This window comes from Gymnodraco acuticeps, unplaced genomic scaffold, assembly GCF_902827175.1.
Source record: "Gymnodraco acuticeps unplaced genomic scaffold, fGymAcu1.1, whole genome shotgun sequence".
NCBI classification, from domain to species: domain Eukaryota; kingdom Metazoa; phylum Chordata; class Actinopteri; order Perciformes; family Bathydraconidae; genus Gymnodraco; species Gymnodraco acuticeps.
The window spans coordinates 473,492-761,849 of record NW_022992090.1 but is presented as its reverse complement, the minus strand read 5'-3'; the positions used below and the strand labels follow the sequence as shown (position 1 = coordinate 761,849).

The 288,358-nt window shown below is 42.3% G+C and overlaps 5 protein-coding genes and 1 long non-coding RNA gene across 11 annotated transcripts in view; 2 read left to right on the top strand and 4 right to left on the bottom strand.

The window, feature by feature from the left end:
- Window positions 1-62,480: 62,480 nt before the first annotated feature.
- On the bottom strand, window positions 62,481-147,244 carry grb10b (growth factor receptor-bound protein 10b). 4 transcript variants are annotated; one of them, XM_034202657.1, is made up of 17 exons: window positions 146,994-147,242; window positions 131,376-131,504; window positions 124,048-124,144; window positions 117,450-117,747; window positions 115,242-115,386; window positions 88,304-88,460; window positions 83,793-83,908; window positions 82,778-82,852; window positions 73,902-74,039; window positions 73,544-73,654; window positions 71,033-71,131; window positions 70,843-70,920; window positions 70,488-70,604; window positions 67,786-67,849; window positions 67,586-67,673; window positions 67,334-67,427; window positions 62,481-66,832 (listed from the first exon to the last, which is right to left on the bottom strand). In XM_034202657.1, the coding sequence occupies exons 2-17, from the start codon at window positions 131,424-131,426 to the stop codon at window positions 66,686-66,688; spliced, it is 1,875 nt and encodes a 624-aa protein (XP_034058548.1). In that variant the 5' UTR covers window positions 131,427-131,504; window positions 146,994-147,242; the 3' UTR covers window positions 62,481-66,685. The 4 variants fall into 4 exon arrangements, with proteins under 4 accessions (XP_034058548.1, XP_034058547.1, XP_034058550.1 ...); XM_034202656.1 differs by having other exon boundaries at window positions 67,786-67,852; window positions 146,994-147,240; XM_034202658.1 differs by lacking the exons at window positions 62,481-66,832; window positions 67,334-67,427; window positions 67,586-67,673 and having other exon boundaries at window positions 67,795-67,912; window positions 146,994-147,244.
- Window positions 147,245-149,985: 2,741 nt separating this feature from the next.
- cobl (cordon-bleu WH2 repeat protein) lies at window positions 149,986-207,006 on the bottom strand. The gene is given in 20 exon segments (XM_034202704.1): window positions 149,986-151,797; window positions 152,663-152,935; window positions 154,065-154,181; window positions 154,366-154,599; window positions 154,702-156,055; window positions 156,057-156,300; window positions 156,402-156,587; window positions 156,902-157,014; window positions 158,818-159,133; window positions 162,873-163,025; window positions 166,288-166,909; window positions 177,420-177,602; window positions 184,845-184,916; window positions 185,205-185,293; window positions 186,102-186,146; window positions 187,739-187,967; window positions 190,181-190,391; window positions 192,792-192,986; window positions 206,525-206,651; window positions 206,900-207,006. Coding segments are annotated over 19 exon segments (4,749 nt in total). The 5' UTR covers window positions 206,554-206,651; window positions 206,900-207,006; the 3' UTR covers window positions 149,986-151,713.
- A 23,344-nt stretch (window positions 207,007-230,350) lies between these two features.
- si:cabz01093077.1 (C-C chemokine receptor type 2) lies at window positions 230,351-237,713 on the top strand. Of its 3 annotated transcripts, XM_034202673.1 has the most exons (6): window positions 230,351-230,724; window positions 231,452-231,517; window positions 232,514-232,653; window positions 232,758-232,927; window positions 233,375-235,210; window positions 236,162-237,713. In XM_034202673.1, exons 3-5 carry the CDS (start codon window positions 232,518-232,520, stop codon window positions 234,089-234,091), a joined length of 1,023 nt encoding a protein of 340 aa, XP_034058564.1. In that variant the 5' UTR covers window positions 230,351-230,724; window positions 231,452-231,517; window positions 232,514-232,517; the 3' UTR covers window positions 234,092-235,210; window positions 236,162-237,713. The 3 variants fall into 3 exon arrangements, with proteins under 3 accessions (XP_034058564.1, XP_034058562.1, XP_034058563.1); XM_034202671.1 differs by lacking the exons at window positions 230,351-230,724; window positions 231,452-231,517 and having other exon boundaries at window positions 231,526-232,653; XM_034202672.1 differs by lacking the exons at window positions 230,351-230,724; window positions 231,452-231,517; window positions 236,162-237,713 and having other exon boundaries at window positions 231,526-232,653; window positions 233,375-235,669.
- Window positions 235,952-240,270, top strand: cabz01093075.1 (C-C chemokine receptor type 5). The gene is made up of 2 exons (XM_034202674.1): window positions 235,952-236,245; window positions 237,877-240,270. The coding sequence occupies exons 1-2, from the start codon at window positions 236,172-236,174 to the stop codon at window positions 238,907-238,909; spliced, it is 1,107 nt and encodes a 368-aa protein (XP_034058565.1). The 5' UTR covers window positions 235,952-236,171; the 3' UTR covers window positions 238,910-240,270.
- A 1,386-nt stretch (window positions 240,271-241,656) lies between these two features.
- Window positions 241,657-246,205, bottom strand: LOC117537476. The gene is made up of 3 exons (XR_004567723.1): window positions 246,196-246,205; window positions 243,691-243,693; window positions 241,657-242,280 (listed from the first exon to the last, which is right to left on the bottom strand). It is a non-coding gene; the product is annotated as an uncharacterized LOC117537476 (long non-coding RNA).
- Window positions 246,206-287,896: 41,691 nt separating this feature from the next.
- triob (trio Rho guanine nucleotide exchange factor b) overlaps window positions 287,897-288,358 on the bottom strand; it is a 126,811-nt gene continuing 126,349 nt past the window's right edge. The window contains 1 exon segment of the mRNA XM_034202653.1: window positions 287,897-288,358. This exon segment is cut by the window's right edge and continues 2,050 nt beyond it. The gene's annotated coding sequence lies outside the window, so the exon portion shown is untranslated.

Below are 288,358 nucleotides of genomic sequence, written 5' to 3'. Positions count from 1 at the left end.
AGAAGAAGAATTTTAAATTCTATCCTGTGTTCTATAGGGAGCCAGTGTAAGGCAGCCAGAACAGGAGTAATGTGGTCCCTTTTCCTAACTCTGGTTAGTACACGAGCTGCAGCATTTTGAATCAGCTGAAGCGACTTGACTGACTTCTTGGTACACCCTGATAATAAAGAGTTACAATAATCCAGCCTTGAAGTAACAAATGCATGGACTAGTTTCTCTGCATCGTTTTGAGGCAAGATATGCCTGATTTTTGCAATGTTACGTAGATGGAAGTAGGCGGTCCTTGAAATTGATTTTATGTGGGCGTTAAAGGATAAATCCTGATCAAATATAACACCAAGATTCCTTACAGTCTCACTGGAGGCCAAATTAATGCCATCCATGGTTAATATATCCTTAGATAATTTGTTTCGTAGATTCTTCGGGCGAAGTACAATAACTTCAGTTTTGGTCGTGTTTAACATCAAAAAGTTTAAGGTCATCCACGTTTTTAAGTCCTTAAGGCAGTCTTGAATTTTATTTAGATGATTAATTTCATCAGGCTTGATTGATAAATATAGTTGAGTATCATCCGCATAACAATGAAAATGTACACAATGATTCCTTATAATATTGCCTAACGGAAGCATATATAATGTGAACAAAATAGGTCCGAGCACTGAGCCCTGTGGCACTCCATGGCTAACTTTGGTTTGCGTGGAAGATTCATCATTGACACGTACAAACTGAGAGCGTTCAGATAGATAGGACCTAAACCAGTCTAAAGCAGTTCCCTGTATGCCAACTAAGTGCTCTAGTCTTTGCAATAGGATATCATGGTCGATAGTATCAAATGCAGCACCGAGATCGAGCAAAACAAGAATAGAGACACGTCCCTTGTCAGAGGCTATTAGAATGTCATTTGTGACTTTAACCAGAGCTGTCTCTGTGCTATGATGTGTTCTAAAGCCAGACTGAAAATCTTCAAATAAATCATTGTTTTTTAAGTAATCACACAGCTGTTTTGCGACCGCTTTCTCAAGAATTTTTGAGAGGAACGGAAGATTGGAAATAGGTCTATAATTGGCTAAAACCTCTGGATCGAGGTTGTGCTTTTTAAGAAGCGGTTTTATCACTGCTACTTTGAATGATTGTGGAACATAGCCTGATAATAAAGACATATTCATAATATTTAATAAATAAGTGCTAATTAATGGAAAAACTTCCTTCAACAGCTTAGTTGGAATTGGGTCTAACATACACGTTGATGGTTTAGAAGAGAGAATCATTGAATTTAATTGTTCAGGGTTTATGGCTGAAAAGCATTCTAGTTTACTATCTAGTGTAATATTAGAACTTACGTTTCCGGGAGCTGTTGATAACACTATACTGGTCAAAGGCAAGAGGTCATTAATTTTGTTTCTAAGAGTAACAATTTTATCATTAAAAAAGCACATAAAATCATTACTACTGAGTGCTATGGGAATAGAAGGCTCAATTGAGCTGTGGCTTTCTGTCAGCCTGGCTACAGTGCTGAAAAGAAATCTTGCATTATTCTTATTCTCATCTATTAATGAAGAGTAGTAGGCTGCTCTCGCTTTACGCATTGCTTTCTTATATTCATTGAGAGTAATATGCCAAATTAAACGAGATTCTTCAAGTTTAGTGGAACGCCATATCCTTTCAAGTTGTCTCGACTTTTGCTTTATTTTGCGGGTTTCGGCATTATGCCATGGAGCTAATCTATGTTGTTTTATTTTCTTCTTTTTCAAAGGAGCAACAGAGTCTAATTTTATTCGCAGCGCATCTGTAGCACTATCAACAACATGATCAATTTGGGGTGGTGTACATTTTGTATAAGTTTCCTCCCTTACATGCAGACATGCTATCGAGTTAAGTATTGGTGGAATCTCTTCCTTAAATTTGGCTATAGCACTAACAGATAGGTTTCTGCTGCAGGAGCTTTTGACTAATGCTTTGTAGTCTCGTAACAGTACTTCAAAAGTTACTAAGAAATGGTCGGATAAAGCAGGATTATGCGGTTCGACTAATAGTTGCTCAATTTCAATACCATAAGTCAGAACAAGGTCGAGAGTGTGATTATAGCAGTGGGTTGGTTTATTTACACTCTGACAAAAACCAACAGAATCTAATATAGAGTTAAATGCAACAGTAAGGCTATTTTTATCATCGTCAATATGAATATTGAGTGACAGGAGGAGTGTGTTCGAAGCGTCCCTGCACCCCATACTGAAAACCATAAGCAGATGGCAAAGAAGAGCTGCGCGCCCTGGCACCCCCTGGAAGACCCTCCCTCTCTCACCTAATAGCCTCACCACGAAGGTCCAGCAAGGTGGTATTGTGGTGGCGACGGACAACTTGTTTGAGCTCCCTGCGAAGAGAACTGTCAAGAACGTGCTCAATGAACTGATCACGTAGTAGGATATCTGCGTTGGGCATCCCATCAGGTGCATGTTCCGTGACCTGAGTCATTAAAGCCATAAGGACTAAGGAATACTCCTGCAGGGTCTCACCTTCGAGTTGGTGACGAGAAAAGAAAGCCTGTTGTAAGGTGACGTAAGACTGAGCGCAACCATATAGCTCCTTTAAGATAGCGAGCACCCGAGCTGGGTCTCCTCGCTCTGCACTAGTGCGAAACTTGATCTCTTCTTTGGCTTCGCCCTCAAGATGATCAAAGAGGAATAGGGCTTGGTCGGCCGCAGAAAGATGGCGGGCACGCGCACATGCCTGCACCTTCTCTGACCACTCAGCTATGCTTATGCCCGTCTTTCCGTTAAACAGGAGACATTTACGGTCCCTTGGAATAACAACTAGCCGCTCAGTGACAACAGCAGCAACCCCCGCAAGCGGGGCCTGACTAACCGTAGCAGAAGAGGAAGAAGCACCACCAGAGTCCGTCAGGGAAACAGTACGCTCCTGACGAAGTCGCTCGTTGTCTGCCCTAAGCTCATACAGTAGGTCCCGGAGCTGCTGCATCTCCTCCTCCATAACGACTGGGGAAAGCTACACCAAAGCTAAGAAAATGGTATGGAGGGGTTAATTTTGGGGTTACACACACACGCACTGCTGTTTTGGCTCTATAATCACAGTGAAAATACAAAAAGATACAATACAACAAGATACACTCACTGCTGAAACTACACACAATTTAGCTAAAAAACTAAAACATGTCTCTGCCCTTTTTATGTGACTATCCTGCCGACAACGCCAAATGTGAAGGTGTGGTGTAGGTAAGAGTTTGTGTTGCCAACAACGCCACCTAAGGGAGTTTCACCCCTAGGAACTTACTATTGATTATAAAAGATTTACCACACAAGGAACACAGGTTTGTTTTACATAACGGGCCAGAGACAGTTTCAGTTACAGTTAACACAATTACTTTATTTTATAACAATCAATTAACTATTCTAAAAACACCAGATCCACATAATGCAATCAGCTAAAAGTTCATACTGGGGCATAGGAGGTACAAGACAGGGCTGGGGCTTACCAGGCGGCAATAAATAAATAGGGGGGAAGGGTCCAACTCAAAACCACCCGTGACACCGCAAACCAAACAATAGGACTTGTGAAGACCACCACCACCAGGGACTGGAGTTGCCGCCTCAGGCCCACAGCACATGTCTGACAAGAGGAAGACGGTTAAAACCTCCACACAGTATTACACTCAAATAAACAACTAAATAAATACTCAAACAAACAAAACCAAATGAATGAAGGTATCCAAATAAAGTCGGTGCACCATGGTTAATATAAAATAAGAAAAACACTAGTATATAAACTAAATTAACAAAAGAAAATAACAAAACCACAATAACAGTTTCTCAAAGTAAACAGTGAGTTGTATCAGGGAGACTTGGTTGGCGAGTTCTCTGAGAGCCCGAACCGCGGACTTTATGACAAGTTCCGCCCGCTGTGAGGTCTATGCAAGTGGTGCAGTGACGCGTCCTAAAACCCGGAAGTAAACTGCGCTCGGATTCCCTCGACAGAAAGCAGTGGGATTTCTCCATAGGGTTTTGGAAAATAGCTCGAAATAAGGTCTGTGGAAAACGAACCTGTTAGATAAATGCACGTTGTGTTCAGCCGGATAATATCCACATGTCTATCCTACTTTTACTATTTTTGAATCATAAATCTAATCGATTTATGATCGATAGATTTATGATTAGCATAAATTCGTTCATGATGGCTCACTTCAGTGATAGTGATGACATCGTTGCGAAATTATTAACCGAGTCATTTTCAAGATTGAGTTACAATGATAAACTAGAGTGGCAAAGGATCAGCTGAATGACCCGCCATCAAGTGCTTCATCCAAAAGGACAGGAGGATGGACTTTGTGTTTCAGTGATTTGATCATCAAAGGTAGGCCTAATAAGTCATTTTCAATGCGGGCCGCGGTGCCGACTTAATTCATTTGTAATCGCTACTTGGCTGTGGGTGCCCTGTCATGATAGGTGTTTATATAAATGGTGTTGTTTTGTGTGGTAGAGGGTCGCTGTCATTGATGCGTTTTGCACCTCGGACCACTGTTTTGATATTCCGCTGAAGTCTACGTTGAGACGTAATATCTCTTCTTTTTTTTCGAGGGAAGGGGGGGTCAGAGGGCCTCGGTATAAAAGTCACGGATCGCCACTGCTGTTGAGTGAACAGACGCCTCTCGCATTTTGCTCTTCATTCTGTGGTTAATCTTGTGTGTTTATCTCCGTGTGATATTGTGTATTAGTAGAGTGTAGAGTAGGTTAGTTAGTGTTTAGAGTATCGTTAGGATTTGTGACTGTTGCCTTTAGTTAGCTGTGTGTTTTGTGTAGACTCCCTTTGTTAGTTGTACCACTCTTGAAGTGAGGTTTTGTTTCGTTCTTTAGATAGGGTACTAGTATTTTTTTTCCCCACATATGCCATTAGAGTCCTCCTTTTGTTCGGTTATTTGTCAACCGGTGCCCTTTTGGCCCTTTTGTTTGTTTCAGGCTGCCTGCCTGCCATTTTGTTACACCTTGCTTTATAATAAAGCCACTTATAATTAATACCAATACCACTCTGGTCGTGTCGCTTCCCTTTGGTTCCCCTAGCCCAATAGGGAACGTAACAAGCCCTAACCAATGAACACAGTTAGTAGTCGCAGCTACTTACATAAACAATATATGGTACACAGTAATACATGGAGTCATACACACTATACATGTCTGTATGTTATATCTCAACACTGCTCATGCTGCTTTGCTTTTGGCTAACTGTTTTTGTTCTGCTTTATGATTGTAATGCATTGCATGACTGTGCCAACATGTGTCTCATCCTCCCTGCTCTTGTTTGTAGGCTGCACCTGCTTTTTAGGAGACCAGGCCTCACAATGATATTCTTTCTGCCAGTGTATCAGCGGTAAGAGTCCATCACAAACTGCAGGGTCTGTCACCCAGCAGGAGCTAGGCTAACATGCTAACAGGCACAGAGCCTGAGAACACCACATACTCCAAAAGACAGATGATGTAGCTGCTGCAGCCTCACCTGACCCAGCAGCTCTTTGGCTAAAGCTATTGAATGTTGTGTCGGTAGGACCTGGTTTTATGTGGTCAAGATGCGAAAAAAGCACTGAAATCTGCCTATTTTTAATTTTCACAAATAGAATTAAGGTTTCACAAATCTAAAACCATGTTATAAAGAATCTTTAGACTCTCTGGGATAATCCAGTCCAAATAAATCGGCTATGCAGCGATTTAAGAGGTTCAAACATGGAGGATTGTTCGCTCAGCGCTGTAAATTAAATGTCCCTTAACTTTCCCCTTAACTGTCGAATCGGATGCTCTTAATCGGAAGCCAACTTCAGCGTCGTCCTGAAGTCTATAAATGTTGTTTGGTGAGCAGTTCCTGGAGGTAAGTGGGGTCAGTGTGGCTGTTATAGGATGTGCTCTGATTTGCGTGTTTTAGTGAGAATCCGGGCGGCACTGTTCTGAACATAAAGCAGTCTTTGGGTGAATTTTGTTGGAAGGTCTGCGAGCAGAGAATTGCACTGGTCCATGCGGGAGGTGATGACAGCATCGACCAGTTTTTCTGCATCCGGTTTGCTGAGGGAATGTCTTGTTGTTTATATAGAAATGTGTTTAGTTGCACCAAGAACTTTAACTAAATAAACAGAAGGCAGAGGCTAAGAAAGGTAATTGGTTATAATTGGCTACAAAGAAGGATGGAAGTTACACAACATTTAGGCTGAGTGCATATATTGCGTAGCATATTCAAAGTTAAGATGGCGACACGAGCAAATGCTGCGAATGCTGATCTCCTAGAAATTAAGGGCGCTTTATCCAGTATTACCAAGGATATAAGTGACTTAAATAAGACCCGAAAGGATGACAGCATAACAATTAACAAACTGCTGGAAACGATCGGAAGCATGGAGAGGATAATGAAGGAAAAAGACGAGAAGATTGTCACGCTGGAGAGAAGGATCGAGGAGCTTGAACAACACACCCGAAAAGAGGATGTTATCGTGACCGGATTAAAAATCATAAAACCATATTCCCAGGTAGTGAAAGGAGATTCTGCGCCTTCTACAGACAGAGACGGACATGATTCGGTCGAAACACAGGTGCTCGAGGCACTTAACGATCGTGGCGTGTACCTGAAGTCTGAGGAGATTGAGATCTGCCACACACTTGGGAAGCCGACGGAATTCCAAAGGGTGATCATAAAACTTGTGAACAGAAAGACAAAAGTTCGTATGATGATTAACGCCAAGAAACTGAAAGGGACCGGAATCTACATTAACGAGCACCTTACGAAAAGGAACGCGGATATCGCAAGAACTGCGAGAGACCTGAGGAAGAGGAACAAAATCGAAGCTACCTGGACCAGGGACTGTAAAATATTCATCAAAACAAACAAAGGAAAAGTATCGATTGTGAAGGATAGTGAGGACTTATCTATATTTGAATGAACTCTGAGGATAAGAATATTACTCCCGCTATTGGTAAAGTATTGACAAATAATGCAATTACATCTATGCGCTATTTTCCCTCACTTCATTCATTAAGCGTGAGTCAAAAGTTACATCGACCACTCGATAATAATCCGTTATATTCAGTTTTGTATTTTGTCCTGTGTGTTAAAATAAATCCTCTGTATTGTATGATCAGTCATGAACTTACCTCCGTGTATGCACCATTGACTCAAATCACCCAGTCCCAGTGACCACAGTGACCGGAGTGAACTCGGCCCGTACACACAGCAGCTTTTGGCGATTTGTCCACCGCTTCCAGCGCGTCTCCGCCCATTGACTTTGAATGGGGATGACGTCACTTTCCCTCGCTTGTCGCCGAACTGCATTGTGGGGGGGCGAGGCGAAGATTTCCAGGATGTTCAGGATTCCAAAGTTGAACAATGTTCAACTTTTGAGGCTGAGCTGGAAGCGACAGCCAATCAGATCCGTTTATGCAAATCTGACAGTTCAAGCGCTAGCCAATCAAACCGCGTGCAAGCTGGGAGAACCAGACCCGCAGTTCAGTTCTATATTCCACAAAAATGGAGGAGAACTTAGTTTTTGCGGTAGCAAATCACCCGGTTCTTTATGACCAGTCCCTATTTACTTACCGGGATACAAACCGGAGGAACCAGGCATGGAGGGAGGTGGCAGAGACAGTGGGTGAAACTGGTAGGTTTTCGCTTGTTTGGGGATTTTATATCCAGTTACTTCGTTGCTAGTTTACTTCGTTGCTAGCAAGCATAGACAGTATCATTAGCCAGCATGGAATGTAGCATAAAATAGCACCATAAACATTAATCTCATAAATGTTCAAAATGTTAAAAAAATAAATGTTCATCATAGCCCTTCCTATTTGACAATAGTGTAGAAGAACCGGGTTTTTTTGCTTTGTATGTCGGGGGCGGGATATTCATGTGATATTCATGTGATTGGTTGTTGGTCGCGAAATCCCCAAGCTGTCAGACACGCCCAGCTCCAGGATTTTCAAGATTTGGTCAAAGCTGCTGTGTGGACGGCCCAGGATTTAAATCTCTTTGATGAAAATCTAATAAGACATAACTGTTTCGACTCCCACATTGACCCAGACTCTAATTTCTTCAGGAATCTTACCAACAACTGCTGCTACTATAGTGAAACACTTTTTAACTTAGAACTTAAAGCTATTAATGGCTTTTCATTAAAGATCAAATGCAAAGCTTTTTGTATAATTGCCAGTACAATCGAAATCATATAGCTACAACACTATCTAAGATATTGCAGTATTAAAATCGGAGATAATATGAGTCTGGCAATGCGCAATATTAATTTTGTTCAACCCCCAACACCAAGTCCGACGATTTATTTTCTCCGCCGCTCCTCCGCAAGATGGCGGCGCGTGACGTCAGATGTGCCAAACATATTTCCACCTGGCTTATCAATCACAGCGGCTTCCGCCGATAGTACAACTAGTTTCGTCTATCATGTCTGATTCTGAGTAGACTATAGACTAAAAGCTTTAGGAATCCAAACTATAACATATAATAAGTACCCTGTATCAAGATTGATGCAAAACAAGTTAAATTTGACCTTTTTAGAGAGGTTTAGAAAAATAAAGTCCAGGCGCTCTGAGTGAGCCTCTGAATTAGCCCCGAGCGAAAAATGCTCGCAGCGGCTCACAGCGGCTTCCGCCGATAGTACAACTTAGTTTCGTCTATCATGTCTGATTCTGAGTCGGAGGCCACCCAATATCTGGAGTATGTTGTCGACATTCAACCATATCTATACAAGCCTCTGATGTCGAAGAGGAAATACAAGGAAACGTCACCTGATATCACCGATGAAAGTGCTGATGGCGATGATTCAAGTTCGCCATCTGAGGAAGAGGCCGAGGGTGCTGAGAATTGGTGTAGATGTGGAAACTGCCAGACCATGCATACAAGCTGAGAAAACAAGTGCTGCCACAACTATGGGAAAGTGAAGGAAGAGATGGGAGAAGAAGTCTGCATCACCGACTGTAGGACGTTCGACATTTTCCGTTATGAGTGGAGGAGCGATGAATGAGCTGCAGATAAACTACAATGCTAACAGTGAATTAGCCCCGAGCGAAAAATGCTAACCTATCACTCCTAGCGCCCTTATTACTTATCCTAGCTCCACATCCAACACATTGTTTATGATCGTAAAGACACAGAATCTAACGGTGCCCACCTCTATAAGCAATAAAACTGCAATTCCGTTATCTGCGTTATCTGCTGTGCTCCGTGCGCTTTGAAATCTAATCAAAAGTTGTTTACCTCAATTATTTGGCGTTTCTGCATCGCCCGGCTCTTTCGTTCTTTCAGTGGTTTCTTGTGCTGAAATGTGGAGGGGACGGCTCCGGGTTTCAGCCTCCGACGTGCTATTAATGCTTCTCCACCAACAGACTTCATGATAGCAGGATCAACGTTGTATGCATCACACGCGAAGTGGTCAGAACACAACTTGCTCCATTTTGTCGGTTGCCATCCAACACGATTCACTAAAAAAAAAATCCATTTTTTGCGGATGATTTGGTCTTTGGGAAATGCATGTAAAACTCTCCCAGATCCCGCACCGTTCGTACAACAAAAAGCTCAACAATAACCCATGTTAATTCAGTTTTCTTTTCGAAAAACATGTGACCGAGACTGCCGAGTCGGGATATTTGGTCCAGAGACTGTTTGGCCACTATTACGTCACGCGCGCGGAGGCTGCTGGGAATTACATGTCAGAAATTCAGACGGCTTTGGGTCGAGTTTTGGATCAATAAAAAGCTTTTTTTTGGGTGTATTATCTCGATTTAAATAAAATAAAAAATACAGGCAGTCTTAAAAACAACATTTCTATAAAAATGTAGCATATTTGGAAGCTTTGCATTTGATCTTTAATACACTTTAATGCCCGTAGCCGTAATGCAAATAGTGACAAAATCAAACTATATCTTCAACTCATAAATAGATCTTTTGACATCATTGCAATCTCAGAGACCTGGCAAACTGACTCAAACACTGTTGACAATTTTTTACCCGATTATGTGGCTTTTCATATGAATCGCAAACTCCAAAGAGGTGGAGGGGTTTCACTGTTTGTTAAAAACACACTTTCTGCGAGATTGGTAGAAAGTCTTTCCCTCTGCTGCAACAACCTCCTTGAATCTGTCACCGTAGACATTGAGCTAAAACAGAAAAAACATATACTCGTCTCATGCGTGTATAGAAAGCCTGGAAGTAATCTTGAGGAATTTAATGAACAAGTAGAAAAAATGCTCAGACCTCATAGAATTAAAAACCTTTATGTGTGTGGAGATTTCAACGTTAATTTATTAAAATACAACTCGCTCCAACAGGCGAGACACTTCATGGATATGTTTTCTTCTCTCGGGCTTCTCCCTCTAATAACCAAACCAACCAGGTTAACTAGCACTACTGAAACGTTAATTGATAACATTTTCACTAACGTCCTTGAAACGGAACATCATAGTGGGGCCCTCATCACTGATGTCAGTGATCACCTGCCAATATTCACAATTTGCGGAAAAGAACCTGTAAATAACAAAGAACAAAATACATACATAACTAAGCGGACATTAAATGACAGTTCTCTAAATAAATTAAATATTAACTTAAAAAATGAAAAATGGCAAGAAGTATTTGAGATTAAAGATGTAAACAAATCCTATAATGAGTTTGTAAGGATTTTCATGTAAAACATGAACGGATGTTGTCCATATATTAAAATTAAGACTGGCAACAGGAATAATAATGACTCAAAACCCTGGTTCACTCGTGGACTGAAAAACGCTTGCTGTAAGAAAAATGCACTCTATGGGACATTTTTGAAAAGTAAAAGCATTAAAGATGAAAGCTGTTATAAATTGTATAAAAACAAATTGACTACAATCCTTAGAAACTGTGAAAAACGATACTTCTCTGAAAAATTAGAAAATGCCATAGGAGATATGAAAACCACTTGGAAGGTAATAAATAGCATAATTAAGAAGAAAATAATTCAAGAAATTCCAAACCGAAGGAAAAACCCCAACGGATGTTGCAAATAGCTTTAATGAGTTCTTTACTGAAATTGGCCCCAATCTGGCGAGTAAAATCAGCCCAACTTCATCTAAAGTGGATGATTTTCTGAAAAACTGCAACCAACAGAGTATGTTCCTGAACCCAATTACAGAAAATGAACTGCTTGATATTGTTAATACTCAACACAGTAAACAGTCCAAAGATTATTTAGGACTTAGTATGAATATTGTTAAACAAGTTGCACCAAACATTGTAGCCCACCTAGTAAATATATGCAATAAATCGTTCCAACAAGGTGTTTTTCCCAATGAAATGAAAATCGCGAAGGTGATTCCGGTTTTCAAATCTGGTGATAAATCTAGTTTTAATAATTATAGACCCATTTCTTTACTACCACAATTCTCAAAAATCCTGGAAAAACTCTTTAACAACCGTCTGGAGTCATTCCTCAGCAAATTTAATATACTATGCCCCAGCCAATATGGATTTCAGAAAATTACCAACAACATTGAGAAAAAAATGATTACAGCTGGTATATTCATTGACCTTAAAAAGGCTTTTGATACTGTGAACCATACCATACTGCTACGCAAATTAGAACATTATGGCATAAGGGGTCAAGCCAAAGAATGGGTCAAGAGTTATCTGATAAATAGGCTACAATATGTGGACATAGACGAGGCGAAATCAAACAATCTTCCTATAACATGTGGAGTCCCTCAAGGATCAATTTTAGGTCCAATACTGTTCCTGATTTATATTAATGACATTATCAACACCTCAGACATGTTAAAATTCATTTTGTTTGCCGATAATACCACCATTCTCTGCTCCCATCATAATCTTGGTGATCTTGTTAAAATTGTTAATGCAGAATTAGAAATACTATGTAACTGGTTTGCAGTTAATACATTATCCCTTAATGTGGCCAAAACAAATTACATGTTATTCAATACAAAGTCTGAGAGTAGAAATGACTGTATTATACGGATTTGCAATACTGAGATAAGTTGGTGCATGTACATTTTTAGGACTCATTGTTGATGAAAAACTCAACTGGAAGCACCATATAAATTATGTACAAACTAAACTGTCAAAAATAATAGGTATTTTGTATCGTACTAAGAACATTATCGAGGAAAAAATACACAGAACTCTTTATAAGAGTCTATTTCTCCCTTACCTTTATTACTGCTCCGAAATATGGGGAAACACGTACGCAACAAATCTACAAAAAATAATAACATCTAAAAAAAAAGTATTACGAATAGTCTGTGGTGTTGGTAAATATGAACACACAACTCCCATATTTAAAAAAACTCAATCTATTCAAATGTGTTGATATAGTTAAGCTTAAAACAGTACTGATTATGCACAACATTTACCATAACAAAATGCCTACTAACATTCAAAAGCAGTTCCAAACCACAGTCAGGAAATACCCAACCAGGCATCCTAACTGGTTGTGTAGCAAGCCCTGTAGAACAACCATCAAATCACACAGCTTATCCATAATCGGAGTTAGAACGTGGAATGGACTTCACCCTGACCTTTCAAGTATTACTAGTCATCAACAATTCAAAACTAAAGTAAAAACAATTATATTTGCAGATTACTCCAGCTAACAAGTATTTGATATTCCCAGTATTACTTATTATGCATTTACTTTTTTTCTTGCCCTAACTTTTATTTTATTTTTTATTTTTTTTCCAGTTTTCATTAGTTTTCTTTATTTTTGTGTGCTCCTTAATTTCTATACGTTTTTGACAAAATAAGTGCCATTATTATATTGATGCTAATGATGATGCACGGGAGGGCTACTCCCCATAAGCTATGCTTCAGCCCACCTGCTTCTACTAATTTTGTTCATTTGTGTGTATGAATTATACGTTTTTGTTTTTGTATGATTTTAGTAGAATAAATAAAAACAAAAACAAAGCTATTGTTCATTTACTGATGACTTTGCATATTTTTTCAACATTCAGCCTTCAGACATCTGTTTATTTCCACTTTTACAATTCATACTATGCCACTGGCCACGATTAACTCAGCTATTATCCATAATACTTTACAGGAATGGACACTGCTATACTTACGAGAATCCAGCATTAGCTCTCTTCCTGTAGCCAATAACTTTTTCTGGTGACTGTTAGGTTAGTTAATTTGTTGGTAGGATCAGCTTCCTGCCAACACAGATGCCTTCATTAAAAAACCCTGATCACTCATTGCTGTTTACTTTTTTTCTTTCTTTATATTAAAAATGTTAACCACACACTCCTATCATAATGGTTTCCAAACAACAGTGTTAAGTTCAGAGTGAATTAAGGTCAGTTTACTCTCTGATTTACTGATATGCATGAGTGAGCGTTTACTGACTGTAACGTTTGTCAAGGGAACAACTGATCATTGTCGGAATAATAAGTTGTATGTCAGGGGTGTCTCCTCTAAAACAAATGTTATACTAGGCAGTTGGCCATGAAGAACCAACACATGAAAGCTTTAGCGCAAGTTCAATAAGGAAGACCTAACTCGAGTCACTCACACGTCACTCTATGGCTCCCTTCCCCCCTCATTAAATATGAGGGCGTCACCCCTCAGCAGCCAATCGCTGCACATGCTAAATGCCTTAAATGCCTGCTCTTCCTCCCTGTCAGTTGTCATTGCAGATGATCACACGCAATGGTAGTTGCAATACAATACTGCTTCTCGTGAGAAAAAAACCGTAAGAAACAACTAGCTCAAGATGTCCAACTCGGACAATTCGGAACACGAACCTTCTCTGGAAGTCTCCGATCCCGGTTCGGCTCCCCACAGCGGCTTATCAACAGAGGAATACTTCCTCATCGCCCGGCTCCTGCAGCAGGGCTTTCCTACAGCTCCAGGCCTCACTCTCTCTCAGCTGCGATAGCTCTCGGACCAGGTCTCCAGAGTAGCTCCCCAGTCCGGGGCAGCAGCTCCAGCCAGCTTCCCAGAGAGCAGGACGAGGCCGCAGCCGCGGAGGTAAAAAAGGGCAGGAAGTCGAGCCCTCCAGGATCCCGTCCCCCTCCAAAAAAAAATCCACCCCTTCTCAGGCTCGCCAGTCCGGGAGCGTCACACACCCCCATGGAGAGTAGCGCGGCCGGCTCCCTGCAATCCCTGGCTAGCTCCATGTTAGCTATCGATGCTCGCCTCCAGGCTCTGGAAGACTCCGCCACAGGAGCTTCAACTTCCGTTGCACTGAGGTACTAGTTTTAACGAAAACGTTTGCACTCGACCCTTACACAGGGTTGGGTTGTAACGGAATACATGTAACGGTGTTACGTAATCAGAAGAAAAAGAAAGAAAGAAAAAAAAAAAAAAAAAAATCAGTATATTCAGCTGGTGTTACATTTGAAAAACGAGTGCAGTTACTTTCGTAAACCTGAAGTGAATACTTATTGGAATTATTGGTGGAAAGTTTCCTCACAATGTAATATTCATTACCGGCAGAACCGTGTGCACAGCGCTGCAGCGTATCTGCGAGCGAGAGATGCAGCGCGTCCGTGAGGCCCCGCCCCGCACGCAGATGAGAGAGAGAGAGAGAGTTCTCTTTCAAAACATATTGGAAGGTAGAAACGGAGATGTTTAGATAAAACGTGGAAGATAACGTTTATGTAGCATTTATTTATTGTCGAAATGATGACATTCATAACGGGATCAAATCTAACTGAATGGCCTGCTGCTGCCGAATGCATGGGACAAGTAACTGGGAAAAGTTTTAAAAGTGATTACATCGTTTCAGATAATAAATAATAATGATAATGTATTCTATTTAGGGGCGCCTTTCAAAGCACCCAAGGACACCTTACAATGCATAAACTTTTCCAAGGAAAGGTTTTAAGACAGTACAAAGAATGCAGTCTGGGTGAGTTTTTCTTTTTATGTGCGGTGCAGATGAGAGAGCTGTCCAGAATGACACTAACATGTTGTGTTCGTGCTCTTCATAAGCCATTAAAACAGTAAAATATGTGTCTCCCGTTCACCAAACATACCCATCTGTTATGGAAAAGAAAGTATTCTAAAGAGAAAGAAAAAAGAAGAGGAAAAGATAGAAAGAAGAGGAAAAGGAGAAAAGAAAAGATAAAAAGAAGAGGAGGGAGGAAGAAAAAGAAGAGGAAAGGAAGTATTCTAAAAGTAATCTGCCACCGGTACCGGCGGGATCGTGGTTAGTTTCCGATGCGCAGAAGAAAAATCTGGCCCACCCTATATTTTTACAGGCCCACCCTAAAGTAAATTTCTGCCTACGCTACTGGTCCGCACAGCAGCAACAACCAATCACATGAATCTCTTGCCCCCGATACACAAAGCAATAGCAATGTTAAAACTAAGTAAACTGGAAAAAAAAAAAAAAAAAAATCCCCAACAGGCGAAAACCTACCAGTTTCACCCACTGTCTCTGCCTCCTCCCTCCATGCCTCGCTCCTCTGGTTTGTATCCCGGTAGATGAACAGAGACTGATCATACAGCACCGGGTGATTCACTACCGCTATAATGAATTTTCCCTCACATTTTTGGAATATGAGGAATTACCTGCGTAGTCTCTCCCAACATACACGCGGTCTGATTGGCTAGCGCTTGTACCGGCAGATTTGCATAAACGGGATTTCATTGGCTGACGCTTCTGCCGAGGCGCCAAAAGTTGAACATTGCTCAACTTTTTGAAGCGAGCAACGCCAGCAAACGCTCCACGTCGCTTCCCAAAATACAGTTCTACTAAAAGTGACGTCACCCCATTCAAAGTGAATGGGCAGAAGCGTTTGGAAGCTGTAACGCACGCCACCGTGTGGACGGGCCGTCACAGTGGCTCTGCGCCAGAAACATCAACAAATAAATAAATAACTAAAAAAAAAACAACAAAAAAAAACATCTGGAATATCACCCCTCCACCCTCATTAACATCCCTCAGCTAGCAGCTGCACTATCTACAGATTCCGTGTTTGTTGACTATCTCCCGTCAGGGCTCTCCCAAGGCTTCAGGGTAGGGGTCCTCCCATCTCCCACAGTGACTTTCGTAGCAAGAAACTTACAGTCAGCCGCTAAAGAACCCAACATAGTTTCCCAGCTCATCGACAAAGAACTTCTCAAAGGATATATAATCGGTCCTTTTAGCTCCTCCCCCTTCTCAGTGTTCCGTTCAAATCCCATCGGAATAGCCACACGTAAATAAAAGGCTGATTTTCGATCTGTCCGCTCCCTGCTCTGGCCCATTCTGCAGCGTCAATAGCATCATCCCTCCAGATCAGTTCTCCCTTCACCATGCCTCAGTGGATAATGCAATAAAGATGATCAAGTTCACAGGGCACGGAGCTCGGCTCTCCAAAGCGGACATTACAGATGCCTTCAAATCATCCCCATTCATCCGTCTCAGTGGAACTTGTTCGGTATTAAGTGGGAGTCCAAACTCTATCTTCGCGTTCGCCTGACCTTCGGGTGCAGAAGCAGCCCCTGCATCTTCAATTCCTTCTCGGAAGCGCTCTATTGGATCCTGCTGAACATCGTCAGAATCCCCTCCGTCCTTCACCTACCGGACGACTTCCTCCCCATAAACCCGCCACAGGACAGCTCAGGGATCTCACTGGCCAAGCTTAAACACTGCTTCAGGAGTGAGGTGTCCCTCTCTCCAAAGAGAAAACGTTAGGTCCCGTCACACGCTTAGAGTTCTTAGGCATCATCCTCGACTCCATAGACATGAAGGCGTCTCTCCCCTCCGACAAATCGCAGCGCATCCAGGACATCACCAAGTCATACTGCGAGTAACAAGTTATCACAAAACAACAGTCGCTCTCCCTTCTCGTACACCTCAACTTCATGCACGTCATCCCCCAGGGGCGCTCGTTCATCTCCCGCCTCCTGGACGCAGCATCAGCGGTCGACAACCTCCATGACTGCGTTTTCTTAGACGAAGGCTGCCGCTCAGACCTTCGGTTCTGGTCCCTCCTGCTCGCCCACTGGAACGGAATTACTTTCTTTTACGATGGCCTCGTGCGTTCCTCTGACTCAATGAGGTCTTCACGGATGCCGCCCATCCATGGGTTTTCGGGGGTTTCTTCCAGGGAGAGTGGTTCGCAGGGTCATGGCCCCGTCAATTTCTACCTCAAGCAAGTTCTCACTAAATCCAGCCTATCACCCATATCATACCCGGGGCATTCCTTCAGGATAGGTGCAGCAACCTCTGCTGCTAATCAAGGTCTCTCTACCTCATCCCTACAACAACTAGGACGGTGGTCCTCCTCCGCCTTCACAACCTTCATTCGTCCGGACATCAGCGCCGTACGGGCTTCCCAAAGATCTCTCAGACCCTAACTATGGTAGTTATACATATAACTGGTGGTGGCTCAAACACATTCACAAGTATACATGTCTCACTAAGGTTCCCGATATTCAAAACTGCATTCCTGTCCTAATTCCGCGGGCCCCGCCCACAGGGAATAATGTCTCGTCTCACGCTGCAACTACATGTAACGGGCTTCATCTCCGGCACACAGGTATTTCATTCCCAGGCCTTGCTCAAACGTATCAGTGTAAAATGTATTTCCTGCAGTCCGCGTGGACTCGGGCCACCGTACACTCCGGTGACAGTTACAAAACAAAGGAAATAAAGAAAGAGTAAAGAAAAAGATATATATATATATATATATATATAGCCTGCGAAGTCAGGCGTGGCGGAAGGGCACCGTACACTTCGGTGTCAGTTACAAAACAAAGGAAAAATAAATAAAGAAATATATATATATATATATATATAGCCTGCGAAGTCAGGCGTGGCGGAAGGCCACCGTACACTTCGGTGTCGTAGCGGAAGGCTACCGTACACTTCGGTGTCGTGGACGTTGGGCCACCGTTACAAAACGAAACCGCTCGCTCCTCGGCGTAGTCAAGCCCTGCTGGCCAGGCATGCGACCCGCAGGTCGTTTTCAGGTAAGACCGGCACTGATTTCGGCAGTCAGAGTCTCAGCATGACCAGTAAGCTCCGGCAGTGATTCCGGCACAATGTCGCTCATATACGTGTTAATCTATTATCTCTCCTTCCCAGATCACCAGTCACCCCACAAGGTAAGCAACTCAGTTCATCTCAGTATTCATACTTCACTGGTTTTGGGGATTTCATCGGAGCGGTGCTTTCCCTCCTGAATGATTATCCTGCAAACCGGGGCCTAATCGCCAAACACCATTACATTCTCCTGTTGTATTATCATGGCAATCATTTCATTCATATGACGTGTAAACAATAAATATGTAATTCTTACATCACGTCTCTCCGGTTTGAAATGAAAGCTTTAGCGCAAGTTCAATAAGGAAGACCTAACTCGAGTCACTCACACGTCACTCTATGGCTCCCTTCCCCCCTCATTAAATATGAGGGCGTCACCCCTCAGCAGCCAATCGCTGCACATGCTAAATGCCTTAAATGCCTGCTCTTCCTCCCTGTCAGTTGTCATTGCAGATGATCACACGCAACCCGCCTCCACCCCCCTCACCTCCTGTCTCCTTCAGGACAAAGCTAAACCTTCCTCCTTCAGACCGGTCTCACCTACTCATCACCACCACCAGTGTCTAGACCCCGGGGATTTCATCGGAGCGGTGCTTTCCCTCCTGAATGATTATCCTGCAAACCGGGGCCTAATCGCCAAACACCATTACATTCTCCTGTTGTATTATCATGGCAATCATTTCATTCATATGACGTGTAAACAATAAATATGTAATTCTTACATCACGTCTCTCCGGTTTGAAATACGTTTGTCAATATTTAAAGACATCCGTTATGTTTGAGTGAATTGTCCTAAACTTAAAACACCATGAGATGATAAAGTTGTGCCCCAATAAAAAAGGAAAGCTTATGCAAATATATAGACATCACCAATCAGCATTAAATACCGTATAAATACAGAATTAACTTCAGTGTGTCTGAAACTTAAATCATCATATCAAACCAAATAGTAATCATGACACATACGTTTTCATTGATGACAATACATTACAGAATCATAAAGAAAATCAAGAACCACACAGAATTAAATAAAACACAGTGTACAGTAAAGGACATCTGATCAGATTTTCTTGCCAAAATGTTATACACAGGAAGATGCAGTATGTTAAAGACAAAAGGATTTGGTGTGTGTGTTTTCCTATTTCAGCACTTATCAATCTGTACCATTGCCATGGCATGCAGGCAGTTATCTGTTCAGGTTGTAACAATAGCAAAGGACCTCAATACCATCTTACAAACAAAAACTCATAGAAGTCATTATAACATAGTATATTTAGTCAATTTAGAGCTAAAACAGAAACCATGTCAAGTGGTTAGTATGTTTTGAAGAAAATGATTATGTATTATGCAATCCAGTACTACATACTAGAGCCAATGCAGTATTTAAAGTATTTGTATTACATTATGTTATTTTCTCCATCCAATATGTTTTCACAGTGTGTGTAAAATGTTCCTTCACACACACTCAGACCTTCAGAGATATTTATCCTTCTCTTTGCCGACAACAGAACTATAAGCCTCGAAACCGTACTACTTTTGCATGACTGATAATCCAAAGGGTGTGACAGACCAGAGCAGGGGGGGAGGGTGTCACAGGGTCCGTTCTCACTGGGATCAATGCAAGGCTCTTATGGCGCGTTTCCACTGCAGCGGGTAGCTCGCTTTAAGCGTGCCGAGCCGTGCGGGGCCCGTTTTTGGTTGCATTTCCACTTGGCCTAGTTTTGGCCCGGGGCTACTTTTTCACCTTTTTTCTGGCCCGACTAAATCGTGGTTCTAGGGCCAGGAACAACCAGGCTGAGTCGGGCTGAGTATGCTAAACTAGAGAGAGAATCGCTGGCAAGGGGGCTACAACTACAACAAGATGAACATATTTGACCGTGATTTAATTGTAATACACGTTTCAAAATGATGCCGAAGTAACAACATACTGATACTGGTTAGTAAAAACCATGAATTAATGCTTTGACAAGTCTGCAGACAGACGGCAGCCGAAAAACCCTTTTAAAATGCGTGTTTTCTAAATGGAGTTTGGCTAAGCTAACGTTATATATGCTCCGACCGTCCACACTCACAACAACGGCCTATACAGACATAAATAAACCAGCGACTGTATTCGCCATGACACAGGCAGTCTGTGGTTTGTACTTGTTTAACTTTTGTCTAGTTTCTGAACAGATATGAAGAGCTGTGAGCTCTGAGTGCTAAGAGCTAACGGCTGTGTTGTTTTTCTGGGGCTCTCATTGAAGATGACGTCACGGCTCCGCCTACACTGCGTTACTATAGTAACTACCCCAGTTCCTAAACTGTAATGGAAGCACAGCATTAAAGTCAGCCGGGCCTAATAAGGCCTAACCAAACCGAGCGAGGCCGAGCGAGGCCTGCAGTGGAAACGCGCCATTACTGTGGCAGCCAACATTCACCGGATTTCCTCAGAATGAACAGATGGTGCCTGTTGTACGGTGGCTGAGAAGTGTAATCGACAATTAAAAGTGTGAAACACTTTAACAAAGCTTGAGACAAATTTACATTTTATAAAACAAAAATTTACATTTTATAAAAACAAAATTACATTAGCGAAACACTTTTACAAAAACTGAGACAAATTTACAGGTGTCGAAACACTTTAACATTTCCCGAAACACTTTAACAAACTAGAGAATCAAATCGGAAAGGGAATGCCCATCATACCAGTGACGTGCAAGTGATTGAAACAAACTTAAGTTTGTTTTGGTGGATAGACCGCCGGTACCTATGGACGGCACAAGTGTGTTTATGGTCGTTAAACATGTTTTGTCCGTTCTGTGGAAACCACTGTCCTGGGCCAAGTGACATGGTTTTGCTCATCACGATATACTTTCTCGTGCGCACGAGATACGTTCTCGTGGACACACGAAAGTTACAGATTCAACAAGTAAGAAGTGGAGCTGTGCCTTTTACACACAGCCTTCGCTGTGTGACTGCAAGCTGTTCTATATCGTATAAGGCTTCACCCTCTAAGGCTATCGCTATTGGGTTAATCCCACTGCACGTGTGCAGCACTGACAGACTTATTCCACGCCCACCTATGACGTGGGCCCCACCTCCGGGCTCACTTCCGTATAAATAGGAAGTAGACCCTACAATCCACTCCACTCCATTCTTCAGCACTCCGTTGCAGAAGCATTGACAGGCAAAACAAGTTCTTTTAAGAGCTACTTACTAAAAGAGCAAGCATTCCTGGTTCCCCTGGGCCCATCCTCCCTCTCCTCCGGACGGGGGAAACAGGGTGGGGGCCCAGTGTCAACCCGACATATGAGTTACGACCGGAGCTCACGGTGTGAGTTTTGCCGGGGATTAGAGCAAGCAAACGCGGCTCTCACTCCCCAGGTGTCGTGCACTCATTGTGTCCGTCTCCCTCTGGCCCACAGGCAGTGGAGAGCGGACGCTCTCGCCGCTGCGGCCGAGGATGATTGGCTAGTCCAGGAGTTTTACTCTGTGGACCAAGCCCTTTATTTATTGGATCCGAGTGGCGGGCAGCAGTCAGGCGACTCCTTCCCCTCCATTCACGGATCACCATGTGGTTCCCCCGCCCTGTCTCCCTCTCCTGCCGGCGGGGGAGACGGGGCGGGGGCCCGGGGTCAGCCCGGTAGCCGAGCCTAGGTTCGGCTGCCGGGCTGACGACGGGTCAACGGGTCCCTCTATCCGCCATCACGGCTCTGCCGTCGATAGGCGGTATTCTCCAGGAACTCCCGGAGATCATCGGAAAGGCAGCCGCCTAATGAGATCTCCCCGTTCCCCCGGTTCAGGAGAGCTCTCCTCCGGATGACATAAAAAAAGCTGCATAAGCGGCTGCCTCACAGCCTGTCGGTTGTTAGGCAGCAAAGCTTACGGCTCAAACCAGCTGTCTTTAAAACCTGTCGGTTAATTAGACAGTCCGGGTTTGTTTCCTATGTCACAAATGTGCCTCCTACACACACCTCCGCTCATTCTTCAAGCAGGTTTGAGCGTGAACCTCAATGTCCGTTTTACAAGTTTTCTCCTAAACGACGACATGAGGAGAGCCGCTGTGTAATACAGCGTGTGGAGGTGCATAAGCCAGCTGTTTGTTACCTGTACGGTTAACAGACAGCGGGGCTCGCCGTTTGAGCCGGCTGTAACCTGTTGGTTAGCGTGGCAGCGGGGCTCGCGGCACAAGCCAGCTGTAATTAACCAGTAGGTTATTAAACAGCAGGGCTTGACGGTTAAACCTGATCCTCCTAACCTGTCGGTTATAGGCAGCACGGTTTTTCTCTGTCCCAGATGTGCCTATACTACACACGGTCGTAATGAGCCTAGGGCTGTTATTACGCACTGTGTGAATAACACTGCACACACCTCCACTCATTCCCTCAGCGGGTTTTGAGCGTGAACGCGCCTCAATGTCCAGTTTACGAGCCTTCTCCGAAACAGAGACAGGATGAGAGCCGGTGTGAGATGCAGCGTGTGGAGGGCCCCTCGCAGCCTTTTCGGTCCGGGCCCCTCTTGGGCTGCGTCACGGGCAACGGCGGCGAGGGCTTTGACGTGGCTCGTCACCATGACAACCACAGCACATCCAAAACATGCGTGCGCTCTCAGAGTATTACTCAGAGTGGCGACGCATGTATTCGATGGACAGATTGATAAAATAATAAGCAGCAAGGCCCACCGGGTAAGCCGGGAGCCCCTAACCTGTCGGTTATAGGCAGCATGGCTCACTGCATAACCGGCTGTCTTTAAAACCTGTGGGTTTTAGGCAGCTCGGATTTTTTTCCTCTGTCCCAAACCTACCTCCTACACACGGTCGTAATGAGCCACGAGTGCCATTATTACAGTGTGGACAGCACTGCACACACCTCCGCTCATCCCTTAGGGGTGTTGAGCGTGAACGCACCTTAAATGTCCGGTTTACGAGCCTTCTCCTAAACGTGACATAAGGAGAGCCTGTGTGAAATGCAACCTCTGGAGGGCTCTGGCATGGCTCGTCACCATGACAACCACAGCACATCCAGAGCAGGTTCGCGCCTTGAATGACGGCGCGTGGGTTAGATGGACAGAGGGAAGTTAATATGCAGCAAGGCTCCCCGGTTAAGCCAGCTGCCAATAGCCTATTGGTTACTTGGCAGCATGGCTCGCTGCCTAAGCCGGCTGGGTTTTTTAACTTATCGGTTGATAAAACAGCTGGGCTTGCTATTTCAAATCCGTCTACCGTAAACTTTTTGGGGTTTAGGCAGCATGGATTTTTCCTCTGTCTCAGACACCTCCTACCCACGGTCGTAATGAACCCACGGAGGGCCATTATTACGCCTCGTGTGGACAGCACTGCACACACCTCCACTCATCCCTTAGTGGTGTTGAGCGTGAACGCGCAGTTTACGAGTATTCTCCTAAACAACGACATATTGAGAGCCTGTGTGAAATGCAGCGTGTGGAGGGCTCTGGCATGGTTTGTCACCAACCACAGCACAGCCAGAGAATGTACGCCCGGCGCTATCAGAGTACTGTATGGTACTCAGGGTGGCGGCGAGTGTGTCTGATGGACAGATGGATGAGCAGGCGGATGGGCAGAGGGTAGTCTCTGCAATTCGCCTCTACCCCCCGCAGTTCTTCGGGATACAGGAAGTCCTGTCATCCCAGGAACAGTGTCCTCGTGCTCCGTGCAGAGCGGCAGGAAACTCTGGTTAAAGAAAGCCTTTTCCCGGGGTTCCTCAAAGGGAAGAAAATCAGGGGTTGTTACTCCCGCTATTTTCTGGTCCCGAAGGAGACAGTGCGGGGGGGAATGAGACCCATCCTCGATCTGTCAGTGTCCAACAAGGGAATGGCCTTTTCCCATGCTGACGATCAAACAGGTGCTGGAGTGTGTTCACCAGGGAGGTGCACATCCATAGTCCTGAAGGATGCTTACCTCCACGTAACCATCATCCCGAAACACAGCAAATTCCTGCGTTTCTCATTCCTGGCTCCACACACTTTTTTCAAAGTGGGTGGAGACGGTTGGAGCAGCTACTGAGAATGGGGATGAGGGTTATTTTGCCTGGACGACTGGCTGTGGCTGGCTCGCTCCAGGGAGGAAGCGGTTTTTCAGACGATACAGTTCGTATCTCATCTGTCAAAGCCTGGGTTTCATTATCAACTGGAAGAAGAGCTGAGAGCTCCCTCCCAGACATTTAACTGGGAGTGGAATTGAACTCAGCCCACATGAGAGCGCGACTCTCACAGCAGAGAATGGAGAAAGTGACAGCTCTCCTCCGGTGCAGCTGTTAACCTGTCGGTTAGCAGGCAGCTCGGTTTTTCCTCTGTCCCAGATGTGCCTACTACACACGGTCGTAATGAGCCCAGGGCTGTTATTACGCACTGTGTGAATAGCACTGCACACACCTCCGCTCATTCCTCAGCAGGTTTGAGCGTGAACGCGCCTCAATGTCCAGTTTACGAGCCTTCTCCTAAACAGAGACAGGATGAGAGCCAGTGTGAGATGCAGTGTGTGGAGGCCCCCTCGCAGCCTTTTCGGATCGGGCCCCTCTTGGGTTGATTCACGGGCAACGGCGGCGAGGGCTCTGATGTGGCTCGTCACCATGACAACCACAGCACATCCAGAGCAGGTCGCGCTCTCAGAGTATTACTCAGAGGGGCGACGCGCGTGTTCGATGGACAGATGGATAAGCAGCAAGGCTCACCGGTTAAGCCGGCTGCCCCTGACCTGTCGGTTATAGGCAGCATGGCTCGCTGCATAAACCGGCTGTCTTTAAAAACCTATTGGTTTTTAAGCAGCTCGGACAGCTCTCCTCCGGCGCGTCACACCCCGCGGGGCGGTGACAGCCCTCTCCGTGATGCAGCTGTTAGGTATGATATCAGCTGGTCACATGGTGATCCCCCTGGGTCTCCTTCACAGTGAGGAGACTCCAGAGGTGGTTTATTTGCCTGCGTATCGACCCCGTGCGTCAGAGGAGATGCATGGTGTACATTCCTCCTTCCGTGGGTTTGGATTGAACCCACTGGAAAAATCTCCACGTCAGTGGGGGTGCCCCTGAGTAGAGTGACGTCTCACACCACAGTGTTCACAGACGCATCTCTAGCAGGCTGAGGAACGTGCATGTCGCAGGCAGTGGGGGGACAGTGGCCGGGTCACATGTCTCTCCATAGAAACGTGCTAGAATTACTATATGGAAAGTAATCCAGCACTTCGCCCTGTTGCTGTACAATCAACATGTGTTGATTCGAACAGACAACAAAGCAGCGATGGCCTACATAAATCACCAGGGAGGTGTTCGATCAGCGCAGCTGCTGAACACACATCCTACACAGCCAAATGGACAATGTTCCGTTTGGGGTGTAGGGAAAATCCTGGACCCCGTCGGGCCCTCTGCCTCGTGCTGTCGTTCCTCCAGCGGTTGCTGGACAGGAATTGGCTTATAGCACGGTCGAAACATATGCTGCTGCCATTTCATCTTGCCACATAGATTGGTGTCAGCACGGTGTGTAGTCACCCTCTGACAAAACGTTTTCTACGGGGAGCACAGAGACTCAGACCTGTGTCACTCGCTTTGGCGCCTCAATGGGTTTCGGCTTTAGTGTTACGCGCACTGAGTAAAGCTCCATTTGAACCTTAGATCAGGTTCCCCTGAGGTTTTTGTCAGCCAAAGTAGCTCTGCTCTTGGCTCTGACATCAGCTAAAAGGGTGAGTGATTGGTTTGCTCTCTCGGTGGCTCTGTCATGTCTCCGGATCCAAGGAGATGGCAGCTCAGCTGTTTTGCGCCCTAACCCGGTTTTTTTATGCCAAAGGTTATCACAAGCTCGTTTTAGATCGAGAGTGATAACTTTGGATGGCTTCTTTCCTCCTCCTCACCTCCTTTACGGCGTTGCACGGAGGAATGACAGTGAAAGACAATTGCACTGCTGCATCTTGGTCTTCCCCCTGTTATTTTATTCGTTTGTATTTGAGGGATTTCTCCCATTCCTCTCTGACACATTCAGTACTGAATAGCCTGCCAGAATGAGTAATGTCGGGGTTTTTCAATTGCATGCCCTCTCTCCTGCCTGTCGGCACTTAGAGAGCTGCCTTTTTCCCCCCTCTCTTGATCGTTTTTAACAAGTGAGACTCGATCTCTACTTTTTATAAACGACAGGTAGGCCGAGTAAGCCTACCTTCGTTCCCTGATGGAGAATATTCATATTTTAATGCTATATTCCCTGGGAATGTGATGCTCCATTTACGCATGGCGAAATGGACATGGGTTATTAACTGAGTAGGTGTGTTTTGTGCGTAGACTACATCCTGCTTCGCCCTTAACCCAATAGCGATAACCTTAGAGGGCGAAGCCTTATACGATATAGAACTGGGGTTACGTAATGTAACCCAGCTTCTATGAGTATAGGCGCAGCCCTCTAAGGTTCGGGCCCCACTGGTTCCGCGAATAGCTGAAGAAAAGCTGTTGGCGTGGATTGTAGGGCCTACTTCCTATTTATACGGAAGTGAGCCCGGAGGTGGGGCCCACGTCATAGGTGGGCTTGGAATAAGTCTGTCAGTGCTGCACACGTGCAGTGGGATTAACCCAATAGCGATAGCCATAGAGGGCTGCGCCTATACTCATAGAAGCTGGGTTACATTACGTAACCCCAGCTTCGTTTTAACCACACACACACACACACACACACACACACACACACACACACACACACACACACACACACACACACACACACACACACACACACACATACATCGAACTGCCCGATTATTCCCCCTATTACTCATTTTATGAAGGAGATGTCCGGTCCACAAGGTGCATGACGTGTGTGTGTGTGTGTGTGCTCTGTCCAACATCAATTTCATGTAGAAATGTTTGCAAAAAAATCATTTTATCCCTCATCAAATACACCAGAAAACATAAATTATTGTACTCAGGACGGGAGTTTGACAGAGTATTACTCAAAAAGTACCCAGTAAAAGTACCTCATTGTATTTGTGGTAGTAGTCTAACAAGTACTGAGTCCGACAGTACCAATGTTTTTCTTATGGCTAAAATTCATTTTATCTCATCAAATATAGTAGAAGTGGCATGATTTTGTTGGGCATACGATATCATGACTTTTTAGTTATATTTCTATACCTTTTTTCACATTTTGTGACGTTCTATACTATGACTTCATGATATTTGAGACCAAATATGTTTTGCCATTTTTCATATTTTTCAACATGCTATATATCTTACTACACTCTAAAAACAAATGCCTTGGCTGTCACAGTCTGCTTTCTCACTCACCTATTTTCTGCATTAACATTCCTTAGTCACCTGGAGTGGAGTGCACCAGCTGGTAAGCTGGGCATAACTCTACGTCCGACGTAGAACCGAAGGTTAAGACCAAACTAAAGTTATGACTAGTGCACCACTTAGACTTAAGCCCTGTATGCGTTGCGCCCGGGTGTAACTTTTACGCCTAGTATGGAGCAGGCGTAAATCGGAAAGACAGACTAGTATCCATAGTAACGTAAAACAGGCAAGAAGGATATTAACGATGGCAGGGCGTCTTGTTTACATGTTTAACAATGAAAGGACATTAAGAAGAGTCTGAATTTCTCCTTCCCCAGCTCAATTTTTTGTGTTCCACTCTCAATTTGACGGTCTCCACCTCCACACGAACGATGTCTTTCTCCGTCAGTTCCCGCTGTAGCTCTGACAAATCCCTCTTTCTCTTTCGGGGTGTGGCCATTTGGGATTCCCCTTGAGTCATCGCTGACGCTGTGGGTGTGGGAATTCCCTCTTCTCTGCGGTCCTCTGAGTCTGTAAAATGGTAAAATGGCGTTGCTTGGCAACAATTACTGTTTTGCGTGTATTCACGTGGACGCGCATCTTAAGACCAGGCGCAGCTACGCCCGAGACTAGTCAGGCTTAGTGCACTCGGTGTAAATTCGAATCACTACGTCGGACGTAGCTAAGCCCGACGTTAGAGTTAAGCCCTACTTGTTTACGCCCAGCTGGTGCACTCCACTCCTGGAGTGGAGTGCACCAGCTGGGCGTAAGCTGGGCGTAACTCTACGTCCGACGTAGAACCGAAGGTTAAGACCAAACTAAAGTTATGACTAGTGCACCACTTAGACTTAAGTCCTGTATGCGTTGCGCCCGGGTGTAACTTTTACGCCTAGTATGGAGCAGGCGTACATCGGAAAGACAGACTAGTATCCATAGTAACGTAAAACAGGCAAGAAGGATATTAACGATGGCAGGGCGTCTTGTTTATATGTTTAACAATGAAAGGGCATTAAGAAGAGTCTCAATTTCTCCTTCTCCAGCTCAATTTTTTCGTGTTCCGCTCTCAATTTTGCGGTCTCCACCTCCACACGAACGATTTCTTTCTCCGTCAGTTCCCGCTGTAGCTCTGACAAATCCCTCTTTCTCTTTTGGGGTGTGGCCATTTGGGATTCCCCTTGAGTCATCAATGACGCTGTGGGTGTGGGAATTCCCTCTTCTCTGCGGTCCTCTGAGTCTGTAAAATGGCGTTGTTGGCAACAATTACTGTTTCGCGTGTATTCACGTGGACGCGCATCTTAAGATCAGGCGCAGCTACGCCCGAGACTAGTCAGGCTTGGTGCACTCAGTGTAAATTCGAATCACTACGTCGTACGTAGCTAAGCCCGACGTTAGAGTTAGGCCCTACTTTTTTACGCCCAGCTGGTGCACTCCACTCCTGGTAGTCACAATCTGTCTCTCTTTCTCACTCTGTTACACCCATCAGCTCCATTAGTATTTAGGCCCACTTCACTTTCACCTCAGTGCCAGATCGTACTTTGCAGCATGCCAGTCTTTCCCGCATTACCCTTCAGATTGCTCTCCCGGTTTCGACCCTGCCGGTCCCTGACCAGCCTGCCTCACCTGCTCCCTGACCCGTTCTGTACCTGCGACTCCCGTCCTGCTTTCTCCTGGAACCCTCGCCTGTCACCGACCAGCCCTTTGCCTACTATCTTCCATTTTGTCTCCTACCAGCCTATTGCCTTCAATAAAGCTGGTTACCGACTATCCCTGGTTTCCCGTGTTCTGCATTTTGGTCCTCAGCTCGTTTGTGACAGAACGATCTGGCCAGAAATGGACCAAGCAAACACCGGGTCTCCTAGAGACCGCTTTGAGAGGGTTGAGGATGCCATCCAAAGACAGGAGGTCACGATAGCTACCTTAGCTACCGAGACCCACCAGGCAACCTCAACCCAGGGACAAACGCTGGCTTAACTTACCTCCCAGATGCAACAGATGGCCACCACCTTACAACAGCTAGCCGCTACCATGGCTGCTACCGTCCTTCCGCCCGCAGCTCCGATGCTCGCTCCAGCCCCTGGCCCGACGGGATACGCTCCGGAGCCGAGAGACAGCAAGCGCATTTCGTGGCATCTGCAGGCAGTGGCAAGTACTTCCGGCATATGCCACAGATACCACAACTTGCCGAGGCATCTGCCGCTGCTCAACGGGAGTTGCCACAAGATGCCAGAGTAAGAGAAGGTTTACTATAGCTGCCACTCGCTGTTTAGGCATGACTTTATCAAACACAGGACTGATGATCTGTACACAGGGTTGGGTTGTAACGGAATACATATAACGGCGTTACGTAATCAGAATACAAAAATCAAGTAGCCTAACTGTATTCAGCTCGCGTTATATTTGAAAATCAACTAATCTGATTACAGTTACTTTCGTAAACCTGAAGTGAATACATTTTGGAATGTTGAGAGGGTGTCCCACATTGTCCCACACAACCATACTCCTTGTCCCACATTTGGTTTGTTGGGATCTGGTCACCCTATACGCTGGTGAGCCGGAGGGATGCAGTCATTTTCTCACAAACCGTTCCATATTGTTTTCACTGCAGCCACACACCTTCGCCTCCGAGGCGGCTCGTGTAGCTTTCACCGTTAATCATCTGACGGGGAGAGCCCGTTATGGGGAACTGCAGAGTGAGAGCAGCAGACTCCAGCCTGCGCCTCTTTTGCTGCATTTTCCGCGGAGATGCGGAAGGCAGAGGCGCGGGAATGTATTTTGAGTGGGGGTGCTGAGGTGCTGGACTCCAGTGAACACTATTACGGGCACTATAGAGCATGCACAAAAGCACTCCCCACACGCAAACACACAGTACACACCTGTTACAATGAAGGCTCGATAATCAGCTCACGGCATATAGGCAGGGGTAAAGTGCTATTTTTTACGAGTGGGGAGCGGACCTCACCTCCTCTAGGGGGGTCCGGGGGGATGCTCCCCCGGGAAGATTTTTGTTAAATATTGAAGTTAAAAGCATCAATCTGGTGCACTTTGAGAGCAACATTAAGAGATCTATGGATACATCTCTCAACAACACCCATATGAAACAGAACTGTAAACAGATTTACTTTTTCTTTGTGGATATTTTACAAAGCACTCCCCTTTCAAACTGTATTCTTGTTTTACTGCCATATAGTATTTCATAACTGTTTTTCCTTTATTCTCTTATTTTTTTTATAACTATAGTGATCATATGAAGGTGTGCCGCGGAAATAAACTTTTGAATAATTTGTGACCAAACCGTTTGAGACCCACTGAGATAACTTAGACTAAAGTGAACTATCTAAACACTCAGAGAGTCCTTTAGCACACCTGAGCCTCTCAGTCTGAGAGGAGAGCTCTCCTCCAGCTTGTTGTGGAACAAAAAGCTCCTTGTGTCCGTTAGTGCAGCTAGCTAACCAGATGCTAACAACACGGTCCCTGCTGCTGGCACCGGTCTCCTCTCTCTCTCTCTCTCTCTCTCTCTCTCTCTCTCTCTCTCTCTCTCTCTCTCTCTCTCTCTCTCTCTCTCTCTCTCTCTCTCTCTCTCTCTCTCTCTCTCTCTCTCTCTCTCTCTCTCTCTCTCTCTCTCTCTCTCTCTCTTCTCTCTCTCTCCCATGGCCTCGAAGATGTCATACCTTGGAGTCCATAAGCAACAAAGAAGGAAGTGTCCCAGTGCACCCACAACAACAGACCATCTGTGACCTAGTGTTGACCGGTCACAGAATGGGAACAATAACATTATGGCTCAGGCAGCATATGTCCTTAAAGGAGATACTCAGACGTCAGGGTTGGTCATGTACGTCATATCTAGGAGTCTAGGACAATTATTTCCCTAACAGTCTTCTCTTTTTTTATCATTTATGATAACCTACAAATATTAGTCTAATAATAATTTGGTCAATACTTAACTCAATAGTGGTCTCTAGATTTGAGTGTGGTCTCACCTTACATTAATTACATCACAAAGTAGAATAAGATTGAAACATTCAATCACAATGATTGATACAGCCAATCATAATAGGAAAAACCATCTCTCATCAGTGTTTGATCATCTTTTGTCAAAAGCACAATAATGAACACACATAAAACACAGATGCATAAATAGCTAAATATTTGTTTTAAACTAATATCTTTTATCATTTACCATTAGTCAATTTCACTTATCAAACTATAAAATCAAAACCAGTTTGCCGCTTTAAAGATTTACTTCAAGGCAATCACTAGTCAAAAAGCATTTTAAAACTTAGGATCCTAAGAGATCCAGCTAAGGTATACAATTCACAGTTGTGATTTTATCAATCTGTAATCTGCAAAAGTGCAGTGTCCTCAATTTTAGGATTACTTTTACATTTGCTTAAATACGCTTTGGTCAAGAGTAAGGCACTTAGTCAAATCAATACATTCATTTTAGTCAAGTACATTGTTCAAAATCTGAAAAGGAAAAGTTAGGCAAATATTCAAAGACTTTTGTAAAAACCTGGAAAGGAAGGATTAAACATTCTTAAAACTTGAATTATTACATTTGTAAATGCTACCACTGATCTGTACCAAATTAAGTCTATCAATTATTCCTATTAGCCATACTTACCTGAGCATCTACTTATGGTACTTGGAAAGGATTCTTCTGTGTTTATCTAATGTTGAATGTATAATATCAATTTCTTTAAATTATACTTCTCTAATTTGAGGATCAAATATGCTACATAATTGTTATATGAAATATCATAAATATTAGTTTTGGGCCAAAACTGAAATTAATCCAGTACTTGAAACATCATTGTAGGTCTTTCTGTGCTTGGATAATACATTAAAGAGTAGTGTTGGTAAGCCTGATTGCTGGACGATTAAGGATATTAACATTATCTGTGATAATAGTAGAAATAACTTATGATTTAATACTTTATAATCTGAAAATATTAATTAATTAATTTTGTTAAGTGCAAAAGTGTAATCTGATCCGGCAAAAATATATTTATCACCACTATTCAACACATGTCTGGTCATTGGAAATATAAAAACAGTCATTAATTGTACATCTGTAAACATCCAAGATATAAAATCAATTCAAAGTTCATCTTTGTACGAGAGCTGGAAGAACATGTCCTTCAGTCTTTCTGACTCGTTCTCCTCCTCTCTTTATGACAACAAGTGTCTGGTGTGTAAAGGCATCCTGATACTGTAGATTAGCACTGAGGTGCTGATTGGCTCAAAACTCTTCTTCATCAGAGCGCCATATTTAAACCCCCCAATTGCTCTGCTTTTGTGTGGCTCATTCAGTGAGCACTGTAGTTGATCCCCCAGTGAAATGGAGGCTCATCTGCCTGCATTCCTTCTGCTATCTGCTTGAGAGCAGTGCCCCTGCGTATTCCAAGTGGCGCATCCAGGTCTCCCCCCGTGATGGGAGAGGTTAGGAAGACATCTGCTCCTCCAAGAAACAAGGAACCTTGTATGAAGCCTCTGAAGTCCTCGCTCGTCCCGCAGGGTTGTCTGCCTGAGCCCACCAAGCAGAATGGTGAAGAGGCATCCCATCTCCTCAGATAGTTGAAGATTAGAATCCTCTCATCTCGAACGACCTCGTGCCTCCTTGCCCGTGGCTGGGGGTGCCCTCTGCAGCCGGAGAGTGTGACCCTCTCTCTCTGACCCTTGGCCTTCAGAGCTGTCCTAGTTATTGGGTTAACACTTGATCGGGATGTTTTCCTGAGTGCAGACAACTCAAAGTAATGGATTAGCACATTATCATTTAAATACAAAAATAGGATAGGGCCCTCAGAATTATTTGGGAGCCTTCCTGACCCATGCACATGCATAAATGTAAGGTTTGTGTTAGTCATTTAACATGCAAGAATCATATACTCATCAGTCCAAAGTAGAGAAATGTTATTGTAATTTAAAGGTGAGCTAGTCCCTGTGGATATCACCCCTTCTCAATGATTCTAAATGTTATATGAATTCACCATTTACCGTTTGATAACATATTAGTTTATCAGAAATATTTTCCTCCCAAAAAACAGGTTTGAGAAATAAATGTTCCCAATATAAAATCAATTACTCAATATAATTGACTCTTCCCACCCTTTTCTTACATATGTCTCATATGAAATAATAACTTAGGAGTCTATTTAAGCATGGTGTAATCTATTACTCGAGAAGACTCAGTATCACCTGTGTGCAGCTTACAAAAACTATTGTGAGAAACATAGATTATGCAGGAAATGTATACTTTTGTTGAAGAACAAAGCATATCTGATTTGGGAGTAAAAGCTTCATCCCCTTAACATCTGAGTTACCACTGAAGGCATAGCATAAATGATATTGGGTGTCTGAGGGTGTCACTACTGAGAAATGTCAAACAAATTCAAAACCTTACATTTGAAAACAGGTTTGCATTCCTCCACTTAAGGTGACGTTATCATTGGAAACAATAAAAGCTAATTGTTTTGATGTAGAATCTATCAATTTAATCGTTAGAGCAGAACAGAATGGTCGTATTGTAGCCTGAGTACCGTGCAGCCTTTAGTTTTACCAGGTGGAAACATTGTCCATATAATGTGAATACATGTAGAACTAAGAGGCCCCTGACATTAGGCCTATTTTAAAAAATAGTAGGGGCTTTTAACAGCTTGCCAACCTACAGGCATCCTCTGCATAGTATGAATAGCCTTAAAAAAACAACCCACTCTGCGGTAACGAGAGTCATGTGTCTGACCCAAATGCCCCAAGTGAAGCCGTTAGTCTCATCTGACTGACCCAAGGGTTGGTGCTGGTGTGGCGGGGAGGCTTCCAGGTGTTCAAAGCAGATGTCAAGCTTTCAGTTCATGGTTCGGTGGGAGGGAGCAGACCCACGTGAGACAGTATCAATGGCTGTAATGTTCAGTTTTGAGGAGCGTCATTCTCTCTGGGAACAGGGAATGGTGTCCATTCTCAGACCAGACCATTAATGTCATTTCATGTAGAGCAGCCATAGCATCTCTGTGACTGCACTCAGCCGGGCTGTAGCGGGTTATAACTGGGTGACTCTTAGTGAAGCCGTCCAAGGCCATAGACAAAATGGAACCACGTACTAAGAAAAGGGACACAAGGTCATCAATGTCTCTCTTTACCATTGGCCTAATTGCACAACAAATGAGTGGGGAAAAGAAATGTGGAACACTAATCCATCATGTGAAATGTTGAGTTAATCTAAATAATTACTTATGGGTTGAAATCAAATTAACATTAACATTAGAACTAAAGTCAGTCAAAATTGGACTTGCACGGATCAGAATCTAAGCAATACACCATTTTCCCAGCTCTGTAATGAAAAGGATAACAAGATTAGGTACATTACAGGAGTGTTAAAACACCCAAACATGCACACTTATCTTATTCTAGTAGAGATTAGAGGACAAGGTCTAATGTTGTGAACAAAATTATCAAGTCAAAGTTATTTTGTTTATTCTATGTTATGTACCACATTTAATTTAATAATTAATCTTGAATTACTAATAACTTTAAAGAAGGCAACAATTTACAATTTGGATAAAGTGAATACTCATCCAAAGTGTGTGTGTGTGGATGTGTGTGTGTGTGTGGATGTGTGTGTGTGTGTGGTGTGTGTGTGTGTGTGTGTATGTGTGTGTGTGTGTGTGTGTGTGTGTGTGTGTGTGTGTGTGTGTGTGTGTTGTGTGTGTGTGTGTGTGTGTGTGTGTGTGTGTGTGTGTGTGTGTGTGTGTGTGTGTGTGTGGTTGTATGTGTGTGCTTGTCTGCCCAAGGTTTAAAACATTTGGGACAGCACAGCAGTGAGAATGTTATGAGAACCAATATGTTGTTTACACTAAACTCGAAGGAAGCTAGACTGGAACATTTTAAATAAATCAAAACACTTGCACATTAATTAAATACATTTGACTTTTAGCTCGAGCTGGGTTCAATACTTTTCTTTATGGTATTTAAAATTGGGCTCGAGTAGAACCCCTGGATTTGGCTTGCAACACAAAGTGATTCTGATCTCTGATTCAAAGTGTGGGCCTGTGAAAGAGAGGCCCTTGGAAAACAACATCTATTTTTTTTTAACTGTAATTACTTATTTTAAAGAGATTGCAACATTATACTTTTTAAATAATTGCTCAATTAATCTAACACATTTTATTATGCACACAATAAAAAACTTCAACAAATATATTGATCCTGGCTTAACCAGCGACCTTTACTCTATTGTTCATAAGCCCGGTTTCAGAAAACTTGTCAGTAGTTTAACAACTATTTTAATTTTAGTAATGTCTATGGAGACCAATTGGTTGATATGACAAATAATTTGAAGCAGTTTATTAAAGAATGTTAAACTATTTTTAAAACTGTAATTGAACTTCAACTTATATTAATTATCTGACTCCAGTGGCCAGTTGGAACAGATAATCAACAAAGTTTCCATTTTGCAGCAACAGCACAAAAGGTTTCAACAAATATTAATGAAACAAATAATACAACATTGACCTACAAAAACAGATTTTGCAACCCTGATCTCCTCAGGCAGGTCTCTGAGGGTCTCGGGGCGCAGGACAGGGCATAGGTCACAAGGTCACAAACATATCTTAACATACCAGCAATACTATTTAAGAATGGATTCTTAAAGCAATAATCGTCTTTTCATCTTACACCTACAGCCCACACCCTGAACAGTGTGCTTCTTGCTTACATTTTCCTCTGCACACTGAGAGGCAGGACATAAAAACACTCTTTTGCTATTTATTTTCATTTTGCAGCACATTTATACTACCAGAATTTTGCTTTACATCTTTATATATATTTTTTTTCTCAAGTCATTTACTTTTGGTGAGATAACTAAAGTTTAGTTCATTTTACCCTGTCTATGGACTGATTCATTATTAGTTGTTACAAAACATACACAAGACGGCGGGACAAACCAATATAGACCCCCCACAAACAATCAGAAAAACATGAACTCGTAATAAACACCAGCGCGACAGCAAAGCTCATCCAGCTCAATTTAGTCCGAATTAAGAGGTCTCAGAAGGGGTGGGGAATTATCTCCAGTGGGGCGTCTTGTCTCACGCACCCACCCTTGTATACAAGTCATAGATCGGTGCCTGAAAGCCGTCCAAGAGCGATAACTAGCTTATCCTCTTGCGACAACCACTACTCTTTTCTAGTGGCGCTGTGCCCCCCCGATCGGAGCCCACAGACTTTTCCCTCTTCCCTTTCTCTCCAAACGACAGCCCAGTTGACTGTAGTCCGACACGACCAGCCTATACACTTGCTATCGGGTTCACTTCAATGATGAAACACAGTTTGCTCTATGCTTGCTTGCCACTACCCAGCTGTGATCAATTAGCCTATAATTGTATGTATGCACCCCTGACCGCCACCTGCTCCTCAATGTGTAGGGAACTGTGGCGCATCGGGTGTTGCACGCATCTCGCGCTGGCCCGTCTTACCATGTGAAAGCGGTCCAAAACAGCGAGTGCTTTTAGACCGTCCCGTTTGTAATAGAGACGGCGGTGTTGTGAGTTAAAGCCTATAGACAAAAAGCTGTGACTTTCTCCCTATAAGCTGCACTGCTCCAGCCCCACAAACACGGGGAGGTTTTACACACACACACACCCGCGGCCGCAGCTGGAGCCGTGTTTTACAGAGAGGCGATAGCAGTATTATATCTCTGGCTGCTTATTTTCAACTGCTGTGTTTGGCCGCTAAAACCCTCAGAATTCGGCGATTTGTCCAATACAATTTTTTTACATTGCTTTCAATTCACATAGAAGCTCCACTTCACTGATGCCTTTCTTTAAGGTCTCTCTAAACATGAGCTGTGTATGCTATATGGCACTTCCGTCCCGAGCAGCACACACAGAGGAAATCAGCCAGGACTGAGTCCCCAGACACTGATCCCCTGGGTTTATTATCCCCAAATGTTCATTAACCAAAAACGAAACGCAGCCGCCCAGTTTCACAGGTAATTTTTTAGGATACCGTCAATCACAGATTCTGGTAAGGCAATGTCCAAATGTAGATTTGAAATGTACACTTACCAGCCCTGAAGATTTGTTGGTATCCTGCCGACAACGCCAATTTGTAAGGAAAATGTCTGTCTTATGGACAGAGTTAACATGGGACTTGTCCTTCAAAATGTACTGAGGTCCGCACAATGGAAATGTGATGTCAACTACCAATGCAAATTCCCTGCCACCGGCTAGACTAATTTTACCAACTATGCCTACACACATGCAACACTTGGGGGTTCTCTATGCATGTGTCTATGCATGTGTCTGAGGGTAAAATAATCATCATTCTGTATATAAATATGTTTGTCAATATCATGGACATCTCCTGCTAAATTGAGGTCCACAAAGCTGACACAAGATACCCGCAGATAATCACTCATCTCGGACTAAAATCCTCAATGCATTTTAATGGCATGCCCCCATATTTTTTTGTTATTCAGTGTTACCAGGGGCACGAACTTCTGACCGGTGTTCCCTCTTGGTTTAGTCCGTGGGGGAGTGCTTAAGTGTGGGTACACAGGTTCGCCTGGTGCAAAAGGTTATGGAGGTGGGGGTCTTGCTGGTGCTCAAGTGCCCATATACATCACCCCATATTCACATAACTTTTACCCGCCTTAAGAGACACTATTTTGGGATACAATTTATCCATTTTCACCCCTTCACCTGGTTCTTCCTACAGTTAACTTAGCCTTTTTCGGACTCTGGATGAATGGAATGTGATGTCAACTTCCAATGCAAAGTCCCTGCCACGGACAAGACATCACCCCATATTCACATAACTTTTACCCGCCTTAAGAGACACTATTTTGGGATACAATTTATCCATTTTCACCCTTTTCTGTGCTGGAAGGAGCTCTCTGGGTCACATCCTGCTGCTGCTGCTGCTGCTCTCTCTCCCTCCCTGTATTCACAGTACTTTTACCCAGCTTTCACACACTCATTCCGGGGTAAGAAAGCCATGTGCATCACCCTGGATCTCTGCCTGTGAGTGTGGGACCCTGCTTACAGCAGTGAACCTGGTGCCACATTTGGTCGCATCCATTTCATGTACATTTAATGGGTAGTCAAATGTGGATGAAATGGACACAATTCCCGGAGGTTCCAGGCCGAATTTGGGAGCTCATCGGCGGCCTGCCATGCGCCCCCACCCGTGGAAAGCAAAAGAAAGTAAAGAAAACGGTCAATTATATCTTAAAATAATCAAAAATGAAGTTCCTGTCCATTTCATGTACATTTCCTCGTGTCCATTTCATGTACATTTCCTCGTGTCCATTTCATGTACATTTCCACGTGTCCATTTCATGTACATTTAATGGGTAGTCAAATGTGGATGAAATGGACACAATTCCCGGAGGTTCCAGGCCGAATTTGGGAGCTCATATGCGGCCTGCCATGCACCCCCACCCGTGGAAAGCAAAAAAAAGTAAATAAAACGGTAAATTATAGGGGCTGCAAAAAGCTCAAGTCTTCGGCGCTTCCGGCGGAAGCCCCGGAGATATTTGCACTACCCCGTTGCATTTTACAACGGAGAGAGGAATCAAGACCTCCCTTCCTCCGTCCAAAAAATTCATTCATCTTTTCCAAGCTACCATCTGCACGAAATCGGAAACCCGGTTTTTGAGAGCACTTAGAAAAAAACGGCCTATTTCACATGATGGGGAAATCATGGAGGAATGCATCCGCTGCATGAGCACTTTGGATCGGATACAATTGTTGCCTGGAGGACCCCCAATCATGGTTCTTACAACACTTTAAGTTTTTGAACTGGTCTCTGGATCATGGAGGAATGCATCCGCTGCATGAACACTTTGGATCGGATACAATTGTTGCCTGGAGGACCCCCAATCATGGTTCTTACAAAACTTTAAGTTTTTGAACTGGTCTCTGGAGGAATTCAAGGGGAGTTGTCACGGAATAATGAGACACTATTTTTGGATACATTTTATCCATTTTCAACCCTTTCTCTGGTTCTTCCAACAGTTAACTTAGACTTTTTCTGACTCTGGAGGAATGTAGGGGGAGTTGTCAGGGGACTCTATCCGCCTTAAGAGACACTATTTTCGGATACATTTTATCCATTTTCACCCCTTTCCTCTGGTTCTCCCAAAATATAACAGAGTATTTCCTGACTCTGGAGGAATGTAAGGATAGTTCAAACCGGAGAGACGTGATGTAAGAATTACATATTTATTGTTTACACGTCATATGAATGAAATGATTGCCATGATAATACAACAGGAGAATGTAATGGTGTTTGGCGATTAGGCCCCGGTTTGCAGGATAATCATTCAGGAGGGAAAGAACCGCTCCGATGAAATCCCCAAAACCAGTGAAGTATGAAATACTGAGATGAACTGAGTTGCTTACCTTGTGGGGTGACTGGTGATCTGGGAATGAAAGATAATAGATTAACATATGTAAGCGGCATTGGGCCGGAATCACTGCCGGAGCTTACGGGTCATGCTGAGACTCTGACTGCCGAAATCAGTGCCGGTCTTATCTGAAAACGACCTGTGGGTCGCCTGCCTGGCTAGCAGGGCTTGACTACGCCGCCCGAAGGTCGAACGGTTTTGTTTTGTAACTGACACCGAAGTGTACGGTGGCCCAACGTCCACAACACCGAAGTGTACGGTAGCCCGAAGCTACGACACCGAAGTGTACGGTGGCCTTCCGCCACGCCTGACTTCGCAGGATATATATATGTTTTTCTTTTTCTTCTTTACTCTTTTTCTCTTTCTTTATTTTTCTTTTTCTTTGTTTTGTAACTGACACCGAAGTGTACGGTGGCCTTCAGCCACGCCTGACTTCGCAGGATATATTTTTATCTTTTCCTTCTTTACTCTTTTCCCCTTTCTTTATTTCCTTTGTTTTGTAACTGACACCGAAGTGTACGGTGGCCTTCAGCCACGCCTGACTTCGCAGGATATATCTTTATCTTTTCCTTCTTTACTCTTTTCCTCTTTCTTTATTTCCTTTGTTTTGTAACTGACACCGAAGTGTACGGTGGCCTTCAGCCACACCTGACTTCGCAGGATATATCTTTATCTTTTCCTTCTTTACTCTTTCTTTATTTCCTTTGTTTTGTAACTGACACCGAAGTGTACGGTGGCCCGAAGCCACGACACCGAAGTGTACGGTGGCCCGAGTCCATGCCTGACTTCGCAGGATATATCTTTTTCTTTTCCTTCTTTACTTTTTCCTCTTTCTTTATTTCCTTTGTTTTGTAATTGATACCGAAGTGTACGGTGGCCCGGAGCCACGACACCGAAGTGTACGGTGGCCCGAGTCCACGCCTGACTTCGCAGGATATATCTTTTACTTCTTTACTTTTTCCTCTTTGTTTATTTTCTTTGTTTTGTAACTGACACCGAAGTGTGCGGTGGCCCGAGTCCGTACCTGACTTTGCAGGATATACATTTTACACTGACACATTTGGGCAAGGGCCTGGGATTTGGATACCTGTGTCCAGGAGATGAAGCCCGTTACGTGTAGGTGCGCGTGAGACGAGACGTTATTCCCTGTGGGCGGGGCCCGCGGACTAGGACGGGAATGCAGTTTGAATATCAGGTACCTTAGTGAGACATGTATACTTATGAATGTGTTTATGAGCCACCACCAGTTATATGCATAGATACCATTGTTAGGGTCTGAGAGATCTTTGGGAAGCCCGTACGGCGCTGATGTCCGGACGAATGAAGGTTGTGAAGGCGGAGGAGGACCACCGTCCTAGTTGTTGTAGGGATGAGGTAGGGAGACCTTGATTAGCAGCAGAGGTGGCTGCACCTATCCTGAAGGAATGTCCCGGGTATGATATGGGTGATAGGCTGGATTTAGTGAGAACTTGCTTGAGGTAGAAATTGACGGGGCCATGACCCTGCGAACCACTCTCCCTGGAAGAAACCCCCAAAACCCATGGATGGGCGGCATCCGTGAAGAACCTCATTGAGTCAGAGGAACGCACGAGGCCATCGTAAAAGAAAGTAACTCCGTTCCAGTGGGCGAGCAGGAGGGACCAGAACCAAAGGTCTGAGCGGCAGCCTTCGTCTAAGAAAACGCAGTCATGGAGGTTGTCGACCGCTGATGCTGCGTCCAGGAGGCGGGTGATGAACGAGCGCCCCTGGGGGATGACGTGCATGGCGAAGTCGAGGTGTCCGAGAAGGGAGAGCAACTGTTGTTTTGTGATAACTTGTTGCTCGCAGTATGACTTGGTGATGTCCCGGATGCGCTGCAATTTGTCGGAGGGGAGAGACGCCTTCATGTCTTTGGAGTCGAGGATGATGCCTAAGAACTCTAAGCATGTGTCGGGACCTAATGTTTTCTCTTTGGAGAGAGGGACACCTCACTCCTGAAGCAGTGTTTAAGCTTGGCCAGTGAGATCCCTGAGCTGTCCTGTGGCGGGTCTATGGGGAGGAAGTCGTCCGGTAGGTGAAGGACGGAGGGGATTCTGACGATGTTCAGCAGGATCCAATAGAGCGCTTCCGAGAAGGAATTGAAGATGCGGGGGCTGCTTCTGCACCCGAAGGTCAGGCGAACGGCGAAGATAGAGTTTGGACTCCCACTTAATACCGAACAAGTTCCACTGAGACGGATGAATGGGGATGATTTGAAGGCATCGGTAATGCTTTGGAGAGCCGAGCTCCGTGCCCTGTGAACTTGATCATCTTTATTGCATTATCCACTGAGGCATGGTGAAGGGAGAACTGATCTGGAGGGATGATGCTATTGACGCTGCAGAATGGGCCGGAGCAAGGAGCGGACAGATCGAAAATCAGCCTTTTATTTACGTGTGGCTATTCCGATGGGATTTGAACGGAACACTGAGAAGGGGGAGGAGCTAAAAGGACCGATTATATATCCTTTGAGAAGTTCTTTGTCGAGGAGCTGGGAAACTATGTTGGGTTCTTTAGCGGCTGACTGTAAGTTTCTTGCTACGAAAGTCACTGTGGGAGATGGGAGGACCCCTACCCTGAAGCCTTGGGAGAGCCCTGACAGGAGATAGTCAACAAACACGGAATCTGTAGATAGCGCAGCTGCTAGCTGAGGGATGTTAATGGGAGTGGAGGGGTGATATTCCAGAATGTTTTTAGTTATTTATTTATTTTTTGATGTTTCTGGCGCAGAGCCACTGTGACGGCCCGTCCACACGGTGGCGTGCGTTACAGCTTCCAAACGCTTCTGCCCATTCACTTTGAATGGGGTGACGTCACTTTTAGCAGAACTGTATTTTGGGAAGCGACGTGGAGCGTTTGCTGGCGTTGCTCGCTTCAAAAAGTTGAGCAATGTTCAACTTTTGGCGCCTCGGCAGAAGCGTCAGCCAATGAAATCCCGTTTATGCAAATCTGCCAGTACAAGCGCTAGCCAATCAGACCGCGTGTATGCTGGGAGAGACTACGCAGGTAATTCCTCATATTCCAAAAATTTGAGGGAAAATTCATTATAGCGGTAGTGAATCACCCGGTGCTGTATGATCAGTCTCTGTTCATCTACCGGGATACAAACCAGAGGAGCGAGGCATGGAGGGAGGAGGCAGAGACAGTGGGTGAAACTGGTAGGTTTTCGCCTGTTGGGGATTTTTAATTTTTTTTAATTTTTTTAATTTTAATTTTTTTCTTCCAGTTTACTTAGTTTTAACATTGCTATTGCTTTGTGTGTTGGGGGCAAGAGATTCATGTGATTGGTTGTTGCTGCTGTGCGGACCAGTAGCGTAGGCAGAAATGTACTTTAGGGTGGGCCTGTAAAGATATAGGGTGGGCCAGATTTTTCTTCTGCGCATCAGAAACTAACCACAATCCCGCCGGTACCGGTGGCAGATTACTTTTAGAATACTTCCTTTCTTCTCTTTTTCTTTCCTCTTCTTTTTATCTTTTTCTTCTTTCCTCCTCTTCTTTTTATCTTTTCTTTCTTCTTTCTCTTTAGAATACTTTCTTTTCCATAACAGATGGGTATGTTTTGGTGAACGGGAGACACGTATTTTACTGTTTTTAATGGCTTATGAAGAGCACAAACACAACATGTTAGTGTCATTCTGGACAGCTCTCTCATCTGCACCGCACATAAAAAGAAAAACTCACCCAGACTGCATTCTTTGTACTGTCTTAAAACCTTTCCTTGGAAAAGTTTATGCATTGTAAGGTGTCCTTGGGTGCTTTGAAAGGCGCCCCTAAATAGAATGCATTATCATTATTATTTATTATCTGAAACGATGTAATAACTTTTAAAACTTTTCCCAGTTACTTGCCCCATGCATTCGGCAGCAGCAGGCCATTCAGTTAGATTTGATCCCGTTATAAATGTCATCATTTCGACAATAAATAAATGCTACATAAACGTTATCTTCCACGTTTTATCTAAACATCTCCGTTTCTACCTTCCAATATGTTTTGAAAGATAACTCTCTCTCTCTCATCTGCGTGCGGGGCAGGGCCTCACGGACACGCTGCATCTCTCGCTCGCAGATACGCTGCAGCGCTGTGCACACGGTTCTGCCGGTAATGAATATTACATATTGTGAGGAAACTTTCCACCAATAATTCCAATAAGTGTTCACTTCAGTTTTACGAAAGTAACTGTACTCGTTTTTCAAATGTAACACCAGCTGAATATACTGATTTTTTTCTTTTTTTCTTCTTCTGATTACGTAACACCGTTACATGTATTCCGTTACAACCCAACCCTGTGTAAGGGTGAGTGCAAACATTTTCGTTAAAACTAGTACCTGAGTGCAACGGAAGTTGAAGCTCCTGTGGCGGAGTCTTCCAGAGCCTGGAGGCGAGCATCGATAGCTATCATGGAGCTAGCCAGGGATTGCAGGGAGCCGGCCGCGCTACTCTCCATAAGCGGTGTGTTAGTGACGCTCCCGGACTGACGAGCCTGAGAAGGGGTGGATTTTTGGAGGGGGACGGGATCCTGGAGGGCTCGACTTCCTGCCCTTTTTTACCTCCGCTGCTACGGCCTCGTCCTCGCCCTGCTCTCTGGGGAGCTGACTGGAGCTGCTGCCCCGGACTGGGGAGCTACGCTGGAGACCTGGTCCGAGAGCTCTCGCAGCTGAGAGAGAGTGAGGCGTGGGGCTGTGGGAAAGCCCTGCTGCAGGAGCCGGGCGATGAGGAAGTCTGCCTCTGTTGATAAGCCGCTGTGGGGAGCCGAACCGGGATCGGAGACTTTCCAGAGAAGGTTCGTGTTCCGAATTGTCCGAGTTGGACATCTTGAGCTAGTTGTTTCTTACGGTTTTTCTCACGAGAAGGAGTATTGTATTGCAACTACCATTGCGTGTGATCATCTGCAATGACAACTGACAGGGAGGAAGAGCAGGCATTTAAGGAATTTAGCATGTGCAGCGATTGGCTGCTGAGGGGTGACGCCCTCGTATTTAATGAGGGGGGAAGGGAGCCATAGAGTGACGTGTAAGTGACTCGTGTTAGGTCTTCCTTATTGAACTTGCGCTAAAGCTTTCATTTGTCAGGGGACTCTCCCTGCATTATGATGCAGTATTTTGGGATACAATTTCTCCATTTTCACCCCTTTCCTCTGGTTCTCCCAAAATATAACAAGAGTATTTCCAGACTCTGGAGGAAAGTAAGGGGAGTTGTCAGGGGACTCTACCCGCATTATGATGCATTATTTTGGGATACATTTGGCCGGTTTTCGTGGTTCTCCAAAAAAGATAACATAGTATTTCCAGACTCTGGAGGAAAGTAAGGGGAGTTGTCAGGGGACTCTACCCGCATTATGATGCATTATTTTGGGATACATTTGGCCGGTTTTCGTGGTTCTCCAAAAAAGATAACATAGTATTTCCAGACTCTGGAGGAAAGTAAGGGGAGTTGTCAGGGGACTCTACCCGCATTATGATGCACTATTTTTGGATACTTTTTTCACTTTCATGCATCTTTCCATGGATGACTTATTGTATTTATTTTAACTTTTTGGTCAATTTCACCCAGTTTTGGCTCCTGCCTTGCCTGGAGGATAGGACCGAGAGATGACAGGGATCTCTGCCCGCCTAACGAGTGCCTAAATGGGACACCTTTCGCACGATGATGCAAATGGAAAACACAATGTTTTGAAAATAAACTGGAGATATTTGACATGGGGTCTTTCTAGTTCGCTGAGTGCAACTTTCTTCTTTTCACCTATCCTTCTTTGTCACCCCCGGTTCTATACATTCTACTGGTGACACTTCCCGGTACCGAAATGCTCATGCATACAAATAGGATAGCGATCGGTTGTCCTATCTGTAAGAGTTCCTACCGCGCCCTGAGCAAGCACCTGCAGAGGAACCATAGTGTGCGTAATTTAGTTGAAAGAAAAATTCTGCTGTTGTTGGCGAAAGGACGGACAAACATTAGGCTCCATCCCTGCACCATTGCAGGATGCGAGTACATCGGCACAAGGCTGGACCGCCACTTGGACAGAGACCATGTTGAGCTGTCCCGGGAGGAAATACATGTGGTTGTAACTAAACTAAAAATTACAGTGGCAACGAAGGAGCTTCATGAACTCAGATTGACAAACCCCACAGTAGCAATGATTACCTCTTGGGATGTGGACACTGTGGGTGATGAGGTCCTGTCACAACCTCCACCCTTGTCCCCAGTGATTGAATGTGACAACCCGGACTGTAAGGAATGGAGGATGGAGGCAAACACAATGAGGGCTCAGAGGGACAGATATGCTGCTGAGGTGAAATCCCTGCGCTGCATGCTGCAGCAGAGGATAAAACGTAAGCGACAGAGGAGCAACCAGAGGGCCGAGGACATGCTTGGGTTTGATGAAGAGGATGGGGAGGAACAAGAGCGGGTGTTTCTAAGGAAACGACCCCGAACAGAGTCAACACCAAAGAGGCTGTCCAAGTCCAAAGGTCCCTCCTGCAGGAAGTCCCCCATTGCCTCTCACACACCTGTATCCAGCTCCTCAGAACCTGCATCCATAGATACCGAGGCCTCGTCATCCTCCCCTCCCATACATTCCCCCTGGTTCAGCGGCAGGGGCCGGGGGAATAGAATGCGGGACATAACATTCCCACGCATCATGGAGAAGTATCTGCAAGGCTACCGGGACCATTATGAGGGCATCGACCCAACAGTGAGGCTCCAAGAAAACGCAGTCTCCAAAATAAGCAGAGTGAAATCATTCCTAAGCTTCATGGCACACGGTTTCAATCGCCTGTCTGACTGGCTCTTTTTGAGGGATCTGAAGAGGATACGTGGGTGGTCCCGGAGCCTGATAAAGTCAAGCCTACAGGTCACGACCTCTGACTTCTATATCAAAAATATATCACACTTTCTCAAGTACATGGAGGAAACACCATGCAAGGGGAGCAGGCTCAACCACAACAACATGATTTTAATCAAACGGGAAGTTGCTGCCATCCTGAAGTCCCTGAGAAAGAAGGTGGTTATCCACCAGATGCAGGTGAAGCGGGACAAGATGGAAGGTCTGCCTAGCCATAAAGACATCATGGCATGTTTGACTGCGGCCAAAACTCGCATCCCTCAGCTCCTGGACGTGATGACCAGCAATCCGACTACCGCAACCCGGATACTGCTCTATGGGTACATGACCCTCAATTGGAGCTGCATTTATGGGCACCGTCCGGGGGTCTACTCCAACATGACCAACGCCGAGGTCCGAAAGGTGGAGACAACTGGCACTGCCTTTGGCTACCTCATCCACGTGAGTGAGCTATTCAAAAATGTGTTTATTCTGGCAGTGATAAACATGTTGTGCATGATTGATACTTGTATTGACGCTCTCTAACTCTGTCATAACAGGTAAGCAACCACAAGACGGCCAACGCGTTCGGGGAAGCGCAGCTGTACCTCACCATAGAAGAATTTGGATGGATGAAGAGGTGGCTGGAAATCAAGGGGACGCTGACCGGCACCAACAACCGCTACTTCCTCTGCACAGCGGGGAAGAACCCATCGAGGAACCTTGCCTCCTTCCTGAGGTTGGCATGGGCTGATGTGGGACTAAAAGGTCCCATTAACTTCACCGACCTCCGCACAGTCCACGCAGATAATGCGAAGAGGTTTCAGGACATAGGCAACTGCCAAAGAGTGAGTGATTTCATGTGTCACAACACTGCAACTGCAGACACATTTTATGCCAAGAATCCTTCTTTGAAGGAGGCTGCGGACATACGGCTGCTCTTCACAGAGTCACTGCAAGCAGCGGCAGCAGCAGCATCAGGGGGGAGTGAAGACAATTTGGGGGACATTGACAGTGACAGTGACAGCTCTAGAGAGGAGCATAGCCCCACTCCCTACCAAGACTCCCCCGATACCGAGACGTCAGATGAAGAATTCTACAAAAACTTCAACGCTTGGAGAGCGGCGAAGAGGGAACAGTCAATGGCCGAACACAGTCCCTCAGACACGGGTGAAGAGAGGGTGCCAGACTCTGCACCAACTTCACCCGATACGGACAATGTTGCCAGTGACCAACTTGTAAATATGCAATGTTTTGTTGTACTCAGTCCCCTTGTGCTGGATGAGTGAATAATGTTATAATGTTATAAAGTGTCAATGTATATATTTCTGTAAATAAAGTTTGTTAAAATTACTTACTTTGTCCTCTTTTTTATAACCCACTATGGGTGTTTCCCCTTTAAGATCCCCAGGGGCACGAGGTTCTGGTGGTGTGCATGAAGGGGTTTAGTCCGCGTGAGGAGTGCTCAAGTGTGGGAGGATGTGTAAGGCAGAGGAGGGTAAACAAAGTTAAAGTGTGAACCTCCAGCAGGGCAGGTGGTGCTGCTGTGAATAAGGCCGACTATGGATGCCGATGGGCGGACTATAAAGCACCGCAAAATACACCACCTTTAAGGTTACCAGGGCCATGAGAACATCCTGCACAGGAGGGTGGGGGATGCTGTGAATAAGGCCGACTATGGATGCCGATGGGCGGACTATAAAGCACCGCAAAATACACCACCTTTAAGGTTACCAGGGCCATGAGAGCATCCTGCACAGGAGGGTGGGGGAGGCTGCGAGTAAGGCCGACTATGGATGCCGATGGGCGGACTATAAAGCACCGCAAACTCCACCCCCCTTTAAGGTTACCAGGGGCACGAGGTTCTTGAGGGTGTGATCATCTGGGTTTAGTCCGTGGGGGAGTGCTTAAGTTCGGGGGCCCGGGGACCCAAGGTGCGCGAGGTTATGGAAGTACGCATGTCAGGGAGCCATGCTGGAGGTCTGTAGTCCGTGTTTTGGGGCTCTTGGAGCGGCCACAGAGAGGTGGTTTTCCCGGTGTATTTCATGGAAGTCTGACATATCCTGTGTCCTGTGAAATAGCCTGTTTGCCCATGTCAAATCTAGCTATTAATTGATAACTTTTAATATGAATCTCTGTTTGACATATGTTCAGAATGTGCTATTTATTCATAAATAGCACATTCTGAATGACCCAGTGTACACATCGTTGTGTACCTCTGTGTCACAGCCCGCTGCTGCTCTCCCTCCCTGTATTCACATCACTTTTACCCAGCATTCACACACTCATTCCTGGGTAAGAAATCCATGTGCATCATCCTGGATTTCTGCCTGTGTGCCTGTGGGACCGTGCTTACAGCAGTGACTCTGCTGTACATTTCATGAGTAGTCAAATGTGGATGAAATGGACAGGTTTCAAGCTACTTTCCTGGGTTACATAGTGCTGTGAAGCAGCCTGTCCTCATGGCTGAGTTTGGGTGCTGAAAGGCGGACTGCCAAACCTCCATGTCGACCCCCAGCAGCTGTGGGTTCTGCAGGGGTCCCTGTCAGGCTGTCTCCCCCTCTCCAGCACCTGCGAGCTCTCCGGGGCTGGATGTATCAGGGCCGAATTTGGGTGCTGAAAGGCGGACTGCCAAACCTCCATGTCGACCCCCAGCAGCTGTGGGTTCTGCAGGGGTCCCTGTCAGGCTGTCTCCCCCTCTCCAGCACCTGCAAGCTCTCCGGGGCTGGATGTATCAGGGCCGAATTTGGGTACTGAAAGGCGGACTGCCAAAACTCCATGTCGACCCCCAGCAGCTGTGGGTTCTGCAGGGGTCCCTGTCAGGCTGTCTCCCCCTCTCCAGCACCTGCGAGCTCTCCGGGGCTGGAGGTCCGAGTTTGGCCGAGTTTGGGTGCTGAAAGGCGGACTGCCAAACCTCCATGTCGACCCGGGGTCCTGGAGAGGCCTCAGGGCCGAGTTTGGGTGCTGACAAACCGATTTTTAGCACTCTTTTCCCTGCAGAAACTAGTTTAAATCACCGTTAAACACTTATTTGCAATGTCTGTTTCATGGACACCACTGTATGTATTAATGTCCGTGATATGGACATATTATTGTGTACACGCCACGGCCAATGATGTCCGCTCAGTGGACATTACGCCCTCTGGTGCGGGGAAAGCTCGTCCGTCTCCGATTCTTTTTCCACGTGGAAGGTCCCTGCACTGGCTATCCATGTATCACCCCAGATTATTTTTATTTTGCTCCGGGGCGGAACTGCATGTCTGTACATTTGGCGTACCGCGACCGGTAGTTAATGTCCATACGGGGTACGCATATATCCCTAAGGCAGTGTTTCTCAAACTTTTTCATACCAAGGACCACTTAACCAATAAAAAAACACTCGCGGACCACCTAATTCCACAAATATCCAAAAACACATCGTTTTTTACAAATCGCCTGAAAATGGTACAAACAAGTGGCAACATGTGTGATGAAGGTGTTTATCTGGGCTATATCATGCAATCGAAAGTGAAACTTAAGCTCGCTCCATTGCGGAGATATTCCCGCGAGAGTGCGGAAAACTTAAATTTATTTATTTATTTCAAATGTGAAATTGTACCAATATACTCACGGACCACTAGGGGGCACTCACGGACCACCAGTGGTCCGCGGACCACACTTTGAGAAGCACTGCCCTAAGGTATGTAAGGGAAACTTCTGTGTAGAAATGCAGTGGGAGTCACCGACTCAGGAAGGAGACACGGTGGAGCAGGAGCTTCGATGTAAAACACTGATGATTTATTTGGAGTTTCGGCCGGAGAGATTCACATCACAAATCACAGCAGTCACGGTGAGACTGCACGGGTGGGTTGCCACGTCAATTCTGGAGCGCCTCTCTCTTGTTAGCCCATTTAACTGGTTTCACAGAGAGTAATCAACATATTTTGATAAGATAGCTTTAGACAGTTGGGCACACTGAGTCACTTGCGTCCGTCACCCATGGCCTCGAAGATGTCATAGCTTGGAGTCCATAAGCAACAAAGAAGGAAGTGTCCCACAACAACAGACCATCTGTGACCTAGTGTTGACCGGTCACAGAATGGGAACAATAACATTATGGCTCAAGCAGCCTATGTCCTTAAAGGAGATAAACAGACGTCAGGGTTGGTCATGTACGTCATATCTAGGAGTCTAGGACAATTATTTCCCTAACACCTGCGACTCCCATCCTGCTTTCTCCTGGAACCCTTGCCTGTCCCCGACCAGCCCTTTGCCTACTATCTGCCGTTTTGTCTCCTACCAGCCTATTGCCTTCAATAAAGCTGCTTACCGACTATCCCTGGTTTCCCGTGTTCTGCATTTTGGTCCTCAGCTCGTTTGTGACATTGGCTCAACAAAGAAAATCAACACAACAGTTTGCATCAATGTTTATTGAGTTAAGACAACTTCTAATGAAATTGTCTTAAAGCAACAAAGTTATTTGAGTTAGGGGAGAAGGCTTTTCCTCTACAATCAGAGGTGTTTTTAATTACCACTTACTTAATAATTGGTAGCATAAACACAAGTTTTTAAGTTGATTACTCAAAAGATTAAGTTGTTCCGATTAGTTTTACCGTATGATTTAAAAGGAATTTTAAGTTGTATGTACTTAATTACCATCATTGTGAACACACGTTTTTAAGTTGACAACCATTTATAAATTAAGTTGCTCCAAATATATTGTATTCAAGTTTTTTTTTCTTAGCTTTTTCATGTTTTTGCCTTTAAAGAAATAAATTAATTTATTCCACAACAGACCAACAACCTGTTAGGCAATTCACTTTTTATTTTGAACTGCTGTTGTTTATTTCAACACATGATGCTTCAATAAGGAGAGAATTCATTTTGTTTGAACATTTATTGACACATGCCATATGATAAGGTGCATGAACACCTGAAATCACAGCTGACTGCAGGAGAGAGGAGAACCATTTTATAGTTTGGCTGCAGCACGTTGATTGGCTGCTGGAGAATGAGGTGAAATGTAATGTAATGTATGAACGCCTGTGATGAGCTGATTATCTGCAGCTGCGGAGTGAATGTATACACACCCAGTCTTCCTGAAAGAACTTGCGCTGAGCTTCATTTAAATCTTGAAAAAAAAGATAAATTACACAAATTTAAATTGCCCCACAAATAATAAATAAACACATTAGCCATATTTCAAACCGGAGAGACGTGATGTATGGAATACATATTTATTGTTACACGTCATATGAATTAAATGATTGCCATGATAATACAACAGGAGAATGGAATGGTGTTTGGCGATTAGGCCCCGGTTTGCAGGATAATCATTCAGGAGGGAAAGAACCGCTCCGATGAAATCCCCAAAACCAGTGAAGTATAGAATACTGAGATGAACTGAGTTTTTTACCTTGTAGGGTGACTGTGGTGATCTGGGGATGAAATAATAGATTAACGGGAGGAGGCCGGAATCACTGCCGGAGCTTACGGGTCATGCTGAGACTCTGACGGCCGAAATCAGTGCCGGTCTTATCTGAAAACGACCCGAGGGTCGCCTGCCTGGCTAGCAGGGCTTGACTACGCCGCCCGAAGGTCGAACGTCCTGCCGGAGCAGGGGTCTTGTTTTTTAACTGACACCGAAGTCTACGGGGACCCACAGTCCACAAGACCGAAGTCTACGGGGACCCGCAGTCCACAAGACCGAAGTCTACGGGGACACACAGTCCACAACCTGACGTCGCAGGGTATACATTTTACACAGACACATTTGTGCACGGGCCTGGGATTAGATACCTGCGTGCAGGAGAATGTAGCCCGTGACATGTAGATGCAACGTGAGACGAGACATTATTCCCTGTGGGCGGGCGCCCGCGGATAGGACAGGAATGCAGTTTGAAATCCGATACCATAATGAGACATGTATACGTGTAAACGTGTTATGAACCACCACCAGTTATATGCATAGATACCATAGTTAGGGTCTGAGAGATCTTTGGGAAGCCAGTACGGCGCTGATTTCCAGGCGAATGTAGGTTGTGAAGGCGGAGGAGGACCACTGTCCTAGTTGTTGTAGGGATGAGGTAGAGAGACCTTGATTAGCAGCAGAGGTGGCTGCACCTATCCTGAAGGAATGTCCCGAGTATGATATAGGTGATAGGCCAGATTTAATGAGAACTTGCTTGAGGTAGAAATTGACGTGGGCCATGACCCTGCGAACCACTCTCCCTGGAAGAAACCCCCAAAACCCACGGATGGGGCGGCATCCGTGAAGAACCTCATTGAGTCAGAGGAACACACGAGGTCATCATAAAAGAAAGTAACTCCGTTCCAGTGGGCGAGCAGGAGGGACCAGAAACGTAGGTCTGAGCGGCAGCCTTCGTCTAAGAAAACGCAGTCATGGAGGTTGTCGACCGCCGATGCTGCGTCCAGGAGGCGAGATATGAACGAGCGCCCCTGGGGGATGACGCGCATGGCGAAGTTGAGGTGTCCGAGAAGGGAGAGCAACTGTTGTTTTGTGATAACTTGTTGCACGCAGTATGACTTGGTGATGTCCCGGATGCGCTGCAATTTGTCGGAGGGGAGAGACGCCTTCATGTCTATGGAGTCGAGGATGATGCCTAAGAACTCTAAGCGTGTGTCGGGACCTAACGTTTTCTCTTTGGAGAGAGGGACACCTAACTCCTGGAAGCAGTGTTTCAGCTTGGCCAGTGAGATCCCTGAGCTGTCCTGTGGCGGATCTATGAGGAGGAAGTCGTCCAGTAGGTGAAGGACGGAGGGGATTCTGACGATGTTCAGCAGGATCCAAAAGAGCGCTTCCGAGAAGGAATTGAAAATGCAGGGGCTGCTTCTGCACCCGAAGGTCAGGCGAACAGCGAAATAGAGTTTGGACTCCCACTTAATACCGAACAAATTCCACTGAGACGGATGAATGGGGATGATTTTGAAAGCATCGGTAATGTCCGCTTTGGAGAGCCAAGCTCCGTGCCCTGTGAACTTGATCATCTTTATTGCATTATCCACTGAGGCATAGTGAAGGGAAAACTGATCTGGAGGGATGATACTATTGACGCTGCAGAATGGGCCGGAGCAGGGAGCGGACAGATCGAAAATCAGCCTTTTATTTACGTGTGGCTATTCCGATGGGATATGAACGGAACACTGAGAAGGGGGAGGAGCTAAAAGGACCGATTATATATCCTTTGAGAAGTTCTTTCTCGATGAGCTGGGAAACTATGTTGGGTTCTTTAGCTGCTGACTGTAAGTTTCTTGCTACAAAAGTCACTGTGGGAGATGGGAGGACCCCTACCCTGAAGCCTTGGGAGAGCCCTGACAGGAGATAGTCAACAAACACGGAATCTGGGTGAGTAGATAGCGCAGCTGCTAGCTAAGGGATGTTAATGGGAGTGGAGGGGTGATATTTCAAAATGTTTTTTCACCACGAGGTTTCTGGCGCAGAGCTACTGTGAGGCTGCGGCTGCACCTGGGGCAAACGGACTTCGGGTGTGCATCCCTGCAGGAACTGCAGATATGAAGAAATGTACAGTAAGGGTGAGTGCAAACATTTTCGTTAAAACTAGTACCTGAGTGCAACGGAAGTTGAAGCTCCTGTGACGGAGTCTTCCAGGGCCTGGAGGCGAGCATCGATAGCTATCATGGAGCTAGCCCGGGATTGCAGGGAGCCGGCCACGCTACTCTCCATAAGGGGCGTGTTAGTGACACTCCCGGCCTGGCGAGCCTGGGAAGGGGTGGATTTTGGAGGCGGACGGGATCCTGGAGGGCTCGACTTCCTGCCCTTTTTTACCTCGGCGGCTGCGGCCGCGTCCTCGCCCCGATCTCTCTGGGGAGCTGACTGGAGCTGCTGCCCCGGACTGGGGAGCTACGCTGGAGACCTGGTCCGAGAGCTCTCTGAGCTGAGAGAGAGTGAGGCCTGGGGCTGTGGGAATGCCCTGCTGCAGGAGCCGGGCGATGAGGAAGTCTGCCTCTGTTGATAAGCCGCTGTGGGGAGCCGAACCGGGATCGAAGACTTCCCGAGAAGGTTCGTGTTCCGTATTGTCCGAATTGGACATCTTGAGCTAATTGATCCTTACCGTTTTTCTCACGAGGAGGAGTATTGTAGTACTACCACGGCGTGTGGTCACCTGAAATGACAACTGACAGGAAGGAAGAGCAGGCATTTAAGGAATTTAACATGTGCAGCAATTGGCTGCTGAGGGGTGACGCCCACGCATTTAATGAGGGGGGAGAGAGCAATAGAGTGACGTGTAACGGCCCGTCCACACAGCGGCATGCGTTGAAGCTTCCAACGCTTCTGCCCATTCACTTTGAATGGGGTGACGTTACTTTTAGCCGAACTGCATTTTGGGAAGCGACGTGGAGCGTTGCTGGCGTTGCTGGCTTCAAAAGTTGAGCAATGTTCAACTTTTGACGCCTCGACGGACGCGTCAGCCAATGAAATCCCGTTTATGCAAATCTACCAGTACAAGCGCTAGCCAATCAAACCGCGTGTATGCTGGGAGAGACTACGCAGGTCATTTCCTCATATTCCAAAAAATGGAGGGAAAATTCATTATAGCGGTAGTGAATCACCTGGTGCTGTATGATCAGTCTCTGTTCATCTACCGGGATACAAACCGGAGGAGCGAGGCATGGAGGGAGGTGGCAGAGACAGTGGATGAAACTGGTAGGTTTTCGCCTGTTTGGGGATTTTATATCCAGTTTACTTCGTTTTAACATTGCTATTGCTTTGTATGTCGGGGGCGGGAGATTCATGTGATTGGTTGTTGGTCGCGTTGCTCGCAAAAAATCCCCGAGCTTCAGATACGCCCACCTCCAAGCGTCAACGCACGCTGCTGTGTGGACGCTCCTAGTGACTCATTGTTAGGTCTTCCTTATTGAACTTGCGCTAAAGCTTTCATTACCATGGGACATGGGGACACAGCAAATAAATGCTGCCATCACAATGAAGTTAGAGGCCTTTGCATATTTAAAACCAGTGCCAAATATGTACAATCTGTAAAGTCTTTGTAAAACTACAGTAACAAACTCAATGGCCACCAATCTGCAGATCACACACATCAATTTTACAAAAGATGTAACAAACACTGCCGACAGTCATTATTTCAAACAGTATGAACACATTTAACGCAGAATGCTTGCTCATTCATTTGTTTCCCTCGACCACGATGGTTGCCATCGTATGGTCAGACCCTGGGGTGGACCGGTCACTGATGAAGGCGATATTCATGTCCTTTTGAAGCACATTAAATAATAGGTTAGCGCATAAGAGATAAGGAATTAGGTAATTGCATACTTTTTAAACTGTCACTCTTAGTGAATTCAGAGCCATTATTACCAGCTGCTAAAGCAACGCTGGTATTGTTTTCACCTATTGAGTCTGGCAACGCTGAAGTTGGCTTCCGATTCAGAGCATCCGATTCGGCAGTTAAGGGGAAAGTTAAGGGACATTTAATTTACAGCGCTGAGCGAACAATTATCCGTGTTTGAACCTCTTAAATCGCTGCATAGCCGATTTATTTGGACTGGATTATCCCAGAGGGTCTAAATAACCCAGTTTGAGATTTGTGAAACCTTTATTCTATTTGTGAAAATACAAAAAGTGAGATTTCAGTGCTTTTTCACATGTAGACCACATTAGACCAGGTCCTGATCTAAAACCATTAGACCTACACTCATCAAATCTGGACTGGATTATCCCACAGAGTCTAAAGATTCTTTATAACACAGTTTCAGATTTGTGAAACCTTTATTCTATTTGTGAAAATACAAACAAGGGAGATTTCAGTGCTTTTTTCGCATCCTGACCACATTAGACCAGGTCCTGATCTAAAACCACTAGACCTAGACTCATCAAATCTGGACTGGATTATCCCAGAGAGTCTAAAGATTCTTTATAACCCAGTTTGAGATTTGTGAAACCTTTATTCTATTTGTGAATATACAAACAAGGGAGATTTCAGTGCTTTTTTCGCATGCTGACCACATTAGACCAGGTCCTGATCTGAAACCACTAGACCTACACTCATCAAATCGGGTAAGTATGGACAGCTAATTTAGGAAGAATAAAGTCTTTACTTCTCAAATGTATTATAATTTTGTGTTGCAAATAAAAATTCAACAGATAAGTAGGTATACTTATATAAACTTAATTTATTTACAGTTGCAGGCAAAACATTTCAACAGGAAATTAAATATAGTCTATAACTAGCATTGTTCAAGTTTACTTTATGCAACAAGCTTTGCCTAATTACAGTATGTCATCTTGAGTACTAGGATTGCTTGGAATGTGAAAAACATTACAAGATTAGAAAATAACACTTTGGTAAAAATAATTGCTATTCATATTTTGCTTTAGGACAAAGCAGCAGAAGCTGTTCAAAGTGGATGAAAGACTGAAAGTTAGCCTTTTTCTTTATCTCATGAACCTGAATTCCTTTAACATCTCTTTCATTTTTTTGTTTGCTATGAAACAGTATTTAAGATACGAAAACTTTGTAGATAAAGAATTATCACCTAAATGAGGAGCATACACTTATTTTTATTTATTTATTCATTTGTTTAACAGGGACAGTGCACATTAATTGACATTCCTGTACATGTGCCAGAGTTAGCCAAGAGGCTATTTTTCATCTGTTGTCCCTGGACAGATTTTATAAGTGAACCTAAAACAAATTTCATTTAAACAAGTAAATACAATCAAATTAAAACATGCAACATACATTACTGGAATACTTAAATAAATAAAAAGACAGAACAATAAAACAAAACAAAAGAACATGTTGTGACGACCCCTCCCCCCTTCTGCCTGTCTGTGCTCCCTGCCTTGCAGAGCCATATAATAGAAGAGTTATGACATCTCCGTTCACTCCAATGGACCACTTTTTTACAGCAATGGCGGATCGTGGAGCCTCTCAATCGTTCCCCGGAAGTTAGCGCCAAGGCTAGCAGAGCTGTGGAGTTGCAGCATAATAGACCGTTCGTGACGGACTTTTAAAGGTAAGAAGAAGTTTAAAGATTTATATTGCGGATATTATCAGTAGTGATGGCAAAATGAAGCTTTGAATGAAGCGTCGAACCACTTGGACAATTGTGTCGGAAATAGGTTCATTTCTCGAAGCTTCAGTTACAGCGACCTCTCCTGGCGAAGTGCAAGGCTGCAGTGGGTTTAACGTATCTTTGCCTTGAAAAATATTCGACACACACACACACACACAGAATATCATGTTCTATTTGCAATTAAAGATTGATAATTGTGTGTATTGGGTTATTGAGAAGAGACTAGAGAGTGCAAGACATGTTTTTGGGTGGAGAGGGCCTTTTATCAGTTATTAAAGTATTAAAATTGAAAAGCAATGATTACAAATGTAACTATTCCGGGCTTTGAACCAGGTGCGAGGAGAACATCGCTGCATCCTGGCCGCCGGCTCTATCCACTGGGCTATCTAATCCTTCGACTATTTAAGTGTTTTTATATTACTCATTTTCTTTTTGTTCCCAGCTTCTCCACATTTCGAAGTGTTTCACGAGCCATAACGACATATCTTTCTTCCTGGCTTGCTCTATAATGATCCAATTCAAATGCAATGCCAACAGCAACAACGTCTAAACTACGACAACAACCCACACATTGCGCATTGTTTAGAGCGGTTATAAAGTGTTGAAGCGCTCAAATTTGAAACTGTTTCAACCTGTCACCTGTCAGAATCGAGACGAGGCAGTGCATTGAATCCATATACTGTATATATAAACCAGTGAGTTGATTCATTCAGGAAATGAAGCAGTTGCTGCTTCGGACGTCACATGTCACGTGATTTGAAGCAGTTACTGCTTCGGACGTCACATGTCACGTGATTTGAAGCAAGCTGTTGAAGCTCCGTTCGAAGCTTCAGTGTCAAACTGCCATCACTAATTATCAGTACATCTGATTCAATTGAACATGTGTATTAAAGGATGTCAGTGGATTATCCCTAAATTAGTAGATTTAGGGAACGTTTACAGATAACAGATCAAGCTAGGATACCGAAGCAAGTTAGCAACACACGTTGAACAGCCTTTTAATTGTAAATTCCGTTCTCTTAATGTCTATTTGGTCCAACGTTGTTGAATTAGAGAAGAGGGGCTTCTAAACGGGATTGTATGCGGGGGTGGAGGGAGTTAAATATTAGATAAATATAACTTTGGTGCGTGTAAGAGTGAGTGTTTTTAGCAGAGCCATATTGTGTCCTTGTGATTATGTTGATTATTACCTGTGTGTATAATGTTGCAACTCAGCTGATTTTGGATTGATGGCAAAGGGAGAGGAACTTAAGTGAGAGTGAACACACAAGGTAAGTTTAATACTACTGTTTTATATAAGTAAGCATACTAAACATGTATTCTATCACTGTATTATATAAGTAATCTTGTTGGTAACCTACTGTATGGCAGGTGGAGGGGCAGTGATGTTACAGGTGGAGGAGCAAAACTGCAAGACTGCAAACTCACAAGACAGAGAAATCGAAGTTTGTTCTCCAGAGAAGAGGTTGATTTCACTTCAATTTTTTCATAGGTGTGCTATATAGGTGTGTATAACCCTTTCTCCTGTCTGTTTATCCCTCTTTCAGCACAAGAACCAGAGGGGGATTCAATGGAGCCTGAATACCTGCACTGAGACCCTCACCCTGCACCCTGAGTCTCAACTCTCAGTGTTTTTCAAGCCTTTCCCTGTTTTTTGTATTAAACAAAACATTAAGCTTTCCCAATGGTGTGGTTTTCGTTTTGTGAAAAAGTGCAAATGCAGTGTTTGTATATAAATCACATATTTTTTTGCTGTTGGTTGTGAAATTGCTCCTGCTTCCTCCGCTCTGTGTCAGTGGGGAAGCTGTACATTCGTACTCCTTTCTCTGAGCGATTGGAGCATCCCCAGGCAGCACAGCAAACCATGGTGGCGACTAGGAGGCAGCACAGCAAACCATGGTGGCGACTAGGAGGCAGCACAGCAAACCAGGACAACAAGGAGGAAAAGGCACAGACAAACTGCATGATATGCTATTCAATGTTTATTGAATTCCATGTATTTGCAATGGATGTTCCTAAAACAACACATTTAACATCATCATCATCATCATCATCATCATCATGCTGCTGCTAGTCCTTTGATAGTCACCTGTCGGTCTCCTGTCCTTTCTGAAAGCCATAAAGATGACATTAGTCATTTAGATAACTTGTGTCCTCAATTACCATGGGATTACTGAAACTACCATGAATTTAAGAAAATGGTAGACATTAATCTAATCTGAATTTTAAAGCATTACTTTAGATCCCCTCCCTCTAAATATATCAATAAACATTAGAAAGTGATGCTCCTGACTACCATACAAGTTTAAGAAGATAATATTGGTTTTAAAGAATTCAAAGCTATAAATAAACAGCAACAGGCTCTTTAACCAAGGCACTGTTAGCCTAACATGTAAACTAGTTGTTCACACTAATCCTAATATTATCACTTAATATTAGCAAATTCTATTTTATTTTTTAAAACATATTGATGTAAATACATACACATATCGATTTGTTGTATACATATTGCAAATCAAAACCTTTATTCACTAATAATTACCTAAAATCGTAGTTCTATCTCCTGTTATCAATGCATTCACATTGCCCGCCATGAACTTCCGGGGAACGATCCTCTTCTACATGAACCACGTGACGATAACCGTTTTTGGACTTCCGATGTCGTAACTCTTCTATTATATGGCGCTGCTGCCTTGCTGTCCTCTGGCAGGTACTGGGAGTGTCGTCCTGTTTGTGCCCGCCCATCTAGAGGCGGAGCCTCAAGAAGGCCTAAAGGCTTGCCCAGCTGGGAGGTTCACTTTCTGATCCTGGCCTGCTGCAGCAACCTCAGCCTTCCACCTGTGTTTGTATTTTCACAAATAGAATAAAGATTTCACAAATCTGAAACTGTGTTATAAAGAATCTTTAGACCCTCTGGAATAATCCAGTTCAGATTTGATGAGTCTAGGTCTAGTGGTTTTAGATCAGGACCTGGTCTAATGTGGTCTAGATTAAAAAAAAGCACTGAAATCTCCCTTGTTTGTATTTTCACAAATATAATTAAGGTTTCACAAATCTGAAACTGTGTTATAAAGAATCTTTAGACCCTCTGGGATAATCCAGTCCAGATTTGATGAGTGTAGGTCTAGTGGTTTTAGATCAGGACCTGGTCTAATGTGGTGAAGATGCGAAAAAAGTACTGAAATCTCCCTTTTTTTTATTTTCACAAATAGAATAAAGGTTTCACAAATCTCAAACTGGGTTATAAAGAATCTTTAGACTTTCTGGGATAATCCAGTCCAAATAAATCGGCTATGCAGCGATTTAAGAGGTTCAAACACGGAGGATTGTTCGCTCGGCGCTGTAAATTAAATGTCCCTTAACTTTCCCCTTAACTGCCGAATCGGATGCTCTGAATCGGAAGCCAACTTCAGCGTCGTTTGAGTCTGCATGTGTGTGTCATCATGGCAATGTGGTCCTGAAGACACACAGAGGTGGTTTTGAGTACTAGTGTTTAAATGCATGTGGACAGATTTAGTAGATAAGTTTTAGTGTATCTTCTCATCTTTTTTGCAGGTTCCATACAATACTTGAACTGGTTAAGTGAAGAGCAGAAGCCACTTTTCAAATGTTACACAATCCTTTTCCCATGCCATTGCTGTCAACACCTATCCATGCTGAACGTTGCTAAGATATTATTGATTGGGGTGTGGCCAAAAGTCCAATATGCTTCAAAATGTAACTGACAGAGATCAGTGCGTTTGTCCTGTGTTTTTACACTGGGCCCATGGATTTTATTTTATTTCAAGATTTTTAATTACGTCGCTAAACTCTTTGAAAAGGTCCTCTTCCTTTTCTCCAAGGTACACGACAAGGCAGCAGATGGCTATAGTTCTCTGCGTACTTCAATTGTATTGTGCTATTTTTGAAAAAGGAAAATAAGAGAAATTACCTAAATGAATATATTCTGAATGGGTGACTGCCAATAACTTGCATTTCAATGACAACTCTAAATAACGATCCTACCTCAAGAAGCATGTCCTTGATCTGCTTCACCGAGATTCATTTTTAATAAAAAGCGATATCACAATAGTAACCAAAGTATTTTTACGCTCACAGTAGCCTCTACTACTTTGTACATATAATAAAAATAGCCTACAGTAGAGACACTTTACAGCAAATACAACAACACAGATTGTTCAGAATATCAGTATGAGGAAAAACGACACCCTCTATCCTTAGACCCTCACATCGTACAAGGAAAAACTTCCAGAGAAAACCTACAGTTTAAGGGGAAAAAATGGGAGAAACCTCAGGGAGAGCAACAGAGGAGGGATCCCTCTCCCAGGACGGACAGACGTGCAATAGATGCCGTGTGTAAATCGAAGAGATAATACATTTTACAGCATATAGACCGAATGTTAGGAAATGCATGTGTCTGTAATAAGAAGATGAATCCACGAGGATGTCAGCTGAAAGGTCGCCTGAATTCGTTTTTAGAGTGTATGATTTTTTTATCCATATCTTTTTACATGCTATACATCAACTTCTTTCATGACATTTTAAACATACCATACTGTGATTTAAAAAAATAATTATTTTCAACATACTGTAATATGACTTTTTCAACAGATTATACCTTGACGTTTTCCATATTTAACAAAAACCAAACTATGACTTTTTCCTTGATGTTTTCAACATACTATATTATGTTTTTAAAGATTGTAAGCCTAATTTAAATTACCTAAAATAACACCTATTGTTTTTCAGATTCCAAGCACACCTAAATCTGAACAAACAATAATTATCAAAACCAGTGCACATGCAGTACGGTTTATACAACACTGTGCAGATCTAATAAATAAATCTGATTCAGCAGTGCTACATCCTTTAGTTAGCAAATATCGCATAATAACGTTCCATTAATAAAGACAAACAGAGTTGAGGTTTTTATATCAATGTATTAATGTTTTATTCTAATTACAATAAACAGAATATATCAGTCCCTTATTTGTACAAAAATACCTGAAAAGGTTACAATTAAAATGTATAAGCCATTCAACTATTTACAGAATTAAGCAAAGCACATTTCGAATACAGGAGCTCTCTCTGAAAAAACGAGATAAGTTACTGTTTTCTTTTTTGCATTCCCTGAAATACATAATAGTTTATATTTTCATATATAGATATATTTTTTCTTTACTCATTTGTACAGCCACGGTAACTTGCAATGTGACAACATAGTGAAAATGCATGAGTTGAGATGATAATTGATTAATCCACTTTTGCAGGATCGGCGCTAATTCACTTCCAACTCCAAAAACAAACTGAAACCATATTGTGTACTTGTATTTTGAGTTAAATACAACTCAAACACGTTTTCTCTGTGTTTGAGTTACACTAGCTTTGTGTCTTTTGGTCCACATTTTAGATGTAGTTTGTGCAGAAAAGAGAAGTCATCAGAGGCACCATCGTTGTGTTACCTGGCAACCATAACTGACTTTGCCCTTCTCTATTAGGAATTGTATTTACATTTTTTGCATGATTAAATTGATCAGATAACATTACAATTTCGCATGATTTAATTGAAATATGAAGATTTCTTAATGAATAGGTCACCCGTTGTTGCCATATGATAACTGTGGTTAAATTGTCAAAAATGTTCGAGATAGGGTTTTAATCAGCTCAGGTAACCAAGCAAGTATTGTAGGCGCTTTTTTTTTTAATAAACAGCCTAAACAATAAAATGAACAACACTGTCAAGTGTCCTTTTTAAATAACACTGGATTTATTCCATTTTCTGCAAGTATATTTTTCAAGTATTCACAACTAGCAGAATGGTGGTGCACTTAATGAAAGAAAAGTATGTTGTGACCACAGAGTTTACCAAACCTAAGGTAATTATAAATTCCTTCTTGTACACAACAGTCCAAGAGAGCTGATGGACCAGTAGTTTTAACACGCTCCAAGTCAACCCTGAGCAACCCAGTTACATTCATTTCTGTTAAGTATAAAAACGTGGAGTTTCTTTTTTACGTGTTCGAATTGAAGTTACCTTCCGTCTTTTTCATTCAGAGTAAGTGGATATGCAAATACTCACTCATCCTTAAAGGCTAACTTTCCCTCACAGGTTGACATCTGATACCATTCACGTCATTCAGGAACAATAATCAAATATTGGGACTTTAAAGATGATTGGGCAGGCTGAATCAAATCTTAGGGGATTTTAGACTACATCATTATTTATGTATTATTATGTTGTTCAGATTCTTAAAAAATATCAACAAATCAAATATCAGTGACATTATATGTACATAAAAAATCCACATTCATGCAAATGATAAAACCTATCTAGCAGATTAAGATGCTTCATTCTGCTGAAAGAAGGTCGACAGCGGTGCTCTGGTGTGGTTCGATTTATCGGTGTGGAATATCCACTTCCTGTTCATTGCAGTTTTAAGGGGATTAAAATAGTGACTATGCCTTACTGCGCCCATATGTGAGTAGGGACTGCTGTTATGCATTTCTTTAATTATATCTAATCTAATCGAACGTTTAAATTGAAAGTAAAGGGCTTTTTTTCTAAATCTAAATTTCTACAAATCTTGGTTTAAACAGTGCATTATGAGAATGTTGATTGACCTAGTTTCCCAAAATATTTGTGACTTCACTACTTTAAATAATTACTATTGTTCTAGTTTAGGTCACCACAATCGAGTGACGATGAGAGCACTTGAGGCCTTTTAAAGTAAAGGGGTTAAACATTTTAACAGAAGATATTTTAAAGGTCTGAGAGAAATGAGAAAAGCAGGAAATACAATATTGTTCATGCTTTGGGAAACTTTTCAGTTTAACAACATTCCACTTGGCATCTATTGGAATGATGTTAAAACTATGGATGCCAGTGTGCTTTTAAACATCAAGTATTTATGATGAAAAAATAGTTTTTGAATGAACCAAAACAAAAACAAAAAACAATAGATGCTATTTCATTACAATAATAACAATTATATATCACACTGGTCAATCATTTCATGGTAATGACAATAGAAAACAGTACAGAACAGCGCAGAGAAAAAAAAGAAATCTAAAAATTTCAAGTAATCAGTCACATGGAGATAAATAAATACATTTTGCTGCAACAATACTTTAAAACAATTATTGAGTCATTGCATCTTAGATAAATAATGGTGACCATGCACAGAGTCAATATAGTGAGGCTATTCTGCATCACAGAAGACCAATAAACCTTGAGATAACCTGCAGGTCAATAAATCATGACTGTTGAGTTTGCATTACAGGTACGTAAAAACGGATATCTAACGGTCTGCTGGCTGGTGGCCACACCACAGCTGACACCAACGTTTTGACTACATACAAATTCAAATGTGAGTTTCTAGAAATATCCCAGATTGAGATTAAAAGTGTGTGGTGCAACTTTAAAAGACAGTGACTATGAACCGAATTGTGACAGACTTTGAGTAGGAATATCATCAAAATACTTCCAATAACTGAGGCTATTTACTCCTGTCATTCTCAACCTAACTCAGTAAGAGTTTTGCCAAAAACACATCATGTACCAGAGGTCCATTTTCACAGCATGCCGATGAGAGTGTGATGACACCAGGTTAGACAGGCTGAGGAAAGAAAGAGATGACTAGGGAGAGGCAGATATATTTTCTATACGCTTCTCTAATTACATATTCTTCCCAAACCTTTAGCTTACTTTCTAAAACATTCTGCCTGATTTCATTGAGAGGTGGCGTGCTGAGGGCAAGAGGCTTATATGTGATGTGTCAGTACACACAGGTACTGCCAGGCAGACCAAGGCCGTGTTATATGTAATGTAATGAACAGTCACACTTAACCATGTATATCTAACTATCTCACAACTCCCAGGAGGTACATTTGTGGGACAACTTTTGAAACAAGGACAGGACAAACCAGATCTGATGTAATTATTTTGTTTCCTTGAAAAACACCTGAGGGAAATGCTAGTGGTTATTCTCCCCTGTGCAGGAGAATTGAATAACATATTGATACTCTCACCATGCCTTTACCTGCAGTCAACTACTGCACGTACACATTTCCCACCAAATAAATACCTGATTCACTTTCCAACCTTCCACGCAACACATCTGTCTACATGGTTATAAACATCCTCTAACTTTATTACTTGTTTTTTCACCCTTCGATAAATGTTTTTCTATTTTTGTGGAAGTTACATCGGACAAGGACATACTTTAGGGAAATGGAACATGCAAATAATGAAGAGTTGCAAATATTCAGAATGCAAAAGGGGCAATTAAAAAAGAAATACTATTAAAGAGACTATTGATAGCAATACAAAACAACGAATGTATCAATAAGAAAAGAAACCCTGTGTGCTGACAGATGAGCATTTCTGTGAGGGCCGCAATGCAGGTGTTGTGTTGTCCACAAATAAACAGTTCCAGATTTTTCCTCCAGCTAGTTTGACAAACTTCTGTGTCTCTTTCTGGTGCTTCTAAATATCATCGATGTTGAATTCTGACATGTCCTTGCATGCCTATGACACTAGAGGGCGGTGGCACCATCTCACAGTTAAGACAGCTGAGAAGTCATGCAACGTCAAAGGCAACTCCCAGTTCCATGAGTGCAAAACTAAAGAGAAATCAACTCTCCATCAACAGTTTGTTTTGAGGACGTGTGATGAAGACTTGAATGCGATTACAGTTTGTTCTTGGAGAGCAGAGAGTGGTCCTGCTGATTGTCCAGTTGAAAGGAAACACAGTCTGCACTTTGTGAAGATAAACATTGAGGTTCACTGTGTGTCCAAGCTTATTGATGACTATGGGTAGCAAGATTGTAGAAGAATTTGCAAGAGCATTGACACAAAGGGCAGTGTTCATTTCCTTTATCTGTTCTCTGCTCGAGCGAGGAACCTTGTGAGCAATCTGTCAGTCCGACTCCTCCAACATTCATGCAAAAGGATTCCAACAATTCAGCAGTCTTCAGAGGACTCACAACAGAACAAAATGACTGCGGAACATCAGTCAATTCACCAGCTTCTTGTAGAGATACAAAACTAAACGCCAACAGGAAGATTCGTGTTGTTTTGTTTGTTTTAGGCAGAGTCAGGTCAAGTGACGGGGTCAGGTGATCTGACGATGTCATAAGGCCACGAAGGTGCACGGGTGTCTGAGTTTACAAGGCAGCACTCCTCTGTTGAGCTGGTAGAACTCCACCAGCTGAATCAGGTCTGTGAATTTGGTGGAGCCGTCGTCAAGGCTGAAGAAGATTTGGCCGTCCTCTTCACACTGCAGGCAGGGACACACCAAAGAAACAGAAAGAGAATATAAGTATTTTTAAAAGGACTATAACAATCCGTTTACATTATCCGACTCATTGGCAACAAATCAAGTATTGAAATACACAAGTATTGAATTTAAATATATATTTTAATATTGAATTCCTACATTGTAGATCCTGGATACAAGCAACCTTATTTATTCAAGTTAGACCAAATTCACAATATCCTCCTTTTGAAGGTTTGCCATTTTTGACGGACATAGCTCACAAAAAAAATCTGTCCGCTATAAAGTTAGGTTAATGAGCTAACAGATGCAAGATCATTATACCTTTTAACAAAAATCATTTTGATCAGCACAACCGTCAAAGTCTAGGTTGCTTCTATTTTAAATTAACTTGTCTCAAGATTTATTAATACCTAAAAAGGTTCTCACAATAACAAACATTCACTGTTCAAGGACCATTATTTATTAAAAGAAAAAGGAAATCAAAAACCAAGCAATGCATACCGGTAGTATCTGGAAATGTTTGATTTTCTGGTGATGGCACAACGTGAGCACAAACGCCTTGGGATTACTCTGACTGACTCTGAGCAGAAACAACCTGTGAAACAAGAGAAAGGAAGATACTGTGAGAAGGATCCACGGACTTGATTTTAAATTAGGAAAAATATAAATAATAACTCTTCAGTAAGGTTTTTTTTTTTAGATTCAGTTAATAGGAAAAGTATGTAAAATCTGTTTTAGCTCCAGATGCCTTACCCATCGACTTGTCCCTGCTGGTGGATAATGCGATGCGATTCTTCTCTGGTTATCCTGCCGTGGAACCACAACTGAGCTATGTGGATGACTGCAGAGAATAATGGAAAACATATATTTAAAATACTTTCTAAATACGCTTTAACCGATAGAAAATGTGTAAAGAACAAGTTCAAGCATTTTGTAAATGCTTTTGCAATTACCTGAGCTTAGTGAGGAGTGGTGTAAAGGACTGTGGGAGCCTAATACGTTCATTCGTTGACTCCTCTTCTGAGAGAGATGCCACAAACAACTGGGATGAGTTCATGATCTGGTGTTCTTGATATTACACTGAACAAAAATATAAATCTAACACTTTTGTTTTTGCTCCCATTTTTCATGAGATGAACTCAAAGATCTAAAACATTTTCTATATACACAAAATAACCATTTCTCTCAAATATTGTTCACAAATCTGAAAAAATCTGTGATAGTGAGCACTTCTCCTTTGCAGAGACAATCCATCCCACCTCACAGGTGTGGCATATCAAGATGCTGATTAGACAGCATGATTATTGCACAGGTGTGCCTTAGGCTGGCCACAATAAAAGGCCACTCTGAAATGTTCAGTTTTATCACACAGCACAATGCCACAGATGTCGCAAGTTTTGAGGGAGCGTGCAATTGGCATGCTGACAGCAGGAATGTCCACCAGAGCTGTTGCCCGTGAATTGAATGTTCATTTCTCTACCATAAGCCGTCTCCAAAGGCGTTTCAGAGAATTTGGCAGTACATCCAACCGGCCTCACAACCGCAGACCACGTGTAACCACACCAGCCCAGGACCTCCACATCCAGCATGTTCACCTCCAAGATCGTCTGAGACCAGCCACTCGGACAGCTGCTGCAACAATCGGTTTGCATAACCAAAGAATTTCTGCACAAACTGTCAGAAATCGTCTCAGGGAAGCTCATCTGCAGGCTCGTCGTCCTCATCGGGGTCTCGACCTGACTCCGGTTCGTCGTTGTAACCAACTTGAGTGGGCAAATGTTCACATTCGATGGCGTCTGGCACGTTGGAGAGGTGTTCTCTTCACGGATGAATCCCTGTTTTCACTGTTCAGGGCAGATGGCAGACAGCGTGTGTGGCGTCGTGTGGGTGAGCGGTTTTCTGATGTCAATGTTGTGAATCGAGTGGCCCATGGTGGTGGTGGGGTTATGGTATGGGCAGGCGTATGTTATGGACGACGAACACAGGTGCATTTTAGTGATGGCATTGTGAATGCACAGAGATACCGTGATGAGATCCTGAGGCCCATTGTTGTGCCATTCATCCACGACCATCACCTCATGTTGCAGCATGATAATGCATGGCCCCATGTTGCAAGGATCTGTACACAATTCCTGGAGGCTGAAAACATCCCAGTTCTTGCATGGCCAGCATACTCACCGGACATGTCACCCATTGAGCATGTTTGGGATGCTCTGGATCGGCGTATACGACAGCGTGTTCCAGTTCCTGCCAATATCCAGCAACTTCGCACAGCCATTGAAGAGGAGTGGACCAACATTCCACAGGCCACAATCAACAACCTGATCAACTCTATGCGAAGGAGATGTGTTGCACTGCGTGAGGCAAATGGTGGTCACACCAGATACTGACTGGTTTTCGGACCCCCCCAATAAAGCAAAACTGCACGTTTCAGAGTGGCCTTTTATTGTGGCCAGCCTAATGCTACGTTCACACCGGACGCGATGCGAATATTCGCTTTGCTCTAAACGCTCCTATCACATCGCTCTAGTTGCTCGAGTTTCACCGCGGCTGCCAGCTGTGTTTACTCACATCATTCAAACAAGACGCACTGGCTCGGGAGCTACAACTACAACAAAATGAACATATTTTACCGTGATTAAATTGTAATACACGTTTCTAAATGATGCCGACGTAACAACATACTGATACCGGTTAGTAAAAACCATTAATTAATGCTTGACAAGTCTGCAGACAAGACGGCAGGCGAAAAACCTTTTAAAATGCTTGTTTTCTGAATGGAGATTGGGTCGACCAGGCTAAGCTAACGTTGTATATGCTCACTCCACACTCATAACAACGGCCTACAGACATAAATAAACCAGCGACTGTATTCGCCATGACACCGACAGTCTGTGGTTTGTTCTTGTTTAACTTTTGTACAGTTTCTGAACATATATGAGGAGCTGTGATCTCTGTGTGCTAACTGCTAACAGCTAATGGCTGATGTTTTCTGGTTGAACATCAGTGACGGCAGGCTGAGATCCTCACCGCTGATTGGCTTCCGCGAGAATGCGTCACGTGAATTTGACGCCCGAGTTGAAAAAATTGAACTCTCGCGTTTGACGCGGCCCCCTTCAATCGCGTGATTCGCGCCGCGTCCACCGCTTCATGCGCGCCGTCAGAGCGAATTCGCGTCTGATCGCGTCTCTGCATTGACTTTACATGTAATCGCGCCGCCCCCAAACTTCGCATCGCGTCCGGTGTGAACGTAGCATAAGGCACACCTGTGCAATAATCATGCTGTCTAATCCGCATCTTGATATGCCACACCTGTGAGGTGGGATGGATTATCTCGGCAAAGGAGAAGTGCTCACTATCACAGATTTTTTCAGATTTGTGAACAATATTTGAGAGAAATGGTTATTTTGTGTATATAGAAAATGTTTTAGATCTTTGAGTTCATCTCATGAAAAATGGGAGCAAAAACAAAAGTGTTGCATTTATATTTTTGTTCAGTGTATATAAAAAGTCAAATATCTTATGGACACAAAAAAGTCAACACCTACAACCAGAGGAAAACTAAACCTGTATGAATAGTTAAGCAAAAATAAATTGTGTCATCTGTAGTGACCATTAAAAGGTTGGCTCCATTTTAACAGAAGCTGTGTCTCACCCTCCATGCATGTCCCTCCTCCATGGCAGCGCTCTGAGCTTCTACAGGGTTGTCAATCACCCTGCCTATCCTCCCTGAGAAATCCATGGCCACAAGGGAGTTTTCCGATACACTCCGCTAGGGGGAGACAGAGTTCAACAGTCAAATGTTGGACAAAGGCAGGGAGATAAGTGCAGGGATGTACAACTGCAAACACAGGCAGAGCAAACAAGTTTAAATGTTTCTTTAAATTGTCAGACAAATATCTAGAGCTGTTCCTAGTGCCTGCATAACAATAGTATTCACGTACAATTCATGTTTTGCTTATTTCAGAAATCTGGGAGTTAGTAAAAGCAAAGTTGATCAGTAAACTTACCACAGGTGCCGAGAAGTGTGAAAGTAATGTTTTCCTTTGTTGGGGAATCTTGTAGTTCTGGTACAAAATAATTCCATACTGTAAAGGAAAGGAGAAAGCTGGTTAAGCAAGACTATCACAATTCTTAATGACTGTGGGGTACACACTTAATCCAAAACGTTTTTATATAGGACATTTATTATGGCGTTACCTTAAAGAGCCGGAAGGCCATCATCCAACACGTCCTGCCCTGTTCATCGTCCGCACACAGCATCCTCAACTCCTTGAGCTCCCCTCGACATTTATTGGGCTGTGAGTTAACATTTGACAGAATGAGAACACAGATCATTCATAATAATCGCTACCAGTACCCCAACAATAATCAGGGTTCTTACACCTTTTCCAAAGTCAAATTCAAGCACTTTTCAAGCATTTTCAAGGTGCATTTTCAAGCTTTTCAAGCAGCTTACAGCTGTTGTAAATTACATATTTATATACACATACTCAAATGATTATTTCCCTACCTCACATAAAATCAGATGTTCTTTATGCTATAAACAACCAAATGTGTGTTTTGTGATAGCATTCTACACGAGGATGAAAGATTAAAGAAAAGAAAACTAGGTTTAATATTTCAAAATGAGTGATCTGTACGTAGACTGGGCCTCCCATATAACCTGTCTGAGCCAAAATAAAACAATCAGCCAAATAACTTTTCAATACATTATTGATTACTATTTTTGAGGTACTTTTAGGTTGGCAGTAAACATAAGTCAGAGGTACATGGTGTACTTTTACTCCACTACATGTATTTAATCCCTTTAGTTACTTCACAGATGTGGATGAATGATGTGAAATATAACCAAGTGTTGAATCAGACTTTAGTTCCACCTGGAGTAAATCCACCAGCTACCCTGCAGTATACAAAGTCATTCAAACTAGCTGCACCTTTACCAGCTTTGAGAACACTTTCATGATCAATCATTATAAAACATATCATATATATTATTCTGAAATGGACCAATCTGCACAATGACTACTTTTACTGTCGCTAATTTTACTATATTTTGATGATCATACTTTTCTACTTTCACTTGAGGAACATTTTGAATGCAGGACTTTCACTGTAACAGAGTATTTCTACACTGTGGTACTTCTACTTTTACTCAAGTACAAGATCTGAGTACTTCTACTTTTACTCAAGTACAACATCTGAGTACTTCTACTTTTACTCAAGTACAATATCTGAGTACTTCTACTTTTACTCAAGTACAACATCTGAGTACTTCTACTTTTACTCAAGTACAATATCTGAGTACTTATTCCACCTCTGGTAGCGTATTAGTCTGAATTGTAGCCACAAAATCACGCAGAGCTGCATAAAAATAGACTCACAATGGTAACAAGTGGAAAATAATATTTACAAATGTGTACAATGATGTGTAGGTAATTTTGACTACTCAAGACACCTGACTTATACATCTTCAAAGGAAGACTGTGTTCATTCTACAATTACATGGGATTAAAGCAAAATGTAGTTTTACTTGTATAATACTTCAATTTTATATAAAAGACAGTTTGTTTTCATCTGTTTTCAAATAAACAAAGTATTGGCTTTCAGAATATTAAACTTGTTTCGGCAAATTCAGATGATAAATACAACTTTGAAGCTTCGACATATTTACAAGCAGAGAACGGACTAATGTAACATCACAGCAAGCATAACAACAGCCGGTGTTTCTTGTGAGTGTTTCCCCGGTACACAAATGCAAAAATACACAAACACACACTCGCGAGCTTCCCCCAGACCAGTAATACAAACGAAAATGTGTCTTCGGGTCAATGTGACTGATTTCGATAGAGCAAGTCACATTTGGTTTAGGCACGAAACATACTACCAGTAGAAATACATTGCTTTCAAAATCGCTCTGTGTCGATTCAATAGATTATATTTCGTGACTATAACACGAAATGCCGTGAGTGCTTCATCCTCTGAACACCACACGATGGCGACTGTAACGCACATAACATAGGTACGCTCCTCTGAAATGATTGTCCCCTGCAATTATTATTATCCCTCGAGTTCGATATTCAGCTCGCTAACGTTAGTTTAATCAAACGTAACATGCAACGTTAGCCTGATCTAAAATGCTCTACAGCGTACCTTTCATGTGGCTCGTCAGCGCAGACTCTTGCATCGTTATTTTTGCAAACTTTGCAGGAGGCTACTTGTGGGCTTGACCCTCGTCTTAACCATGGCTTGTATTTGTCTTCTGCTAGCCAACGCTCGTTGAAACTGCAACCTCCTGGCACACAGTCATCTATCACTCTCATCAGAATGCCCAGGTCACACGTAACACAAACACTTGCAGGTCGCGCGCATAGCGCGGGAAGGTGCAGCGGAGCTGTTTTATGTAGAAGCGAAGCAATTATTTTCTTTTAATCTAAAAAGCGAACTATTCAGTCAGACAGCAATTTATTGTAAAAGTAAAGCATTTACATTTTCAAGCACTTTATCTCAATTTCAAGCACTATTCCCAAAATTCAAGTACTTTCCCAACCTTGAAAACACCACGTCAAATTTCAAGCATTTTCAAGGATTTCAAGCACCCGTACGAACCCTGAATAATACATATGTAACAAATTCAGGGGGAGCAGCACAGGATGTCAATCATTCCTCACCCCATAACATGTTATTGGACATCAGCTTGATGTCACTCACCCTGATACAGAAGCCGTAGTCTGACGGTGCTCCGTGCTGCTTTTTGCCTGTGGTGACAGTGAAGATGTTACTGTCGTCAAGGTCTGCTAGAAACTGTAGATGTCTGGGCTCCTGGAGACAGAAATAATGAATAAGTCAGGAGGTGACAGAGAGACACAAACCAGAACAGGGACCTCCATCGATAAAAGGCGGATTTAAAGGTTATAACATTTCACATATTTATGCTGTTGAAACTTTAACATTTAAATGTTACGCTTTGCAATTATTTTCTGATAGGTTAAGACTGTAGTTACAAAGTCAAAAAAAAGAACATGCTAAAATGACACGGAAAAATATTCTGATTTTGAGTTTCTGTTACCTTTGAGGTTCCTTTTGTCGAGCAGTAGAGCCCCGAGCGCCGAAGGAATATGTAAACTTTCTTCCACGACTTCCTTCCCACCTCCTTCACATACAGATACCCCTGGATCTCTGGACAGCTACTGGTCGCTAGGAAGTTCTGAGGGAGGAAAGGAAGGGAATAATGATTACAACATGCATCTACAGTATATACACATTTGGAAAATATTATTGTGTTATATATATTTTGGACCAAAAGCTGAATCAATGTGTTTTTCTTGACATGGAAAACAATAAAACAAATTCAGCTCAAAACATCAACCCATCCCTAGACATCTTCACCCCAAAAGTGACAAATTAAGATAGGGAACAACAGAAATCAGATAGGAGAACTTACAACATATACATATAATACATCAATAAAAAGACATGCGAGATGTGAGACCTGGTGTAAATTAAGCAGGTCAGTCTGATTCCCTCATGTTGGACTATGTATTCTCTCTATAATGTCCTCCATCAAGGGCCCTCAGCCTCCGGAGGGCAATGTTGGATCACATCTGAAGCCTATAAGCTCTGTGTCCCTGTCACACTCTCAGATACTATCAGCTGTAGCGGACACCATCTGTAGAGGCATCAGAGATGGGAGGCAATTGCTTTTTGTCAAAGAACACCGTGTCATTTGGGCTCCTTGCATCAGTGCAAAACTGACAGATGATGGTCGAGATGGGCGGCTGCTTGAGTGCTTACACAGAACGGTAGCAACCACTATGAGGCAAGACATTTTGCTGTTGTCTGAATAGGGGTGTAACGGTTCACAGAAGTCACGGTTCGGTTCGTACCTCGGTTTGGGGGTCACGGTTCGGTACGGGTTCGGTACAACAAGAAAAAGCTAAAAAAAAGTCCCAAATGTATAATTCCAGGTTTGTTGTTATTTATTTTGAACAGTAGTGCAAGTTTCAGTTTAAAAATAAGGAACTCTGACATTTTGAATAATTAACTGTATTAAACAGTTAAAAACAAACCACAAACAGTACCACACACACTCAGATGGCCATATTATGGCCATCTGAGACAATGGCTGATGTCAAACAAAAAGGTTTCATCAAGCTGTAAAACTAAAAAGAATGTCTTGAAAATATGACATCAGAAATAATAAGAAATTGTTTCAAGAGCGCAAAGTCGTTGAAAAACATATGCCAAAAGCTTCCGTTATTAGGGCCCGAGCACGGAGCGCTAAGACCCAACGGCGTCCTAGCACGAAGTGCGAGGAACCAATTGTTATTGGTGGAATTATTATTTTTCTGCTGGCGTTTCCTGTTTTTGAGGCCTTTAGGACGCTGACAAAGTTGTATAATTTTGCACGGACGCCAGGACTGGTGAAAATACAATATTCTGGAGTCAATGGGTTAACTATTCCAACGTGCTCACTAGCGCCACCTATGAAAAACCCATTTCGGAATAAATGTACAAAGTCGCAACGTAACTCCAAATGACCTGAATTTTGCACACATATCCGGGAGGACCTGCTCTACAAGTAATCATCTTGGAACCCTAAGCTCCGCCTACATTGTTTTAAATAGAAATTAGCATAATGTTCAAAACAGTTAAATATTCACTTAAATTTCAATTTTCAGTTTTTCAACACCAAACTTCGTATACAGCATCGGTGGAGGGTCACGCGTCCACATCTCAACGTGCAGTGCTGCATTTCATGCTGAGTCGGCGATAACTTTCGAGGGGTGGAGGCAGGGCCGCCCCTGGCCAACTTGGGGCCCCAAGCGACATTGTGAGATGAGGCCCCCCCCCCCAACCGACAGGAGTGAACTTTTTTTTTTTGGAAACAAAGTAGGCTACTTTGCAAATATAATTCCTGTTTATTATTATTATCAACGGTTAATTTTTTATACAGTGAGGTAAATGGTAAATGTGCATGTATGTCGCTCAGTATGCGTTTACAGGTGAATTTTGCATTTCCTGCCAAATACTAGCCTCAAAAAGATAAAAACATAATTAATGCAAATAAACTACTTCTACTAATAATAATAATCATAATCAATTCAATAATAAAAATACTATATTGTTTTATTATAATATAGTTGTAATATAGTCAAGACAAGACATGCTTATGACATGCTCAAAAACTGATATTTCTTAAATCTGTATTCTAGTTCCCTCTGTCAGCAATGTATCAACAACTACACACACATTTCTATCAGTGTTTCTCTGTGTTGTGGTTGACATGATGATGACTGTTAGGAGTTAAGGGGAGAGGCTGAGCATCACCATGAAATGTGCAAATTGACATAAAAATGAATAAAAGGGGAAAAAATGCTCCATGATTTTAGGCTGTAAACTTTAACTGTTATGTAAGCCAAGTAGACAGACAGTATCACTCTTCCTCCTGTATATTAGCAGATAAAAGGCATAACATAATGAATGAATGGTAAATAAAGAATGCTGGAAATAACTGCATCTCCATTAGCCTATATGCTCTGCAGAGATTGCCTTCTTCATGTCGTGAATTGCAGCTGATGTTTTAAGATGGCAATTGGCAATTTGACTTATAAAACATTCGTAAGTTGTACATTTGACTCATACAATAACCCACCTTCGAGTGATGCGCTAGTTTCTTCATGTTTTGTTTTTTGCGCCGGACTGAAACTGTCTTTTCACCGACATCTCTTCACCTGCACTAGTGGCCGTATCAAAGCCGTGATTGGTCAGATGTCGATTCATTGCAACGGTGTCGGGTTACAGACGTGCTCCTCTTGTCACCTCTCACTCTCACTCTCGCGGGGGGTGCGTGGAGAACTGAGCGGAGAACTGCGCACAGCAGCTGAGGCCCTCTGGGCGGGGACCCCTGCGCAAGGCGGGGCCCCATGCAGCCTGCGTGATTGGCCTGTAGGGAGGGGCGGCCCTGGGTGGAGGTATGCCCATTATTTTGAGTTCGTCCGAAGAATAGACAGGAATGTGACGGTGAGGTGCAAACTGTGTCCAGGCCAGAAGCTTTTATCCACTGCTGTAAACACCACGTCAAACCTCAACAAGCACCTGCAAAGAACACATGCTAAGGTGAAGCTACCGCACACGCTATTTGTTTGTTTATATCACGGAGTCTGTTCTTCTTCTCTGTCTTCCGGTTGTTGCCTGTTTTGAATGACAAATACACACTACCGCCGCCTGCTGGTAAGGAAAGTTATTGCCACTCACGCATGCGCAGTTCGTACGTGCTCGGCGAGTAAAGTAACGAGTTACTTTATGTAGATAGTAACGAAGTAGTGTAATATATTACTTTTTTTTTTAAAGTAATATGTAATATATAACGACCCCATCTCTGGAGTTGGCGTTCTCTACTCTGGTTTACATGAAGAACAACAGGAGGTCACGGCTCTCTGTTGAACAGGACAAGCGAGTGGCCCTCTCCTCAGTGCCACCAAGGATTAAAACATTCTGCGCGCCCCGACAGGCACATGTATCTGTATCTCACTCATTTGTAAGTCAGCAAAAATATTTACAATAGCACATGTTTCAATGCTGATTGCTGAAATGTTACATTTATAATTTGTAGTTCAGGACCATGGACAATGCAGCTTCCTTGCATTGACAGTTCTCTGTGCTGAATTTCTGCTGAGTTTCCTTAGCCTCATTTTTAATGTTGTGACCTGTCTGGTTTAAATGAGTGTGTTGCTGCTTTGATGAAGCCTAATTTGGTAAAGTTTCAAATTAATTTCTGAAATATTTCGTTAATAAATATGTCATGAGTAATATAGTTGTCTTTGTCACATTTTATTTGGCATTAGTAAATAATTATGCACATTTACAGATATTTTACATGATATGAGTGATAACACGTGTTATAAGGGCTATTTTGCACAATAGGTGTGCCTTGATATTTTTACTTGTCCTTTGGTGTGCCTTGGGCACGAAAAGTTTGGGAACCACTGCCCTAGGAGATGAACATGTTCAAACCATAAATATTTCCGCCATGAATTAAAATGTACTCGCAAAAAGGCGGGGCTTAGAAATAAATGCTCATAACTCATCAACAATGTATCCATTCACCACAGATTTTGGTGGAAAGGTTCAGTCTGTCTTGGGGAATAGGCACACCAAATCATTTTCATTTAGGACAATAGGGGGCGCCAAAAACACCACCAATTTATAACTCAAAAGCGGATGGACGAATTATTTTTATTTTGTTTACACATACTCTCGGGGTGACTACGAACTCAGATTTAAAGTGACAAGTAAACTTTTTTTTAAAAATTGCGATAGCATAAAATGACCTTCGGACGCAAAACTTGGGACACACGTCAGAGCCCAGAACCTTTTCAAGAATGTAAAAAAAAAACGTAAATTTTCAAAAAAACTGCTCACTAGCGCCCCCTATTGTGTGGTAGTCACATAGTTTCTCAGAACTTCACGAATTTTGGCACAGACATTCCTCATGGAATTGCGGACATATTTGTAGATACATTCCATTAGCCCCGCCCCCCAAAAAGTCGGCCATTTTGAAATATGTGCGTTTTTTATGCATTTTAAGCACATTCTTGCGCACTCCTCCTAGGGGAATGATCGGAAAAATTCCAATCCAGGACACGTTCAGCCCCTATCCAATATGAAACTTAATTGAGGAGCACATTTTTGAAAAATTACTCGTGGAGGTCGTAAGCTAACAGCGAATACACCATTTTTGACGATTTACATGTCCCAAATTACTCCAAACTACTCGGATATAGTTATTCCGATATTCACGAAACGCTGTATACATATTGCTATTATGATTGCACATATATTTCAAATTGCCTTCCATTAGCCCCGCCCCCCAGAAAGTCGGCCATTTTGAAAAATGTGCGTTTTTCAGCCATTTTACGCACGTTCCTGCGAACTCCTCCTAGGGGAATGATCGGAACAATTCCAATCCAGGACAACTTTTGCGCATATCCAATGTCATGCTACATTGAGAAGGAATAGTCCTTCACTCAAACGGGGAGCTCGTAGGCTAACGGAGAATGTACCATTTTTGACCAATTATATGTCAGATAAGCTACTGAGACCTGCCTGCCTGACACACACACACACACACACACACACACACACACACACACACACACACACACACACACACACACACACACACACACACACACACACACACACACACACACACACACACACACACACACACACACACACACACACACACACACACACACACACACACACACACACACACACACACACACACACACACACACACACACACACACACACACACACACACTGTTAGTCCAACAACGCCCTTTGCTGGCGGCATATTCATTACAAAAGACACTCCCTAACCCTAACCCTACTGTTTATTTGTAGATATCTCCTAAAGCCTACAAATAAAGTGTGAAATGTAGGCCTGTTACAGTTGTTATATATTATACACACTGTTCTGCTTTCTGCACTGACCTCAGCAGCAGTTCTCACTGTAAACATCGCGTCACAATGAAAGCAGTTGTGTTGAGAAAATAAATAGCCTAACATCCAGGGGACATGTGATTAGTGAGTAAACAAACGGTAAAGGGCAGAAAGTCTGATGCACATTTGATCATCTCAAATAACTTATAATCACAACGGGAACAGTTTGCACGCCTCTTTTAAACATCACTGTTGGCTGAAATCGTCTCAGGAGAATACTTCAGTGTACCCTCGGTTATAGCTCCTCTAGAGACACTCCTCTCTCCTCTAAATCAGTGTATCCTCGATTACGGCTCCTCCAGACAGCCTCCTCGATAATCCATCCTCGGCGAGCCTTTAGAGACATTTGTTTTCCTTTGACATCCGTTTCCGGGTCGCGAAAATTATAGAAATGACAAACGGCTAATTTCCCAGGACTCGCGCGCGTCTGCTTGACGCCGGGACGACCGGCTGCCCTCCCCGACAGGCGCACGGACGCGAGGGCCCGCTCATCACTGCGCGCACAAGTGCGACCGCAGTTTTAATTTATTTTGGTCTCTCGGCTTTCATGTCTCTTGGCTTCTTAAAAACAGCGGGGATCAGCTGTTGAACTGCTGTTCTCTTTTGCCGGGCTCCGGTGATTGGCAAATCTGGGTGATGCCTTCTGATATGATTTAGCATGTTTGGCGTGTGTTACCATTAGCATACCGCACCGCTATCGAACAACGCCGACATACCGTCCTCGTCCAATCCACCACTCGTCCGATCCACCACTCGCACACTTCATCGTTATTGTAGTCCACAGGGAACCCGAAATGTTCCCACACAGCTGATTTAAAAGAAGCAGGTGGGTTCTAGCTCCTGTGTGTTATCTGAAATCGCCATACTAACTTTTCTTCTTCTTGTATTTTGTTCGTTTTGTTGTTGTGTTTCTTCTTGTTCTTCATTTGTTGTTTAAGGGCGGCTGACAAACAGCTTTTAGGCGCAATACCGCCCCCTGGATTATATATAGTATAGTGGATACTGCCCTGAATGACAGACTTTTTTCCCACTCGTAAAAAAAAGGCGTATTCGTCGTGGACTGCGTGTGCCGAACCGTGACGTCCGAACCGTGACGTCCGAACCGTGACGGTACGGGATGAATACGGATACCGTTACACCCCTATGTCTGAACAATCTTAGGGTGTAGAGACTTGAAGAGGGCAGAGGAAGGCAGACAGGATCTTGACTTTGGCATGTGTGTATACATACACAACTTAGTATATAGTTTAAGCAGCAAACAATCATAGTTTCTATTTTAAAAACTAAAGACAAAGTGTTGTGTTATACAATCCAGTAGAGATACTGCACATGCATTAAATCAGCATACAGTGCATTCTGATTGGAAACCCCTTAAGCGTAAATTCTCGAGTAGGTGTATGAAATACTTTGAATTGTGGTTTCTATTTTTCACTAAAATATCACACCATGAAGTGGTTGAGCTATTAGAGGTGATTTGGAATCTGTGGCTTGTGGCTTGAAGGCAAACTGCTCCAGAGGACTCAGTATTTAAAGCACATGTTCCCCAGTGTTTTGGAAACACCCCACAGTGGGCCTCATGCATGAGCAAGTTCCGAGATTTTCGGAGCGCACGCTCACACGCGACGTTCATTCAAACCGCTTTCTTGTTGAGGTTCTACAGCCTTCTGCTTTGCGTTGACAGGTGTTTCTTGCATAAATGGCAACTATTGATAACACCTGGTTGAGCTCGGGTCAGAACCCTCTCGGTTTGGACAGCACTCTAATTGAGTGCAAAGATCTTGTGTTTAGAATAGGGCTGTCAGTCGATTAAAATATTTAATCGCGATTAATCGCATGATTGTCCATAGTTAATCGCGATTAATCGCAAATTAATCGCACATTTTTGATCTGTTTTAAATGTACCTTAGAGGAATATTTTTCAAGTTTTTAATACTCTTATCAACATATGAGTGGACAAATATGCTTTATGCTAATGTTTATTATCATTTGAACAATGACAAATATTCTCATGAATATTAAACACAACAACTTCTGAACATTACAAATATTCGCCTCCAATCAACCTGGAACCTAATACAATACAAATGGTGTGTGTGTGTGTGTGTGTGTGTGTGTGTGTGTGTGTGTGTGTGTGTGTGTGTGTGTGTGTGTGTGTGTGTGTGTGTGTGTGTGTGTGTGTGTGTGTGTGTGTGTGTGTGTGTGTGTGAGATGGATCGTTGGAGCTATGTGCAACTCAAGGCATATGCTCGAACGGGAGCTGCCTGGACGCTGCAATCATGTTGCACTATCCGTGCTGAGTGTGCTGACTTTTCGTACAATGTCCCACTGTCTGGCTACCTGCATAAAGTCAAGTGCTCGGCGCAGTTGTCGGCGAAATGTCGCTCCTCTGTTTTCATTTAAACAGCTCCTTATATCTGTTAGCGCAGCTAGCTAGCACCAGATGCTAACAACAACAATGCACGTAAGGTCTCTCTCTCGCTCGCTCGAGCCACACATACACACACCCTCCCGGTCCTCCCAATAGCCAGTCGGTGCCTGCCGGTGAGCGTGGAAGTGTGGTCTGCCACAAGCGGGCGGCAGGAGCGGGGCTGTCAACATCAGCTTGTAGATGGTATTTTAAACTCGATGCGCTCTGAAACTACGGGGCGGACGACGAAAAAAAATACACATGCGTTAAAATAATTAGTGGCGTTAATTTTTTTTTTCGTTAACGCGTTATTAACGCGTTAACTTGACAGCCCTAGTTTAGAATAAGTCAAACACTGGGGATTCCTGCACAACTCAGGCTCAACTCATTCTCCATTCATTTATTGACTCCTCTATGTAGAGCATAACATATGTATGATCAGCAGGGGACTTAAAAACTTTCTGTGAGTGGCAAGGATGAAGGGATGGATTCCACTTGTGATTCTGTCTCTGACAGCTCCATTACTAGATACAGGAGAGAGCCAGACTGCATGTAAACCCTCCGTCCATTAAGAACAAAGCTCTTCAAAATCCAGAGAAACTTTTTGTCTGGTCTCCTCCCAGACTTTTCTTCATGTCTTTTGTGAAAGCAGTGGACGGCTCATGAGTGGTCTGTGATAAGAAGCATTAAGACACACAGGTGTGAATTTGTGCTGTGCAAACATACGGTAGGTACATGAGGGAACTGTATGTTCTATTTCTCACTGCCTAATTCCATGCATCGCAAGTGTGAGGCCTGTGGTGCGCGTGCAGAGACAGCCATGTGTCAACAGGGGATCAACGGTAGTTATTACTGCAGGCTCTGACGAGACACCCTGTCTCAGGGTCAGAGGTGAGGTATGTCAGCCTGATTGTACAGTATACAGCGGGTGCTGACTCGGAGGTAAAGTAAGCTTTGTGCGTGTCAGGAGGAGGAGAGAGACTTAGAGAGTGACAGAGAGGGAAACGTGCGTGTGCTGCTCATACCTGGAGGAGCTGAGATGGTGGAATCGTACGGTTGGTTTCCTGGCACCATGCAACCATTTGCTCAGGGAAAAATGTCTGGGGGAAGAAGAAAGACGAGAGAGATGGAGACAGACAGACGGAGAATATTAGTGACTGTGACAATAACAGGGTATATGCAGGAATCCTGAAGTCAAATGTAAGACCTTTTAAGACCTTTTTTAAGACCCTTTCCATACATTTTAAGACCTCATCGCCACTTCGGGTTTTAACCGGTTACATTGGCGACACACTTTACCTCACATTTACTATATACAGTATTGATTGTCCTTTCTCCTTATCTTCCAACCATTTGGACGCAAACTTGCATTTCCCCATAACGATGTTGTTTAACAACCGGCGTAAACGGACCTTCGCGCACTATCAAGCAGTGAGCGTGCGATGTCCTGTTCAGATGACGTCAAATCCAACGGGATGCTATAAATAAACTTCAAAGAATCACACTACACACCTACGCAATGATTACATTCAGGCAGACTGTAGAATACAACCTCTTTGGACAATTTATATACTTATTGAAAACAAGCTACAACATGTAATACCTTGGAAAATGCCGTTTAATACTTTTTAATAGCATTACTTTTCGCTAAATTGATTGATCAACTTTGAATACTTTTTAAGACCCAGCGGACACCCTGAATAATTATAGGTTAGTTATTAGGTAGGAATTTGTGAGGGGGAAGGAAACGTTGCGCAAATCTCATTAGTACGGTCAGCTGTCATAATATTTCACAAGATCCCAAAACCAAGTGAGACGCTCTGTCCAACGAAATGTCTTTCTTTCCTTTGGCCACTCTTTAGAGAAAATTACACGAGTAAACTCCTTACTTGAATCTTTAAAAGATGACAAAAATGCAAAGACACAGTCCACGAATACCTGCATTTTTTAAATGTAGGGGTATTGGTTTAACTTATATCAAAAAGACAATGCTGAAAGTGACACAACATGATAAGAAATGTTTTTAAAAAAGGAATTTACCAGGGGGTTTCTGAAGAATTCATATTTGGCATAGTTCTTCCTGAAGAGGAATCTACTGTCGCTGTTCATAGAGGCCTGGACCTGAACCACCAGCTCGTGGTCTTCTAGACAGCGCTCTGAGGGGACAGGCAGAGAGAGGACAACAAGGAATGAGGTTAGCATTTATTATTCGAAACAATATATGATTACTATTACAGAATTGTCAAATAAAATGAACATTAATATGTCAACGGAGCTAATGCATTACATGTTACATGTTACTTATTAGATGCTTTTATCCAAAGCGACTTCCATACTCAATACTGTGGGCAATCCCCACAGGAGCAATTTGGGGTGAAGTGTCTTGCCCAGGGACACAACGACATGCTGACTGCAGTGGGGTTCGAACCTGTGACCCCCTGATCCCAACACCAATGCTCTATCCACTGCGCCACACGCCTCCCTAATGCGATATGTGAATATGTGTATTTCTCAATATACTGCAGTCTTAAATATTACAAATGTTCTGAGTAAGCTACACAAGCACCATGGAAAATACATTTGAATATTTTAGAATTAAAGGACCAAAAAGTCGAGAAACACAACCAAATGAAACGGAAAGAAAAAACACACTGACTGCTTCGCAACAAGTAATTATTTGTCTTTTTAAAGCAGTACTCTTACTTCCTTTAAACACAAATATGATTGATCTAATATGGTCCGAATAACACTGAAACAACACTTAAAACCAGTGCATTGTTTTTTTCAAAATGTTTCATCTTTACATGTCAAGTCAGATGTTTGTTCCATGTGTTGTTATACCAACAAGATTCCAATAAGATTTTGGTCACAGTTAGCGACATTTGCAATTGGAAAGGGCAGACTTTAACAACACCATGTGTGGTACTGGATACGCCTGCTTGTGCCATAATAACATTGGCCAATAATCAATTCAACATTTAAAAAAGTCTAGGGCTAATCAATGAATCTGAATTTTATGAAAAGCGCACAATTGTTGTGCCAAAATACCATAAAAAAAAATAAGTACGGTTGTGCTGCAGAGATGTCCCAGCCTATAAAATGAAATGAACAGACCAAACAAAACACAATCACGTTTTTTACAATATATTTTTCAAAATAGATACGAATATTTTCCCCAAATAATCAACCGTAAATGGTACTAAATGCTCTAAACATATAATTTGGCCAGCTCAGTGGTGTGACAGAATATTTAGAAATGCAGGTTGCTTTTAATGGCATGCACTCATCACTCAAGTTGTGACTGATGATCAGACACTGGCCTTCCCCTTTCAAAGTGAGCAAAAGAGGCTGTGATTCCACTAAGACCGTGTCCTTGTATGGACGTGTTCAGAGGTCCTGGTGATTTATATTATGTGCCTGCCAATGCTTCGACCGGTCATGACTCACTCAATTCCAACAGCCTAACAAGTCCTCTCTGACACGTCTTTAATAAAAGACATCCTTCCTTTCCCCAGTAGATCTAATTAAAATGCTTCAGCTTAACTAACTTCTGCAATATCAGTGTTTTCTCTGATATTGGTTTCTTGATGTGGAATAGAGCACTTCAGAGATGTGTGAGTGCACAGCTCTCATCATTATCTCATTTCATGTTTTCCCCCTCTGTCACAATCTCTTTGACACTGTCACGACTCTTCTCTTTCTCTCCGTTTCATCTTGTCGCCTGTCTGATGAGTCACTCGTGCTCGTGACAGTGACTCACCCTGGCAACACTACCTCACTGTCCCAGAGCTGTTAACCTTTTTGGGGTTGACAAGTGGAGGTCAGTGTTGCTTATCTCAAAGGGCCATTTCATCCCATTCAGCAGCGAGTGGGCAGCGATGTACGGGAATAGGCTTCTCTATTCAAACACGCTATTGTTCGGGTCTCTCTGAAACTTCTATTCTCGTCTACCACCCAACCACATGTGCACACATGAAGGATCACATAACATGTATGTGCAGTGCAGACGTACAGTCTGCAGCACACACGTAGGATCATGTACATACACAAGCAGTACTTTCACAAACTGCATAACTATACAAATATCTTTGAGAAGATACAGCATGTCAGCAGATACAGTTTGTTGATATCAACTATGATTCAGAAGATTCATTTAATTTATGACAACTGTTATCTTTTAGGTGGCTCCGTGAACATACTGTACAGTAAACACACTACTAGAATACAAACATCAGTACTATACAAATACATAGATTAACCACAATGCAACAACCACAGTTAAAGTAACTTGGAATATCTTAGAATGGTAAATAATATGCCATACAATGCATTCAATGCACAAAGGGGTAAAAAATACCATTACATATAATTTGACATTTACAAAGACACTACAAATTGTGTAATGAGCATAATTTTTAGAAGCTTTTGATAATTTTGTTGTGGACACAAACTCAATGCAAATGGATAACCTTTTGAAATTGAACAGTCAACACACTGTTGCTTTATCACATCCCATCTTCTGAAACTCCTGAACATAAAATATGGCAAGAATACGGGTGCAGAGCAGGTGCGCCGGAATAGAAGGAGGGCTATAATAGAATAAGATTACTCCGAGCCAAAAGTGATGTCATTTACAACAAGCCCAGGTAACTGTGTTTGGCAGCATCCTTTTGGCAGCATTGATGAGAAATGTAATCAGATCATGATGGATGGTGAAATATTAGGCGAGAGTGTTAGGACCTGCACTTTGAATAATGCAAATATATTTTCAAAAAGTTTCCTGAGGTGACAGCACATCAGGCAAGAAAATTATGTTAGTCGTGACAGCAGAATTCCACTTTTTTCCACCATGTCTCTTCCTACAGCATGTACAGCAACAGAAAAACTGCTCTAAATAAAGCTACACCCCCTCCTCTCCCACATCTGTTAAACTGTAAAGACATGAGCACAGGCTCAACTTGTCTTCCATAAGTGCTTTATAATCGCCCTCTCCTCAGGGGGAGGTTGGGTTTTCTAACGTTCAGCTGACCACAGCTTTTCCAACGTACAGTTATACTGCCAAGTCTAACACAAAATCAGCCCGACAGAAACGCAAAACACTCTTCCGTGGTAATGAAGCAACACATAAAAAGATGCTCTACTCTAGGGATTGATCAAGGGTTTTTAAGACTACTTTTCCTTACAAATTGGTACAAAGACACCAAGCTCAGTGAGCGCCTCCACTTTCTCAAATATCAAACAGTATTCCTGAATCCATGAAGAATCTACTGTGTAACTTTCTACCCAGTGCTAATGTCAGGCCAACTAAAATGCAACAACTAAATCTGTATAATCAAATGAAATGTTCTGCATAGAATACGGTTCCTCATTCCTGAGTATCGTGGCTTTGACCTTATTATGCTGCATTAGTCATGAGGTCTGTGTCTGATGCACTGAGGGCTTCTATTTTAAGGAGAGTGGTGATGGTGGTATTGTTGCTCTTGGTCTGAACTTTAACTTGAAACATGGCCTTTTAAACTCTCCATCAATCTTTTCCATCACCTCTCTGCAGTGTCATATATAGAACTGGATCGATAGCATTACACCAACTCTGACACTGAGAGAGGCACAAGTCCGCCAAAGGTTTTGATACTATGTTCATCAGTTGCATCGTTTTATCAGTAATGCATGCCATCTCCTGATGCATAACCCTAAATGATTACCTTACCTTGAGTATTTCAATGTTTTGGTACTTTTTACTTCTACTCCACTACAACTCAGCAGTAAATCATGTACTTTTACTCCACTACATTTATTGTAGTCCTACACTCTGGTACTTCTTCTTTTACTTAAGTACACAGTCTGAGTACTTCTCCCACCTCTGTAGGAAAGGCTTTCTCCACGTATGGAAATTATGCCAGAGCAATAACTTTTGGAAGTAGATCTTTCATTAACATAATTGTTCATGCTGCTTCAAGCATATTATACACCGGAGCCAGAGACTGGATAGGCAACACTCAACTCAGGCAGCTTGCACGTCATATTCACTTTACTCAACTAAAATGTTCTCCTAAATATTAAGTCAGAAAATCATCCCTGCAACCCTGAACCCATGTGCAATGCCTCGTCCACCTTCATAACTTTATCCTCTGCACAGGCAGATTTGACGTTTAACCTACATATTTTTTAATGACAAGCAGCTCAATATTTGTCTCGGGTTTTTCACAAGAAACAGTTTACCTTCCTCGTATGCTTAATACAGATTAGATCACTGGACATTATGGCTCTGTGCATTTTCTGTAAAGCATGTGCATGCACTCATGCTTGAAAACTTGCCTGCGTGAGAATATGCGCCTGTCTGCCCAAGTATGCAGACATGCATACATTTATGTGAATGCACCTGTGTAAATCAGTGATTGTATTGCATGTCTCAGCCCACCCAAAAATCCATGATGTTCTGTGTGGGGTTTGTGAGAGTTTGTCCATGTTCTTTGTGTGTGTGTGTGTGTGTGCGTGCGTGCGTGTGTGTGTGCGTGTGTGTGTATTTGAGCCAGCAGGGCTCTGCCCCTTACCTAGTCCTAGCAGCGGGTGGTGTTCAACAAGTGCCCAACTGTTGTCGTCCACACAATGGCTTTTATAAACCAGGAGCTGGCACAGGTCCCTGGCTGTCATGTCCGCTGGGATCTCTACCACTTTACCCATGCCGTCTTCACTGAAGATCTTCACAATCTAGGAGGAGAAAATATAAATTTGAGTTATCTTACATTAAGAGGGATCATTTCAAGGAAGTCTGGTAAACTAGAGACGGAGGTGTTTCAAAAATGAAATCTTAAAAAAGGACAAGAATGCTGTCAAACCAGTTATAAGGATGTCCTTGATGTGAGGGAAATGAAGCTTAAGATTAATAAACTGTTACATCTGTCAAGGATACATTTAGCATGAGATGGTTTGAATTTACATTGTTATGGTAACCCCAGAAGGAACTCGCGATAAAGTCATTTAACACAAACCATTTTTTGAACACTCGGCCTAATAGGTGGGTGAAGCCAGCAATTTCCTTCAAACACTAGCACAGTATTTATCATATAGCGTCCCATACAATATAGAATACACAGGCCTGTAATTATAGCACACAATAGAAAAGAACAGACATTCAAAACTATGTAGCAATTGTGGTGTTAGAAATCACAGACAAGCAGTTCTTATAGCAACTTGTTGGTGTAATATAGAAGCAAATAAAGTGCAGTGCATAACAAGCGTCTGCCCTTGTGAACACAAAGAGGGGCAGTCTACACTGAATGGATACTGTACTGTAGCTTAAGAGGAAGTTAGCATGGTGTTTCTAATTATAGCTTATTGGAAAAGTGTTTTCTTTCTTCCAACTTCATAGACACAGGTATATGTTTTGAGCCAGTATTAATCCAATCCAGGAATTACAATCATTTTTATTTCAGTTTACATTAATAATACTGACTCAATACATACTCAGATACATATTTAGCCACTACTGACCTGTACACTGATAAACTGTATAGCAACAGTGCATCAGGCTCGGAGTAGGTTACACTCTAAGATCTCATCCGTGTAAGAGCCATCAATTTACATCCAGATATATTATTTTATATACTGGGAGCCTTGACTTGTTGGAGATCAAGAAAACATCAAGGAATTATATTTCCCATAACAAATTTAAAGTGGTAAATAGTCCTTAATTTCCTTATCTTTGCTTTTCAAAAGATAACCATATAATCCCATGTCCCACAGAAAACACAAACAGCCTCCCTAACCTGCAGATAAATCCAGCCTTGTTAGCCTACACAGGAATCCAGCCTACTAATCCTACGCATGTCATGTATGCATTCTACTTCCCACATAATATATGACATTACAAAGAAATTCTGTTCCCTTGGAGGGCAAAGAAGAAGCCTGTAGCCTCACAGTTTGTACAAACCAGGCCTGAGGCTCCTAACATGTCCAACATGTTCAAGAAGAAAGGCAAAGGAGCCTCAATCATTCAAAACCGCTGTCCTATTTGACGCCTTATTTAAACTGCTCTGCTCACATCTCGAAAAAAGACAAATTGTCTTCAGCCTTTAATGTATTTACACATTCCATATCTCGCCCCTGGCAGTACTTCAAAGAGAAATGGAAAGAGAGAATGAGGCAAGGAAAGGCAGAGACACACAGGGAGAGATAAGAGACACAGAAAGAGAGCGGTCTTACCTCAGCCCGCAATAGGCAGCAGTCCGGGGAACACGAAGGCATTTTTGGAGTGAGCCTGGCTCCCCACACACACACACACATATACACACAGTCAAACTCACAGTCACTAATACAAATCCGTTCAGTTTGTGTAGCCCTGTGTCCCTCCAGAGATACAGTGGCGACAGTTGACAGTTGTGCTACCTGTCACATAGCCTGCAGACAGTCCTTCAGTCTATGTAGGCCGCCAGCTCTGTCTTTCAAAAAAACAAAACTGTCTGTGTGACCTAAAGCTGCAGCTCACAAGACAGACACAGAGACAGTCAGTGATTGGATGGCAGCAGGTACAGTGCTTCCAGTGCCGGTTGAGTCTGACAACTATCTTTCTTTTTCTCTCTCTCTCTCCCTCCCTCTCTCTCTCTCTCCCCCTCACAAAGGGTTACAGCCTCAGCCACGGGCTCCGAGGCACACTGAATCAAACCACACGCTCACCAACCAATCATAAGGCAGCAGCAGGCTGATGTAATCATTCCCACACAGACCTAGACACACACACACACACACACCACACACACACACACACACACACACACATCACACACACACACACACACACACACACACACACACACACACACACACACACACACACACACACACACACACACACACACACACACACACACACACACACACACACACACACACCACACACACACACACACACACACACACACCACACACACACACACTCCAGCAGACACACAGACGCACAGTCATGCACAGGCAGAGCCAACTTTTTCAGACCTCTTCCAAGCTTCTCTGCTCCAGTTTCTGTGCAGAGCTCTGAGCGAGAGTTTTCATTTGAGAAGGGTGTGGGGCAGTGAGGAGGAGCAGGAGCAGGAAGAGAAAGAAAGGAGAAATTAAGGAGTAAAAAAGTTTCTCTTTGTCGCACTTCTTGTCTCCAAAATGTTCAGAAGTTTTCAAGTGAGGGCTAGCTTTCTTTCTCTTCCATGCTTCTCTTTTCCTCTCCCTCCCTTCCTCCCTCCCTGTGGCTTAACTTCGAACTCCCAGTCAGATCTCTCTGCCTCTTACAGCAGTAACAAGACTCATTACAGAGCAAATGAAATGAAACAAACCTGGAGCAGCACTTGAGCACTCAGACCTTCTTCTCCTCCCCTGGTGGCAAGCTTCGTGCCAACATTCTTTCTCACTAAAGAACAAAAAACCTTAAGACCTTTGCACATGCACACACACACAGACCCCCCCCAGCCCTCCTTTTAACTCTGATATTTAATACGGCATCTGACAGACAAAAGCCTTGACACACCCCGTCTGGGAGAGGCGAGAACAGCTTTACTCTGTCGTTGAAGCAACTTTTTCTTGGTTTTCCTATTTTTTTTCGGAAGAAGGAAGAGTATTTGTACATGTGTGGGTTAGGTGCAATCCAGGAATGAGCACAGTTCCACAGAAGGAAGGAGGAAGTAGTGGTAAAAGTGGTAGCAGTCAAAGAGATACTACTTCATTTACTATAGCGGGAAACTTTGGGGAGGGATGAAGGAAGGGAAAGGGGGAGTCTGTAGCTGGGGGAGGGGAAAGAGAGAGAGAAAAGTGTGTGTCGGTGTGTGTGTGTGCGTGAATGCACATCCACAGTCACACATGTGAGTGTGTGTATGGGATAAGGAGAACCAGGAAGATGAGAAAAGTGAAGGGAAAAGAGTGGGAAGCAGCAGCAAGAGGGAAAGAGAAAGACTGTCTGGTGACACACTGCAGCAGAATGTGTAGTGTGAATGCTTCCTACTGTTAACTACAGATCTGGCCTGCACAGCTGTCTGTCTCTCCCACCCACCCCCCTCCTGCCACTACACTCACACAGACGCACACCCACGTGTACGTCACAGTTAGTCAGCCGGAGGGGAAAGCCCCAGGAAGGCTGCACACATCACAAATGCTGCAATACAGGTTCTCACAGTTGCTCAATAGGGATAACCCTCCAGAGGTGGGGTCAAACGTTTGTTTTGCCAAAACTGTTGTGTTATGTCCAAAGTGAAGTTTCAAGCCCAAAAAGTGTTGATCAACCCACATTCTTAACCAAATGTTATGCCATAGTTAGTAGTAACTGTAAATATAAAAACGTTGCTGTGCCGCCCACAGCCCACATGTGGCATTAGCCTACCACAGAGGTTCATATGGAGCAGCAGAACTTCTAGCATTACGGGTTCAGTGTAGCGGGGTTTGCAAGTTGCAAGCCAGTGAGGGATCATCATCTTGTCACTGGAATGGCAGCTCTTACTTATTAGTCAGATTAACACTGCAAACAGAAGTGGGATCATGGAGACAAAAGTAACCTAAAGTCACATAATGCACTCGCAGTAAAGTGCAGGGAGAACTGACTATTCGATATTTGAAAAAACTGAAAAGGGTTTGTGAACAAATACATAATCATAGGAGATAAAGATACACATGGACATCCCCACTGTCTGCCATGTCCAAGCGAAGTCCTGTTTCATTTTATGGATGAGTAGAGACTTATAATTTCCATCCTCGTCTTAAGTGAACAGGGACAGTCAGATCTTTGCACACAAATGTCCAATGTTATCCCCTATCAGAGGTAAGGCTTTGTGTAAAAAGGAGATACAGTAAGAATAACTTGTTGCAAGTTATGAACAAAACTCAGTGCAAGTATGGTGATAAGAAACACGAGGAGGCTGAGCTAGTGGAGATGCACATCAGGACAGAGTGTAGGAAGCGGAAAGGAAAAGTGGCGTCTGCCAGGAGCAGCATGAATCAGCAGAAAAGTATCTCTTTGTGACATTATTAGAAACACCTCAACTGTAACTGGTGACTTTAACACTCAGACGATACTGATCAGCTGAGAGTGTACATGGATAAGGGCAATGACTAAATGTAGATGGATTTAGATGGGAACTGGTCTTTCATTAGCTGTGGAACTCGTATCTTGCTGTGTGGCGAAATCATAAGACTGCCTCGTGAGAGGAAGGAATGAGAAAGCAGACGGAGATGAGAGCAGAGTGAACCATTTTAACTGGCCTACTCTAGTTCTTGGTCTTCTACTTAAAGGCAAAGGATAGTTTTGTTAGTAAAAATACGAGGTACATTAAAGGCAGGGTAGGTAAGAATGGAAAAACCAGCTCGAGTGCGCTAGAATTTGAAAGTATGCAGCGGAAAAAAATCTGCCCCTTCCTTCAGACTTCCTTACAGAGCCCCTCCTCCAACACACACGAACGTGCACATGACCAATGAGGGCACGAGATAAGTTTGTGCCCAGATGGAAGGCTGACAGGCAGTTAGGCCATCCAGTTACTTTAGCCGGGCCGGCTAAAATGATTGGTCGTGCTTTTTACAGCGCTACGGCTTCCACAGATGACATTTTTTATTTATTTTTAATGTATTTATTGTCAAAGCATTTAATATAATCATTGCTATCGGGGTGTTAAGAGCATTCCATGGAATATAACAAAAAGTGTTTCTGAAGTGAGTTACCTACCCCACCTTTAAGTAGGATAATATATTTTAAAAGAGAGAAGAAGAAAGAAAAAAGAAAGAAACATAAAGAGACATCGAAAATGAAAGAAAGAAGTAAAAGAGAAATAGAAAATGAAAGAAAGAACAAAGTAAAAAGGAAAGGAAAAGAAAGAGAAATAGAAAATGAAAGAAAGACCCTGAACATGAACTGTGTCTTCTAATGTTGCATAAAAAGGAGTAAGTAGTAGTTTTACTTTGTTAATCGTTATAAGACTTATACAGGGCCGACAGCACAATGAACTGTATTAGACAAGAGAACAGGTCAGCTCAGTAATAAAGAAAACTAGTTGTAATAAGAGCACTAGTCATATAGAAATAGAAGATAAAAAGTAGAAAGAAAGAAAGTCTTTATCTCCAATGTGCTGAAGTGTGTCTTCATTTAGATGGAGGCGCAGAGAGGAACAGGGCCTCTCAACCTCTCTGATGACTCAGGTCTGATAACTGCCCTGTGATGTAATCCCCCAGGGAGAAACTGGACACACACACACACACACACACACACACACACACACACACACACACACACACACACACACACACACACACACACACACACACACACACACACACACACACACACACACACACACACACACACACACACACACACACACACACACACACACACACACTTCTAAATTACTATTAGCCATTAGGCATATACTGTAGAATCCTGCGCACACATCAGGATCCATTTAATGCGGGCAATGTTTTTGAAACAGTTAAACCAGAATAACAGGAAGAAAGTTAGTGATCAAGCATGGGGAAAAAAAACTCATGTATTGCCTTTCACAAACTATGCATATGTAAATTCTAACCTATTTTCGAACTAAATATCGTAGCAACAAGGATAATATTTTCACCCAGTGCGTAATATTATTAACATGCACTGGGACGTTCTTGTTCTTAATTTAGCCTTATGGCCTACCCTCAACCGAACCACAGCCCTCAAATGAACCATAACCATTTATAACTTCAACATCTGATTAAAAGGCTTGTTCGTAGGTCTTTCTGCTTAATATTTTGAGCATACTGAAATTAAATCGATTGGTCCCTGGAGAGAAACTTGATTGTATAAGAAGAAATCAGGATAAAATAGTTTTTTAATTTTTTTATAAATACAAACGAAAATGGAGTTGATAAACATTACATTGTTGATTACTCCAATAGAAACAGCTCAGAAGGAAATTTGAGCTATCAGTTAACTGAAAAATCTACGTAAATCTCTACATTTCTTATTCAAATTTTCATTTCCACCTATGCTTTGCCAAGGCCTCACAGTTCCATTGCACAACTATCTACTTGTCTTTCTAAGTAGAGAATTACAATGGGCTTGCTTTTTGGAGGTCATCAGTCTTGCCTAGACAAACCGCTCCACTTTCAACATTTAGCTATATCTGCTCTGTCTATGTCCGACTAAATCCCTATTGGTGTTGCCAAAAAAGAACTGTAGCCATTGAAAAGATGATTTGGCTCACACGACCCACCCCTGCTGCATATTCCCATTAACAAGTACTTTCTATAAAGCCCATCAGACTGTAATGTGGTGCTGTGTGTGGTCTCGCCCGCCCTTGGAAACTGATGTCCGGATGATGAGATGGAGACACAAAAACCTGAATTGGCCTCGGACAATTGGCCATCCCAACTCAGCGCCTGTAGTCAGCAGTGGTGGGAGGCACTAGCCAAGAAAACTCTGCTGACTCATGAGGAAGAGACGGTGAACTGTCCCTTGTCATCCAATTACCGTGTCAAATTAAGTCCCAAGACATAGAGGCCTATCTGGATTCAGCGAAGCAAAAGAAGGCAGAAAGGGATTTAGTAGGCAGGGGACAGAGGGGGGTGGGGGGGGGCAGAGAGGAAGGGAGGGATGGTATAGAAATAGAGAGAGACAGAGAGAAGCATAGGAGGAAAAGACTCCCAGAGCACACTGACAATACAACATCATGTATGGTGGCAGACTGCCATCACTGCCACTGTGTAGCCATGCATCAAACCATACACTGTGTATTGGGGAGATAGTTATCCCACAGAGCTGCTCAGTCTGTAAATAATGGAGTCTTAACAACGACTCAGGGTTTTAAGACTTATCGAAGATTCAAAGTTATTTGAGCTGAGCAAGGTCAAATTCAATTAGAAATGCAGGTCAGGATATTTTAAGACAAGACTTTTGGCAAAGCCACAACAAATAATGTATGTGTATATTAAGGGTAACAGTCAATTGTTATGCTAGATGTGAGGTTAAATGTCTGGTTTGGTTTTATAGGGCAAATTATGATTCTTGGAAAATACCGCTATTTCTTTTTTTTCTCAAAAGTCTATGCTCCAACTTATCTAGCTTTTCTCAACTTCCATTTTCAATGTTCTACTTTACGTAGAACAACCACGTCAAGAACATTGCTCATTCATCCCTCCACAGCTGACCTGTTATCCTTCTAACTTATTCATGTATCATTTGAATTTCAAAGGATCACTATTTGGTTAAAATGTTATACATATCCTTGTTATTTAAATGTGCACATGCAGAGTGTACACACACTTCTCAAAGGCCATCTAGACAGGGTTAAGATGATGCAAGAACAATCTCTTCCCCATATATTGAGACTACCTGCTGAGAAACATCCCGCATGGAGCTAAATATTTTACCAACAGGAGTAAAAGTGGGGTGGATGCTTAATTGTGTACTAGGGGCGATTGCCAGGAAACCCCAGGTGGCAAATGTCCTTTCAGACCACTGCTGATTTGGAGCCATTGTCCAATTACAGCAGGGGGGCAGAAGCATGGGGCAGGGGAAATGTGATTGGGCAAACAAAGGAGGAAATCAGTGGTATGATTTTGGCAATACACTGGAAGTAGTCCACTGGTTGTACGGCAAGTTGACCAAAACTACCGAACTACAAGATATATTGTATTGCTTAAATGTACATGTTATACTTTATTTAAAACGTTCAGATTGCAGAAAAATATCAATGTACTCATAAGTAAACCATTGTAATAATGATGTGATAATTAAGCTATTTATTCAATGATATCAATATTAGAGGTAAAACCAATAAGATGAAGAGAAAGAAACAATTTTATGAAGTGAAAAACCTCTACAGGTCCTTGTGTCACATGAGTCTAATAAAGGACTTCTAGCATGACAGTCAACTACAAACAATCATTTCTCATTCAAAGGAAAAACAGTATGTGCCTCAGATCTGTAGAAACTGTCCCAAACAACACAGAGTATCCTCTTGAGATGCCAAGATCACAGTGCCACAGTTGTGTCTGTCTCTCTCTCCCCCTTTCTTTCCTCTAAAACAAATCCCATTATCTGAGCTCTTTGTATCAGGTCTCCAAAATCCTGTTTAGGCTATAAAAACCAGTAATTCAATATCAGCACTTTGAAGACTAATTGTCAAAAGGTACATCTGTAACATCATTACTGTATATTCTCCTCCTTTTTTGTGTGCCGTTTTTAGGCTTCAAATAAAAAATGGCACATCCGTGAAGTGATACTGATGTTTTATAATAACTTAAGTAAGTAGAAAAAACATGTTTAAGCAGGAAAATAGAATAATTATTTTCCCATTTGTCTTCTGACTCTTTTGATTATTACCGTGAGCTTTCTCTTGACATAATGTCAACACAAAAGCACTATCAAAGTTATAAAAAGGATGAACATTTTAACAGCAGATAATATATATTTTGCTGTGTTATGTCCTGGGTGAGCCATACATTCATACATCTAAATATCATTTTTTAACAGCTTTTAAATTCCTCATTCTCTATTCTTCTTTTTTGCCTCTTTCTTCCCATCTTTTGCAGCAGCAGCCTTAGAAATCCGAGCTGTCCTACTTCCCTGAGAAAGAGGGGGACAGAGAGAGGGAGATGCAGTCTCCATGACCTACATGAGTCCAGCAGCTCTGTTCAGCTTTGGCCAGATGAAATGCCTACAGGCAGCAACACATTGCTCTCTTTGTGAAACACATGGGCACACATCAACCTTAACGCATGCGTATACACCTATATCCAATATTCACGCACATATTGGTGGGCAAACTCACAATCTGGTGCTCGAAAAGGGGTCACTTGGGTTGCCAAAAAACACGTGAGCAAAGTTTGTCAGGCTTATCTAATGGGCCAAAGAGTTTTTAAATCAATATTGTTTTGCATTGTCAGTGGTTTGCCCAGGGTAGCTAAATGCAAAATCACACACACCTGATACTCTGAGCATCTCAAATATAGAGACAGAGATGGAGGAGAGAGCTTACACCATCAGGGATCCCCATTAGCTGCAGGAGTAATGGGATCCTGCTCTATTAGCCGGGTGAAAGTTGTGGCTTCTAATCTTACACTGCCTGCCTTCTGGGACACAGAGTGAGGGATGGACCATTAAAGGTGCATCATGGCCTGTATCTGGGTGGTCCATTCAGGTTCCTATGGAAGACATTTATTTAGCTGAATTCAATACAGAAATGAATTACGTAGGATATTAATAATTAACAATTTTTTTATATTCAAGGCTGGTACTTTCATACCATTACCTCATTGAACAATTGAAAAGGATTCCCTCATTCATCTATCACTAATACATGAGCTGTGATGACATCATTTGATGCTCGGTTAAAACGACCTGATGTACGTTGATATCTAGAGCAGGGGTTTTCAAAGTGTGGGAAGGTGAGCCTCCCCTCAGAGAACATAAGAACAGCCGCGCCCCCCCCTCCCAATTATTATTATTACTATTATTATTATTATTATTATTATTATTATTATTGTTGTTGTTGCTATAATGCAGGGGCATTCAATTGCATTTCAAAGAGGTCCAGTAAGAGAAAATGTCATTAAATGCTCTGTTTTCGCTGTCTACCTTTCTCTTTTTTTGAGAACGCCATTTGAAATGACCGACTGTTTCTCTCTTCTTGTCTCGTCTCTGTGTTTGAATTTATCGTGCTGACTCACTGACTGCACCGATTTGATTGGCTGAGTAGCGTCACCTCCTTAAAACATTAAACAATAACTTTTTTAAATCTTTTTATCTTTATGTTTTAAACATTTTTAACATTTTCAACATTTTCAACATTTTCAACATCGTGGATAAATCCTTATATGCTCCCGGCAACACACTGAACGTCAACTCTGCCTCCTTATTGCACTCACCCCTACTTTAGTGGGAACAATGAGTCTGCGTCTTTGATGCGCACAGGCGGATGATGCGGGGATGCAATGTAGACAGGAATAAACACGTTTATCCGGTCAAAGATATCGGACAGATAGGCCAACATTGCAACCCAGTTCATGTCCTCCATGTGCTTGACCAGTGGGGAGTTGATTTCGGCGAGGAAGAGGAGAACTTCCTCGCGCAAATCACACAAGCGAGTGAGGACCTTGCCCCGGGACAGCCACCGGACCTCGGAGTGCAGCAGCAGCTGGTGGAAGTGAGCGCCCATCTCATTGCAGAGGATGGACAAGAGACGGGCATTCATGGCGCATAAAGTTAGCTGAAGTTAACTAGCTAGATTTCTCTGTTTCTCGTTATTTTTTTCTCATGCTGCGCCTCCCCTGAAGCTCTCTGGCGCCCCCCCGGGGAGGTGCACCTCACACTTTGAAAGCCGCTGATCTAGAGTCTTCCTGTATTTATTTATTTATTGATAAGCTTTCATTATTTAGACTACTTTGTGACCTGCTCTTGCTTTGTATCCCTTGAATTTTAAGATGATAATACTCTGAAACAAGAATGGCTGTTTTTTAAGTAGGCAAAAATGGGCAGTTAGACATCATGAGTTGTTGTTAGTTGAGTCGCACAGACACAGTGCCTGACATGGCCAATGTTTTTGAATAGCTTAGTTCACTGCAATCCAATACTTTGTCTTGTCCTTCATTTAAAACATGGTTATTCTTGCAGGGAAATGTATGGCAGATGATATTTAAAAAAATATTTATGTAAGTCTGTATTTGCTCTTATATGCCAATGTCTTTTGAATGTCTCAATGCTTCCTCCGTGCTTGTATTATGTAGCAGCCTAGAGCAAAATGCACTTTACCATGCCTGTTAGAAACCAATTGTTGAGTATGTTAGAAGTGCCAACATAGGTTCTATTTCGTCCCTACTGACCGCCAGAGGCGGTGCTTTAAGCACTGGATATGTCCATCGCACGCATGCGCAGCTCGAGTACCAATAACAACAAAGTCACCTGTGACCCACGTGACACCGGCTATATCAGCCGGTGTCGTCAGAGGATCTGTTCCTTTCATCTTCTCGCTGCGCGAGGGTACCGTGGCTACATTTTTGTAGCCTACAGCGTTCAGGTTTGAACGTTTGATCTGAGGGATTGCTTTGTAAGCAGCTGGCCGCGTGCAGCTTCGCGACTGACAGTCGGAGCTACGGGTCGTTAACGCGTCCTCCAGGAGCTGTGGCCGGCTGTGCGCTGTGCAGAGCCTCGACAGACAGGTTTGTGTGAGCTTGTTGCTGGGTGATGGCTGTGTCCCCGCACCCTCTCCCAGCCAAGTTGTCCTGATTGCTGTCTTATTTTTGGTTTGGCTTAGACTTTCTGGTGACGACAGTGTTCCCGCTTCCTCTCCCATAAAGTTGCCCTTATGCTCTTTTGAAAGTTCTGCTTGTGGCGTTGTGCCCGAGCTATCATTAGCATTTGAGTCCCAGCTTTGGCTGTGTCCCTCATTCAATTTACTATGGAAAGCCCAGAGTGTCATACTTTAAACCCGTTTTTCGTTTAGATGCAGAGAGTAAGGTAAGTACTTTCTATTTCTTCGAAGCTATTATCTGGTCTTAACATTTGTGTTCTGACTTGGTCGCTTGATTGTTAGCAGCAGCCGCTTGGCTAACACCTTGCTGTTGAGCTTAACTATTAACTCAGCCGGTGAGGGCAGTGCTCCCGCTCCCGGTAACATAGGGTTTGATTGCAGTAGCGCTATATCGTTGTATTACTGCTCCTAGTACTAGACTCCTAGCACTAGGATGATATGCAGAGAACATCTTCACTGCGGGTGCTGTGTGCTCTGCATGTGCGGTTACTACTGTAACTATGGCCTACGGTTCTATGCGGGCTGTTCTCTTTCTTAGAAGCTAATTATCTGGTCTTAACATTGTGTTCTGACTTGGTTGCTTGATTGTTAGCAGCAGCCGCTTGGCTAACACCTTGCATGTACTGTTAAGCTTCATTATTTAACTCAGCCGGTGAGGGCAGTGCTCTCGCTCCCGCTCCCGGTAAACGCATGGTATGGTTGCAGTAGCGCTATATCGATGTATTTACTGCTCCTAGTACTAGACTCCTAGCACTAGGACGATATGCAGAGAACAATCTTCACTGTGTGTGCTGTGTGCTCTGCATGTGTGGCCATTAAGGAGGATTTCATCCTCCCAATATTATATTATCTAGTGGGCAGCCGTTTGGCTGACACTTTTAGGCACCGGCCACAGTTACTACTGTAACTAAGGTTCTAAGCCGTAAGTACTGGCCATAATTACTACTGTAACTACGGTTCCAAGCCGTGTAAGTACTGGCCATAGTCAATACCGTAACTACGGCTCTATGCTGTGTAAGTACTGGCCATAGTTACTACTGTAACTACGGTTTTAAGCCGTAAGTACTGGCCATAGTTACTACTGTAACTACGGTTCCAAGCCGTGCAAGTACTGGCCATAGTCAATACCGTAACTACGGCTCTATGCTGTGTAAGTACTGGCCATAGTTACTACTGTAACTACGGTTCTAAGCCATGTAAGTACTGGCCATAATTTCTACTGTAACTACGGTTCCAAGCCGTGCAAGTACTGGCCAGAGTTACTACTGTAACTACGGCTCTATGCTGTGTAAGTTCTGGCCATAGTTACGACTGTAACTACGGTTCTAAGCCGTGTAAGTGCTGGCCATAGTTACTACTGTAACTACGGTTATATGCCGTGTGAGCACTGGCCATGGTTACTGCTGTAACTACGGCTCTGTGCTGTTCTCTTCTTTAGAAGCTAGTTATCTGGTCTTAAACATGTGTGTTATTTGACTTGATCTCGCTTGATCGTTAGCAGCAGCGCTCGGCTAACGTCTTGCGTATACTGTTAAGCTTCTTTATTTTACCCAGCTAGGTGAAGGCAGTGCTCTCGCTCCCGCTCCCTCTACCGGTAATGCGGATGTAGCTACATCCCTTTTTCTGTTCGGCGAGTAGTAGCACCGCTCTACTCCTCCCGTTCAGCAGGTAGCTGGTGAAGGCTGTGTTCCCGCACCCGCTCCCGGTTACGCTGCATCTGGCATTCGTCTCTAACTCAACCAGTGAAGGCAGTGTTCTCGCCCCCGCTCCTGGTAGACGCTGAACTGCCTCGCTTTTCCGTTAAGCAGGTAGCCGGTGAAGGCTGTGTTCCCGCTCCCGGTTACGCTGCATCTGGCGTTCGTCTCTAACTCAACCAGTGAAGGCAGTTCTCGCCCCCGCTCCTGGTAGATGCCAAACTGCCTCGTTTTTCCGTTAAGCAGGTAGCTGGTGAAGGCTGTGTTCCCGCACCCGCTCCCGGTTACGCTGCATCTGGCATTCGTCTCTAACTCAACCAGTGAAAGCAGTTCTCGCCCCCGCTCCTGGTAGACGCGGAACTGCCCTGTTTTTCCGTTAAGCAGGTAGCTGGTGAAGGCTGTGTTCCCGCACCCGCTCCCGGTTATGCTGCATCTGGCATTCGTCTCTAACTCAGTCGGCAGTGTTCTCGCCCCCGTTCCTGGTAGATGCTGAACTGCCGTGTTTATTAATCCAGCCAGGTGAAGGCAGTGCTCTCGTTCCCGCTCCCTCTGCCGGTAACGTGGGTGTAATTACATCCCTCTTTCTGTTCGGCGAGTAGCAGCAACGCTCTACTCTTTCCATTAAGCAGGTAGCTGGTGAAGGCTGTGTTCCCGCACCCGCTCCCGGCTACGCTGCATCTGGCTACCTACAGAATGGTTCATTCATGTAGCGCCTGTATGGCTTCTCTTGAGCCCGAGGACGGCCACGACCGCTGCCCTTCCTAGCTCGGCCGCCTCTGGCGGTCAGTGGGGACGAAATTTGAGCATCTGAGGGAGGTTTTCACGGTAAGTTTACGCCTGCATGAGCTGTAGCTGCATGCCTCGGGCGCTCAGAGTGGCTAGAATCACTGAGGTGGAATGTCTGGCAGCAGCCAACAGACACCTCTCCTTGTCACATCCTCCTCCAGATCAATTCGGCCGTTCCCGGCGACTTGAGGGAGCGATGGCTATGTGTGCTCCCCCCAATAGAAGGACTAGAAACAGGCTGTCCTCTAAAGTGGATCGGCTAGCTGCCGATAGGGGCATGATGAAGTCGCCTCTTGGCCCTTCAGCCTGGGCCCGGTGTATGGGCTGCTAGCGGGCCACCTGTGTCCCCCCCCACTCCTTCGGTTGACGCCCCCCCTTCGATTGGCGCACCTCCTTTGGCTGACGCACCTCCTTCGGTTGACGCACCTCTGTATGAGAACGCCCTGTCGCTGGTACAGACTCGTCGCCAGGTTTCGCTGGCCCAGTCACCACTAACGGAGGCATGTAGGAGAGTCCTCCGTAGCGTACCAGTCGAGCCAGGGGAGCTGTTTACGTCAGCTGCCCTGGAGGCACTGGAGCGTGCCGCCCAAGCTAGGCAGACCAGGCAGCAGCTCTCGGGTCTTCGCAGACCTGTGCCCACTCCCAGCAGGCCCAGGGGCCGCTCTAGCAGCCGCACTCAGCCACCGGATTACAGTGGTGGTCTGCAGAGGTCTTAGCGGTCCACTCAACCGCCTCCCAATGACTTTCGTGCCCCAGGTCGCCCGCCTTCCAGGCGGCCTCGTGCCCCAGAGCCTTACCGGCGCCCCCCAAGAGGCCAGGGGGCTGGGCCCTGAAATCCCGGGGGCGGTCGTCGGCTGCTTTCCCAGCAGCAGCTCAGTTACTGGGCGGTCTGTACTTCTGTCCCTTGGGTGGTTTTCACCTTAACCCAGGGGTACGGACCGCAGCTCCGGCCCCTAGCCTTCGGCTGGGTCTAATTGACAGTCGTCAGCGATCCGGCAGGGGCCCTAGATCTGGCCCAAGAGTTGTCCGTCCTTCTATCCAAGGACGCAATCAAGCCAGTAAGACCCTCTGCTTAGCCCAGGGGGTTCTACTCGGCGTACTTTCTCGTGAGCAAGAAAGTCGGCGGATTTCGCCCGATCTTGGACCTCAGAGGAATCAACAGATTCCCGAAGGTGCTGCCATTCTATATGCTGACCACTGCATATGCACAGGTGGAGTGGTTCTCAACCGTGGACTTGAGGGATGCCTACTTCCACGTGGGCCGGGCAAGATGGTGCCTTATATTCAGTTCCTCCGGCCCTTGGGCAGACTGGCAGCTGCCTCGGCCACTGGGCCCTTAGGCCCGCTGTCGTTGCGCCCCATGCAGATGTTGCTGAACAGCCTTCACTTGGATGCCAAGTGGCACAGGCACAGGGAAGTCAGGGTGTCGCAGCATTGCCTCCACTCTCTGTCACGCTGGAGGGGCAGGGCCTATCTCCTAGTGGGCGTGCCCATGGACGCCATCCCATCCCGCCAGGAGACCATCACTATAGGTGCATGTCTCTCAGGGTGGGGTGCAGTGCGGCAGGGCAGGACCGTTCAGGGTCAGCGGTCTGCCCAGGAGAGTGCGCGCCAGGTCAACGTGCTAGAGCTTCGGGCTGTGCAGCTTCCACTCACGCACTTTCTACCCCAACTGGGGGGCGAGAATGTGCGTGTTCCTTGGGGACAGCATGTACGTTGTTGCTTAGACAACAGTCCCTTCTAGATAGTGGACGTTCTCACTCCACTCTGAATTTATGTGGCTGCGATTTCTGCCCGACATGTTCGGGTCGACGGCGCCACGGCGGGGTGCCACAGGTCGGTGTCCCTCTTTTGCGGCTTTCACACCAGCGCTTTTCCCTTAAAAGCTCCGAGCGGGAGCTTTTCTGGTTCAGCTCAGGTTTCCCTTTTCTGCTCCCGCTCTGTTCACACCGCCCAGCACCCGACTGGTGCTGCCGCTGCTGCGTCATGACGTCACCGTTTACATCGCTGATTTGCTCCCCAACGGCGTTACGGCGCTCACAACAACAACAACTGCGTCGGGTCGATGACCGTGTTGCTTTTAATCACACGAAACCAGATTAAATTAAATAACGACTTCTCCAACCTTATGCTTTTCTCCAGAGTGCCGTGGTTCATTGTTTATTAATGTGTTTCTGCGGCATTTACCGACCGCTGCAGTGTTGGCTGCTCTTCCACGGGAGTTTATTCTCCCGTTAGCTCCCGGTTAGCTCACACTGCAGCGGCCGCTCTAAAGTATTCACTGTCCGATTCACACAAGCAGCTGATACATATCCCCAGTTCCCCTGAATGTGTGTCAGTCTGGATTGACGCTGTTTGGCATCACAACGCTGTTATGAAAGTTTCTCTGGTATAAAATGGGTGATGTTAGCATAGCAACCGAAGCTAAACTGACTACTTGCTATTGCTATCTTGTGGCATAAACCGTTTTCTACAGGCACATTTTACCGGCGTATTTTTATTATGATTCTACTTGTGATAGTCGGACACGACAACCTGTGCAGCCCATGTATTGATTCCATCCGATAGCTGCTATAATACAAAACAAAACGTCTGCCTCTCTCCACAATGATCAATAACAGTGAACGGATGGTCAAAGTAAGGTACAAATAAACAGAATCACACGAAGCCTTGTTAGTGTTGCCTGACTTTATAAAGTGTGTTTATAAGCACTACTGCTTGTAGGCAGGCATGACAGTCGACCCATGTTCAGGGGAGGTGGGTTTAGTTTCCTGCACGCCTCGACGTAAGAGAGACGTAAGCGACGCCACCTCTTAGCTCCGAAGCTCTTGCCTCTAGACCGACAATTTTTTGGAGCTGGAAGTGAACCGGATTCCGGAACTAAGAGCCAGCGCCGCTGCGGTGTGAAGAGGAAAAACCGGTGCTTTTCAGGCTCCAGCTCCGAGCCGGAGCTGAAAAAGCGCTGGTGTGAAAGGGGCATTTATGAGAGGGGCTTTACGGCAGCGTCCCCCTAGCACCCCGAGGGCTCCGGCTTGGGACCTGTCCCTGCTGCCGGATGCCCTATCATCTCCTCCCTTCGAGCCCCTGGCCCAGGTGGGGCTTAGGTGGCTGCCCACGAAGGCAGCATTTCTGCTTGCCATAGCCTCAGGGAAGCGAGTCGGGGAGTTGCATGTCCTCTCCATAAACAATACATGCCCGAGATGGGACTCTCAGGCGTTGCCCTTTGGGCAAATGTGGCATTCCCGCCCAGGGTCCTTCCACAAACCCACTTCAATCAGCCTGCCCAGCTGGCACGCTTTGACATTCAGGAGTACGGCACGTCGAAGTTGCTGTGCCCTGGGGGTGCCCAAAGGGCATATATCAAGGCTACTGCCTGTATACGGCAGAAGGAGCAACTCTTGATTTTGCCCTGGCGGCACTAAAGGAGGTTATGCCCTCTAACCAGTGGCTGCCCCACTGGGTTGTCGATACCATGTCACAGGCTTACGGGGCCAGTGGCCGTCCCCTGCCATCTGGCTGAGATGCCACTCTACAAGGAGCATCTCAACATCTTGGGCTGCCCTGATGGTGGTGCCCCTGGAGACCATCTGCGCCGCGGCGTCGTGGGCGTCTTCTGGCACATTCTCCAGTTGTCATCAGGTCAATGTCGCCACTCCCCATTCTTTGGGCGTGGTCCTTTTGCCGAGCTCCGCTGCTTCCAGTGGTGAGCCAGGGCTTGGATTCTTCATGACATTGTTGGTATAAGTCATCCAGTGCTTAAAGCACCGCCTCTGGCGGTCAGTAGGGACGAAATAGAACGATAGTTACGGCTGTAACTACGGTTCTATGAGTCCCGGATGACCGCCAGAGTTCCCTGTCACTCAGAATTCTTGTGTGCTCGCGAGAAGATTCTGGGAACAGATCCTCTGACGACACCGGCTGATATAGCCGGTGTTACGTGGGTCACAGGTGACTTTGTTGTTATTGGTACTCGAGCTGCGCATGCGCGCGATGGACATATCCAGTGCTTAAAGCACCGCCTCTGGCGGTCATCCGGGACTCATAGAACCGTAGTTACAGCCGTAACTATCGTTTTTATGCATATACAGCTTTGTTTTTATTCTAATAAACTGATGATTTTTCATTGGCTCGGAGCCATTATGGTGTTTAACACATCCCATTTTCTGGTACAGACTAGGCAGAGGATGTTAGCTGCAGAAAGCTTAGTCGCAATTAAACTGACCCATTTTACTCATAGGAAGGGTGTAAATTAAGTCATCATATAATAGGAAACCAACAGTTTATGTCTATGTATAAAGGATACTTCTTCAAGAGTCCGCAACTAAATAAATTCCTCTAGGAAAACAAATTCCCCTTAACCACAAAGGTCTTTATGCATGAACTATGCGATGGTAATCTTCTCCCAAGTGGCTTAGTCCTTTGCCAACTTTAAAGTTCTAGTTATCTAAACTGAACCATTACTCAGGCTAATTATGCCCTACCTTAATATTCAACAGCAGGCCATCTGTATGTGTGTGTCTGTTTGTGTGTGAATGTGTGGCAGTGGCAGGCCGAGGCATGTTTTCATTTAGCAACAGGGGATAAATATGGCCGTGACACATGAGATGTTCCAGACTTGAGCACAATCTGCCTTTCTCTTCTCCAGGTAACATTTGTTCAACAGCAGTCAAACTATTTGTATTTCACAGCACCCAATGCTGCGAATTCTCTCAAGTCACTCAATGCAATGTGTGCATATGGTGAGATGCATGAGTCTGCTTGAGAAGGAGAAAGAGAGCAGGTACATGTGTGTGCTGACAAAGGGTCACTGTGCTGCCTGCATGATCGCTTTACCTCTGCAACAAAGAGTATCAAATAACATGAAAGTGTTTGTCTGTTTGCGTTTGTGTGAGGGAGAGAGTTGTGTGTAAAGGCCTTGTGTGTGTATGGTTTCAGAGACTAGATGTAATATTAGGAATACGGAGGCCAGCAGGCAGGCATGGATCAAATATACACACATGGATGCATGCACGCGCAAGCTCAATAAAACATTCAGTTTGAGCGCATTATTTATATTCCCATCAGTTACAAATGATCACAATTACATAAATAATCCCAGTGGCATACACATTGCAAATCACACACACACACACACACACACACACACACACACACACACACACACACACACACACACACACACACACACACACACACACACACACACACACACACACACACACACACACACACACACACACACACACACACACACACACACACACACACACACACACATGTAAATCATACTGTGCACAGCAGTGCACTTGCATACAAAACATATTAACGTGACTCGCTGCTGTGATTACGCAATAGTGTCTGTGTGTGTGTGTGTTCTGTGTTTCACTTTAAGATCCTTTTAAAAGTACGCCGGCTGCACGAAGAGTGACCCAGCAGATTTCTGGTGCTGCGTCACCTTTGATCTCAGCACAGTGCGGCCTGCTGAACACATCAGTGCTACAATGAGAAGCAGAACACACACACATAAACAAACTGCCTAAAGCTATGACAGATGCACACACGTGCTTGTAAAGACACACATGCATACATTAAGATCACGCTTCCACACACACAAAACTAGACCGCCTCACAAACACACCCTTACTTTTGAATACACACGCTCGTGCACATGCCCACAGACGTTCCCACACACCGGGGCCAACAGTTTGGGAATCGACAGCATTCCAATCTGCTTTTCCGTTTACAGTGGAAAAATCTGCCCTTTGACCCGGAGTATTTCCAGCATTGAGGAAGGAGGCAGCCAAGGAATGCCATGATTCTGAGAGAGAGGAGGGATGGATTGATGCCCATCATTTAAATACCGGGTGTTTCTTGTATGAATCCTATCGCCTTCTTTCCAGCAACTAGAAGGGCTGCTTTAAGTTTAGAAGGTTCATATTTTACTCAACCTTCAGGTGTAACTTGGAAATACAGTGACGTCATTTTTTTAGCAGCTACAAAGACTGAATGTGTTTGTTTCTCACAAGATGGTAGAAACCAAAATACAGCAAAAAACAGGAGTGTTTATTAAACTCATATTCATCAGGTGTACACACTCATGAAAATGCTAAAGTTGCTCTGCGTCTGCATGTTCTCTCATGTGAACATAAGCCGTTGTTTGCCATACAACTTTGGAGTGACTTTTGAGGATGATGAGGATGACTGCTGCGGGTTTAATATACATTTTAAGAGAATAACTCAAATTGTTCACACTGTGGGAAGCATACATTAACTAGGAATGATTTGAAAATATCTAATTTAATAGTTTGGCGACTTCATGCTTCACCAACTTTTTTCAGCTGCTGAGGGGCTATAAATAAGAGTGTATGCAACATTCATATTCTGCAGCACATTAGAAGTCACTATTATCATATTTTAGAGTATTTTCAGCCGTTTGAACGGCGCAAAGATGCATTGGGAGAAATGATGGTGTCCTTCTCATTACTGCACCACGATATCTTTGTTGCTTGGTCCGGTCCATAGTGAGTTAATGAAAAAAGCAAGTAGTCCTACTTTGTATACAAAGCGTACTACATGTGCAGTGTGAGGGGAACCTAAGAGTAATACATTTCAGGACATTGAAACACAGGACGCATAATTTCTTATTCATGCTTATAAGGAGGCAGATGACAACATCAGCTCATTATCTAAATGTTAACTTGATACTGTGAAACTTTAAGATGAGTAGGTGTCATAGCTTTGAAGTCGCCTGCAGTAGCAGTCATCCAGAGAGAAAGGGAGGTGAGGAAAAGTGAGATGAGGTGAATAACTGATAAGTATCTTCATCCTTAGAGCAAAATGTTAATGATGCCTTCAGGGATACTGTAGCTCAGCAGATTCAGAGAATACATTCAGACTATAAAAAAGACAGAAAAGGAAACTAAGTATAACTCAACAAGTAATATCCCTTTGCAAAACACATTTAAAATACAGTTAACAAAGAAAAATGAACTACAGCTGTTACCATTATAGCAAAAACAAATATGTAAGGCTGTGTGTAGGCATCTAAAAATGTATTCCACATGTTTAAATGTGATCTAAAGTAAGTGTGTGCAGCACATGTGTATTTTCATTTGTTTCACAACATGAATGGGAGAAACACACAGTCAATGCAAACATAGCAGTATAACTATCATCACATACTGAATATGTGCCGCACATGTTGCTCCCTTAATTCAATCTAATGCCATAAATAGATGCATTAGGGCAAAAAAGTATTTAGTCAGCCACCAATTGTGCAAGTTCTCCCACTTAAAAAGATGAGAGAGGCCTGTAATTTTAATCCTAGGTACACTTCAACTAGAGAGACAGAATGGGGGGAAAGAATCCAGGAAATCACATTGTAGGATTTTTAATGAATTAATTGGTAAATTCCTCGGTAAAATAAGTATTTGGTCACCTACAAACAAACAAGATTTCTGGCTCTCACAGACCTGTAACTTCTTCTTTAAGAGCCTCCTCTGTCCTCCACTCGTTAACTGTATTAATGGCACCTGTTTGAACTCGTTATCAGTATAAAAGACACCTGTCCACAACCTCAAACAGTCACACTCCAAACTCCACTATGGCCAAGACCAAAGAGCTGTCAAAGGACACCAGAAACAAAATTGTAGACCTGCACCAGGCTGGGAAGACTGAATCTGCAATAGGTAAGCAGCTTGGTGTGAAGAAATCAACTGTGGGAGCAATTATTAGAAAATGGAAGACATACAAGACCACTGATAATCTCCCTCGATCTGGGGCTCCACGCAAGATCTCACTCCGTGGGGTCAAAATGATCACAAGAACGGTGAGCAAAAATCCCAGAACCACACGGGGGGACCTAGTCAATGACCTGCAGAGAGCTGGGACCAAAGTAACAAAGGCTACCATCAGTAACACACTACGCCGCCAGGGACTCAAATCCTGCAGTGCCAGACGTGTCCCCCTGCTTAAGCCAGTACATGTCCAGGCCCGTCTGAAGTTTGCTAGAGAGCATTTAGATGATCCAGAAGAGGATTGGGAGAATGTCATATGGTCAGATGAAACCAAAATATAACTTTTTGGTAAAAACTCAACTAGACGTGTTTGGAGGAGAAAGAATGCTGAGTTGCATCCAAAGAACACCATACCTACTGTGAAACATGGGGGTGGAAACATCATGCTTTGGGGCTGTTTTTCTGCAAAGGGACCAGGACGACTGATCCGTGTAAAGGAAATAATTAATGGGGCCATGTATCGTGAGATTTTGAGTGACAACCTCCTTCCATCAGCAAGGGCATTGAAGATGAAACGTGGCTGGGTCTTTCAGCATGACAATGATCCCAAACACACCGCCCGGGCAACGAGGGAGTGGCTTCGTAAGAAGCATTTCAAGGTCCTGGAGTGGCCTAGCCAGTCTCCAGATCTCAACCCCATATAAAATCTTTGGAGGGAGTTGAAAGTCTGTGTTGCCCAGCGACAGCCCCAAAACATCACTGCTCTAGAGGAGATCTGCATGGAGGAATGGGCCAAAATACCAGCAACAGTGTGTGAAAACCTTGTGAAGACTTACAGAAAACGTTTGACCTCTGTCATTGCCAACAAAGGGTATATAACAAAGTATTGAGATGAACTTTTGTTATTGACCAAATACTTATTTTCCACCATAATTTGCAAATAAATTCTTTAAAAAATCAGACAATGTGATTTTCTGGATTTTTTTTTTTCTCTCATTTTGTCTCTCATAGTTGAAGTGTACCTAGGATGAAAATTACAGGCCTCTCTCATCTTTTTAAGTGGGAGAACTTGCACAATTGGTGGCTGACTAAATACTTTTTCGCCCCACTGTAACTTTATCATTTCTTAAAATTTGAAAACATGCATGCAATATTGGAATTACCCTAAACATTGTATGCAATGTACTTAGCTGTCTCCTCCTGAAGATTAATAACAGGTCATTCTTTTGTTATTCTCAAACAGAAGATATAGAAAGCAGTAGGACTTTATGAAACTAGACACGATGCTGGCACGGAGCACAAGCGGCTCATTTGCTAACACGATTAGTGCCAAACCAACCTTCGTGCACTGCTCGTCTGGCACCAGGCTCTATTTTAGGTCTTACTTCATAATGTGTGAATAAGTATTCTAGTGAGCTAATTTATGACGGGACACTGCGCACTTCCTAAAATCAGAAATGTTGACTGAACTAAACGTTTGGAGTTAAAGGACAAAGGGTAGACGGATGACTGAGGAAGATTTGTGAAAGACAGAGAGATAAACACTGACATACAGTCCAAGAGACACAGAGATAGACGGACCAATATAAAGATAATGAAACACAGACTGGAGAGGCAGAGACAGGGTTGTGGGGATCCGACCATACCATTGAGCACAGTGAGCTACAGGACTTCCAGTCCAAGTACAGTAAATCCAGCAAAATCTGGCAACCCAGTGATCAAATCAGTGTTCCCACACTAGAACGACTGGGGTAAGCTATGGGAACAGAGTGTCCAAGTAAGTACACAACAGCACTCTCTATTGCACCACTGAGGACAGACTGTCAAGGAACTAAACTGAGAAAATTAATGGATATACTAGCTATAACTGCCTTGCATTCAGGGCTTCTTATAGGTTTTTCCATTGCACGACATGGATTACACAGGCCAAGCTAGGAGAATCTTCTTAAGTGTAGCTTGGTTGTAATACCAGTTGGCTCTATATGGAATGTATGGAGTTTTAGAAATTCATAAAGCCCATATTTTGTTTGTAGTAATCCTTTAGTGGGCACAGGAAGTCAGTATTTTGAAGGATATTGCCCATCTGTGCACACTTTCACACATAACACAATGGACTAGTGCCAGTGTTCATGGCAGCTTCCTTGTTCAATGTTCTTAATCATCCTGCAACTCCAAAATTAACTAATTGTATATACTCTGATGATCCTTGTATTTTTCATTGATGATGCACTTCAGAACAGCTCAAAGAATAACTTTGGCACTCTGCAGAACTGCATTACATAACATTGCACTACCATTTGTTTATATTTATTTCAAATCACTGGGCAAACTTTTTCTGTATTACAGAGTTTCCCCTTTAGGAATGTACAGCTAAAGGACAAACTGGGAGAAGGAGGGGAAATGGGAAAAGACAGGAGCGAGAGGAAAGTGAGGTAATTGGGAGTTGTATGGCCATGTCAAACAGCTTGCCCAGAGATTCCTGACAGCCCAGCGCTGCGTCCTCATGCCTCCTGCACAGAGGCCAAGGAGTGAGGTAAGGAGGAACAGAGGGACAGAGGTATGAGAGTCAGAAAGTGCCTGGGGGTTGGAAAGTTCTGTAAACTAAACAGAGAAACTCCTCACCAGCAGGCTGGCTGGAGGATTTGAGGGCAGGGAGAGGGCTAAATAAAGACAGACAGACAGAGACAGATGTGAACGGATGATAATCAGCACAAAACAGAGCACATTGGGAAAAACTGTCATGATTTAGAGGTCTTTCAGTGTGGGTGGATGGTGAATGATTGACCTGCTCACCATCTCACTTGTTAAACTAAACAGACCACCACCAACCCCTGAAGGGAGGAATATGTGTTTGCAAGAAAGCAGTGTTACCACTGTTCTACATGCCTCAGGGGCTGGACCCAAATGCACATGTCTGTGATGAGAAGAAAAGGTGCCGAATTGAATTTCCACTGAAGAACAACCACAGTGAAACATTCTTTCCATTTCCATCAACAATGGATATACAGAGCCAATGCTGTAAATAGTTTAAGGACCTCACAGAGACAAACACGCCTTTTAAAAAACAAATACATCATATATACATTGTGGCTGAATGCACAGCACACTCACAAAACTTTACATGAGTGTGAACACAGGGTGTGCAATGAGAACACACAAAGAGAATCACATTTTCAACAGCTCTTTCTCTTAATCGTCGTTTATGTTGCAAAAGTTTGGTAGTCCATGCCATACAAAACGGATTCAAACTTAGTTTTTTCAGCAACGGTATACCTTTACAGCCATGAGTAGATTTTAGTACATTCTGAGCATATGTCAGTGTATCAACAGATGGGAAACACCCTTGTTACACTTCACGTGAATTCCTATTCTCTAATATGGCTGATAAAACAAATAACTTTTCCGAACTAAAATCCCCAAAAATTGTGCAAACAATCTCATTATATTATGGAAAGTAATGGAGTGTGGGTTCACGTACATTTGAGTTCTCCCCTCAAAAGCTAAACATTAACCGTAAATGCTACATTCAAAGTTATCATGGGAGAACAATAAATGGTCATTTTTATGTGAGGTTAAAATGTGCATGTGAACAACAGATCTAGTAGTCCCTTCAGGGGCACGAACAGCACAGAAATAATTTACCTCCACTGCTAATCTCCAACTCCCCTGCACCTCCTTTAATCCCCCACTCCACTTCCTGGTTTAAACTGCCCTCTTAACAAGCCGTCTGGGAATTCAAAAAACAACAATATTCCCGTCCCGAACAGGTCACCCAGCCTAATAAATTGGTTTCGGAATATTTACCAGACACGCCTGCTTTACTTATATAGAGTCAAAGTTATGTAACAGCTAATAATTCAGTGCAGAACTCATAACCCTTTAGTAAGGCATTCATCTTTGACCTCTTTATCGTATGAACTGAGACTTACCATCCAGTGTTGAATGTGTGCCACAGCTTGTGATTCAAGCTTATGACATTCCCACAGAGAAAGAAATACCTTTGCTCATGAAGACTAAAGTTATTTCTAATCTTTAAACACTCTGTCCAACTTTGTCATAGATGGTAATTCAGAGCCACAACTTCCCATCTCTTAAAGCATTTACTGGATGCAAGGGATTTATCTCTTCATCTTGTCATTTATGTACTGACTTAGTAAGTCGTATTAAAGTCAGACTTAACTGGAACTGCTTTCTGATCTCGCACCATAACAGCCATGACCAGAACAGGCCAGGATCACAGCCAGGGAGAGTATTTATGAGAAGTAGTCCGCCCTCACATTTACTGTAACTTGGTATGTTACTGTAAGCAGCATAGGCTGGCCCCATGTGAAGATCATTAGCAGTGACGATGGGGGACTCTGACTTCCAGGAATAGACAGACCAGTCTCTAAATCTTAGTCAACACTAGAACTCACAAATGCAAACGGGCTCACAGAAATACAGCCATGTGTGCAGGTACACACACACACACACACACACACACACACACACACACACACACACACACACACACACACACACACACACACACACACACACACACACACACACACACACACACACACACACACACACACACACACACACACACACACACACACACACACACACACACACACACACACACACACACACATGCAAGCAATCAGCATGCTTCGGATGAGCAAAACATGGGGCAGATGTAGAGCGTGGAACATTCCTAAACGCTTATGTCCAACACACTTGACCAATAAACACAGCTGATTTACATTATTCAAATACAGCATAGTTCAAAACAAATATCTTGAATCACCAGTCTCAGTTATATAAGCAAATCCGCTGATGTCTCACATCCTGTTATCCTGACATGGTCTCCCATATTGTACGAAAACAATGTTTAGTATCAAGTTCAACCACACCATATTATAACGCCTTGTTAAATATGAAACCCAAAAGAGGCCTGCTGGGAAAATGAAACCTTAATTAATTCCTGGAAAGTTTCTGAAAAGTTTCTACAGTGTGTTTTAGTGGGGTTGGACTTACATATGTGCCAGTGGAGGGTTCTCCTGGAGGTAGAGAGCCGGGGCTGAGGACAGGGGAGCTGGTTGGACTGCAGAGCTCGGGGAAGGGGTTCGGGATGGCAGGGAGAGAGGATGTCCTCAGCTGCTGCTCCTGTTCCTGCAACCTCCTGATGGACACAACACATAGGGACGTTGATACCGTGTTCAAACATACTTTTAGCATTAGCGTGTGTTCACTAATAAAATGATGAATGGAAGTTTAGGGTTGTGACCTAAAACAGCCTCCCGAAAAGTGAGATGGGAGAACTTTGAAATGAGAGCCGCTGACACATGTGAAATATGTGCGCAAGAGAGCGCCGGAATAAATAAAGCATTGCTGTGCAGTATCCAGGCTCATGTCTGTTTCGATCTGATCTACCCATAATGACTGTCTCCCAGCAAGTGGAAATCACAGACCCCCGCAGTGTGCCTGCTAATGTCCTGCAATATTCATCACACATCAATATTAAATCACGACATCACTTTAAATCAGTTTTTAAATTAGGCACATACAGTACAGTAAAGCTCACAGCCTGGGAGAGGAAGGAGGATTTGACAGCTGATCTAACCCTAACTTTTTAAGGATTCACTCAAGCAAGTGTGTAGAATTCTATCTAGACAGCTACTGTAGCTCAGAGAATCACTGTGGAAGACGCTTTTCTCTTAGTCTCTTTCTCCGTCAAACTGTCTCTCTGTAGAAAGCAGCGAGTTCAAAAGGAAACGGGCCTTTTGATGTTGTCCCATCTGAGCTTGAGAACAGGGTTATTCGGAGGTCAGCCCTGAATAATAAGAACTTCAGAGCCTGAGTGTGCGTGTGTTTGAAAGAGAGAGAGCTCATAAGACAGAAGACACCATTACCTGATCATCCCTCCTCTGTTCCTCTCATATACTCCAAAGGCGAATAATAGGAGCTGACACCAGCTCAGCTGTGGATGCCTTTGTGTTTGTGTGCACTAAACGCATGCATCCATCCATACTTATGGGGACTTTGTGTGTGTGTGTGTGTGTGTGTGTGTGTGTGTGTGTGTGAGCAATCCTACTTTTGAATGCATACAATAACAGCCTTAGGGAGAAAATGGGTTAGTATTCTTCAAATTGAGAGAGACATTTGTACGTGGTACTCAAATAAATGAGATTGTTTACATTTCTCCTCCTACTGGTGTAGTTTGAGACAAAGAGGGAGTGACAAGGAGGAACGGGTCATTCAAAGGCTACAGACGTGGAGCGGGGAGGAAACGTTATGCCCAATTATTGGGAAGGTGGTGAGGAATGATAGTGTGGAGTGAGAGGATGTGGCGAGAAAGAAAGAAAAAAAGCTCTATATGTGTGTGTGTGTGTGTGTGTGTGTGTGTGTGTGTGTGTGTGTGTGTGTGTGTGTGTGTGTGTGTGTGTGGCTATGCATGTGCAAATGTATGAAGCTGGAAGGAGTTAGCTTTAAGTTTGGTGCCATGGTGCATGTTTGAAGTCTTAATTACATTTTTAACTGCTGGTATATGTGCATGGTTAGCTCCAAGCGTCTTTAATTCTAATGCGTTTGATGTTACTGTGAAACACCTGAGGAGAGCAAACACTTTACTGAGGAAAGATGTATGAAAAATTGTGTTAAATACATTCAACAAAGGCTGAGCCAATTTAATATTATTTATTATTTAATATGTTTTTTTATTTTTTATTTATTTATTATGAATTGATTGGTTCCGTATGAATAACCAATTCATTTGGTTTGATAAATTGTTTATTGACTGCTTTACATTAAATAAAAACTTTAGCTAAAAATCACGTTACACTTTTTTGTCAAGTTTCAAGTACAAAACATTTTTGCATTTATTATCACAAGTGTTTCTGTTGCATCAAAAGCAACACAAGTTTAGGTATGAAACCTTTGGATGCAAGGAAAATGTATGTCTTGCTCAAGAGCACTTGAGCACCTGATTGACAGACCCGGTTCGTGTCATACCAACATTCATGTGGAAGCACCTTATTATTCTATGATGCTGGTTTTTAGCTATGGTGCTTTGAAGGACACTCACTATACCGTTCTGCAGACAAAAATAATGTACGTACATTTTCTTGCATTCAAATTTAGATCTGTTCATCAAAGTAGTCTGGTGCCAATCCAACTATTATCTGTAAAAGTGGGAAAATAAATATTAAGAAAATGTATATCTGCGTTTACTCCAGAAGCACGTACCTGACAGCGAGGATGTGCATGGGTTGTGACCGCCTGAGGCTGGATTGTGGGGAGTCTGCAGACGACGAAGAAGAGGAGGGCGGCTCTGGGGAGACGTGGCTTAGAGCAAGTGAGTGTTGACCCTGCCGAGGCTGGTTGTGTTGCACGTGATTGTGATGGTGCTGTTGGTGTGAGGAAGAGGTCTGTCCATTGTGCAGCAGTGGGGTTGACTCTGTCTGCTGACCACTGCAGGTGGAGTACAGGCTCTCCAGCGAAGAGTTCATATCATTCACCAGGGCCTCCAAATCGACATCATCCTCTGGAGGAGATATATAGAAAGGGAACACATTAGTAAATCATGTTAAAAGTAAGGACATAGTGGAGCAGAATACACAACACTAAAGCTTGGGAGAAAATCAAAACCGAAAAACATAATAAAAAAGGAAAAATGAAATTCCTCTAAGCTTTCTGTTTTGGTTTCAAATAGTTGAGGCACACACTAAAACTAAGAAAGTCCCTGGATATTGTTGGGACTTTCCCTTTCTATTTTAGTTTCTCTATCATTTCATTGTGGCCGGATTCCAACCCTTGACCTCACTTTGTTTGCACCACCTTGATTCTGAGTAATACTGAAAAGAAAAAGAAAAAACTGACAGGCACAGAACACACACTCACACCCAATCAGAAGAAGTATCTTGACTACGAACATTGTGCTCCTCTGTGAGCCAAATCTCCAGGGATAACAGGAACAAGCTCCAACCTGCCCCTAACACTTTTCAACTCTCACCGCTGGGGTTCACAGCGAAGGCACAGTAAGCATCTGCTTCGACTTCACAGCATGTTTTAAATATTGTGCTTTTAAAAGGTCTTAAAAAACTGGATTCTTTTCAGAGGTGGAATCTATCCTCAAAGCCCCTGTGAAAACCTCTAGGCTCATTTAAATTCATGAAGATAATTTTTCCACCGAAGGGTGCATGTTGTATCGAAGTTTGAAGCGAGCACAATTGAAGGGAAGATCTCCTTCTAATTGCTCTATGCTATGAACGTTTTAACATCCGGGTAAACTGGGTGCATAACTTTGCTCTTTCTGAATTACAATCTGCAGTGTTGACTCGTCCTATGATATATAATTCTCCATTATGAATTAATCATCAAATCTCTGATCATCCAGATCCTGCCAACTGTACTGTAGGACATAAGTAAACCACTAGGGGGGGACAGGCTCTAATTGTAAAGTGTACTGTAGGGGCTCTCAAACTGACATGGTCTCACATATTAACTAGTGTTACAGGCAGATTTAAATGACATGCATTACATTGTAACCAAATAATAGACAGAGAATAAGTTGCATTGCTATTTGCAGTAATGGTAAGAGAACCATCTGATCAGATGGTTTAACTATTTCACATTTATTTATGTGTTTATTTTTCTAAATTCAAACTGGCTATTTCTCATTTCATCTTCTGAGCAGCCCATGAATACAGTTAGGAAGTAAATGATTTGGTGCTTTGTCATTATCTGAGCATTTTTAGGTTCAAAGCAAACACACTTTAAAAGCGTGTTTTAAAAAAAGAAGCACATTTGTTGGATGTTCAATTGAACTTTTACCATGCAGTCCTTCCGTCCAGAACTACAAGGCTTAAAATGTGCCCTGCACTTTGTGACTCATGAAATTGTCCCACAGCTCAGAGTGCAGGACAGCTGACAGCTGGATCCTGCAAGGTGCTGTGAGGGTCATGCCACTCTAAAAGTCCCACTGCTCAGCGGAAAGCTGACGTTGGGAAAAAACTATTTGATTGACATAAAGTTTTAAAGCACTGGCTTCAAAGGGAGCCCTTAAGCCTGGGATGGAATTAGTTTCCTATGGAACTACTTGTTCCAGAGGCACAAACAACATGAGGAGACACAGATGAGCTTGTCTTTAGCACTGAGGCTGAAAGCTATACTTATGAACCTAAAGTGTCGCCTTTGTGGAGCTTTTCCTGAAAACGCGTCTTTTAGCTGTATCACAGGTGGCTGTAAATCATAGGTGGTTAATCTGCCAGTATTAATAGTGACATGTAAGCTGGAGCAGCTACTTATAGTTATCCTGCGGAGCTAAAGAGCTATGTACCACAGAACACAGGGTTCATACGTGGCCATACACAAGTTAAGAACAGATAGGGCAAGACACTTGTAACAGAGAACAGAGACACATAACCTAAACAAAAAAATAAATACAAATGTAACAACAAAATCAAACAAACACTTATCTGGTTATGCTAGATAAAAACAAATCAAAAGCAAAAGTCGAACAAAACATATACTCATCATCCATCAATCACACAAGGTGAGACATGTAACCCCAGGCTAGAGAGAGAAAATAAGTTTCCTCCGAAATATGACCTAGTTTGGCATCTGGATGGGAATTGGCTGAGATGTTTTCTTCCAAAGAAACAACCCTTAAACTCACTCATGGATGTGGGAATGCTGCGTCATTATCTGTCATACGATCATAATCACCTGTGTATGTCACAATCAGGCAAACAAAGGCCTGCGTCATTCACCCGGCGGTAAGGCTGACAGATTGATGACACAGGCAGCATGCAGGCAGGCACGCACGCACTGTATTTAAACCCCTGAAGATTCGGAAGAGGGGAAAATAAACTGAACACCCACTCCACCCTCTTGTGCCAAGCGAAGTGGTTTAAACGGTAAAACAGAAACACGTCCTTTAGCTTGTATTGTCAGGTAAATGATCCAAATTCATGTTTCAACACTTAATTGTAATACATTTCCAACATGTTGTTCATACTATTTTTAAGTTAAGTTTTGGGCCATAACTGAACTATGGAAGTCCTAACCAGATATAAAACTTTGAAGCATCAAACGATATCATAGGCATTATTGTTGAGTTCATTTATACCTCACGTTTAAACCACTCCTCTCATAAGAACCTATAAGCAGTTTAATTATAGGTTAAATATATCCCATGCTTCCTCTTCCTTTCGTTATTGTAACAAAGTTATAAGCCAAATACAGACGGGTGAGAATGTCACGGTCCTGCACGTACACAGACTCACTAAAAATTACACAAAATCAGCAGGTCTGCTACAGCGTGGAACAGGATTGAACTGCCTTGCCTCAGACATATTTAGCTAGTACATAACATTCTGAGATATTGGCCAATAAAAAAATACTTAATAACCTCCACGTATGTATCACAATTGTATGCCACTAAACTAAACTCATGATGTATCCCAGGCCACTCGAATGCCTAGTTACGTCATAACTAAAGTAAAAGCAGTAGATCACATTTGATGTGAGCAACTCAACTTTTCCCAGTTTCTAATTTGTTCTCTTGTCTTTTTCTGTCCTTTTCCAGACTTCATGTTATGCCAGGGCACACGATGTCCTGAACTAAGAAAAGAGCAGGTTCCTAACTGCCAACTGTCTTGCTTATTCTGAAAAAATATGTAATCTTAACACTTGCTGTCTTTTTTCTCTCATATCTTCTAAGAAAACAGATGGATGGGCCAACTGTTGACTCAATGATGGTTGGTGATTATGAAATCTAGTCCTTGAAGTATTTTTTTTGTATTTTCATATTGTATTGGCCTTTGGCAGAGAGCTAGTTATATAATCCTATATACAATGGACTTGGCTATACGACTGAAGTCACTTCAATGCTACAAAAGCCACTTGTGCAATAGCATCTCATTACCAGCATGTCAAATAATGGAAGACATGTTCCCAAAAAACACATACTATTCCCTCCAAAAATGAATTGGTTTATGACTGTTCTAGCTTATGGGAGCTCTAATAGCCTTCTAATAATTAATACATAGTTTAGTGGTTTTGAATTTAATAATGTCAGCAAGGATTACAATCCTACTAATAACACTACAGCAGGGGTATTCAACTAAAATTCAACAAGGTCCAGTTAGAGAAAATGTCCCCATGCAAAGGTCCGGAGCTTCAAAATGTCTAACTTGCTTCATGAATTAGTGTGATATATATAAGTAGCATGTAGCTTTATCAACGTCTGCATGTAATCAATAACTGACTGCCAATCAAATAAAGAAAGTACAATTCATAAACAACAATATTTATATATATTTTTTCAATTAACATTGAACTATACAGATATACAGTAAATATTGTGGATATGTGTAATGTTCCTCTCGGGCTGCATTTAAAAATGAAATAGAGAAAATAAATAAAATAGCTTTTGAAAATATGTGCATCTCAAAAGTGCTTAATTTTAGATAAATAAAATAAAGTGTAGCAGCAGCTTGAGTTTCTCTTTTTCTTTGTTAACCGTTTCACATCATGACTTAACAGTTTCAGCCGATTATAGAACAATATCAGTCTTTACACATCATAACAATTTAACAGTTTTAAAGTTTCTCTTTCTTTCCCTCTTATATTGCAGTCCCTCACTCACTTTGTTTTGTTCAGTGTGAGAATTGAGCTGGAGCTTGTCCTGCCAGGAGTTTAGATCTGGGCTGAAATGGTGTCAGGGCCATTCTCATACACACATGCAGGTGCTCATTGGTTAGCCTCGGTTAGCCTGCCCTGGAACGATATTTATTTGTTGTGACCTCAGTTCTGACTTGAGAGGGAATGTTTGGTCAAACACTTTGTGTTTTGTCTCATAGTGGCGTTTTGGCACTTTTAATGAGCGCCACGGTCTCTGAACAAATGAGACACACTGGTTCTGTGCTCCCAGTGGGCAGGATGAACATGAATGAGTCCGTCCACTCAGGGTTAAAAGCTCTGTTCTCACTGTCCACTTTCCTCTTCTTGGAGAGCGCCATGTGTAATTATTTCTCTCCTGTCTGCCGCTAACACGCCTGTTCACTCTCCTCTCCGCTTCTCTCCCTGTATCGCTAATTATTCTCTTCACTCACTCTCCTCTCCGCTTCTCTCTGCCGCGCTCTCGTCTCTTCTTCTGTGTTTCTCTTCTTCTGTGTTTCTCTCCCTGTATCACTCACTCGTCTCTTTCGCCCCCTGTCGGTGGCGGTTAAAATAGAATCGCCCCGTCAAAATTGAAATCCCCTATTATCCATCCATCCATCCATCTTCTCCCGCTTATCCGTGGTCGGGTCGCGGGGGTAGCAGTTCCAGCAGAGAGCCCCAAACGTTCCTTTCCCTGGCGACATCAACCAGCTCTGACTGGGGGATCCCAAGGCGCTCCCAGGCCAGCGAAGAGATATAATCCCTCCACCTGGTCCTAGGTCTACCCCTTGGTCTCTTCCCAGCTGGACGTGTCTGGAACACCTCCCTAGGGAGGCGCCCAGGTGGCATCCTAACTAGGTGCCCAAACCACCTCAACTGGCTCCTTTTGACGTGAAGGAGGAGCGGCTCAACTCAGAGTCCCTCCCGGATGACTGAACTTCTCACCTTATCCCTAAGGGAGACACCAGCCACCCTGCGGAGAAAACCCATCTCGGCCGCTTGTAACCCTATTAATGTATTGATTATAGGTCCGGGTCCGTATAGGTCGGCGTCTGGGTCCGGATCCGGACCGCGGTCCGCCTGTTGCCGACCCCTGCACTACTGGAACTAGGCTAAATTAAAAATGTCTGCACAAATAATATAGACCATGAGGATGATATGTAACACAGCTTGTGAACAGGCTTGAATGGTAAAAAGACTTAAAAGTTGTAGCTTATTTGACAACTTTTTCATAAATAAAAAAAGAACAATACAGGAAAGGAGATCTGACAGAAATCTAAATGGTCTGCACAAATGAATCAAGCTCCTGACTACTAACAAACTATTGGAAACAAACTAAAATAAAACATCTGTCCCTCTAAAAAATTATTATTCAGACAGTGTAAACTAAATGTCTTGGTTAAATTATTTCGTCTGTCTCTCTGGTCCTCTTGAGTTCCCTCCATCCCGGCTGATCCTGAAAAATTACAATGTAATTTCTGCTCCATTTATTTCCCATGCCAGTGCCAAGCGTTCTAATTCACTGGTTGGGTCCTTGCAGACTCCCCGCCCTTACCTCCCATGCTGAGCCAATATTGTGCCTAAATCTCATGCTCCGATTGTCATGGATGAACCCTGTATGGCACAATTAGATAGACGGCGTAATTATAATGGCACCCTGTGTCTATGCAGATCATCCTTTGAACTGCTGAAATGTTTACAGCGGAAGAGACCCAAATATATATTATCCCCCTTGACCCCCCCCCCCCCCCCGGACCAGTGGAAGATAATGAGGAGCAAGCCACTGTCCACACTGTACTGAAACACACACAAACCCATAGTAATACTACAACAATCCCAGGTAATTTCGATGACCTTTGTAGTCTTTATATATGAAAATAAATGGAGAATACACAGCTTTTGTTGCACACACACACACACACACACACACACACACACACACACACACACAACACACACACACACACACACACACACAACACACACACACAAACACACACACACACACACACACCACACACACACACACACACACACACACACACACACACACACACACACACACACACACACACACACACACACACACACACACACACACACACCACACACACACACACCACACACACACACACACACACACACACACACTTCTTTTGATGGAAGGTGGTGTACCAACCTTGATGGTTAGGAGAACTCCGATTGGCTGATTGCTGGAAGCTCGGACCAATGAGGTCAGCTTGTCGGTGATTGGAGGACCGGTCTATATTGTCCTGCTGTGGGAGAGAGAAGCAAGAAAGAAAACATGTCATATTTCAAAATAAAATATTACAATCAACATTGGTAAACACAAAGAACAAATCCATGGAATGGCATTTTAGCACGGTAAGCTATACATCAGGGTTCTTTTTTTTTTTTGGATAGAAAAGTTTTTATCCAAATGAGTGGTCACATATTGAAGAATTGTATGTGGGACTATTTTAAATGCAGACAAAACTAATAAAAGTATAGAGTTTTCTAAGTGCTTATAGCCGCTGAGGTCATTGCAGTTGTACATGTGTTCATAAAAGAGAGCCAGCTGTGCTCGTAGTATTTGTTGAATCTAATGTGAAGTATTTGCCTTCAAATGTTTATATTTTTAATTAACCAAATCATACCTTTTTTTTAAAATTATTTCTACATACCTTTTTTCTCCATTTGGAGATAATGCTACAAGATACATATATTTTTTTATCAAATACAGAAAAATACAAAAAAGTTAGGAGAAAGATACTCTTTATACAGTGCCCGTTTGAAAACACTACTACATCCCACCAACAGTGTAAAACACTGCCAGGTGTGTATCAGAGCACAGTTTAAGATACCATTTAAAGACAATGTACTCGTTTGACCTTTCTTACTCATACATATTTCCAATCACTGTAAGAAAATCCCACAGAGTATCGTAAACTATAAAACCAACCTAAAGCACAGGTACTTTTAATTGAATTTCAAAGGTTTTAGATACATTTGGTTGGATGTGTTCCCCCTTACAGGCTGCTTAAAGAATTTCAAGCTCAAATTTGTCCACAAAAACAACATTATAGTCAGGGGTGCACATAACTTGTACGCAGGTACGCATGCGCGACAAAAATCTGAATTGCGTAACATCACTTGTGTCACTACACGCCTTTGCGTACCTCAAAACATCTAAACAAAACACATATTTCGTCTACACGTGTTTCTTGTCAACAGTCAATGGAGTAAACTACGAGACATGTCAACAAAATACAAAGACATTAAGCAGCTACGTTGCCGTTTCGCTCCCTGCAAAAACTCTTCGGACTTTCTGTGACTGACTGAACTGGGTGCTGGCCGAGCCGCGCAGGACATAACCGACGGACCTGTGAAGCTTTACAGGAGGCAAAGGCGAGTTGGTCGCCGTGTGCACAGACAGGGTTAACGTCGGTATGAACAACAGAAGTGTGCCAAAACTCCACCAACTGGCTGCAGTGGGAGACTCCCCGAGCACACTCTGTGCCCCATGCACAAACTGAAGAACTGCGCAAAATCAGCTGACCACAACGTTCACGCTCTGTGGTTAAGCTGCTGCAGTTTTATTAACAAAGTGGAGTAAAACACACAGTTGCAAACTTACTCTGTTTTACTTTGTTATTCTGTTAATGGAAGAGTTTGAAATCAGACAGAGGTAACCCCTGGTTATAGTGCTCATTTAAAACACTTGTTCTAAATCATCTGTAACAACATGGAAATGACCTAAAGGTCATTGAACAAGACTTAATGAGCATTTTGTAGGGATTTCACTCACTGTGAGAGTAAATCTTGAGGTAGAATTCCACTCTGATGACTCAATTCTTCAAATAAAATAGTCTACAAAATAAAGAATCCATGATTTGCCAGTGAAGAAAAAGTTATAAGTGTTCCTCTCTGCTGCATACACTGTCGCCTACGTCCACACTAAAATGGATATAACTGGAAAGTCAAAATCAGCATATGGTTCTGTCCACCAACACACCCCCCAACCCTTCTGCTATACCAACTAACCCACACGCATGCAATCATTACATTGCATTGTTCCGTCTTTGTATTGTCTTGCATTCCAGACGTCTTGGCCGGGTAGGAAAATATATTTTGGAGCGCAATGGGACTAACCTTCTTTTGGAATAAAAAAAGGGAGGTAAAATAACCACCGCATCACCCGATGTATTCCCATTAAATAGCAAACCCCATCATCAACACATACTGTGTGGGGGTCCAGCTACCAGACTGTGACAGATCCCTACCCAGCCACCCAAACAGCACTGGGACACTGTTTGGTGGTGGGATGGTAAGCCGTTAGTGTGTATGTATGTGTGATTGTGTGTGTGTGTGTTCAGGACAGGATGGTCATGGTTCAGCTCCACTGAGCAAAAACGTAGGGATTCTTTCAGACTATATACCGGTCTTGAAACTATTTTGCATGTCTGGGAGTAAATGAGTTAACACACATGCACTAAAGAACTAAAGGATCTTTAAAGCACAACTTGATCTCTTTTGTGGATCTTACCGACAAAAGTCCCAAATCCCAGACAGCCTTTGATGCCACTATGGACAATTAACAAAACTTTAACTTGGGGGTTTAATCCTATAAATACCGACCATTTAGCATAATTCTCAACCATGCCATTGGCTAACTCTGCGTTTGCGTTTGGCTAAGGGTTTACTAAAGCTTATAATGTTGAGACAACAAAGACTGAGGGAAAAAAAAGTCAACATTTCTTCTTTTATTGTGTGCTGAATGAAAAACCCAGATGGGCTTCATCTTTTATACTTTTTTTCTCATACACTTATTATCTTAGACATATGCACACACACACATGTTGCTTACGTTCTTAGAGAGGGGTCAAAATAGGACTGAGGGTAGGCCCAGTTTTGACAAGTAGCATATAAGGGCCCTTTCATATTGATGAAGTTGAAAGGAACTTCAAATTAGGGGTCGAGGGTTTATCTTTTAAAAAGGGGTCAGTGGAGGGCCAGAGACAAGGTTAAGTCACTGACAGCAGGACAGACACAAAAGTCCAGAGATCGGGGCTCAAACAAAAAGGAAAAGACTGAGACGCATGTCAAGCTACGCCTTTAAAAGAGGTCAGACTGAGGTTAAATGTAATGACCGGCTATTGAATGTAGATCAACACTTGGGCTTACTGACAGCCTTTTAGCTAAGAAAGACCAGCTGAGAGTGGACTGGATTCATAAGAACATTAAAAAAATAGCATGAAATGTTCATTATGGTTCGCTTAACCCAGAACTAACTTTTCGGAAATCTTACTCAACCTTCTAGCAGACATTTTTTGCTGACAGTAATAGTGCTTTCTGTATACATTCCTGGTAACACCTTCATGAATACTAGACAGCAAGTCAAAATCCCTTCTTACATAATTAACCAGAATGGGATCAGGAGGTCACACTAATGTCTGCTCTAGTGCTTCGTTTATCTGTTTGTTTATACAGTGGGACTCAGCTGCTGTCACAGCACAGCTGAGCTGCTGACAAGCTGGGCTTTGACATTTATTTACATAACATTGGCAGATAAAAATAATCATATTTTCTTTTAATAAAAAAATATCCTGTAAAGCATCCCTCATCCCTAGATTAATAAACATTAAACATGGAAGCATCTACCAGTGTGTATCAAATCATCCCTGTGGAATATATCATTCTTAATCTGGTGATCCTGCCTAGCCACTGCAGCCAGCAAGAAATTGAGACATTCATTTGCCTAAAAACGATTTAATAGTATCATAATGCATTACATTAAACTAAATCTGTTGACGGACTGAGTAGAAGCTGCAAAGTCAACTCAATAACCAAAGCCTCAAGACCAAATCTACATTTACACACGACTGAAATTACCCACAAACAGAGCAGTGAAATATAAACATTGCAAAAGCTTAAGCAAAACAAATGGAATTGTGTGACTATACACTAAAGGGCATACAACTATCCATGACAATTATTTTATAGGTAAAAAGAGATTCCTCTCTCATTTTACTGTTTAATCGACTCAAGTTTTACTATACATGAGAGCCCAGATTTGTTTTACATGTATATACAGCATAGCATGTATTTATGGAAGTTTAGTTCTTTTAACAGCTATCATTCAGTGTAGGGATGGGTATCGTTAGGATTTTATCGATACCGATACCGGTACTGCTTATCGGTATCGGTATTTTTCGATACTCTTATTGATACTTTTCAATAATTTGGTGCTCAAAATGATAGACATGAATACGAGATGTGAAGATTAAACAGTCATTTTATTGTAATTTTCTTGCAGAAATAACTGTATAACTTATACATTAGCTTCTCAGAAGCAGACAAAAAAAAAAATAACTTAAAGGGGCCTGGCTTGCCCTATCATTCTTGTTGGGGTTTTCCCTCAGACAGAGGATGAAAAGAGGCATTTTTTTAACATTTGTAAATCAGTTACATCTTCATCCAGAACTTTTCAAACTGACAACCTAGCTCGACAAGAGATCCTTAAAACATTGTCCTACAGTGACATCATGCAAAACTGTGAAATGAAGAAATTGGTAAAAAAGGCTAAGATGGCAAAAATATAATAATATAATATTACATGTCACTGCATGCATGCACGGAGCAGCTGTAGCACGGAGATCATCATCATCATCATTCTGTCTTGTATTACATAACAACAACAACAACAACAAAACGGCTCGTTCGCGGGTGCGAGCCGGCTCGTTCGCGACTGACACATCACTAGTATTAGCACTAGCAGTATCGCTAGCAGCCACATTGTTTAGGCTGTCAAATACGCTGCACCGTTTTAGATTCAATGAGTGTCTCGTTTGCAAATGCTTCATTAAGTTGCTTGTGTTACCCCCTTTACAAGCAACTAATTGAGTACATAGATTGCACCTTGCACTATCGCCACTACATTTTTTACAGTGCACCCAGACCTTCGATCGCTTCGCTCTGTCCGCCATGCCTGCGGGAGTCTCACAACAATAATAAGAGCGCTGTTGAGAGAGATGACGAGTGGCATTTACAGTGGCCAATCAGAGGGGTCTCAAACCGGATACATCACACGGGATGAGGGTTCCCAACCAACCAGAATGGTTTAAAGTTAAACTAAGGAAGTAGACGTAACAGATATACCGATAGTAGCACCGTTTGTCCAGCGGCTTAACGGTATACCGATACCGTCCAATCAGGTAGCGGTATTGACTTTGTACCGGTTCTCAATACCCATCCCTAATTCAGTGTGTGTGTGTGTGTGTGTGTGTGTGTGTGTGTGTGTGTGTGTGTGTGTGTGTGTGTGTGTGTGTGTGCCAACTGTACATTGCACACTAACTGTAGCCTCAGTTGCTAAATTCAAAAACATGTAAGAACTAGATGATTCCTCGCTGCAATCACATTGTATGGCTTTTAAGGCAGTGTCTAATAGTGGAATAGTCTATGTCTGCTAAACATAGTAGTTGATTTTAACATCAACAAAATACAACACATTTTGAGAGCTTGGTGTGTTTGAGAGATTGGTGACATACATTAGCACATTAGCTTACATACAGTATATTTACAATTCTCTTTTTTTGGATACTATATGTATGATGATTCATCACAGGGGGTATAACTTCAGCTTCAACTCAGAACTTGTCTCCTGTAGTTTTATTTTTGTTGGGTTAGGTGCCTGACTTATATGGATTTTTGGTTTCTGTCTCTCTAAGCTGTGGAGATCCAAGAGAGTGTAGCAGACTGAACTCTCTGTCCTCTAGCTCTGAGGTCAAAGGTCATATATAAAGCTGTTGCCCAGATGACCTGCAGACAACAGAATAGCTTGATTAGGCTAATAGTGCTACTGCCCTAATACAAATGTTTGGAAGCCCTTTGCTCTACGGAGGCTTCCGTGCAAATCCTACCCCTAACCCTAAATGAAAACCAATATTCCAGTTGAGTGTACCCTTGCTAAGTAATACATCAGCACATCAGGATTAAAACTGTTTAGACTGCCCTAACATTGTGGGTGAAAATGTAACCTAAGATTGATTAAAAGACAAAAACGATCTGCACCTCAAGTTCAGCTAGTGAGGCTGAAGCGATAGAATTTGGTCCCAGAGGACTTATTTCTGACAATGAGCCAACATTTGGTCATGTAGAAGCATATCTTCCTAATGAATGCAAAAGTTCTGTATTTAAGATAACAAATGAGCACAACTCCCAATTCACATGCCTGGACAATAGTCCCATGGTCAATTAATTTGTGACAGAATCAAGGATCAACATTGATTGATTTGTTTATTTGCTTTATAAAAATGTGTAGCATCCTTTTCAATTGTAAATCTGCATTGATTTGCTCAGCCCATCCTCGCCCTGCTCTTTCTCTCTCGATCACTGTGAAGCTAACAAATGTTCATAACAAGTGCTGTTGATTATCATGATTGCCTTGTCATTATATTTGGTTGAGGTTGGGTTCCTGTATTTGCTTTGCTTTTTCAATCATGTGAGCTACAGTCAATCAACACAAACCCAGGATAGAAATATAAAACTGTTGGCCTTTCTATGCATGTTTTGTATTCATTGCTCATTTTCCATTCCAATATAATAAGAGCTTTTGAAAACGTACTCAAGGAACATGAAATATGATTTCCATTGTGATAACACATTAAATACCCTCGAGTACAAAAGACCCTAGTGTATGTGTCTCTGTGTGTATGGGTACAAGCACATGGGCCGACCATAGAAAAAGAGAGCAGCTGTTACCTGGGGGCTTGTCAACCACAAGATGCTTTTGTACCTCTGTTGGACCAACACTCTTTTATAGCCCGTCCCCCTGCAGCTCTTTGTGAACTCTATGTGTTCACAGTGGTGGAATGTTATGACCATATCACTGCCATTCACCAACTCTCTCTTTAGTCTTGACTAAAAGGACAAACTGTAACCAAAGGCCATTCTTTTATTTCCCTCTCTCTAACAAGTAATCCAAATAGACTATTAAGAGCATCATCAAAAGAGACCGGGACAGGCAGAATTTGGCAAGGGCCGACTGTTGGAAAGTACCGCAGTGACCTGATTCACACCCAACCTCACCGTTTCCTAGAATTCTTGGAAGCAAATCGACAGAACCTTGAGTACTTCTTGGCTGGTTTATTATTAGTTTCCCATGCTGAATAATAGAGTGTCTGGTTTGTAGAGGGATAGAGGTCCAATTTCATAAACTCATCCAACAAAAAAATTCCAAGAAGTTTAATTTATGAGTTATGTTCGCCATGCCCTGGCGATAAACAAGTCCAACATCCGACGCAGTGACACGATCCAATGCAATGCAATTTATGCAGACAATGGCACTATTTCTAATCTAAATCTGGCTTCACATTTGATACTGACATCAATGTCTGGCTTCAAACTTTAGTCTAGGGTGTCTAGACTACAATGGCAACATTTAATCTCTACAAATTGAGCTGTTAAAGTAGCATACACATTCTTCCTACATAGGAAGGTTCCATTTACCTGATAATTTGGATGATGCAGGAAATAATCCGGACATCCGGCCACAGCCATGTTTAGTGTTTCTCAGCTCTTTTGTACAATTTGCTTGGCTGGATCAGTTTCAATACAGGATGAACAGAGAAGATGAACCTGTAGAGGAAGAAGAGCAGACAAAGGAGGTTAGTATAAAACTACACAGGAAAGTGAGAAGGTTCAACTGAGAAAGGATGAAGGAAGGGGAGGAACATTTTGTTTAAGTTCTGTGGAGACAAATATAGCACAGAGCACTTGACTAAAATAAATAAATAATTACTTTCATTCAAAATCAACGTCAACACTGATACTTGTACCTCCCTTTGTCCAAAAAAGGAACAGATTGTAACATACATCTGAAAAAACATGCTTTGCAACATGACCAAACATTTTGTAAAGGGACTAAAGAAAGTAACATTTTTGGTCACTAGATTTGCACCAATCTAGGGTAAAGTGCACATAGTGGAGTTGCACTACCATTTTTCTTTTCTTTGTTTTCCTTTATTTTACCAGGATAAATCTCATTGAGATTAAACATCATTGCAGCACAGAGAGTACCTCAACATGTTATCCATGTTATGCAAATATGAAGAAGTCTGGCATCTTCTGCAATGCTCTATTATGAATAATGGAACAAGAGATGCTTAACTCAATGAGAGTTCTGATGTTTTGTTAATCATTCCACAGTCTCAGACCCGACCGGCTTATCTCACCATACTTTGATGGCTTGGCGTTTGTAAATTAAAATAGCTGCGATAGAAGTGGCACCTCAAGGGACTTTAAAGGCGTTCTTCTGCTCTATGAAGCCTCCCTCACGGACTTCCTTGGGTCAAATAACCCCAAATGCAACAACATGGACTTTAGTCTATTTGAACTTCTTAAAGTGGGTATCCTATTAACCTCCTGGCACTGCTGCCACTGAATAAACACCTGTAAATGTGGACCCAGAAATACCCTGCAGGCACCTCTCCAGGTCTTAAGTTAGATCCCAGGGTTATTTGAAGCCGAGCAGCTTGGGCTTGCAACTATGATAGTCTTTTATGCAGCAGTTCATGAACCTGTGTTGGTGTTTTAAAAATATGACCAGCCATTTTATAGACAGCTAATATTATCCCATGTTTGCATTAGTGGTGGTGGCGGCTGCCCGTGTGGCCTCAGAGTGTGTGTATATGTGTGTGCATTTCTGCCTGCACATGTGCTACTTCCTGCGTAAATGTACTGTGTTGGAATATGTTGGTGTGTATATGGACGTTTACATATGCTTTGCATGTGAGCCTTTATGTGGGTGTGTGAAAGCACTATTTTTAGGATTTTCAGGGCCTTTGAGAAGTTTTACAGAGTTGTGTGTGTTGCCGTCGCTCACCGGTCTGCCCGTGTACAATGATTGGACCACCCTACCCCCGGAAGAGTAAAGTACCACAATGTAGAATGTACACTGGAAAAACTGTTAAACTGCAAAACCTTCTGAATAATTGAATGTGAGAAAATAAACAGGCAATACAATGAACCATCCTTTTAAGTCAAACTAAACATGACAGCATTGACTTTAATGTCCGAGTTACGCTTAATGTGATTTATCCAAATTGAAAAAGGGCACATGAGAGATGTTCAAACCATGCCTACTATCCGACCAACAATTCAGCAGTTGTTATCCTGAAATGTTGTCAGCTGATGAGATTACAAATAAAAATGTAGACGTTTTTTGAATGCCCAAAATGTGTCTTGCAACTAATGATCAAACCATGAATGCATTCTAAACAAAGAACTTGGCACCACGATTACTGGGACCACTAAAAGGGCTTGCTTCAAACGTGTGTGTGTGTGTGTGTGTGTGTGTGTGTGTGTGTGTGTGTGTGTGTGTGTGTGTGTGTGTGTGTGTGTGTGTGTGTGTGTGTGTGTGTGTGTGTGTGTGCCTGTGCCTGTGCCTTATTGTGTCAGTCCATGTGTGTGGCCTGTCCGGCTGGCATGCAAGGACAGCTCGTCATGTACACATTATTTACAGACACACAGTTTACAACAAAAACAAAACAAATTAACATCCGCCTAAACTCTCCGAGCAGCCCCTCATTAGGCGCCACACACACCGGCGGCCTAGATGTGGCTGAACTTCATGTTTATTATATTCAGGAGTCAGGAGGTTGTGCAAAAAGGACAACAGCAGACTTCAATGACCTGCATTTGAAGTTAAACATAATGGTCGCGCCTCGCCAATGCTTTAATCCTTATCAAAATTGCTACTCTCAATTCAGGAGGATTAAATTGTAAACATTTAATGCCACTGAAATAAAAGAAATATGTTCTTTCAACATTAGTGGTTTACATTTCTCTTTATCTGTTTGTGATAAAACATAGGAAAATCTCAGGCATTACACAAAGAATTAAAATACCTTGCAAGTTTCAAAGTGCTCATATGTGCCAAAGTGACTCTCAGTGACTGATATATTGACCAAACACACGCGCACCTTTGCTTAATTGCTCCTGGTCACAATCAAAGCCATTCCATTGTGAGGATTAGACCCTCTGAGAGCCCTTTGATTCAATTTCTTCCACTTCAACAGTGTACTGAAACTTAAGCATCTCTGACCTTGACAGTGCAATTATCAGGACAGTGTCACCGCACTAGAAAGACTAGAAAGGAGGACTGGGGGTATGGCAGCTGTACCCAGCGGTGAGGTGACTGCATCTGGATTAATTAAAGTGATTTTTGCTCAAACTTCCATGAGGAAAAACGTTTAGCTGGTGGACTTCAAACCAGCTTCAAACACAACAGCCTTAAGAATGCCCATCATGAATCATAAATCCTTTTCAGCACTATCCTGCTTGAGACTTTACAGAAAATATTCTTCACATATGGTGTTCTACTCTGGTGTAACAGACATTGATGCTGGGGGCAATTCATACAATTTAAAAAAGGTTTTAAATCATTACCTGGAAATATATGTATCTATAAGATAAGAAATCTGAAAGAAACATGGAAACTTTTTGAAAAACGTTGCCTCCAACTTTCAAATCTGATAATGTGTATCTACAAAACACACGCACTACACAATTGTTAACTAGTGATGGATTGGCATTTTATTTTCCACTGCAAAATAATAGATCATTCAAACAAACACTTATGCTTTAGAAAAGAGCCCGCACCAATGTGACGTGTATGAGATTTGTACTTAATGAGCTAGAGCATGCAATGTTATACGACATCGCCGCTGAGCCAATAAGCCATAAACACTAAGACAATTATTCAGTTAGGGATTTTCTCTACTAAAAAGTTTCATTAAACTGTAACAGGGGAGTGCACATGTGAACTTGTATGACACAAGTAAAGATAAAATAAGTAGGCGACCATGTCACCAAGTCACAATTGTGGTGAAACTCTATTACTGCAGTTAGGAGAATGACACACCTTGACCTCTAAGTGGTACATGCTGTAATGGTTGTCACAACGTAAAGAGGATGAGTCACTATGGAGGTGAAGCTAAACTTACGTGAGAGAAGGAAAATAGAGTTCTGAAACTATAGCCAACAAGTGTATCACGAAGTGGAGCAGCTGTTTTTGTGGGCCAGCATGCTTAGTCAGTCTAGGGGTTAATGTGCTGACATATGCTTACATCTCAAGGGTCCAGCTTTAACATCCCAGGGTGATAAGCCCTGCAGGGAAGCCAAAGGCGAGGCCTGGGATCAACAGAACCCTGGGCTATTTAAAGTAAAGCCTAATTGAAACCGTAGAAACATTTCCCTGAAAAATGGTGGTGTATCATTGGCTGACCGTCTCACCAGACCAAAGATGGATTATAGGAGGACTTTACAGGCTGCAGGCCTCTGTTTGCAACACATATCATGAGGGTACTGTAAACAGAACAAATTATCCATAAAGGGATAAGGGATGGCAAAGCAAAAGTAACAACATAAAAAGCTTTCAAAATGGTTTTTAATTGAGGCACTACATATTTAGGCAACAACTTCCTCCTATATTTAATAAAAGGTTATTAGGTTCCATTCTGTGAGCCTTTCCAAGAAGTCCAATAAAAATACCTAGAGTGGAAATGGAAATATTAAAATGTTAACCTCAGGTTTGTAGGTCAAACTTGAAATATAAGGTGTCTTCTGAGTTGCACGTCCAAACATGTGTTGTAAACTTAGGAGTCAGTTAGATTTTTTGACCCGTCTGCCTGCCTGTTGGTCTGGTTTGTCTGTCTCAACTGTCAACCTGTCTCTCTGTTTCGGATTGCATTTCCGTCTGTCTGCCTGTCTCTCTCTTTACCTCTCTGTTTACTTGTCAGCCGTCTAGTGACAGTGACTGCCAACCTCATACATTTCTGTGAGGCGTCTGAACTATATATACATATATATATGTCCTTTCCTAAATGGGAAAACATTCCAAATAGTTATTTATAGCGGGCATTAGGGCTGCTCGATTATGGCAAAAATCATAATCACGATTATTTTGGCCAATATTGATATCACGATTATTAAATACGATTATTCATTGACTTTGAAAACATCCATTTATTGAACTTTAAAAAAAAAATTTGAACACTATGTTTTTAACAGTTGATTACCCTGAATTTTAGGTATAATTCAACTGAAAAACCAATACCATAATAAATTATACATTTATATTTACATTTAAATAACTAATAACAAAATAATAAATACAAATAAAGATCAACAAATATTTTGGAGCGCACTTCCACAACCTACTAAACATATATAAATATGATAACTAATGTCACTCACAACCTGTAATGTTTAATTATACTGCTACCCGCAGTGCTCTTATTTTGGTAACCCCTTATCCGGAAACCGGAAATAGTGGTTAGTAAAAGTTGACTGTACGCTAGAGTCAACTTTTCACTCTAGGGCTTTTAGGGAGGGGCGAAAGCGCACGCGCGGGCAGGATGTATAACGCAAGACAAATTGAGAGCATCATTGCGAAAGGGAATGCAGCAAAATAATAGTTTTATTTTGATTACGTTGTTTTCGTAATTGTTGCAAGAAAATTTGCAATTGAGATTCAAATACGATTAATTGCACAGCCCTAGCGGGCATCCAGAAACATTCAATTGCTTAGTAAGTATGATTATGAGGAAAAAGTTTGTCAGATTTAAAAGGTCCCATGTCTTGGCCATTTCTACTGATCATCATTCCATTGTTGAGGTCTACTAGAATATATTTACATTGTTCAATGTTCCAAAATCACATTGGTTTTCTCATACACCATCTCTGTAAAGTACTTTCAAAACACTGACCAAAACACACCTCTTCAGATTGGCTTTTAATTTGTGAATTATGTTGTGTCGCTGTTTTAATATTTTTTTATTCTATTTTATCTCGTTGTATCACCACTGTAAAGCGTCTTTGAGCACCTGAAAAAGTGCTTTGAAATTAAATGTATTATTATTATTATGTGTATTCACTCTCTGTCCTAAACACCTTGTTGGAGCTCCTGCCCCCCTATGAGCCCACTGTGCTCTGATGTGTGTTTATGTGTTACAATGGCGTTTGTTAGCAACCAGAAAAGGACACCAGTAATGACAAACAGATAAGAATGCTGCGTGGGGTCTGGGTGCCGTGTTGGCGGGACGTTGCGGGGCTCGCTGCCCCGCCCTTTGAGGCTTGAGGAGCGGACAGTGTGAGCTGGATTACTGGTGTCGTTTCCTGGTTGCTGCGTGGGATCTGCGAAACAGCGAGGAACTCAGCCTGAGCACACACACGTGAGTGTGTGGCGAACTGTGAGTGGAGATCCACGGAGCCGCGGCTGAGTGTGTGTGTGTGAGGAGCTCCACGGATTGGTCTATTTGGACCTGGGCATGGTTACGTCACCATACTCAGGAAGAAAACAAATGGAAAAAGAAAAATCTCCGTTCTGGGGCAGCATAGACAGGTCTTTTCTGTGTTAGAGTTGTACTCGCTACAGGGTGTACTTTGAGGGTTTGTGACTTTACAGACCGTTTACATGCAGAGAAAGCTACATAACACACAAGGGGACGGGTAATAACCAGAAAAGCATATGATTGGACCTTTAAACCTTCAATCAACTTCAGTGTTACTGAATAAAATTATGCCTTGTGGCTAAGGTATTGAAGGATTATGTAGATTCGTGATAGCCATTCTGCCTTCGCCAAAGCTATTACTAGAGTATCTATTTTGAACAATGGAAAAGCTGGATTACCGTGTCTTTACTGTGTAACTTGTTGGATTAGAAGGCTTTCAACTCAACCAAATAGGGTTTCCAATGTACAGCATGGATTCTCACTAAGTACGCATGCACGGTAAGATTTGCAGAAGCATTTCCTACCACTAATGTGGATTTATTGATATGGATACGGGTATCATGTGTCTCCGGCCGGAGCCTTCTGGACAAAAATAGTCAGAGTGAGGAGGCATTTATTGTTCAGTGTTGAAATGCAGAAATAATGTCCTTTTTGGATTAAAGGTAAAAACCTAAATATGTTGTGCAGGTACGTGCATATAGACATTGTTAATTCAGACAATTCATGATTTGATTTTCAATTAAACAGATCAAATCTGTAAAAAAAACTCGGCAAAACATTTTTCTCTTTACATTTTGGAATAAAGTGATCCTATTTTACAAATGTAGCCTCAAACCCAAACTCAAAAGTACATCTGTGCAGTTGTGCCAACTATATTCCCTGTGTATATATTTGTAAAATGTGTTCATCCCAGTCAACTTGCCTTCAGCTGATTGGACTGGACATAGCTTAACACCGGGCTGTTCAGCTCTGCTCAGTCATCTTTGGAATGCAGAGAGCACATTCCTTCCATATAGGGCACTTGTAATATAGCAAGACCTCGAATAGATTGATTTGTGAGCCAGCCAGGGATATGGTGCGTGGTGTTGAAACAAAAGTGAGGAACATATGGCAGAACTGGTGACTGTGTCTGTGCATACATAACACACACTGATTGTAAGCTTCCTAGTACTTAGGTATCATAAGGTCACAAGGGCATTTTTTTATGCTTCTAGGGGTCAGGCCGTGTCAGGAACCAAAGTGTTTTATCTTCTACACCCTGGGGCAGAGGTCCGCACAGGTCTGTTTCTTCTATCTCATAGTGCTCCTACAGGATTTCCTACGATTATGGCCAGCTCCTGTAGGGAGGCTGATCACTCCCTGGTCCCTTGTGTTCTATGTAAAACCCCTCTGCCCCATCTAACAAGGAACATTTGTGCAAACCCTACAGATTTGATTACAGAGAAGCTTTGCTTTATAAGATATGTTTATTAGTCTTGATCCAAAATAAATGCCATTCAAGTAAAGAATGGCAGCTTGAGGCATGGTAAAGGAAAAGTGTATATAACATCATGGGTCATGTCCCTTTTCTAAGATGGTTACTATAATATCCTTGGTGCATATCATTTCTTGGCAGGTTGCATATTGCTTACTGGAAGCCGGGTGCATTTACATACAATGCTTAGACTAATCATTCACAGGCCTCCCTATTTTAGTATATGAAATGTCATCCGTGATAAAGAGGCTGACTGCACAAGATGAAATACGTCCCACGCCTGCCACATTTGTGTTGGCTCCTGTGTGATCTGTGGAATCCCACTGCAGCTCGGGCATCACTGAGATAGACAGACAGTACAGCTGGAACAACCTCGACATCACTTATCTTCAGATGGTGTCAAAGGCATCAAGAGAGCCACTGTTACATTTAAGAGGGAGCAGACAGTGTATGTGCATATGATTTGTAGTAGTTTTAAACGTACTATCCTGACTCCTATAAAGTGAGAGTGTGGATAGTTGGAAGTTGGGTTCAATGCGGTATTTATCCATCAACAGTGACTTTCCGACCGGGATTTGAAGCTGTTATCCATGTTTCGCCAAAGTCCCCAGACACTATTTAAAAAACATGTATTTTAAATCTAAACACAGGGGTTTCTGGTAAATGTTTCTCAACAAGCCAGATGGTTATTTAGCAGGCAGCTGGTGCTTGTATGACCCTCTGCAACTCTATTTCTAAACTTGATTCATTTTAAGTCTGAAACCCAGAGCCAGAAGAGAGCAGCATGTAATCTCAATAGACTAATCACAGGTGAAATGAGTCGTGAAGGAGGATACAGGATAGCTGAGGGACGGAACAGAGCATGTCAATCACATGGTGTTTAACTACATGACTAGTTAAAAAAAAAAGAAGACACATTTGAACGATGCTTTACTCAATCATTAGTCTATAGCAGTGCTTCTCAAAGCGTGGTCCGCTGACCACTGGTGGTCCGTGAGCACCCCCTAGTGGTCCGTGAGTATATTGGTAACATTTCACATTTTGAAAGAAATACATTTATTTAAGTTTTTGCACTCTCGCGGGAATATCTCCGCAATGGAACGAGCTTAAATTTCACTTTCGATTGCATGAAATAGCCCAGATAAACACCTTCATCACACATGTTGCCACTTGTTTGTACCATTTTCAGGCGATTTGTAAAAAACGATGTGTTTTTGGATATTTGTGGAGTTAGGTGGTCCGCGAGTGTTTTTTTATTGGTTAGGTGGTCCTTGGTATGAAAAAGTTTGAGAAACACTGGTCTATAGTTAGCAATAGTTCAAATGTATGATTTGAAGACACCCTTGTGGTGGGAATTATTCCATGAATGCAATTCCCATGAGCTCTATGGAGCGTTTTAGTATCTATTAGCTAAGAGTTTGGTAAATACAGCCTAAAGGCAACTTACTGTTTGAATTCACGCTCTACGCTACCAATCCATGACACTGTTCACGACCCTCTCTTCAGTACCACACCTGTCAATATCCATTCCAACTGATTCCCACTGATGTTACCAATGGTAACCAAATAGCAGTGGCGAACCGTGGCTATCACAACTGGACCTTCTGTAGACACACCCAGCCGCCGCCCCCCCTCCCCCACGGCATTATAATGTCCGTCTTTTCACTGAATTGTCGTCTTGAAAAGGGTACTCGCAACAATTCCGCAACAACTTCCTCTTCACCTGTTGCACTTGTCATTTCAACGTTAAAAACAATAAAACTGCATGAATTGCTTCGTCGCATTCATTCTAGATCCTCTGTCTCGAGCCAGTTAACTAGCGGGCCTTCTAGAATACCCTGGAACCGAGGGAAACTCTGAAAGAACACGCCCATTGGCTACAAATCAATATATGATTGGTTGATCAAACTGTCAGTCCAAACGTACGCTCTCATTCAGTGCAACGGCCAGGGCATTCGATCAAGGATGTAGAATACCTTGGTTGAAGGATATTCTACCCAGAGACCCAGAAACAGATCTGATTGGTTGCTTTCTTTTCTAACACAAAACCACTGAAATGCGTAGTGCATGGTCCGAGAAGGACAAACAAATCAATGTAACACTGTAATATTACAGATCAACAACACGGATACGATTCTCATTTATTCATTTTATATACATTTCATTACATTTTATTTATATAATTGAATCGATTTTTTGTTTGTTTTATCTGAGTGTTCCAGAGTATTCTCTGAATACCTTGAAGGCCCTGACGGTTCGCCACTGCCAAATAGCTACCTCCCTCTCCCCCCGACCCCCATCCTCAGCCAGTACTGCTCCAGTCGAGAACATAAACAGCGTCTCAATTCAAGAAAGGGCACAGATCCAACTCTGTGTCTGGGACTTGTGGAGAGCCCATTGAAGTGAATGTACTGACCGTAACCCAACCCCTCGAGAGGGGAGGTCAATTATTCTACTGTATATGTGTAAACTAACCGAACAGCTTAAGTGAGAATATTTAGCCGGACGCTGTGAGTTATCAAAACGTCCTACTGCGAGGCGACCTATAGATTCTCTGGGCTGGTGATTCCCCCTCAGACTCCCACCTGTACTCACCTCTCTAGGCAGCCTTTAAAATGTATATATGTCTTCATACAACTAAATAAACAGTTTAAAAATAGTCAAATAATTTGAATTCACTGTAGGCACTTCATGGTCTTACACTAACCAACAACCCTGACCACGGCTCAAAACTATTGTTCTTCCAAGCAACTATAAAAGGAGGATTGCAAATAATTCCAGATAGGAACTTTCAAAATGTTCATATGAGGTTACATGAGTTTAAGATTTAGTTTGGTTGTGTGGGCTGGATGTTCTTTCTACAGCAATGCCGCGATGAAAAATGGGAGCGAGAGTTGAACAGAGCATCTCTGTATTCTGTTTTAATCAGCAGATTAGATGGTAGTCACTCCTCACTGGATGTGCTTGTTGCACATGTTGATTAGTCATTAATTGGCAGCTTTCATTATTTGAGAGCAGCAGCGTAAAGTGGGGCTATAAGAGAGGGCCTGATGTCATGCCGGGGGAGGCTGAATAGCACCAGTCTATGGGAGAAAGGCCTTTTGGAAAAGTGGACAGTTCCTAATTGGATGAGGATTTTATTGGGCTGCCTGGGAGAACTGGTCTTATGCAATGGCATAGAATGATGAATGAACGGAGCTTGGGACCAATTGTTCTCGTGCACAAGTAATGGTGGTCCGGAGGGCTGCATTAGATGGATATGCCTTCTCATGATGCCATCTTTACTACAACTGTTGGTAGCACATATTGTATTTAAATGACTGATGCTGTGAAATGCACAAAACTGTTGCATTTCTGCTACACACAGCAAAATGGCGGGTCGCCCTACATCTTGCCCAAAAAGTAGCACTTGAACACATCGCAAAGGATACAGCCAAAGGCTAACTAGCCATATGTTCTGCAAATAACTCTCCATACAAACAGGTCACAATAGTCCATATTAGTCATTAAAAAACTGTAACTTTTTCTAAGAATGCAGATGAATAAATGCATTTTCCCTCCTTACTTTAGTGGTTTGCCCAACACTGGTCACCTGGGCCTTAAGACCTAATTTTAAGCACCATAACACTGTGTTGTGGTATTGCATCATTAACATATAAAACAAGAGGAAGTGTCAAACCCAAATAAAAGTGACCTTGTAGATAACCATTTAATTAGTATCAGAAGTTCTATGTGACCACTTGGTACAGAGGACCAGGATTTATTTTACGTACTTACTCTTAGGAATGCTAACAAACTTGGCTGGCTGATCAAAAAAAACATATTTAGAAGGACTGAATGAAAGTCCTATTCCTAAGCACCAAAGTTCACCATACTTAACCCCTTATTGCTTCTAAGTCTGAGTATAATACCAGAAAACCAGAGGTGCATACATGGTGTGTGATTAAGTGAGATTGTAAGAGGGAATCAGAATGAGGTTTAGGACAGTGCTACGACTCAAGAAAATAAATGGCTGTGTTCCTGAAGTGGGAATTTTTCTAGGGGGGAAAAGCCCCCTATGTTTTTAATCATACGGTATCAGATCTAGCAAAGCCAACTAACCATGGTTTGTTTTGATTTTGCATTGCAGTATATGGTACAATAGGAATCGGGGAAAAAAGTGTGTACATATGTGCTTAAGAGATCATTTGGTCTGGCACATCACTGTGTGTCCACCACACCACATTACCTGCACCCACACGAGCATGTGCTCCCTCAGGTGTTCTGTTACTTACAGAATGGAGGCAACATTCCTGCCTCTCACACAGGCTGGTGTTTCAGCCACATTTGGTCCAACAACAGACAGTGAGAAACCCAACCCACTGTACACTTCAGTGGTTAAACAAGCAAGCATTGCATCACCTTAGGTCACAAGTGGAAAGCGGTGAGAATTGGGTCTGTATAGGTCCATATTTACAGTATGGAGGAGGAGGGGGAAGAATAATACCACAAAATGTTTCATCTGGCAAAGCTTTAGATTCTTAGAAATGACTCCTTTCAAAGCAAAACACGTTTACTCAGCGGTTATAATGGAGAAACCAAGGACATAAAACAGTAATTGGGCTCTAATGTCAATATGGACACATGAGTCTTAAGGACTCAGGCAGAAAGAGTCGACAGACATGAACTGTGCTGAGGTCCCCCCAGCAGGCTTGGGTTGATTGTGTCATGACATTAGGGAGGGGGTATTAACAGTGCATAAGCCTAGACGAACCAGTGCTGAATGACTGCTGGTTGACGCAAGACCCAATGGAATGCTGCCTGGAGCACGACCACAAGCTCTTATACCACCAATACCAGCTAATAGGATACCACTGCCCCTTTTCCTCATGGATGGCAGCTGCAACTATAAGCATACACTCAAGGGAAAGCTGGGCAAACAATCTTATCTGCACTTGTATATCAATAAAAGGACTTGTATTTCAAGCGAAGCTCGGGTTTTTGGTTATGGTTACGCAACACATTTCTGTGGGTATCACTGCCAAGCACAAAGTAATTCAAATCAAACAACAAATGGATTATGCATTTTAGATTCTTAAGAGTTTCTCAAAATACGAAAGACACAGGTCTGTATAGAGCAAGTTGAGTATAGCTTATTGTAAGTATAATTATGTGCAATATGTGCAGTCAACAGCCTTTGGCAGCCTGTAGTCTCGCAGAGTTCATGCCCCGTCATGCCTGTGCTTACTGAGCATAGACTTGAAATAGCAGGACTGGTGCTGAGGGGGTGAAAGAAACCGCAGCAAGAGCGGTTGCCATGTGCACAGAGATGTGACCACAACATAATTAAATGAAAGAAGGCAGGAAATAATGGCCAGGGGTAAAGAAAAAGAGAAATCTTCTTTGGCTATGAATGGGAGAGTGTCAAAAAAGACATGCTTGAAAAGACAACTAACATGTTTTAGACTGTGTGCTGCATTCAGAGGGCCGTGCAGTTTGTGTATCTATCTACATGTTCCAGTGCAGGTTGCCAGGTTGAGTGGAATATCAGCGGTTGGTCAGATTGTGTGTTAGGCTTTAGTGACTCAAGGTTGCTGACTGAGCTTTGCTTGTCTTTACTCTGAAAAGTTTTGATGAGGTTACATTAAAGGTCCCATGACATGGCCATTTCTACTGATCATAATTCCATTGTTGAGGTCTACTAGAATAGATTTACTTTGTGCAATTTTCCAAACTCAAATTGGTTTCCCATACAGCATCTCTGTATAGTATGTGTATTCACTCTCTGTCCTAAATGGCTTGGTGGAGCTCCTGCCCCCCCCTCCCTGTGAGCCCAGTGTGCTCTGATGAGTCCACCACCGGTACAGCGGAACATCACTGATTATGTGTTACAATGGCGTTAGCAACCAGAAAATGACACCAGTAATGACAAACAGATGAGAATGCTGCATGGGGTCTGGGTGCCGTGTTGGCGGGACGTTGCGAGGCTCGCTGCTGCGAGGAGCGGACAGTGTGAGCTGGCTTACTGGTGTGGCTTCCTGGTTGCTGCGGCCATAATCGTAGGAAATCCTGTAGGAGCACTATGAGATAGAAGAAACAGACCTGTGCGGACCTCTGCCCCAGGGTGTAGAAGATAAAACACTTTGGTTCCTGACACGGCCTGACCCCTAGAAGCATAAAAAAATGCCCGTGCTCACACACAGACACACAGCCTCGCCGCGTCCCAGGCTGAGAAATCCGCGGAGCTGCAGCTGAGAAAAGATTGAGTGTGTGTGTGTGAGGAACGTAACATAACGGCTCCGCGGATTGGTCCATTTGGGTATGGTTACGCCACCATACCCAGGAAGCAAAAAATGAAAAATGAAAAATCTCCAACGAGGCGTTCTGGACAGCATAGACAGGTATTTTCTGTGTTAGAGTTTTACTCGCTACAGGGTGTACTTTGAGGGTTTTTGACTCTGCAGACCGTTTACATGCAGAAAAAGCTACATAACACACAAGGGGATGGGTAATAACCAGAAAAGCATGTCATGGGACCTTTAAGGTATACAGAGTTTTAATTAACCAAATAGTAATTAAGGCAGTATGTATGTAATGCCTACATGGACTCAAAACCACCAGACACTCTTTGACCATTAAAGAGATAATGTTATCTCAGCATTTCAACTAGTTTTTCCCAAGAAAGTTTACTCTGGCAGGACAGATTTGGGATGCATTACATACAAAGTCTTAGCATGTATATCAGTCCCTATGTTCTTCCTTCATCCGCAACTCCACATTTTCAATGAGAAACCTGATCTGCATTCAAAACCTACAGGCCAACATCGATAGTTCCCAGAATCATAAATCCGGTTGGTTATGCAACTTTCTGCAGAAGCTGCATGCAGCCAATAAAGAAATTGATTTGGAAGAATTCCTAAAAGACAGGACGGATTAAATCTTAGATCTATGAAGGGTTGCTTTGTCGAGACTTTTATAAAAATATAAATGCAACACTTTTGTTTTTGCTCCCATTTTTCATGAGATGAACTCAAAGATCTAAAACATTTTCTATATACACAAAATAACCATTTCTCTCAAATATTGTTCACAAATCTGAAAAAAATCTGTGATAGTGAGCACTTCTCCTTTGCCGAGATAATCCATCCCACCTCACAGGTGTGGCATATCAAGATGCTGATTAGACAGCATGATTATTGCACAGGTGTGCCTTAGGCTGGCCACAATAAAAGGCCTCCTACCTCCAGTTATCATTTAAAACAATCTAACAATAAACTAGTGGTGCACTTACAGAATGCATTTACAGTATTTGTCTGAGTGACAGCTTGAAGGGAGATAAGTATGCAAGAGATACCTAAATATTTTCACATCAAACCCACTTCAGTTTGATAAGACTTCCCAACACACTCCCTCTGGGAGCGCTCTTGAACTTATATTCATTCAGTACTCCAGAGCTGCTTAACAAGTGCACTGATAACACTTGTTATAGTCAGTTCAGTAATTACAAACATCTACTTATTGCATTAAGCTGTGCTCGCTCCAAAAACTGAAAACCTCTCAGTTCCTCACTTTATCAGGATCCCCTGGAACCCACCCAACAACCCCCTGTGGGACCCTGGAGCCCACTTTGGAAACCACTGCAGTAGGGCTACATGAGTAACCCTGGGAAAACGCCTCTTTCTCCCCCTCCCCGCCCCCAAAGCAAATGCTGCCAAAAGGATAAGGCGATAAGACGAGACTGGCGAAACTCTCACATAATTGAGTCTGTGAAGAGGGGGGGGGGGGGTCAACGCGGGGGAACTGGAGTCCAACGAGGTACATTTTATCATGTTTTATCAAACCACTGTAACGCGTCTTTGAGCACCTGGAAAAGCGCTTTGAAATAAAATGTATTATTATTATTATTAGAAAGTAGGCTATGGGCCACTGTAGGGTAACTGCTGTTACGCAATCGTAAACAAGGCAGGGATCAAAATAGTGTTGCCCATGCCATGAGACGCTCGAATCACAGTAACGGTTGAGAAAGGTGCAGCAAGGTGCACGAGACTCAGAAACACTAACCCCGGAACAGTGCACGGTGGAATTGTCCCACTAGAAAATATAGAGTAGAGTGAATATTGCTGAATGCAACAGCCTGACCCGATGAATAAACTTGTTTCCAAAGTTCAATAACTGGCCGCTACGTTGTCAGAGAGAAGGGCACGGACCGGTCCCGCGAGGCGGTTAACGCGCAGTGCGCACATGTGTTCCGAGCCGCAAAACATAATCACAACAGCATATTCAACTTTTATTACACGCGCTAACTCCCAACTCCCCGCGGACTTTTTATGCCCACAAGAGGCATGGGAACAGCGTATTCATCCGGTAACATGCACTCACCTTAGAACCAGAGGCAGGCTACGACCCTCAGAGACGAACACGGAGTGGCAGTCGGCGTTTGATCAGGCCACGGTGGTCAACATTCCCGGACTGGACAGATAGACAGAGGCTGGAGGAAGTGGAGAAGGTGGAGGAGGAGGCGAAAACAGTGGCCGCAAAGAAGACTGTAGGCAGCTCATACAGTCGGGCGGGGAGCACACACACACACACACACACACACAACACACACACACACACACACACACACACACACACACACACACACACACACACACACACACACACACACACACACACACCACACACACACACACACACACACACACACACACACACACACACGTGCATGCATACGCGCACAAAAACACGCACACACAAGCTCTCAAACAACTCCTCCCCCTTAGAACAGACCACGCCCACAAGTGAGGTGATTAATGCGGCGTTCAAGTCTCATGGGAATAAGGGCGTGTTCAGAGGATTCTACTGTTTTTTCAAGAGCTCAGTTCGGTGTGTGCTGTTCATAGTAGCCTATCTGTACCTTTAAAGTGAAATAAAGCGAATTAAAGAGGGCGTTGCCTACTCTATAAGAATATATATTTGACCAAGTTGTTATATATTCAAGTTGTCTTACCCCATATAAAACCGATACCAAATATTTTTTAAGGAAGACAAGCAGTTGCTCAATAGCAAATTGTTCTTCTCTTACCGTTCTCCTAAATCAATTTGTTGCTTAACTTCATGTTCATAGAAAATATAATACAACCTCTAAATCTTACTGGTATTTAGAAATGATATTGATAGAATTGGTGACAATGATTATAGGCCTACTAATTTACCTCGCAGTTTTCATTCGCTTTGAAGATAAACACCCTTTAAAATATGCTAAGAATACTTTAACAGCCCTAACACAATTAGCATAAAACATTGGTTCAATTCATACTTCAGTTTCTTATACTTTACAGTTTTAGGCAACAGGTTATTTTAAAAACACTTTTATGTAAGAAATTAAACCCATTGAACATTAATGTTGAGTCATACAAGAAACATAAGCAACATTAATGGCTTGACTTTGGTCGGCCCAGGTCTAAATAAGGTTAAATAGGGGGGCTTTGAGGAATATCTAGGTAAGATGGTAGTGTTATGCACACTGTTGTTTACTGAGGACCATGTTAAGAAAAATTCAACAAACTTGAATTCAGCTTCAGCCTTTCATAAAAACAGGGTAATAGTATTTGTTAACTGGCTTAATAAGGGCTTAGGTTACTGTATTGTATATGGCAGCTCAGTGGTTAAGATTATTACCATAAGATACTTTAAGGACATCAATGGTAAACCAAAGTAGTCACATGTTAATAATGCCCTGCTCTGACGTACACAATCACAAATAAAATCACTGTGAGTGTGAAGTATGCATATTGCACAACTGGGGGTCAAATCTCATTGCACCAGAGTAACCTTGGAGCACTGTTGTACTTATGAACCTTGTGAGGATATTGCATAAGACATTTGGATGTGTATATGACTGACAGCAACAGGTGTACATTCACCTCGTGGGTTATTGTAATTTAAACTGGAGAAACATAAAACATGTAGGAGGAGTGAAATGCACCAGCTTGAATTGAAGCCCAGCCGAGTCAGATAAAGCTCAGTCTCAGGCAGAAATAAAAACATGGAGAACTAGCATTGACTTTTTTTCCATATTTCATGTGATATTTCAGACTTGGGTAAGCTTAAATTATGTGAACACACCATGGGAATCTGAAGTGCAAAAGGTCATCAGTCCTGTGTGTATGCATCTGGTTTAAGAATAACAAGGGGCTCACACTGTGTCCCATCAGTGTTAACATGCACTCAAAGAGCACACATTGTGCAGTCATTGCATCACAGACATACAAACATACATTATCACATCACTCATATTCAGTGTGCCACCATGCAACAAAGCATTCTTCCTGCGGGACTGCACTGAGACATAAACTAAACACACATTATGTTGATTTCCCCTCATCAGACATTCAGCATCACACATAGGCCTTTTGTTCAAATTGATTGATCAGATATATAGTAGACTACTTAACATCGGAAAACAAAGTAAAAACAAACCCCTGCTGATGATCGATCTCACTGTCTCCATCACTCATAAGTCAACTTTAACAAAGCTGAGTAATAGAAGTCAAGGCAGTGAGGGAAAGGCTTTCACTAAAGTGGATTGCCTTAAGCCCTACATGTAAAACTGTTATGGCAACAAACTTACCAACATGTCTAAAGGCGTAACCAAAGCCAAACCTAAATTGTATATCTGCTGTTGTCTTATGTGGTGTGATTTCCTGGTAATTCTTGAATTAGAGGTTGTTTACATTGTCGGTAGCTTAAAATGTTTTGGAACCGTATGTTTCAACACACGTACAGACTCATGACAAAAATATCACTCACACCCACAGGGAGACAAGAAACCACACGATTTGTAAAGTAGATCAACTGCAGAATTTGTACCCACAAAAGAAGAGCCTGTGGTCCTTTGCAGGTATTTACATCCAAGATCACTCTTACAAACTCCCAGACATATTCCACTGCTACGACAGTACCCAGTAAATGACCAGTCGCCCTTCATTGGTATGTACAAATCCCACCATTTACATTTTACCTGGTTACATCTTTGCCACGAAAATGGGATATTTATTCAAAGAGCATTTGTTTATAATTAAAGACTTGAAATTGCCCCACCAATATGTGTACACTGTGTTTACGTGTGATTGCACAGCTAATGTGGATATTGGTATCATTCTAAGGGAAGGAAGAAAGGCACAATGACTAGTGTTTCAGGAATCAGGAATAGAGGTTAGGTTGAAGTTCTGCGAAAGCCATTTTATGTGACCACATAGTGATGAGTCAGGGTCATGAGTGGCTGACTGGAATAGTAGCAAAAGGCTCAGGCACATTTTTATTGTAGAAAGATAAAATACAGGAATATCAGGTGCAAGTCACTTTGAAGTTGATTGCAAAATTATTTATTGAATCAAAAAGCAGGGCAGACAAAAATAACCATCCCCAAAAAACAATGTGCACTTGAAACTTAAAAAGCAATAGCTTATAAAATGTTCACACTATCAGTGAAATAGCTCTCTCTTGAGGATTTGTATCAAATATTTTACTGTGATTCTCGTGTACAAAATATACAATGCTACAATGTGCTGTAGGCTATTGCGTGAATGAAATAATCCCTTCTAGTTAGTGAAAAAAGAAAATATATCTCAAGGTTTTCCCTCTCAGGGAAAAACAGGTGGGCATGAATTAAAAATAATCTCTATAAAACTAGGACTCCCTTTACTCAGATTTCTCACAGTCCACAGCAGCAAGCATTTATACCTGAATATGAATGCTCTAGGTTTCTCATAGCCATCATAGCTACTCCACACTGTAAACTTATAATGGAGCGCAATGGAATGCAACACCATGTGCCTAAATTAAGGCAACCTAAACTACTGCCTTCCTACAGCTTTCCTACGACCAATCGCCATAGTAACTTGTTGGTTTCTTTGCCCATTGATATCTTTCCATAACAGTGCTTCAAAAATGTTGACATTTTAAGGAAATAAAAGGTTAATCTTAATTTCTCAAATATATCTAACATCAAAGGCACGGTCAGTTGTATTGCTACTGTACAAGTATATGTTTCTGCAGGCCACTCACGCATTACAATGTCTTTATAGATCTTAAACAGCAGCACAAAATGATGATTAGAAGCTAAATTAGAAGTATATTTAGATAAAAGGCACAAATCAGTCATCACCATCTTTTTCTTTCTCAGAGCCAAGAAATGCAGAAGTTGGCATACTGTATGGACCAGATCTGGTTAAAATACACTTTTAAACAAAAAAAATCAAACATCAATGGATATATCCATTATTTTTGAAAATGCACTTAAGTTTTCAGTTTTTGTAATTTGTTAGACAAATAATAAGTAGTTGAAATCTGGAAAATCAGTAGATTCAACTTATTGCACCCTATATAGAATATTTAAAGCAAACATCATATACATAACACTGAGTGAGCAACAGTTTAAGGCATCCATAACTTAACTGAGGGAAAAAAATCAAGGAAAAAATAAAATAAAATCATAAACCATTTAAATCTGCTTTCATTGGCACACACTTTGTACAACATTCCAGTTAAGAATACTGAATTCAAGTACAGATGGCAAGATATGTTTAGGAACTGCGAAATGTTGTAAAGATGGACATGAACTCTCTCCAGCAGGCTATTGTTAAACGCTAACTGATATAACTGATATTATACATGGAATTAACTGCAATCATTTCACCTGTGACACAATTATCAGAGAGATCGTATTGGTTTGGCTACTAAGAACAACTTTCGCAACATAAATACATAGAAGTAGTATTTAAATATTCTCCTTTCATACAAAATCTTTTAAGCATAAGGCCCTGGTTGGTTGTCAGAGGTTCGAAACCCTTTATGAACAAACGATCATATCTAGATGACATGTAAAAACCATTCTTTCTTTCTTATTTTTTATATTGGAATTTGTGTCACGCCTTTGATAAGGTTCCCCACAACTTTCAAAAAGCATCCACTCAAAATGTGACTCAAGTTTTCCAAAAGTAATTTGCAAAAGCACAATGGCAAAACAATAACGACCTGAAACGATATATTAATAGCGTTAATATGTCCTTTGTTACGGTGGTGTGGGCGTCCCCTCCTATGGCTGAGGGAGTGTTGAGGAGGTTGTCTGGATTGTTCCCAGTCTGCCATTCACTTGGACTGTCTTTCTGGGCGCAGCGACCTAGTTAAAAGGAACACAACAAGTCATGTTTATAATTCTCCACTTTGGTGGTAAAAGTTCATGTATGGTGGGCAAAACATAGAAAAAATGCCTTAACTAAAGAAAGTGTTATATGTACTTTTTTTTTGCTCAAGTCTGAATGTGGTGAAAATTAACTAAAACAATGCAAATATTAATGAGAAAACGTTCAGTCAACTCTACTTTTACACAGCTCCTGACCTGAAATTCAACTTTATCTTCTTTAAAATATTCATACAGCAGTACAGTAGGGCTGTCAGTAGAATCTGTGAATGTGTTACTATGTGCGATTAGTTTCCAGATTCCCTGCTGCAGCACCACAGGAGAGCTTTCTTCTGCCAGTGGTGTCTTTGAACATTGCAAGACGTGAGAAACCAGACCGAAAGATGTGAGAAGAAAGAGGCCTTTTTTCTTCTGTGTGTCTGGCTTTCTTGCCTCAATCTGTTATGTCTGTCCCCCTCCTTTCTTCTTTGAGTCTCTATATGGGTGAAATTAAGCTGCCTTGTCCACCAAGACTCATTAAAAGAAAAATGGAATCTTTACGATATTCATCACTTGATGTGCTAATGCTACATTTCAATCTCTTTGTTTTATTTTAAATTTCTTCACTAGTTTATATATTCCCCTAACTTTTCTGCAGATAGAACTGAGATTTTGAAGCCAGCAGCCTCTGGTAATATTTGATCATATGTGACGTGTGTGATATTTAAGAGAGTCTATAGGCTTATCACTGCCTTTTCATGGAGTAACTGTAGAATTGAAATCCCCACAATGCAGAGTAGATAAAGGATGTAACAACTTTCACTCTGTAGTGTAAATGTATGCTTTTGTTTCCCGTTATTTGTACCTTTTTTAGCCTCTCAGCAGCAGATCCAGTGCGGATAGCGTCCATCATAGCCTCCCTGGTCGAGGCAGGGTTGATGGAGGCGTTAGCACCTGCCACAGTGCTAGTCCTACCCTGGGCCAAGAAGACAGGAGGAGGAGGTGGAGGTGCCATCATGGGTGCTGGTGGGGGCGGTGGTGGGGTGAAGACAGAAGGAGAGGGAGAGGAGGGAGGGCCTGCCTCCTCAGATGTCACGGTCCTGAACTTCTCAAGCTCATCAGCAGACCCAGATTTGGTCTGTAGGAAACAAAAGAGTGAACAATGGTAACTTTAGACATGTAAACATAGACAGGGGCTCTCACATATGGTCTAACGTCAACCTCTGAACCATATTCTTTAATCTAAACATCATTTTTTCTAATCTTTCTGCATTGAATGTTTTTACTTATGATTGTAACATTTATATATTGTTTTTGTAACTCCATTGTGCAAGTGGTTTAGTTTTCTTTATTTATCTTTTTTTCTCTAAAGAGAAGTTTTGTGTCTGATTTAGTCATGTACCATTCCAGAGATTCCACTTCTGGTAGGAACCTCCAGAATAAAACCGCAGATGTTTTAGCTCCAGAAGCACGTTTTCTGCCCCTTTCATTCCACAAGGGTTCTTACATGAGAGCAAACCACAGCTCACAGTCCACACAGAGGGATGGAAATAGACACCCGTGCTTGCATAACTTGGTTCATGCACCCTTCTGTGAGCTGCTAACTAGCTTACAATACAGACAGAGAGTTCAGCAGTCACATTTTCTAGTAAACATCCTTCTTGTCCCACCTGTAATGCTATAAGGGCATGTGTTTGTTCTCTATTAAAGACTAAGAGTTTATAACAGCCTAATGCTACAGGCTAACATGCTAACAATGACAATGCTAAATGCTGATTTATGTTCCTCATCTTTTAGCTTGTTAGCATGCTGACATTTTTCTTAATAACATTTAAAAGAAGCATCCCTGTTCTATCTGTAGCTGGTGGAGTGAGTTTACAGAAATGTGGTCATAAACTAAATATATATAGAATGTTGATGTGGTGGTGACACAAGAGGAAAATGATGAATCATCTCAGCGCCATCTTCCATGGAAATGAATGGTTGTCAAGACATTTCTAACCATACCAAAGATGTCATAAGCTCAACAAAGGGGATGAGATTCATCCACTGGGTCGGACCATTTATTTATGTGCACAAATAATATAAGCAATGTGGGTATATTCAATGATTCATTTAAGGAGGTTCAAAGTGGATGACAAACTTATTATAAACTTAACAAAACATATCATACTGTGACTTTAAAGGCGTGGTTCAGCTCTTTACCACACCCCCTTGATATGGTCAGACATGGGGTGATATTGCGTAAATAGTTAAGAGTGTTTTACCTTCTTCAGCCTTCCGGAGCTGCTCTGGGCTCTAATGGCAGCCAGGAGAGCAGATCTCTCATTCTCCTCCTCTACATAGGAGGCTTTCTTTGTGATGCTGGGACCAGAAGTGGATAGCTAATTAAAGATAAAAAGAGAGGAATTATTATTATTCCAATATAGTCTTCCAGGCAACACCTTCAGCTGTTATGGCACAATTATTAACATAGTGCATTTCTATTATTTCCAAAATGCCATATCGTTATCATAATCGCTCTTTCCTCGACCATCATCCATGTGCACTGTACAATGTGTATCTCACCTTCTTGAGCCTGTCCCTGGCTCCGCCTGTCTGTAGGGCCTCCATCAGGCTGCCATGCAGAGACGAGTCTTTCTCAACAGACTTAGAGATCACGGGTCTGAACTTTTTTACTGGCCCAAACAGGGTAACGGGTGGAGGACCTGTGTAAGCACTTGTGTCTGTCACTGTGACAGAAGGCTGGAGTTTTGCATCAGGTATCAGATTGGTGACTGCCTTGGTCGTGCCCCTCGTGTTCTGAAGACAAGATGAGAAGTTGTAAATAACTAATTGACAGTGATTATTTGAATGTAAAGCATTTGTTTAACAGTAAAATATTCCAATACTGGGTTTACTCACAGTTGTCTGATCTTCGGACACAGTCTTCGGGGCCGTGGGAGGTTTGGCAGATGAATGTGGAGTTCTGCTTTGTGCAGGGCTGGGGCTTCTCAGACGAATTTGTTTAATATTATCGTTGTCATTACTGGCAATCATGTCATTTTGGATTGGCCTACTAGACTGAATAAGCCTATTCCTGGCTGTTTCTGTTTCCAGCGAATTAAAACTTGCTTTGGTGGATCCGACAGAGCTTCCAAATCCTTCCCTGTCCGGTCTCACTCCTGCAAAATCTCTCTGGCAGTCAGAAATATACTCTGGATAGCTCATAGACCTCGTAGAACCGGGCGGGTTGGATTTAGAAGAAGAGTGATTCTCCTTATTATCTGACAAAGATGACTGGGAGGATTGGTTTGGATTCACTTGTATGGAGCGACCTGACCTCTGGAAACCGAGAGTCTGTGACTTCGAAGAAGAATAGGAGTCATGTACATTAGAGATAGAGCTGGGTTTAGCTGAGGTCTGTGGGGTATATTTAGTGATGGCAGACGCCACATATTGACTGGAGGTCCGCCTGGATGGTTTGAGGAAGGACAGGTCTCTCTTCAGGTCTGGAAGCATGGGAGGGGGAAGCGTAGGGTAATTACTTGGCTGGTGATTGTTTTTGGACACTGAAATGTTGCTCTCCACCTGTACCTGCGCTTCTTTTGCAACTTTGACAGCTCTTGCTGGTTCTTTCGCTTCTTCTCTAACCATCTCTTTAGGCCGCGTCCTCTCTGCAGGTTTGTAAACTGGAGTTTGAGTAGTTTTCAGGTCCTCAGTGTTACTGCTCCTTAAAGTAGTTACTGAGATTGCAGCGGGACTACTTTTCAGGTCATCTGTGGTCTCTTTAACCTTATCACTGACATATTTGCTGTGAGGCACAGAACTTTCTTGTCTTTCGTTTGAGCTCCAAAAAGCTTTGGCTTTTCCAAGAAGAGGAGACCCCTCACTGGAATTAAGTCCAGACTCACCACCGTTTCGGGAGGTATCCCCTTTCACCATGTTTCCTTGATCGTCAATCTTAATGGCACCGACAGTTAGTTTGACAGCTGGCTTTTCCATAGCAGCATGCACAACAGAAGGTTTGGGAGGGACCACAGTGAAAGTTTTCATACCGAAGCGTGATGTGACGTTACGAGTTATTTGACTGTGTGAAGTATTAGAGCTGCGGCCCTGGCTAACTCTGTGCATCTCTTCATCTCTCTCTACAGGCAGTACTGATATCTGACTGGCTGGTGGAAAAACAGGCTTCTTTTCTTGAAAAGATTGAGCGTCACTTTTCACGGGGTCAGGCTTGCTGTGTTTCTGCTTGTCTACATTGGATTTCACTGCTGATGTTCTTTGTTTTTTCCTCTTTCAAACTGTTGGTATCAGTGACACGCATCTCTTTAGTTTTTGTCTCTAGTATCTTGCCTTCCTTCTTCTCAGAGATAGACTTATCCTCCAGTGACTTTCTATGTTTCTCAGATTGAGACAGCTGCTTAGTGTTTGCACGGCTGCTTTTATTACTGTCAGCAGCTGTACAAGCATTGTTGTTTTTGTTTTGTGGCTCCACACTGGACTGCTGACAAAAGCCTGGAACTGTGATAAGAAGGGATAAGAAAAGGTCATTTAAAATATATTATAATAATACAACTGTCAGCAGCGGCAACGTATCAGCTCTTCCATATCGTTCTTCCTACCTTTGCTGCCAGCAGTCCTGCTTAGTGACTTTGTCTCAATCTCTACAATGTGGCGTTCATAGTCCTCCAGTACTTCATCTATGGCTGTGACTGGCACATCCATGTCCACTACGGACACCGGCACCTCATTACTGTCTGTGGACATGGTATAAGGAGACTTCTTTGCTGAAGCTATATCTATGTGATCTAGAAAATGTGGAATACATTAATACATCATACTTTGGGCACAGATTTATTTCTAAACATATTACCATGGCTATATCTTCAGTTTGAAATAGTCCCAGTCATGTGAAACATTTCAAATCTATTTGACATCAAACTACATATATAAACGTATATGCAAACGTGATGTTGTAGTGTTACGAGTGTTTAATGCTTTACTGAACTGCAGAATACATTACTTCCAAGGTATGTAGAGCCTTGGAAGTAATGTATTCTTCACCTCAATAAAGAAATCAAATATACCAGTTTAATATTATGGGTATGCGATGCTCACCCACCTGCAAGGTTCGCTTCAAAATCTGCAAAAGTCTGATGGAGCTGGGCTGTGAGCTCTGGGTCATGTTTTTTTTTCAACCTGCCAGACTTTGCTTGTGGGCTGATGTCATTGTGCCTGAGGATAGAACACAAAAACATGTGTCAATAATACATATTGAGGGATGCACATGTGAAAACAAACACAGAGTCATGAAACATTTGTAATGCAAACAACAGATTAGTGCGTAGGAGCAGCCATAAACTAGCACTGCCCATCATTCTTATTAACAGTCATCCAGCCACCAGCTGTTATGTGCTGCTTATTTGATGCTGTTGTTACATCTGGCTCCCTTACTTTCACCAAACTGCCCCAGGAACCAAAAGGCTCAATGCAGTTCAGCAGTTGAAGAATAAAAATAAATGTTGGTTTCAGATATTTAAAATAAATTGGATTTCACTTGTTTTGCCGCCTGCTGGCTCTCAAACACGTCGCCGTAAAGATATTATTACCACAGTGTATACTTCCTTCACTATTTGTAATGGTTCAACAGAGCATTCTCATGAGTTACTGGCATATTAGCCATAAATTGCAACAAGGAGGCCAAACCAAATATAATGTGAGTGATTTTGAGAAAACAAGGTTTACCTGGAAAACAGAGCAGCCGGCCGCATCAGGCCAGTCCCTGGATTCATAAAAATGCTCTGAGTAATAGCAGCAATCCAGGTTTCTGGTCTGGTCACATTACCATGCACATTTCACAACAACTTAAAAGGTAGAAAGTGATCTGGGGCTGCAATAATTTCCCACAAAAGCCTTTGAATAAGGGCCTAGAAACTTAGAAACTCAGCCAGCGTCCAAAGGTTGAGGGTGCCAGCCTTGACTACAACTAAAATATAACACATTGCGGGAACTGCTCTTGGTTATTGCTGCTGGAGCAGTTTAAACAGTGGAAATACTTCTAGTGTAGTCCTCTGAAACAGTGAGGGTTCATTCTTCAGGTGAAATAAAGATGTAAAACTAAACTTGATCGGCAAATGCAATAATCTAATTATAGATGTTTATTAATGCAGGTGATACATATTGATGGTTAGGTTGACTCAGACCCACAGCATGGTGACTGGCACATTGATTAACCAACCTGCCAGGAAACCAGGATTTAAAAAATAAAAGGTGACTGCAATGGGAAAGGCAGAAGAGGAGTAGAAGTCAGCAGAAAGCAAATAAAAGCACGAGGCCAGATAGATGAGTGAGTATGATCACAAGGCCAGTTCAGATGCCTTAAAGGTCACCTATTATGCAAAATCCACTTGTTCATGTATTTTATACATAAACATGTGTCCCCTCTGTGGAAAGAGATTCTGAAAGTTTCAGGAAAAAAGATTCTCTCTCTTTTGTCCTGATCCATTTATATAAAAACCTGTCTGAAAATGAGCTGATCAGATTTGGGCCACTTTATGATGTCATAACGATGTTTTGGCTTGTGTCACCATTAGCCAATCGCCAACCAAGGTAACCCCCCCCCCCCACCTTATCACCTGAATCTCCTCCTAAAGCACCAGTGGGTTATTTTTAGCCATATCTCTCAGAGGGGCGTGGGGAGGGGTTCCTTATTTTCATCTAAAGTACCAGACAGAGAATCCGCACTTTTGAAACAGGGCTGAAACAGAGGGGATTATGGGATGCTACAATTCAAGATCTGTTTGGTATTTTAGCCAAACACCTCAGAGACATGTTTGTATATATCTGAGACCTATATTATATTGATGAAAAAGAGTATAATAGGAGACCTTTAATGGGCCTAACCCAATCATCTTGAAACATTATGTAAAGATATACAGTTATTGTTTGTTAACTTCATTCTACTTTGACCCCCTACTTTTGTTAACCCTTACTTCCGTGCCTTTTGTTCTGTAATTGTTATCACTTCTTCTTCACTACCTGTGTCTTGATCCCCAGGTCGCACAGCCCTCGTCACTGTCACTGGAATTGTCCCGTACTGGTCCAAGCAGCCTCTCTGGTCCAGGTCGGCTATTTCCATCCAGGGACAAACTCCCATTTGGGGATGTGGGTTGGGTGTCAGATGGAGAGCCGACCAGGCCCATGTCCTCGCCCTCTGCAATGCCTTCAGAGGCAGCGTAGCCCTGGTCAGGCAGACTGCTGCTGCTACTGCCCACAGACGCGGTCTCCTCGTCAGGCGTGCCCGTTTCTGGTTTCCTTGACACGGCTGCGGAGCTTTGCATGGAGTGGAGCCAAGCTGGGAGAGGATCAAGAACATTCTTAGCATCAGTATTGTGTTATCAGTTTCCTTTAAAAATATTACAATCCAAGTCAAAGGGTTTCAAATGGCCTAAGGTTAGTATGGTGACATTAAAGAATGGGCATGTATCTGGGTAGGAAAAATATAAAATCCTAATAAAGACTAAATGTTTTGTTAAACCATGACATGCATTTACTTAAAACAAACGTGTTGACCTTTTTCTTTGTCTTGTTTTAAACCAACACTAAAGACTTTTGATAGCTGGAAAAACAATTATAAAAACAGTAAGACATATCATGAGAGCATTTGTTTGAAAAAGAGCACAGGATGCAGAGCGAGCAAGAAATAGAGGAAGAAATATTTACATTAGGTTCAACATTCATTCTGACACTGCACACACACAAACCAGAAGACACACCACATATACAAACACAAAGCCTGGAGCACAACCACTTGTGGCTTGATGTAACATCTTTAATGATGTGCGGGTGGATTCATTGTAAACAAACCCTTTCAATTGGATTTTTCTGAAGTGTTTAAGGGTCCCAGTGAAAGACAGTATTGCAAAGCCTCTCATCTCTTTAGTAGTCATGCTTTGGTCTTTCCTGTGGATTTCTGAGAACATATTTAGTCTGTTACTGAAATGATTGAACTCTAGGCCAAAATAATAGAAATGCACCAGATGTTAGGTCAGCGTGAACAGTACTGGGAAGCCATCAGGGGATTCTTTCAAATGAGTTTAACAGTGAGTGACCTTGTTTGTAATGCCATACTGTAGATGCATTTGTGCAAGCATTGTGCTCAAATATATCTATCTGTGTGTGTGTGTGTGTGTGTGTGTGTGTGTGTGTGTGTGTGTGTGTGTGTGTGTGCTTGGCATGTCAGTTGTGGGCCAGGTCCTAATGGTGTGGAGAGAACAGTCAGTTCCAGGAGATGTGGTGATGACTCACAGGGCTGTCCTCCCAGCTCCTTCCCAGCAACAGCTTAGTCATGCCAGCTACAGCCACAATCAGCCCACACAAGTACACATGCACGTACACACACAAGTGCACAAATACTCACACTGCCCTATGGTCTGTACACGCATATATCCTTGCATTACAAACAAATAGTTATCAAACTCAACATGACCTTAGGCACATGCTTCAGTTAAAGCCAAACAAAAGGTGTCTGGAGCAAATCAATAGTGTGACCGGTTACAACATCTAACCATGGCAATCCATGCACGCACAATCCCAAACCAAGGTACTTGAATCTTGATGCAGTCTTCAACTGTTTAATTGGAAAATGTCTGTCAAACATTTATTGTGTTTTTCAATCACAAAACAGATTGTCTTTACAGATAAGCATGTTTTCAATCTCACCACACAATATGTTCAATGAGTACACATTCCCTTAACTAGGCTACACTTTTGTACCACATCTCAAAGGCTTTGAGCTTGCAAAGGACACATAATATTTGATATACCTCAAAAAGAGTCAGTGACAACACAATAAAGCATCATATTGTGACAGAATCAGTGATGATGAATACAAGGGTTCCATTACCTTAAAGAGACAATGTGCCAATCATGGTTGATTAAAAATATAGCTGATCAAAGTAAATATAATCTGTTTTTCCCTCAACCAGACATTTGACGTTGCAGGGACAATCCCAGAATAACTGCTAAGGATGTTATGGACAGAGCCAATCACTGCAACATGTACTTGTAGGTACTGACAGCTTGGCTCTGTAAGCAGGAGAACTCAGTGCTCTCAGGTGATATAGCATGTAAAGCTTCAATTGACTACATTAACCATCAGCACTGATTCGACATCCACATAAAGGGTAGTGAATGTTCCCTTTAACAGTCACAAATAGAGCCATTTTCTGACATGCATCTTTTTCAATGTAATCATGAAGTGCTTACATGTGTAAACAAGTCGTTTTATGCTACAATCTTCCCTTAAGGAAGTCTTGCAGTTGTTCAGACCAAAATGATACACATAGGATGTCACAACATAAGGATCACTTTGGACCCCTGCCCAATATTTAAAACAAACTGTGAAGCATTCATGCAACTATAAGCGTAAATAACAAGTCAAACAACAAATCAGTTTGTAGTATCATTCTCTTCACCAAGTAAGCTGTTCGGAGCTTTCCTTTGAAGGTCTTTAAAAAAAACCTATCTTTAAAATACATGAGGTAATACTACCTAAGAGCAACATGTCATTGATAGATCACCCTTTCCATAATATTGCCAACGGCAGCATGCTTTCAGGTCTCAGATTTCTAAACCAAGCCATAACACCAAGCAGAGAGAGAGAAACATACGCTGTCAAACTATTGATCTGCAGATATCGCATCACCAAAATATTGACATGTAGATATCACATGACCTTGCCTCATAGCCGCATTTGAGCCTCCCACCCATCAATCTAGCTGTGACTGATACGTCCAGGGGTTAGCTCATCTGTCATTGTATAGCCCTCTGACCACATTCTGTGTCCACTTTTAACTCAGCTCTGATCTCATGCAAAATCAATAACAACCAGCAGATCCAGTTGAAATACAAAACCACCAACGCTATATACATACATTTGTAAAAAAGGATAAAGAAAAAAAAAACATTGCTTAAGGAGAGAAATTGGATGGCACTTCTTGCTTTCACTTGTAGCATTTTGTGTACTCAAAAAACTCAAATCCAAAACATCACATGGATTAAAGTGGTTTTCTGTGAGGCACAGTTACTCCAAGTGAAAGCAAATAAACATGGATGGTTGAAAATGGTGGTAGCAATGAGACAACATATACAAGAAGAAACAGAAAAAATACATCTCCGAAGAATGAAAGGAGGGTGGTGAAAGTCCAGCAGATATAAGAAGGGGCCAAGAAGAAGCAAAGGGAACTGATTGGATGTGATTGTCAGGCGACGGGAGGGTAAAGCCAGAGAGACTTCAGGAGTGTTTGGAGCGCAGACGCAAAGGCCCACAGCAGTACACTATAAAGCAGGGTGGGGGGTAAAGAAAAGAACAGGTGAGAATTGAGATGGATAGATGAGATACATTGCATTTAGCAGGGATGACGATAAAACCAGCCTTTGGCGAAAAACATAAAAGTAAAGACATACAGAAAAAAAGAGTGGCCTGCATCCCTCAACAATGTATTTCAATATACATCTAATATATTCCATGCACTGTATACATGCAACAAAAAAGCATCTCTGGTTGATTGGTCGTGACCCCTGCTCTGACCTCTTGGACTATAACAGTTTATAGAAATGAAGCACCTTGACCTCGCATGGCCCCAGTATCATTTAACCACACACACACACACACACACACACACACACACACACACACACACACACACACACACACACACACACACACACACACACACACACACACACACACACACACACACACACACACACACACACACCACACACACACACACACACACACACACACACACACACACACACACACACACACACACACACACACACACACACACACACACACACACACACACACACACACACACACACACACACACACACACACACACACACACACACACACACACACACACACACACACACACACACACACACACACACACAGCAGTAGAGGATAGAACACATTCTGATTGGATGGAAGTAAAGGTTAGCAAACCAGGAAGGCAGCTTCTAGGACAGAAAAGAAAGAGCAACAGTGAAAGAAAAAGAGGGGCAGCCCATCTGGAACCTACACTGGGGAGCCGCTTCCTCCGCCTCCATGGAACTCTGCGGGGATCTGCTTTCTGTGGGCTCAATGGAGGGGTAGGACGGGGAGGGGGGGAGGACAAGCTGCGGGGGGCCTGGTGAGCGGCGAGGTTTGGGTGGCACTGGTTGATCAGCGGCTCCTGTGGGAGAAACAGCAGGCAGGCAGGGCAAGATCTCAGGGTCATGTTTGTAATTAAAAGAGGGGAATGTGGGAGAAACATCTTACAAGTTATCAGACTGAAAGTAGCAGAGATTATGCAACCACAGTTATTTTGTTTTTTATTTATACTGGCAACGTCTTTGCTTCTGTGTTCTTGTGCTCCACTTCTTAGAAACGGCTTGTTATTCAAACAGTGGTTTTCTTAATGTTCGGCTGTTCTCAAACTGGAGTTTCTGTGGGTGCTGAGCCAGAGGGTTTATCACTTAAAAGTGCTGTCAGCAAATCTTATGTTTACAGTACATTTATTTGTACTGTAGGTTAATACCAACAATCCTGTTGATTTTCAAAATCTACTGTATGGATATTAGGCCAAATCTTGGCAACAAAGGTCTTTTGAGCTGAAAAGTGACACCTACAACAGGTTTATGGCTAACTTTCAGCTTAGATAAATCCTGCAATAACCTGCATACCAACATGTGCGGCAGGAGCGGAACTCATGTTTTATTTCTTAGCTGCTTCTGTGGCTTTCAGTATTGCTTCCAACTTGTGTACAATCAATACAAAACATGTAAATGCAGGACATTTCGAATTGTGACATTTTAAATGTTGACTTGATCAAAGAAGAAAAGCAATTTGGTTGTTAATGAAAGAAGAGGCAGCAAGAAAGGAAGTAAAGAGTACAGATGTGTAATATATACATTCACAAAGCACTGGAGGCGGGTGATGCTACCAGAATTGAGGACTGATGAATGGGTTAAAGTCAATCCGGATAACATATTGGGTTGTAGGGGCAAAAGCAAAATGACTGTAAAGCAGCACTGTTGAAATACAGCTACAGAACTGTCCCTATAAGACTACAGATGCATCAGCGTGCTGTGTCTTAGTCAGCAGGTGCTTTCGATGTGCTGCTTTGTCTGTTTACTCTGCTGTCGACAACAGGAAGGAACTGAGACGGCGTGCGGGGCTGCGATGATGAACAACACCATCATAACCTTGACAGCTTCTGGAACACACACACCAGCGGTAAAACTCTTCTTCTCTAATCCTACAATTTGATACGTTTTTCCCCCTTGTGTTATTGTGTCTGGGTTTGCATTCATTATGTGTCTCATAAAGAAGGAACTAAACAACCACATAGACATACACTGCACTGTGCCTTTGGTGCTCAACTAAATAACCGTATGATTAATGCCTCAAAAACACAAGTACTATATCAATGCCAATATCAAACAGTGGAGGTTGCTAACCAGATTTAAAGGTAAGACAATGCTTAAATGTTACTCGAGTTCATTTCTTCAAGCTGGACAAGCAGTGGGAAGAATATTAGCAGATTCCACAGATACATGTTTTCAAAGATAGGCTTAGGCTTCAGCATTACAAGAGTTTGAAGAGTTTATGTAAATATTGCATAGAAGCAATGATTTACAAACAGATTCAAAATTGTACTAACGAGCTATTCAATACTCCAGTATCCCTTATAGTTTGACTGTTTTAAGACTTGTTATGGTCTTTAGAATTAAAAGGCTCCCAAAGCAAATGATATACAGTTTACCATTTGACATGCACACATTGTTTTTGCTCAAATGAAAGGCTGTATGAAGCACACGTAAATAAAAGGCCAATCAACCCATGTAAATACACTGTATACATTATATTAAATATATATATATATTGTTTCTGTATATATAACAGAGGGCCCCACCCTATACTGTAGTGCAGGATGTAGGCGTTTCACCCTATCCTGTGTACCAGAAATAACATGTAGTGTTTAGTTGCTGCATGTTGATGTGGAGATTGAGTGCAAGAATAAAACCATTTTTTTTATTTAAAAGTTAAAGAAAGAAGATTTAAACCAAAGGAAGCTTTAAAGCAAGAGCAGAGAGAATGTGTTGTACTGTCAGCAGTGTCAGGATAGAGGAAACAAGAGTTCCCTGTGCTCTGTTCTATTCCTGTATGCAATAACCTCCTCTTGCTTTCATGTGCCTGTCCAACATCCTCCTCTTTTTAAACCCCCCTACTCCCCTTGTTTCTACCTTGTCATCCCCACTGCCAAACCTTCCCATGCTCCTTGCTCTGAACTCCATTCTGATACCCTCACCTTTCTCATCCCTTTTTCTGAGGTCTACCTCTCCCTCATCCCTGCCCCCTGTCAGACACAGCAGCCCTCTTCTGCCATCTCACTTTGTTACGGGGAGAGATCTAGGTTTTATAAAAGATCAATACAAGGCCAGTTCAAGTTCAAGTTGTTCCGGCTTAAATCTATGATGGATCTGTCTCATTGTATCTGCCGGCTTTGAGGGTTTCGGGTGAGTGGCTGCATGCACATGAGAAAGAGAGAAATTAAGACAGCAACTGAGAGAGAAAGTGGAAAAAAAGAGAAGATAAGAAAGTGAGGGATTGATAAGCACAGGCGAAAGACAAGGACTGTATTGTCTTGTAGGCTATGATGAAAACCAGCTCCACAGGTTCCTGTACTTCAGCCATGAAGTGTACGTACGCACGCACACACACATTTACTCAAACTATTTCACCAGGTGATTTACGTCATTCTTGACAGTTTAAGTTTCAGAGGTTGCAGCAGTGCGACAGCTCATTCCTCCAGGGAAACTCAACTTCAGACTGTTTCACTTCATTAACCCACAGAGAGTGTTAAACATCACTAAAATCAACAAACATTTATACAGAGGTGGGAAGTAGTGGAGTAAAAATACTTTGTTACTGTACTTAAGTACATTTTTCTGGTATCAGTACTTTACTCCACTACTTATTTTTCTGACGACTTTTTACTTTTACTTCTTACATTTTCAAAACAGGCTGGTTACTTTAGTTTTAATCTGCGTTTGGTGGCGTGATCATTATTATTAATTAGAGTTATTGATTTGAACACGATCCGTGTATCCATCATTTCCTGGTCTTCTCTAAAGAAGAGGGAGCAATGTTGTCATGTTGCCGTTGTTCAGCATGGAAACATTCATTAGCTAACAATGAAATGATTGTTCTATTAATATAAAGGGAGGTCAGGTACTCTTTAAAAACAGTTGGTAGTTATGGGTACTTTTTACTTAAGTACATTTCAAAGCCCATACTTCTTTACTTTTACTTGAGTAAAGAAGTTTAGTCAGTATTTTTAAACACGAGTATCTGTACTTCTACTTGAGTAAAGGATGTGTGTACTTTTGCCATCTCTGCATTTATATGACTTGTTCTTTTAGTGACTGTGCTGCCATTTTATAGATATTTACCCATTGCGCTGTTTCTGTTGTGCTCAACGTCATCCAGTTTCAGGTTGAGGGCCGACTCAGTGTCTGATCTGGAGCTGCTGGTGGAGATGGCCTCTGGATCTAGTTTGGCCGTCGTGCTGCTGGCCTTCTGGGATTCCTCCACCCTGCCGCTGGATCTTTTCACAGGGGGATGGACCCGAGCAGAGCCGCTCTCCGTGCTGCTGGTCAGGGTGCTGCAGTACGACACCGCCTGGTCCAGGTCAACGTCAGAGTCCTCGAGGCTGTGGCTGAGTTCAGAGCTGGAGTCCTGGACCGCTAGGCTGTCTGTGGTGCTGCTGCCGCTGGGGGTCGGGGAGCTGGAGGTCGGAGAGCTGGGGGTGGGGGTGGCAGCGATCACAGGTGGAGGCTGTGCTACTGTTTTCAAGGGGACTGGGTTTACTGTTTGCGCTACCACAGTGGTATAGGACACAGTGTTTGACTGTGCCACTTTTTTACGGAAGGATGGGGTAGGAGCTTCAGTAGCATCAGGGGTGGGAGAGGCGGAGGTCGAAGTGTCATCAGGGCCTGGGGTGGTGGAAGCTGGGGTGGGGGGAGGGGCCGGAGCCTTTTTCTTCCTCTGCAGGGTTTCTGTGCCAAGGCCCATCTAATAAAAAATAAGGGAAATAAAAGGAGAGAGACAGTAGCAAGTTAATTATCTGAGCACCTTGTGCAAATGTGTGTGTTAGGTCTACCCGTAAATCAGCCTGTCTTCCAAAACTGAAGTAGAGTTTACTACTGAGTAATTAAATGGAGAGCAGTTCTGGTAGGCGTCTGAGTCTTCAAATTCACCAGAGTGCCAACATTCCTTTTAAATTATCTTACAAGACTTATAACATCTGACAGTGACACAGTGAAAGTGATGCGGTTGGATCATGATAGTACATATTTGATACTGTGTTTATTTTTCTGTGGAGTTTCTCATAATATCTCAAGGCGACATGAAGCATTATTGAAAAGCAATTTTGTCTTGCTGATTTACCCTTAATACTGAATCACTGATCACTTCAGGAACACTTCGAAACTTTGTCTTGTCTTGTTACCGTTCTTCAATACAGTGTGCCAATTCTGTTCTAACATGATGTTGTCAAGGAGCATCTTTACCCACTTCAGCATGAAGTCAATGATGGGGTACACATCAAATGGTAGTTAATAACATCTATCCCAGTGGAAACATCTGTCAATGGATGTTTCATAACATTAAGAGTTGTTTCTGTTTTTCACAATGATGACTGATGGAAAAATAAATACATTCAGAATGGTTGGGGTGGACTTTTTTGGATAGAGGCTCACAGACGATAGGAAAGAAAAAGCATAACACCATGAATCATCACAAAACTAGAAAGTGGAAAATCATGTATGTTATTCCATGGGACTGTTGACTACCGCCTGTGAAAGTTGATCTCAGTCCATGTGAAGTCAGTTGTCTAAGAATCCATTCAAAGGTGCTATGGGCAGGTTTCAACAGTATAGATGTTTTTACTTCTAAGAAATCCCAATTACTGATGCTGTGCTGATTTCACTGTGAGACTCAGCAGAGAGAACATGCCCGGGGCTGCATGTAGTGTTGCATCATGCAGCAGGACAGGAGAGATCAGGCCACCTTGCCTTTCTGCAGGCAAACTAGCTTCACACATATGAACTCAGTGAACTCAATGCAGGCTATGCAAATACAAATGCCCCCCCCCCCCCCAACTGGTAGTCTTTCTCTTCCTTGGTCTCCTGCTTCTCTTCCTCCCTGGCATTCAAACAGAAATGAATGCAGACATACCAGTGGATGTGGGCCAGAGTTGAAGCTGAAATGGATGACTTGCCTATGAAGATGGATGTGTGTGAGTGCGTGCATGCACGTGTGTGTGTGTGTGTGTGTGTGTGTGTGTGTGTGTGTGTGTGTGTATGTATGTGTGTGTATGTATGTATGTATATGTGTGTGTTCCCTGCAGAGAGAAGACTGCAGTCAAGCTATGCTAAGAAAGGCAGAGAGCTGTACACATGCACACTTAACAGTATGAGCACATATTCTCCAGCATGTAAAAAGGAACAGTATATCTATGGATTGTGCAGTTGTTAAGGGTTGCAGGGTTAAGTGTGTGATGCTCTCATGGTGGTTATTGGTGCCATGACTGGGAACGCAGCATGTACTTAAGATTGTTAGAGGCTGAAGCCAAGTCTCAAGACTCAGTATTAAACCACATTCAGGGTTACACTATATATTAGGTCAAGCTGGGTATGTGATATGATTATGTAGACACTGTTTATGTGTGATGTGTTAACTGATATTACATTTGCAGCTTTGAACCAATAGCTTTACACCAAACATATTATTTTTGTATTAGTGTTTGAGATAAGATAGGTCTTTCTCATTTTAACAGCGTGCATTGCTTGAAGCTCGAGGCAGGATCTGGCGACGTCTGCTCATGTCTTATGCCAACCTTGTGTCATGCCGTCACAGGTCAAGTCACAACAAAGCAAAAGAGAGCGAAAGTGTCAAGTGGATTCACAAGTCGTGACACCCCAAGTACAGTCGAGTCATGTTGCATCAGATCACAAGCAGAAACAATGTCAAATGGAATCACTGCAACTATGTGGAAGTGAGTGATGTGCGTAGAGCAGTTCTCTCACATTACATTTACATTATTTATTATGCAAACATTATACATCTTTATCACAAGGAGCCATATTTGTGGATAATCTCTGTGGTGTTGAATATCTAAAGGGATCAAAAAGGCGAAGGCCTTCTATACTGATTATCTTGATAAACATTTACTGCAAGAAACACCATCAACAGGTCATTTTGAGTCTTTTGATTTCTGATGATTAACAAAGATGTGAGGACTATCTGATTATCTGAAGTCTTTGTTTCCCCGCTCATTTTGTTTGTTTTACAGGAAATCCACTAACAAGAGTAAAATGGAGAACTTGAGAGCTATTCAAAGCTTTCCTGTTCTCTGCTGTGTTGATGTCTTGGACTAATGACCACTTATTAACACGAAAAACTGTAAAAATGCTTTTCATTGTTCAATTATGATGACGAATAACTTTAACATAACTAATCACAAAGAATTATACAAATACATTGCACACATATTTTTGCCAATTTAAAGTATAACTAGAATCTCTCCTGTCAATCACAACTGGTCGGGGCAATGGTCTACTGGCCTCAATGCACGTAGAGAACAAGCAGCTACTATCTACCAACGAGTATCTTTGCTTCACTTTTCTTGTTTGGTTTGTTAAGGCTCTGATAAAGAACGATTGAGAAACAACGCGACATATGTGGACATGGGTATATCTTAACAGGAATGCGCCTTTAAACAAAAGTGCAAAGAAGGACATGTGAGGACAGTCTGGTGTGTCCATTAAATGTTCCATCTATGGTTTGAGAGGCCCCATGTTGGAGCATGTTGATAGATACGGCCACCCATGGAGGCTTTAACCTGGGGGCGTGAATATTCATTAGTGCTTTTGAAGGACTCTTGATGGGTGAGGGGCTTTAACACAGGGCAACATTACAGACAGTGCTAATGTGAAATGGAGTATGTGTCTATGAGAGGGGGTTACACTGTATATGTGTGTGTGCTTGTGGATGTCGGGCACATTGATATATGCATGTGTGTGTCAGAGATAATAAATTCAGCTGAACTGTCTCAAATCAGAGGGCACAGAGGTCAAAATCCTCCTAACAGTAGGCTGGAAGACAGTTAGCATGGGTGAGGGTGTGTGTGTTATAATGAACATATGTGGGATGTATGATGAAAAGAGTTCATGTTAAAAGTCTTAACAATGTGTGTGTGAAAGGGGGGTAGGAAAGGCTAGCTAAGGATAAGGAGACACAAGGCTGACCCAGTTCCATTGTCGTCTACTTTGTCCTACTGACCCACTGAAGTTGAATGTTTTCTTCCCCTTTTTCCCAACACTTACTGTGATATACACAGTGAGCGTCTAGTAAGGGGTTAGTGGAGTCACTGTAGAGTAACTTAGTATCAGTTGTAAGTTCTCACATTTTAAAGTTTGTAGTTTTTTTCCATTTTCCAACATTTAGTCCATGTTACATGTACAAAGTTATTCCCTGATTGCTCTCTAATTGAAATCTACAGCAGTTCAATGATAACATCTTCAAAATGGGAATACAATCTGGTAATTTGTTAGCTATAAAGTAAAAACCACAGGTTCAGAGGAATCTAACACTGATACACACGTATGCGTACACACATTAACATCATTCGTTTGACAGCTTCAAGTGCAAACAGATTATGTCCTACATAGGCAGCATGACAGGGTGATGTGTTCCCCTATTCCGGGCCCCTAACTCACACTATCTTCAAGGTCAGTGCTTAAGAATAGAGGACTTATAGCTCCTACTTACTTTACACTACAGCCACCACGACCCCAAGACTAGGCAGACATTCAGTACACAGGACATGTGTGTATTCATATGAATATCATTAATTTTATAAGTATGCATGTGTATGAAAAAAGCCATTGTGGATCTTTTGCTAGGTGGATTAAGTTTAAAAAAACTTTTATAAAAACATTACGAGAAATATGTGTGTTCAATTTGCATGGTTGGATCGACCTCATCCAACCACAGGTGAACAGTTAATCACCCCTTCCAAATCAGTATGGTGTCCTCTTCTGAAAAGGCCCACATCACCAATATGTCTTTCCAAAGTTTAGATTTATAACATGTGTATTCTGGGCTGATATCACAATTTCATGTTCAATGCTAAAGCCGATTGCAAAGTATAATTTAATGAAATCATCCACTGATGAACAAAAGACGTGATAAGTGGCATTTTCTGTGCGGTGATTAGTTTTCTTCAACCTTGCTAAATGAAGCATGCTTTTTTATATTAGGCCTTTAATCTCAAAGAGTATCCGTGTTTTGTGAATTCACTTCAACTTTATATTGGTGGTTCAGACCTTTTTAACTGAATATACAGTAAGACCACTCCCCTGGTTCTGTAACTGTGTTGTACCTATATTGGCCTTATTATGCCATCATAGTTTTATTAACTTCTGTATTGCGCACATGGATAGAAAAAAACCCTGCAACATATCTTCTATTTCCTTTTATAGTGTTACAGCACTGCTAATGGTTAATCTAACTTATTCTATCACTGATGTGCTGTAGCTCTGATGCACCTGAGTTATAAATGCATGTGTAAATGATGATTTGTATTCGAATGCAACTCGTGTGTATGTTCATACTAAGAATTAAACAAGTTGTTTTATGAATCAAGGCCCTCTAAAGACGTATTTAAAATGAACATTGCCTTACTAGAGCCACTAGTAGAGCACCTACAGTTTTCAGCTGGTATGAATGTGAAGGAAGGGTTGCCTGTTTACTTTGGCAGCAGTAGCCTACTTGTTTTGTAATCCGTACTGATTTAAAGAAAATGTTTTGTTCTCACAGAGTAGATGGAGAGATACTGTGGAGCCATGTGTCAAAAACACACTTATCAACCTTTCAAAGCACGATTGACATATCACACCAGGAACACCCAGGTCACCTTCCTTCTTTCTATCTTTTCACAGTTCTTTTTGCTTTTACCCTCCCCCTCTTTCCCTCTCTTGTTCTCTCAGGTTCTTATCTGAACAAGGCTAACCCTATCTAACCACAAATACAACCGGGACTAAACAGCAATGAAACCCAACAGCTGAGCTTCTTTGTTAATGTTGTTTAGGGATGCGTGTATTCATTGCGTAAAGCTGTGACCAGTCGACAAGTGTTGTAAAAGAGACAAAACAGAGGGTGTGCAGCAAAAGAAAAAGCTCATATCAAGAGGGAGTAAAAGGGGGAAAGAAAGAAAGACAGATGGATAGCAAAACAAAGAAGTAAAATAGAAGCAAAGAAAAGGAAAACCCTTACAGGAACGCTCATTACTGAAGACAGATCCAGTAGCAACTTGTGTTTGTCTGGCTGATCGAACCAGAGATGTGCATTAGAGCAGATTAAAGTTAGCTACCGTTGTAGACAATTACGGGCCTGATGGATGGCCGTGAAAAACAAGCCTTGCTCTGCTGCCAACTCCCTACTTTCGCAGAGTGACAGATCATCAGGAAGACAAACGCAGCCAGCTCGATCAATCACGAAGCCACACAGACACAGGCAGGAATGCAGCATGTACAAAAACACATTCATGCTACACAGAAAAACTGTAGGGACTCTACTGAGGCAAAAGCTATACTGGCATGTTGTTTAACACACCTACTGTACATACAACTGAATATGTACAATGCATACACATAAATAACTAATTTGATTGATCATTCAAGTGATGTTGTGATATTCCTGCTTTTCTCTGTTTTATATCATATTATATCAGAGATATTGTATTATTGTATTAATTTAGGACTGAAAAAGCCTGACTGATCACTGTGGGCTTTCAGAAACTGGGTGTTTTGTTATTTTCTATCTGATATTTTATAGATAAACATTTAATTAATGAATATAATACTGTATTAGTAATCTAATACAGTTGCAAAAGTGCAACAAGTGCAACATGGTTCATTTGTGATTTGTCAAACGAAAATTCCAGGTTCACTTGTCTCAGGAACATTGATGTGACATGAGTTTTGTCTTCAGGTTTCACAAGAAAATCTGTTCAGTAGAACTTAATAATTGTGTGTTGTATGCTGCTTGAATGGCCAAATCCAACATTATTTATAAATGTTGAGATACATTCAAATGCAAGTAACAAATAAATGTTCATTGTGGTTCAGGGACAGAAGTTCAAAATGAAATATGGTAGTACAGAGATGGTGCAATGAAAACCAAAAGTCTATATTCAGCTGTGGGTAATCCATTTGAAAATATTTAAAAAGGTTTATTACAGACTTTCAGCTACTGATTTTATTACTACTTCACCTTCTGAACTTAAAGGCTGCTCATCCTCTGTTGAACTTTTCCCATGTCGCGTCGCCCTGCTGCAAGATAAGGGTGGTGCTTAGGGCATGCCAACCAGATTTCATGCTGTACTGCATTTTAGAAAATATAACCCCAAAGCTTATATATTGTTAATGTAAAACCTAAATACACACACTCACACGACCTGATGCTACCTTTCTCTGACCCTCTGAGTTGCTCAGACTCTGCTCTATCCTCCCTCTCACTCTCTGCTTCAGTTGTTCTCTCTTCACAACACACAGGCACAGATGCACTTCTGTTACTGAGCAGGGAAGCAGAAAGCCAGCATTTCTCTGAACTCCTTTATCACAAGATGCAATGTAGACATGGCTTGCTTTCCAAACCACAATAACAGATTGGCTTTCTCTCCCGGAATAAAATCCAAAAACAAGTTTGTGTCTCTCAGAACTCAATGTTCCAAAACATCTTTTAAATGAATGCTGCTCTCATAAAGACAGACACAGACTGTTAAACCAAGGGAGGAAAAGTTGTTTGAGTCGATGACAACCCCAACGTGTGAGAACGGTTTGGATTCTCCTGAATTCAAACACGTTTTACCCTCTTTCTTGATTACTGCATCTTCTGTTTTTAGGGCTGCTGCTACTTCTGTTCTCACAGCTTTATATAGCAACCTTTCCCTCAGACACCACAAAGTCAAATAGATACTTTCATTACTTTATATGAAACAAGAGCCTGAATAGAAATGTTAAAGTTCTTGTTTCAACACTCTGATGTCAATCCATATTGAGGTCATCCAATACAGGTATTTTAATGTCCAACGCAGAGGCTGCCATATAGAGCTCTGATATTTTGTTATTGTTTGTTTTGTTACGCATAATAAACTACATCAGGTTAGTAACAAATGAGAAAGTTTCACAATTGTTGAACTAAATGAACACTTGTCTCTGTTGTCTCCTTAGTAGATTTACACTGTCTGCAGTTGCCCAATGAATTTTTAGAGACTTTAATTGCACTTTATCAGCAAATAGCATCATTAATACGAATAAAATAAACAATTATCTGTTGGCTTGATGAAATACCAGAATAAATAACCTGCCTTGTGAAAGCATGTGGTCATTTGTTCTGCCACTAGCTCATATTGTGTAACAAATTGTATAAATACGACGTGTAATAGATAATGATAATCACAATGTGCTGTGACTCTAATCACTTCTAAATGATAACAATACTTTTGCGACTTCAAAAAAATTATATTAACTGTATGTGTTTTTCCAGCAAAATGAATATCAATACTGTGGAATCTATTTAAAAAAAAGAATATATATATCAACACAAAGTTTTGTATAACAATACTTCAAACTACTTTGCAAAAGTAAATAAAACACGAATCTATCCCAGGAATATTTAGCATAAAGCGTTAAGTAGAACATCGTGCCCGGGACAGAGCCCCAGGGAGAAGTTAAATGTACCAAAATAATCCACCTATCCTTAAATGATCTTACGTGATAGACACAGAGGTAGTAAAGCACGGCAATAAAAGCGACCCTGAATATGACCGAAATGTCCGCATTTGAACTGATTTTAATCAAATCTATGTTCCTACTATGATTTAAACACCGCCTACAGCGATATCTTTCTCTCCGAGGTCTATTTGAAGTATGTAGCTTCGTTACACCAATCTCATCATCCTTATAGCTTTTATGATGATGTCAATGTCTATTACTGCGTCATGTAAGTCACAATTAGTTGGCCACCTAAGCTCATTCAGCTCAGAGGGAGGTCTATAATGAGGACAGCCATCATAGAGAGCTGTCCTCAAATGACCTGCTATCATGAGAACCAGGCCATCTCAAACACACACACACACACGCACACACACGCACACATTGTTGAACTGTGTATACAGACAATGTCTACATAAGGTTGGTTGGATTATGACACAAGCGTGCATGCAGTGGAATGGAGAGTGTTTTCAGTGCGTGACACATCTGAGTCAGCAAAATACAACACGTAAAAAATACAAAAGGAAAACACACATTGGTGATAGATAGTGTGTGAGCGAGCTGGCTCACTGCTGTATAGCGTGACATCTGTACTCACTGAAGCTTGAGCTTATGAAGATGACAAGCAAAATGTTTCCTTATGATGCAAAATACTGCCTCCAGCTATACCAAATTGCACGTTAATGTAAAAGCGCAACTCTGTGAACGTGATGTGATTTGACGTGAGCTATTGTTCCACCGATGCAAATCATGCAGTGCTCTTTTAATGCTCCTGAGAAACTGTCCTGACAAGACCTGGCTGCTATGACTACCTTCAACGTTATGAAACTAAAGCCATTTTAAATCACATTCAGACAACCTACACAGGGCCTGCTAATCTCCGAACGACTCACACTTCGGTGGTGTCCTCAGATGACACTGGCTAAACAGAAATATCCTCCTTATCATCAAACAATCAATCATTTTAAACTAAATGTCTAAAAATGTATATGGCGAATCATTGAAAGGGTTAAAAGCACATGAAACAGACTACTCAGTATATGAAATATAGGCTAATAAATGTCTGGAAAACCTGTTGTCCTACGGCTGAACTGTTGATAAGACCAGCTGGACACATGGACAGCGTGTCTCCAATCTCTCAGCTCAAAAAGCAACCCTTGAAAAACAGAGAGGTGAAACACGAGAGGTGTCCGCCTTGGCAGCAGGACCTTGCAATGCGTGGACGACGAGCATGAATATGCAAGAGACTTAGAGCTCACATTAGACCAGTCATTGAGTCCTCAGGTGACCTCAACGACTACCTTTCAGCAAAGCTGCTCTTGTGACTCCCAGTGGTCCCATTATAGATTTCAGCTCATCTGTCTGTTATAACTCTTAATGTAACTTGTGGACAGAAAATACTCATACACAGGTAAGTTGCAGTAGGCCTACTTAGACAATCAAATAAAAAAACAATAATATGAAACATCCATAATCAAGATAAAATAAATAGCATAAAGGAAGGACACATTCATATTTATAGATGACTTTCCAAACTAGCCATATATGAGCCTTCTAAAATGTTCCTCTGGTACAGTAGCTATGCTTACTTACTCTACCTTGATAAAGTTCAGAATAAATAAAGGAAAAACAAGGTTTAGCTGAACTCAGTTTAGGCAAGTGTATCTAAACGAGATTAAACGCCAATGAGATCATCTCGACCTGTGTTTGCACTTTCATTGATTATCTATTCTCACCATAGATTTCGTAGACATTTTTTCTGCTTCCCCCCCTTTCAGCTCAGTTTTGTTGATCAAGCTAGAGAGAATAACATCATTCTCAATGTCGCCCTAAGTACAACATTTCTCTCTCTCGATAACATCCAGCAAGAACACTAGCCCTTCCCAATAAACACATCTTATTATCAAAGGGAGTGAGGAAGGATGTGGGTTGCTAAACAACATTTCCCAGCATGCTGCCATAACACTATAATGAGACTGCAGGGAGCAGTTTCTATAATGCAGACGTTACAGGTCACCCTGACCTTGTGGAACTGAATTTCAGGCCAAAACAAAGCCACAAAGGATGCCAAAGAGATTGCAGCTTTATAGATGTACTTATTCAGGTCAACACTTAGAGTCAGAGGGATTCTGATATTTTACATACTGGGACTTTTTTTTTTAAAACTGTGTGGGCTCATCATTATAATCCCAAAATCCACAAATAACAGTTCTGGTTTATAAAGCATTTTTTTCTCTGTTCATGAAAACTGTACAGGCGGCGAATATTCTATATAACTCAACAAATCAAATTGTATCAATGCTTAAAGTGATGCAGGGTTTAGGGAGTAGTCGCTTTGAGTGACAGGTAGATACTGTCACAGAGGGCTAGCTGTTAGCTGCTATCTGCCAGTTAGCCGTCACTTTAACTTACCGTGTTTGTGGTGTTAGTGAATCTTTCATGTAAACATTGGACAAATAATGTGGCTTGATGTGAGATTTTAGTATTATTTGATTTCTAATCTAATTAGCAGGTTAAGGAGTCTGCATTCAGAATACTTGTGTTATTGTACACTTCCTGCAGCGTGTGCAAGATGATTATGTTTACTAAATTAACCTGAATAAAGGATCCACGTTAGCTATCTCAGGGCTTAAAAACAGTATTCCACAAACTATTGGGTGACATCAAAGCATTTGCATCATTTCATCTATGCGTCTAAATTTCACCCCACAATGCAACACAACACAGCAAAGTTTATCCCTTACCTCATAGCCCTCAAAGCTGCTGTGTCCCATGTTGGGTGTTGGGGCCCCTGGCAGTGCTGGGGCCCTCCTCTTCTTGGCCTCAGACTTGGGAGACAACCTTAGTATGTTCATGACTGACTGAGACTGGCCCAAGGTGCGGGGCCGATCTTTTGCACTGATGACCCCCGACGCAGTGGACAGACGCTGTGGGTGATTAAATCAAAAGGAGGATAAGGTAACAATGACAAATATGTATTCAAGTATTCACACACAATTATATTATTATTACTCTTGCAAAACCCAGAGCCAAAATTGATCACATTTTGATGGACGGTCTTTAGTGATCTCTCTCTTTAGAGAATAGGGATCACCAGCCCTTGTTTCTTAAACATGGCCTTTATCGTTTGAGAACAAGTCATTCAAAGCTGTCACATACAGTAGTAAGATATTCTGCCAAGTAACAAACACAAGTCATGTGTCTGGCAGTGCTGATTACAAGGTTGATTTAATGGTTAAAAGTTAAAACTGAAGAAAAAAAATGTAAAAGAATTATTTCATATTTAGATTAACTTTTAATCTGATCTCATCAAAGGAAGAGCCCCACTAATTTACAGTTTATTGAGGTAAAACATGCAAACGCGCACATACAGTACTACGCATGTCATCGTAATTTTTGTTCAGTCACAACAATTATTGCAGCACTTATTTAACAATGTTGAAAGTGCACCCGCATTTTCAAAGGGTGGCTGCTTCTGACCAAAGCAAAAAAAAAATGGTTTTCAATATCTGATCAAAGAAAACCCAAAGTGCTCGTGAATATCTGAATGTCCCCGTGGCTCAGCTTGGTACAGAGCCTTGGCACAATGGGGGAACCAACCCACGACTCACACCCCCATGATCTGAGAAAAGCACTGTTTTAAAGCAGATTCATTGATGCGTTCAGACATGACTGGATACAGCATAAAAGCAGAGCAAAAAGGAACATAAAGTTCAGGTCATTAGAATGAATTGGAACCAAGGTTAGATCATCTCAGTGGGAAGGGATGGGAAAAGAAGTACCACTCAAAAAAAAATGTAATTAGTTTCCAAGATCCAAAACGATTAAGTGTTGCCGTATACTTCTCACCTCTAATTTTAATAAACATTTACAATTAAAACCTTTCTAAACACTGTCACCCTTGTAATAAGATGTATCAGTCACTATAACTGTTAAGAACTCAGGCACTTAGGAGGTAGGACCCAATTGCACGACCCGGGAGACAGAGGTAAAGTATTGGAAAGATACTTTATTTTTCCAAAAGCAGGCAAGATGAACAAAAAAAGTCACTATTGAATCTCAGGTTGAGATGACAAAAAAAGAACAAAATGAAAATCGCTCACATGGTGAGGAACAACTTTTCAATAGCACAAAGAGAGCATAGACCTGACTGTGGCAAGAGACAAGACCTTACCGTGGCAATAGACAAAACGCACCTGAACATGACAAGAGACAAAAACGAACTGACACTGAACACTGGGAGACAGGGGAATTTAAACACATGACAATAAGACACAGGTGGGAACAATCAGGGGCGGGACTGACGCTGATTAGCACAGGAGACACAGAAGGGATGACAGGTGAAAACAATCAGGAAATTAGACACACCAGGGAAACTAACGACAGACAGGAAAACACGGGGAGAAAGACCAGACATGGGAGGAAAACAAGACAAGGAGAACAGAAAAACACCCACTACCAGACACAAACTTAAAACGTGACACAACACAAGAATCGTGACAGAACCCCCCCCCCCAAGGGAGGGATTCTAGACGTCCAAAAATAAATAAATCCAAAAGGGTGGGTGGAGGGGGTCCGGAGGACGGGTCCGGAACGACAACCCAGAAGCAAAGCACAGTCCATGATGGGAGTCCTCGGGCGGACGGCCCGGGGGCAAGGCAGAGTCCATGATGGAGTCCTCGGGCGGACGGCCCGGGGGAAGGGCAGAGTTCATGGTGGAGTCCTCGGCTGGGGAACTCAGGAGACCGGGCTCTAGGGCGAAAGCCGCTGGGAACTCAGGAGGCCGAGCACAAGGACGGGCAGGAGCCGGCGGAACCCCCGGCGGGCTAGGCGCAGACGAGACCCTGGACGGAACAGGACATAGGATTGGCAGGACCCCCGGCAGAAGAGCAGTCGGCCGGATCTCCAACGGCACAGAACATAGGATTGGCAGGACCCCCGGCAGAAGAGTAGTCGGCGGGGCCTCCAACGGCACCGGGCATAGGGTTGGCAGGACCCCCGGCAGAAGAGTAGTCGGCGGGGCCTCCAACGGCACCGGGCATAGGGTTGGCAGGACCCCCGGCAGAACAGTAGTCGTCGGGGCCTCCAACGGCACAGGACATAGGGTTGACAGGACCCCCGGCAGAACAGTAGTCGTCAGGGCCTCCAACGGCACAGGACATAGGGTTGGCAGGACCCCCAGCGGAACCTCCAACGGACCAGGACATTGGGTAGGGACTTGAGAGGGAACTCGAGAGGAGACTCGAGAGGGCTCTTGAGAGGGGACTCGAGAGGGCTCTCGAGAAGTGACTTGAGAGGGGACTTGAGCGGGGACTCGAGGGGGAAACTGAGAGGTGGCTTGAGAGGAGACTCGAGAGGTGACTCGAGAGGGGACTTGAGAGGTGAGTCGAGAGGGGACTCGAGAGTGAACTGGAGAGGTGACTTGAGACGGTCGGTACGCCGACAGGACACGGGGAGCTGGCGTCAGCTGGAGAGCCAACAGGAGACGAGGTACTAGTGTCGGCCAATACGCCGACAGGACACGGGGAGCTGGCGTCGGCCAAAGAGTCAACAGGTGACGAGGAGCCGGAGTCAGGACCATGGCTGCTGGGCCCGGTACTTGAGCCGGAACCATGGCTGGAACTGGGGCCGGAACCATGGCTGTATGGGCCGGTTCTGGAGCAGGAACCATGGCTGCATGGGCCAGTTCTGGAGCTGGAACCATGGCTGCATGGGCCGGTTCTGGAGCCGGAACCATGGCTGCATGGGCCGGTTCTGGAGCCGGAACCATGGCTGCATGGGCCGGTTCTGGAGCCGGAACCATGGCTGTGGGAACCGGAACTGAAGCCTGGATCATGGCTGTGTGGGCCGGTTTTGAAGCCGGAAACATGGCTGTAAGGTCCGGTTCTGGAGCAGGGACCATGGCTGCTGGGGCAGGCACTGGAGCCGGAACCATGGCTGCTGGGCAAGGAACTGGAACACAGAACCATGGCTGTGTGGGATGGTACTGGAGCACGGTACCATGGCTGTATGGGCCGGCACTGGAGCACGGAATCAGATTACGAGCTGGCTTCCTGACCTTGCGTTTCTTTGAGGTCTTTTGGAGGCTCCGTGGACCTCCAAACGCCAGGCGGGATCCCAAAAAAGGTTCAGAAAATTAGGACTGGCACTCAGGGCTGCGTGAGAAAACTCTGAGCCATTCAGGCAACGAGCTTCTCAAACATGGCATGCTGGCCACCTCCATTTGTGCCTTTCTGAGGATAGTCTCTTTGTCCCTTCTTGACGAGGTTCCACTCCAGTCTGCAAAATAACATTGAAGAGAAAAGTCTAGATCGAACAGATCTAACTCAAAATCTTCCAAATCCGCTGGGTCCATATTTGGTCAGTTCGTTCTGTTAAGAACTCAGGCACTTAGGAGGTAGGACCCAATTGCACGACCCGGGAGACAGAGGTAAAGTATTGGAAAGATACTTTATTTTCCCAAAAGCAGGCAAGATGAACAAAAAAAGTCACTATTGAATCTCAGGTTGAGATGACAAAAAAATAAGAACAAAATGAAAATCGCTCACGTGGTGAGGAACAACTTTTCAATAGCACAAAGAGAGCATAGACCTGACTGTGGCAAGAGACAAGACCTTACCGTGGCAATAGACAAAACGCATCTGAACATGACAAAAACGAACTGACACTGAACACTGGGAGACAGGGGAATTTAAAACACATGACAATAAGACACAGGTGGGAACAATCAGGGGCGGGACTGACGCTGATTAGCACAGGAGACACAGAAGGGATGACAGGTGAAAACAATCAGGAAATTAGACACACCAGGGAAACTAACGACAGACAGGAAAACACGGGGAGGAAGACCAGACAATACACAGGGAGGAAAACAAGACAAGGAGAACAGAAAAACACCCACTACCACGACACAAACTTAAAACGTGACACAACACAAGAATCATGACAATAACACCTAGATAATCTGAAATGCATAAAAACAACATCACAGAAACAAATGGGTAACAAATACACTAAACATACAAAGGGCCACTAATAAACACAGTACAACCTAAGCTGAAGATATATAAATCAACAGTCAAAAATATTCAATGAAAATATTCAATGTCAATTTTTCCCTGTGCTGTGTTGGGAGCAAGAGCAGGGCACGGGGAGGTGGGGGAGAAGGGGGAGGTGGCAGACGGGGACAGAAAGAGCAGAAAAGGAAACGTTTGAAGTGAAGGATTGATGTGATTTCTATTTAGAATCCGAAAAAAAGGAGCTTGCTTTACCCACAGCAAAATATAATGCTCAAAGCAGAAAATTCACATGAACTCTGTGTGACTTTTCACCTTCTCTGTTCTCCTCCTTCCCTCTGGTAAACAGTCTGAAATATGTCAAAACAGCGAGAGAGGTAGCTGTAACAAAAGTTCTGCAGGATTTCAGGGGGAACCAAAACTCAGAGGGATCTCATAATTACAAAGTGATAACTTAAAATTACCCTATTGAACTCCTGCAGAACTTCTTCTAAAGGAACATGACTTACATACTGCATCTCTAGGGAATGACTCAAGTGCTTTAAGGACTGATCCTACTACAAAACCACACATGGCCATGTAAAAATCCCCAGCGGCCTATCAACATGTCAGAATCACTCCCTACAAATCAAACTTTAAATTAATCTTGGTTCAGCATAGAGGAGAGTCCTCCTACAGACCTACAGTACACCTACTTTAAACGAAGACAAATTCTCCACGTAGGTGATATTTAATTTAATTCCTTTATAAGAATTACAAAATTGAATACATGTGATTAAGAAAGACGACATCAATACAGAAAATATCTTTATTCTTTGCTGATTAAGGAATAACACCCGGCTGAAAAGCAATGTTTCACTGCCCTCTACGTTCAACAGTTAAAGTATGTTTCACCTCTGATGGGTGTGGTCAGAAGTGTTATGAGAACACCCGACAGTGATGTATTGGGGCTTCGAGGTTCAAAAATGCGTTCAAAGTTGTGAGGCTGGCAAATGATTGCATGTAACTGCTGTGATTAGGTATTGGCACAAATACGATGAGCTTAATGTTTATAAAACAGTTTGACTCCCAAAAGTAGGAGTAAAAATACCTGCCACATGTTCGTTAAAACAATTCTCTATTCTGAGTTACTTGATGAATATGGTGCGATCAAAACAAACATGTATAATAAATCATGAACCTTAACTTAAAATAATCTACCTGAATGCCAATTCAATACAAATAAAAAAGCGCATTTCCCCTATTTTAAGTATTTTACTTCAGATCAGAACTGCCCTCCAACATAATGCTCCCTGACCATGTTAATAACACACACACACACACACACACACACACACACACACACACACACACACACACACACACACACACACACACACACACACACACACACACACACACACACACACACACACACACACACACACACACACACACACACACACATACACATACACACAGAGTAGTTTACCCCCTAATGAACAATTAGAGATAAGAGGCTGGGCTTTTAGTGCTCGTAGCCAAGGTAGGGTAATATGATGCCTTTAGGCTGATAACACTGAGTGTCTATGTGTGTGTGTGTGTGTGTGTGTGTGTGTGTGTGTGTGTGTGTGTGTGTGTGTGTGTGTGTGTGTGTGTGTGTGTGTGTGTGTGTGTGTGTGTGTGTGTGGTGTGGTGTGTGTGTGTGTGTGTGTGTGTGTGTGTGTTTGCTTGTGTGCACCACTGCATGTGTGTGGTCTGATAACAGGCCCTGGCTAAAAAACAATAATATCAGAGAGATAAAGCCCAGCTGCATTAAAGCCCACTGGATAGGATGACCTGACCGAGAAATAGCAATATGGATTAATAAATGGCTTTGACTCAGTGTTTTAAATGTATTTCAAATCAAAGCAAATTGCACACTAGTTTGAATGCATAATTCATGCTCTAGTGCCATTTGATATTTTTTTCATTCCCTATCCCTAACAATAAAGGATCAATGAAGGATTGCTGCATAGGTATCTTTTAAAAGGACGATATAGAGTGAGAAGTACCAGATAAAACACGAAAAAAGAGCTAGAAGGGTGGAGTAGGCCATCCAGAAGCATTGAGCTTGACGGAACAGTGAATCAACTAGAGTAAGCAGGGCAGTGTTTATCCAGATAATACAATCAGAAGGCATATTGATCTGAGGTCAGCCATGTACGGCTGCTTCTGACTTGAAGTTCATGGCTTCAAAATCAAATGAACGTGATTGAGTTATAGATATTACAGCTGCTTGATGCAGCGTCCTAATGTCTGGTTTAACATGGATGTACATTACACAAACACACTGGATTAGTTGTAACACCATTCATACTAGCTGCTTCTAGTTCTTCTAACTTAATTCCCCATATCCATTGTATTGTTCAGTACTCAATTATAGGAAGAAGAAAAACATCACTGGTCGTCTTTGGACCTGTGAGCACTATAACACTGATGACTAAGCGTTAGGAGACACTTGCTGCCCTCTGGAGGACATCAGTGCACATTATCACAGCTCAACAATCATCCAATTAACTGTAAATGTGGCTATTGTGACTTTATGCCACAATCTTGAAGATTTGATGTGAATTGTTTCAATTGTCCTTCCACACTACGATTATTTACACTAATAACTGATGTCAGAATTCTTTAAACAAACAAAATGTTCAAAATATAATGTGATGTGTTCAAATGACAACAGTCCAGTCTCATATCATATCACTGATATAATATTGATATATTTGCTTGCATACATTATATTTATACAATAACAAATGTATAATTTGTTTTGATGGCAGACATTTAAAGCTTAATTCTAAAACAGAAATAGAATCTTTCGAGTTTGATGATCAGCAATCATGCAATAAATGGACATAACAACAGGATCCCTTCGAACAAACTAACCTAAGTAATACCTTTAACTTGTCCAATTTATTCTATGGATGCAACTCAATTATTGGTCCAACCATGTGGTAATGTTTGAGGTTCGTTAGTAGTTTGTTCTGGATTGTAAAACATTTCAAATATGTTCCTGTTATTCTGTCCACCCATAGTTTATGATCAGAAGGTGAGATAACAAAAAAACAAATCCCTCTCTGATTTCACTTATCACATCTGGACAATGGACACAGATGTGTTAGGAATACTTACATCGGATTGTGTGTCTGTATTTTGGATTACTCTATCATCACAGTCATCCATGTCCATAGATGTTGTTTCTGTCTGCAAACGGAGGGCACAGCTAGCATGCAGCATTCAAGAATATCTATTATTTGCATGCACCACTCAAGGTTAGTTTGGAAAATGTTACACAATCTCATATTCCTCATGTGCAAATGAGTCACTGCTAAACTTTGTTATGAAGACTTTCATGCTGCTCTTAACTCTCTAATAATCTGTATTTATAGCCAATGTCAATTATGATAATAAAACAGAATTACACTGCTAAAATAAGAATTGTAAGGGTCGGATTAACACAAAAACATATCAGCAACAGAGATCTGGTCTTACCTTTGTTTTCCTCTTGCTGAACTGGAAGATACCCAGAAGGCCTTTCTTCTCTGCCCTGCCCAAACTGTTAGTATTAGAGCGGATGGACTCTACAAAAAGAAGCAGAAGAGCAGAAGGAGAGGAGTTGGACAAGATACTTTCAATGTGTCATAAAAGAAAAGCAAATAAGTTAGGTTCAATCTCAGAAAAAGTAGATTGTTAGTAACTGTTATGATCCCAGCATGCATTGGTTAGTAAGGTCAACAACAGAATTCAATGAGGGATCCCCATGGAAGTAGAACACTGTAAAAAAACTCACGTGTATTTAATTGAGTTTTATCCATATGATATCCAATACATTTGTTGTATTGTATATTTGCATACTTTAATTTGTCATTTTAAAACATTATGGATTGGTCAACATACTGCACCTGTATTCAATAATCACAAAGGGAACATAATCATCTACTGGGTTCTCTCAGCAGAGGGCGCTATAGCTTCATTTATCTCAAAGACCTCCTCTGTCTATGTAACCTTCACCGTCTACAAAGCAGTAAGTAAGAATGTGGCATGATAACACTTGAGAGCAGGGAGGGAAAGTAAACTAACCTTGAAATTAAATCAAACAACTATACTACTGGGTTGTTTGGATTCCAAAATAAACTAGGCAAACATAAGTATAAGTCATTTCAGAATACACAGCACTGATAATGTTATGACTAGGAAAACAATTACAATAACATTAGAAACATAACATTATTTATATGATGATAGGTGGCTAAGAAGCAAAAATGCATGTCAAATGAAAAGCAACAAAGCAGGGTTAATAATAAGCAAGCAGCAGGACATTGGGTTACACAGCTACATTTAGTTGGAATTAGAAACACTGAGGCAGACAAAACGTATCATGACTAATACCTGAGTAGTTAAGAGCAGGAGCAGAAGCCATTTTAGGCTGGAGAACTGGAAAACATAACAAGGTTTCAAACAAATGAAATCATTTATGGATAACTGACCTTCATGGAATACAATAAATGAATCTGTATTTGCACTTTTGCAGCAACACAACACAGCAGGCAGCATTTCACTAAACAAATACGAAAAATGTAACCATAATTTGAATGTTCTCCTTGATAAACAACGTGTACTTCATGATAACAGTGAACGGTGGAATACCATGTTATAACTAAATGTTATGGTATTTGACCATTAACAATTGCAAAAGGTTCTAAATGTTCTTGAACATTTCCTTAATGACCACAAACCACCAGCTTTCCCTCTGAGATCACCCTCTGGGACAAATACAATATCTATAAATACCACTGGGTGTGGGCTGTTACTATGGTAATGAGCCATATTATCAGATCTTAGACCATAACTCAACTTCCTACAAGATACTGTAGGATAATGATTTACAATTATAGTACCCGGAAGGGATAAATTGTATTTACCATGGTTCATGTTGAAAATAATATAATTGGAAACACAACAGGCTATTGTTTCTGCTCGTTACAATATTATTGACTGCTTGCATATAACTCTAAATCAACATGCATGCCATGCTGTACAGCAAACAGAATACAATGTTATTCTGGTTGTGGCTCATAGCACTGGAGTCTGTTTGGATAGCTGCTACTGGCTGGATGTGCATTGGATCCATACTGTGCACTGCTTCCTGTTTAGACTCAGGGTCTTTGAGTCTCTTTACAGATTTGAAACCAAAACGCTGGTTTAAGTTGGTGACGGTGAGTAAAAACAGTTGATGTTCAACTTTCTGTCCACTAACTGAAAATCTGCTTTCCTCCTGAACCCGTCTGTGAAAGGGTTAGACGGGCAGACAGGAGATTGTTTTTACTGATTGCGATAAAAACACCATTTCTAATTAGTGGGATAAACGTGAATATCCTCACATGTCTGTCCTAAAAATACGTTCCTAGCTTAACAAGTCTCCAGTGCAGCACCACACCCTTTGTTCTGTACACATGACAGAGAATGAAAAAACAGTACATAAGTTCTCTTTTTTATTTATACCATGCATAAACCTTTGCTAAATACCACTGTCGTTATGTGGTGGTTAAAGATAAAGCTGTCACATTTGTGGGAAAGTTACATCTTCACTGTTTCTGTTTGTATGAGATTCATACACGTCTTTTATGAAGACATTGTGATTGATTAATATAATATGCTAATTGAGGATGATATTAATTACCAGGCCAACATCAGATAAAATTACACAAAGGTTGGACGCGCCAAGTCACCTATTAGTGTCCATGCTGACGTCTTTATCTGCTTGAATTAGTTTAATAACATTAGCATAAATCAAGACTGTGCTCTACACATCTATACATCCACCACAAGTGATTTCATTTCAAGTATCTATATAAAGTCAATTATGATATAAAAAAAAACTGTTGGCATAAAATCAGTTTATTATTAGAAATGTGGATCTGCTATAGTTTTAATGGACGGCTGTATTAAATATTAAGTAAATTGAAATATACTGAATTTGATACACAGAAACAGAAAATAGACGGAATCAAGCAGTTGAGGATTACCTAGACTCTGATCGTGTACGTAGAGCTCCTTGAGCCCCAGGTCCAGCAGAGATCTGTCCAGCGCTAACTCGTGGCGACTGATGCCGTCCTTCAGGAGCAGGACATGTGCCGGATCAAAATCACACTTATCGCAGATGACTGGTATCAGAACCTGGAGCGGCACCAACGGGTTGACCCGCACCACTGCCTTCTGGCTGCCGTGGTAGTTCACCATCAAACGCACGGTTTTCTGATACAGAGAGGGGAGACGGGTGGAAACAGTTAGACAGAATGTCAGACTGGATGAAGTAAAATGCTACTTGTGGAGGAATCCCTTTTCTTAAAGATATGTATTTCTCCATGCAGTGGAAAGTAGAAAGCTAGAGAAGTGGAGGTCCCATGCCGGCTACATATCTACATAAATAAAATAAAAGATTTTGCCTTCATGTTAGAATTTAGACAAATATAATCAAAGCTTACTGACTGACCTAGCACAGATGTAATGGATCTGATTATTTTGGCAGTTCAATGACTACCATCATAATATCAATAAATACATCTAAAAACCAAAGAGTAGCCAGCATATGTAATGTAAAAATACGAGGCAATACATATATCAAAACAGGGAAAGACACTTCAACAATGGGTAACTTAAGGTTAGACTTTGGTTGCTGGCAGAAAAAGTGACATTTAATAGACAAAGAATGAGCAAGTTTTGTGCAAATGTGTGTACATTTCTTTATACATGTGATCTAGGATGTGTGTGTGTGTGGTTGATGTCTTCCTTCCCACACATTACATAGTGTTCTATTATTGAGAACAGACGTGCCACTCTGTACAGTCTTTATCACTGAGTGGTGTACATCAGCCTCTATAAAAACACAATCTGAAGTCAGGAATTCATTAAATGCCTCTTCAGTTAGTGGCTGTGACTTTTCAAGTAGAGGGGCATTCATTGTTATGTGTCAATGGTGCTTCAAATTCATGAAAGCACATCTTCAGAAGGTTTTGAGTTTCACAGTCAAAATGCTGTTGTAGATGACAGCACAGATTACAAGAAAAAAAGAAAAGCCAACTGCACCAATTTAGTGCAGTTATATCCAAAAACAGTGTTTAGATTTGATTGAATTATTATAAAGTACTGTTTGTCATTGTTACTTTTTCTGTTTTACCAGGGTAATGTGTCATGCTGTTGTTGCTCGTTTTGCTGAGCTAAAGTCTGCCTGCCACTGATTTACTGAAAAATGATATTGTAATCCCCAGGCGCCATACATAATGGCAGCCCACTCCTGCTAACACTAGGATGGGTCAAATGCAGAGACCCCTGTACATTTCCCCTCTGTGTGACGAATAAAGGTATTCTGATTACATTATGTCTAACCTGCTCATTTCAATTTAGAAATAGCTCTAACTTTTATACAATGTAGTTCAACATGTGTGTCTAGTACTGACTAGAGTAGTGTTCAGTATTTCACTCTTAAATTATTTCATTTTAACAGCTCAGACTAGGGTTACAATGAAAATACAGAGAACGAGAATGACAGACAGAAGCGTCTGAAATAGCGTCAGCCACTGGCTAGAGGCCAGACGGGGTCAAAGGGAGAGAGAGCAGCCAGTGAGCCCTGAGAAGAGCAGAGAAATAATGCATGGTAACTAAAGGTAAGGCACTCATCAAATATTCAAACTGTAGGAGGAGAGCAGAGGAGAAGCAGAGAAAACAAGAGAGGCTTAAAGGGCAATGCTCATTAGAAATAAGTTTGTAATAGCACAGTGAGACGTAGAGAAATATAAAAACAAAACAGATGATAAAAAGGCACACTTAAGACTGAAAAACCGGTGTATAAGAACCACGTCCAATGTCATGCTAGGCCAGTAAATCCCAATTGTCCTCCTACCTTAGCATTGGCCCTTACAGGTTTCTCTGGCCTTGCTTTCTGCCAGCAGTCAGAGGTAAAGGTAGAGAGGGGAGGGGCGGACATTACATCGGGCTACTGGGTGAGGAGCTATAGGACATGCAGACTCCAAACTATCATATGCTATCACTAGCATTCTGGACTATAAATAATCTATATTACAAAAAACATAGGATGTACACTCTTATTTCATATATAATAATTAGTTGAAACATTAGCTGTCTATAAAAAAAAACACAAGAATCCAAGCCAAGTCCAACAATCCAATATGCTGTAACTCGAACAAAATCCTTAATAAGATAAGATAAGATAAAATGCACTTTATTAATCCCAATTTGGGATGTTTTTCCGTTGCAGCAGCATAAAACAAAACAAGGCATTGCACATAACAAATTATAAAAGTAGTATAAAAGGCAAAAATCTATAAGACACAGGGAGCTGCTGTAACAGGCTTCCACCTAGCACGGCGCCAACAGCGAATGATAATACAAAAAACACAAATAACAAAAAGAACATCCATATGGAGGTATCAGGCTCTGCTGTGACTCACCTCTGGCACTTTGGGCGCCGGTCTGCGCACCACTTTCTCCTCCCAGACTTTCTCCTTGATGAGGACGCAGGCCACGTTCAGGGAGCCCAGCAGCGCGTTGGGCTTGAACCCCAAAGAGTGGCCCTCAGGCGTCAGCAGCTCCAGGGTGTGCAGCGCTGGGTTCAGGTGGTGACGGCTGCACTGCTCCACCAGCAGGTCCATCAGAGCCTTACTGAGAGAGGGAGAGGGGGGGAGGGACCGAGAGGGGGAGGAGGGTAAGAGGAAGAAAGAACCACAGGAGGAGATGAGGAGAGAGACAGAGAGGAAGGAGAAAAAGATAAGGTTACAACGCCTAACAAGCTTTTGTTCTGCTTAAGAGAGTAGTAATAACTTGATACGACAAAAGACTTCTTGATACACACAAAGAATAGGATTTTGAACATCAACAGGTGAATTCACTCAGTGCTTATAGCACCATTGTTTGGCAATAAATTGCAACACTTAAGATGATGCGCTAATGATTTTTCAACACAAACACGCTCCACGTGGCATGAATTAAATGTTGTTTGTGCTTCTAGAACACAGTCAGTAAAATAGAGGCTGAGTTAAAAAAAGAAGTATAACATGTGCAAGCAAGGCGAAGAGGTACTAAACAGCAAGGAATTAAACTAGACAAGAGAAACAGTATTATGGATACAATATGCCGTGATCTTTGCTGACACCTATCATTTCACTTAAACTGCGTGTCGCTATCTATCAGCGCATGGCTGATTTTTGTAAATTAAAAACTTTGACAATGAGGCTTATTGAGAAATAAACATTTTCTTTCGTGTCATTGGTGCAGGGGTAGAAGCCGCAAAAGTCCCTCAGTGAATTTGCTTCTCAAATGTTATCACAGATATATTGTAGTATAGTACTAAAAAAATAAGATTAAAAGTGTATTTTTGTCTTAATTCTTTTGTATAATTATTTCTTGGTTTTTGGCTGATGATGACAGGATTGTAAAATCTTAAAATGTCCATATTGAGAAATCTTACACAAATATAGAATTATAAGGACAAAGGAAAGTTTAGCTGCAACAGAATATCGACTAATCATTTAGGTGACAGATTTTCTGATAATAAATAATGCAACAATGGCATAAATTGATGTTTTAAAATGTCTTAATGTATGTCTTTTTTAAGAAGTTGTATAACATGGTCTAACTTCTGCAAGGGAAATAGAAACAAATACCAAAACACCAACAGATAGCAGAGAAGCCATTTATCACATTCTGATTCAATCTGCAAGATGTATCTAGACATAAACAATAAAAAGGCAGGGACAAAACAAGTGGCATCAAAATATAATGACAGGCAAATTGCAGAGTACTTGTGCTATGATGAACTACTTATGTCCATTAAGCCACAGTAGAAGCTCTGAGGTCTGCTTCATTGCTTTGTGCGTGTGTCTGTGTGCGTGGGGGTGCAGCTGATGGGGAGGCCTGCAGTACTACCTGTCAATCCTCAGATAAAGAAACCGAGGGACAGTCTCCAATGTTTTCTGGGACCAGCCAGATCAGATGGCAGAAGTGAGAGAGATACCACTACAAAGGACACCATTGACGATCACTACAAATGGACCCAGTCTACAACTAAGACGACAATCTGGAATCGACAGAGCCAGCTCCTGTGTCACTATGTGATTCTTTACATGATTTTAAAGATGGTATGTTCATCAAAAATAACTTTTTGGCTTTTTGGCATCTTACAGAGCCAATTATTGTTCATTCTTACCTTACTTTACTGTTTAACTGCAGTCCTGCTTATAAAATGTTGGAATAATGATGAGTGGCACTACAGGGACATCTGTTTGAGATCATGCAAAAGGCATAATCTGAGCACCAAACGTCTGCTGTATTCAAAGCAGGTATTGCTAACTTCATTGGCTTTGTGTGACTGTCAATGCTCACACAATAAATGGTTGGGGATTTTTCTTTTTAGCATTTGATATTTATGACACGTGTGTTTATGATACATTGGCCTTATCTTATCTTTGAGCACATGAACTATCCCAGGCTAGGATGTAGTCAGAAGAGGAAATGTCAACACAGCCTATCTGAAGCCTTAATGTGTTATCATACATTCCATTCTCCAACATGATTTAGAGTACGATGCTAACATAAACCTATAAATAGATTTAAGGAATGATACTGTAGGCAATCTGAAATGGTTAATAAAAAGATTTGTACGTGTAGAAATGCCCCTGTTTAGTAAGAAAAGGGAAACACCTTACTTTTACTACTTTTAAAAAGTAGCACAGTGACGCCTACTGGACTAAAGTTTGTTTATGGTTCTAAAAGACCACCTTGTCGTTCTGTAATAAGGAGGCATCCCTGATTTTCTGCCCCAAAAGAGAGAACCTCATTAGGGGCAGGGAGCTTTGGCAGGGAGCCTTCGTCTGGCAACTATCCCGGCTGAAGCTTTTGCTGAGACTGGGAATGGGACCCTTGACAAGGCCCCATGGCACAGCAACCAAAACAGGCAACAAACGGGTCTCATGCTGTTTGTCTGGCCAGGGTCAGCACATTATTTCATTTTGTTCACCTTCATAAACATCATTTCATGAAGAATGTGATGGATTGCCCTCTCACCTTCCATCCTCAGTGACAGCAGTCGGGTGTCCCTGGGGGAGGGTGAGCTGTAAATCCACAGTGGGCCTCAGCAGGTTCTCCTTGGCGTCCATGTCTGATGTCCCTCCCCCATCAGGTACAGCGTTTCTGAAGATGTGGCGTGGGGCGGGTAGAGGGACATGTGGCGGGGGCGGGGCACGGGCCTTCATTCTCCTCCTGAGAGATGACAATTAGAGGATGACATGACTAACTTTGAGATGCTTGATTGAGTTTCCTACATTCTATTAGGGTTTTCCATGTATGGCTTAAGCAGGTTAAAGATCTGAGTTTTATTACATATCATATTTACTGTTATCAGATCCTAAAAGGATACATGACGCGTTTATTGAGCCAGCCTATCCTTCTGATGCACATCCTGACTCACTTTTATTCACTCAAAGAATTTCAAATATTTAAAAAACATTTCTGTTTGTCATGAGTTCAGTCAATTTTAACAGGCTTGTGAACAGACCCCATGATTCTGATTATGTTGGTGACACAAGCTTTCTCTTCACTTAGATTACATAACAGCACACAGATATGCTGAGCCGATCCTTTTGGTTGTCAATATGATCCTGCCCTCAGCAGCTGCTTATTCAATCTGTTCCTAACACTCCTCTGAATAATAATGAACTATTCATAATAACACCCTCTATAACAGGGGTGGGGAACCTCCGGCCCCCGGGCCGTATACGGCCCGCGAGACCATTTGGTGTGGCCCTCGAGGTAATTTATAAACACACGCAAAAAAGAAAAAAATTAAAGAAATCTAGACCGCAAAATAATTAAACAAGTGAGTGCCTGTTTTTCCTGGCCAAGGTCAGGGTCCTTGAACACAACACAAGCCTAACGTGTCATCACGTGGTATATGTCTCGTCCATGGTCTCGTCTGACAGGAGTGTAGTTCTGACGGAGAGCACCAGAACGCCGCTCCGGCACTTCCAACAATTGCAGTACCCATAAGGAGCAGTATACATGCTGCAGTTTTTGCGTGGCTGTGTCTTTAGTTGAAAGCCCAGTGGCGATCTGTTCATCTGTCATACTGATCATATAGACAATAACTTTGTTGTTATTAGCATCTGGTTAGCTAGCTATGCTAACGAATATAAGAAGCTTCTCCAACCAGTGAGGTAAAGGCACATCTTTATATGATCATTATAGTTATAAAAAAATAAGAGAATAAAGTAAACAGGTATAAAATACTATATGACAGTAAAAAAAAGTTGTTATTAATAAACAAGAATACAGTTTGAAAGGAGAGTGATTTGTAAAATATCCATAAAGAAAAATAATCTGCTTACAGTTCTGTTTCATATGGGTGTTGAGAGATGTATCCATAGATGTTGCTCTCAAAGTGCACCAGATTGATGCTTTGAACTTCAACATTTAAAAAAAAATCTTCCTGGGGGAGCATGCCCCCCAGACCCCCCTAGAGGTGGTTAGGTCCCCCCCCACTTAAATCATGTTCACATGGATAGGAGTCTAAATACATATGCACACATCTTGTGTCCATATCTTTCTGTTTGGGTGGTCATGCCACAACTCTGCACGTGCATGCATGCATGAGTCATGGCAAGATATCTGGATTAAGAGGTTGCTTTTTCTTTGCACAGCATGAAAGAAAGGTGAAATTAGTGGGCTGTGATTTTAGTATTTTTAAGCAGAGGTCAATAATATGTGCGGCCCTCAGAGGATGTTGAAAACATTGAAATGGCCCTTGAGAGGAAAAAGGTTCCCCACCCCTGCTCTATAACATCACGCTTAGCATGCTTAACAAAACTAAATCAATGTTTGTTAATGTCCTTTACTTCCACACCAATAGCTTCCCTTTATTTGATTATTCTTCAATACCTGAGCAGTTTATTTAAGACAAGCCCAGAGAATGTTATCAATCAGTAATACTTCAACGTGGACATTAGGTTGACTAAGTTGCAAGAGTCCTTTCCTTGGTAAAACAGTGACAGAAAACATCTGATAAAATTAAAATGTTAGCAAGAGCATTTGGTTGGCTCAAGTTCCAGGCATAATTTATGAAAACAAAAAATACCCAGAAAGCAAACCACACACAAACTACAGATCACATGGGTGGGGATGTGGCAGATGTCAATGACATGCCGGCGACCAAATGCTCCTCTGCACACCTGACCTCGGCACATGAACTGTACTTAGCCCGACACAGACAGCTGATTGGACAGGAATCAAACACTTCATTCTGCTAACGATGACAAACTGCTTTTCTATAGCACACACTCCCTTTCTGTATTCGCAGCACAAATATTAGCTTTAGATATCATAATAATATTCCACTCACGTACAAAATGTCCTTGTGTTGATGAAGTGTTCCCAAACAGCTTTATATCAAGCTGTTTATAAATCCTGTTCTAAGAAATAGGCACACCCTCTCAGAGAGAATGTGTGTACTAGGCAGTTTCCTACGAGGTATTCCTGCCGACTAAAGGAAGAATGCCCGTGAACCTAGCACAGTGAGCGGACTCTAACCTGACTGAAGTTAAACATTAACAACTAACCCTCGCCCACAACACCCATAATGTCATTGACTTATTATGCAATGCACAGTGTTTTCAGTGGGTAATACATCATGGGAATGACAGACTATACTTTAGGGTTTGTCAAATCACAGTGTGGATCATGTATAATCACCAACTGCACGGTGACCTGACTTAAAGCGCAGTTTTATCACAACAAATAAAGAGGAAAAATTGATTTTCAGGAGGAATAAAAACCTGTATAAGGATGATGTTTTTATATTTTCTTGTCAGTCTGTTTTTTCAGGTTAACAGAACTGGGCTCTGTGGTTCTGTGCTACTGGGCCTCATCCAGGTCTAACACAGTCAGCTAGTATCCTCTGCCTCTCGCTTGCTGTTTGTCTCACCATTACATTTCCCTCTCTCTCCTTCCCACTCTCTGACACGCACAAAGCCCCCTTTAGGAAATGCTCCGTCTCAACAGAGACAGAAGGAGTGTGAGAGTAAAGGAGAAGCAGGGAACCAAAAGCAGGAAACCCTGCTCCGGCACAGGGGGGCAGTAAGTGCTGAGCTGCTGCAGGGACCGAGTTACAAATGGGCTCACACACGCACACACACACAAGCACATACAAGCGTGCACACACACAAACACACACAGGTTACTAATGGACCTTTCGGAACCTCTCAGCTCGTTTCACCTGACTAAACAGCATTATCAAGGATATCTTTATTTCACGTCCCTCTTTTAAATGTTCAGGCCTAAGGTGTTTATAGCATCAAAATGTGGTTTTTTTAAAGTTGCAAAAGGAGGAATCCAAACAAACAGATGCTGAATTAATCTTAAAGCACTAAAAGTTTCTATAGACTAATTTGGTCTAAAAACCCATGACAACATGTGAGAGGCTAAAATAAAGAGAGTACACAGTAAGTTGAGTTTTTGGTCCACAGTTTAGATACAACAACACATATACATGTGGTTGACTTATTGGGGGTTTTCATTTGTTAATGGTTTACCCACAAAGAGCAAGTGAAAAGCTGCAGATGTTTGTATTTTATTTATATCCTCTTCCCCTGCAAAGAGTGTATTGAAAGGATGCTTCAACAAAGATAATTAAGTTAAGGAAAGTTCCATAAAAAGGAATACCGAAGCAGATATATTAAGGTTTTGACTAAATAAAACAGTAATTGATTGGACACGGAAATATTTTAACTAAGACTTAGTTATCAACAAAATTATAGTCTGACAAAGCATTTGGTGAATGTTTGATTGTTGTCAAATGCTATTATTTGCTTGTAAATGAATAGAGTTGTTACGATTTCTCATGTCTAGATCTGTCTTTGGTTTCCTGTTTTATTTTGAAAAGTGTTCACCCCCCCATCTTGCCTGTTGCTTCCTGTCTCTGTGTTCCCTCCTACCTGATTACCTGATTGTGTTCACCTGGTGCCCCTGTGTTTTCTCCTCCCTCCTCACCTGTGTCTTGTTTGTGTGATTAGTCTTGTGTGCATTTAAGTTCTAGTTTTTCTGTCTGCCGTTGTGAGATTATTGTTTGTTGTTGACTGTGTTCACAGGGGAGAGCTCTAGTGATGGCAAAATGAAGCTTTGAATGAAGCGTCGAACCACTTGGACAATTGTGTCGGAAATAGGTTCATTTCTCGAAGCTTCAGTTACAGCGACCTCTCCTGGCGAAGTGCAAGGCTGCAGTGGGTTTAACGTATCTTTGCCTTGAAAAATATTCGATGCACACACACACTAAGACTGAATATCATGTTCTATTTGCAATTAAAGATTGATAATTGTGTGTATTGGGTTATTGAGAAGAGACTAGAGAGTGCTAGACATGTTTTTGGGCGGAGAGGGCCTTTTATCAGTTATTAAAGTTGAAAAGCAATGATTCAAATACGTCCATTCCGGGATTTGAACCAGCTGCGCGGAGGACATCGCCGCATTTGGGCCGCCGGCTCTATCCACTGGGCTATCTATTGCTTGAAATATTTAACTGTTTTTATATTACTGATAATTGTCTTTTTGTTCACAACTTCTCCACATTTCGAAGTGTTTCCCGAGCCAGAACGATCTATCTTTCGTGCTGGCTTGCTCTATAATGATCCAATAACAACAACAACTCAACAGCAACAACGCAAACTACGACAACAACCCACACATTGCGCATTGTTTAGAGCGGTCATAAAGTGTTGAAGCACTCAAGTTTGAAACTGTTTCAACCTGTCACCTGTCAGAATCGAGACGAGGCAGTGCATTGAATCACGTGAATGGACCGTGAACCAGTCAAGTGATTCATTCAGGAAATGAAGCAGTTGCTGCTTCGGACGTCACATGTCACGTGATTTGAAGCAGTTGCTGCTTCGGACGTCATATGTCACGTGATTTGAAGCAAGCTTCGAAGCACTGCTTCTATGGAATAGGAAGTCCAGGGTTGAAGCTCCGTTCGAAGCTTCAGTGTCAAACTGCCATCACTAGAGAGCTCTGTATGTTCACTTGTAGCCTTGAAATAAAGGTATTTTCTGTTTAATCTGCATTTGGGTCCTGCCTGCTTCCCTCAACCCTTACAAGTAGTGATGGTGAGATGAAGCCTTAGGAAGCTTTGAAGCTTTCCAGCCAATTGGTTCGCAAAAGGGTTAATCTCATGAGGCTTCATCATGGGCTTAATTTGAACACAAACCCCTTGTTGGTCAAAGTGTGTACAACAGGCAGATTGGACATCTCAACAGTGTGCTCTTTCTCATACCGAGTTCCCAATGAGTAAAGCCTTAGAATAACTCTAAACAACCAACATTAAATCATATTTTCATGTTAACAATATTGTTTTTATTCCAGTTGAATGATTGTGATTGAAAAGCCTAAGGAATACAACCAAAGAATACATTTATTAACTACATTATCTCATTTAGCTGTAGCTTTTATAAACAACAAAAAAGACGTATTGTTCAGTCGTTGAACCAGGGACCCTGCGGTCATGAGTCAACTGCTTTCCAGCTGAGACACAGCACACACGCTGAATCTCCCTGACAACACTGGACCATATTTATTCCTGTATTTATTCATGTTTTTATTCCTACATTTATTTATGCTTGTATCTATTTATACTTATGACATGTTCCGACCACTATATAAGTGAGGGTCTGAGCTCTCTTAATTCCATCGTGTCACCGGGCCCGGGTACAGGAGGGGTAATATGGTTCTTATTATATATCCATGGCATGGGTATTATGAGTGTTGTGGTTCAACGGTTCAACCGATCTGAATGGCTTTCTGAAGCAGTCACGTGGTATCGACAGGCAGCGAGGCTTCGTTTGTCATCGATGACGTCACTGGCCCAAAACGATACAAGCCTCGATACATGCTTCACAAAAAGCTTCGGGGATTACTCGACACACGCTCCGAAGCCTCAGCGCAATACGTAACATCACTACTTACAAGAGTATCTATAAGTGTAATGTTTATAGACTGTTATACCTTTACAGGCAGACATAGGCCTATAGGCAGCCGACATCCTACTGCTGTCTGTCTGTTAGCCTCTTTAAATATTAGTCGGAGTGTGTATACGTCTGTGTGTCTAACTGCAGTAAGAGTGAGTGTGTGTACTTAAGGCTGCCTCCTCCCTGACCCTACTATTACTGTGCTGACTGATCAAGGCACAGTTGCAGAGTCTGGGTGTGTGAGCATCAATAAAGAGATGGAAAAGGTGTCTGATGGTTCCAGGACGTAGGCAAAAATGAAATCCCCTTCAAATGACAGGTTTGGCAAGATCACAGCGAATAGCGTCGGACTGCATTTAAAATGCAAATCCATCAACGTCACACTCAGATTACTGTTGTTATTTGACAAGTCAAATGACATAACACTGCTCAGACACACAGGAGACTACCTAGAGGGTTTGCTTTGAGAGGAAGTAACTGTAAGTGACAGACAGTTATTTATAATCCCATACTGTGTTGATTCCAGCCATGGAAACAAGGCCTAAATGTTCCCACTCTGGTAGGCTATACTAATAATGGAATATCTTAGTGTATGGTCTGAACTGTGCTCTGTCAGCAAAACCACCACCAAAATAAATTCCATTTACAAGTGGCCTACTTTTTTGTCAAGCAATATTTTTCTGTTATACCCATTTTCTGCAATCGTTCCCTCGCACCTTAACTCATGCAAATATAAGTTGCTTATTGTGTTTGTAATCTTTTCATCACTTTCATAAGGATCCAGTTACAATTTGGGGGGAAATGGTCAGTCTTTCAGTGATACCTACAGTATAATGTACTGTAAACAACACAATCTGCTGCAGATGGGAGTCGATTGAACGATGATTTATAGCAGCAGACAGAGACTCATCGAGTCAGTAAGTCAGGCGGAGAGACAGCCAGACAGCCAGACGTGTCCCCATTCAGAGACGGGGCTTCTATCTGATGAGTCTGTTGTTGAGTTTCAGACAATAGGAGTAGTAAAACAAAGAGCCACTATCCTCTAATGAAGACAACCAACTTGAAACAGTGCAGATTATTTTTGGCACATCACAAACTGACCTAGTTTTACTATGACAAGTTTTGTGCATTTTAAGTAAATAAAAACAAATCAATATGTACTTTAAAAATGTTTTACAGAGGTCCGTCCCAGAGATTAGAACAAGGCAACAAATATGTTTAAATAAACTGCCCTTTTCCCCTGGAATAATTTAAGGATAGAAGGACTTTATATCAATTTTGTCCCAGAAACGTTTTAAAAAGTGTACTGGTCTCATGCATTATGACACTTTTTTGTATTGCATATTAACAAAATATTGTGCTTATTTCTTGTGCCTTATAGTCCTAAATAAAGGTAGTAATTTAAAAGAATATAACTTGGAAACTCAAGAGAATACAAATAAACTATTTTAGGAAATACTGCAAACAATGTCCTTTAAAAAATTGTTTAGCTTGTTTTTACATTGCTTAATTATTATATAAAGATATATAAATGTGAATATAGAAAATGGCCTCAGTTAATAATCATTCTAACCTAGAATATAATCTGAGTGATGTGCATCAGTAGAAACAACAACAAAGTAAGCATGTTTTATCCCTGAGTGCCACTTTGTGACCCCACCCACACTCTTACATGGAGGCACACTTGTCTGTGTGCACACTTGAGTTTTAACCTCTCGGTGTGCATTGGACACATTGTGAATGATACACATCCCGGACCCTGAGCCACTCTCTCTGTCCTGCTACATAGCCAGCATGCCCCCTTGGGTGTCATGGTGTCCCCATGGCAACCTATATTTACACCACTTGACTGCGCAGAAGAGGGCAGACCTCAGTTTAGTAGCAGCTGTCGATTTTGGATGCATACACACAGTGACACGGAGAGAGGAGGAGAAAGGAGCAGGGGCACAGAAAGCAGGGGAAAGACTTTCTGTTTTAGAAGTGAGTATTGGAGACATAAGAGGTTTTTTAAGGGTTTGTTTACAGTTGCTATAGGCCTACAAGTAATTTAGCATATGCCTTGATGCGTATTACCACCCAACTGCAATGCCAAGTGAACTTACTCAATGATAATGACTACAGAGGAGGTCCACCATAACATCCATGCCAGGTGAGAGCTCAGCACAATGTGTTCAACAGGAGTGCAGAATCAGCAACTGTAACATAACAACCCCAGGGAGATTAAAAACAACACCGCACCTCAGGTGCTAAATTAATTTGTACTCCTCGGGATCAATTAGGTTGCTTACAGTCCTTCCAGTTATTTAAAGGGTTTGAGTTCAGGATGTATTCCCAATGTTCTCAGCCAGAATGAGGCCCCGTCCACACGGAGACGATATCAGTTGAATCCGTTAACGTTCTCTATCGTATAGACGTTTGTCCACACGAGGCCGACACGGAAACGTGGATTCGGAGCCCAAATCCGATACCCTTTGATAACGGCTCCCAAAGTGGGTAGGTCTGAGGACGAAACGCTTGCGGCTCCGTGTGTACTGTACGCCCTATACGATCATGTCCTGAATTGATGACGCCATAGCCCCGCCTCTCCCCACCTCTGCTGCTCACCCCCGCGTCATTGCTGATGCGTTTCACCAACAACAACAACAACAACAACAACAACAATGGCGGATCACAGGGTTGCGTTCGTGCTCCAGACGCTACTGACCATGATACAGATTTTAGTGCAAAATCTACAGCTCCTCTACCACAACCATCAGCAACAATAATAATATAATAATATAATAATAATAATAATAATCGTCATCGGTCTCATTCGCAGCTTTTGGTGTATTTTGTGGCGGAAGTACAGCGCCACTTACAGGCCCGGTATATGTACTACACCGTCTCCAGCGGGTCGAGCGGTCTCGTGTGGACGGACACGTTTCTTGAGCCGATTCTGTGTGGATGGAAGACTTTTTTGATATCGAATTCGGTTTGTTTTCGTCTCCGTTTCGTCTCCGTGTGGACGGGGCCTGAGTCAGTAACTTGTGAGCCCTAAGTATCTGTTTCACACCTACTTAAAAGAGAGAAATCCACTTAGTGTAACAGCACCACACCCAACTTCCTCCTCCAGTCCTCCTGTCCTCTTGTGACCAGTGACACAGAGGCACGCAGTGACAGATTAACACGAGACATGTTCCCAGACAATAATCCTTCTCCAAAAATAGGAGCAGGAAGCCTTTTTCTCTCTTTTGTCAAGGAAGCTTTAAAAAAATCCCTTTGAAGACCTTATTTGATCAAATATGACTGACACTTCTGTAGACTTTTTTGAATTGTATTTGTCATTACTTTCTTAACATCCTAGTTGTTTCCATTCAGACTATTTCATTACCACCTTTATTCATGGAGGTAGATTTGAAGTGCCTTAAATAAAATACAAAACCATGTTTTCTTAATGCTCTTTACACTAAATGTAAAAATCCAGCCACTCTACACTTTAAATCAGCTCAATGTTGATTGAGAATCTCAGTCAGAAGAACAGAAGAGAAAAGGGAAGGAGGGATAACGAAGGTTGGTAAGAGGGAATCTCAGGTGGCAAAAAGCCCCATAGGCCGAAGGTCAACAAGAAAGGGAATATAAAAGGGTAGATTGGTAGAGTCTAACATGAGGAGAAAGGAAGGAGAGATGGAATGTAGAAACATAACAGCAGGAAATGATAATTAGTCCGTTCTCTATTCCCTAAGCAACTTGTTCAATTAGATCGAGCTCTGGCTGGAGAAACAAGAAGAACATTGTTATTGTTGCTCTACGGGTGATGCTCATGGGCACCCAAGGATCCTTTGATTTGAAAAACATACAACACAAATAAGTGGGAACCTTTAATAAAAAATGTGTCAGGTCTTCCGCACCCAATCCAGACATTTAAGGGGTTTTTTTTAATGGCAAAAGCTCTTTTACCATCCATCCAATCATCGAAACACATATTTCTTAGCATTCATCGATGCCCTTTTAAATGAAAGCCAACACATAATAACAGCCATGTTTCCATAGCTTCTGTCAACTTGACACCTGTAGCTGATTACCGTGACACAAAGTGGTTGTCAATAAAGAAGATAGCAGAGGTGTTCAAAAGCTTCAAAAACCATCACAACTTGTGCGACAGAAAGAGCACTCCGCCACCTCAGCGTTATCAGGCAATACCTCTGCTATGGCCTTCAGATGGTGTGAGAGGAATCCGTCCAATCTGAGCACACACACATGCGATCCGTCTGTCTTCCGCTCTTGACAAACCCACATACCACAGTGACTAACATATGACTGCAGGCTTCCAGAAATAAATCTGAGCAGCCCATAGCAGCTGCAAAATAATAGTACAGACTGATACACTGTACCTAGATACTTGAGATCGAGGCACACTTTGTAGTTAAGGTATGACCTATACAGCTTCTTTCACTAAAGAGAGAGGCAGAATACAGGTTGGTAAATGTAGTGGGGCCTCAGGAGCAGAACAATCTATTAATACAGCCGGATTAGATGTCTAAAATGTGTCTGATGTATCATGGCACGGCTTTGGAGTAAATACAGTCAGAGAGCTGGTACTACTTTAATGTGTGGAGCCCAATGACCTAGTAATTATCCCTAGTGTTCATTAACCACACTAGATGTTGCTGAAATTGGTTATGACACATTACTTAAAGATGAGGAAGTTCTCATAAAATGTGAATGATGGAAACATTTAATTAACTACTTAAGGAATAACTCATACATGGGCGAATGCAAAAGTATTAACAGGCAGTCTTGTGCTATGTTTCTTTCTTATGAAACACTTAAAATGAGCAAAGGTTCAAATGTATACTTTTCATCTAAGAGTACTTTGCTCAGGCTTCTCCCGTACAGAACATGCTTTTGGAAGCATTGCATCCACTCCCCTTCCATTTAAAACGGGAAGGCCCAGCCTGTGAAGTGAATGCAGACGTTACCAGATGCAAACTGAACTGCTGCCAACAATGTATAGCCTCCAATACTCCTTCTGTGCCTATATCAGCTTTCACAGGAGTTAAATTTAACCCATCATAAAAATAACCCAACATTTCCAGATGTGACCACATTCACTGAAACATTTTCCTCTTTTCGGGAAAATCAATACAGTACAGCTTTCAAGAAAAAGAGAAAAAAAGGAGAGGGAGATCCCTGAGTCAGCACGGCTGAGCTCGTGGCCGACCGCAGGAACCTTAACTTCTAAATTGAGTTTTGTGAAAGATAGGGTGTGGAGCTAGTGCCCCATAATTTGAGACCTCAGCAGGAAAAGACACAGCACTAAGGGATTCCATTATCGCACAATGTCTCTCCCTGAGACTATTTTAAGACACACAGTATGGACTGACAGACACACATGGCATATATGCAAAGGGTGAGACTGACATCTTAGTCTAGTGGGCACAGCTTTAAATTGATGAGCATTTACACTGCAGCTAGCAACTGGTGTTGATATCCCTCTATGTGCAGTGCTCATGAGTGCACACAGGCTAACAGGACCGTTGGTAGCCAATACTTATCTCTGTGTGTGTGCTCAGGATAAACAGACAGTTATATGTAATCCCATACTGTATTTATCTGGAGTATCTGCCAGCCCGCTCTTCCTGTGGTTGAGTTTTAAAACTAAACAGATGCATTTAACGTCAAATGTCTGACCTACCATCAGCGAGGCAGATGGCAACAGCCAAGTTGGGGCTTTTGTATTCTATGAACGATTTGATGAATTATGTAGAAAAAAGAAACGCACCTAGCCTGCGTATCGACAAATGACAAAAAATGTGTTTGTCTACGTCAGGGTCTGGGTGGTTGATCATAGGGACTGAACCATGTGACCAAAATAAACTCACAAGGCTTTGATGCGCACACATGATTGTCACTGACTTCATGCATCTTTTATTACCTGTGTTTCATTAGGGCTGGGCTATGCTGTAAAGTAGTTACTAGTGATGACGAAAGAGAAATCACAACACAAAGGGAGTCATCATGGTAATTTATGTGGGCAGAAATGTCACACACTGACCGGCATCTCTGGTCCACTGCCAGCTGACTGTGAAACCAGAGGACTTTGTAATTTGGCCAAGAAGCTCTTGAGTGTCTGAAGCACTGTATTTAAGAGTATCTGGTTAAAGGGACCTTTACTTGAAAAATCAGGGGAGAAGTAGAGCGAACCTCAATTCAAAACAAAGACAGTATTACAGCATACTTGTGTTGCTAAGAACACACATGTATTATCTGCGCTACACTTCTGTTGAGCCTTAACTACATACAGTACAGTCTAGATACATTTATTAAAAGGGTCCAGAAGAGCTCAAGCATGATAGATAGAAAAGGTAGAGTCGTCTTAAGGCCCATCACAATCAAATATTATTTACTTATGATACGTCACATACGCATGCCTTTAAGCAATTTTGTTTTACTCTGTATTGGTCATTGTGTTAACCATAATACTTTGTGTTACCATAATTATTTACTTTTTATGTTGTGTGGTTTTATCCATTTATTTTTTATTTCATTGTTTTTTCCCAATCTAATTTAAATGTCTGCATGATCTTAAGAATTAAAAGCGAATTCCTCATTGAAAGAGCGCTCTTTTTATGCCATTATATTATGTAATATCAGTGGTACAAAATTGTCTTAAAATGACAAGAATATTGTTTGTCGCAATTATTTATGGAACAGTATATCATCCAACAAAAATAAGTTATCGTGACAGGCCTAATGACAGCAGGACACAAGAAAACGACATATATATACAATAATAACAATGCTGACATCACGTTTGTCTGACATCTCATCAAATAAGAAGCCCCAATGTACCCTATCAGTGAGTACCTCATGAACTAACTCATATGCATTGTAATAACACATGACAAAGTAGGCCATGGAAGGCTGTAATGGGTCCTTTTTGACCATTCTATCAAGACAAAATGACCAGACGAGTCAGAGTTAAACTGTATGGACATTATTCTTAACGGTAGCATACTGTGGAATCAAATGTAATGTAGAGTCAATGATGATTAAAGGTTGATCTGTTGATGTGATCAGGTGACATATCTCCTAAAATGTCACACATGTGATGAACAGATAGGATGAATGGAAAAAGCATCACTACTGTACCATGTTGTCTTAACAGCTGATGAACATACCAGAGACAACAGATCATGAGCACATTGTGGACAGCACCTGCAGATGTTGCTGTTATTTTTCCAACATATGAAGGCCATGCCTGTCTACCATCCACTCAAAACCAACTGTACTGTTACTCTATGCTCTGCTCCAGAGCTGTATATTCATTGTGTGTGTTTGTGAGTGTTTGTTTGTGTGTGTTTGAGGGAGAGACAGAAGGCAAATGGAGAGCAGGTTAGCCTGGCTGCTGGAACACTCTCTGTGTTGTCAGTACTGATATACAATATAGACCACACATGCTTTTCAAGTGTTGACAAATGAAGTTACGGTTATTAATAACTGTTACTCACAATTATAGTCGTAAACGTTTCCTAAAAATATTTTGATAATACATGTTATAGGCTATGTGTAGTGTCACGAGAAACTTCACACTAAGAACCGCAAACAAGAGATATTGTGTGTGGACTGTGATGATCTGCACACATAATGCAGAGTAGACAAATGTTCCGTTAAATGTGCGCATCGTTTTGTAGCAGTCAAACCCAGGCTAGATTAACTAAACAGTTCATTTTGAGTTACACAAACCATCGGAGGGATAATATTGAACTTGAATTCATTTGATTATTTTGTACTTATTATTTAAGTACTTACCCTAAAGGAGGTTTTGAGGAGTCAGTCATTGCAGTGATTTCCAACTTCAGATGATAGCGGTGCTCGAGCTGGGATCCAAAAATCCGCAGTTGTCGTTAAACTCGGTAGATTTCCATTATGCCACCACCTGCGAGTTAGCACATATAACTTTAATTTGCTTGCTGGACTCCGTTTTCTTACCGTTTTAAAATATACAAAAATAATAGTTTTTGGCAAAAACACAACAATTGATATGTTCTATTACAAGTCCAACGAGTGACAGTGCGCAGAGATGACAGTCCTGCCTGACCTGAAGCAGAAAGACCGCAAAGTGTCTGTGAAAGCTACTTACGACCTAATTATCGATACATATTGACTATATTAAGTCCAACTTACTATTTTCAATACAGCCTCATTATCAGAGACTGAGTTACATCCACTTGATATAATCTTCGCAGTCCCTCTGGTTGATTTACCCTCGAGCATTGTCATGACAATTGCGTTCATACATTCAACTTCCGGTCTTTTTTTTCCAAAATAAGAGTTCATATAACACGATTAAATCGAAGAGTAATGTATTCATATTTCAATGTTTACTCTTTTTGTTGATTATACACGTATACCAACTACTAAAGCATACCTTATTGGATGATGGGCACACACACTTGGATTTTGAATATAGGGTAGGCTACGTATGGCCAACAGAGGAGTTACTTACAGCCAGAGACATTATTACTATTCAGTTTTTTATTTTGAATCAATGTATCTGATATGCTTTCATGTGTTTATCCATAACGTGCGAGCGCAAAGCATGAAGCTAGGCTGTCTGACCACCTGAGAGAGTCCACTTTTATTTTGAAAGCAATGCCACATGGTTTCCTGTCTATTGCAGCTGTGCTTTTCTAACTTGATGACGCTCCCTCAAGCCCGCCTTCGTCAGCAGATCTCACATCAATCATCCTCCTTGGGAATTCACTGAGGCTGAGCGCCAGCTGAAAAGCCACAACACCAATGAGATGTACACAAACTAAATGTGGCTTCACAGTGAAAGATATAGAGATAGACATATAAGTAAGAGACATTGATGTTATTGTTATAGTGTTATTATTAATATCGAGGTGGTTGTTGTTGTACGTTGGGTTTGCATATATACATAATATTTAGTGCGAATGCTGTTTACAGCATTCCACTATAGTAATTCAAATCTTTATTCTTCCCCTTAAACTTATTTCAGCCAATACTGTGGCTCTCCATAACTTCAGCTTATTTTCAACTACAGAAACCATTCAAATATTAAACTATTCAGCCTGTTCAGGAATCGATGGGAAACCTTCAACTTTTTCAAAATATTTCATACTTTTTGAAATATTCAGCTTTTTAAACTCTTTTTTTAACATTGAAGTCAATGGGAAGAGCCTTCAAATCAGCCAATACTATAGCTCTCCATAACTTCAGCTTACTTTCAACTACAGAAACCATTCAAATATTAAACTATTCAGCCTTTTCAGCAATTGATAAGAAACTTTCCACTTTTTCAAAATATTTCATACCTTTTGAAATATTCAGCTTTTTAAACTATTTTTGTAACATTGAAGTCAATGGGAGATGCCTTCAAATCCACTTTTCCTACACTTTGCGCCAAATGCATCTCCTTCCACATAATTTCAGCCAGACACTTCATTCCAACTTTCAAATGATCACAATACCTTCAGCTATAAAACTTGTATAAAAGAATTTTGATATATTTTCAACTTTTTGAGATATTGAATTTAGTTTGGAGCTTGGTAGAGAGGCCTTTTTAAGATTTTTACATTAGAGTGGATGGAGCAGCTCATTAACTCTAGAGTGCTTTGATCTCAAAACAGGGTGCAGGACAGCTCAAAATTCTCCCCCAAAAATGTTTTAAACTTGCCATACTTCCCAAACCCTACACTCCTCAGACATATTTTTTCATGGAAAACGTAGGAAAACCTCTCCTAGTTTGAAAAATAAATTAAAAATATTAAAGAAAATGCCTCTTGAGGGCATTAAGTGACAAAAACGTTCAACATTCCTCCATTGAAGCCCATTGTAATTTCAGGCAGATATTTCCTCATGGTAGCAGCCGCACACCTTTAGTTAAACTGCCAAAAAGGCCACATTATTAACCCAAAACTACACAAAAATTACACTTCAGATACTCAACTTCCTTGACATGCTTCACGTTTTGAAATTTCACAGATATCTGTTACGGTTCTTCCACAAAACGTTCACATGTAAGAGGTTCATCTCTCATTCAGAACAATGGAAACCTATAGGTTACTTACGTAACCCCAGTTCTCAGAGTAACATGAAGTGAGATGTCTCACTATGGGATGCGCCTCATCGCGGAGCAAACAGAAGCATCAATCTCATTACGCCAATCCTGATTGGCTGGTGATCTTGACGTCAGTGTCAGGGAATTCACCCCCTATAAGTAGCTTGCGCCACGACGCATGCGTCATTCAAAATAAGCACCTCTTCTCGCTTCACCATAGCAAGGAGGGCCGTCTGGTGAGACATCTCACTTCATGTTACTCTGAGAACTGGGGTTACGTAAGTAACCTATAGTTCTCATTCATAACACTCCGTTCGATGTCTCACTATGGGAAATTGTAGCTCCCGTATTGTCAGACGAGCTTATCTCGAAAATCACCAAACCAACCAGAACTTAACAGGTAGAGCTCTGACTCAACCAGGTGCCCAGCACTGCTTGAGTCACACTGGGAGCAGAACGTCCAGCTTGTTAAGAGGCGGACAAAAGTGAGCGACGAGGACCAGCTCGCCGCTGCACCAATGTCTTGGATGGGAGACATCCTGGACAGAGCCCAGGATGCAGCCAGACCCTGAGTCGAAAGAGCTCGCGGACCCGAGGGTGCCTGCGAACTCTGACTCGTATGAGCCCCAAAGCAATTGCTTCCACAAACCAGTGGGAGAGCCATTGCTTAGTAACAGGCTTGCCCTTATAAGGGTTAGCCCAGGACACAAGGGGTTGGTCATTATGACGAAGCACCCTTGATCTGTCCCTGTACGTGCGTAAAGCACGGGCTGGACATGGCAAATCCGGCCGCTGTTCCCCGGAGGAATACAGTGGCGGGGAGGATGCCTCAATGTCAAATGTGGTACCTGAACCAACCGCCTTAAGATAAAGGTATGGTTGGGCTTCAACCACACTCTGTTTGCCCTGGGGCGAACTGAGTGCATGAAGACTGTACAGATAGCGCATGAGTGCCACTGGCTCGCTTGGCAGCTGCCAGGGTCAGCTTCATGTCACACTGTATTCAGATTGTACCACTCACGGGCCAGGCCCATAGAGCCAAGAGCTCTGGGTGTGGGTGAAAGATTGCCCCCCCCGCTTGGGACAGTATGTCCATGCGTAGTGGGAGCTGCCATGGCTGCCCGCACAGCAGCTGATATATCTCCGCTGGCCAGTACATAGCTGGCCAGTGCGGAGCTATCAGGATAAGTGTGTGGCGTTGCTCTCTCACTCTGGCCAGAGTTGGGGGTATCAGAGCCGGGTGGGAACGCGTACAGAAGGCCCGGGGGCCAATCGTGCGCGAGTGCATCCACGCCTAACGGTGCATTTAGATCGCGCATCGAAAAGAACAGCTGACACTGAGCGTTGTCTTTCGATGCGAACAGATCCACCGCGGCTCTGCCGTAACGCACCCACAGCTGGCTCACAATCCTTGGATGTAGAGTCCAGTCTGCATAAAGTGGTATACCTCTGGACAGTAGATCTGCCCCGAGGTTCATCACTCCCGGTACGTGCGTCGCTCTCAGAGAGAGGAGACGTCTACCGCTCCATAGGATCAGTTTGCGCGCCAGTGTGTGTAACTGGAGAGAACGCAAATCCCCTTGGCGGTTAATATACGATATTGTGGTCGTATTGTCTGTCCTCACGAGGACGTGATGTCCCCTGAGGAAAGGCAGAAAGCGTTTTAGGGTGAGAAACACCGCTAAAAGCTCCAGGTAATTTATGTGCGCCCGCTGGAGGTCTCTGCTCCAGAGACCCCTCACCGGGCGACCTTCATAAATACCTCCCCAACCTGTCAGACATGCGTCCGTGGTGACCACTTTCCGTGAAAGGACAGCACCCATAGGCACACCTCGTACTAGAAAAGTCGGGTGCAGCCAGTGGCGCAGTGCCATTACGCATTTCACAGTAACCATAACTCTCCGTGCGCCATGGCACGCAGGGTTTAGTTTTAGGGCGGCCACCCAGCGCTGAAACTCCCTCATGTGTAAGCGTCCCAGTCGTACGACCAGGATGGCTGACGCCATGAGCCCCAGCAATCGCAGGCATGATCTGAAGAGAACATGTTTGTGCAGCTGGAAAAGAGCGAGACAAGCTCTGAAAGCTTTCACTCTTTCCGCTGACAAGCGAGCTGAAAAGGGCACCGAGTTCAGGCGTAAACCCAGGAAGAGTATAGTCTGCGCGGGGCACAACATGCTCTTCTCTGTGTTTATTATGAAACCCAGGTTGAGCAGGTGCTTTACGAGGACATTTGTCTGCGTAACAGCCTCCTGCTCCGACTGTGCGAGAAGCAGCCAGTCGTCCAGGTAGGTCGCCAGGCGAATACCCTGTTGTCTTAACGGGGCTATCGCGGCTTCCGTACATCGTACAAACACCCTTGGACTGAGAGACAGACCGAAGGGGAGTACTCTGTATTCATAACAGATCCCCTGAAATGCGAATCTCAGATATTTCCTGTGTGGGTAATATACTGGGATGTACGCATCTTTCAGGTCGACTGATGTAAACCAGTCGTCTTGTCGCACGAGCCGCAGCAGAGATGTGTGAGTGAGCATTCTGAACTTATATCTTTTTTAGATATTTGTTCAGAGCCCTCAAATCAAGTATTGGCCGAATTCCGTTCCCTCCCCGTTTGGGAACGAGGAAGTACTTGGAATAGAAGCCGCCCTGACTCTGCTCGGCGGGTACAATAGATATAGCCCTCTTTTCTAGGAGTGAGAGAATCTCTCTCTCCAGAATACGGGCTGACTCTCCTCGGGCCTGCGAATGCAGAATGCCCGAGAAGCGAGGGGGGGGTGACGGTGACTTGGAGTCTGTAGCTCCGTGTAACTGTCTTGAGAAACCCAAGCAGATGTCGTGAGCATCTCCCGCTGTATGCTCCTTAGAGCCAGCTGAGATGTCACGTCTCTTCCCCTCTGAGTCTCTATTTGTTGTGTTATGGGGCCCTCCAGTGTCTGAGCACTCTGGTGCCCCATTTCGACAATCCCCACCGACACAGCGCATGCGCATGGCGGTGGTGCCCTTACGGCTCCAGCCGGCACTGCGCATGCGCGTGACGGTGGTGCCTTCAGAACACCAGCCGGCACTGCGCATGCGCGTGACGGTGGTGCCTTTACAGCTCCAGCCAGCACTGCGCATGCACGTGACGGTGGTGCCTTTACAGCTCCAGCCGGCACTGCGCATGCGCGTGACGGTGGTGCCTTCACGACCCCAGCCGGCACTGCGCATGCGCGTGACGGTGGTGCCTTTACAGCTCCAGCCGGCACTGCGCATGTGCGTGACGGTGGTGCCTTCACGACCCCAGCCGGCACTGCGCATGCGCGTGACGGTGGTGCCTTTACAGCTCCAGCCGGCACTGCGCATGTGCGTGACGGTGGTGCCTTCACGACCCCAGCCGGCACTGTGCATGCGCGTGACGGTGGTGCCTTTACAGCCCCAGCCGGCACTGCGCGTGACGGTGGTGCCTTCACAGACCCGTCAATTGTCCGCCCTTTGAGAGAGGCCGTAGCTGCTCTCAGAAGGGGAACAGTTGACGGACTGTTTATTGTTTTTATTGGTTTTCTTTTCATTTTTTTCCCGAGCTGCGCCCTTGGCTCGAAGCCTGGATGCGTCAGCGGAAAATGTTTTATGACAGAAAAATCAATAAGTGTGTGACATGTGTTTACGCGGACTTGAGGATGGTGTTGAGGCATCTCTCGAGGCGGCGGGAACACATTTAGAGCTGGGGAACCGTAGACTTCCAGCTCTGTCACAGAGGGGAGAAGGAGGGGCTGTCACGCCGCTCGCTTCTTCTTCCTCGACTGCTGGCCGAAATTCTGGGTTGGCTGCGCCTGAGCTGCAGCCGGAACCTGAGATTTTCTAGGCCAGCTCGCCCTCGTCCCCTGCCTGGGCTGGGGACTCGGGGCGGACTGCGACCTCTGCGTTTTCGGTATTTTGAACCGAGCAGGGTTCGGAGCGGCTTGGACGAAGGGCTGCCGCTACGAAGGCAGCGGCTGGGCCCTTCGAGGGAGGCAGAGGTGGAGGGCCTCGTCCTCCTTCTTTTTCGACTCGCATCTCCTCTGCATGGAGGCAAGAGCGGAGCCGAAAATCCCCTCGGGAACGATGGGCATGTCAAGCACATCCTCCTTTTCCCGGTCTGGGAGGTTGGTGAGGTTTAGCTATCTAGCTCTTTCCTGCACCACCATGATCCCCATTGTTTTGCCCGTGGCCTGGACGGTGCAGCGTTGGACACAGAGACAAATGTCTGTGACCGCGGCCAACTCATCCAGAACGGCCGGTCCAGGATTACTCAACATATCCTCACAGAGCTCCGCTTGGTATGCGGTTAGCAGTGAGGAAACGTTCAGAGCCCTGGCGGACAACGCTGCGGCTCTGTAGGACCGTTCAGTCATGGTCGACTGGAAACGGTCCACCTTCGCTGGCAGCGTGGGGTTCCTGCTTGGTGACGGGCCCATCCTCAGTAGGAGGTGGGCTGCCACCAGCAGTTCCATCGGCGGTATGCGGAGCAGGCCGAGCCTCTGCGGGCGAGACCATGGTGAGGTCTCGCCGGGAGCTCCCGCCTGGTGAGGCGTGGGGCTCGGTTCCCGCGTCTCTTGCCGCCACCGGGTCCCGGCCTGACACGGCGTGGGATCCCGGTTCCGCAGCTGCCGCTGTTAGTGAGCCCCAGACCGACACAGTGAGGGGCTCAGTCTCTTCGGCGGACGCCCCCGTGTCTTGATTGCCAAACGGCCAATCAGTGGACATGAGGGAGTCCTGTTCCAACAAGCTAGCTTGGTGTGCTAGCCGTCGGTGGAGGCTCTTTCGGGTGAAAAGGGCACAATGCCCGCACGAGCCGGGGTTGTCAATAGCCTCCTGGGCGTGTTCCAGCCCGAGGCAGGACGAGCAGACCTGGTGTGAGTCTGTGCCTGCTATCTTCAACCCGCAGCCGCATGACTGAGCCTCCGAGTCCCTGACTCCTCTGGTGTGAGGGGGAGAGGCGTCCATCTTGTTCGCCTCGTGGCGTGGAGAGGAGCCGCTCGTAACAGGTACGTCGTTGAGAGAAAAAGTGTTACCAACCCGTCCTTAATCCGGAGAAAAATGGATGGTGTGGGTCCTTTGTTCTCAAAGAATATTGACTGGTGTGTCAATATACTTCTAATCCTTTTCTCCTCCGTGAGAGAGAAAAAGAAAAGCGTCCTCCCTACCGTGGTGTCGGTAGTAAGGGGAAGCTAGCTAGCAACAGGTGCGTAGCTAGCTTGAGAAAAATCAAAACCTTACCTTACTTTCCGGGGAAAGAAACGGAGGTCGATTTTAATACTAACTGGCGTTAGTATTACCGTCTTCTTGCGAAGCAGAAGGAGTAGCCGGCGAGCGCCCGTCGACCGAAATGGTTATATTTGGGTTCAGTCTGTGGACCGTTAAGCTTGTCCGGCTACTATAGAGATGTGCCCTGAAGCGAGAAGAGGTGTTTGAATGACGCATGCGTCGTGGCGCAAGCTACTTATAGGGGGTGAATTCCCTGACGCTGACGTCAAGATCACCAGCCAATCAGGATTGGCGTAATGAGATTGATGCTTCTGTTTGCTCCGCGATTAGGCGCATCCCATAGTGAGACATCGAACGGAGTGTTATGAATGAGAACTGTGATATCTACACACCTCGTTAGTTCAAATATAAACACCTGTGTAATGGAACACGATGATGTCATCACTCCAACTGACATGCAGCAGACTTCAACAGTCCAGCTGTGAAGATGATTCGGGACAGTCTTGAGATTTCTCCAAATGCCGTTGCCATGGCAACACAATGCTCGCCTTGAAACACGGTTTTCTCATAGCTTCAGTGAAAATACTCCAAACAGCTCAGAACTTCACAGGTTTGATAACGATGCAGCCATCAATGCATCTAAGCGTAGTATGGGGTGTCATCAAATGTCGTTGCCATGGCGACAGACCACTCGCCATGAAACACGATGAGGCTGTAAGTCCAATCGACACTGTCCAATCGTCCCCCAATCTTCACTTGTATATCACCGGTCCATGCCTCAAGAGCTCTACGCCAAATCTGAGATCTCACCATATGCCGTTTCCATGGAAACGCATCCCTCGCCATAAAACATGATATCGCTATAAGTCCAATGGACACGGTCCAATCGTCCCCCAATCTTCACTTGTATATCACCGGTCCATGCCTCAACAGCTCTACGCCAAATCTGAGATCTCACCATATGTCGTTTCCATGGAAACGCATCCCTCGCCATAAAATATGATGTTACTATAACTCCTATGCAAATGTTCAAAGAGTGCTCAAACTTCACATGTGTGCTAACAGTCCAGCCGTGAAGACATCTACGTGACAGTTTTGAGATTTCTTCAAATGCCGTTGCCATGGCAACACAATGCTCACCATGAAACACGGTTTTCTCATAACTTCAGTGAAAATACTCGAAATGGCCCAAAACTTCACAGGTTTGGTAACAATGCAGCCATCAACACATCTAAGAGTATTATGGGATCTCATCAAATGCCGTTGCCATGGCGACAGATCATTCACCATCAAGTTAGTTCAAAAGTTTCCCAAGCCTTTTTACTTTCTTTTCTCATCTTAATACAAATTCATTCACTACTACTTACATCTGATATTTAACTCCTTCAGCCTATTTTCAGCTGCAGAACCCATTCAACTATTACATTATTCAGCTATTTCAGGACATCAAGGCTATACATGTTGTTGTTTATACCTTTTTTTAAACCTTTTCTTTTAAATATTAAGCTTTTTCTGCATTTGTTTAGCTAAAAGCAGCTACCATTCAGCTAATAACATATTCCGCTTTTTCTGCATTTTCAGCTAAATTCAGCCATAAATGTTCACAGTTTTAGCATTCGCACGCATTTTCTGCAGGAAATGCATTTTCTAGTTTGTCTGTTGATGTTGGACATGGAGCTGCTGTGACGCAAGTCAAATTTCAGACTTGATCTGACAAATAAAGTAATATCGTATCGTATCGTACATGTTTTGGAAAAAGCCGTTGTCTCGTTGAAATTCTATGAATTCAAATATCTTCTCCCGGCAAGTTTCTCCCAGCATGCTTTGTGCTCTGTTGCCCATCAAACACCTCCCTGCACAACAACAATATCCTTCTAGACCAGCAGAGGTCAGTCATAGACAGTTTACACTTACAGAAAAAAAAACACAGTGTAAAAGGGGAGTGATTAGTCGAATATGCATAAATAAAAAAGAAAGAATGCAGACTAGGTAAGATAAAGATAGGAGAGAGGAGTTTATCAAATATGTGTTATTGGTTGTGAGCATATTCTAATGGTTTTTGGATTATTGAAATACAGTTCTGTTTCATATGAGTGTTGAGAGCTGTATCCATACATCTCTTAATTTTGCCCTCAAAGTGCACCAGATTGATGCATTTAACTTCAATTTAAAGAAAAACATCTTCTGTTGTAAAAATAATAACATTATAAATAGTAACATAGCTGAACATGGTATTGCACATTTAGCTTTGAGTGTTACTGACCTGAGATGTTTTTATTACATGAATTAAGGTGACTGAGGCTTTTTAACATATACTTTTCAGTGTCCCACATTTTGCACAGAACTGCATGTCCCACATTAGGAAATGCAGATTGTCTGAGACAACTTGGCACTAAGAGTACTTATATGTCTACCATTTCTTTTATGAGTGTAATATCTGCATTTTCTCTTTTGGTTTGATTAGGACACATCCTGGGGATTTCAGAATGGTACTTGATGTTGATTTATTGTATCGGCTTCATATCGCAAAATATTCACGAAGTCTGAAATGCAAAAAATGTCCCACATTAGGGCAATTCACCCTAGAAACTAGAAACTGTGTGGGCAACTGATACAGATCTCAGATTCACACTTAGGGACGTACAGGAAACAGCAGATGTACTTCTCTTTCTATGCTACTCATTAATAGGGTACTGCCGAAAGTAAGACAGTCAGTGCATCACTTCACATGTGAGAATCTCTTGTCAATCAAGATCTGGAAAGAGAAATAAAGAGCCCTGAAGAGCAGGCATCACTGAGATATCATCATGTCAGGTGAATGCATTTTGACAACTCTTTGTTTGCATAATGTATTCATTGATGAATATATTTGTGACCTGCATGTTGAAGAAATGTTGTTTCTGATTATTAATGCCTGAGGTCTAAAAGTGTTCTTGTATGTCACTAATACAGTACACTGACATTTCTTTAGATTTTTGTCTTTAAGATCTTTAAAAAGCAATGTTTAAGGTCCTTAAATATTATTTTATTTTGGTATTTTCTTTGTTAAATTGAAGACACATTAAACTGTATATTAAAAACGTTCTGGCAGTTATCTAAGGGCCTTTAAAAATATCTTTAAAACTATTCAGATTGAGAAAACACAGCCTTCAAATGTATAAACCTATTTATAGACAATAGCATCAGTTAAGGAAAAAATACATCTGAAGCATAATTATGTAAACCTGAATTAACTTCATAAGGTTACTATTTAAACATTTCATCAGAAATATACATCGAAAATAATTGTATCTGTGGAACACATCTGGATCTATGAAAGTATGAAGCAAGTTGAATGTTGACTCAACACTAGAAGAGAGAGACATGAAATGACACAATAAGGCTTAAAATACATGCCAAACTACAAGTGAAAAGGAAAAACACAGAATTACATACAATAGTAGGCTTTTTAATAACTGATGATTTTGATGTGGAATTTACATTGTATGACTATTCTTATGCAGCAGTTGGCTTGGAAGCAAAGAGTGGATTGTAACTTTAATCTATAAATGTGCTAAGTGTTTCTAAAAGGGAGTGCGCCACCCTTTTCAAACCAGCAGAGGGCATACCTACCATTAACAACCGACTTTTAGGGTGTATCCACTCTGCATCTACCCCAACACAATGGAGTTAGACTGATTTTGTGTGGTTTTTACAGCATTGTAATACATTCATATGTTATGATTATTCACGGGTGAACAGCTTTCATTGTTTAACTGAATACAGATGTACTGTAACTTAGCTCCTGAAATTGGTTGATATGATGTAGTTAGGCCTACATGTTTTTTTTAAATATAATTGTTGAATGCTGCTGGCAACAAAACGGTTTTATTCATCACCACTACAGTACTGCAACCTGGCAGTTTCAATGTAAGCAATAAAGTGTATCTCAATGGACAGGGATTCAATCTGAAATAATTCTTAAATGTTTAATTTCTTTGTTTGCAGATGATTACGGACTAGATGACTATGTAGACTATTACAATGAAAATGGGGAAGACATCTCACCTTGCAACAATACTGCTTTGCTGAATTTCAACAAAGTGTTTCTGCCCACTCTCTATAGCTTTGTTTTCGTCCTAGGCTTCTTAGGTAAGAGAGAGTGTGTGTGTGTGTGTGTGTGTGTGTGTGGTGTGTGTGTGTGTGTGTGTGTGTGTGTGTGTGTGTGTGTGTGTGTGTGTGTGTGTGTGTGTGTGTGTGTGTGTGTGTGTGTGTGTCATGGCGGCCACGCATGAGTGGTGAGAGGAACTCGCTCACCTTTTTTAACATCTAAGCTCACATACACCCGTTGTAACTGCCATCGTTATTGCAGTGGGGATATAAGATGCACTGGACGCTTTTGGTACACAATGTGTCTCGTTACCACGCTGAGATTGGCCTTTAAACAAGCCCTGAACAGCGGGCGGGTCTACAAACAACGCCTGAACGTCTGCGACCCAAGCCCAACACAGGCCGGAGATGTTCGTGTAGACTTCGAGCAATATGTGCGATTATTGTCAGATTGTGAGTGGACTACTTTCCAGAGAGATGAAAGAGCGTACAGGGGGACACTGGACACAAAACTGCTCCAGGTAAGATCTAACTTTGCTGTTACTCCCGGAGGCGCAGAGAAGTGGGGCAGGCTGGTGACAATCCTGACCAGCGCTTTTTTCATTAATGGAATATTCTCCGCGACGCAACGAAACTCGCGTCCCTACGGATTCCAGCTTCTGAAATATGTCGCCAGAATCCTGAAGAAATTCCCTCTTTCTGACAACTTCCCGGTGGACCTTACAGCTGACTCGCTGACACCTTGGATAGAAATGCAGCTTCGCTTCATCCGTGAGAGAATACAACCAGCGCTGCGGGCCGCCGGGACAGAGACACAACGGCAGCAAAGGAAAGTTTCCAGGAACAAGCTGGCATATCTCTGGCAACACCGCAAATCAAAGGCAATCGATATAATTTTAAATAACAGCTGTTTTCCGGAAACCACACCCACTGTTAGTGATACAGCCAATGTGTATGACTACTATAAAGCCAAATGTCAAACTGTGCCGAGGGCTACTCCCCTGGCCACGCCCCCTTGGTACAATTTCATTGACAGAATAGAGCCAGGCTATTTCCCAGATACCCAGGATTTTACAACAGAGGAGGTGGATGCAGTTCTGGCTTCTCTTCCTAATAACAAGGCTAGTGGATCTGACGGGGTCATCTATGAGACGCTGAGAGCTACCAGGCCCACGTCAACACAGACACTCACACACATCTTCAATGCCTGCCTGATCAATGAGAAGGTGCCTGCTTCATGGAAAGGGGCCCTCATTCACAGGATACCAAAAAAGGAAAATGTCCCAGATGATCCTTCCACTTGGCGTGACATTTCACTATTGCCTACTGTATACAAAGTCTTTATGAAGTGCCTACTCACCCGCATCTTACCCTGGCTGGTGGACACAGGGATTCTCTCCCCCCATCAGAAAGCATATATCAACAGACAGGGAATGAACGAACATGTGTTTTGCTTAAAAACCGGAATAGATGATTTCAAACATGGATCATCTAAATTCTACACAGTGTTTTTGGACTTTAGAGACGCGTTTGGTACACTCTCCCATGAGGTGATGCTACAAGCATTAGAGGAAATACACCTGCCTCAGCCTTTGGTGAATATTGTATCCAATGTGTACCAAGGTTCATTTCTCCAGGTTATCTGTGGGCAGCAGCTCACAGAGCCGATTGCACTGAAGGTGGGAATAAAAACTGGCTGTCCCTGGAGTGCCGTGAACTTCATCCTAGCACTCAACCAATGGATGAAGTGGATTTACCAGTGCGCTCCTTTGCATGTCAAATCCCCAAATCCTGTTCAGGGATACGCTGACGACGTGCAGGTGTCATCACGACAAGAGGATGTCATCATTAACATGCTGGCGCGCACTGATGAGTTCCTCCAATGGTCAGGGCTGGAGGTGAAGCAAGCTAAGTGTGCCGTACTCCATGAGCGCCGCAGTGGAGGCAACCGCTGGTATAAGGCCAAGAACGACAAGCCCCCCTCCTTTCTTGTAATGGGCCAACCCATTAAGGTGTATTCCCGTAATGAGACCTACCCATACCTTGGCCACAGGTTTAACATCGCTGGCGAGTGGGGGGAGCAGGTCGAGGAGCTCGCTACAGAGTTTCTCCATCGTCTCCACCTGATTGACTTGTCCCCCCTCCCCGTCCTCATGAAGCTCCAGGCTGTGAGAGAGGTGGCTTTGGCTAAAATTCAACATCTCTTTGCCAATGTACACATCCCTCTCAAGGCACTGAGAGAAATGACAAACAAAACTGTCCAGCTGGTCAGAAAGTGGGTGGGCCTCAACACACACTCCACACGGGGCATCATCTTTCTCCCATGTGGAGAGGGGGGGCTGGGAGTCCCCAATGTCGAGTGGACCTACATAGCCACCAGGCTAGCCCACCTGATCCACATGCTTAACAATGATGATGTCACCGTAAGAGAAATGGCCAGGGCCTCTCTCCTGCTGGATCTACACAGAAGGAAGATCCCCTTGGCCAGCGCAGACCAGAACAACTTCCTCGGCTTCAGGAGGAAAGACTCTGGGAAACTGGACTCTCAGGCCAGGGGCTTCGGGGTCTGGTCTGACTGGCCAGATCTCAATGACCTCTGCAATCGGACTGGAGTCCAGCTGAAATGGACAAGACTCAACACACAGACTGAAGTCCCTGTCTCTGATGAACTGATCACAGACCCCAGTGTGGTTGTGAAGGCCGACATCACAACACCTCAGGAAGAGACTGTGGAACTGCACAGAGACTCTGCAAGGAGGGTTCTGCTCAGCATGAAGCAGTCTGAGATCAGGCAGCACTGGTGTGGACTCAGACTACAGGGAAAACTAGCCTGTTTGGGGTTTGCTGACCACTCAGTCTCACACTCAGTGTTTAAGAACGCCGCTGTTGGTGAGGATGTTCTGACATTTACCATCAAAGCAAGACTGCAGGTATTACCCACTAAGTACAATCTGTCCACCTGGTACCCTCGCATTCACACTCCATTCTGTTTAAACCATCAGGATTCACAACAACACCTAGAATCCATTGCACACATAACAAATGGATGTAATGCATACAAACGCCTGTACATAGCCCGTCATGACCGTATTGTGGATATTGTGTCTGATGCGGTACGAAACATCTTACCATCTAGCGCAGCAATGTACAAGCACGCTAGAGTGCTACCAGAATGGTTTGGATTTACCAATGATGTCTTTGCTAACATCCCAAATACACCTGATGTTGTTTTTGTTGACACCAACCACAGGGAGGTGCTAATATTAGAAGTAGGCTGTGCCTTTGACCTGTACATGGACCAGGCTTTCCAGGACAAGTATATCAAATACCAACCACTGCTCGATGTGATAACCAGCTTTGGGTACAAGTGTAGATATAGCATACTTATATTCGGAAGTCTTGGCCATGTATATAAATGCACCGTGATTGGTCTGAGAATTGCTGGAATGTCAAAGAGAAAAGCCAAACAAATTGCCAAATATTGCTCTGTTTCAGCTATTATTGGCAGCTTAGCCGTGTGGAGAAGCAGGTGCTATGTGTTCCCCTAAGTGTTCTGTGCTGCTTGGCCCCGATATATTTGATTCCCTGTCTTATGTAATATAATTTGTGGAACCAAATAAAGTATTCAAATGTGTGTGTGTGTGTGTGTGTGTGTGTGTGTGTGTGTGTGTGTGTCTGTGTGTGTGTGTGTGTGTGTGTGTGTGTGTGTGTGTGTGTGTGTGTGTGTGTGTGTGTGTGTGTGTGTGTGTGTGTGTGTGTGTGTGTGTGTGTGTGTGTGTGTGTGTGTGTGTGTGTGTGTGTGTGGTGTGTGTGTGTGTGGTGTGTGAGAGATGCCACAACCTGAGGGACAGTGAATGCGACACCCAAACACACCCACGCAATCATGCACACACACACACACACACACACACACACACACACACACACACACACACACACACACACACACAGTGTGTTGAAGTGTAATTGTATATCATTAATTTGTAACAATTTGAAATGTATGTTAATGTTGTTTGTATATCATATTATAGTCAGTGTAAGTATTTTGTATTTTTTTATGCTTTGGCAATATTGTTTCTTTGAACTTTCATGCCAATAAAGCCCCTTTGAATTTCAAAAGAGAAATTAAACAAGGCCATTACTTTACATATTATGCAATCTTTTCTCTCCCTCTCTTCAAGGCAATGGCCTAGTGGTGTGTGTCCTGGTGAAGCATCGTAAACAGACCAACTTGACAGACATCTGCCTTTTCAACCTGGCTCTCTCCGACCTCCTCTTTGTCCTCACGCTGCCTTTCTACTCTCACTACTCCAGGGTCGGCCAATGGACTTTCGGAGATTTTATGTGCCATTTTGTCTCCGGCTCCCACAGCACTGGTTTCTTCAGCAGCATCTTCTTCATGGTGGTCATGACGCTTGACCGCTACATGGTCATCATGCACGCTCACAAGGTGGCACGATATCGCACCCTGAGGTCAGGCATCGCCCTGACCGTGTTCATCTGGATGCTGAGCTTCTGCATCTCTCTGCCGGATATCATCTTCACAAAGGTGAAAGATGAGTCTAATGGGGTGGCTTGTAGATACGAACCAGAAAACGATGACTGGAGGTTTTATAACACCTTCACAATTACTGTGTTGGGTCTAGTGATCCCTCTGCTGGTGATGATAGTTTGCTACTCAAGGATCATCCCCATACTGTTGAAGATGAGGAGTGCTAAAAAGCACCGTGTCGTCAAGCTGATCCTCTCGATTATGATCGCCTTTTTCTTATTATGGGCCCCGTATAACCTTTCCTTGTTCTTGTGGTTTCTAAAGTCTAAAGGGTTATTGTCAAACGAATACAGCGAAGACAGTTTAAGGCTGTCAATGACGGTGACTGAGACCTTGGCTTTCACTCACTGCTGCCTGAACCCCATCATCTACTGTAGAGTTATATTTGTATTTATTCATGTTAGCAAACTATGGATAAGCTTAAAATGAGAATAATTTGGGTAAAACTGTGAGCTGCATTTGGGGCCTGTTGACATGTGTTTTTGAGGACAAAGGAAGATGGGGGAAGGGGAGAGCATGTCCTGATTTGCATTCAACTTAGATCTAGCTGCAGTGTTTGTGATGTTAAGAGAGGTCCCTTGGGTTTCTCTGGTGCTTATCAATAGTAGCAGTTAAGTGAATACTGTTCAAACAATACCTGTGTTTGTGTTTTATATTGATTTCTCTGTTTTATCCTTTCATAAATGTAAGGACTACAAATGGCTATAAACATTCTGGGCTGGTTGGAGTAAACAGGGTTTTATGGCTCTGTGGGGGAGGTGTAGGTATGCAGGCCTTGAGACCTTTTGTTGTAAAGTGAGCCTGTTTGGTTTCCTGCTGCGTTGCGTCTCCCAATGAGATGACCTGAAAAGATGACCAGCTGACCTAACACCAAACCCCTCCTTCTTACTCTGGTATATATCCGGTGGATCCCTGGCGTTCGGCCTCTTCTTCACATGCTGCCCTCGGGTGAAAGTAGCTCTGTAGTATGCGGACTAGAGCAGGAGTAAGCCGGCATTACTCCTTAAGCATTGCAATATAACTGTAATATATCATGTTGTATTGTAATGATTGTATTGCATTGTCATATTGCCATTAAAGTAGATTATTGTTAACGGTTACTTTGTAGCTATGGATTCCTTCCTGTATTATAACCAGCTTCATAGGAACGCGCGGAGATTTGAAAAGCGGACCAGTTATCCCTCCAAATCTCCAACAAAATGGTGACCCGACGTCTATAACGAAGCGGAGGAAGAATTCAGACGCTTTCAAACATCTCAGACAATCAGCAGGACTCTGCAACTTTGCAAATAAGGTAAGCAGACGATGAAAGTCGCCTGTCTGTAATTGGATACGCTAAAACTTTAGGATTGTCTGTAGGCGTTTCACAGTGTTTTTATAGTTTAAATGGAATATACAATGCATATTTTACTATGTTAGGAAAGTTATATACAAAACGTAAACGTGGATCGACAGGTAGACGAAAGTCCTGCGTGACGTGAAATAGAGCAGTTTGGCGCGGATCTGCAGGTGTTTATTCCTGAGTGGCGTAGAAATGGTGCAGTTTGTGTGAATGCGAGGTTTGAATCCTGCACGGCAAAACCTGAAAACTCGATATATCAGATCGAGTCGCCGTTTAAAACTGGGGTTTAAATAACAGACCAATGCTAAAAGCTTAAAGCCAGAGGTCTGTTATATATTAAACCAAGGTAGAGCGTTTCCCTTTGTCTGGAAACTTCTGCTGCTGCCATCTAGTGGCTGAAAGGGGGTATCACACCCTTGAAACTTCTGCTGCTGCCATCTAGTGGCTGAAAGGGGGTATCACACCCTTGAAACTTATGCGAGCTTAGAGTTTAATCATTACATTGCTGGCCGGTATTGAAGACGGGAAGCACGTTCCCAGTATATTAATTATAACTGATTTTGGTAAACTGGTACAAAACAATAAGGGATTGAACATGTTTTACAACGACAGCACCAGGAGATGAGTAAACTCAAGAATCTGTAGAGTGTAAATACATTGTGCAAAACACATTTTACACTCGAACTGTTTGCAAATGTAGACAATATAAATAAATGTTCAGAAAGAAGACATAGGCCTACACTTGATTCAAATTTCATTACTGTGATCCGATTGGTGTGCTCTGCAGGTTTACTATTGTTCGAAGTAACAGTGGGATTTAAAATGAGAAGATATGGAGATGTTCTTTCATAGTGTGTGGAATATGTGATGCTGGAAACATGTAAGTATTTCAGAGTTGTGTTGGGTAAATAGGTAACAATGGATGAAACAATTTTTGGAGTTAGTTTTTGTAATATCATAAGTAGACATTAATTATGTTGTTTAGATGGCATTTAACAACTAAGACAGATAGTATGATTAGAAAGAGACAGAGTGGAAAGGGTTGGATTTATTTAACATCAGTGTGCTAGACTTCTTATAGGTCATGTGTACCGGGACCTGGACTCCCCCTCTGAGTTAGAAAGGCTTTGATCCCGACCCTCCAAGCAGACAACGAGACCTAACCCAACAGGAGACTCCTCCTTCTCCATCGTACAGACAGAGAACCAGAGCTGAACCAACAACAACAACAAGACTACATCAAGACTGCAGCCAGAACTATCTCCACCTGTGGCATCCAGAACCAAACCAGCATGCTGACATACAGAGAGATACTCTCATCGGTCCCTCAAACAGGACATGAAGTTCCAAACTGCGCCGCGAGATTTGGCACAATAGACATGAGAGCAGAATCCGCCCTCCATAAAAACAGCAGAGAGACTGTAAAGGAGGAGTGCAACAACAGTGGCATGATGGGGCTGCAGATGTGACTGGGCCAATGGCGGCCTACAAAAGTTACAGCGGATGGATTCAACAGCTGATGGACTGAAGAGAAGACAGAATCAGAGGAGTTGGCATGGTCGATTAGAAGTGAGGAGGCCGGGGTCACGGCTTGAGAAAACCAGGGGAGGAGAAAAGGAGAACGGGAATGAGTGAGTTACACATAAACACACTTATTCACGAAACGCACATTTAAATAACTTGAATTAACTTCATAAAGACAGAAAGATTTATTAATCATTTGATAAATTAAAAATAGCAGTAAAGAGGAAACTATTAAAGTAAGATGATAATCATCCTAAAACACACTGACAGAGTATAACCATATTCTTCAATATTTTCATCATGTTAACAATTCATTCTTTAAGACATTTTTATTCACGTGTGAATAAAGTAGTGATCTCATTGGTTACAATATTGATCACCATTATAAGGATAGTTTTAGGAACCACTCTATAGGACAAATCTTTGTTTGTATTAATGGCTAGTGCCAAGCCACATATTAAATTCCAATCTAAAGTGTTGATTTCACCATTGTGGCATAGTTATTACCAGACTTCGGTTTTAAATCCTTGATAAAGGAGGGAGTAATTGTTGCATGTTCGGACACCCAAGGTTCCACACACTGCTAAAGAGTTTAACATCGTTTTTTAAGTAGACCAGAGTTATAATGAGCTATGAAATGCAGAGCGACACAGATCCTAGTAATGTTTTGACTCAAGATAATAGTTATTGTACACAAGTTTCTGAAATAGATCATTAGACATTTTAATTAGTAGTGGTACTCGAAGGAAGTGAGTTTTGTACCAAGTTTCAGGAAAAGTGGGAGGCGGAAGTCCCAATGACAAGTGAGAATCATCTTGAAAATTATAGTTGAAATCGTGACATATTTTTGTAGACAAAGGATACTGGCCTATGCTGAAATGTCAAAGTCTCTGCAGAGCACGACACATGGCCAAAAAAGACGGAGACCAACTGACCTTTGACCCTGACCGACAGTGTAACTTGACAAGGCACTGTGGATGACTGACTCTGGGGTGAACCTGACCAAACTTGACATGACAACCAGACAGTGTGAGTGTGAATGTATGCCGGCATGTGATCAGTGTAACTGCATGATTCTAAAACAATAACTAACCAAGCATGTTTTTGGACTAACATATTATTTTGGAGCTCCAAGGGAAACGAGAGGTTTCCTAAAAATTCCACAAAAAGGGGAAACCGCACATGTGATATTTTACTCTCACATGAGTTGGCGGTTGGCAAATGTAAAACTACAATCTGAAGATTCTGTTTCTTTTAGGCCTGAAGGACGGAGAGGAACACTTCTTTTCACTGAAGTGTTCACTGTGGAAATAATGATAATAATGTTCGTTATGTCCCTAACCAATTACCTGACAGTTTTTGTTCCCCTCCCATTACAGGCTTTTGTTACACATGATTTCATGTGTAAAAGGGGGGAGTGAGTATAATGTATAAATGTCAACATGGCTGTAAAATTCACAATTTACATTTTTCTTTTAAGGATTGAGCATTGAATGTAATTAACCTGCTCCATATCTGGGGATAAGATACTGTTTGATGAATGTTGAGATGTTTCTAAATATTGATTTGAATTATAACAGGTAACAAAGAAGCAGTGGCCAAGGGGCTACTGTGAAACCGAAGAAGTTGACCTGTGATAGTTAAACAATTTTGTAATATTTTAACAGACATTAGAGTAACTGAGGTTTGAAATATAGAAAGAACATATTACAGTTAAGTTAAGCTAAAACATAGTAATGTAATGAGACAGAATTTAATTTAGACAACATCATGTAACTAGCCTGGTAAAGAAGTAAAAGCCATATACTTTATTGTTTAGGTTATTATAGGGATATACATTTCATCTAAATTTAGAATAGAAAGACATTTGATGACAGTTTGTTGGAATTCTGTATTCATTTTTTCAGCGTGATAATATCTAAGCACTGACAGGTAGAAGCAGAATCACCAGGAAATCATTCACTTTGTTAGTATCGTGATTTTGGTTGTTTTTGAATCCATAACATTAGTGTGTTTCTTTACCAGAAACATTAGTAGTTCATATTATATTTAGATTTTAAATAGGATTTCATTTAAAAATAAACACAGATGCTTGTCAGAAATTCAGAGCTATTGAAATATGTTATTTAGTTTACCTAAAGATGTTGAGGTTCTTATTTAGTTGGCACAATCCAAGTATTAAGATTCTGAAGCTGCACTGGCAGATAGGAGGTCTACAATTAATTTGGAAAACCTGTTCACAGACGGCTGTTGTTTCAAGACACCCCACCAACAGGCTCCAAGTGGGTCAAAACAGCTGAGCGTAGGCTTGAGGGAGTTGTATCAGATTTCTCCACACAGGTCACTGGCGCCAAAAGGGGGACCCGAGAAGCACGAGGACAAAGTGGCTCAACCCCAGGCTCTCCGACCCCGACCGAGTGACCCAGCGGACCTCTTATGCCGTCTGCCTGGGAGAAAAGGGGGACAGCTCGTACCACGGGAGCCAGTGTGCGGCGGGGAAACCACCTGCTAGGACCAGGGGACGACATCAGGACGGACGTGGCCCTGGCAGACGTGGACTACTCGGAAGCAGCAGACTGGAGGAGCAGGACCCTGGAGACATCCTTACAGCAGACGACCCGGGAGGCATCATCAGCGGGCCGGAGAAGGAGGACCCTGGAGACATCTCTACAGCATCGACCCGGAAGCCGCCATCAGCGGGACGAGGAGGAGGAAGACATCTCTCTAGCAGGCAGCCCAGAAGCTGCTGTCAGCGGATTTGGGGAGACAAAGACACGGCAAGCCAGGACGGCGCAGCAGAGGAGTCTACTTTGCTCTGATCAGTTCTACCCGTGAAGGGAAAGCTGCATCTCCCCCTCCCTATTAGCTGTCCTTGTGGGCTATTCCTCGGGGGGGGGGGGGGGCTGATGATTCTAGCACTCAGCTACCCCCTCATGGTTCCTTCACTGCCATGGAAAGTGGTGTTCTGTCTCCATGAAGGTTTCAAGTACTCTGAATACCAGCTTCGGATGGATTTACGGACACAGTAGAAAAGAATGACCGTGGGTATATTTCAAAATGCCTTGTCTAAGTTTATCTCTGGAGAAGGAGATAAAAAGGGGGATTTGTAGAGTTATATTTGTATTTATTCATGTTAGCAAACTATGGATAAGCTTAAAATGAGAATAATTTGGGTAAAACTGTGAGCTGCATTTGGGGCCTGTTGACATGTGTTTTTGAGGACAAAGGAAGATGGGGGAAGGGGAGAGCATGTCCTGATTTGCATTCAACTTAGATCTAGCTGCAGTGTTTGTGATGTTAAGAGAGGTCCCTTGGGTTTCTCTGGTGCTTATCAATAGTAGCAGTTAAGTGAATACTGTTCAAACAATACCTGTGTTTGTGTTTTATATTGATTTCTCTGTTTTATCCTTTCATAAATGTAAGGACTACAAATGGCTATAAACATTCTGGGCTGGTTGGAGTAAACAGGGTTTTATGGCTCTGTGGGGGAGGTGTAGGTATGCAGGCCTTGAGACCTTTTGTTGTAAAGTGAGCCTGTTTGGTTTCCTGCTGCGTTTCCTGCTGCGTTGCGTCTCCCAATGAGATGACCTGAAAAGATGACCAGCTGACCTAACACCAAACCCCTCCTTCTTACTCTGGTATATATCCGGTGGATCCCTGGCGTTCGGCCTCTTCTTCACATGCTGCCCTCGGGTGAAAGTAGCTCTGTAGTATGCGGACTAGAGCAGGAGTAAGCCGGCATTACTCCTTAAGCATTGCAATATAACTGTAATATATCATGTTGTATTGTAATGATTGTATTGCATTGTCATATTGCCATTAAAGTAGATTATTGTTAACGGTTACTTTGTAGCTATGGATTCCTTCCTGTATTATAACCAGCTTCATAGGAACGCGCGGAGATTTGAAAAGCGGACCAGTTATCCCTCCAAATCTCCAACACTACGCCTTTGTGGGACAAAAGTTCATGAAGCGAGCCCTGCCGCTGCTGAGGAAATGTGTGCCCGGGGTTCTTCTGCCTTCCAACCGAGACTTCTCAGATAGCTCATACAGGAAGAGCTCAGTGTCTCAGTCCTCTGCTGTCACCTCCATCATGTAAAAGGTGTAGGGCAGATTATGTTATGGTTTTATGGAAGTCTGTACACTGTGATGAGATTATGAGCCTGACAATTAAAGAAATACGTTCATACTGTATGGAATAGCTGTCACTTTGGAAAACAAATGTTCTTCATAACATCAAATTGTTTCTCTCCCCTTGCTTGTGGAAACAGTTTCTCATTCATGTTTGATTAATCAAAACCACAAAGTAAAACAAACAGGGTGATGTAAAACCTGTTGAGCTGTGTATGGGATTTATCAAGGATTTCAATCTATTGACAACAATGATCTCTTCCTACACTTTCATAACTCCCAACATTGTTTTATGGCTCACATTTGTAAATATGTAAAGTAGTATGTACATATTTAGTTTTTAACACTGTTTTTATACTGTTTACCTTTTTTTGTTGTAATGTAACATTACCAAGACAATGACAGACTGCTTCTATAATAAGCACATGTTCCTTACTGTTACATTTGGCTGAGAAGATATATTTTAATTGTCATTAAAGAAGAGGTGCCAAAAAGAAAAGGTATTTTGTCTGTGTGATTTTTAACATATTAAAAGGAACCCTCCCCTACTGTTAGAAACATTACTAAGCGACTACATTTTAGTCTTAAAGAAGTTATGTTGAACCATTTTAATCTGAATTTTGATATACCGTTAATCTGTTGCATAACATTTAAACATCCAAGCTAATTTGAATTCTAATTTTAACTGCGAAAGTTTTACATATTAAAAATAAAACTCAAACAAAAATCTCTTACTCCTGGCGAGCTAAAAGCTACTTTCCAAAGTGAACAGAACACATATAGAAAGAAAAGCTCCTCATTAGAATACATATTCCCCTACTCACTTGTTGCTACATTTCAACAGATGCAAAGGAACATTTCTGAGAAACCACACTGACACCTTTGCACAGTGTTAACACCAAGCAGAGGAAACAACAAAAACCAAGAATTACCACCTTACGAGAAATGCGCTCTGCAGCAGGATTTGACACAAAAAGAGAGCAATGCAAGTTGACAGGCTGACATATATGCTTGATGCCCAGCACACCAGAATATACACTCAGGAACAGTGATTTTGGCATGCGGTAAGCATATTTCCATTTTCAAACGTCTAGTTGATATATAATAAACCTCCTCAAACATCTATACAGTGTTACACCTATATGTGTAGTGGAGGATTGTTAGTGCACAGCCGCGTGCGTAAACAACGTCAGCCACAGGAAGTGGGGGTCGACATGGTGTCAAGGCAGGTGGTTCTGCAAATGTTTGATAGTGAAAGAAAAAATGTTTGAGATGTGGTTTAAAAGAGATCACATGAATTTGATTATGGTCAGAGTAGAAGGAAGTGTGTGAAATTCATAGACAGCTGCGTATTAATTCTCCATCTAAAGTGTTGATGTTTGTTGATAATGTTTGTTGTACCTCTTACATTACTGTACATAGGGAGAAGGTTCAATATTGTGAAGTTATCATCAGTTTATGACGATAGAATTCTATCAGATTTGGATCTTTTGTAAGGTTTGACACAGAAGCCTTTGAACTTTGTTACGGAAGCTTTTCAGACATGAGTCAGGGACTGATGAATATATGTGAACGTTTCAACTTAAAGGGCAGGAAAGTCCACTAACATCTCTCAATTCCCTCGCATTTATTCATACATGTTCTTTTTTCAAATAGTTTCTTCGTAATTTGAGGCTAGTATCAGTACAAAATGTTCAGTGTGGAAAATACACACGAGTCCACTCGACATGATTGTGGTAACCATGATAGCAAAAAGGAACAACTATCTCATCTTCTTTATGTTTCCTGAAGATTTGTGAGTGGAGGTAACACTGAAAGTGAAGAAAATTGAATCAAGAGGATCTCGTTGTTGATATTGTAAGTATTCAACATTGATATATTTGAATGATTCAGCCGCTTTGACTTCACATTACAATCGGAAGATATTCATGTAAATCTAGTGAGAAATTCAGGGATATTAGGAATTGTCTGGAATAACTATAATCATCCAACACGGTCGCTTTTTTTGCCAAACCCTCTGTTATTTAACTATGATGTTTGAGAGAAGTCTATAAAAGGAGATAGTGAATAACAGGATGCGGTTTTGGACGAGAAAAGCTGAAATAACTAATAAGAGTCAATAAGAACTTAAATTGTTTTGTATTTTTGTCCCTATTTTGTATTTGTTAATTTATTAATGAAGGTCTGGGAGGAACACTTAAATGACAAACTGCAGATCAAACTACTTGTGTTAGGTTTGAAAGTCCAAAGCTTTGGAGTTACTTTTAAAGGACAGAGCTGTTCAACCATAACTCAATGATTTACTTTACTTATGGTTTTATCAAAAAACTCTATATTTGTATCTGTTTTATCCGGTACCTTATGTGCCCCTAATACCCGTGTTATCACTTGGTGAAACCCATCAGACTTCAACAATTGATGGAGACATGGGTTGCCCTCGTTCAATACCAACATGGATTGTACTAGAACAACATACCATTGCACACACACAAACCAGTAAGCCTATTCACCAACATGTAAAGATAAATGATGACATTGTAGAGAATGTGAATCTTTGAAGTGTTATATACTAACATCTTTATTGTTGTATGTAAATCATATGATTTTTATTTTTTGCTTCTTGACTTAGTGATTGAATAATGGTAATTGTGGTAATATTGAATTACTTTGTGGATAGTATGATGCCACCTAGTCACCCACACCCCAACATCTGTTGCTTCAAGCAACCACAATGTTTTTTTCAACTTTATGCGTCATGCTAGATATATTTGGAACATCATGGGTTTTTTACCTTGCATGTCACATTGTGTTTACCCAAAGTAATCTACGTATGTTCTTTTCCTCCTCACACAGCAGTATGACTATACCAGAGTATGAGTACTTGGACTATGATTACAATGACACCTGTGATCAGGATGGCGGTCCAGAGTTGCCCAATGGAACCACAATATTGCACATGCTGTACTACATGCTGTTTTTTCTAAGTGTGCTAGGTATTTTCAAACAAGAATCTTACAGATAAATGGAAAAAGTATCTCCTTTAACACATTGTGAGAAAAACTTTAGTATGGATAAATCATCTGAATTGATTTCACAGGCAACACCACTATTTTCTGGGTTCTGATCCGGTACATAAAGTTGAAGAGTATGACGGACGTATGCCTGCTCAACCTGGCTCTGTCTGACCTCATACTGGCTGCATCCCTGCCCCTCTTGGTCAACTATCAGAACCTCGCAACCTGCAAACTGCTGACAGGAGTCTATCAGGTGGCACTTTATTTCTTTACTTTCTTCCTTTTAACCATTTAGAATACAAAACCATAAGAAGTCCATTATAATTCAAGTTTGAAACTCAGTGGGTTTGGGTACTTTCAGAAAGCAAAACATATTAAAAAATGCCGATTACCAATTATCTATAAAAAAAACACGTCCTTCTACAAGTGCCGTGTCTAAGGGTTTAAGGGTAAAGTGGAGCAAAGTAAATAATGATTCTGCAAAAATTGAATATGTTGGTTGTGCACCTGTCTCCCTACAGTTCGAGTTGTTTTTATAATGTGGGGGATATTCTGCTAAAAATAAAAGGTGAGATGAGATGTTTTCTATGGTAACGAACAACAGCTCTGCGAGACACCTGCTGTGTAATGTATGAATAACCTAATTGAGGCCAGGTTAACCGGATTCTGATGTTCCTTCCCCCTCTGCTTCTTTGAACAGGTGGGCTTCTACAGTGGAAATCTGTTTGTGACCCTTATGAGTGTGGACCGCTACTTGGCTATTGTCCATGCTGTTGCAGCCATGCGAGCCCGCACACTTCGCTATGGAATCATAGCCAGCATCACTATCTGGATAATTTCAGTCATCATGGCAATCCCTGGGTTGAGATTTGCCGCCTTGGAGATAGATCCAGACGACAACAGCTCAATGTGCCAGCCAATCTACCCAAATGAGAGTGAGCATTTGTGGAAGATGCTGAGAAACTTCAGCGAAAACACAGTGGGGCTATTTGTGGGCCTCCCCGTCATGATTTTCTGCTATGTGAAAATACTTGTTGTGCTGTCCAAGTCCAGGAACTCCAAAAAAGACAGAGCTATAAAGCTAATATTCACAATAGTTTGCGTGTTTGTCATTTGCTGGGTCCCCTACAATGTTGTGGTTCTTCTTAAAACTCTACAGCTGTTCCTGGAAACCCTGAAAACCTGCCAGGCTCAAAAAGCCATCAACTCTGCAATGAGCTATGTTGAAATCATTGCACTGTCTCACTGCTTTGTGAATCCAATCATCTATGCATTTGTAGGGGAGAAGTTTAGGAAGTCCCTGCGTAATGCGCTGACTAGGTACTTCTGCTGGAGGCAGCTGAGCAGAGGGACTCTTAGCCACAGAGACACCACCGAGAAAGAGACGTCCAACACGCCTGTAAAATCTGATTATTAAGAATGCTACAAACACATTGTTACAAAGACTGCGCAGTGTGTGTGTATGTGTTTGTGTTTGTGTTTGTGTGTGTGTGTGTGTGTGTGTGTGTGTGTGTGTGTGTGTGTGTGTGTGTGTGTGTGTGTGTGTGTGTGTGTGTGTGTGTGTGTGTGTGTGTGTGTGTGTGTGTGTGTGTTGCATGTGGTTGCTGCTTCAAAGAGGTGAACAAGAAGAAAGGATGTTTTTATTTGGAAAGTGTAACAAATATTATGAAACATGTATGGAAATCTTGAAATTCAAAGTATATTAGTCTTTGTCAAATGCCATTGTTTTGTAAACTAAAACAAAATAAAATGTGCTTGCTTATTTCTTTTTATAATAAGTGAGAACAACATAATTCTGAGATGTGTGTGTTATGTCAAAGAAGTGCATCTTGACAGCATTGCATCACTTTAAATCTATTGGTGGTATTTCCTTCTTGGTAGATTGTAAGTACTTTCCAAGAAGTGTGCAGAGCAGAATCCCTTTACTCATTTAAAAACCACTGACTAATTTAAAAACGGTGCATTTTTGTTTTTAAATCTGTAACAAGCATCTCACTCGCTTTAGATATTAGTTAGAACCTCAGTCCCTACACAGAGAAAGTAATTTGCTTCCCATACATGGCGCTATTTTGAAACTACACTTATGCAGTTTCAGGAGTCTTTATTCCAAACATAAAAACACATACAACATGAAAAACTCTTCAATCCTCCAATACTGCTCCGGTTTGCATTGCATCTTTTAGAGCTTGCATTTGTCGACTAGGGTTATGGTTATCGACAGACACTGTGTGATATTACATGCATGATGCACGGTTTGAAAGCATTGCAGGAAGCTACAAACCACCAAACATATGCATACAAATATACTGTATCACTCTTCTAGGCAAGCCTGCAAGCAAGCCCTCCTGGTTTGGTGAAGAGATGGAAGTGATGTTTAATGGGTTGCACACCACAAAGAGGTGTGAAAAAATAGGTTTGCACACAGTGCTTTCTGAGCTTGCTTCCATATCTGATCATTTATTTGATCTGGCCGTCCACCTCATCATCTTTGGTCTAGAATAAAACACCACTCTCAGCTATCTTGTTAACATCACTGGTAGGTACATTTATATTTAATTTGTTACATGCACATGCTTAATAATAAGAACATGTACATATCTTTGTTGGAAATAAGCTTAACATGTATTGAAATGAATTGATTAACTCTGACCCTACTTGACTCCATTTTAAATCTGACTGAACAACTGTGTTTGTGCAAAAACTCTGTAAATACATGTTCAGGTCTGTATCAGGAAAGTGATGGATAGTTAAAGGCTGTAGCAACGAGAGAAGTTGGTGGTTTGCTTTTTAAAAATAGTGAGCTAGCTTCCCTGAAATCTGTAGGTTACGCATCTCATCGCTTTGAGTTGAACAGACAAAGGCTTCCATCTCTGACTCCTTTTCAGTGGTTGCTGGGTAAACTAATAAAGTTCAGTGTTCTGGAAGGCAAACAACTATCAATTGAACCTACCAAGCCCATTAAGGGCTTTAAACCTAATCTAAATGTTACAAGAAAGTGATATAATGATCAAATGTTTCAAATGCTAGGCTTAGGTAAGGAGATAAGAATGATGAACCTTTTGTTTAATTAGATTTAAGTCTAACATTGTAAAAAGAGAATACAAAGAGGAGTTAGTGCTTTGGTGTGTTTCTAAAGTAAAGGAAGGGTGCAATTCCTCCTGGATATTATTTTTTTAAACAAATGAGTTTACTCGCACAAATTCAAACTGTCTGTTCATTCCAATGAGTAGTCAAGTGGAAGGAAATAATCTTAAAATAAACAAGTTCAATACAAAATTCCAAAGGTTTAATTTTAGGGAACCACTTCAGAAGCCCTGTACTTAAACAAAAAAGAGATAATTAAAAAATAAAATCTGGACTGTAGCAAAGCAACATTCATCTTTATAAATGTTGTATAAAGACAAAAACACTGGACTGGACTGCACTGATCCAGGGTGTGGGTTTTTATTCCTCACAAATGACGTCATGGTTTTGTTTTGTTTTTCAGGATCTGGGCCATGGCCGCAGCTGTGCCTACTGTCGCTCGTTTCATTGGAATAAGTGAGAGTTCATCTGTAGAAGACTATCCAAAGTAAGATTTAACCTATTGCCTAAACACATGCGTTTATATGCTCTTTATTTTGCAGTTGTGTCAGTCTGTGCCTCCCTTGCTTTCACTGTGTAACTGTACTCCAGGCCACTGCAAAAATCATCCATCTTATAACAAGAAAAAAAATATGTGATTTGAGTTTATACAGACTTGAAACAAGTGTAATAATCTGCCAGTGCAGTGAGATAATTAGACTTATTAAGAATTCTTAAAATAAGAATAATAATTCTTGAAATAAGAATTCTTAAAATAAGAATAATAATTCTTGAAATAAGAATTCTTAAAATAAGAATAATAATTCTTGAAATAAGAATAATAATTCTTGAAATAAGAATTCTTAAAATAAGAATAATAATTCTGGAAATAAGAAATATATGGATGCTAGAAAAGTGGCAAATGTCCTGAAGTAAGCAGAAAAACACTTATTCCATCCACAGGTATAAGCCAAATATACTCAAAACAAGTTGTCAAATTTTCTTTTACCATTTGTTTATTTCTGAATTCAAGTAGACAGATCTCAAAACAAGAACCTAGCATGCATTTTACAAAACGTATGAATTAATCATGACGATAATTTTAAACTTAAATTATAACATTGAAAACCACTCAACATTACTTTGTGTTAGATAACCAAAAATGAAGAATTATAACTTAAGAGCTTCAATATTATTGTTTTCTCTTATTGTTGAACAAAAATTCTCAAACACTGAATGATAGAAAGTCATGTCTCTTGTGTCCAAAGTATCAATGCAAAAACAGATACTGGTACCAGTATCAATTGTTAACAATAACTAGCCCAACTACCACCTAGCTCACCCACATTGTATATGTCTAAGCGAGCATGAGTTGTGCCCAGCAAATGGGCACGACTCAATATATAGACCTAAAAATGACTGGCTTTTTAATTACATTACAAAGAGCAAAGTTGCAATTTTCAGCTGATCATTTGTAAAGTGCAATGATCAAATTTGTATTGCTAGTTGCACCTTAAAAACAAAAGGTGGAAAACCTGCTGGCTGAATGTGGGCAATGCCCACAGAGAGGTGGCTATGGCAAGTGACCCTTACTTTGAAGGTGCAGCTACCTGCAGTTTGAGGAAAGGAGGGCTGGAAGGAAATGATGGGCTGACTATTGCATTTTTGTTTTTGTACATGAGTTGTTTTCTGGGATGTTATTCTCTCCCATAGACATTGCGGGTGAGCATTGTAGAAACAGGTTGGGAACCTAACTACCACCAAGATCTACTCCCCAATAAAAGCTTTCCACTCAGCCATGGCTTTTTTGTATGAGGCTGTGGCGTCTCGGTCATGGATAGTATCCTTCAATATTTCTGTTTGAATAATAGAGGAATGTTGATTATCAGTAGCTGGATTCTTCAGTTTCTATCCAGCATGTCATTCCTCACTAAGTTCGTAACTCTTTTGCAGACAGTTTCTCAGATTCGGTAAGAACACAACATCATTATCCTGTAGCTTAGCTTAGTATTGTACTTCCCACAGCTACAGAGTTTTTTAAAGCAAAATGTTTGTAGATTGAATAAACTGAGCTGAAGTAATGGCATCTCCCTCATCATTAATATATCCTTACTGTCTTTGTCCACTGTTTCTCACCAGCTCTACAGAATATTACTATGATGCATACGATGAGAATGAGACGTTCGTTGGGGGGTGTGTGTATCAGCAACACGGGGCCAGTTTTCTTCCCGCCCTCTATGCAATCTTCTTCCTCACAGGCCTTCTGGGTAACTGTCTGGTCATCTGGGTTTTAACACGTGGGGTTCGCCTCCGCAGCATGACGGACGTGTGCCTCTTAAACTTGGCTGTAGCTGACCTTCTCTTGGTGTGCACCCTTCCCTTCCTAGCCCACCAAGCCCGGGACCATTGGCGGTTTGGGGATGCCATGTGCAAAGTGGTCCTGGGTATTTATCACATTGTTTTTTACTGTGGGATCTTCTTCATCAGTCTAATGAGCATCGACCGCTACTTGGCTATAGTACACGCTGTTTACGCTATGAGAGCCCGGACGAGGTCCTTTGGAATGATCGCAGCAGCTGTTACATGGGTGGTTGGATTTATGGCTTCTTTCCCTGACCTGATCTTTCTCCAACAACAGCCAGGTCCTAATGCAACTCAGGACTGCTACCCCGTCTTTCCCAACTCTCATTACTGGAGGATCTTCAGCCTTTTTAAAATTAACATGTTGGGTCTATTTGTCCCACTTCTCATCATGGGCTTCTGCTACTCACAGATTGTCTGGAGGCTGCTGAACAGCCAGTCATCCAAGAAACAGGCCATCCGTTTAGTTCTCATAGTGGTAGTTGTTTTCTTCATCTGTTGGGTCCCCTACAACATTGCATCCCTCTTCAAAGCACTGGAGCTATTGCAAATCATTTCTGACTGCCAAAGCAGCAAAGCCATCAGATTGGCGTTACAGGTCACTGAGGCCATTGCCTACTCTCATAGCTGCCTTAACCCCATCCTGTATGTGTTTGTTGGGGAGAAGTTCAGGAGGCACCTGTTTAGGTTGATAAACAGGGCTCCCTGCAGACTGTGTAAAATAGTCAAGGTCTGCATACCTCAGGACAGAATTACCGGATCAGTGTACTCGCAGACCACCAGCATGGACGAGAGGAGCACTGCTGTCTAATGTCTGTTCCTGTTATGGCTATCTCCATCCCTGGTCATCTCTACAATGAGGACATGTATTGCAAAGTCAAAACTAGGTAATTCTCAACTTTTATATTGTATTTTAGAACTTCACTTCACTCATAATTAGGTTTAGGTTAATGAAGGGTATACATTTTGGAGTGGGAGTTAAGTTAGACAGTGATGTATTTTTAAGAATACAGTGGAGTGTATGTGATTCTGTTAGAGACACAGACATGATTTTATGGTTTTAGGATGTTGTATTGAAGTCACATGCATGGAAATACATTATATATTTTTAAATGTTATCACATAAATATAACGAGTTGTACTGTTAATACGGTGTTGGATATGTGAGATTTATGACTGAGTTTGGATTGGAACAGAATGGATCAGAAGTAACCATTTTAGTTATTTTTCTGAATGAAATTGTGTTTAATCCCACTGAGTCAAAACCTGTAAACGTCAGCATATAAACCCCGGTAACCTCAATTAATCTTCAGCTACAAATTTAACAGACGCAATGCAACAAGTCAAAGATAAAGTCAGATACTGATCTTTCCTTTCATTCATTCGCGGAAACACCACTAAGTCTGCGTTGGTTTTGTGTATGAAGTTATTGCATGGCAAAAAGTCCCCGGTGCAGCTGGAAACCAATGCAAGTTTCACATATGCAGCAGCAGACCTGCACCAAACATCGAACTAGAGGAAACCACAACTTGAAAAAGGAGGAAGTAAGTGGTTGGTTTAACACTAGCAGTCCCTGTGCACAAAAGCGCATTATCACTGTAAATTCGTTTTTAAAGCATACTTTTGTTGTGAAATTATTCAGCATTCCACAAAAAAACACATTATTCTAAAAACGACTGTACCCTGTATTCTGTCATGCAGACTGAAAGCATCACATTCAATCATTACAGTTCAAGGCGTTCATTAGACTCACGGAAAATACAAGATATACAGGTTCCTTTCACCTTTTGAGCTTGTTCCTCAATATGTATATACATTTTATGTTAGTATTCAACATGTCTATTTTTTGTTTGCTGACAGTTTCATTGGTAAAAATAGATGGTGGTATCTTAAGTGATTCATTATTTGCTATACTTTGCTACTTATTTATCTAAATAGTTATCACCGCAATAAACCATATTTAATTTTGTCTTAAATGTACAATATCAATTTCCTATTATGTTCTTGTATATATCATATTCTATTTACATGTATATAGACTTCTTGCACTATTTCTTATTTGTACTTGATTATATATCGTTGAAGGAGCTTGGGTCATAATATGTTCATTGCCATTTCTACACTGTAGCTTATGTGCTTATGTGCACATGACAATAAAACCTTTGAATCTAATGTTTATATTTCTTCTTTATTTTCACAGTAACCATGCTGTTATAATGTAGACTGAATGTGCCAAAATAAAACTATTTCTGTAAAGTTTATGTTTTGTTTAGTATGTATACCAGATTATTTTCAATACAATTGTAATATATTATATCACACATTTTTGAAAAGTTCCTTTCTATTCTATATACTGAAGTACATTTTTGTGCAGTATATGCCTTTGAGGATGACATTCTTGTCCCTTTAAATGGCTAAATCAATGGACAATTCAGCATTATTAGGACACATACCATTGTGGTCACATTCATATTCACTCACATGCAAAAGCAAAGGCACAACATTAACGTTACAGTAATATATTATTGTGACGTTAGATCATGGCAGATTATGAGTACAAGATCATAAAAACGGAAATATTTGTTTAGAGAGGGATCAGGATAAGATGATTTATTTATTTATGATGGGGGTTCCCAGTGAGAAATCATCCTGGGAACCCCATCATTGAATTCCTTGACTAACAAGAGAAAGATTAATTCATTTAAATAAATATTTAACAACAAATGGGCCTGTTCTAAGGGGTTATTCAGTTAAGCCCGATGAGAGGGGATACAGATGTGCACATGTCATCATTAACAGACGTCGTTTAAAAGTGACGTTTGAGTGAACGAGTCACCCTCCTCGTGTCTCTCGCTCGCATCTTACGGAGGCGGAGCTAAAACGCAAGGAAGGGAAGCGAGTGAGGGAAAGGAGGAGTCGAGGAGGGGTATTGGGATGAGGCTAATGTATGATGGTTGGTCCTGCTTTTGTGTTCCGTTTTGGTGTAAAATAGCCTACATTTAAATAAAAATATAATTATAGTAATGTGAAAGCCTTTTAGAAATGAATTGCACATAATAATTCCCACGGAGCTGTGAGCACTTATACATTTATGTGACGCTTTTCCACTCATCTTCCAGTTGTCAGTTTTCCTCTGTTGAAATCGACCAGCTGTGAAGGTGGGGGCGGGGCTTTTATACGCGAGGAGTGAAAACACTTCCGCGTAGTCTGCTCGCGTGTATCCCCTCCCTTTCGTCTCCTCCCGCACCCCCCGGGAAGAGAGGAGTCGATGAGGGGTATTGTGCAGCGGCAGCAGCTCCACTGCTGCATCGGAGCCTCGCTCTCCTGCACCTCTGAAATGTGGCTGCCTGTCAACAAGCAGCAACAAGTGAATGTGTATCAGAGGTGGGACCAAGTCATTGTTTTGCAAGTCACCAGTAAGTCTCAAGTCTTTGCACTCAAGTCAAGTCGCAAGTCAGGTTGGGCAAGTTCAAGTCAAGTCCTAAACTTTGAAAACCGAGTCTTAATCAAGTCATTATGTGCTTTTCAACATAACAGTTACATACACATACAATGAAGTAACAGTTTAATTCAGCCACACAATTTGTGTCTTTTTTTATTATGAAAAACTATGTGAAGTGTGTGTTTGTTATTGTCAGACCGAGTGAGTGAGTGAAAAACACAAGTTATAGATGCATCAATCTCAGGGTCCAAGAGACCACATTTGCCAAGATTAAGCACAAGCTGAGAAACATAACAGTTGCATAAACATACAATTAAGTAACAGTTTCATTCACCCACACTTTTTCTATTATCACAGGGCCCTATAATGCATTGCATTTACAAAAGACCAAATTGGTCGATAGTCGGTCACTCATGTGTGCACGATGGGGTCACAGGATGATGCCACCATGGCTAAAAACTCGCTCCACCGGAGCACTGGAGGCAGGCACTACCAAAACTCTGATGGCCACTTTGAACAGCGAAGGAAGAACCTTCATGTTCATTGCCCAGAACAAAAGGACATTCTGTCCGTCAGCAATGTGGAGATAGTGCAGCTGCAGTGCTCCCAACATCCTTCTTCTGCCTCTTATGGTACGCAGCAAACAGCCCTTCACCTTGTCCAAGGCTCTCTTGCTCTTTCTTCCTCATCAACACAAGGCGTAGGTTGCTCTGTCTCCACAGCCTCTCGCAGGATCAGTTCTGGCGAAACATATAAAAACAAAACAAAAAAGACACAAAAGAGCCCTTATTATATTTTGTATTGGTGATGCAGTAGGTTAAACTGAACACATTATTGTTGCAATCAATTATTATGAGTAACATAGTAGTAATAAACTCAATTAAAGGTCCCATGTCATGCTTTTCTGGTTATTACCCGTCCCCTTGTGTGTTATGTAGCTTTTTCTGCATGTAAACGGTCTGCAGAGTCACAAACCCTCAAAGTACACCCTGTAGTGAGTAAAACTTCAACACAGAAAAGACCTGCCTATGCTGCCCCAGAACGCCTCGTTGGAGATTTCTCTTTCCACCTGGGACCAGGTTAAAATAATTAAATTGCATGCATGTTATTTTAGTAAACACTGAAAATGGGTCCCACAGACCCAAACAGCACACAAAGGTTAAAGGTAAGCATGTAATAATGTTAAAATGTGCTAAATATATACACTGCAAAAAACAAGAAAAGAGGAGTAAAAGTAGCTCACGACTTGTTTTATTTTTTGAAAGTAGTTCTCATCCTAAAAAAGGTTGGATACCCCTGTTGTAGAACGATACATTTGACAATTTTAAGCTTGGCCTACCATTTTATTGGAGCGATGGGGAACAGGTGGGGCTTGAAAAGGCCCACCTGTTCAAAGTGGGGAATGACAGAAAAAGTTTGAGAACCACTGACCTAACCTAACCACCCTAACCCCAGTTTCTGGACCCTTCTTCTCTTTTTTAATGGCGGATCGCGAACAGCTTTTAGTTACACTGCCACCTAGCGAGCAGGAGACATTACAGTTTTTCTCGTTTGCTAACACACTAAAATTATACATGAAGCACAATTATTTTAACTGACACTCAAAGAGCAAAACATCGGCTCAAATCTCCAAAACTCTAAACACATTTTCAGCTTTTCACACAATTTGCAAATCAACATGGCACTTTGTGCAAACCACTGCACACGTTTCTCCACGTAAGACACAGGAATCTGGCATAAAGTCACGTGTTAGCAGGTTCAAAACACTGATATTCAAAATGCCTCACACAAACACCTGGTAGCATAATTGTTGGCTCATCAATCAGGATGTTAGCACAATAAAAAGACCACAAGTGAGAACTTTCTTACAGCAACAATGGAATCCAACATGGAAGCAAGAGGAAGAGGAAGAGGAAGAGCTGGGCTGAGAGTGAGAGGAGGAGGAAGAGGTGGGGTGAGAGTGAGAGGAGGAAGAATGAGAGGTAGAGGTAGAGCTGGAGGGAGAGGATGTGGACAAAGAAGAATACTCTCATGATATCAGTGCTTATATCTGTTGTGTGAAACGTATTTACTTCATTACTGTAATTGAATTGTTAGCATGTTGCATACTATAACTGTACAAAAATCCTGCACAATGTACTGTGGTAAACTCACTTTGATGCAACACAGACACTGACCATCCACTATATCTTTGTTGTTTATCTGAAGGACTGAGAAAGAGGTGCAGGTGGAAGGCTAAGGATGTTCAATGAGGCAGGAAGCAGCAGTTACTAACTGGGTTTTGACAAACAATGCATCACACTTAGAGAGATCTGAAGCATAGTAACTATGTGCTGAGATGCATGTTGCACAATGTTATCTTTGAATACAATGTGATTTATTTCAACAACTCATTTGTGTTTCTTCATTTACTGTATTTCTGTAAACTCAAGCAATCTTTCTCTGCAGAAACCTCTATGTACAGAGCATAGCCCATAACAGATGAAAGTGCTTTAGATGATGCTCAGCAGTGTGTAGTTGGATGGTCAAACCATCCAGTATTATGAATGAAGTGTGTTATATCTGGTGCTAAAGTTTGCATTTGGAAAGTGTTTATGTAATTTTGAGTGCATTTAGCAGGAGAAATGAGGAGTTTTGCACTTTGGGTGTGTGGTTTTGTGAATTGTGTTTAGTGTTCTGAGAAACTGAGCAATTAAAAAATAAATGTGTGTTAGCAATCGAGAAAAACTGTAAAGGCACTAAAAACAATTATTCGTTAGCTATAGCTTTCGGCAAAATAAACTGTTAGCATATTTGATTATTTGTTTAATGAAACTGTAGCGTGATTTTGGCAAGCTCTAGTAGTAGCTATAGTAGCCTAGGTGTCCTACATTAATTGTTGATGTAATCACTAATTACAGTAAGAGTGTGAGTAATGTGAACCGTGTTGTTTGTTTAAAGTTAACAGCAATACAAGCAACACGTGCTAAATGTGAGTCTTACAGGGAAACACGACGCTGAAGTTGGCTTCCGATTCAGAGCATCCGATTCGGCAGTTAAGGGGAAAGTTAAGGGACATGCATTCGGCAGTTAAGGGGAAAGTTAAGGGACATTTAATTGACAGCGCTGAGCGAACAATCCTCCGTGTTTGAACCTCTTATTTGGACTGGATTATCCCAGAGAGTCTAAAGATTCTTTATAACCCAGTTTGAAATTTGTGAAACCTTTATTCTATTTGTGAAATACAAAAAAGGGAGATTTCAGTGCTTTTTTCGCATCCTGACCACATTAGACCGGCCTAATTTATAACGCCGTGCGTAGGATTCACGTGGGAAGGTTGCTTACGTAGTAGAAATCCAAAAAATAGGTACAGAAAGTTTCCGACATTTTCCGATTCACCAAACATTGCGTACCGGCGAGGAAAGTGCGTACGGCACTTCCTACGCCGGTTTCCCTTTATAAATCACAATCGACTCGAAATGCGGCGCAACTTTTGCGGGCTTCACGTAACGCCCATATTTGCCTATAAATAGTCAAAGAAACGCCCATTCATTCATTCATTTTGACTGACTTTATGAAGAAGATCGCAGGAAATGACGGCAGAGCAGCTAAAAAAGACATCTCACACCGTGTCAGATTTTGGTTCTTTTGGGGAGGTCGAGATCAATCATATTGTTTGGTGGATGCAGTTTGAACCAGAGTAGCAACATGGAGGTCGGATCGTCACCAAAATAAATAAATAAGTGGTCCGAAAAAGGTTAATGACAAAATAAATTCTTTCACACACAGTGACGTCATGAGCTACCCACAATGCAACACGCGCTATATATATATATATATATAAATACGCCATTTTCATGGAGGTGCAAATATCCTGGAAGTGCAAATATAAACAGCTAGCTAACGTAGCCAGGCAGAGCGCACTAGGTTTTTTTTCTGAATTAACGACCGAAGAAATCGCTGCATGTCTTCGGATTACATCTCTGGACTTGAGGGGTGTGCTTTAGGTCGTTACCAGCGTAAACTAGAGCTGTGTGGGTTGTCAGATTGCCCTTACAGACTGCCTGCAGATGTATGGAAAAACGACCCTCGAAAGTGGCCTTCGTCGATTTTGGCTGCATCTACGTCTAATTTCTGGAAACACCAGGTGAATACCCCACTTGTCACAATAATATTATCATGCCATTGCATATATGTGGTATTTTAGAGTTGACTAGATATTGATTAAGGCAATAGACTATGATATTCAGTACAGGAAGCTTAGCAACACCTAGACGGTGTACGGCTAAACCCTTGGCCTGCTTGCACCTCGCGTAAAACGGCGGATACCGGAAGTACGGTGTCGCCCTCGGCCCAAAACCCGTATGTGTGTGTGAAAGAATACACATACTTCCTCAGGCAGTGTGTTTGTACCGGGGACAGGAGACGCCCCCTTGATGAGAAACTGTAAGAAATGATCGGGGAATCCCTCCGGAGTGGAATCATGACGACTGGATCTGAATTATGTTTTTGTATTTGGTGGTTTGTGTCCCAGCTGTCGATCAGCTGTGTGCAGCGTCTCCGCTGCAGCCTGTGCCTCTATATATCCACCAGTTAAAGGAAATACAACTAATGTGTTGTGTTAGGCCTATATTAGCTGTACAATTGACCACATATGGTGTTCTTAGTTTCCATACCTCCTGTGTTTTACGAGCGACTTATCAAGTCTTGGCAAACGGCATAAAACACGATTAAACGTGATAGTATATAAAACCATGCTCGTATAGAAATGCAAAACTGCGTCAGTTTAGACGTAATTCTGTCCTCCTGCTTACCGCATCATTTATGAGAAAACATGTCATAACATTAACACAACATATTGGAGGTGGTTTTAAATAACATATCCGTATTTATTTATTTCTCCAAGTTGTGTTTTTGTGTGCACTGAGGAGTCTCAAACAGGCGTTTGTTTAATCATTTTAAGATTGGCTTTAATCAATTTGTGAAAATGAATTCTTCATATATGATAAATGAGAGGTAACATTTTATTTATGGTATTATTTCCACATATTTCTCTCCATTCTTCCTTCTGCCAATTAAACAAAGATAACACTGAGGTAATGGTTTTTGGAGCCAAGGCAGAACGTATAAAAGTTAGCGCTGAGCTTCAGTCTGCAATGTTCAAAACAACAGATAAAGCCAGAAATCTAGGTGTAGTCATGGACTCTGACCTGAGTTTCAACAGTCACATTAAAACAGTTACTAAATCAGCCTACTATCACCTAAAGAATATATTTAGGATTAACAGACTAATGTCACAGCAGGATTTGGAAAAACTTGTCCATGCTTTTATCTTCAGTAGACTGGACTACTGTAATGGTGTCTTTGCAGGTCTCACTAAAAAATCTATTAGAAAGCTGCAGCTAATTCAGAACGCCGCTGCTCGAGTCCTCACTAACACTAAGAAAGTGGATCACATCACTCCTGTTCTGAAGTCTTTACACTGGCTTCCTGTGTGTCAAAGAATAGATTTCAAAATACTGCTACTGGTTTATAATGCTTTGAATGGTTTAGGCCCAAAATACATTTCTGACCTACTGCTAAATTATGAACCATCCAGAACTCTCACGGCCCGTCCACACTACAGCTTCGACAGCTTCAAAAACGGTTTCCAACGCGTCTGCCCATTCACTTTGAATGGGGTGACATCACGTTGCCTCGCTTTTCTCCGAACTGAATTGTGGGTATTATAGCGGTCCGTCTCCGGCGTCTCCGGCGCGCTCCGGACGTCGGAGACGCCGGAGTAGCCAGCGCCAGCCAATCAAATCCCGTTTCTGAAAATCTGACAGCTCAAGCCCTAGCCAATCAAACCGCGTCTAAGCTGGGAGAGATATCCCACTGTTCATTTCTATATTTAAAAATAAAATGGAGGAGAAACTAATTATCGCTGTAGCAAATCACCCGGTTTTGTATGACCAGACCCTCTTCAACTACCGGGATACAAACCGGAACGGTACGTCCACACAGCAGCTTTTCAAAAATCTTGAAAATCTTGGAGTTGGGCGTGTCTGAAAGCTTGGGGATTTCGCGACCAACAACCAATCACATGAATCTCCCGCCCCCGACATACAAAGCAAAAAACCCCGGTTCTTCTCCACTATTTCTTTTAACATTTTGAACATTTATGAGATTAATGTCTATGGTGCTATTTTATGCTACATTCCATGCTGGCTAATGATACTGTCTATGCTTGCTAGCAACGAAGTAAACTAGCAACGAAGTAAACTGGATATAAAATCCCCAAACAAGCGAAAACCTACTAGTTTCACCCACTGTCTCTGCCACCTCCCTCCATGCCTGGTTCCTCCGGTTTGTATCCCGGTAAGTAAATAGGGACTGGTCATAAAGAACCGGGTGATTTGCTACCGCAATAACTAACTTCTCCTCCATTTTTGTTAGGAATATAGAATGAACTGCGGTCTGGCTCTCCCAGCTTGCACGCGGTTTGATTGGCTAGCGCTTGAACTGTCAGATTTGCATAAACGGGATTTGATTGGCTGACGCTTCCAGCTCAGCTTCAAAAGTTGAACATTGCTCAACATTGGAATCCTGAACATCCTCGAAATCCTGGAAATCTTCGCCTCGCCCCCCCAAAATGCAGTTCGGCGACAAGCGAGGGAAAGTGACGTCATCCCCATTCAAAGTCAATGGGCGGAGACGCGCTGGAAGCCGTGGACAAATCGCCAAAAGCTGCTGTGTGTACGGGCCGGAAGAACCAGTCATGGAGGGAGGTGGCGGAGACAGTGGGTGAAACTGGTAGGTTTTCGCCTGTTTTGGGGAGTTTATATATATATATATATATTGCTCGCATAAAATCCCTGGTTTTTTTTGCTTTGTATGTCGGGGGCGGGAGATTCATGTGATTGGTTGTTGGTCGCGTTGCTCGAATAAAATCCCCCAGCTTCAGACACGCCCAGCTCCAAGCTTTTTTTGAAGCTGTAGTGTGGACGGGCCGTCGGGTCTTCAGAGACTGGTCAGCTTTCTGTCCCCAGAGTCAGAACTAAACATGGTAAAGCAGCGTTCAGTTATTATGCTCCAAATATCTGGAACAAACTCCCTGAAACCTGCAGGTCCGCTGCAACTCTGACTACTTTTAAATCCAGACTAAAGACTTTTCTTTTTGCCGCTGCTTTTAATTGAACTATTCACATCTTAAACTGCACTGTAACTTTTATCCATGTATTTTTTCTTTTAATGTTTCTTTTATTATCTTTTCTTTTTAATGACTGATTTTAAATGCCATTTTCTTAATGTCTTTCGTTTTTTGTAAAGCACTTTGAATTGCCTTGTGTTGAAAGGTGCTATATAAATAAACTTGCCTTGCCTTGCCAACGGTGTCACAGTTTGTTGTCCCTCCCGTGTTTGTGCTTAGTGCGTACGCATGGGTTACGGCCCGTCCACACAGTAGCTTTGAACAAATCTTGAAAATCTTGGAGCTGGGCGTGTCTGACAGCTTGGGGATTTTTTGCGAGCAACACGACCAACAACCAATCACATGAATCTCCCGCCCCCGACATACAAAGCAAAAAAAAACCGGGATTTTATGCGAGCAATATATATATATAAACTCCCCAAACAGGCGAAAACCTACCAGTTTCACCCACTGTCTCTGGCACCTCCCTCCATGCCTGGTTCCTCCGGTTTGTATCCCGGTAAATAGTTCTGGTCGTAAAGAACCGGGTGATTTGCTACCGTAATTTCTCGTTTGGAATATGAGGAAATGAACTGTGGTCTGGCTCTCCCTGCTTACACGCGGTTTGATTGGCTAGAGCTTCTACTGTCAGATTTGCATAAACGGGTTTGATTGGCTGACGCTTCCAGCTCAGCTTCAAAAGTTGAACATTGCTCAACTTTTTAATCATGAACATCCTGGAAATCCTGGAAATCTTCGCTTCGCTCCCCCACAATGCAGTTCGGCGACAAGCGAGGCAAAGTGACGTCATCCCCATTCAAAGTCAATGGGCAGAGAAGCGTTGGAAGCGGTGGAAGAATCGTCTAAAGCTGCTGTGTGGACGGGCTGTTAGAGTTTGCGCGGAGGACCGCACATTTACCCGTCAAGTTAGTATTTTATAAATCGCAAACATTGCGTAGAAACTGGCGTATGCCATTTTTTGAGCGTATATCCCTTTATAAATGAGGCCCCAGGTCCTGATCTGAAACCACTAGACCTACACTCATCAAATCTGGACTGGATTATCCCACAGAGGCTAAAGATTCTGTATAACACAGTTTCAGATTTGTGAAACCTTTATTCTATTTGTGAAAATACAAACAAGGGAGATTTCAGTGCTTTTTTTACAGACCACATTAGACCAGGTCCTGATCTAAAACCACTAGACCTACACTCATCAAATCTGGACTGGATTAATTAAAGACCCATAATTAACATTAGAATATCAATACAAATAGTTACATAGTCAGTTACATTACTTATTACATTTTTAACAGGGTAATTAGTCATTTGCAACCTACTACATTTCAAAAGTAAACTTCCCAACCCTGATAATTAATTATACTCAGCTAATTAATTAAACTTCAAAGGATGACAAAAGCATGTCAATATCTGTCTGTCCACTACATTAAATCAGCAGTAGCCTAAGTTCTGTCGTCAGTGTAAATGCATCTTTAATAGTCATTGTATTACTATTTGAATTCATTGTAAATAATCTTAACTTTGCTGACTTGAGGATGGTGATTCTGCAATCTGCACGCTAGCCCTTACCTGCAAGAACTTGAACTACATTGTGAGCCAGTGGTCATTCCAAAAGGAAACCCACTTCAACTGGCTTGACAGTAAGTTTATTAAGTGTCTTTACTTCTGCCTTCTCCTATCCTAGTATTATTATGAGTTTGGTTGAACTAAAAAAGTTGATTGACTAAGAGTAAGGTCAAATAAATTAAGGTTTTGTTCTTTTTCTGTCTGAAATGTAATAGTCTTATGACATTTTACTTCAGGTGTCGTCAACAAAAGGGAATTCAGGACGGCCTACTGAATTTCCAGGTGCTTTCACTGTGACAACCATTATAAGGACGTCGGCACAGGCTACCGGGGAAGTGGACGGCGAGAAATCTTGCAGGGTTTTTACTCCGAAGAGGGCTTCCCGGGGTACTGCAGCTGGAGCTGTTGTCTGGTGGCTGAGGGAGCAACAGACCGCGCCTCACCCCAGTGAAGACTCCTCATTGTGGAAATTGTGCCCAATGTATGGAAGCAAACACGAGACTGAAGTAGGGGTGTAACGGTATCCGTATTCGTCCCGTACCGTCACGGTTCGGTCGTCACGGTTCGGCACATGCAGTAACACGGCGATATGGGCATAGATATGTCTCATAATTATTTGTGTGAACATACAAATAATTTGTGTGTAAATATGTGATTTGTAAATGTAAAACACCATCCACAAATGCATTTAAAAGATTTGCAAACTCACAAATAAATTTGCAAGTCTAAAACAGATCTGCAAATACGCTAAATATGTTCACAAATAAAAAAAAGATCTGTGAATATCTCTTTAACATTTACAACTTTCGATCAGGCATTTGTGAATCCATTTTGTATTTGTCGACCAAAAGTGCGCTAGCGGATCTGAAATCTCTGCTCGTGGATCTCACATTTCTGCTTGTGGATCGTCTTTTTACACACACGGAATTTTGAGACATATTTTCCGCCGGTCTCGGCTAAAATCTACTCGTGTCACTCGGTTATTTTCGGAAACCACGTGATGGCCTGCTGATGACGACATTTCCGCATGATTTCATAGTAAGAGCATGATGGTTTGTTTAATGCTCTGTTTTTATATTATAATGAACAGCGGAACGTTAGATGCATTCTTTATCACCATCATCATCATCATCATCATCATCATCATCATCATCATCATCATCATCATCATCATCATGTTATAGTGATACAGTTAGTTTGTGTTAGTTTCTTGGTTCAATACAGCATATATCGCGCACTTTCGTTGATGTTGAAGTACAGGCTATAGCCTACGCCACTTTCGGGTCCCGGGGGGAGCAGCTGGCAGCGAAGCAGCCCAGATAAAACTCTTTCTTCATTGTTTGTTGTGTATTCAGTCAAGCGGGTCGAAGTTACAAAGCACTTCACATCTTATTAATCGGCCTAATTTTACCTTACCAGTGCAGTAATAAAGTAATCTGTAGAAAAGCACCGTATTTAGGTTAGTCTTCATAGTAAGGCTACATTAAATGTTATAGGCCTAATATTCATCGTGTTCTTTCTACTGTATATGCATATATTCCTGTCTATTGCTTTCATTTGTATTTAATGTTATTGTGTTTATACTTGTTTCCACACATTTCACAATTTGGGATGAATGAAGTATCTATCTATATATGATATCCATCTATCTGTCCGTCAATCTATCTGTCTATCTACCTACCTACCTATCTGCCTGCCTGCCTACCTACCTACCTAGCCTACTAGTTGTTTTGTTTGGAAAGGTTTTGTCATTGTATTGCTCTTACCGGCACCTGGGGCGTATACTACGAAGCAGGATTTTCGCATAGCCGGCTAAATTCAGGGAAAACTCCGGCTTTCCGGTCCTACGAAGCTGGTTCTCTTTTTAGCAGGCTAGATCTCCATGGTAACTTATGCTTAGCGGCTAACCTGGTCGGGACCAGGTTAGGTTGCAGGCTAAGAGCTCAACTCAGTGAAAGCACTGCCTGCTGACCAATCAGAGCTCAGTGTGCGGAGTTTATAGCGATCAAGTCATATTACATGAGAAAGGAAATACAGAAAAGCTGCCGTTGCAGGAAAGACGGCAGGCAAAAATCACCGACTGTGTGATCGTGAACATTAATAGAATATCACCTCCCATCTTCAGAGCAATCTGACTATTATAACATTAGCGTTAAGAAAGCTTACTTAAATATCTGCCACAACATAAGTAACCGGATCAGAGGAACATTAAGTACAGTCTGCAGCATATCACATGTATCATATATTTCCTTATCTGAGTCAGCTGAGCCGTATTCTTTCACACACACATACGGGTATTGGGCCGAGCGCGACACCGTACTTCCGGTCTGCGCCGTTTTACGCGAGGTGCAAGCAGCCGTACACCGTCTAGGTGTTGCTAAGCTTCCTGTACTGAATATCATAGTCTATTGCCTTAATCAATATCTAGTCAACTCTAAAATACCACATATATGCAATGGCATGATAATATTATTGTGACAAGTGGGGTATTCACCTGGTGTTTCCAGAAATCAGACGTAGATGCAGCCAAAATCGATGAAGGCCACTGTCGTTTTTCCATACATCTGCAGGCAGTCTGTAACAACCCACACAGCTCTAGTTTACGCTGGTAACGACCTAAAGCACACCCCTCCAGAGATGTAATCCGAAGACATGCAGCGATTTCTTCGGTCGTTAATTCAGAAAAAAAACCTACTGCGCTCTGCCTGGCTAGTTAGCTAGCTGTTTATATTTGCACTTCCAGGATATTAGCACCTCCAGGAAAATGGCGCATTTATATATATTTATATGGCGTGTGTTGCATTGTGGGTAGCTCGTGAAGTCACTGTGTGTGAAAGAATCTGGCCGTGCAACACTCACAGTGTCACATCATACTGTATGCAGAAGTATTATTTTAAGCAACACATTAAGTTGACGAAACACTCGAGACAAATGTAGGCCTAATTAAAGTCAGATCCACTCGTGTCTTAGACGGGGCAGTGATATCATAAACCTGTTAATGTACGCATTCAAACATTTGTTCTTTTACCAGCTGTATTCACCTTGCAGGTGCAACTATGTGGCTTTTATCCTGGATAAAGTGTTTAAGTCATGGATGTTTAAAGTTTAACGTCTTCATATTTGTCTAATTATATAGTTGACTTTTCATTCAGGAAGTGTGACGCTGCGCTGTCAGTACGCTTGTCCATGTTTGTGATTGGTCGAATGCTCCAAATACCACCCCTTTCATGTGAACGCGCACCTAACTAGATAGGACATGGCTGGCTTGAGCGATCCACTTGATAACCGGCGTCGTAGGACCGCTTATTACGTATGTTTTGGATTAGGCCAACCGGCTAACTCAAACATATCCATGTTAGGTTGAACCAGCTTCGTAGTACAGGCCTCTGCAGAGCACAGCACTTTACATTGTACTTACAATTTTACATTGTAACTTTGACCCGCTTGACTGAATACACAACAAACAATGAAGAAAGAGTTTTATCTGGGCTGCTTCGCTGCCAGCTGCTCCTCCCGGGATCCGAAATTGGCGTAGGCTATAGCCTGTACTTCAACATCAACGAAAGTGCTCGATATATGCTGTATTGAACCAAACTAACACAAACTAACTGTATCACTATAACATGATGATGATGATGATGATGATGATGATGATGATGATGATGATGATGATGATGATGATGATGATGATGATGATGATAATGATAATGATGATGATGGTGATAAAGAATGCATCTAACGTTCCGCTGCTCATTATAATAAAAAAACAGAGCATTAAACAAACCATCATATGCTCTTACTTTGAAATCATGCGGAAATGTTGTCATCAGCAGGCCACAGGGCCGTTTCTAGCTTTTTGGGGGCCCGATGCAAGATGCTGTTTGGGGGCCCTAGTTTTGACTACAATGGGGGGGATTCCGAAGCCTTTAAAGGTCCCATGTCATGGCCATTTCCACTGATCATAATTCCATTGTTGAGGTCTACTAGAATAGATTTATATTGTGCAATTTTCCAAAAATCACTTTGGTTTCTCATACAGCATCTCTGTAAACTACGTGTATTCACTGAATTTCACTCTCTGCCTTTAACGGTTCGTTGTAGCTCCAATAGCTCCAGCCACCACTCTCCCTGTGAGCACAGTGTGCTCTGATTGGTTGGGACGTTGTGAATCGAGCTGAGCTCCGTGGAGGTGTGGTTTCCTTGTTTAGCGATACACAGCGAAACACAGCCAAACTCACCCTGACCACACACAAAGTCACAGCCGAAGTAAAAACAATAAGTGTGGCTTGATATTGAGTAAGAAAAATGTTGATAAACGCTGTGAGAATGGGTCTGCAGAGAGAATTTCGCCGCGATCTCAACTGTCTGTTATCAGCCTGCAGCCAGGGAGGAGAGATCAGCAGAGCTGCCTGCACTGAGTGTGTGTGTGAGGAAGTCCGTGGATTGGTCAATTTGGACCAATCAGCGGGGGCTTAACGTAACGGCTCCGCGGACGTAACGTAACGGCTCCACGGATTGGTCCATTTAGTTCCGGGTAACGCATGACATCATGAGTTACCCGGAAGAATCAATGGACAGTGACGTATCTCCAACGAGGCGTTTTTGGGGAGATATTTTCTGTGTTAGAGTTTTACTCGCTACAGGGTGTACTTTGAGGGTTTTGACTCTGCAGACCGTTTACATGCATAAAAACCTTCATAACACACAAGGGGATGGGTAATAACCGAAAAAGCATGACATGGGACCTTTAAGATGATCTGTGGAGATGCATCAATCTGTTACACTTTAATAGGAAAACAGGCTAATTTCACGAAAACCAAGCAATCGAAAATTACAAAAAATGATATTAAAAAGGTAAACAATAAGGCTCCTCTATGTCAATAAATGCAAGAGATGCAGCATTTTCTCAGCTGTCAGCCCAACGATGATTTAATAATAATAATAATTTCAATTTATATAGCGCCTTTCACGAAACCCAAGGACGTTTTACAATGGGAAGTAACAAAAACAAAAAGTAATAATAATCATACAGATACATAGGCTGATTTGGACTTTATTACCCCAAAAACCCAAGCCACAGTTTTGCTATCATTGCAGTTTAGTCGTGTTTATATCCTACATTGGATTTGTAAACCTATAATGCTTCACCGAACACTCACAGGAGGGGGCTTGGCTGTCTGCAAATAAAGACGGCTCATTTTAATTCTCCCCAAATATATTGAGGCTGAACCTGAACTTTTAATTATCTGCTCCCATCGTAATCTTGGCGATCTTGTTAAAATTGTGAATGCAGAATTAAAAATACTATGTAACTGGTTTGCAGTTAATAAATTATCCCTTGATGTGGCCAAAACAAATGACATGTTATTCCATACAAAGTCTGAGAGTAGAAATGACTGCATTATACGGATTTGCAATACAGAGATAGAAAAAGTTGGTGCATGTACATTTTTAGGACTGCTTGTTGAAGAAAAACTCAATTGGAAGCACTATATAAATTATGTACAGACTAAACTGTCAAAAACAATAGGTATTTTGTATCATACTAAGAATATTCTTGAAGAAAATATACTCTTTATAACAGTCTATTTCTCCCTTACCTTTAATACTGCTCCGAAATATGGGGAAACACGTACTCAACAAATCTACAAAAAATAATAACATCCCAAAAAAAAGTATTACGAATAGTCTGTGGTGTTGGTAAATATGAACACACAACTCCCATATTTAAAAAAACTCAATCTATTAAAATGTGTTGAGATAGTACAGCTTAAAACAGTACTGATTATGCACAACATTTTCCATAACAAAATGCCTAATAACATTCAAAAGCAGTTCCAAACCACAGCGTGAACATATGAATGTAAAAAGGTCACTTGAAAATAAGTGTTCACAATGTTTATATGCAATTATGCATATATTATTATTATTATTCATTTGCCAAGTGCATTAATTCCCAAAAAAAGATAGTTGAAACTGCTATTGACATGTGCAGAAAATGACCCTATATCTAGTTTTCGTATATATATATATATATATATATGCATTTATTGTTTTCCTGCCCTAACCTTTATAAAAAAATTCTCTTGTTTTCTTAATTTTTTTGTACTCCTTCACTTCTATACATTTTTGACGCAATAATGCCGCTGTATTAGGATGATGCACGGGAGGGCTACTTTCCACAAGCTATGCTTCAGCCCTCCCGCTTCTACTAATTGTGTTCATCTTTGTGTGTATGAATTAAACTTTTTTTGTTTTTCGGATGAATAAAACAAAAATACTTTCAGCTTGGGGGCCCCCTAGTGGCCGCGGGGGCCCTATGCCCCCGCATAGTCCGCATATAGGAAGAAACGGCCCTGGCAGGCCATCACGTGGTTTCCGAAAATAACCGAGTGACACAAGTAGATTTTAGCCGAAACCGGCGGAAAATATGTCTCAAAATTCCGTGTGTGTAAAAAGACGATCCACAAGCAGAAATGTGAGATCCACGAGCAGAGATTTCAGATCCGCAAGCGCATTTTTGGTCGACAAATACAAAATGGATTCACAAATGCCTGATCGAAAGTTGTACATGTTAAAGAGATATTCACAGATCTTTTATTTGTGAACATATTTAGCGTATTTACAGATCCGTTTTACACTTGCATATGTATTTGTGAGTTTGCAAATCTTTTAAATGCATTTTTGGATGGTGTTTTACATTTACAAATCACATATTTACTCACAAATTATTTTTATGTTCACACAAATAATGATGAGACATATCTATGCCCATACAGCAAATACGCCTTTTTTTACGAGTGGGAAAAAAGTCTGTCACTCAGGTCGTATTACACTATTCAGTGTTGTAGTCAAGTCACCAATTCACGAGTCCAAGTCACTCTCGAGTCCCCACTCTTCGAGTCCGAGTCCAAGTCCGAGTCACCTAGGGAGAGTCGTAGTCGAGTCCGAGTCCAAGTCCGAGTCACCCAAGGAGTGTCCGAGTCGAGTCCGAGTCCGAGTCATCATTACCTGTGTCCGAGTCACCCAAGGATGTGATATAAACTCTACCTCCATCTAACCCGACATCTTAAAACCTTTGTGGAGTCAATTTAGTGGCTAACGTTAACGTGGGTTAGCAAGCTAACAATAGCATTTCTACTTACTTTTCTGGGTGTCCCAGTCTTCTCTTCTATCTTCTGTCCACATAATGTGCATTTTACGCTGCTCTTTCCCAATATGGAAACGAAATCTTTAAAAGTATACGGCACGATGCGGGGTGTGTCTCTGGACATCTTTAGACTGGTATAGCAGCGGGGGCGCGCCCAGTACGTGAACTCGCCTCGCAGGTGTACACGCCAGGACACAGAGGACATCAGACTCCAGAAAAAACTTGCTTGAGTCCGAGTCCAAGTCCGAGTCATCCAAGGAGTGTCCGAGCCGAGTCCAAGTCCAAGTCCAAGTCATCGTGCGTGAGAATTCACGAGTCGCGTCAATCAGTGCGCGAGTCCGAGTCAAGTCACGAGTCCCGAAAATCGGCACTCGAGTCCGAGTCCAGGACTCGAGTACTCCATCTCTGCACTATATATAATCCAGGGGGCGGTATTGCGCCTAAAAGCCAGCCGCCCTTAAATAACAAATGAAGAACAAGAACAAAACACAACAAAACGAACACAATATATGAAGAACAAAAGTTAGTAGCTATGGCGAGTTCACAAAACACACAGGAGCTAGAAGACCCACCTGCTTCTTTTAAATCAGGTGTGTGGGAACATTTCGGGTTCCCTGTGGACTACAACAATGATGGGGTGCGAGTTGTGGATCGGACTAGGATGGTGTGTCAGCGTTGTTCGACAGTGGTGCGGTATGCTAGTGGTAACACGCAGGGCCGCCTTAATGCACGGGCTGACCTGGGCTGAAGCCCAGGGGCCTACGGAGATCGGGGGCCTATCATGAGCCAATAAAAAAATTAAAAAAGAATTCATTTTCGGGTGTTTTATTTTTATTTTAAATAAACAAAGTCTTGGCTTTCAGAATATGAAACTTTTATTTCCAAAATCACACGATAAATACATTTTTGAAGCTTGTAAAGGGAAGATGACAGCTCTCACTCGCCACCCTGCTCTTCCACAGCGCCGCCCCCCCTCCCTCCGGCTGACATTATGAATGTAAGCGTATAGTAATCATAGATAACACGGCAGGGTCCGTTACAGTTTGTTTTCATCTGATTTCAAATAAACAAAGTCTTAGCTTTCAGAATATTAAACTTGTTTCAGCAAATTCAGATGATAAATACAACTTTGAAGCTTGTAACGGCATAATTACAAGCGGAGAACGGAGTAACTTGACATCACAGCAGGCACAACAACAGCCGTTTCTCGTGAGTGTTTTCCCCGGGAAACAAACACAATACACACAAACGCAAAATTACACAAACACACATACGTATACACACACGTATACACACACACACACACACACATACACACACACACACACACACACACACACACACACACACACACACACACACACACACACACACACTCGTGAGCTTCCCCCAGACCAGTAATCCAAACGCAAATATCTTCCCTCTGTAGTATTTTGATCATTTGCTCCGCTAATCAATCAGATCGATGGATTCCAGAGATTTTTCTCAAACATGATGACTCCGAAACAGTCAGTGGGCACCACTTAACAGCCAATCAGAATGAGAATATGTTTCAACACACTCTCACTCCCTAAGCGTCCAGGAGCGACGTTTGGTCAGTGTCCGTGGCGTCCAGTTGTGACGCTCCTAGGCTCCTTCAGCGTCATAAAAGGACGCAAATATCTTTCAACTGATTGCAATGTATTCCCATCTGCGGCGGGATTTGACGCTCATGGAAGCACGGCATTCGTTTGTGTCGGCTGCCCTTAAAGGCAATGTGAGCGTCCATTCCCATTGGATAACGGAGAATTGTTCTTTCTACTGTATATGCATATATTCCTGTCTATTGCTTTCATTTGTATTTAATGTTATTGTGTTTATACTTGTTTCCACACATTTCACAATTTGGGATGAATGAAGTATCTATCTATATATGATATCCATCTATCTGTCCGTCAATCTATCTGTCTATCTACCTACCTACCTATCTGCCTGCCTGCCTACCTACCTACCTACCTAGCCTACTAGTTGTTTTGTTTGGAAAGGTTTTGTCATTGTATTGCTCTTACCGGCACCTGGGGCGTATACTACGAAGCAGGATTTTCGCATAGCCGGCTAAATTCAGGGAAAACTCCGGCTTTCCGGTCCTACGAAGCTGGTTCTCTTTTTAGCAGGCTAGATCTCCATGGTAACTTATGCTTAGCGGCTAACCTGGTCGGGACCAGGTTAGGTTGCAGGCTAAGAGCTCAACTCAGTGAAAGCACTGCCTGCTGACCAATCAGAGCTCAGTGTGCGGAGTTTATAGCGATCAAGTCATATTACATGAGAAAGGAAATACAGAAAAGCTGCCGTTGCAGGAAAGACGGCAGGCAAAAATCACCGACTGTGTGATCGTGAACATTAATAGAATATCACCTCCCATCTTCAGAGCAATCTGACTATTATAACATTAGCGTTAAGAAAGCTTAAATATCTGCCACAACATAAGTAACCGGATCAGAGGAACATTAAGTACAGTCTGCAGCATATCACATGTATCATATATTTCCTTATCTGAGTCAGCTGAGCCGTATTCTTTCACACACACATACGGGTATTGGGCCGAGCGCGACACCGTACTTCCGGTCTGCGCCGTTTTACGCGAGGTGCAAGCAGCCGTACACCGTCTAGGTGTTGCTAAGCTTCCTGTACTGAATATCATAGTCTATTGCCTTAATCAATATCTAGTCAACTCTAAAATACCACATATATGCAATGGCATGATAATATTATTGTGACAAGTGGGGTATTCACCTGGTGTTTCCAGAAATCAGACGTAGATGCAGCCAAAATCGATGAAGGCCACTGTCGTTTTTTCCATACATCTGCAGGCAGTCTGTAACAACCCACACAGCTCTAGTTTACGCTGGTAACGACCTAAAGCACACCCCTCCAGAGATGTAATCCGAAGACATGCAGCGATTTCTTCGGTCGTTAATTCAGAAAAAAAACCTACTGCGCTCTGCCTGGCTAGTTAGCTAGCTGTTTATATTTGCACTTCCAGGATATTAGCACCTCCAGGAAAATGGCGCATTTATATATATTTATATGGCGTGTGTTGCATTGTGGGTAGCTCGTGAAGTCACTGTGTGTGAAAGAATCTGGCCGTGCAACACTCACAGTGTCACATCATACTGTATGCAGAAGTATTATTTTAAGCAACACATTAAGTTGACGAAACACTCGAGACAAATGTAGGCCTAATTAAAGTCAGATCCACTCGTGTCTTAGACGGGGCAGTGATATCATAAACCTGTTAATGTACGCATTCAAACATTTGTTCTTTTACCAGCTGTATTCACCTTGCAGGTGCAACTATGTGGCTTTTATCCTGGATAAAGTGTTTAAGTCATGGATGTTTAAAGTTTAACGTCTTCATATTTGTCTAATTATATAGTTGACTTTTCATTCAGGAAGTGTGACGCTGCGCTGTCAGTACGCTTGTCCATGTTTGTGATTGGTCGAATGCTCCAAATACCACCCCTTTCATGTGAACGCGCACCTAACTAGATAGGACATGGCTGGCTTGAGCGATCCACTTGATAACCGGCGTCGTAGGACCGCTTATTACGTATGTTTTGGATTAGGCCAACCGGCTAACTCAAACATATCCATGTTAGGTTGAACCAGCTTCGTAGTACAGGCCTCTGCAGAGCACAGCACTTTACATTGTACTTACAATTTTACATTGTAACTTTGACCCGCTTGACTGAATACACAACAAACAATGAAGAAAGAGTTTTATCTGGGCTGCTTCGCTGCCAGCTGCTCCTCCCGGGATCCGAAATTGGCGTAGGCTATAGCCTGTACTTCAACATCAACGAAAGTGCTCGATATATGCTGTATTGAACCAAACTAACACAAACTAACTGTATCACTATAACATGATGATGATGATGATGATGATGATGATGATGATGATGATGATGATGATGATGATGATGATGATAATGATAATGATGATGATGGTGATAAAGAATGCATCTAACGTTCCGCTGCTCATTATAATAAAAAAACAGAGCATTAAACAAACCATCATATGCTCTTACTTTGAAATCATGCGGAAATGTTGTCATCAGCAGGCCACAGGGCCGTTTCTAGCTTTTTGGGGGCCCGATGCAAGATGCTGTTTGGGGGCCCTAGTTTTGACTACAATGGGGGGATTCCGAAGCCTTTAAAGGTCCCATGTCATGGCCATTTCCACTGATCATAATTCCATTGTTGAGGTCTACTAGAATAGATTTATATTGTGCAATTTTCCAAAAATCACTTTGGTTTCTCATACAGCATCTCTGTAAACTACGTGTATTCACTGAATTTCACTCTCTGCCTTTAACGGTTCGTTGTAGCTCCAATAGCTCCAGCCCCCACTCTCCCTGTGAGCACAGTGTGCTCTGATTGGTTGGGACGTTGTGAATCGAGCTGAGCTCCGTGGAGGTGTGGTTTCCTTGTTTAGCGATACACAGCGAAACACAGCCAAACTCACCCTGACCACACACAAAGTCACAGCCGAAGTAAAAACAATAAGTGTGGCTTGATATTGAGTAAGAAAAATGTTGATAAACGCTGTGAGAATGGGTCTGCAGAGAGAATTTCGCCGCGATCTCAACTGTCTGTTATCAGCCTGCAGCCAGGGAGGAGAGATCAGCAGAGCTGCCTGCACTGAGTGTGTGTGTGAGGAAGTCCGTGGATTGGTCAATTTGGACCAATCAGCGGGGGCTTAACGTAACGGCTCCGCGGACGTAACGTAACGGCTCCACGGATTGGTCCATTTAGTTCCGGGTAACGCATGACATCATGAGTTACCCGGAAGAATCAATGGACAGTGACGTATCTCCAACGAGGCGTTTTGGGGAGATATTTTCTGTGTTAGAGTTTTACTCGCTACAGGGTGTACTTTGAGGGTTTTGACTCTGCAGACCGTTTACATGCATAAAAACCTTCATAACACACAAGGGGATGGGTAATAACCGGAAAAGCATGACATGGGACCTTTAAGATGATCTGTGGAGATGCATCAATCTGTTACACTTTAATAGGAAAACAGGCTAATTTCACGAAAACCAAGCAATCGAAAATTACAAAAAATGATATTAAAAAGGTAAACAATAAGGCTCCTCTATGTCAATAAATGCAAGAGATGCAGCATTTTCTCAGCTGTCAGCCCAACGATGATTTAATAATAATAATAATTTCAATTTATATAGCGCCTTTCACGAAACCCAAGGACGTTTTACAATGGGAAGTAACAAAAACAAAAAGTAATAATAATCATACAGATACATAGGCTGATTTGGACTTTATTACCCCAAAAACCCAAGCCACAGTTTTGCTATCATTGCAGTTTAGTCGTGTTTATATCCTACATTGGATTTGTAAACCTATAATGCTTCACCGAACACTCACAGGAGGGGGCTTGGCTGTCTGCAAATAAAGACGGCTCATTTTAATTCTCCCCAAATATATTGAGGCTGAACCTGAACTTTTAATTATCTGCTCCCATCGTAATCTTGGCGATCTTGTTAAAATTGTGAATGCAGAATTAAAAATACTATGTAACTGGTTTGCAGTTAATAAATTATCCCTTGATGTGGCCAAAACAAATGACATGTTATTCCATACAAAGTCTGAGAGTAGAAATGACTGCATTATACGGATTTGCAATACAGAGATAGAAAAAGTTGGTGCATGTACATTTTTAGGACTGCTTGTTGAAGAAAAACTCAATTGGAAGCACTATATAAATTATGTACAGACTAAACTGTCAAAAACAATAGGTATTTTGTATCATACTAAGAATATTCTTGAAGAAAATATACTCTTTATAACAGTCTATTTCTCCCTTACCTTTAATACTGCTCCGAAATATGGGGAAACACGTACTCAACAAATCTACAAAAAATAATAACATCCCAAAAAAAAGTATTACGAATAGTCTGTGGTGTTGGTAAATATGAACACACAACTCCCATATTTAAAGAAACTCAATCTATTAAAATGTGTTGAGATAGTACAGCTTAAAACAGTACTGATTATGCACAACATTTTCCATAACAAAATGCCTAATAACATTCAAAAGCAGTTCCAAACCACAGCGTGAACATATGAATGTAAAAAGGTCACTTGAAAATAAGTGTTCACAATGTTTATATGCAATTATGCATATATTATTATTATTATTCATTTGCCAAGTGCATTAATTCCCAAAAAAAGATAGTTGAAACTGCTATTGACATGTGCAGAAAATGACCCTATATCTAGTTTTCGTATATATATATATATATATATATATGCATTTATTGTTTTCCTGCCCTAACCTTTATAAAAAAAATTCTCTTGTTTTCTTAATTTTTTTGTACTCCTTCACTTCTATACATTTTTGACGCAATAATGCCGCTGTATTAGGATGATGCACGGGAGGGCTACTTTCCACAAGCTATGCTTCAGCCCTCCCGCTTCTACTAATTGTGTTCATCTTTGTGTGTATGAATTAAACTTTTTTTGTTTTTCGGATGAATAAAACAAAAATACTTTCAGCTTGGGGGCCCCCTAGTGGCCGCGGGGGCCCTATGCCCCCGCATAGTCCGCATATAGGAAGAAACGGCCCTGGCAGGCCATCACGTGGTTTCCGAAAATAACCGAGTGACACGAGTAGATTTTAGCCGAAACCGGCGGAAAATATGTCTCAAAATTCCGTGTGTGTAAAAAGACGATCCACAAGCAGAAATGTGAGATCCACGAGCAGAGATTTCAGATCCGCAAGCGCATTTTTGGTCGACAAATACAAAATGGATTCACAAATGCCTGATCGAAAGTTGTACATGTTAAAGAGATATTCACAGATCTTTTATTTGTGAACATATTTAGCGTATTTACAGATCCGTTTTACACTTGCATATGTATTTGTGAGTTTGCAAATCTTTTAAATGCATTTTTGGATGGTGTTTTACATTTACAAATCACATATTTACTCACAAATTATTTTTATGTTCACACAAATAATGATGAGACATATCTATGCCCATACAGCAAATACGCCTTTTTTTACGAGTGGGAAAAAAGTCTGTCACTCAGGTCGTATTACACTATTCAGTGTTGTAGTCAAGTCACCAATTCACGAGTCCAAGTCACTCTCGAGTCCCCACTCTTCGAGTCCGAGTCCAAGTCCGAGTCACCTAGGGAGAGTCGTAGTCGAGTCCGAGTCCAAGTCCGAGTCACCCAAGGAGTGTCCGAGTCGAGTCCGAGTCCGAGTCATCATTACCTGTGTCCGAGTCACCCAAGGATGTGATATAAACTCTACCTCCATCTAACCCGACATCTTAAAACCTTTGTGGAGTCAATTTAGTGGCTAACGTTAACGTGGGTTAGCAAGCTAACAATAGCATTTCTACTTACTTTTCTGGGTGTCCCAGTCTTCTCTTCTATCTTCTGTCCACATAATGTGCATTTTACGCTGCTCTTTCCCAATATGGAAACGAAATCTTTAAAAGTATACGGCACGATGCGGGGTGTGTCTCTGGACATCTTTAGACTGGTATAGCAGCGGGGGGCGCGCCCAGTACGTGAACTCGCCTCGCAGGTGTACACGCCAGGACACAGAGGACATCAGACTCCAGAAAAAACTTGCTTGAGTCCGAGTCCAAGTCCGAGTCATCCAAGGAGTGTCCGAGCCGAGTCCAAGTCCAAGTCCAAGTCATCGTGCGTGAGAATTCACGAGTCGCGTCAATCAGTGCGCGAGTCCGAGTCAAGTCACGAGTCCCGAAAATCGGCACTCGAGTCCGAGTCCAGGACTCGAGTACTCCATCTCTGCACTATATATAATCCAGGGGGCGGTATTGCGCCTAAAAGCCAGCCGCCCTTAAATAACAAATGAAGAACAAGAACAAAACACAACAAAACGAACACAATATATGAAGAACAAAAGTTAGTAGCTATGGCGAGTTCACAAAACACACAGGAGCTAGAAGACCCACCTGCTTCTTTTAAATCAGGTGTGTGGGAACATTTCGGGTTCCCTGTGGACTACAACAATGATGGGGTGCGAGTTGTGGATCGGACTAGGATGGTGTGTCAGCGTTGTTCGACAGTGGTGCGGTATGCTAGTGGTAACACGCAGGGCTGCCTTAATGCACGGGCTGACCTGGGCTGAAGCCCAGGGGCCTACGGAGATCGGGGGCCTATCCTGAGCCAATAAAAAAAATTAAAAAAGAATTCATTTTCGGGTGTTTTATTTTTATTTTAAATAAACAAAGTCTTGGCTTTCAGAATATGAAACTTTTATTTCCAAAATCACACGATAAATACATTTTTGAAGCTTGTAAAGGGAAGATGACAGCTCTCACTCGCCACCCTGCTCTTCCACAGCGCCGCCCCCCCTCCCTCCGGCTGACATTATGAATGTAAGCGTATAGTAATCATAGATAACACGGCAGGGTCCGTTACAGTTTGTTTTCATCTGATTTCAAATAAACAAAGTCTTAGCTTTCAGAATATTAAACTTGTTTCAGCAAATTCAGATGATAAATACAACTTTGAAGCTTGTAACGGCATAATTACAAGCGGAGAACGGAGTAACTTGACATCACAGCAGGCACAACAACAGCCGTTTCTCGTGAGTGTTTTCCCCGGGAAACAAACACAATACACACAAACGCAAAATTACACAAACACACATACACTGTAAACAATTACCAGCATTTCACAACATTTAACAGTATTATTTTACAGTGACATATTGTAATCAAGGCCCCCTGTAATATCCCAACAAATACATGTAAACAGGACTGTATCCTTGTGATTTCACAGCATTTAACTATTATTTCACAATAAAATACTGCAATCAAAATCCTCTGTAATATCACATCAAATGTTGTAATATCACAACAACATTGTAAAAATTGCAAGGATTTCACAGCATTTAAGAGTATCATATTACAGAGAAATATTGTAATCAAAAGCCCCTGTAATATCACAACAAAATATCTATAAAACAGTAGAATTGGATTTCACATTATTTAACTATTATTTCACAGTAAAGCACTGTACTCAAAATCATCTTAGCACAACCATGATAGACTGTATATAAAGAGCACAACTCATTACTGTAAAATTTGAATTGTGCACTATTGCACATGTGCAGAATAGACTATTCTAATCGGCGTGTGTCCTGGCAACCCTGTCTCCTAAAAATTACGTTCCCACAGAACTAAACTGCATTCTCAATTACGTTTAGCTAGAAATGTATTTTTACAACGATTCCAGGGATGCCTGACTTGAGTTTCTAGCACCAGGGAAAGTGGAAAAAGTGCCCCAAATCAGCGTCTTAATTTACCCAGGGCCTAGTGCTTGGCTTTCGGCATGAAAATTCAGGAAACTCCCCTGAGTATTTTATTACATATCTCAACTTTGGAGAGGAGTTGGGGGACAAACGACACATCAAATCACATCTCCACATCAAACCAAAGCTAACTAGAATACTCTTGTCTGCCTAGCATGCGGGAAAATTGGCGTGCTCTGTCACCACAAGAGCGAGAGTGAAAGCGGCATAATGGAAGGCTTTGTCCCGTTTTAAGCCGTAACGTTTGACATTCGGAGCAGCAGAGGGATGAATCTGCATGTACTCTTCGAGGCGATTCCAATGACACCAAGCTCAAAGCTGTCGGACCTTCCTTTGTGCCGTCTAGAGTACTGAGAGCCATGAAAACATGACCTTTAACCTTAGTTTGAGACTTGGTTGAAGGTCACCGCGGCCCCAAATTTTGCAAGCGGGTTCCACACAAGTGAAGCAACACACTCTCAAAGTCTCGAAGCGCCAAGCACCTTTTTTCAATTTTCTCTCCCTCCCTCACCAAAGGGTGTCCAATCTTTAGCTCTAGACAGGATTTTGTGAGAGTTTGACATTAGATTGAAAAAAAAATGTCTGGGTGAGTTACGGTTCCCATATTTCATATTTCTTATCTGGGCCCTATTTAGAGGCCCCTGGTGAAAAAAGTATTTTTCCAGCCCTTTCCAAAGTCAGGTTATTAAAGATGAAAGATTATTCAACAAAACATTTCAATAACGTGCTTTAACCACTAGGTGTCCCTATCTACCAATTGGATCAAATATATAAGTCAGCCGAATTAGTGTTGATACTGAAAGGAGACGTATTGTGTGAAAAGAAATGGAATATGTTGTTTAATTGCTGATATATTTATATTTATTTTATTCTGCTGAGAAAGTTGAAGATCACGTGACATACACGCCAGAAAAAACGTCATTTCTGGATATTTGTCCACTGGTTTGCCTGTTAACCGTAGGTGTCACGTTTGAAGGGACGAAACGGAACGTCATCGCTCGAACGGCCAATCATATCGCGCATTGAGGAACCCAAAGCCTCCTAACAGAGATGCCTCGATCCTTTCGAAAATTCGCACGGAGGCAACAGTCAAGGTGAACATCTGTGAGTTTCTCCAAAGCGGTTACCATCGGTAAACAGCAAGTAAGTACTGCCCATAATGTGGATTAGTGGTGGATATTATGTGCTTTCGATTGTGAACGCCAGTGGAGTAGTGTCGTGTTGGTTTGTACATGGTAGCGAATAGATAGCTAGCGTTAGCTAGTAACATTAGCTTGATAGCAGCCATGTCCACCTTCAAGCAGGTGGCCTTAACGTTAGCCTAGCTAGTGCTAGCCAGCGCCGTATATGGCTATGGTAGATGGCTCTGGTGCTAGCCAGCCAACTGTTGCTGACTGTTCCATTTGTTGGCAGAAGGCTTATGCTGTATTCGAATGAAAGAGCGAACAATGAATACTTTAACCGGTAAGACTGGTATAATTGCCATTGGTATAAGCTAGTTAGCTTAGCATTGCTGCTAAGTTTGAATTCTGACGCCATGGTCTAACTAACTTACTAGTAGGTTAGCTGATGTTAGCTAGCTAATGAATGTTTCTTGTGCTAGGTGCTTGGTGGTTTCATGACATTGTCTAATCAAATTAGACCTAATCTAAATCGGTGTCAAAGTTGGTAACGTTAGTTGCTCTTACAATGTTCTTAATGAATTCGTCACAGACCCTATTGCACATTCGTGTCACCACGTGTCATCACTAGGGCTGCAACACACGACTAATTTGATAATCGATGAATCTATCGATTCATCGATTATTCGGATCGTTAAGGTTTTAACTGTACTACTCAGGGTTCGTACGGGTGCTTGAAATCCTTGAAAATGCTTGACATTTGACGTGGTGTTTTCAAGGTTAGGAAAGTGCTTGAATTTTGGAAATGGTGCTTGAAATTGAGATAAAGTGCTTGAAAATGTAAATGCTTTACTTTTACAATAAATTGCTGTCTGACTGAATAGTTCGCTTTTTAGATTAAAAGAAAAGAATTGCTTCGCTTCTACATAAAACAGCTCCGCTGCACCTTCCCGCGCTATGCGCGCGACCTGCAAGTGTTTGTGTTACGTGTGACCTGGGCATTCTGATGAGAGTGATAGATGACTGTGTGCCAGGAGGTTGCAGTTTCAACGAGCGTTGGCTAGCAGAAGACAAATACAAGCCATGGCTAAGACGAGGGTCAAGCCCACGAGTAGCCTCCTGCAAAGTATGCAAAAATAACGATGCGAGAGTCTGCGCTGACGAGCCACATGAAAGGTACGCCGTAGTAGAGCATTTTAGATTAGGCTAACGTTGCATGTTACGTTTGTTTAAGCTAACGTTAGCTAGCTGAATAGCGATCTCGATTGAGGGATAATAATAATTGCAGGGGACAATCATTTCAGAGGAGCGTATCTATGTTAATATGTGCGTTACAGACGCCACCCTGTGGCGAGCAAAGTTTCAATCACTCAATACTTTCATCAACACTACTCTGGATGATAAAGGATTACCAAACTCTCTTGCCTCTTCACAATGTTTACAGATTCGCAATGTTTATAGGTTTGAAATGTTTATAGGTTATTGCAATGCGTAATGTTATTTCTCTGAAAACACAATTTTTTAAATCTTATTTTACTTCTATACTATTCTAGCCTAAATTAACTTCTACTTTTACCTGCATTTTGTACACTGTCCTGTTTTGCACTTGTCCTGTCTTGTCCCTGCACCCTGTCCAATGTTGTCTTTATGTCAGTACCTACCAGCAACACATTTCTAGTATGTTGTAAAACTACATGGCGAATAAACAGATCTTGTATCTTGCTCTAGGCCTACTGATTGCCTGCCTGGTGTTGACCGACGCGACGAGGTGTATTGCCTAAATCCAATCCACGGATTGCTTCCTAGTTGGAGGTAGGCCTAGTATGCAACACAGACCGTAGTTTATAGACTGTGCATAACTGCAGTCCCCAGCTCCAGTGCTTCCCTCCATGAAGTACTGAAGCTCAGACATTTGTTACCTGTGCAGCACACCTGAGATTAATCACTTCATCCAATACTGTTTGACAGTACATTTATGTGAGCTTACCTCTCTTGCTTCCCTGTGGTGGTTTTTTACTGCCTCTATTCCAGATTTGACATCCTCGTGATCCTGGTGTGCGTGCGCCATCCTCGAGGAAATTGCTAGTGACTGTTCGAGTGTTGTTGCAGCTAAGGTAGTTAACATTTCGATATGATTGTGACTGCTGTCTCGTCTAAATGGGATGCTCGACTACCTGACCTTGAACACCTTTACAACATGCTCATGTTCATAATCTGCATGCAAACTGAAAAATTCCTTTTGTTGGTTGCCTTTGTAATTTCTCCTTTCTCTGGTCTCCTTTTTTCTAGGTCATCAGAGAGGACAGACCATCCTGCATTTCTGTCAGAAACTGGACAACCCGAAGATCAGGGAATTTCTGGCCAGCTATGATCCAGAGGGTTCGGAGAAGGCTGCCTGCATCCTCCAGCTCCTTATGGTCTACTTTAAGGAGCCTACGGAGAAACTGATGCTCGAAGTTGATGTAAGTTTTTTTAAATTTATTTAAAATGCTAAACGAGTGATTACATTAGGGGCAACTGAAGCTCAGTTGGTAGAGCTGGTCGTTCATCGACCGTAGGGTTGGTGGTTCGAATCCTGGCTCTGACTGTCCGCATGTCGGAAGTGTCCTTGAGCAAGACACTTAACCCCCAAGTTGCTCCAAATGGGCCGAGCTGATTTGTGTTGAGCTGTAGTGCGCGGATTAGCTGTTGCCTTAGCATCACCCAGGCGGGGGCTACACATTGGTTTGCGGACGTCCATTTGTAAGCGCTTTGGGTGTCTTGAAAAGCGCTATATAAATGCAAGTAATTATTATTATTAGACCATTTATTATGTTCTGATTTACCTCTGACCAATGAACGATCTTCATCCTTGCATAATGTTAAATCTATGCTATTGTGTGTTACTTCGTTACAGACCTGTGCCACTGCTGCTGATGTAGTGAATACTGCAGCACTCCCAAGCACCCCCTGCTTGATCATTCAAGGTAATGTAATGTTCAGGGTTGGGATTTTTCCTGTTTATACTGGATTTCCTGCTTTTCTGACCTGAATGGCTAGACTTCACTGCTGCTTTTATTCTAGTTATATAATTTCTCTTAGGACATCCCTGTTCTGCTCCACCATCGATGAGGTATAGGATACTGAATAGTTACTCTAAAGAGCTTAAGTGTTCCTTTGCATCAAGGGGAGAATCTGACTGAAGGCCTTCCATCTCTCCTGCACTCCATTCAAGTCCAGTCTGTGAAACGACACTTACGATACTCTGACGCCATATGTTTCAGCGATTTGCGTTAGTTAAAATCTATAGCCTGTTTCAATGATTCAGGGGTCTGACGAGTTGACATGTTCTCGTTCTAGCTGGGCTCGTAACCATCTACCCATAGAGGAATGAGGTTAAACCGTCTATCCATAAAGGCAGAGGGAGGAGGGCTAGGGAGAGTTGCTTTGTCGTTCAGCCAGATTCTCCTATCTGCACAAACACCTTTGATGCTTTTACAGTGACTGTTAAGTAGCCTACCTCACTGATGGTGGAGTAGAAAAGTGCTGTCCACCTGGAGGGTTCTGTGTCATGTCCTTGCATGCTCTGCACTGTATATTTTCCTGCTTTTTGGTCCTTGGCAATCATGAATGTTACTCGGATCTGGTATTGACATCTCCAGCTCAAGTATTATTTTTGATTGATTCTAGGAATGTACCTATCCACAATAACGCATGACGGGGTATCTGTTCATTTCAGGTGACACAATGAAGCCTTCTGGGTGGATGCTATCCATCGAGGGACAAGTGGTAATGGGCCCACACCCATTTTTTTTGCATGGGGTAGCTGCTTTATTCAGCAGCTACTATGTCTTCAACCTCAAATATCCCGTTGGATCATGCACACTGGAGTTCATCCAAAGGTATTGTAACACTCAAACACATGATCAATGTCATCAGTAAGACTTGTCATGCAAATTTCTGTTTCACTATCTTGCTATTAAGTCCATGCCTTTCTACAGAGGCTATAAAGTAGATTAAATGCTTTGAGTATGAAGCCTGGAACCAAATATGCGAATTGGGACCACACCATCACTTGATGTTGCTGGGCTAGCTTGTTAAAAAATTGACATAATGGTTTAATTCACAATATAGTATGGCTTCAAAATTCAGATAAGTAAGTAAACCTTATGTTAGAGGTACCTGAGGCACTCTGCTAGGCTACAAATAATGTTATTGTGAGAGGATGATCCAACAGGTTTGTACTAGTAACAGTCGGTGTGGGAAAAGACACAGGTGAACACCTTGATAAATGCTGCCTGCAATACATGAGTGTATTTAAAACTGAAACTTATCTTTGCTTATTAACAGATGCTTCTTGGGCATCAACCCGGAGAAAGGCTCCAAGGCAAAGAAGCGAAGCTCCATTAACCCTCACGTGAGCACCCTTCACCGGAAGCTGATAGACTTGGAATGGTCTGCATAGACTGCATGGTGTGCGGGGGACAAGTTTAGTGGGAAGCATTACGGTCAGTTCACCTGCGAGGGATTATTTGTTTAAAGGATCCGTTAAGGGTTCATCTGTTTTTTATGGATAGTTGAGGTGAACTAGTTCATGTTCCTGTTTGTTTACTCTGTTGTTTATTTTGTCAATAAATATGCCAGTGGGCTTCCATTGATTTTACCTCATTTGTGCGTTTGGTGTGTTGTTTTTAATTGTACAATAACATTACGTGCATTTTTATAGTGCAGCTCCAGTACTTCCAGGAGGAAGCTCACACTTTGGTTTCCTGTTAAACTTGGACAGGAAACCATTGTATGAGCTTCCTCCAGGAAGTACTGGAGCTGGGAATTACAGTTATGCAAGTGTATCATTGTAAATTACTGGCTACTCCTGCAGTACTTTCACAGTACACATTGTAAATTCACAGTAAATTACTGGCTACTCCTGCAGTACTTTCACAATAGAAATGTAAAAGTACAGGCCCTTGTTGTAATTAATGTACAACAAAATAATGTAATTCCCCAGTAACATACTGTAATATCACAGTAATTGAAGCTGTGAAGTTACAGTATACAGTTGTACCTTTACAACAATGCATTGTAATATCATGGATGTGAAATTACAATACATTGCTGTGAAGACATTCACAGTAAATTGCTGTGAACCTTACTGTGAAAGTCATGCAACAAGTTGCCAGGTAATTATTGTGAATTCACGGTGGATATTTTTACAGTGTACGTATACACACACACACACACACACACACACACACACACACACTCGTGAGCTTCCCCCAGACCAGTAATCCAAACGCAAATATCTTCCCTCTGTAGTATTTTGATCATTTGCTCCGCTAATCAATCAGATCGATGGATTCCAGAGATTTTTCTCAAACATGATGACTCCGAAACAGTCAGTGGGCACCACTTAACAGCCAATCAGAATGAGAATATGTTTCAACACACTCTCACTCCCTAAGCGTCCAGGAGCGACGTTTGGTCAGTGTCCGTGGCGTCCAGTTGTGACGCTCCTAGGCTCCTTCAGCGTCATAAAAGGACGCAAATATCTTTCAACTGATTGCAATGTATTCCCATCTGCGGTGGGATTTGACGCTCATGGAAGCACGGCATTCGTTTGTGTCGGCTGCCCTTAAAGGCAATGTGAGCGTCCATTCCCATTGGATAACGGAGAATTGTACACCCGGAAGTAAGTATTCCTCTTACTGTCGATTGATTTTACAGTGATATCTGCACTACTCATCGACTAAAAAACACCAGATTATCCTTGTTAATTACACAACATTGATTGGTTTAAATTGTGTGCAATGCTTTTGTATTTTTCCCCTTCGATTCGGAGAAACAAATATTTTTTCTGAGTAAAGGATGGCAGAAAACACTACACTACCCAGAATCCCCAGCTATCGTTTGGACTACACCATGTGCTCTGTTTGACAAACCCCGTGATAGTCCTCAAGCTCTGTGATTGGTGAGTGTGCTCCGAGGGTTACGCCGATTCTCGAACAGCACTTGAAATGGGATGGAACCACGTCAGACTGTCCAAAACTGGATTTGAACGGGTCCACCGCGTCCCCCCCTCCCCCACCCCGTCCCCAGAACTACACATGCTGGCTATTCTGTTTTGCAACATGCTCTCTATCTATGGCACGTCTCTACTGGGAGTTGTAGTTTTAAAAGACGTTTTCGTATTTCCCATAATAAGAAGTTGCCAGTATTAAACTGTGTACATCCCTGGAGGTTTAGGGGATAGGAAACACTCAAATGTAAAACATATAATTAATAAATGGGTGAAAATTGCTTGTGCCCATAATGGGCAGCATTAATATATATATACACACATGCCAGCTAAGGTCAGAAGAGCTTTATTTAACAGCTGGTCTTATGTTTTTGACCCCTCCTGTTGTTAATAGATAACATTACATTACATTACATTAATTGATAAGCCTGAAACATGCACTTGTCAAGGTTCAGAGGCAAATTTTGCAAATATGGCAGTAGCCATCGATCAGCTTAAGATAAGATATAATTTATTGATCCCAGGTTGGAAACATTTGCGTTACATCAGCATGTGTTACAGTTGTACATTATGCAGTGGTGTTTATTTGTAAATCATTTAGTATAATCACACAAATTCTCTGTTTTATATTTAACAATTCTGTGTTCTTTATGTATTGATTGTTCAATACCTGACAAGGCCGGAGATGAAATATCTACATACATCTTATAAGAGTATAATACATGATGTATAATATCAGATAAACAAGTGCTTCAACATAGTTAACATTGCTGGAGGTATGCACAAATATTGATAGATGTCTTGTAATGCGCTATTGAGGAACCTGCGACCCAAGTTTTTCATTCATTGCAGAACTACACCATAGTTGTGTAGGCCTATATGATATGTCAATAAACCTTAGAAAATCTTGAAATCTTGAAAGGGATTTGCAAAATAGTAATTATATACAGTCTTTAGTGAACTATTAGTAGAGAATAACGAGTAATGAATATACTTTATAGGGATCCTATTAATATCTAATAATAAAAATAATGAAATTCAATAACATGCTTTAACCACTAGGTGTCCCTTTATATCAGCTGTGCACCTTTATGGTGTAAATACAGCCTATCTACTTATTGGATCAAATATAAAAGTCAGCCGAATTAGTGTTGATACTGCAAGGAGACGTATTGTGTGAAAATAAATGTAAGATGTTGTTTAATTGCTGATATATTTATGACCCACGTCACGTTTTCAGTTCCTCATGTTTGTCTAGAAGTCTTCTCATCAGGGCTCTATAAATAGAGAACTTCGGCAGATATGTAATATTTAATGCAGCCGAACCGTGTATTACAATGCCGTTATGTGATGACTTTCAAAGAGAAAATCAAGCACACTCGGAATAAAGTATTATTATTAAAAAAAAAAAAATGTTTTCGGTCTGTTTCCGGTATTTGTTAATGACGATGTGCTGTGAGATGTGAGACTGGAATTGCACAGGGGGAAATAACGTATCTTTAGATGCGGATTTTGTTAAACTAATATGTTTGCGCTGTGGATCAACACTATACATTGACGGGGAAGGGGGTAGCAATAAAGATAACACCATTAAACAGTTACACAACATAACAGAAATAATATCGATAGCAGCGTCCCTAGCAACCACCTTGGTAACAATGAAAACGTCGCGATTTCCTGAAGTAATCTTCGTAATAATTAGCAAACTAAAGATCATGTACATCCACTGCACACATAATCTGAAATAACAACTCATATTTCTCTCATCAAATGACATCAAAACGCATTTTAATGGCCAAACTAACTTTAAAATAGGCATTTTCCACCGAGAATAAAACGAAGTTCGGCCATGTTTTATTTTTCTGCAGGGAGAAATTTGAAGATCACGTGACATAGCCATTGGAATGAATGGTGAAAAAAAACGGGTTTGTCAAACAGAGCACATGGTGTAGTCCAAACGATAGCTGGGGATTCTGGGTAGTGTAGTGTCTTCTGCCATCCTTTACTCCGAAAAAATATTTGTTTCTCCGAATCGAAGGGGAAAAATACAAAAGCATTGCACACAATTTAAACCAATCAATGTTGTGTAATTAACAAGGATAATCTGGTGTTTTTTAGTCGATGAGTAGTGCAGATATCACTGTAAAATCAATCGACAGTAAGGGGAATACTTAATTCCGGGTGTACAATGCTCCGTTATCCAATGGGAATGGACGCTCACATTGCCTTTAAGGGCAGCCGACACAAACGAATGCCGTGCTTCCATGAGCGTCAAATCCCGCCGCAGATGGGAATACATTGCAATCAGTTGAAAGCTATTTGCGTCACTTTATGACGCTGAAGGAGCCTAGGAGCGTCACAACTGGACGCCACGGACACTGACCAAACGTCGTTATTGGACGCTTAGGGAGTGAGAGTGTGTTGGTTTCACATGTGACGTATTCAAATTGCGAGTCATTGAGTGACAGATGAAGGTTGTTTAGGAGAAAAAGTTTGAGAAGAAAAAGTTTGAGAGTGGCGCTCGGAAAAGGAAATTGTTGAGGGAAAAGTAGTTTCGAGACAAGCAGCTATTACAAAACATGCCGAAGCTTACAGGTTATTTTAAACCTGTAGGCCAGGATGAGGAGGAAGGACAGATGAGTTCTGTACCGAGCTGTAGCGGTGCCGGCCGCGGGGCCTCGGAGCCAAGTAGGCCGTCTGGTTCTGATAGTGTAATGGCAAACTTTACATATATGTAGTTTAAAGTTTTCTTATAGTGCAGACTTTATATTTTACCTTACATGGACACATCAATTGCAGTTCCTAGAATGATGTGTTTTGCTTGTAACCTCTGTTAGCACTTTCAGCAGTTCCTATAATAATGTATTTCAGCTTATAACCTCTGTCAGCATTTTGAAACAGTGTCTGTAATGATGTATTGACACTCATGACCTTTAAAAATGTCGAAGTAAGGTCTGGGTGATGTGTTTTAGTTCATGTCCTTTGCCTCCCTGGAAAGTGATATTTAAGGTCATCTAAGGTCTGAACTTGATGAGGGGGCTGGGTACCAAGCGCAGGGCAATGGGCAAGTTCCTGTTAGTTTCCCTGTCTTATAATCAAGTTCCCCATTTCTTAGCCCTCCATCTGCTGCTGACAAGTTTCCTCACTTCACTCTTGCTGAACAGGCCCCTGGTTCAATCTATTAGTGATTGACAGTTTCAGTTCCTTTGGAAAGCTTATCTCTCCTGCCAGGGCCCCTCCTAATAAGTGACCGAATGTTGTTGAACTGACAAAATCCTATATAACCTGTATGCATCTTTCACTCTGCGCGCACTCTCTAAGGATACTCTGTGTTCTGTGAGACCTGTGTCTTTGAGGCCTCAAATAAATAACCCGAAAGACAACTCTGTCTGTTTCACCATTTATTGTTTGATATTTCTGACTTGTGTATCTCCACAGTATTGACTAGGTCTAAAGATTTCCATAACAATAGCGATGGAGTAGCTGGAGTAGCGGGAGAGGAAAAACAGACAGGAGGGACATTATCCGTTGGAGGAGATGGGAGGACGACGAGGACTTGCTACGTGGAGGGGAGCCAACGGCAACCGGACAGATACATGAGGGAGGCCCGATACGTCACTCATCTGGAGGAGAGGACCAGGCGCGCGTAGAGCAGAGTGGAGAAGTGTGATCACAGAGCCTGCCGAGGCTATAAATGACTTTGATTTGTTGTTTAAATAGGGGGCCTACAAAACCTATCAGCCCCAGGGCCTGGTGGCAGGTTAAGGCGGGCTTGGTAACACGTCAAACATGCTCAATCACATCCGAGTCAGTCTCAGTCCCCAGCGAGAGGGTTTTCTCGACGGCAGGTGACATAGTTACCGCCAACAGATCTGCCCTCACTACTGACAACGTAGACAAACTCATCTTTTTGAAGAAAAACTTGAAAATAGAGTAAAGCTTGAGTACCTTTATTTAGGCATAATGGCCTCACACACTCACAAGTTAATTACACATGTTAGACATTGCTCCTAAAGGTACAGATTTTATTTTATTTTTATTATCATTGTATTTATTTTATATTTTGACATCAGGAGATGTTATACAGTTCTGTATTGCCTTTTATTGATTGTGATTGAAACACTTTCTTATTATTTATTTTAATATTTTCAAGAATTTTTTTTAGTTAGACAGCTTATTTAACCTTTTTGTTTGACATCAGCCAATATAAATAATATGGCCATCTGAGTGTGTGTGGTACTGTTTGTGGTTTGTTTTTAACTGTGTAATACAGTTAATGATTCCAAATGTTAGAGTTCCTTATTTTCATACCAAAACTTGCACTACTGTTACAAAATAAATAACAGCAAAAAAAAATTATGCATTGGGGACTTTTTTTTGCTTTTCCTTGTTGTACCGAACCCGTACCGAACCGTGACCCCCAAACCGAGGTATGAACCGAACCGTGACTTCTGTGAACCGTTACACCCCTGGACAGAAGTATTTGAATTTGATCAGACACCGAATTTATAGCATTGAAAATAATTACTTTGAAAATCATGTATCTGAATTTGTATTGCTCCGAATTTACGAAATAAAAATGTAAAAATTCAAGTTAAAAAAATGTGAATGTTCAAATTCAGATCCCAAAAATTCAAGTGAAAAAAATTCGAAGTCAAATATTTCGGTGTTTAAAGTTCGATGTCAAAAAATTCGGTGTATAAAATTCCACGTCAAATATTGCGATGCAGCATCATCCGGGCTACTCAGACAGGATAAGCAATCGAGCCCGAATGCAATCAAACCGACTTCTGGCCTATCAGAGCAAAGCGGCGAACCTCGGGACAGTGCGGTGAAGCCCAATGCTGCAAACTGTAGGCGATGGATGCAGATGGGAGCAATTCCTGTAGACCCTATGTTAAAATGTCCAACTTAACATCAGAAAATGAACATGTTTCTAGCCTGGATCCACAAAAACATATTCTGTATAGTTAGGTTCCCCCTTCATGACAACGGGACTGCTGCTCCTAGCTCCTCTGTCTCACTGCTAGCTCCGTTAGCTCCATTGGCTCCGTGATGCTACAGGGGCTCAGCTCATGAGGAGAACACTACTTGTCAGGATTATTATGTCATGTCACGTTTCTATGTCTAGGTGTGGGTGTTTTTCCGTTCTCCTTGTCATGTTTCCTCCCTGTATATTGTCTGGTCTTTTTTTCCTGTGTTTTCATGTCTGTTGTTAGTTTCCCTGGTGTGTCTAATTTCCTGATTGTTTTCACCTGTCACTCCTTGTGTGTCTTCTGTGCTCATCAGTGTCAGCCCCGCCCCTGATTGTTCCCACCTGTGTCTTGTTACCAGTGGCGTTTTTATATGTACAAAAGTGGTGGGGCTCAACAAACTTAGATGTCTATGGCTTCTGCAGTGAGGTTCATAGCTGGTGAGTCACTGGCACTGACTCTTCAGGTTTATAAATATTATATTTTGACCTAAATCAAAATATAATATTATTTTCAAAAGCTTTTTTTGTCTGATGCTTCAATTAATTTTAAACAGACAGTTCAACAAAAGGATACCCACACATTTTAATTTTCATCATTTAAATATTTAATTGTTCTCTCTTAGTAAGATCCCATTTTCAATAAAATTGCAGTCTTACCTTGACTTGAAGATGAAGTCCATTTGCCTATCCTTCTGGACAAAAATCTCTATTACTTTTTTGTAAAAGTCCTCCTTATGTTCTTGTAGTTTCAAAAGTCTATCATAAATCTAATCTAATCAATAGATTTATGATTCGAAAATTATAAAAGTAGGGTAGACATGTGGATATTATCCGGCTGAACAAAACGTGCATTTATCTAACAGCTACGTTTCCCACAGACCTTATTTGGAGCTATTTTCTAAAATCCTATGGAGAAATCTCATTGCTTTTTTGTCGAGGGAAGCCATGCGTAGCTTACTTCCGGGTGTTAGGACGCCTCACTGCAGCTCTCTCGTCTCCTCTTCACACACCACACTTTTCGCGGCACACGTACTTACAGCCAATCAGCTCTGAATGATGTGAGATGACGTATGGTGGGGATGGCAGCACTATGTCCCTATGGTCATTATTTTTTTGCCACACACATTAAATAGGAAAATATTCTGAGCATGCGCAGTGTAGTTTTTACAGTCACCGTTCACTTAGACAGAGAGAGGGAGGGGCAGGATCGGGTTTTGTCCCACATGGCTCTAAACAGCTCAATAGGCACACACTGTAGACACTAATTATAAGAACACAGACTAAAACAGCAATGTACAGACGAATCAGATGATTAAACATGATCTTAAAATATATTTTATATATTTTTAATTAATTTTTTGCATTTTGTTGTAATCATTATTTTTAATACTTTCTGCTGACACTAGGTGGGGCTGTGCCCCTAATGACCAGTCGCCACTGCTTGTTACCCTGTGTTTAAATTCCCCTGTCTCCCAGTGTTCAATGTCAGTTCGTCTTGTCTATTGTCATGGTAAGGTCTATGCTCCTGGTACTCTTGAAAGGTTTTTGATTCCTCACTGCGTGAGCGCTTTCATTTTTTGTTCTCCGTTTTTTGTCATCTCGACTAGAGTTTGGGTGGTTACCTTTTTGTTCATTTTTGCTATTCATGGAAAAATCAAGTATCTTACAATACTTTACCTCTGTCTCCCGGGTCGTGCAATTGGGTCCTACCCCCTAAGTGCCTGAGTTCGTAACAGAACGAACTGACCATTATGGACCCAGCAGACTCAGCCATTTTGATGCTCCAGGCAGAACGTCTTGGATACTCTCTGGAGTACATTTTTTATACTTGGAAAGACACCTCATCTAGACGGAGTAGAGAGGCTGCGTTGAAGGAGGCACGTCAGGAGGTTGCTCGCAAGCCCTGGCTCCGGAGCTTGTTGCCCGAGTGGCTTACGGGCCGTCCACACAGCGGCGTGCGTTGACGCTTGCCGGCGGGCGTGTCTGACACTCGACCAACAACCAATCACATGAATCTCCCACCCCTGACACACAAGCAGCGGTTTGATTGGCTAGAGCTTGTACTGGCATATGATTCGATTGGCTGACGCTTCTGCCGAGGCGTCAAAAAATGAACATTGCTCAACTTTTGCAGCGAGCCACGCCAGCAGCGCTCCGCGTCGCTTCCCACGATGCAGTTCGGCTAAAATTGACGTCCCCCCATTCAAAGTGAATGGGCAGAAACGTTGGAAGCTTCAACGCACGCCGCTGTGTGGACGGGCCGTTAGGGTTTTCTCACGTAGCCCTGAGTGCCAGTCTTCATGTTCTGACCCTTTCTTGGGGTCTGGCGTTTGGAGGTCCATGAAGCCTCCAAAAGACTCCTAAGAGACGCAAGGCCAAGGTTCCAGCCCCAGTTCCGGCTCCAGAACCGGCCTACAAGGCCATGGATCCGTGCACCAGTACCGGCCCACGCAGCCAAGCTTCCATACTCCATTACCTGGCTTACACAGCCAGGGTCCAGGCTTCCGCTCCACACCCAGCAGCCATGGTTCCGGCTCCAGTGCCGGCCCCAGCAGCCATGGTCCCTGCTTCAGCTCCGGACCTTACAGCCATATTTCCGGCTCCAGAACCGCCCCATGCAGCCATGGTCCCTGCTCCAGAGCTGGCCCATACAGCCATGGTTCCGGCCCCAGTTCCAGCCATGGTTCCGGCTCAAGTACCGGCCCCAACAGTCATGGTCGACTCCGGCTCCTCGTCACCTGTTTACTCATCGGCCGACGCCAGATCCCCGAGTCCTGTCGGCATACCGGCCGACTCCAGCACCTCGTCTCCTGCTGGCTCTCCAGCCGACGCCAGTCCCCCGTGTCCTGTCGGCGTACCGGCCGACTCCAGCACCACGTCTCCTGTTGGCTCTCCAGCCGACGCCAGCTCCCCGTGTCCTGTCGACGTACCGACCATCTCAAGTCTCCTCTCGAGTTCCCTCTCAAGCCACCTCTCGAGTCACCTCTCAAGTCATATCTCAAGTCTCCTCTCCAGTTCCCTCTCGAGTCATCTCTCAAGTCTCTTCTCAAGGCTCCTCTCGAGTTACCTTTCGAGTCCCCTCTCAAGTCACCTCTCGAGTCCCTCTCAAGTCACCTCTCGAGTCCTCTCTCAAGTCACCTCTCGAGTCACCTCTCGAGTTCCCTCTCAAGTCACCTCTCGAGTTCCCTCTCAAGTCACCTCTCGAGTTCCCTCTCAAGTCTCCTCTCAAGTTCCCTCTCAAGTCCCCTCTCGAGTCTCCTCTCGAGTTCCCGCTCAAGATCCCTCTCAAGTCATCTCTCAAGTCGACTCTCAAGTTTCCTCTCGAGTCTCCACTCAAGTCCCTACTCGTGTGCCGTGGGAGGTTCCGCTGGGGGTCCTGCCAACCTTGTGTCTTGTGCCGTTGGAGGTTCCGCTGGGGGCCCTGCCAACTCTATGTCCTGTGCCGTTGGAGGCCCCGCCGACTACTCTTCTGCCGGGGGTCCTGCCAACTCTATGTCCTGTGCCGTTGGAGGCCCCGCCAACTACTCTTCTGCTGGGGGTCCTGCCTACCCTATGTCCTGTCCCGTTGGGGGTCCCGCCGACTACTCTTCTGCCGGGGGTCCTGCCAACCCTATGTCCTGTGCTGTTGGAGGTCCCGCCGACTGCTCTCCTGCCGGGGGTCCTGCCGGCTCTGTGTCCTGTCCCGTTGGGGGTCCCGCCGACTACTCTTCTACCGGGGGCCCTGCCAACCCCATGTCCTGTTTCGTTGGAGGCCTCGACATCACCTGTCCCACCGGCTCCGGCTCCTGTCCGGTCAACACCGGCTCCTTCCCGGCCCCTGAGAGCTGTAGTCTTCGCCCCTCCTCGAACTCTGCCTTGCCCCCGGGCAGTCCGCACGAGACCCCCTCCTCGAACTCTGCCTTGCCCCCGGGCCGTCCGCCCAAGACCCCCTTTTTAAACTCTGCCTTGCCCTCGGGCCATCCGCCCGAGACCCCCTCCTCGAACTCTGCCTTGCCCCCGGGCCGTCCGCCCGAGACCCCCTTTTTGAACTCTGCCTTGCCCCCGGGCCCTCCGCCCGAGACCCCCTCCTCGAACTCTGCCTTGCCCCCGGGCCGTCCGCCCGAGACCCCCTTTTTGAACTCTGCCTTGCCCCCGGGCCGTCCGCCTGAGACCCCTTCCTGGTCCTCTGCCGTGCCCTGGGCTGTCAGTCAAGGCCCGTCCTCCGGACCCCCTCCACGGACCCACCCTGGGTGGAGGGGGGGCACTAATTTTTTTTTAGTTTAGGGACGTCTAGTATCCGTCCCTTGAGGCAAGGCAAGGCAAGGCAAGTTTATTTATATAGCACTTTTCAACACAAGGCAATTCAAAGTGTTTTACAAAAAATGAAAGACATTAAGAAAATGGCATTTAAAATCAGTCATTAAAAAGAAAAGCTAATAAAATAAACATTAAAAGAAAAAATACATGGATAAAAGTTACAGTGCAGTCTAAGATATGAATAGTTCAATTAAAAGCAGCGACAAAAAGAAAAGTCTTCAGCCTGGATTTAAAAGTAGTCAGAGTTGCATTACATTTCTGGGAGTTTGTTCCAGATATTTGGAGCATAATAACTGAACGCTGCTTTACCATGTTTAGTTCTGACTCTGGGGACAGAACGCTGACCAGTCCCTGAAGACCTGAGAGATCTGGATGGTTCATAATTTAGCAGTAGATCAGAAATGTATTTTGGGCCTAAACCATTCAAAGCTTTATAAACCAGCAGCAGTATTTTGAAATATATTCTTTGACACACAGGAAGCCAGTGTAAAGACTTCAGAACAGGAGTGATGTGATCCACTTTCTTAGTGTTAGTGAGGACTCGAGCAGCGGCGTTCTGAATCAGCTGCAGCTTTCTAATAGATTTTTTAGTGAGACCTGTGAAGACACCATTGCAGTAGTCGAGTCTACTGAAGATAAAATCATGGACAAGTTTTTCCAAATCCTGCTGTGACATTAGTCTTTTAATCCTAGATATATTCTTTAGGTGATAGTAGGCTGATTTAGTAACTGTTTTAATGTGACTGTTGAAACTGAGGTCAGAGTCCATGACTACACCTAGATTTCTGGCTTTATCTGTTGTTTTGAACATTGCAGACTGAAGCTCAGCGCTAACTTTTATACGTTCTGACTTAGCTCCAAAAACCATTACCTCAGTTTTATCTTTGTTTAATTGGAGAAAGTGCTGACGCATCCAGTCATTGATTTGTTCAATGCACTTACTCAGTGTTTGAATTGGAGCATAGTCTCCTGGTGAAATGGTTACGTAAATTTGTGTGTCATCTGCATAGCTCTGGTAACTTATTTTGTTGTTTTTCATTATCTGAGCCAGTGGTAGCATGTAGATGTTAAAGAGATGAGGCCCCAAGATGGAGCCTTGAGGAACCCCACATGTCATATTTGTCAAGTCAGATGTGTATTTACCTATAGAAACAAAGTTGTTTCTGTCCTTTAAGTAGGATTCAAACCAATTTAGAACTGTTTCCGAAAGTCCCACCCAGTTTTCCAGTCGGTCTAGTAATATGCTGTGGTCAACAGTGTCAAACGCAGCACTGAGATCTAATAATACTAACACTGAAGTTTTGCCACTGTCTGTGTTTAAGTGGATGTCATTAAAGACCTTTAGTAGTGTTCCCCCATGGCTTTTCCCAATGGTAAATATAGATATCAGTATTGTAGAAAAGAGAGTGGAAAATAAATGAATTCAAAACAAGTATGTACCTCAGGAATAATTATCACAACTCAACCCATTCTCATGGCATTTCATGTTCACCAACACGATTTTTAATCTATTGATTCGTGTTCACCAACACGATTTTCCCTTTTTTTTTCGTGTTGCACAGCATGATTTTAAAAGCAATGTATTTCTACGGGTAATGTATTTTGTGTCTGCATTACGTCTTTTTCTCCGGTCGGGTCGTGGAAGACCGGAAGCTGTGTGGTTCATAAAAACATGTTCTTACTCAATATCAAGCCACAATTATTGCTTTTATTTCAAATCGTATAATTTTGGAGTTTTGTTGCCGTCTGTGAGGAAAATAAATGGGGCTCAGAGCCTCAGAATACTGAAATCTGTATTTTTAAATCTTTTTTTCCTTCTAATTTGTTATTCTTTTCAAAATAACACACTGTTATTTACTCACCAATAACACACAATTATCCTTGCTTGTATTTATTGCTTTAATTTCATAATCTCGTGCTTGTTTGGCGTCCGTCAGGAACTGAATTTCAAAATAAAAATAACCGGAAACAGACGTAGGCATTTCGAGTGATTACCCAAGATCCTCAGCTATGGTTTAAGCTCGCTGATTGGATGTATTAGCCGCAATGCATACTGTGATTTGGTGTTTTTATGATATGAAATCCGTAAAACATTTTAAAATAATACTTAATTCCGAGTGTTCTTGCTTTTCTTTTTGAAAGTCATCACATAACGGCATTGTAATACACGGTTCGGCTGCATTAAATATTACAGATCTGCCGTAGTTCTTTATTTATAGAGCCCTGATGAGAAGACCTTTGGAAAAACTGGAAGAAATGCCGCCGAAACTGAATACTTGACGTGGATCATAAATATATCAACAATTAAACAACATCTTCAATTTCTCTTCACACAATACGTCTCCTTGCAGTATCAACACTAATTCGGCTGACTTTTACATTTGATCTAATTCGTAGATAGGTTATATTTACACCATAACGGTGCACAGCTGATATAAAAGGACTTGTAGTTTTTAAAGATATTACTGATTTTCTTTGAATATAAGAATGTAAATACTGAGTCTGAAATAGTATAGCAATATGATGTGAAAGCATGTATGTTGTACATACATAAGTGTCCTACACTAATAATACAAAGTTATTATGGCTGTGTGTACCTTGTGTGCACCGCCTAGTGGTTAAAGCACGTTATTGAATTATTGTTTTTATGTGCTATATTTGATTAAAAAAATATTAAGAGTACATACTTTCGCTCCCACAATGCAGTTTGGTGAAACATGACGTCACCCCATTCAAAGTGAATGGGCAGAAGCGTTGAAGCTTCAACGCACGCCGCTGTGTGGACGGGCCGCAGGGTAATGCCAGACAAGGGACCAATTAAACATTTAAAAAAACAGCTCTACTGTTTTTTAAATGTAAAATAATACGCCCTACTATAGATAAGTAGATGTCTCAAGATGATCAAGACTCTAATTGCACAGTGCTCACACTCTCTAACAATAATCAAGTATTAAAACACACTAAAGTTAAAAGAATAGCCTGTTGTGTTTTTCATTAGAAAGGGAAGATGATATATTTCCGAGTCAGACAAGAGAGGTTTAGATTTTAGAGTCTTACATTAGTAGGCCTATCTTCAATGTTTTCTGATAATGGAACTCTGAAATAAACAACAGTTATTCAGCAGTTTACCAACATGACCAAATCCCCCTTTCTTTTCACTGTAAGACAAGTGTCAGCACTATTACACTCTTCACTATGAAAGGGAGTTTGAGGGACTGTTTAGGGGCATAGAGACTAACTCAGATTATTAAAACAGAGTGAGAGATTGACAAGGTGAGGTGCAAAGGCTATTTTTACATTGCACAGGTTTATTTGTGATTTTTGAACTATTAAGTTCTCTAGTGCCATCTAGTGGTCTTGCAGCACCTGGTTAAACAGCAGGCACACATTGAATTCATGATAATGATCTTACAGTGCATCTGTGTGTAGGTGACAATGTGTCTTTTTTTTTAACTTTCAAAGTATTTTTATGAAAGTACTGAGAAAATCTTTTTTTTACTAATTGAACTGGGCTGAGATGACCCTGATAACTTTTCTCAGGGTTTCATTTGTTCGAACCATGAAAAGCAGTCAGACAAGGGTTTCATGTATGAGTAAATGCTGGATTCAGTGGGTGATAGAGATAGAATGATGTCCAAAAGCTGCAGTAGGTGAGGTATCACAAAGGGGGGACATATTGTCTTAATGATGAGAGAAATAGTCAAATAAATCATTTAATCAATAAAGGAAAAGTATCGTTTTAGTTCGCCAAACCAAATGTGTAAACAACATTTCAAGCTACAATGCACCAGGATGCAACACTTTTACACTTAACTGCTCTTGTGTGAGATACAAAAATGACAAGATTGTGACAGATATAACCTCTGTGGTTTCATGCAAAAATATGTTCTGCTCCTGCGCTGCTGAGAAAAACAACACATATTTCACACCTGATAAGGTGTTCTTTCTCACATCCGCTACAAAACAATGTTTTTTTAAATCGCTGGTAGGAGCATAGTGCAGGTAGACTGGTAAACTGGCAGATCTACTCTTAGTTATGGGTTTGTGTTAACAAAAAAAGCTTAATTTGTTGTCAATATTTTAGTCAGTTGAATTTCCAAGACTATATTTGCAAAATAAATTACATCCTGCTTAAGCAATACTTTCAAACAACATAACAAAAGGAATGAAAATGAAAAAAAACCTAAAAGCTGTCTTACTGGTAGCTGGTCTTTTTGATATTTGAAAACACAAGTTGCTGACATTTAGCATGGGGTTGAGGAGGTGGGGGAATGGTACGTTCAACTGATTCATGCACAGCAACAGCATCTGCAGAGGACAGATAAGATCGGTAACGCCCCTTCTGTGGTTTTATTATATGGGATAACAGACAAAGGTCTACATTGGAGTATGCATTTGCTTAGTATTACTGTGCACATCTCAGCCTTGTGGTCTAAAGATCACATCTATCCAGTCACCTGTATGCCAGAATCTAAAAATAACATTAAACCACACATGAATTGGATATGTTACTTTTCTCACAAGTTAAGTTTGAAATAAAAAACAACAATATTAAGTATAAAAAAGCCTTTATGCCAGAGTTTGAAAGCCTAACGGACTGTCACCTCTGATTCCTCGAAGCTTATTAGAAATACATAATGAATGAATAATACTAGTTTGAAAAGTGATTTACGGAGTATTGGTGTATGTGAGTATACTATGTGCACACAAAGTTTCAGAGACACCGGTTGTTCCTTGTACGTTTAATGGCAAAATAACCGAGGACAAAATAAAATATTTACAACACTTAGTAACATGTAAACACAATCTTCTGTACAAAGAAATATACATGCAAAAGTAAAAATAATTAATAATAAGACATTCAAAATGACATTGCTGCAGTCTTGTTCTATGTGTATTTAAAATATGACATGATATGACATATGAGGTTTACATCCTGGGTGTGGCCAAACTGCCCGACCCTCTCTGTTCATCTTTACAGTACATCATGTATGGGGGGGGTTTCCCAAAGGCATTTTACTACTTAGATCATATTCTTCCATGAATAGGCTTTAAGAGAATTTGATAAACTGATTAACAGCAGGATTTTGGGAAACCTAGATCCACTCCAATAAATAAAATGATGCAGAATGAGATACTTAGACTGTACAGACCAAAAAAATCAACATCTTTTTGACTTCTTGAACATC

What these genes read in the sequence shown, in the direction of transcription:
- grb10b (XM_034202656.1), bottom strand. Translation starts at nt 131,426, where the DNA reads ATGGCTGTGGCCGGATGTCCGGATTATTTCCTGCATCATCCAAATTAT. An exon ending in AACCCTCCACTGGCACATAT is followed by an intron (nt 88,461 to 115,241) that starts GTAAGTCCAACC and finishes TTCTCCTCCTAG; the next exon opens with ATTGTGAAGATCTTCAGTGA. An exon ending in CCACCCGCTGCTAGGACTAG is followed by an intron (nt 83,909 to 88,303) that starts GTAAGGGGCAGA and finishes CTGTCCCCTCAG; the next exon opens with AGCGCTGTCTAGAAGACCAC.
- si:cabz01093077.1 (XM_034202671.1), top strand. Translation starts at nt 232,392, where the DNA reads ATGTTTTTTTCAACTTTATGCGTCATGCTAGATATATTTGGAACATCA. An exon ending in GTTTTTTCTAAGTGTGCTAG is followed by an intron (nt 232,654 to 232,757) that starts GTATTTTCAAAC and finishes TTGATTTCACAG; the next exon opens with GCAACACCACTATTTTCTGG. An exon ending in TGCTGACAGGAGTCTATCAG is followed by an intron (nt 232,928 to 233,374) that starts GTGGCACTTTAT and finishes TTCTTTGAACAG; the next exon opens with GTGGGCTTCTACAGTGGAAA.
- cabz01093075.1 (XM_034202674.1), top strand. Translation starts at nt 236,172, where the DNA reads ATGGCCGCAGCTGTGCCTACTGTCGCTCGTTTCATTGGAATAAGTGAG. An exon ending in TCTGTAGAAGACTATCCAAA is followed by an intron (nt 236,246 to 237,876) that starts GTAAGATTTAAC and finishes GTTTCTCACCAG; the next exon opens with CTCTACAGAATATTACTATG.